Below are 260,009 nucleotides of genomic sequence, written 5' to 3'. Positions count from 1 at the left end.
TGAGACATACCCTGGGTGTGATCATGGCACCTGCACTGAGCCCTGGAAGTGTGTGTGTGACACCAACTGGGGTGGCCTACTCTGTGACAAAGGTGAGAGGTGAAAGGGGTGCGTGTGCGTGTTTGTGTGTGTTTTATGAATATATGCATTGTGAGTATGGTTTGCTTTCAGTCTACATGGCCAGATAAGCCTGTTTCAGGGGGCAGCTATATGTTACACCCTTAACAACACAACATTCTGGCGAGCTTCGCTCCGTTCTGTCTCACACCCAGTGCTGATGGCCAGGGGCGGAGCCACGTGTGGGGCTTTCATAGACTCGCATGGCCTGAAAGATGATAGTGTTAGCTAAACACAACAGGCCACTGATTTATTGGTAGGGGAGTGAACCAGGCTCTCGTAAGTCCACGACTTCTTGTGGGTGCCGATTTACACACACACGCATACACACATGCACATACACTCACACACGCATTCTTGTATTAATCTTGGTGGGGACACTAGTCAGGCACGAGCTTTTCGGGGACACCACTTTTCCGTGGTTCTCATGGTGGCCCATTTATGCACACACACACACACACACACACACACACACACACACACACACACACACAAACTCTTCCTGACAGTGTGTGTATATTTGGGGATTATGGGGGCAAAGTTGAGATAAATGTCATTTTGGTTGAATTCCATCAACTCTGACTGTATGAATTACATGTTTACATTTACCATCATCCTATACTGATTCTCTCTCTCTTTCTCAGATCTGAATTATTGTGGAAATCACCAGCCCTGTAAGAATGGTGGGACTTGTATCAACACAGAACCAAACGAGTATCAGTGTGTGTGCCAGGACGGTTTCCTCGGTCGCAACTGTGACATTGGTGAGTGTGAAGATTTGAAGGTCAAAAATCCCTTGTGGTTAGATCTGAATTAGCTGTGGGCAGTGTGGTCATCCCTCTGCACAGGGGTGAACACTTCCGATGAGACTGTTTGTCAAATCCCGCATAATCTAATCTTTGTACTGCTTGAATTGACCTAAAGTCATGTCTGCCAGCTGATGTAATTGCTAAAGTTATATGTAGCCTCTAAACATATGTGATGTCACAGGGACTCCATCTGTGTGATCATAGGGATTTGTCCTGGGAGCAGCGTCCTCTAAAAGACACCTGAGTTCCTTTATTAATTAGCTATCATAGCTAAAGGCGAGATTGACTTGGAAATGAGGATTTTTGATAATTTGGTTGGAAGAAGCCCCGTCCCATTGGGACAGCTGACCCTAAGGCACTTTAAGAAGCAAAATGACTCTGTAGATAAGTGGAAGGGTTGCTGATTTAAGATATAAAAGTAGATAAGAAATGAGCAAATATTTGTATAAGCAAATAGCTCCATTGGCTTTGCTAAAATAACCAAAACATGCAAAGGCCTTTTTCAAACTTAATTATTTCATAATATTGTTGGTTCTGTACAAGACGTCCTTGTTCTTCTCTCTCTCTCTCTCTCTCTCTCTCTCTCTCTCTCTCTCTCTCTCTCTCTCTCTCTCTCTCTCTCTCTCTCTCTCTCTCTCAGTGGAACATGCCTGCCTCTCTTCTCCTTGTGTGAATGGAGCAACGTGTGTAGAAAATCAGACCAGCTTCAGTTGTGTGTGTGCAGATGGCTGGACTGGACTCACCTGTTCAGATGGTACAGCATGCGTGCTCACACGCACACACAGACACACACAGACACACACAGACACACACACACACACACACACACACACACACACACACACCTGTTTATACACTGTAATTAGCACCAATCAGAAGCAGTTGACATTTCCACTGCTGACTGGAGATTCACATTAGAACTTCACCAAAATAGCACTGATTAATGTGGAATATAAACAATCAACAATCACACAAAGCACACACAGGATATGCACTGGCAGTGATGTCATGTCCTTGTTACTGTTCATCAGTGCAAACAGAGGGTGTGCGAACAAGTTTTATCCTGAGAAATTGCGGATGTGTGTGGGTGTTTGTGCATGTTTGTGTATGTTTAGACATTTGGTGGCGTTACATCAAATACCAACCCCACCCCCACCACCAGCATAACACACACTCGCACACACACACTCGCACACACACACACACACACACACACACACACACACACACACACACACACACACACACACACACACACACACACACACACACACACACACACACACACACAAAACCCCAGCTCTCATAAAAAAAAACAATTAAAAACAATGTAAATAGCTCGACACAGCCACTATGGTTGTGGTTTGTGTCCAAAATCAACACATTTTCTCTTTTACTGACTACCGTAGTGTCAGAATTACTCAACTCCCTCATGACTAGCGTGTGTAGCCGTTAGTAGAGCATCATCTTGCTGTTATGACCTGCCGCATGACCCGCTTATGTTCCTGAGGATTCTCAGCTCACTCCTCATGCCAAAGGCCTCCAGTTCTCTAAGATGTATGGCTTTTGCACCTTTACAGCCCTTCTTCAAGTCCCACCGAAGATGGGGTTCAGGTCAGGCAGCTGTGACTCCAGAATCTTTCAGAACCTTCTGAAACCAAGCCTTGGTGGGCTTGGAGCTATACTTGGGATCATCGGCCTGTTGGATGGTCTAACGCTTGAGCTGGAAGGTGTGATGTTTTCTCCTCGGGTTTTCTGGTGCCCGATTAAATCCGTGTTGAGGTTCCATGCGTTGCGGGATTCTAGTGCCAGAGCAAGAGAAGCACCCCCAGAGCCTCCGCCATGCTTCTCTGCAGTCGGGATGTCCTTCTCACCGTATTCTCCAGTCTTACTCCTCCAGACGTCCCGCTGATCCATAGGCCTAACAAATTCCTCTTCTGTTCCTCCACAGAACAGAATCCTTTATATATCCTTTATATTTATATGGTTCATTTATATGGCAAATTTGAGTTTTCTTGTGCTTCTGTCAGTTGAGGTGTACGTCTTCGTATGTCTACGAGTTCGGGCATTGGGAACCTTCCGCGTTTAGTATGCCTTACTGGGCAAATGGAAACCTCACTGCCTGGTGCTGCCTAATCTTGCTGCAGGCATTTTGTTGCCACTTGAGGGGATTTTGACCATCTGCATCCTCAGGAACTTAGTGGCAACCAGTGGTGAGCAATTTAAAATGTCCCTGTTTGAGGGCCAGTTTGTAGCCAGTGTTCCTTTAACTTTGAACTTGCAAATTATGCATATTATGCAAATGAAGTGTATCTCTAGGAACAGCCAGTGCCTTTGCTGTCTCTTGTGCCCCTAGCCAGTCCAGATATGTGACGTGTTCATCTCAAGCACAGCTGATGAAAATATTGAAGCCCTTGATTAGTTACATCATGTGTGCTTGAGACAATATCAGGTTTGCAAATGTTTGCTCTTGAGAGGAATTCTGTTAAGGGGGCTACATCATTCAGAGACTGCAGCAGTCATTAAAAGTGGCATTTTGTGTTGAATTTGGATAAACAATTGGTTCTATCAGATGTTTTGAGCCATTTAAATTATCATTGTTTATGATAATTTATTTCATAAAGCTGAAACATCCGAAGGCTCAAAACTTCATTTTACGACTTCTTTATGCTATACCTCTGCCTCCTGCTATCACTCACATACACACACATACACACTCTCTCACACATGCACGCACACACATGCTCTCTCTCTCTCTCTCTCTCTCTCTCTCTCTCTCTCTCTCACACACACACACACACACACACACACACACACACACATACGCACTCTCTCTCTCTCTCTCTCTCTTTTTCTCTCTCCCTATCTCTCTCTCTCCCTCTCTTTCTATGTCTTTGATAAATGATACTCTTGAAAGTGCACAGTTTCTCACCACACCTCTGGGTGCAACATATACATATACACACACCACACACACACACACACACACACACACACACACACACACAAACACACACAGGTATTCAGTCTGTTCAGGCTGAACCCAGTATTATCATAAGGATATAATAAAACAGTCAGTGACATTGGAGAGGTAATTAATGCCCTGCATTAATGGGAAGACTGACTCTGGTCTGGTCTGTTGCGGTGTAGCCATACTGCACTGTGACTCCCAGCCATGTGGACGGGGCTCCACCTGCACCGAGACCCCCCACGGCTTCCAGTGCCTGTGTCCTCCAGGCTGGAGTGGCAGGAGCTGCCAGATCGGTACACACACACACACACACACACACACACACACACACACACACACACACAATAATACGTGGATAACTACCCTAGCCTGTGTAATTGCTCATGCTTGTCTGCACTTGTCAGGAGCCTCTCTGTCCTGGTCTCCACCGGTCTGTGCTGCCCTGCACCTGCTGGTGCTTGTCTGAGCGTGTCCCTACCTGTCCATACCTGTCCTTACCTCTCCATAGGTGCCCTTACCTGTCCATACCTGTGCACTTACCTGTTCCACCTGTCCACCTGTTACAGAAGCACTATGGACAACCCTGCACAACTGGAACAAACTCTAATAGATATAAAAAATTGAAATTAATACAAAATATAATAATAATAATAATAATAGTAATAATAATAACAATAATAAATAATTATTATATTATGTTAACTCCAAACTAGGGAAATCTCCAAAGACTGAAGTTACACAATTATGTTACAGGGCTTTATATCAAGCTGAGATCCGTTTCACACGGATCTCTCCACACTGCCGTTGCTTAGCCTACTGTCTCTGTCCGTTTACCAGATCAGACTGGTTCATGTGTTGCCTGTTGGTTTAATGATTATAGAGAGAGGACTGGCTTTGTTTGGACAGACCAGGCCCTTCAGGCAAGCTTGGACTTGCACACATGTGGAAGACACTCTCACCACTGGCCCTGACAATTCCACCTCATATGGAGTCTCCTGGATAGTTGCACACACACACACACACACACACACACACACACACACACACACACACACACACACACACACACACACACACACACACACACACACCATTAGAAGGAATGATAATATTGTGTTTTATGAAAGTTAAACAAATGTCGTCTAAATACGTACTTTTCTAAAAATTCTTCTATCTGACTTTTGCACGTTGTAGTCAAATTTGTTTAAGAAACTCATGCACTTTGCTAACACAGACTGCAAGAGTTTGTAGACCGACGGCCGCATTATGACGCAGAAACAGTCGAGGTCTTCCAGGCGAGGTCATGAATACAGTAGCACAGAGGAGTTGCTGTGTAGCTGAGCTGCATAAGGGTCTGCTCTGTTCTTTCCTAGATATGAATGAGTGTGAGACAGGCATCTGTGTCCACGCTCGCTCCTGTCGAAACCTGATTGGTGGATACCTCTGTGACTGCCTTCCTGGGTGGGAGGGACCCAACTGTGACAGACGTGAGTTTGGACCAGTTGTGGTGTGATGCATACATCTTTGGTGACTGAAACCAGAGCAAACCAGGATGATTGGTTCTGATATTCCTAATCAATTTGTGCAGTTCTACATTAGATTTAAGGCCTGATTTACTTCCCAAGCTAAAATCCTTGAGAATATAAGAAATATGTGTACACTTGATGAAGGACCTCTATCACAAAAGGATAATTGTAATATTGTATTTCCTTGTTTATAGGAAATACTATACTGTTGGTACTCTTATTCAGAATGTACTTAAAAGTACTGAGTAAATAAATACTGAATAAGTACCAGATCCAACATCTACTGTAAATCATAAGCAAACACACTTACTTGAAGTTGTCCTTCAACTCTATCATGTCAAAACTGTAGCTGACTGGTTTTGTAATGTTAGTAATGAGCCAGCCAGCATCTTTGTATCAGTAGATATGCAGCTCATGCTCTTTGCTGTTTTGGACAAGCGTAACCTGCTTATTGATTGTGTTAAATGCCATCAACACAACAGGGAACAGTAGCTGCCAAGGCCCATGTTTCAACGGAGGACGCTGCGAGGTATGACATTCACAACTCATGTTTTGGGGCTGTGTCCCAGATCCCACATGTGCTGAGTCTGCAGAATGCTAAGTGCTTGCTAATATTTGGCCAAGCACACTCAGAAGTGCATGAGGAAAAGCTGCCTTGAGTTGTAGACTTGAATACATTCCTTTCCCAACGTTGCATCTCACTAGGTGTGTCCTGTCATCTGCAGGACTCACTATGCATATGTCTGCCGGGGTTCTCTGGTGAACGCTGCCAGACAGGTGTGGGAGCGTGTGACAGCGCCCCCTGTCTGCATGGAGGAAAGTGCATGGAGCAAAAGGGTGTTCTGTTCTGCAACTGTCCACAGGGATATACCGGAACCTACTGTGAGGTAAAGCCCTGCTTGTGTCAAAAACGTTTACTTCATATAAGAATGCAGGTCCTCAAATACACACATGATTATTGTGAACATGCTGAACATCTTTCCAGAACTACGTACACTACTTACACTCAGCCTTTGTACTTCCTGTTCTGGCACAGGAGGTTGCAGATCTGTGTAATCCCAACCCCTGCCAGAAGGGGGTGCCGTGTCAGAGTACAGAAGTTGGCTACATGTGTGCATGCCCAGAAGGCTATTTTGGAAATGAATGCATGAGTCTGAAGGAACTATGCCATGGGACACACTGCCAAGGTTAGTGGGCATCGGTTCAGGGGAAGCGATTTCAAAGGCTTGCGTTCGATTAGCATTAATGTTTTATCTTCTCGCGTAATGTAATATATTCTTATCTGTCTGTGTGTGTGTTTTCTCAATGACTCCCACTTTTCCTCTCTCGCCCAGTTTCTTAATTTAATTCAAACAAGCTTTATTGGTGTGACCATATTAAGTTACAGCGTTGCCAAAGCATTCAATTAAATCTGTTTATTATACATCAGAGCACCCACACAGTCTTACACAAATGTGTTTTTTTGTGTTTGTTACCTATGCATATGACATTAGAAGCTAGTGTTAGAACTGTTAGATCTATGTTACTGATGTGGGTTTCCCTGCTCTCTCCGTGTCAGTATCAGGGCCGGGTGGCGGGGAGTTCATTTTGTACATGGTGCTGTTGGGAGTGCTGGCTGTTCTGGTGGCGTGCGGGTTCTCGGCGTGCGCCCTGCTCCTGTCACGGCAGCATCGACGGCGGCAGCGTCGCACCAAGCAGCCCGCCGCTACCATCAACAACCAGCGACACGTCCACGCCTTCGTCCGCAACGTGGAACAGGGGTCAGATCCACCGGTGGCTGGCCGGGCCGTCCCAGCGCTCTGGCCCGAGGAGATCGAGCTGACCTTGCCGCCGTCGCCCGCCCTCAAACCGGCACATGTGGCCAAGCTGGACATCTGTAACCGTGAGCGAGAGAAGCTCAACCGTTTCCAGTACGGCACTGATGGTCAGGAGATGGAGGCATGACCTGTCCGGAGCGCCCGCCTTCAGGAAGGACTCCGGGGCCCTATGAAGAAAGTATGACCTTCACCGACCTCTCTCAAGCAGCGTTCCGCTGGTGAACCTTGACCTGGGACTTGGTAAAGGTCGAGGCAGGGGACGGTTCTGCTGAGAGGTTTCCAGAGGACACCATACTCCAGAGGAGAGCTGCGGACCTTGCCGTTTTCGGCTCACACCAGCAGCGAGGGTCAAACAGACGTCAATCAGAAGGTCAACGGGAATGGTGGTGTTTTTTGCTGTTGTTACTGGAGTCATGATAATTTAAATGCATTTGGTGTGTTTACACGTGCTCTCTGTATTTCCCCAGAGCTGTGACCCTGTGTGTGTGTGTGTGTGTGTGTGTGTGTGTAAATGCACAAAGTTCCATGCATCCCCCTCGCCAAGCACACCATTAAGTATCTTGTGGAAAACCTTGGCGTTCCTTTCTCCAGACAGACTAATGTCAGGAAAGGAGGATCTGTTTCCGACAAGTAACTGGAAACACGAGGAAGTACGGCTGCGGAGCAAAGCCGTCCAAACACGTGCCTCAGTTCCCCACCTCAGAACCCTTATCATCATCATGATGCAGCTCTAAGAGATGTATGATTGTAAATGTATGTGAATGTAAATTTACCCTCTTGTAAATATGCTGTATATAGTGATATGGCTCATTCTTTTGTACGGTGGTTTGTCACCGTGTTGGCATCTTCTCGTTGTCCCTCTTTCCCCTTATGCCTCTTCTCTGCAGGCAGGTCGGTTTGGAATTAAAAGGGCATCTATGAACTAAACTGTTGTCTCACTGCGAGTCGATGAAAACCAGGAAACTTGAGTACCCACTTTGAATAGTGTCCAAGTGTAGTATTGTAGGTATCGATTCTAGTTTTTTTTTAAATGTATATAGTGGTTTCACATAAGCTTCACATAAGAGATTTTGATAATTGGGATTATCACTCGTCACCTGTCTACTGTGATCACAAATGCTGCCCTAAACCCTTATACACTGATTCTTATACATATGTCTGAAAACAATGAATGATTCATAGCTAGTAATTAGGTGCCTATTAGAAATGTGTTATGATTGGTATGTCATCCAGCTCACAAATGTGTTCACAACCATGGGGAAAGTGAGTCAGAGGCCCATACAGCGCACATGTACACACTGTGCAGGACAGAGGCATGAACTTTGAACCTCTCCAGAGTCGGAATCAGCGGATATGACCGCTGCCTTCCTGTACCCGCCCTTCCATTAGGAAATATGGCTCGGAGCAGCATGTGCCCACCCCCTGGCCTCCACACCTGCTGGGGCGGGGGGTGTCAGGATGTCTGCCCCTCCCTGCAGAGTGCCCCACCTTCATGCACCTCCAGGAGTGAACCAGCGTTCAACAGGGGTTTGCTGGCATGGCAATCATGCTCAGAACAGCTCAAACTCATGCGCGCGATGGCCAACCCTCCAACCCCCTGATGTCTTATGAACTTGTGTGTGTGCTCATGCGCATGATTCTTGCTATGCTGAGCATACTGTACCTTTTGGAAAGTAATTTCTGCTTTAACGTAGCACAGCTCTGACTCTGAAACAATGTACCAAAAAGTGCAGGTTGTGTTAGAACATCAGTGGCACTCGTGTTTGCAGTCCCTGCTACCGTCACAGCTGGTATGATAACTGTAGCAAATGCTTCTCAACTGTCCTACACTGAACCACGTTCATACACAAAGCATTTTTGTCCACGGCATAGAGAAGGAGATTGTTTTTGTCCTTTGTAATGTGAGCCGTCAAACACCTCACTGTGGGAGATCACTATTTAGTTTTCATTTATCCTATAGGAGCTACTTTTTTTTCCTCTTATGATGAATTATTATATATTTTGTTGGTATGACGGTATGACAATAGACCTATTCATAAGAACATAAGTAGCGATCTTATATATATATATATTATATAAATACAGATAGTGACATCTTGTGGCCATCGGTAGTACTTCTGTTAAAATATTGCAGCGCTAAATATAGAGAATATGATGGGGGAAATGAGACAAAAAGGAAAGGAAGGAAGGAAGGAAGGAAAGAAAATAAATTATGTTACTGGGACAGAGGCATCCATATATTTGCAGTGCGGGGAAAAAAGGCATACTTAAGAAAACCGTTTTCACTGCACATATAATTAGGATCATTTATGATCATCAGTACTGAATGAGGGTTCATTCGGTAGCACAGAGAGGTTTGAGGAAAACACGGCAGAACTGTGCACTTAACAAAGAAGAGCTTCAAGCTCTCAGAACAGGCCCGACGAGGTGAAACCGTAATCTGAAAGAGGTGAAGGGCTTCAGGGCTCGAGCTCAGCTGCACACCTTTCTGGGATCTCCAGTTCTGTACGACATGCACATGCACATAATTAAAGTCCTGAAGGATGAAAACTAAAGCATAAAAACACGCAATCAAAACTGAAAATTACAAAATGTTAAAAGAACACAGCTGCACCTCGCAAAAAAACTATTAATTATTATAAAAAATAAAAAATAATAAAAATAAACAATGCAGTGGCAACCTTCCAGGTCAAAGCATGTAATTCAAGGTTCCTGAACAGCTCAAAACGACTGAATGCGACATCGCCTAATCAGTACGTTTCTGTTCTGTATACTTTGTGAAATGCTGCATGGTGCGAGTCTCCCAAGTCCAGTGGCACAAGCATAACGGGCAGCGCCAAGGAGAGAAAGCGCGCCGTGGGGCAGTGAAGGGGAAGACAGCAATCACATGTCCTCAGGAGCTGGACAGGGAGCTGGCCACGGAATCCTGCAGAGACACTGCACTCATCAGCAGGTGGTGATGTGACGAAACGCTGGTCTGTGGAGGACGGGCCAAGGGAAGACACGAGATGTGGTGTCCATTTCCTGCAGGTAAACCATAAGCCATAATTAGTGAACTAAAGATTGAAGAAGGTAATCCTTATTGCAGATTTGCGCCCCTTAGAAGAACCCCGTGTGTGCACTCGGCAGGGGCTTTGTTTGAGTGGCTAGGGAGGGAGGTTGTCAGTAGCTAACTTGCATTGTATTATGCTAAACCCAAAATATGACTCCCTGATCTCTAATTAGCTACAACAGATTCCACTGTTTTGATATGACGCTACAATTAGCTGACCGGTAGTGCTCTGGTCCAGAGTAAGGGTCTGACTGTCCAGGCCCTCCTCACAGGCCAGCAGACGCTGGAAAGCCTCAAAATCGACTGATGCATCGTCCTCCGGAAGCGTCTGCGGAACCTGTCCGTCCCCGACTCGACACACTTCGAACCGCACCCAGTGGTAGCTTAAAAACAAACGCACACGAACAAGCAGCTCAGAGCCGGTCCAGGCAGCGTTCTGCGGGTGTTTTTTTTTTTTCTTTTTCATTTTGACGGTCCAAAGGAGAAATGGTCACTCACTTCTTACACTTGCGAGCACCAGGGCAGCTCTGGATCAGGTTCTGGACGGTAGGATGCGAGAAGCCAAAGAAATCCGCACCGGAGGGGGTGATGTTGTTCAATGGCTTCCCTCTGCGTAAAGTCCACAGGGCAACGTCAGTAGAGCCGTTGGCATACTCACCACCCCATTTCTTACAGCAGGAGCACGGTAGATGGTGGTGGTCAGCGGGTCCGTGGAATCCTCTACCTCTTAGCAGCGATGGCTTTCAACAACTCTGCATGACAGCTGAGTGCAGAGACAGCCACGATTGCATTCTGGGGGTCCTCTTCAGGGACGATCTCAAACTGTAACAGCCAATCACACAAGCAGAGTTGGCACAAGCCCTCTGCTTTGCAACTGGTGACAAAGGCTTGGAGCCTGTACATCCCTCAAATGAATTCTGTAAAGTCAAACATTAACTGCTCAAAAATGTCTAGCGGCAAGTAAAGAGAACAGCTTTAAAGACTGAACACAACAAAGCTAGCAACACTGACGACACAGGTTCAGTATAGGGCAGTACACAATGGTGCAGGTTAACGACGGTTAACGACGGACTGGAGTTACGACAGACTTTTCGTAATTTTGCGCGGTGCGCGAAGGTGCAGTGGCAGCACAGTGGAGTGTAGTGGAGTGTAGTGGAGTGGTGTATAGTGTATGATAAGCTGAAGCAGCGCAGTCTCCACCGTAGCCCATCTCGACAACGCGATCGCTCTTTCTCGCGTTGTACGCACGCAGTTTTTTTCTATACTGTATTTATGATTAAAGCGTATCTAAATCTAGGGTCACGCTTAACGACGAAAACTGCTTTACGACAGACTTTTCAGTCTCTAACCCCATCGTTAACCGATTGGTTAACCGCACATTTTGCACGTGTCCTTGTCTTTCTCAAACCACAGCTTGTATTTGTCCAACTGAAGCAGCCATTGTTGAATCGGCATTTACCAGCATTACGCTGATTTACATGTCAAAGTACAATCTACAGCTCCGTTTGGAGTCCGTCGCTAACGCAGCGAACTAACGTGGAAGTTACGTTAGCGGTCCGTACAATGAAAAAAAAAGGCTATATATATATTTCTTCCGGTTATCAGAACGACAAACATTTATTGTGTCAAGCAAATTTCCATGACTTTTCCAAAACATTTGAGTATTTTTATTTTTTCCAAAACTTATCCAGGCCTGGAAATTGCTATTTTCAAATTCCATAACTTTTCCAGGTTTTTCATGACCGTACGAACCCTGATGGTGGTACACGTACTAGTACGCATGGTTTTGACCGCCGGGCCATACCTGTGGTCCCTGGCCTCCATCTTTGATTTGGCAGGTGTACAGGCACTGCTGCTCTGGGCTCCTGGTGCTGGCAAACACACGTGTGCTGCAGAACCCCACTGGGTAGATGGCATTTTCATCATGGAAAAGGGCCCTGTCCGTGATAATCTGAGAACACATGGAAGAGAGACCTGTCCATGATAATCTGAGAACACATACAAGGCCATCTGATGCTTCCTGCACAACTCAAACCAGAGCCAGCACTTCAGTACCTGGGATTCGGAAATCGATACGGCTCAGTGAAGTCGGTCTCCATTCACGTCTGCACAGGAGATGGAGATAATGTGATATTCGTGTGTTAGGGGTTAAGGGCTCGCACTGATTACCAACCTCCCCCAGGCTGTAGACGGTCAGGCCACCCAGTACGATGGGGAAGACGGGCCTGCCAGTGGAGTCAAGAGGGATGGGCCGCACCAGCTTACGTGCCCCACCCTCGGGACCCTTCCTCTTCTTCGACATCTTCTTTGTCGCTGAGAACAGTAAGACAATGAACACAAGCATAAAGGGGACAATAGCCAGCAACGGCATTACAGCTCAGTCTAAGGGCGTCTGCCTTTTTGCATCAGAAACCTTTTATTCTGATAGAAACAAAAACCTTTCTGCGGTGAGGGAAAAAAAAAAAAAAAAAAAAAAAAAAAAAACTTGGTGTGCTTGGATGATGTGACCCCCAGGGGAACGTCGGCCTTACCGCTGTCTTCTCTTCCGTTCTCCCGCCCTCGCTCTTTTCGCTCTTTCTTGGGTTTCTTTGGGAAGCCGTCGTCAGACCCCGAGGGGCCAGGCGCCTGGCTTTGGCTCGATGGCGCAACAGCACCCCCTGTAGTATTGGAACTGAAAGTGGCAGGAGTGTGGGAACTGCTGCTGGGGGTTGAGAGCAGCTCCCCCTCTGTCAAAGACTGGAACTGCAAGAGAGTCTTCAGCAGGAACCTGCAGAAACAGATGCGAGTTCAACACGCTCTCGAGACAGATGACAACGGACAGGATACTAAACCAACTAGACACAAATCTGATGATTCCTGCTACTGACTCACAAATGTCAGCAAAAGACACACAATGAAGCATTTCTCTACATTCGTCCCATTATGAGAGCTTTCAACACTACAACAGTGTTTTCCACACAAGAACAGACCTCTCAACAGTGCTGAAATAAAAGTTCTTGCTGAAATGACTGACAACATGCAGACATGGTATTGCAACATATTTGTATTGTTGCTCAATCTGACCTTTTTGTGATTTACATATCCACTTCACTATTATGGAGAATGACAAACTGAAATGCAATCCTGGTGGAAAAATGTGAAGTGTAATACACACATGGCATAACCCTTCAGTAGCAACACGCAGACAATCTGCCAAGATGAAAAGCAAAGCCTGTTGTATTGTTATTATATTTGAGCTCTTTACTGGAATACAATACATGGCTATTACTGTGTTCACATCAAAACGTAATACAATCCACCTTGAAATATCAACTTGAACATACCAAGGTATGATTTGACAATCTGTGATGGTTCAGGAGTCTGTTGTGGTCGGTCTGGCTCCTTGTTCTGGACAACGGCCCATGTTTGGCAGTGGCCTGACATTGGACAACGATTGTGTTTCATTGTGGCACAAATGCTGCACTGTTCTCGACTGAAATGCAAGGACACGTTTCACGGTTTGTTCTGGCGTGAACACTGCAGCGCACATCAAGGTGCAGGACAGTGGTGAGCTGGCCAAACTGCAGGCTTCATTTTGGCCCCAAATCCCCCGTTTCCCTAAATAAAACACAAACACGTGGATGCTGTTTTTTCAGCTGACGTTAAATTTACCCTTCAGTCTTCAATTTGTCGCATGTTCTTAACATCCCCGTTCAAAACAATCACTATGTTCACTAGAATGACCGCACTTCAGTGAGGCATATGTTTGAACGGGAAAATGTTCACACTAGAATGTCTGCACTTCAGTGAGGCATATGTTTGAACTGGGAAGAAACAACTGTTTCTTGAATATATTTCAGGATGGGTTATATTCAATTCTGACATGAATTTGTTTTTATCAAACTGCAAAGCCTGTGTATCATTTTCCAGTAAAGAGCTCAAATGACGTGACAATACAACAGGCTTTGATTTTCATCTTGGCGGGTTTTCTGCGTGTTGCTACTGAAAGGTAATGCCATGCATGTACTGCGTTTCACATTTTTCCTCAGTCATGATTACATTTCAGTTTGCCCCGAATTCCTTTCCATATATTAGCAATAATACTTGACAAAACATTGACAACAAGATACATGTACTGAATCCTCCTTTGGAAGGATCACACGTTTTGTTACTGTTTCTTTATTAGGGCTTTCGTATCCCCACCAGAGGCGATGTTTGTCCCATCATCCTGGGAAACTTCACCTACCTCCTCTCCTCCCTTGCACGCACAAACTTCTCCTCCAGGTGGGCGACTTCATCACACAGAGCCGCGTTTTCCTACAATCGAAAGCACAGGGCTCAGCACTTACAAACCAGCTGATTCCTTCACCCAGAAAAGGTCAGTAGGTTGTGTTCCACCGCCGAGACATTCACAGCGCAGGTTGGGAAATTCCCCACTACTCACAAACACCATGGCGCGGGCAGCTTTGCGCAGACGGAGGTACTTCAGCCTGTACTTCTCGTTCTGGTTCCTGCGCAGGGCCTTCCTGACCTTTGACCTGGGCTCCGGGTGGCCATGAGGGGAGGGTGCGGACGGCAAGGTGGAGCTGGAGAAGGCCTGCAGGACCTGCTGCCTCTCTTCATCTGTCTGTATTTGCATGTGGCAAAAAGTAGAAATAGAACAATGGGGTGTGGGGTAAAAAGTAAAATAAATTAAAACAAACTAAACTGTAACCCCCCCCCCCCCCCCCCCAAAAAAAAAAAAAAAAAAAACACTTAAACAAGTGTAGGTGACATGACAAATGACCACATACAAACAATGATTTGATGGCAAAGGGTTTCTAGACACACACATTCACAAAATGGTCACTGTAGCTTATTGCTTGATATCTAAAGGCATTTACACAACAACACCTATAATAACAACTAGTAGCAAATAGAAAGAAATGTGATACTGCTTACACAAAAATAACGTGAATGCTGTACAGTGTTGAACTTCTACAATGTTGCAAAAGGTAAGATGTGCAGTGATGGTGAGCTTTGGAGTGTCTTTTTCCCAACTCTATCCTGGCAGGCTTGGTTTGAGCTCGAGAGAACAGTGAGATGCACTCAGTGCAAAGCAAACTTACCAAGAGGGCAAAGACGCCATTTCTGTTCTCAATCCTCTTGAAGCGCCTGCTTCCTTTCTGTGTCTGAAATACACCACGAAACTGAAGCCATGCTTATTTTGGAGGGAAGGTCTGAGCACTACAGGCGGAACACCGTGGTTTCCGTGGAGTCAGAGCTAGCACCTGGGCAGCTTCATTAGTATTGACACAAGCATCAACTGTTCTCTATCTCCCTGGTCACAATCAACTCAATGTATAACAAAAAATGTAAATGAAAAACATGTACAAACATCTATTGGTTAGAAATAAAATACATGGGTTACAAATTATAAGTGGTGTGATGATGATTGATGATCCACAGACACACCATGGTAATCCATGCAAGGTCTTACCTCACGGTACATTACAGCCTCAAGACTTGACTTGGCACTGAGAAAGGAATATTTAGTTTTTGTTAATACACCACTTAAAGTATTGGGTATTACTTGGGAGATGTCACTAAGGGCGTAACTGGTTTCCGTACTTTGACTGCACCAGTCCCCGATCAATGATCCTCTGCTTAATCTCTTTGATGTGCATGGGTCGCCCTGCCTCTTCTAGCACAATCTGGAATCATTTTGCAAATAATTTGTAGATTTAGAAGTCACATGCTACAAAGCAGAAGAAAATTGTGGTCTCACACCAAGGTTTGGAGAAAATATTAAAAGGTTTGACCTGGGCAGCGTCCAGCCACGTAAGATTTGGTTTGTCTGTGACCTCTCCGGATGGCTCCCTTAATCAGAAAAACACGACAACTCAGATAACTTGCCTACAAAAGGAAGTGTGTTCCAAGCAGTGCAAAGCTCAGTGTTTACACTTGTTGCTGTTTATGTCGCCAGCAATCAACACTTGTTTACACTTTGTTGTAACTGTGGTTTAAAAACCATTTTAGGACTGATACATTTAATCCTACACGCCTTTAAAAGCATCACACCAACACTCACGATTCAAGAGTTTCAGACGCTGCTGATAGGCTAGTCATGTTATCCAAGGCTGGGAAAAGGGAATAGCTGCCTTGGCCGTCGGACTCCATCTCTGACTCGAAGTTGGAAAGGGTGTTGAGAGGGTCCATTGTCACCAGCGGGACTGTCGTTCATCTACGACTTTGTGCAGTGTCTGTAAAGCAGATTGTTGTTGGGGAAAGGTGGTGCACACTGACACAGACGATGTTAGCTATCTAACTCGTAAGTAAAAGAGCGAAGTCAACTTAGCTAACGAGTTAATTAGCTCGCTAGCAAATAGCTAAATTCAGACCATGGCCAGAAACAAACAGGCAAACCTCTCACTTAAGTTGCCTAATACTAGCTCTTCTTTACATTAAGGACAGATGACAAACACCTACCATAGGTTAGCTAACTAGCTAAGGATTTCATTGCAACTAGCTAGCTAGGTTATATATATATATGTTATTCCTAGCTTGCAAATATTTATGTAGTCTTAAAAAGAGTTTAACGTTAATGTTAGATTTTTACCTGTATTTTTGTTTTGTAAAGCACAGCTGTAAATATTCACATAATGTAGTTAGATAAGTATATAACTAATAAGTAATCCACAGCTAACCTGAGGTCAAACTAAGCTACTTTGCTATGCAGCTTCTACGGTGGTGGAACCACTCATTCACCGTTATGTTTTCCCGGGAAGTAATTTCCGGCAACACCAACGTCGTGTCTTCTTCATCGGCCTTCAACATGCAGCGTGTGCTCGCCATCTTGTGAACATAGCGAGAGCTACACCCTGTCACTTGCTTCGTTCATGTGCACCATTTTCATCCACGCATGTAAGAGTTGTTTTGTCTGTACCGCGTAATCTATGTCAGTAAACATGATGTTAAATTTGTCTGAACATAAAGAAACGGGTTACACTGTTAAATAAAAATATATCATGCAGAATCTATTGCAATTATTTATGTTGAAAATTTACTTCATACATACGTCATACATATGATTTCTCACGCTGAAAAAAAGTAGTTTATTTATCTCCGATGTACATCGAAGAGTTCGCTCTGGCGCCACTGGTGATCGATCGCTTTAGGCGCAGCAGAGGAATATATAAACATAATAATTTGACACCAGCACAGCACACAACAGAAGAATTTATTTGTAAATTAAGTAAGTCGTTATATGGACTAAAACATTTTGGAAGGAACTGGAATAAAATGTATGGTGTGATTTTTGTTTAAATAGTTCCACAAAAGCAAAAGTAAATCCAAGAGCAGAAAGTATATGTTATGAATGCAAAACAGAAAAAAATATATCAAAAGTATATAATTGGTTATTTGAAACTTATTTTCGTTTGCATTTTGACAAGTTTTTGGTTCCATTGTTTTTGGGTTTTTGGATTTTCCCAGTAAGGTCTTTTGCTTCTGGAATCTCTCTTTAGGGGTGGGCGGATCGATATTTATATCGATAGTATCGATACAAAGGTGAGGATCGGTATCGGATCGATACCACGGCGAAAATATCAATTCTTTTGCTGCAGTTTAGAGGTCTGCGCGGGACTGCTTTTAAAATCCCGCTCCTGCCCGCTCCCGCCCGCTTGTTTTAATCCCGCTCCCGCCAAAAAATTGCTTGTTTTAATCCCGCTCCCGCCCGCACCTGCTTGTTTTAGTCCCGCTCCCGCCCGCACCGGCCAAAAAATCGCTTGTTTTAATCCCGCACCCGCCCGCCACATACACATTTCTGTCGCCCCCCGCCCGCAATCCTAATATGAATTGAATTAATTAGATTTCGTACTTGAAATTTTCTTATGTATTTATTAAAACAGCAATATAGCGATGGATCGCGCTGTCCCATTTCTTACCACAGTCCAAACACATGCCGTCAGGTGACGTACACCAACACTTTCTGATATCAATCACAACAAGCCGATTTCCCTCTCCATTAATTACAATGGAATATGACTTCCATACATCAGACTTTCCTGTAGTTGGCTTAATTGTGATGTATTCGCCTGTTTTAATTGAATTTTCCACAGCTGAAACTGGTTGACCGTCTACAGCAGGGGTCGGCAACCTATGGCACGCGTGCCACCATTGGCACGAGGCATAATCACTGGCACGGACCAGCATCAGCAAAAATATATATAATTTAATATAAATTATTATATTAATGGATTATAATTTCAAGTAAAAAGTGTCGCCCCCCCCCAACGGTTTGGAAGTATCGGTATCGGCGATACTGACCAGTATCGTATCGATATCGTATCGGTATCGTATCGATACCAAAATTCCGAGTATCGCCCACCCCTATCTCTCTTTGCTTCTGATATTTGCAATATCTACAGACCATTTAGCAATTAACTAAAACCTTTGTATAAACTTTAATGGTAAAACTCAGTTTACATGCTACTGTGAAACAGAACCCCTGCGTTCCGCCATGTTTGAAAACGCTGGGAAGCTGGTGGGGTGGGCGTGGCTTGGTCCCAGAGGCGGTCTCAGAGCTCTGTGTCAGTCCGGAATCAGTGACCAATGGAGATTGCAGAGGAACGCCTTCATCTAAGACCCTCCCACACGTGAAATGTGTTCCAAAAGTCAGAAGCAAAAAACGAAGCAGAAGCAAAGAGAGATTCCAGAAGCAAAAGACCTTACTGGGAAAATCCAAAAAAACAAAAACAATGGAACCAAAAACTTGTCAAAATGCAAACGAAAATAAGTTTCAAATAACCAATTATATTTAAAAAATATACTTTTTGTGACGGGCAGGTGTGAGCAACAAAAAGGAAGCGATCACGCCAAGTCTCAGGGAAAAAGGGTGGTTTAATATAAAGTGTGCAAACCTAAAACCCGTGCAATAGATCCGAATTAAGGATATAATGACCAGCGGTCAACTGGTACAAAGACAAGGCATATATAGACAGACAAACGACCATCAGGTGGGAACGGATCACGGGCTCCGCCCACCTGAGGGGCGTACACGACGTCACAAAACAACAACACAGCCGCTGTGGACAGAGGCGGCCGGTAGGGGGCCGCCTCACCGTGACAGACCCCCCCACCAAGCCGCACTCCCCTCCACTGGGTGTGTGGCACACAGCGGCTGCACAACAACACGAAGGGGCAGGAAGGCAAGGACAGGCAGGGACACACCTCCTGCAGTCCACGAGCTGAAACACAAAACACATAACATTAGTCAGCTCACCTCCCTGGGCGGGACCCTGGACCGACCGGGCCGTTAACAACACAAAACCACGCCCCAGTCGGTCACAGGGCCCTCACGCCCTAACCGGCATTCAGCTAGTAAGCCCCATGGGTGTGAGGACGAGGGGCTACGGCTCCTCTCTCGTCCCTTGTGTGTGTGTGGGCGTGCAGGCTACCTCTCCAAGGCGTGGCTACTTCACCTCCTGGACCTACCTCCTCCCAGAGCTGACCCCTGCCTTCTGCTAGGGGTCACCCCAGCCTCCTGGGGAGCCAACCCCTCCCGGGGCCTCTCATCTCAAGGTGGACTCCTCCACCCAACCCAGGAGCGCCAGAGACCGAGGCCCAGAGCACACCCGACGCGGGCTAGGGAGCAGCCCCAAGGGCCTCCTGGTCACCCCGGGCAGGAGGGAGGATCTCCATCCCCAGCAGGAGCTTTTCAGACCGGAGCCCCATGGTCCCCAAACATCCGGGGGCCCCAGCCCTCTAGGGAGGGGCTCTTCACGACCGGGCTCCGGTCACCCCACAACACAAGGGGGCTCCTGCCAGGTGGAGACCCCCACAAGGTCCAGGAACACTGCCAAGGAGAAGCACCTGCACAAAGAACACACCCTCACACACACACACATACAAACACAAAACACAAACGCGCCTTACCCTATTCAGGGCCTCCCTTGGGAGAGACGCCCTCCGTGCCACACCCCATGGCACGGGACCACAGCCGGTCCCCCCCCCCAAACACACATTCAAGGGGAGGAGCATGCGTGGAATTACACGCAAACATTAGACAACACGTTAGGACACAACACACACGCAAAGACTAGACAAGCAAACAAAAAACGGTGTACACACAAACAGACGGGACCCACAAACGCGCGCTCTCTATAAACAGACACAGTGACGCGCCGCTCACGTTCGCAGTCGCTCCCCACATGAAACACAAGACAACAGGGGAGCGAGGCGACGGTGAGGAGCGGCACCAGCGTCACACACCACATGTAACATATAACACAACGAGCGTGCATATCGATCGACACGTCCGTTCACGCATACACACATACAAAACACACACGAGAGTCCACCAGGCAGACACCCTGGTGTTCGCCGTGCCATACACACAAGCGCACGGCGAAACTCCCGCAACATACAACGGACACGAAGAGCTGTCTCAGGGCAGACTGCCCTGGTCCTCGCCGTGCTACACACACACACACACACAAAACACAAAAGCACGGCGGAGCTCTTCAAACAAAACACCACGCAGACAAACACTTACCACGAGACATGACCACGAACGAAGGAGAAAGAAAAAGAGACTCGGCGGCTTCCGAAGGGTGGCTGGTCATTCTGTGAAGGGCAGGTGTGAGCAACAAAAAGGAAGCGATCACGCCAAGTCTCAGGGAAAAAGGGTGGTTTAATATAAAGTGTGCAAACCTAAAACCCGTGCAATAGATCCGAATTAAGGATATAATGACCAGCGGTCAACTGGTACAAAGACAAGGCATATATAGACAGACAAACGACCATCAGGTGGGAACGGATCACGGGCTCCGCCCACCTGAGGGGCGTACACGACGTCACAAAACAACAACAACACAGCCGCTGTGGACAGAGGCGGCCGGTAGGGGGCCGCCTCACCGTGACACTTTTGATATATTTTTTTCTGTTTTGCATTCATAACATATACTTTCTGCTCTTGGATTTACTTTTGCTTTTGTGGAACTATTGAAACAAAAATCACTCCATAAAAATGCTACATGAACATTTAAATTAAACTGGATTTGTACAGAACCATGTTGAACACTGAGTCTGTCGTGGAAATTTGAACCGTAATGGTTGAAGTGTTATTTGTTATATTAATAATGATATACCGAGAGATAACTGAACAACTTGTTTATTACTGACATCAATGCGGACTGATACAGACATACCGCAGCCACCGTGCTGCTCAACCAGTGCACATCAATCCGCCTAGGTTGATAACCTAGTTCCAAATAGTATATTACAACATCCCCCCTGTTTAGCTTAGACCACAACATATCATAAGGAAACAACTCTTTTTTTCTGTGTCTTTTACAAGAATAACTAAAATTCTTATTTTACTATTATTATTTTTTAGGAGGTTAAACAACGTATTTTGTTTGTATATGCAAATTTGTATACAAAATGAATAAGAAAACTATCCGAGTAAAATATGTTCTTATTAAACGTAGTCTCTGTAGTGTACAGGTTTGGTCACAACCCTTCCAACTCGTGTACGGACTGGTTGTGGACTTTCGGGGTTTGATTTCTTTGGTTCGGGTCCACAGGACTGTGCATTCTGTGTTTGTTCATTAGGATCCTCTTTGCATTGTTCTTTTGTTATTGGTTCTGCAAAGCGAATTCTTTTCACAGTCTGTTGTATCCGTGTGTTGTATGGTCCACGCAGGTGACTTCTGTTGCATCTAGGGTTGCAGCGGTAACCGGTTTCAAGGTATACCACGGTATTAAAATGCACGGTTATCATACTGTGTGCGTTTGCTTATTACCGGTAGACCTGCGCAAGCGCAACTCCGCTCCGGTTCAGCTACTCAGCACAGCGGTGAGAATGGCAGAAAGTGTATCAGACTTAACAATTTTTTTAACAAAAAAAAAAAGCTAAACTAAAGTCAGCGGCGAAAATGACGTAATCGCGGTGGCTCCGCCCGTGCGCGAGGGTCTCGCGCGCTGTCGATTCGCGAGGTCGTGCACCTCTCGAATTTTGTAACTTTGTGCGCGCCGCGCCTCAGCGCAATGACCAAAGTCATATTTGCAGGGTTCATACACCTATACAAGGTGGAATTAAAGCACTTGTATGTCACTTTAAAGGTCCGTTTCAATATTTCCCAGCACCTAGTGTTGCACAGTATACTGATACTAGAGTAGTATCGCGATACTTCGTCATTAAAAACGGTACTATACCCAGTTTGCTTAGTATCGGTGCTATAGGACTAAGTGCGTTTTTTTTTTTTTTTTTTTTTTAAGAGCAGTATTTCCAAAGAGTGCCACACGGGGGCAGTGTGCGCGTACAGCAGTGCAGCGCTTGCCTCCTATTTGCAGAATAAATAGAAACGGTGTACGATGGCTGATAATACAAGCAATATTGCGGACCGTCCTCAGCTTGTTGAAAAACTACACGCACGAAGCGAAATATGGAATTAACATAACGCAGTGTGTTCGCAGCTCGTCTTAATTAAACAAGGAAAGCAGCTGAAGTGCTGTGTGGAAATACTTTGGATTCGAAGCAGATACAGATGGAAAACCGAAGGACATGAACAAGCCAGTTTGCAGGCGGTGCTTTCGGAACATTTCAACGAAGGGCGCTAAAGCCTGGTTTATACTTGAGGGTCCGCACGGTGAAAATGATGTAATCGCAGTAGCCTCGCGCGCTGTCAATTCGCGAGGTCGTGCACCTCTAGAATTTTGTAACTTAGCGCGCGCCGCAGCGCAATGAACAGTCAGGAATGAAAGCACTTGTACGTCACTTTCAAGGTCCATTTCAATATTTCCCAGCACGTTAAACTTTAGTTAAATATTTATACATATACTCAAAATTATTCGCTTTTTTTATCACATTATTTAATGGTTGAACCTGAAGGCACGCATATTTGTACAAAACATTCCAAGAGGTTGGTGATTATTCCCATTTCTAGTATTATAGTATACAAAATTATGTGTCCGATTATGGTATCCTAGCAAATGTCATATTCTTGGTTTAAGAGCCGTAAGTGCGACAGCATACAGGGAGAAAAAAAAGAGTGATCGTACTACAATGGATCAATCATCTATGAATTCTGATGTAACGGGGCTCGCGCCACGGAGCGAGGAGACGGACACAATCGCTGAGAAGATCGAGATTTATTAAAGGAGTTACCATCATCGTCGTCGCTTAGCCAGGCAGGGTCAATAACAGGAGGGCAGTCCGTAAAACAGGCAAACACGGGCATTACGAAGACAGGGGACACGAGTAACAGGCAGGAAACACTAACACGGTCAGGTACAACGAAACAGCCAAGAACAGTCGAAACCACAGATCAAAATACCAGACAAAGGACAAAGGAGACTCAGGGGCTTATATACATTGAAACTAAATATGAGCAGGTGAAGACAACGACACAGGGAATCTCGGCGACAAACGAGCGGGGCGGGATAAACAGGCACGGAATACAGTCATAAGGGAATCCGTAGTGACAGCTAGGGGAGGGGCCGCGGCCATACGTGACAACTGAACTCTAATACTGAAGTTTTAGTTACCTAAAGAGTTAAAGTTGTTTAAAGTATACTTAAAATACACTTTTTGCACTAGCCTAGTGATACCGTGATAACCGTGATACCGCGGTATTTTCTGAGACGGTTATCATACCGTGAAAATCTCATACCGTTGCAACCCTAGTTGCGTCTAATCACATTGCCATTTGGTGTTTCTACTAGATAGCTACTTGGCTCACTGCACTTTTGCCTGACAACTGCTGGGTACCATGCCCTTTTCTCTCTGTTCCATGTGGTCACATGCTGTCCAGATTGAAGCGGAGGGAGTTCTTTGCGGCAGTTGCGGTCGTGGTGTTCTTTCATTGCAGCTGCTCTGTTGGCCAAGTGCCGTCGGTGTTCCTCTTTACCTGGCTCTGCTCGACTTGGTAGTAAGGTGGTGATGGGTCTACCAAAGAGCAGTTCGGCTGGTGAAGGAAAACTGCTGTCTATAGGTGTCGCTCTTACTTGTAGTAAAGCTTTGTGAAGGTCACCTTTGTTTTGTTGTGTTTTCTTAACAATGGCTTTGATGTGTCTGACATGTCTTTCAATGAATCCATTGCTTTTGGGATAGTGGGGTGAACTAGTGATGTGACTGATTCCCCATTCATTCATCAATCTCTTGAAAGCTTGTCTCGTATACTGTGGTCCATTATCAGTCAGGATTTCATCTGGTCGTCCGAGTAAGGACATGTATCCTTGTATCTTTTGCATGACTGCATGGCTTGATACGGGGGTAGGCATTTCGTCCAGGAGAGGGTATTTTGAGTACCTGTCTACAGTCAACATGTAGTGGCGCCCATTGACTTCGAAAAGGTCGGATGCTATTGATTGCCATGGTTTGGATGGTGTTACATGTGGTTTGAGGGGTTGTTTTGGGTTTGCATCTTGGTGTTCAGCACATACGCTGCACGATCTACAGATTCTTTCGATGTCATCATTCATTTTTATCCAATATACACTTTCCCTTGCCAGTCGACGCGTTTTCTCTATGCCTTGGTGCCCTACATGCAGTTGTGTGAGAATGTCATTCGTCATGGATTCTGGTATGAGGACCTGCCTTTGAAGATGACTCCTGTCTCCATAGCAAGTTCATCTCTGAAAGACCAGTATGGACGTAGGTCTTTGTGTATGTCCTTTATGCTTTCGGGCCATCCATGATGAATGAGTTCTTTCAGCATACTGAGCCTTGGATCGCCATCTGTTTGGCTGCGTAGAGCAACTTGTTTTTCTGGGGAGAAGTTTATTATGGAGATGGTATGTTCCTCAGGATCCTCAAACTGTTTCTATGCCATCTATGCGTTCATCCAATTCAATGTCACCTTTATTTTCAGGGTTTGGCAGTCGGCTAAGAGCGTCTGCAAGAACCATTTCTTTTCCAGGTCGGTACTTCGTAGTTATAGCCTTGCGTCTTTATCAGCATCCGCTGAAGTCGTGGTGGTGCTGCATGCAGTGGTTTTGAGCAGATGGTAACTAGTGGTTTGTGATCTGTTATCACAGTGAAGGATTTCCCGTACAGGTAGGTATGGTATCGCTGCATTCCATAAACTATTGCAAGCATTTCACATTCTATATTGCTGTATCTTGATTGACAGTCTGTTAGTGTCTTTGATCCAAATGCAATAGGTCTGTTATTCTGCACTAATGCTACACCCAAGCCTTTCTGTGATGCATCGACCTCGAGTGTTACAGGTATGTTGGCGTCATAGTATTTCAGACATGCATCCTCAGTTATGGCTGCTTTAAGGTCTTCAAAGCATTTCTCATGGTCTGCTTCCCATATCCATAATGCATCATTCTTAAGCAGTCCTCTCAGGGTGTGTGCTTTGTCTGCAAATCTTGGTATGTACATTGCGAGGTACGTCAGCATTCCCATGAATCTGTGCAATTCATCCTTATTTTGTGTGGTTGGCATTTTCTGTATGTCTCTGATTTTCTCAGGATCTGGTTTTATGCCACTGTCTGTGTACAGGTTCCCGAAGAATGAGACACTATTCTGCTTTATCATACATTTGTTGCTGTTAAACACCATTCCTGCTTCTGCAGCTCGTTCCATTAGCTTGATCAGGTTTCTGTCATGTTCTTCTTCGTTTCTTCCACATATGACTATGTCATCAGCTATACTGACCACACCATCAAGCCCCTCTAGGATCTGGTCCATCTTGGCCTGAAAAAGATCTTGAGATACGCTCAGTCCAAATGGCAGACGTTTCCAGCAGTACCTACCAAATGGAGTGCGGAATGTTGTTAGTATTTGTGATTCTTTGTCAAGATGTATAGACCAGTATCCTGCCTTTGCGTCGAGTTTGCTGAAAATCGTTGCGTTTGCAAATTTGGGGTTCAGTTCCTCAACTGTAGGTATCTTGTGTGGGCATCTTTTGAGGCTGGCATTCAGTTTTTGTGGATCTAGACATATCCGTAAGGATCCATCCTTCTTTGTACTATATGCCAGGCTGGAGCACCAATCAGTATGGTGTTCTACTTTCCTCAGAACATCTTGCTCCACAAGTTTGTTGAGTTCATCTTTGAGCTTGTCTTTTATGTGAATGCTACATTTCCGTGGTGGGTCTATGAATGGTTCAGTGTCAGCCTTCAGGAATAGTTTTGCAGTTCCCTCGAAGTTGCCTATTTTGTCAAATTGATTTGGATACGCTCTTTTGAGATTGTTGCATGTTGTTATTTTCAGTTGTTGTGCTTGTTTGTTTTCCTTACTGTGATTCAGTTTTCCTTTAACTGTGTCCACATGCACTGTCACAAGATTTAGTAGTTCACTTGTGGGTAGTTCAACCACAGCTGGTCCTGGTACATCCACAACATAGAACTTGACACTTGTCCATTTGGACTCCTTATACTGGCACGGAATGCTGATGGTTCCAAAGCATGGAATCTCATGACCACTGTACGCAGATAATTTGGAGTTGCTTTTCTTTAGTCTTTTGTGTGCACTTGTATCACTTCCATACATCTGTCTGAATGTCCGCAGGGGAAGTGTATTTCCGGATGCTCCTGTGTCAATTTTTAGAAGAAGTGTGTGTCCATGGCCTGGTACATCAGGTGGTCTTACATTTAGTGTTGTGTAAGCCTCTTCTCTAGGTGGTTTTCTGCTGATGCTGTACATGCACTTGTCACTGATTGTGATAGAATGAAACTGTTTCTGGTATACTTCCTCTAGCTCTTGATTGTCAACCACATCCATCCTGTATTCGTGCTTTGACCTTGGCTCTCTTTTATTTGTCTGTTGTTTGTAATGTTTATTTTGTGTTGGACGAGATTTACTTCTTTTCCATGGTTTTTGGCCTTGCTTTAGCTGTCTGTTTTTCCTGCAGCACCTTGCCCAGTGTCCTTTCTTACCACACACACAGCACTCGTCATTGTATGCTGGACATTGTCGTGGCTCATGACTTGTGTTACATCTCTGGCATGCCCGTCCTCTGTGTATTGCATGAACTTTTTCTGAACTGCATAGCCCAAGCTGATTTAGCTGTTCATTACCTGCCGATAAAGCTTCATATTTCCTCCCTTCTGCTAACACCTCAGTCAAGGAGTAGCCTTGAGGTTTGCTATACAAGTCATTTCTCAGCATGAATTGGCACTTCAGTGCTAAGGTTCTAGCTCTGGTCACAAAATCATCAATACTTTCTTCGTGTTTCTGTCTGAGTTGCATGAGGTGGAGTCTGTGTATCCTGAAGTTCACATTCAGCTTTAACTGACCTTCAAAGAAATTCCACAGTACATCTGGCTTTTTCACTGAGTCCACTGGCATTTAGCCTTTTTAGCCCTTCGTCTCCAATGCCTCTGCAAATTTTCCTAGCCTGTTTAGCTTCATCCACTATTTCTTTATCATCTAGATAAAGATTCATTTTCTGTTTAAATAGTGAGATAGCTTCACTCAAGTCCAGGTAAGACCAGTTCATCATTGGTAAATGTGATGCCATTTTGTCTTTACGTACTTTTTATCAATTAGTTAAGCGCTTATTAATCTGTTGTTTTTATTCGTTATCGTCTTCACGTGCAGTTTCCATTGCTGCCGGTATCCAGCTCACGTACGCACGTTGATAATTCCCCTCAGCCGTTTAGCTTCACTCACCGTTCTGGCGAATAATTTGTTTTATCCTCGGACAATTTTGCTTGAAAATTAGCCGGCACAGAGCGGGAATTTTATGGCGTTATCGCATGTAATCCGTCACCGCTGCCACCATGAAGTGTTATTTGTTATATTAATAATGATATACCGAGAGATAACTGAACAACTTGTTTATTACTGACATCAATGCGGACTGATACAGACATACCGCAGCCACCGTGCTGCTCAACCAGTGCACATCAATCCGCCTAGGTTGATAACCTAGTTCCAAATAGTATATTACAACAATGGTGAACAAGAACAGTCAACAGCAGTTGGGTATGGTATCAAAGTAAAATACAAAGTTTTTAAAGACAAAAGATAGAAAAATAGAAAGAAGGATCGATCCAGTGATCCCGTTACACACATTCAAGAGCCTCTGCAAGAGAGAGTGATTTCCTTTCCACTTATTACTAGTGCTCAATACATATATGAATACGATTAGCCTACAGAAAGCCCAAATATAAATTTTGTCCTGACAGTCTACAGCAGACAAAGCCAGAATAAGAGGGTAATACTAATTCTTTGGGTTGATGACTTTATAATCTCAACCAGTGACCAACACCTCCTCAGCAAAGTAAAGGAAAGTTTAATTTTAAATTTAAGATGAAGGGTCTTTGGGAAACTAAGGCATTTCACAGACAAAGATTTTCACCAAAGCTCTGAGATTTAGAGATGAACCAAAAGGGACACATCTAAAAATAATAGAAAGATTTGACATGTCAAACTGCAAGCCAAGAACAACACTGTGAACAAAAATAGGAGCTATATAGGCCTACAAAATGTGATCCAGTTGACAAGACACTGTACCCAGATATACTGGGTTGTCTGATTTTTGTTATGATGTGGACAAGATCTGATGTAAGTTGAACTGTTAGCAAACTATCACAGCATCTAGCAGAACTGCAAGAAAACATGTGTTACAGTACCTGAAGGGTACAATCAACTATAGCCATGCAGATGGGGAGTGTGTTTTAGATGAAAGACCAAGTAAGACTGGGTATTGTTTTAGCCTAAATAGTGATTTGACCTTTGTTTTTTTGGTAATCAAAAACCCGCCCACAGTTACCTTGTCTAGTAGTGAAGCAGAATACAGTGCTCTTGCAGCCATGAATCAAGGAGCTTGTAACTCGCACAGCTACTAAAGGGAATATATTGTATGTATTAAGATGTACCTGTGAAAATATTTGAAGACAACCAGGGAACAATTGCTCTTTCCAAGAACCCGGTGTGTTATCAGAGATGTAAATATGTCGACATTTGATACCACTTAATTTGTTCAGCACTGAGAGGCAACAAAATAACAATTGAGTGATGTCCTACTGAGGAAATAGTTGCAGATGTTATGACAAAACCTGTAAGTGTAAAATAGAAAAGATCAGGAATTTTATTTTTGATATGTGAACTTGATGAATAAGCATGTGTGACATTCTGTACAAAATGAGGCCAAGTGGGAGAGTTGACAGTGTGTAAATTAGTTCTCATTTATTGAATTACACAATTGTGAGTATCTTTTATTTTGGCATGTTGATTCGTTGCTATTTAAATATTTCTTTTTAACCGTTAAAACTGCAGAGGACCAAAACCGGCTTTTGAAAAAGTACCCCCCCAAATTACGTCCGTGAGGTTAAATGTACTAAATGTTGGCTTACATTTCAAATATCATGTTTAGCTGAATAAACATGTTATCAACCCCTTTTAATGTACAATATGTAGGCTTACAAATTCCTGTTGAACTGAATAAACCGTTGAATACGAGTAGCCTACATTTTATTGAGCATGTTTTTTTTCTTAAAGTATCAAAGTAGAACAGCATTCTCAAGCAGTCATTGATGCATTTTGGAAACAGGAGATGAGCCCCTGGTCTAATGCACCCTCTGTATTAAGAAACCCTATCTCAAAAACTGACTTTTGGGTAGCACGCATATGAGCCATTTTAATCTAGATTAATCTAGATTAATCTAGATTAATTTCAAGATTTCAGTGAGATTAATCTAGATTCAAAAAATTAATCTATGCCCACCCCTAATATTTATGTATATGTATATATATATATATATATATATATATATTGTAACGCTTGGGTGTGGGAAGCAGACACCAAGACGATTACGGTGAACGATGAACATTTATTAACAAAGACACGAGTAAGCTCGGTGCGGAGCGCAAGCAGCACAGTCACACTCACACTGACACCTGGCTTTAGACAAAGACGAGCACTAGACACCGCGCGAACGCACAATAAATAGGTGAGTTACACAGACCCACGTGACCTCGAGACAAGGCACAGGTGTAACAAACGAACACGCTCACAAACAACCCACACCCACGGAAGTACATACATGGACATAACGACACGCAGACGACGTAACGGCACGCCCACAGGGAAGGGTCCGGAGCTGTCACCGTGACAGAACCCTCCGCCAGGGGCTCGCTACTCCCGGAGCGTCCCGCGCAGCTGGAATGCCCCGAACCAACACAAACGGGCAGGTCCGGAACCGCCGGGATCACGAGCCTCCGAGAGCAGTCGCCCCCGACGGCGGGAACCGCCGCGACCAGCTCTAGTACACCCTCCCTGGGAAGACAGGGGAGAAAACATTAAACAATGGCACGTTCACAAACACGCACACTGGAACATGAAACACAAGAGGCACAAATGGGAAAAGGAAATTAGGGAGATACAAGGGGATAGACAAAAACATAGGAACACAGACACTCATTCCTGGAGCCAGGCTTCCCGCCTGAGGCAACGCCGGTAGCGGCGCGAAGGCTCCGGGGGCTGGAGACGCTGCAGGTGGCGGTACTCCTCCCGCCTGTTCCGCCCACTCACCGCCAGGTGCCGCACGGCTGTCAGACGCGCTGGGTGAAGCGCGACTGGTCGACTGCTTGGAGGCAGTCCCTCTGGCGGACGCGCGAGGCGTAGTGCGACTGTCCGACCGCTTGGGGACCCTCCTTTGGTCGGACGCGCGGGGTGCAGCGCGACTGGTCGACCGCCTGGGGGCAGCACACCTGGTGGACGCGCGAGGTGCAGCGCGATTTGTAGCCCGCTTGGAGGCAGCGCGACCGGCGGGTCTCACGGCGACCTTCCTCCCGGGTCCGTGACTCCCTCCTCCGGGAGAGCCGGAGGGGCTTGCTGCCCGATAGGCCTGCCGGCGCTCCCTCTCCGGGAACCCCCCGTAGGAAGCCCCTCCGTTGCCAGGCCAGCCCCCTCTGGCACCGGTATCGGGGGTGGTGTCCATCTCCGGCTCCTCCTCCTCGGCCACGCTCCAGTCCATGGACCGAGCGGGGGTCTCGCATCTGGAGTGGTCCATGGGCTCCTCCCCGCAGGAATCCCCACTCACGGACGCGAGCGAACTGGCAGGTCCGCTCCCTCCTCCTTTGTATACCGTCAGGAGCGAACTCACCGACCGAAGACTCTCCCCCTCACTCTCCTCGCTCTGCTCGTCGGTTCCCAACGGGGCTGGGTGCAGCGCCGAAGGGGGACTGACGTCCTCCCTCTCCTCGCCGTAGTCTGACGGTGGAGGACTGACGTCTTCCTCCCCGTAGTAGACCGTGCTTTTTGAGCACACTGACGGGGAATACTCCTCCTCCTCGTAGTCTGTCCCCTCCGCCTCGCCTTCAGACGGTGGGAGACTGCCCCCCTCCCCCCCGTAATACACAGTGCTCCTAGAGCAAACTGAGGGGGGATACTCTTCCTCCTCCGAGCCGTCTTCCTCGGACTCGTCCTCGGGAGGATTGGCACGTACCATCCCCGCCTGGACGACCAGCGGGTCCTCCATGCCCTCTCTGGTTTTTGCCCTGGGTGGCGGCTCTAGGGACGCGGTCGGGTGCTGGTCCTCCCATATACGCACCGCGGACTGACGGAGCTGTTCGGCCTTCTCTGCGTCTTCCGTACTCCGAGCGGCGCAGAGTATGTAAGCGCAGATGGGGCTCTGCATCATCTCCTGCTCGGAGACAGGGGCTTCGGGATGTCGGACTGTAGAAGAGCCGTGGTGACGTCGGCTCCTTCTCCTACCTTTAGGCGCCCTGGTGGCGTATCCAGGCATTCCTTCTTTTATAGGGCTCGTCTTTCTGTAACGCTTGGGTGTGGGAAGCAGACACCAAGACGATTACGGTGAACGATGAACATTTATTAACAAAGACACGAGTAAGCTCGGTGCGGAGCGCAAGCAGCACAGTCACACTCACACTGACACCTGGCTTTAGACAAAGACGAGCACTAGACACCGCGCGAACGCACAATAAATAGGTGAGTTACACAGACCCACGTGACCTCGAGACAAGGCACAGGTGTAACAAACGAACATGCTCACAAACAACCCACACCCACGGAAGTACATACATGGACATAACGACACGCAGACGACGTAACGGCACGCCCACAGGGAAGGGTCCGGAGCTGTCACCGTGACATATATATATATAAATTTTTGTATATATATATATATATATATATATATATATATATATATATATATATATATATATATATATATATATATACATATATTTGTATATATATTTGTATATATATATATATATATATATGTGTGTTTCGGGTCTTTTGAACATCATACACCCTCACTCAGGCAACCCAGCCGAGGTTGATCAGGTCTCGGCTTGTGCCCTAGCAGCACTCGACCACGGCTCCCCTCTTCTTATCCAGAGCCACCTAGAGGATTTTTCTGCTGCCTCTGTGCTGTTAAAGATGGCTCTCCTCCTTCTCCCTCCTGTGATGCCGAGTACAGTATAGGCTCTGTACAGAGACTGCCCTGCAAAGCCCCTGCACCCTACCTCCACAGGCAAGCATCTAGCCTTCCAGCCTTTTTTGTGGCAGTCACTAACCAGGCTGTCGTACTTCCCCCTCTTCCGCTCAAAGGCCTCCTCCATGCGCTCTTCCCTTGGCACAGTGAGCTCTAACATAATGGTGGCCTTCGTTGCTTCTGACACCAGCACAATGTCAGGTCTGAGGGTGGTCTGAGCAATATGTTGGGGAAACTTCAGTTGGCTGCCCAAGTCCACTAATAGCTGCCAATCCTGTGCGGTGTTGAGAAGCCCTGGTGTTTCCTTGGCTGTTGCTGGCTTCTCTCCAGCTTTGATGAAGTTGATGATTTTCTTCACAGGCTTTGACCTCCGGCAGATGGTAATAGCACTACAGATGCTCTCTGCGATTGTCTTGAGCACCTGGTCATGCCGCCATCGGTATCTGCCTTCCCCTAGAGCTTTTGGGCAGAAACTGAGTATGTGCACGAGGGTCCCTCTCCTTTGGCATAGGGGGCAAGCTGGAGAATCCACCAGGCCCCAGCAGTGCAGGTTGGATGGACTGGGAAGTACATCATAGACCGCTTGAACCAGGAACTTGATACGGTGTGGCTCTGCCTGCCATAGCTCTGCCCACGAGATCTTCCTCTCCGCTACTTGCTCTCATCTAGTCCAAGCACCTTGCTTTCTCATCCCCACTGCCCTGCTGGATCTTTCCTCCTCCACCGCTGCTCTCACCTCCTCCTGGACTAATTGCCTCCGCTCTGGCCCCTGCGCCTTGTCAAACCGGACCAAAGGGGTGGTTCCTAGTCCAGCCCTGCCTCTGGATACTGTTCCCACCAGGACTTTGTGGCGCAGACGAGACTCAGCCTGCTCCACTGCAGTCACTGCTCTCCACTTCCTGCTGGTCTTTACTGATACTCCTGCTCCAGCTACCTTTGGATCTGCTGACTCTCGAAGTTGCAGAACCTCCCTCGCTCGCAAAACCTTAAACTCCTCCTCGATGGATTTCAGGGGGAGTATCAGTTTGCAGGTGTTTCCATAGAGGGCGATACTGCTCAAGCTCCTTGGCAATCCTAACCATCTCCTCAGGTAGCGACTGACTCTCCTTTCCAGCTCTGAGATGGTGGCGATCGGAAACTCATAGAGTAGCAGAGGCCACAGTATCCTTGGCAGAATCCCGTGCTGATAAATCCACGCCTTAAATTTCCCTGGAAGGCCCGTCTTATCCACACTCAGCAACCATCCATCTAGCTCTTCACAGGTGGTCTTGATAGAGGCCCTATCTCTGAGGCTGCTGTCAAAAAACTTCCCCAAGCTCTTGATTGGCTTCTCAGTGATGGTCGGGATTGGGGTTCCTGCGATAGAGAAGCGAAACTTCTCTGCCACTCTGCCTCTCTTCAAGACCACAGATCTTGATTTGGACGGTTTGAATGACATCCTGGCCCATGTCATCAAACTCTCCAGTCCTGCTAAGAGCCACCTGCCTCCAGGCACTGACTCCGTGGTCACTGTCAGGTCATCCATGAAGGCACGAATTGGTGGCTGGCGGACTCCAGACTTGGACTTGGGACCTCTGCACTCTGGCTCTGCAGCTTTCACAAGCATATTCATAGCCAGGGCAAACAGGATCACTGATATGGTGCAGCCTGTGATGATACCTTTCTCCAGCCTGTGCCACTCTGATGTAACTGGCCCTGAGGAGACCCTCAGGCTGAAGTCTCCATAGTACTCCAGGATAATATCTCTCACTCTGGCCAGAACATGGTGCCTCTCCAGAGTCTCAAACACCAGCTTGTGTGGCATTGAGCCATATGCGTTGGCCAGATCCAGCCATAACACCACCAAATCGCCCTTGTTCTCCCTGGCCTCCCTCAGGAGCTGAGTGACCACTCCCGTGTGTTCTAAGCACCCTGGTACTCCAGGTATGCCCCCTTTCTGCACAGAGGTGTCGATGTACCTGTTCTTCAAGAGGAAGGCAGCCAGTCTCCTAGCAACAACACTGAAGAAAATCTTTCCTTCAACGCTAAGGAGCAAGATTATCCTGAACTGGCTGATGTTCTTGGAGTCTTCCTCTTTTGGTATCCATACACCTTCTGCAAACTGCCACTGGCGAGCTGTTTTACCCTTCCTCCAGATGACCCTCAAGATTTTCCAGAGGCGATGCAGCAACCTTGGACAGTGCTTGTAGACCTTGTAAGATGTTCCACTCGGTCCAGGTGCTGAACTGGCCCTAGCTTTCCGTACCACTTCCTGTACTTCTTTCAGGAGTGGCTCCCTCAGATCAAAGGCCTCTGCTGGCTCTGGTGGTGTTATTAGGGCCTTACACTACGCTTCTGTCCAAGGAGTCCCTTCATGAAGTGGAATGGGTTGTTGATGAAGGCAGCCCGCTTCCTGGCCCTCTCCCTTCGCCGCCTTCTGTGCTGTTCTGCTCTACGTAGCACTAGGAGCTTTCTCCTGAGGATGAGACGGAGCTGTGCCAATGGTACACGCTCTTCTTGGTCAGCTGCCTTGTGCTGCTTTTTCAAGGCCTTGAGCTCTTTCCTGATGTTGTGGATCTTGGTTGCTCTCTGGTTTTTAAATTCCTGTTTAACTGAATAAACCGTTGAATACGAGTAGCCTACATTTTATTGAGCATGTTTTTTTTCTTAAAGTATCAAAGTAGAACAGCATTCTCAAGCAGTCATTGATGCATTTTGGAAACAGGAGATGAGCCCCTGGTCTAATGCACCCTCTGTATTAAGAAACCCTATCTCAAAAACTGACTTTTGGGTAGCACGCATATGAGCCATTTTAATCTAGATTAATCTAGATTAATTTCAAGATTTCAGTGAGATTAATCTAGATTCAAAAAATTTATCTATGCCCACCCCTAATATTTATGTGTATATATATATATATATATATATATATATATATATATATATATATATATATATATATATATATATATATATATATATATATGTGTGTGTGTGTGTATGTGTTTAAATGCTTAACCTGTGTTTTGTATCCTGGCTACATGCTTCATAAAAGCACCTAGAGGATAGTCTTCTGGCAAAGCGGATGTGCCGATGCCGCCTCCCATCTGAGTCTTAACATCCACATTGGCAGAACTGTGACTGCTCAGCCTTCAAACAGAGCTATACATATGGACTTCTACTACCTAGGTCGCCCAATGGCGGATGGGTTTCCTTTTGAGTCTCGGTCCTCCCAAGGTTTCTTCCTAATCCACGCCTAGGGAGTTTTCCTTGCCACTGTACACTTGTAAAGCTGCTTTTGTACTTTGTGTTGTAAAAAGCACTATATAAATAAATTTGACTTTTGACATTTGAGTCATCCCTCATGTAAAATGCCTCTCATATCCACTACTGCCATAAACAAGCTCAGTCAGGTATGTACAGTTCAGTCATTGCTGAACACTTACAGAGCATGTGGTTATATGGGATGGTTAGTACGAATGTGGGATTACCTTATTGAAACTCCCATATTAAACATATTTACTATGGTAAACCTTAACACCTCCAGGATAAATACCATGAAGTTCAGGACTGGAGGAATTGTTTTTATATTATTACTCATTATCCTTTATTGTAAGTAATATAACAGTTTGACAAAATTCCTGAGTACTATGTTTGTTTTTTCTTTTCTGTGAAACTAGGTTTCATCAAAATAAAAGCACATGTTATATGTTTGCTGAATTCTTTATTTGAAAACATTAATACACTGAATGTGCAAAAAATGGTCGCTATGTAGCTGGCATGTCATTGTAAAAATTCTGAAATGCATGCTTATCTCTCATTTTAAAGAAAATTGATCCCTGAAACTAGAAAATTAGCTTAATTTTTATCAATACCATGCAATCACTGTAATATAGCAAATCATTTCCCTATCTGAATGCTCACATAGTATTATGGAAGTGTTTATAGCATTAATAAAGAAAATCATTGCCAGAATTTAAACCTGCACCATATTACAGAAAACATTTTAGATCCATTTAAACTAATCCAAAAGAAATGAATAAAACATTTGAGACATAAAACATTGAACTAAAATTGAAACAGAACTAAAAGGACAGACTAGCACAAGACAAAAGGATTTACCTATTCCTAAATAAATTGACTTGCATACTCTACCTAAATTGGTATTAGTTGGTTCTATCAACCTACACATTGAGCCATTCTTAATTTCCATTTTCGGACAATAAATGACACATAATGCACAGACAGGCATGAATCTGAGGTCACATAAGCACACATGAAATTGGTTACATTTGATAAGTAACATACAAACTAATACATAGATATGTATATACCTAATATAGCACATTATATGTTGATACTTGGTTATATATAAATCTAAATGAATACTACACCAGAATACAAGTGTATTGATATGTCTAAAATAATGCAGCACATGAATATGGGAATACGCAGGTCTCTATGACTCTAACACACAGAATTAACGAGCATGCATATCAGAACACACAGGTGTGTGTGTGTGTGTGTGTGTGTGTGTGTGTGTGTATGCATGCATTCACTATACAGTTCAAGACTACAATAACAGGTATATCTAACTACTGAAACACAATACTACATGGATACTACACATTGATCCCTGAAACTAGAAAGTTAGCTTAATTTTTATCAATACCATGCAATCACTGTAATATTGCAAACCATTTCCCTATCTGAATGCTCACATAGTGTTATGGAAGTGTTTATATAATAACAATAACAGGTATATCTAACTACTGAAACACAATACTACATGGATATGCATCAATGTGGGGTGATTATACAATAACAGGTATTCTGATAAGATCACTTAATACTGAATACATGAAAGATCACATGTGATCTGTCTTTATATCAACCACAGATCACAGTGTTCAAATTCAGAGGCACATGGTCCAGCTTGTGCCTGTGGTCCTTTGTTCTGGTAAGCTGAGTACTGGTTTCAAGAATAATTACCCTTTCCTTGGTTGGAAGGTTGTCGAGTTTTGGAGTCTTTAAACTGAGTTCGCTGAGTTAGTTCCAGTAGGCTAGGTCCCAATTCCATGTACAGTTCGCATTTGGAGTTACAAACAGCTCTGAAATATTTGCATCTTCAGTTCTGGATTTTAAAACCGGACTTCCAAGGTGTTGTAAATTGGGTTTAAACCTTGGGCAATCAGATAAGGCTGGAATTTAGAGTTTTATGAGTGTACGTCGATGATGACCAGAACTCTTAGATGGCCTTTCTCCCAAACTCAGGAGATCAGATAAGGTCAGAATTCTAAGCTTTTGGGAGATGAAAACCATTGTGAATGTGGATTCATTAGAGCCTGTTGCTGGGTAAAGAACCAGTGTTTATTTTACATACAATCAAAGAGATTTGGATGGGTCAGTCTCTCACATTCAGCAGGAAAAGGAATCCACTCTGGGTGTCGTAGTAAAATCCTTTGGGCTGTCTCTACTACACTGCTATGATACTTAAACATTAGCTTAATGTATTAGGGAAAAACCCTTAGTATAGCTGTTAAGACATACAGCATGGCAGGTTCCCCCAAGTGTTTTATATAGGAATCCCAGAGAGTAATTCATAATGTGAGTGTGTTTAACACACCTCAGCCGCATAGCACCAAAGCATGGTGGGTATTCAAAAAGGACATGATCCACTATTACAGATCACATCAGCATATTTTGCTGTAGTTTGAGACTCATCATTCAAGAGATGACACATTACTACAAGGTTAATAATGATAAACACTGATTCTGAAATTATATTTTGGTATGATATGAAAAACGTATTAAAATTGAATTGGTTAAGAACTGTTGTTTTGTCAAAAACACAAAAATCAGGTCATTGGTGTCACGCTGTCTGCGCATCACATTTAAAAATAAAGCATATCAAGTGTGCTTATTCGTTTTGTGCCGCCTCTCAGTGTCACAATTGGCAAATCAATGGCAAGCAGTGAGTTAACCAATATTGCTTGAATGACAGTGGGTCAGGATATAGTGCAGGGCAGAGACCACGTCGGTAATCCTAGCTATCGGCTCATCCTGACTCCAGAGGTAGGTCCTGCCTGACTCCAGAAAAGGGAAACTGCAGTGATCTAGTGAGCTGACTTCAAGTTGTCCCCCAAGTGTTGCTATGGTGTTCGTGGTCGTGTTCCAGATGTATAGAACTTCCGTCAAAACTACAGAGCGAAATGTCTGATTCACAGCTTCACTCACCACTGTTCGCAGTAGCACTGGAAATGCAAATGCATGCATGCACACACACACACGCATGCACACACGCATGCACGCACGCACGCACGCACACACACACGCACGCACACACACACACACACACACACACACACACACACACACACACACACACACACACACACACACACACACACACACACACACACACACACACACAAAACACTGGATGAATGCCATTTCAAAAGGAATTTCAAAACTACTGATCTATAAATGTAACCCATATTTTATTATCCTGCTTATGAATGTCAGGAATGTGGAAACATTAATAACTGTGGATAAAATGACATTACTTTTCTCTCTGCAAATGGCTGAGATGTTGTAGTCTGACAGGGGTGGAAGAGACTTGAACTCTGGAAAATAATCAACAGATTCCACAACACAATGAAGTTACATTACTACTAATGCAGTTAAGCCAGATTCATTCTTCATTTAAACTTTTAAAAAATCAAAAATGTGAGTTGATGGAAATACTGTGAGGTCATTTCCCGGTGTTCTAGAGTACCAAACCAAAAGCTGGAACGCATGTCCCAGTATATTACTAAAGAATGTAACTTAGTTTAAACTTTCTATGTAAATGTAAATGTGCCATATTTTTGTCAATTGTGATTTTTCACCGCAATCAAAATTTGTCCTCCGTTTTTTACCCATCTGTGCAGTTAGAACACACACACACACACACACACACACACACACACACACACACACACACACACTAGTGATTACTATGGATCACACGTGCCCAGAGCGGTGGGCAGCCCTAGCCCGGCGCCCGGGGAGCAATGCTTGCTTGTTGTAAAATAAGGACGCAGCAAGGCCACGCAAGCTTGCGTTCTCCTGTGATTTATACTATTTCAGTATCAACAGCAGGTGGCAGTTATGCTCCTGATGCAGTCTGCCGTGCAGAGTCACTAACATCTAGTCAGACTAACTAGTCATCTATACTGGTGGAAAAGACTTGAACCCTGGAAAGAGATCGACAGACTCATTAATCACAACACAATGAAGTCACACATTATTACAGATGTTAACCCAGAATTGTAGTTGCTGAGTCACTATCTACACAGGCTAATTACTCACCTATATGACTGGTCAGCAGCTAGTCAGCATACTGATTTAGCCATAGTTTAATAGCCTACACATGAGAGTACTTTTCAGTTTAGTGTTCAGTTTACTTTTAACGTGTTAATCAGTAATCATTACATAATTAGGTGTTCATTAGTAGCCTTCAGCCATTCCCAGTTCATGTAACAGTTTGCATTGTTTAACTTTACTGCTACTATTTGAGGGCACACATTACTGGTTAGCATAAGACATTGGACACAATGGCATGATACTAGCATAGGCCAACTGGCATACCCATTATTACCTACAAATTTATCTTCCCAATGTCACGGTATGGCGGGCCCCCTACTGGTTGCCCCCATCTACAGCGGTAGCTGTCCTGTCAATTGTTGCGTTGTGTTCGTCCCTCGGGTGGGCGGAGCCCGTGATCCGTCTCACCTGAGGGTCGTTTGTTTGTCTATATATGTCTTGTCTTTGTACCAATTGACCGCTGGTTATTATATCCTTGATTTGGATCAGTTCACGGGTTTTGGTTTGCGCATTTTTTCAATTAAACCATCCCTTTTCCCTGAGACTTGGCGTGATCGCTTCCATCTTATTTCGCTCACCCTGCCCGTCACACCCAAGGTGCTCCAGAATGCTGGATGTTGTATGTGAAATATCACATGGGAAGTAAAGAAACACACGGTGACACGTTGATAACACAAGAAAAACAAAAACCACATGGAAAGTCACTACATAGCATCAGAAGTTGTGGAGGGAGCATGTCGCAGAGTGTGTGAGAAAGAAGAAAAATGTGTTGGGCACTCAGAAAATGTACACAGTTAAAAGGCATTTTCTGGCCAAGCAGAATGCAATGATTTGCAATAATGATTTAAAGATAAAGTATTGTGCATTTCTATTCTTCATGCACATCCTCTGCAAGTTGAAGCATGTCCTCATACCTTGTTGTTGTCCACCCTGCAATTCTTTTGTCAGCGGGGTGAGATGACCAGCACAGCACCTCCACAGAGACATGTCGTAGTACAAGTGCCCACAGCAGGAGTGGCCCTCCAGGACCTCGTATGGCACAGTTTGCTCTGTAGAGTGGCAGCACTGCTTCTTCTTGCTCAGCAGGACAGAACCGCAGCACTGAGCCTCTGATTGGTTCTCCCAGCCTCTGATGTCATGGAGGTGACCGGAGCAGCACTTGTAGCCAGAGTCTCTGGGATTGTAGGCGTGATGACCACAGCAGACTTTGCCCTCTGCAGTCATGCTGTGTCTGTGTAAGCACAGACAAACCCATTCATCACCCTGAAGATAAGCAGAAGTCTACATACAAGGCAGAACATTTAGCAAAAATACTGTCCTTTAAATAATCCAATCTTATAATCCACTCAACCTCATATACACACCCATTATTATGCCAGAGATGTCGATGAAATAACAGATACCTTCCAACTGGGCAATGGGTATTTTCTGACAGAACAAAGAGTCTAACAAATTTTTATGTCATAATTATTCAGAAAAGATAAATAACCCACCTATATGTAGTCCAAAAAATTTATTGAAGACGGAGTATTACATTTTGAAAATGGCGCGTTACAGTTAGAAGATGGAGTGTTACAGTTCGAAGGTGGAGTTTTACATTTTAAAGATAGAGTTTTACCACTTTTACCACTAATTTTGGAAACCACTAACCCATCTATTGTCCTGGTGCACTAAACCAAAAGCACATTCTCTGCCTTACACTCTTTTGGAAATTGTAAAATACACTTTATGCAAAACGTTAAACACAGTTCTTAAGACAGTTTGGACGCAATAATATGGTTTTTGGAAGAGTTAAAGAGTTTTGGTTGAAGGGTTTGCTTTTCCAAAAGTGTGTTATGCTTTGCCTGTTGTGTGTGTGTGGCACTGGCTGCTGTGTGTTAAGTTTTGACAAAAAGACACACTTTCAAAAATTGGGTCTTAGCATCTGCAGAAAACTGAAAACATTCTTCTTTACACAACATTCAAAACTAAAAACGTGTTTCTATTGGAAAACATGTTACACCCACCTACAAAAATCCTAATCTAGTCCTCACAGGTTAGAGCACTTCTAGCTAATTTTTACAAATCTTTAAACATCAGAGCCTAATCCCCATAAAGAGGACAAGAATGAGGAAGAGGATGAGTAACCATAACAGATGAGATCTGAGGCACATGTGTTGAGTTTTCTGGAGGCAAAGGTTCCAACCTAATCTGTGCTGCTACACTGTAGCATCATCCAGACATTTACGGTTTTTCTCAGTTGATTTGGTAGATTTCTCACATCATGGTTCACATTGGCATCACAACAAGTGCATTTCTCAAAACAGTTAGTGCAAACAGCAAAACTCAATGAAATACCTGCAAAAGCACATACTTCACTCAAAATTCTTTGTTTTTGCCTCAAAAGCAAATATTTAGGTCAATCAATTTGTCAGTGCCATCAGAATGAGTCTGTGTGCCACTGCCTATGAATAAGGCAGTCAAAATACTTAGTCATGTTGTCAGTGCAACTATAAGTCACAGTCAGTGGAGACTGTAAGTATATTCTGATGGAAACTAGCTAAGCTTTTGATTTAAAAAATGCTTGATTTAAAAAATGCTTGATTTAAAAAATGCTGCACATTCAAATTAAACGACACGTTACACACAAAATACAAACTTACACAGAACACAAAGTTACACATCACTGTATGTGGGTGACTGATAGAAAGAAATTGGACTGGAATCAAATATGTACAGAAATATTGTTTGACTGTATTGTTCGTACTGCAATTTTTTGCGTTTCGAGTTTGACATCACTAGTTTCAGTCCCTCTTTGTAAATCAATGTGTTAGTAACCCTGGTTTATTGTATGCCTGCCCTGTAAGTTGCTCTGTATTTATCTGCCTTGTTTATGTTGCCTTGTTCTGAGTTCTTGTATTTGTTTTATTCTGTCTTTTGTTATCCTGTCTGGTTGTTAGTTTCTTGTTTTGTGATAGCTGTATTTGGATTAGTATTCCTCGCTACCCTCGTACCCTCCAACACTCCAGCTATTAAACCCTGCTCTCCTTAGCATTTGCGTCCGCCTCTTAGCTCCCCCACGTTACAAGTGCTTTTGCATGTAAGTGCTAGGCGCTGACCTAAAGACTAAATGTTTTGGAGTGTAAAACAATTCAACAGACAATCCGTACAACACATTTTGATAAACATGACAAACAATTGATAATGTAAAAAACAACAATTGTCCATGTCCATTTGCACAAATGTACAAAAGCATTTGCAAAATGTGAAACACAATGAGAAATGCAATTATGATGTGCACAAGCACATTTTAACTACAGGCCTATTTTGAAACTGTGTGTTTTAGCAAATGTCATGGAAAGGATTATAAATCTACAGGTCAAGCGTTATTTGGATTCAAGAAGCATTTTATCACCTCATCGAATCTGGGTTTAGAAAGCAACATGGTACAGTAACTGCCTCTTTAAAAGTTTTAAATGATGTAATTGAAGCTCTAGACACAGAGCATTATTGTGCTGCCCTTTTTGTTGATTTATCTAAGGCATTTGACACAGTTGATCATGGGATTTTATGCCAAAGGCTTTTAGATATTGGGTTTACAGAACAGGCTATGGGCTGGTTCCTGAACTACTTAACTGACCGAAAGCAGTGTGTACAATACGGGGGTCAGACTTCCAGTTTTTTTTAGATATCTTCAGGGGGGTCCCTCAAGGTTCAGTTTTAGGCCCAACTCTTTTTATTATTTATATTAATAATCTGGCCCATGATCTTGTAAATGCATCTGTGCACTTCTATGCTGATGACACTGTAATTTATTGTCATGCAAAATCAAAATCAAAACCTTCAGTCTGCTTTTAACACCATTCAGTCACAGTTATTACAACTTTGCTTGGTTATAAATGCTAAAAAATCTAAGGGAATGTTATTTTCAAACAGAAAATACCTGCACATGAAATTATTAATCTGTATAAATATGCTATGTTTTATGAATATTAGTTATTTAGTTACTGTAAAACTGTTTTTGTTATATCTTGTATGTTATGTTTTATGATGTGTATGAACAATATGTATATTTAGGGTTCACACACGTAGTGTGGGAAACCTATTGTTATTGTTAGGTTTTTTCTTCTTTCTTATTATTAGGGTTCACACACGTAGTGTGGGAAACCTATTGTAATTGCTCGAATTTTTCTTCTTTTTTTTTTTTTTTCTTCTTATTAGGGTTCACACACGTAGTGTGGGAAACCTATTGTAATTGCTCGAATTTTTCTTCTTTTTTTTTTTTCTTCTTATTAGGGTTCACACACGTAGTGTGGGAAACCTATTGTAATTGTCGGGTTTTTTCTTTCTTATTATTATTATTAGGGTTCACACACGTAGTGTGGGAAACCTATTGTAATTGTCGGGTTTTTTCTTCTTATTATTATTATTATTTTTCTCCGCATAAAACGCATACTGCAGCCTAGACCGTAAGGCCCAGAGACACCAAACTTGGCAGAATGGTGTAGTCTCCTTGCGAGACCGTGTCAAAGCACAGAGACCCACATTGGCCTGATGGTGGCGCTATAGCGCACCATTTTGCGTTTTGGTCCATATCTCCCAAATCGTAGGGCCTAGAAACAAAATTCCACTTCTGATGGATTCCTTGGCTCAAGCCAAACAAAAAAGCCTCAAGAACCATTAAGCTCCGCCTACTTAGATTTTTTGCTAATTTGCATAATATGCAAAACCTACTTTTTTAAACTAGTCCCTGGTTTTTCATCGGATCACCACAACCTTGGTGTCAAAATATTCAGGAGAATCTCATTATCAAAGTTGCTTAAAAACATTTTGAGATTTGCATACAGTCTGGTTGTCACATGTCAATCAATAGCTCCAAGGCGTGGCCAAATTTACTTAAACAGCCATATCTCAGCAACGCTTTGACCGATCTTCATAAAATTTTAACAGTTGTTAGGGCACATGACTCCGAGGTCATAGGTCAAAGCTGGCCACAATTGTCCAATAGGGGGCGCTATAACATGGGAAAAACTGTATCTCAGAAACCATTAGTCACATCAAGCCAAAACTTTACAGGCATCATCAGGGGCCCAAGTGATATCAAGACACACAATGATGACATCATCACTCAAAAAACATGGCCGCCATGAGCCAATTAATTTTTATTTGAATTAATTGGCCATTTAACAGACTTACCATTGGCCAAACAACATGAAACCTCACCACTGTGCATATCTCAGGACTATGTGTCATGCTGTGCAGTTTTGAAACATTTGGCCACTAGGTGGCGCTATTTGTGAAAATCATGCATAACTCCTCCAAATTTTCACTTAGGAACATGCAACTTGTTTCTTTTTATTCCTTGCAGTAGACCTGACAACTTTGCAATTACAAGTCCTATTAAAAAATGCATACTTTTGTCACATTCATCTATTGTTTGAAAATAGCTATTTACAAACTAGTCATAGGAATTTGATCCAATTATGGCAAAATTGCTATGAGCATAATCAGTAGACTCTGTAGGTAAAAAGTGATTAAAAAAATTTTGGATTTTTATTTTTCTGATTGGTCCATTTTCCCATTATATCATTGTGGCCATGCCATATATGACCTATATTGCTATAACTCATAAACCATGTATGCAATCAACTCCCAATTTGAAAGGCTTTTATATCCTGAAGTCCTTGTGAGGCATGCCAAGTTTGGTTCAAATTGGCCTGTCGGGGGCGCTACAGTACCCAAAAAACTAAGAAAACATAAAAACTCATGCTGCAATCTTGTTATGCAGAATACAGACAAGTAATTGGTCTTGTATGATCCAGATCAATAAGTTATATAACATTGCAATTGCATCTTATAACAAAAAGTGCACTGCCTGACCAGAAATGAACCTTTTAATTCACCAAAATGTCATATTGCATTACTGAGATTAATGAGATATCAGTATGGTAGTACTTGGGCTCCATCTAGTGGCCATACATTGAAACTAACTGAAAACTATTGCTCACATGAAACACCACACAAAAACACACACAAAGCTGATCTCAGCATGTGATTTAGTTCTGTGATTTGAATCATTTTGCCAATACACATTATTTTGATCCTTTTGGGCCTTTAGTGCCCCAATTGAACATTTTTTTGCACATTGATTTATTTGTGCATTTTTTCCACTCAAACAGCTTCTTTTGGGTCTAAAGGACCTATTGGGTCTATTGCCTATTGAAGCCAAGTGGCCTATTCGTGTGTGAACCCGCCAATTGCCGCTTGCGGCTATATTTAGGGTTCACACACACAGTGTGGGAAACCTATTGTTATTGTCGGGTTTTTTCTTTCTTTCTTTCTTTCTTTCTTATTATTATTTTTCTACTGATAAAACGCATACTGCAGCCTAGACCGTAAGGCCCAGGGAGACCAAACTTGGCAGGATGGTGTAGTCTCTTTGCGAGACCGTGCTAAAGCACAGAGACCCACATTGGCCTGATGGTGGCGCTATAGCGCACCATTTTGCGTTTTGGTCCATATCTCCCAAACCGTAGGGCCTAGAAACAAAATTCCACTTCTGATGGATTCCTTGGCTCAAGCCAAACAAAAAAGCCTCAAGAACCATTAAGCTCCGCCTACTTAGATTTTTTGCTAATTTGCATAATATGCAAAACCTACTTTTTTATACTAGTCCCTGGTTTTTTATCGGATCACCACAACCTTGGTGTCAAAATATTCAGGAGAATCTCATTATCAAAGTTGCTTAAAAACATTTTGAGATTTGCATATAGTCTGGCTGTCACATGTCAATCAATAGCTCCGAGGCGTGGCCAAATTTACTTAAACAGCCATATCTCAGCAACGCTTTGACCGATCTTCATAAAATTTTAACAGTTGTTAGGGCACATGACTCCGAGGTCACAGGTCAAAGCTGGCCACGATTGTCCAATAGGGGGCGCTATAACATGGGAAAAACTGTTTCTCAGAAACCATTAGTCACATCAAGCCAAAACTTTACAGGCATCATCAGGGGCCCAAGTGATATCAAGACACACAATGATGACATCATCACTCAAAAAACATGGCCGCCATGAGCCAATAATTTTTTTTTTTTATTAATTGGCCATTTGACAGACTTACCATTGGCCAAACAACATGAAACCTCACCAGTGTGCATATCTCAGGACTGTGTGTCTTGCTGTGCAGTTTTGAAACATTTGGCCACTAGGTGGCGCTATTTGTGAAAATCATGCATAACTCCTCCAAATTTTCACTTAGGAACATGCAACTTGTTTATTTTTATTCCTTGCAGTAGACCTGACAACTTTGCAATTACAAGTCCTATTAAAAAATGCATACTTTTGTCACATTCATCAATTGTTTGAAAATAGCTATTTACAAACTAGTCATAGGAATTTGATCCAATTATGGAAAAACTGCTATAAGCATAATCAGTAGACTCTGTAGGTAAAAAGTGATTAAAAGAATTTTGGATTTTTATTTTTCTGATTGGTCCATTTACCCATTATATCATTGTGGCCATGCCATTTATGACCTATATTGCTATAACTCATAAACCATGTATGCAATCAACTCCCAATTTGAATGGCTTTTATATCCTGAAGTCCTTGTGAGGTATGCCAAGTTTGGTTCAAATTGGCCTGTCGGGGGCGCTACAGTACCCAAAAACCTAAGAAAACATAAAAACTCATGCTGCAATCTTGTTATGCAGAATACAGACAATTAATTGGTCTTGTATGATCCAGATCAATAAGTTCTATAACATTGCAATTACATCTTATAACAAAAAGTGCACTGCCTGACCGGAAATGAACCTTTTAATTCACCAAAATGTCATTGCATTACTGAGATTAATGAGATATCAGTATGGTAGTACTTGGGCTCCATCTAGTGGCCAAACACCGAAACTGACTGAAAACTATTGCTCACATGAAATACCACACAAACACACACAAAGCTGATCTCAGCATGTGATTTAGTTCTGTGATCTGACTCAATTTCCCAATACACATTATTTTGATCCTTTTGGGCCTTTAGTGCCCCAATTGAACCTTTTTTTGCACATTAATTTATTTGTGCATTTTTTTCCACTCAAACAGCTTCTTTTCACATTTAGGGTCTAAAGGACCTTTTGGGCCTCTGCCTATTGAGGCCAAGAGGCCTATTCGTGTGTGAACCCGCCAATTGCCGCTTGCGGCTATATTTATTATTATTTTTCTCCGCATAAAACGCATACTGCAGCCTAGACCGTAAGGCCCAGAGACACCAAACTTGGCAGAATGGTGTAGTCTCTTTGCGAGACCGTGCCAAAGCACAGAGACCCACATTGGCCTGATGGTGGCGCTATAGCGCACCATTTTGCGTTTTGGTCCATATCTCCCAAACCGTAGGGCCTAGACACAAAATTCCACTTCAGGTGCATTCCTTGGCTCAAACCAAACAAAAAAGCCTCAAGAACCATTAAGCTCCGCCTACTTAGATTTTTTGCTAATTTGCATAATATGCAAAACCTACTTTTTTATACTAGTCCCTGGTTTTTCATCGGATCACCACAACCTTGGTGTCAAAATATTCAGGAGAATCTCATTATCAAAGTTGCTTAAAAACATTTTGAGATTTGCATACAGTCTGGTTGTCACATGTCAATCAATAGCTCCAAGGCGTGGTCAAATTTACTTAAACAGCCATATCTCAGCAACGCTTTGACGGATCTTCATAAAATTTTAACCGTTGTTAGGGCACATGACTCCGAGGCCATAGGTCAAAGCTGGCCACGATTGTCCAATAGGGGGCGCTATAACATGGGAAAAACTGTATCTCAGAAACCATTAGTCACATCAAGCCAAAACTTTACAGGCATCATCAGGGGCCCAAGTGATATCAAGACACACAATGATGACATCATCACTCAAAAAACATGGCCGCCATGAGCCAATTAATTTTTATTTGAATTAATTGGCCATTTGACAGACTTACCATTGGCCAAACAACATGAAACCTTACCACTGTGCTTATCTCAGGACTATGTGTCATGCTGTGCAGTTTTAAAACATTTGGCCACAAGGTGGCGCTATTTGTGAAAATCATGCATAACTCCTCCAAATTTTCACTTAGGAACATGCAACTTGTTTCTTTTTATTCCTTGCAGTAGACCTGACAACTTTGCAATTACAAGTCCTATAAAAAAATGCATACTTTTGTCACATTCATCTATAGTTTGAAAATAGCTATTTACAAACTAGTCATAGGAATTTGATCCAATTATGGAAAAATTGATATGAGCATAATCAGTAGACTCTGTAGGTAAAAACTGATCAAAAAAATAATGAATTTTTATTTATCTGATTGGTCCATTTTCCCATTATATCATTGTGGCCATGCCATATATGACCTATATTGCTATAACTCATAAACCATGTATGCAATCAACTCCCAATTTGAAAGGCTTTTATATCCTGAAGTCCTTGTGAGGTATGCCAAGTTTGGTTCAAATTGGCCTGTCGGGGGCGCTACACTACCCAAAAACCTAAAAAAACATAAAAACTCATGCTGCAATCTTGTTATGCAGAATACAGACAAGTAATTGGTCTTGTATGATCCAGATCAATAAGTTCTATAACATTGCAATTGCATCTTATAACAAAAAGTGCACTGCCTGACCAGAAATGAACCTTTTAATTCACCAAAATGTCATTGCATTACTGATATTAATGAGATATCAGTATGATGGTACTTGGGCTCCATCTAGTGGCCAAACACCAAAACTGACTGAAAACTATTGCTCACATGAAACACCACACAAACACACACAAAGCTGATCTCAGCATGTGATTTAGTTCTGTGATCTGAATCATTTTGCCAATACACATTATTTTGATCCTTTTCGGCCTTTAGTGCCTCAACTGAATCTTTTTTTTTACATAAAGTACACAGCCTGACCAGAAACGAACCTTTTAATTCACCAAAATATCCTATTTCATTACTGACATTAATGAGATATCAGTATGGTAGTACTTGGCCTCCATCTAGTAGCCATATTCTGACTGAAAACTATTGCTCACATGAAATACCACACAAACACACACAAAGCTGATCTCAGCATGTGATTTAGTTCTGTGATCTGAATTATTTTGCCAATGCACATTATTTTGATCCTTTTAGCCCTTTAGTGCCCCAATTGAACTTTTTTGCACATTGATTTATTTGTGCATTTTTTCCACTCAAACAGCTTCTTTTTCACATTTAGGGTCTAAAGGACCTTTTGGGCCTCTGCCTATTGAGGCCAAGAAGCCTATTCGTGTGTGAACCCGCCAATTGCCGCTTGCGGCTATATTTATTAGGGTTCACACACGTAGTGTGGGAAACCTATTGTAATTGTCGGGTTTTTTCTTCTTATTATTATTATTATTTTTCTCCGCATAAAACGCATACTGCAGCCTAGACCGTAAGGCCCAGAGACACCAAACTTGGCAGAATGGTGTAGTCTCTTTGCGAGACCGTGCCAAAGCACAGAGACCCACATTGGCCTGATGGTGGCGCTATAGCGCACCATTTTGCGTTTTGGTCCATATCTCCCAAACCGTAGGGCCTAGACACAAAATTCCACTTCAGGTGCATTCCTTGGCTTCAGACAAACAAAAAAGCCTCAAGAACCATTAAGCTCCGCCTACTTAGATTTTTTGCTAATTTGCATAATATGCAAAACCTACTTTTTTATACTAGTCCCTGGTTTTTCATCGGATCACCACAAACTTGGTGTCAAAATATTCAGGAGAATGTCATTATCAAAGTTGCTTAAAAACATTTTGAGATTTGCATACAGTTTGGTTGTCACATGTCAATCAATAGCTCCAAGGCGTGGCCAAATTTACTTAAACAGCCATATCTCAGCAATGCTTTGACCGATCTTCATAAAATTTTAACAGTTGTTAGGGCACATGACTCCGAGGTCATAGGTCAAAGCTGGCCACGATTGTCCAATAGGGGGCGCTACAACATGGGAAAAACTGTATCTCAGAAACCGTTAGTCACATCAAGCCAAAACTTTACAGGCATCATCAGGGGCCCAAGTGATATCAAGACACACAATGATGACATCATCACTCAAAAAACATGGCCGCCATGAGCCAATTAATTTTTATTTGAATTAATTGGCCATTTGACAGACTTACCATTGGCCAAACAACATGAAACCTCACCACTGTGCATATCCCAGGACTATGTGTCATGCTGTGCAGTTTTAAAACATTTGGCCACTAGGTGGCGCTATTTGTGAAAATCATGCATAACTCCTCCAAATTTTCACTTAGGAACATGCAACTTGTTTCATTTTATTCCTTGCAGTAGACCTGACAACTTTGCCATTACAAGTCCTGTTAAAAAATGCATACTTTTGTCACATTCATCTATTGTTTGAAAATAGCTATTTACAAACTTGTCATAGGAATTTGATCCAATTATGGCAAAATTGCTATGTGCATAATCAGTAGACTCTGTAGGTAAAAACTGATTAAAAAAATGTTTGATTTTTATTTTTCTGATTGGTCCATTTTCCCATTATATCATTGTGGCCATGCCATATATGACCTATATTGCTATAACTCATAAACCATGTATGCAATCAACTCCCAATTTGAAAGGCTTTTATATACTGAAGTCCTTGTGAGGTATGCCAAGTTTGGTTCAAATTGGCCTGTCGGGGGCGCTACAGTACCCAAAAACCTAAGAAAACATAAAAACACATGCTGCAATCTTGTTATGCAGAATACAGACAAGTAATTGGTCTTGTATGATTCAGATCAATAAGTTCTATAACATTGCAATTGCATCTTATAACAAAAAGTGCACTGCCTGACCAGAAATGAACCTTTTAATTCACCAAAATGTCATATTGCATTACTGAGATTAATGAGATATCAGTATGGTAGTACTTGGGCTCCATCTAGTGGCCAAACATCGGAACGGACTGAAAACTATTTCTCGAATGAAATACCACACAAACACACACACAAAGCTGATCTCAGCATGTGATTTAGTTCTGTGATTTGAATCATTTTGCCAATACACATTATTTTGATCCTTTTGGGCCTTTAGTGCCCCAATTGAACATTTTTTTGCACATTGATTTATTTGTGCATTTTTTCCACTCAAACAGCTTCTTTTGGGTCTAAAGGACCTATTGGGTCTATTGCCTATTGAAGCCAAGTGGCCTATTCGTGTGTGAACCCGCCAATTGCCGCTTGCGGCTATATTTATTATTATTTTTCTCCGCATAAAACGCATACTGCAGCCTAAACCGTAAGGCCCAGGGAGACCAAACTTGGCAGACTGGTGTAGTCTGTTTGCGGGACCGTGCTAAAGTACAGAGACCCACATTGGCCTGATGGTGGCGCTATAGCGCAGCATTTTGCGTTTTGGTCCATATCTCCCACCCCGTAGGTCGTAGAAACAAAATTCCACTTCAGGTGCATTCCTTGGCTCCAGACAAACAAAAAAGCCTCAAGAACCATTAAGCTCCGCCTACTTAGATTTTTTGCTAATTTGCATAATATGCAAAACCTACTTTTTTATACTAGTCCCTGGTTTTTCATCGGATCACCACAAGCTTGGTGTCAAAATATTCAGGAGAGTCTCATTATCAAAGTTGCTTAAAAACATTTTGAGATTTGCATACAGTCTGGTTGTCACATGTCAATCAATAGCTCCAAGGCGTGGCCAAATTTACTTAAACAGCCATATCTCAGCAACGCTTTGACCGATCTTCATAAAATTTTAACCGTTGTTAGGGCACATGACTACGAGGTCATACGTCAAAGCTGGCCACGATTGTCCAATAGGGGGCGCTATAACATGGGAAAAACTGTATCTCAGAAACCATAAGTCACATCAAGCCAAAACTTTACAGGCATCATCATGGGCCCAAGTGATATCAAGACACACAATGATGACATCATCACTCAAAAAACATGGCCGCCATGAGCCAATTAATTTTTATTTGAATTAATTGGCCATTTGACAGACTTACCATTGGCCAAACAACATGAAACCTCACCACTGTGCATATCCCAGGACTATGTGTCATGCTGTGCAGTTTTAAAACATTTGGCCACTAGGTGGCGCTATTTGTGAAAATCATGCATAACTCCTCCAAATTTTCACTTAGGAACATGCAACTTGTTTCATTTTATTCCTTGCAGTAGACTTGACAACTTTGCAATTACAAGTCCTATTAAAAAATGCATACTTTTGTCACATTCATCTATTGTTTGAAAATAGCTATTTACAAACTAGTCATAGGAATTTGATCCAATTATGGAAAAATTGCTATGACCATAATCAGTAGACTCTGTAGGTAAAAACTGAGTAAAAAAATGTTGGATTTTTATTTTTCTGATTGGTCCATTTTCCCATTATATCATTGTGGCCATGCCATATATGACCTATATTGCTATAACTCATAAACCATGTATGCAATCAATTCCCAATTTGAAAGGCTTTTATATCCTGAAGTCCTTGTGAGGTATGCCAAGTTTGGTTCAAATTGGCCTGTCGGGGGCGCTACAGTACCCAAAAACCTAAGAAAACATAAAAACTCATGCTGCAATCTTGTTATGCAGAATACAGACAAGTAATTGGTCTTGTATGATCCAGATCAATAAGTTCTATAACATTGCAATTGCATCTTATAACAAAAAGTGCACTGCCTGACCAGAAATGAACCTTTTAATTCACCAAAATGTCATATTGCATTACTGAGATTAATGAGATATCACTATGGTAGTACTTGGGCTCCATCTAGTGGCCAAACATCGGAACGGACTGAAAACTATTTCTCACATGAAATACCACACAAACACACACACAAAGCTGATCTCAGCATGTGATTTAGTTCTGTGATTTGAATCATTTTGCCAATACAAATTATTTTGATCCTTTTGGGCCTTTAGAGCCCCAATTGAACATTTTTTTGCACATTGATTTATTTGTGCATTTTTTCCACTCAAACAGCTTCTTTTGGGTCTAAAGGACCTATTGGGTCTATTGCCTATTGAAGCCAAGTGGCCTATTCGTGTGTGAACCCGCCAATTGCCGCTTGCGGCTATATTTAGGGTTCACACACGTAGTGTGGGAAACCTATTGTAATTGCTGAGATTTTTCTTATTATTATTATTTTTCCCCCTGTAAAACGCATACTGCAGCCTAGACCGTAAGGCCCAGAAAGACCAAACTTGCCAGCAAGGTGCAGCAGGTGTGCAATGAGAGAAATAGAGACAGGGACCCACATTGGCCTGATGGTGGCGCTATAGCGCACCATTTTGCGTTTTGGTCCATATCTCCCAAACCGTAGGGCCTAGAAACAAAATTCCACTTCTGATGGATTCCTTGGGTCAAGGCAAATAAAAAATAAATTTGAACCATTAAGCTCCGCCTACTTAGATTTTTTGCTAATTTGCATAATATGCAAAACCTACTTTTTTATACTAGTCCCTGGTTTTTTATCGGATCACCACAACCTTGGTGTCAAAATATTCAGGAGAATCTCATTATCAAAGTTGCTTAAAAACATTTTGAGATTTGCATATAGTCTGGCTGTCACATGTCAATCAATAGCTCCGAGGCGTGGCCAAATTTACTTAAACAGCCATATCTCAGCAACGCTTTGACCGATCTTCATAAAATTTTAACAGTTGTTAGGGCACATGACTCCGAGGTCACAGGTCAAAGCTGGCCACGATTGTCCAATAGGGGGCGCTATAACATGGGAAAAACTGTTTCTCAGAAACCATTAGTCACATCAAGCCAAAACTTTACAGGCATCATCAGGGGCCCAAGTGATATCAAGACACACAATGATGACATCATCACTCAAAAAACATGGCCGCCATGAGCCAATAATTTTTTTTTTGAATTAATTGGCCATTTGACAGACTTACCATTGGCCAAACAACATGAAACCTCACCAGTGTGCATATCTCAGGACTATGTGTCTTGCTGTGCAGTTTTGAAACATTTGGCCACTAGGTGGCGCTATTTGTGAAAATCATGCATAACTCCTCCAAATTTTCACTTAGGAACATGCAACTTGTTTCATTTTATTCCTTGCAGTAGACCTGACAACTTTGCAATTACAAGTCTTATTAAAAAATGCATAGTTTTGTCGCATTCATCTATTGTTTGAAAATAGCTATTTACAAACTTGTCATAGGAATTTGATCCAATTATGGAAAAATTGCTATGAGCATAATCAGTAGACTCTGTAGGTAAAAACTGAGTAAAAAAATGTTGGATTTTTATTTATCTGATTGGTCCATTTACCCATTATATCATTGTGGCCATGCCATTTATGACCTATATTGCTATAACTCATAAACCATGTATGCAATCAACTCCCAATTTGAATGGCTTTTATAACCTGAAGTCCTTGTGAGGTATGCCAAGTTTGGTTCAAATTGGCCTGTCGGGGGCGCTACAGTACCCAAAAACCTAAGAAAACATAAAAACTCATGCTGCAATCTTGTTATGCAGAATACAGACAATTAATTGGTCTTGTATGATCCAGATCAATAAGTTCTATAACATTGCAATTACATCTTATAACAAAAAGTGCACTGCCTGACCGGAAATGAACCTTTTAATTCACCAAAATGTCATTGCATTACTGAGATTAATGAGATATCAGTATGGTAGTACTCCATCTAGTGGCCAAACACCGAAACTGACTGAAAACTATTGCTCACATGAAATACCACACAAACACACACAAAGCTGATCTCAGCATGTGATTTAGTTCTGTGATCTGACTCAATTTCCCAATACACATTATTTTGATCCTTTTGGGCCTTTAGTGCCCCAATTGAACCTTTTTTTGCACATTAATTTATTTGTGCATTTTTTTCCACTCAAACAGCTTCTTTTCACATTTAGGGTCTAAAGGACCTTTTGGGCCTCTGCCTATTGAGGCCAAGAGGCCTATTCGTGTGTGAACCCGCCAATTGCCGCTTGCGGCTATATTTATTATTATTTTTCCCCCTGTAAAACGCATACTGCAGCCTAAACCGTAAGGCCCAGAAAGACCAAACTTGGCACCAAGGTGCAGCAGGTGTGCAATGAGAGAAATAGAGACAGGGACCCACATTGGCCTGATGGTGGCGCTATAGCGCACCATTTTGTGTTTTGGTCCATATCTCCCAAACCGTAGGGCCTAGAAACAAAATTCCACTTCTGATGGATTCCTTGGCTCAAGCCAAACAAAAAAGCCTCAAGAACCATTAAGCTCCGCCTACTTAGATTTTTTGCTAATTTGCATAATATGCAAAACCTACTTTTTTATACTAGTCCCTGGTTTTTTATCGGATCACCACATCCTTGGTGTCAAAATATTCAGGAGAATCTCATTATCAAAGTTGCTTAAAAACATTTTGAGATTTGCAAATAGTCTGGCTGTCACATGTCAATCAATAGCTCCGAGGCGTGGCCAAATTTACTTAAACAGCCATATCTCAGGAACGCTTTGACCGATCTTCATAAAATTTTAACAGTTGTTAGGGCACATGACTCCGAGGTCACAGGTCAAAGCTGGCCACGATTGTCCAATAGGGGGCGCTATAACATGGGAAAAACTGTTTCTCAGAAACCATTAGTCACATCAAGCCAAAACTTTACAGTCGTCATCAGGGCCCCAAGTGATATCAAGACACACAATGATGACATCATCACTCAAAAAACATGGCCGCCATGAGCCAATTAATTTTTATTTGAATTAATTGGCCATTTGACAAACTTACCATTGGCCAAACAACATCAAACCTCACCACTGTGCATATCTCAGGACTATGTGTCATGCTGTGCAGTTTTGAAACATTTGGCCACTAGTTGGCGCTATTTGTGAAAATCATGCATAACTCCTCCAAATTTTCACTTAGGAACATGCAACTTGTTTCTTTTTATTCCTTGCAGTAGACCTGACAACTTTGCAATTACAAGTCCTATTAAAAAATGCATACTTTTGTCACATTCATCAATTGTTTGAAAATAGCTCTTTAAGAACTAGTCATAGGAATTTGATCCAATTATGGCAAAATTGCTATGAGCATAATCAGTAGACTCTGTAGGTAAAAAGTGATTAAAAAAATTTTGGATTTTTAGGGTTCACACACACAGTGTGGGAAACCTATTGTTATTGTCGGGTTTTTTCTTTCTTTCTTATTAGGGTTCACACACGTAGTGTGGGAAACCTATTGTAATTGCTGAGATTTTTCTTATTAGGGTTCACACACACAGTGTGGGAAACCTATTGTTATTGTCGGGTTTTTTCTTTCTTTCTTATTATTATTATTTTTCTACTGATAAAACGCATACTGCAGCCTAGACCGTAAGGCCCAGGGAGACCAAACTTGGCAGGATGGTGTAGTCTCTTTGCGAGACCGTGCTAAAGCACAGAGACCCACATTGGCCTGATGGTGGCGCTATAGCGCACCATTTTGCGTTTTGGTCCATATCTCCCAAACCGTATGGCCTAGAAACAAAATTCCACTTCAGGTGCATTCCTTGGCTTCAGACAAACAAAAAAGCCTCAAGAACCATTAAGCTCCGCCTACTTAGATTTTTTGCTAATTTGCATAATATGCAAAACCTACTTTTTTGTACTAGTCCCTGGTTTTTCATCGGATCACCACAACCTTGGTGTCAAAATATTCAGGAGAATCTCATTATCAACCTTGCTTAAAAACATTTTGAGATTTGCATACAGTCTGGTTGTCACATGTCAATCAATAGCTCCAAGGCGTGGCCAAATTTACTTAAACAGCCATATCTCAGCAACGCTTTGACGGATCTTCATAAAATTTTAACAGTTGTTAGGGCACATGACTCCGAGGTCATAGGTCAAAGCTGGCCACGATTGTCCAATAGGGGGCGCTATAACATGGGAAAAACTGTATCTCAGAAACCATTAGTCACATCAAGCCAAAACTTTACAGGCATCATCAGGGGCCCAAGTGATATCAAGACACACAATGATGACATCATCACTCAAAAAACATGGCCGCCATGAGCCAATTAATTTTTATTTGAATTAATTGGCCATTTGACAGACTTACCATTGGCCAAACAACTTGAAACCTCACCACTGTGCATATCTCAGGACTATGTGTCATGCTGTGCAGTTTTGAAACATTTGGCCACTAGGTGGCGCTATTTGTGAAAATCATGCATAACTCCTCCAAATTTTCACTTAGGAACATGCAACTTGTTTCTTTTTATTCCTTGCAGTAGACCTGACAACTTTGCAATTATAAGTCCTATTAAAAAATGCATACTTTTGTCACATTCATCAATTGTTTGAAAATAGCTATTTACAAACTAGTCATAGGAATTTGATCCAATTATGGAAAAATTGCTATGACCATAATCAGTAGACTCTGTAGGTAAAAACTGAGTAAAAAAATGTTGGATTTTTATTTTTCTGATTGGTCCATTTTCCCATTATATCATTGTGGCCATGCCATATATGACCTATATTGCTATAACTCATAAACCATGTATGCAATCAAGTCCCAATTTGAAAGGCTTTTTTATCCTGAAGTCCTTGTGAGGTATGCCAAGTTTGGTTCAAATTGGCCTGTCGGGGGCGCTACAGTACCCAAAAACCTAAGAAAACATAAAAACACATGCAGCAATCTTGTTATGCAGAATACAGACAAGTAATTGGTCTTGTATGATCCAGATCAATAAGTTCTATAACATTGCAATTGCATCTTATAACAAAAAGTGCACTGCCTGACCAGAAATGAACCTTTTAATTCACCAAAATGTCATATTGCATTACTGAGATTAATGAGATATCAGTATGGTAGTACTTGGGCTCCATCTAGTGGCCAAACATCGGAACGGACTGAAAACTATTTCTCACATGAAATACCACACAAACACACACACAAAGCTGATCTCAGCATGTGATTTAGTTCTGTGATTTGAATCATTTTGCCAATACAAATTATTTTGATCCTTTTGGGCCTTTAGTGCCCCAATTGAACATTTTTTTGCACATTGATTTATTTGTGCATTTTTTCCACTCAAACAGCTTCTTTTGGGTCTAAAGAACCTATTGGGTCTATTGCCTATTGAAGCCAAGTGGCCTATTCGTGTGTGAACCCGCCAATTGCCGCTTGCGGCTATATTTAGGGTTCACACACGTAGTGTGGGAAACCTATTGTAATTGTCGGGTTTTTTCTTTCTTCTTATTATTATTATTATTTTTCTACTGATAAAACGCATACTGCAGCCTAGACCGTAAGGCCCAGGGAGACCAAACTTGGCAGGATGGTGTAGTCTCTTTGCGAGACCGTGCTAAAGCACAGAGACCCACATTGGCCTGATGGTGGCGCTATAGCGCACCTTTTTGCGTTTTGGTCCATATCTCCCAAACCGTAGGGCCTAGAAACAAAATTCCACTTCTGTTGGATTCCTTGGCTCAAGCCAAACAAAAAAGCCTCAAGAACCATTAAGCTCCGCCTACTTAGATTTTTTGCTAATTTGCATAATATGCAAAACCTACTTTTTCCTACTACTCCTTGGTTTTTCATCGGATCACCACAACCTTGGTGTCAAAATATTCAGGAGAATCTCATTATCAAAGTTGCTTAAAAACATTTTGAGATTTGCATACAGTCTGGTTGTCACATGTCAATCAATAGCTCCAAGGCGTGGCCAAATTTACTTAAACAGCCATATCTCAGCAACGCTTTGACGGATCTTCATAAAATTTTAACAGTTGTTAGGGCACATGACTCCGAGGTCATAGGTCAAAGCTGGCCTCGATTGTCCAATAGGGGGCGCTATAACATGGGAAAAACTGTATCTCAGAAACCATTAGTCACATCAAGCCAAAACTTTACAGGCATCATCAGGGGCCCAAGTGATATCAAGACACACAATGATGACATCATCACTCAAAAAACATGGCCGCCATGAGCCAATTAATTTTTATTTGAAATAATTTGCCATTTGACAGACTTACCATTGGCCAAACAACATGAAACCTCACCACTGTGCATATCTCAGGACTATGTGTCATGCTGTGCAGTTTTAAAACATATGGCCACTAGGTGGCGCTATTTGTGAAAATCATGCATAACTCCTCCAAATTTTCACTTACGAACATGCAGCTTGTTTCATTTTATTCCTTGCAGTAGACCTGACAACTTTGCAATTACAAGTCCTATTAAAAAATGCATACTTTTGTCACATTCATCTATTGTTTGAAAATAGCTATTTACAAACTAGTCATAGGAATTTGATCCAATTATGGAAAAATTGCTATGAGCATAATCAGTAGACTCTGTAGGTAAAAACTGAGTAAAAAAATGTTGGATTTTTATTTTTCTGATTGGTCCATTTTCCCATTATATCATTGTGGCCATGCCATATATGACCTATATTGCTATAACTCATAAACCATGTATGCAATCAATTCCCTATTTGAAAGGCTTTTATATCCCGAAGTCCTTGTGAGGTATGCCAAGTTTGGTTCAAATTGGCCTGTCGGGGGCGCTACAGTACCCAAAAACCTAAGAAAACATAAAAACTCATGCTGCAATCTTGTTATGCAGAATACAGACAAGTAATTGGTCTTCTATTGTCCAGATCAATAAGTTCTATAACATTGCAATTGCATCTTATAACAAAAAGTGCACTGCCTGACCAGAAATGAACCTTTTAATTCACCAAAATGTCATATTGCATTACTGAGATTAATGAGATATCAGTATGGTAGTACTTGGGCTCCATCTAGTGGCCAAACATCGGAACGGACTGAAAACTATTTCTCACATGAAATACCACACAAACACACACACAAAGCTAATCTCAGCATGTGATTTAGTTCTGTGATTTGAATCATTTTGCCAATACACATTATTTTGATCCTTTTGGGCCTTTAGTGCCCCAATTGAACATTTTTTTGCACATTGATTTATTTGTGCATTTTTTCCACTCAAACAGCTTCTTTTGGGTCTAAAGGACCTATTGGGTCTATTGCCTATTGAAGCCAAGTGGCCTATTCGTGTGTGAACCCGCCAATTGCCGCTTGCGGCTATATTTAGGGTTCACACACACAGTGTGGGAAACCTATTGTTATTGTCGGGTTTTTTCTTTCTTTCTTTCTTATTAGGGTTCACACACGTAGTGTGGGAAACCTATTGTAATTGCTGAGATTTTTCTTATTATTATTATTATTATTTTTCCCCCTGTAAAACGCATACTGCAGCCTAGACCGTAAGGCCCAGAAAGACCAAACTTGCCAGCAAGGTGCAGCAGGTGTGCAATGAGAGAAATAGAGACAGGGACCCACATTGGCCTGATGGTGGCGCTATAGCGCACCATTTTGCGTTTTGGTCCTTATCTCCCAAACCGTAGGGCCTAGAAACAAAATTCCACTTCTGATGGATTCCTTGGCTCAAGCCAAACAAAAAAGCCTCAAGAACCATTAAGCTCCGCCTACTTAGATTTTTTGCTAATTTGCATAATATGCAAAACCTACTTTTTTGTACTAGTCCCTGGTTTTTCATCGGATCACCACAACCTTGGTGTCAAAATATTCAGGAGAATCTCATTATCAAAGTTGCTTAAAAACATTTTGAGATTTGCATACAGTCTGGTTGTCACATGTCAATCAATAGCTCCGAGGCGTGGCCAAATTTACTTAAACAGCCATATCTCAGCAACGCTTTGACCGATCTTCATAAAATTTTAACCGTTGTTAGGGCACATGACTACGAGGTCATACGTCAAAGCTGGCCACGATTGTCCAATAGGGGGCGCTATAACATGGGAAAAACTGTATCTCAGAAACCATTAGTCACATCAAGCCAAAACTTTACAGGCATCATCAGGGGCCCAAGTGATATCAAGACACACAATGATGACATCATCACTCAAAAAACATGGCCGCCATGAGCCAATTAATTTTTATTTGAATTAATTGGCCATTTGACAGACTTACCATTGGCCAAACAACATCAAACCTCACCACTGTGCATATCTCAGGACTATGTGTCATGCTGTGCAGTTTTGAAACATTTGGCCACTAGGTGGCGCTATTTGTGAAAATCATGCATAACTCCTCCAAATTTTCACTTAGGAACATGCAACTTGTTTCTTTTTATTCCTTGCAGTAGACCTGACAACTTTGCAATTACAAGTCCTATTAAAAAATGCAGACTTTTGTCACATTCATCAATTGTTTGAAAATAGCTCTTTAAGAACTAGTCATAGGAATTTGATCCAATTATGGCAAAATTGCTATGAGCATAATCAGTAGACTCTGTAGGTAAAAAGTGATTAAAAAAATTTTGGATTTTTATTTTTCTGATTGGTCCATTTTCCCATTATATCATTGTGGCCATGCCATATATGACCTATATTGCTATAACTCATAAACCATGTATGCAATCAACTCCCAATTTAAAAGGCTTTTATATCCTGAAGTCCTTGTGAGGCATGCCAAGTTTGGTTCAAATTGGCCTGTCGGGGGCGCTACAGTACCCAAAAACCTAAGAAAACATAAAAACTCATGCTGCAATCTTGTTATGCAGAATACAGACAAGTAATTGGTCTTGTATGATCCAGATCAATAAGTTCTATAACATTGCAATTGCATCTTATAACAAAAAGTGCACTGCCTGACCAGAAATGAACCTTTTAATTCACCAAAATGTCATATTGCATTACTGAGATTAATGAGATATCAGTATGGTAGTACTTGGGCTCCATCTAGTGGCCATACATTGAAACGAACTGAAAACTATTGCTCACATGAAACACCACACAAAAACACACACAAAGCTGATCTCAGCATGTGATTTAGTTCTGTGATTTGAATCATTTTGCCAATACACATTATTTTGATCCTTTTGGGCCTTTAGTGCCCCAATTGAACATTTTTTTGCACATTGATTTATTTGTGCATTTTTTCCACTCAAACAGCTTCTTTTGGGTCTAAAGGACCTATTGGGTCTATTGCCTATTGAAGCCAAGTGGCCTATTCGTGTGTGAACCCGCCAATTGCCGCTTGCGGCTATATTTATTATTATTTTTCTACTGATAAAACGCATACTGCAGCCTAGACCGTAAGGCCCAGGGAGACCAAACTTGGCAGGATGGTGTAGTCTCTTTGCGAGACCGTGCTAAAGCACAGAGACCCACATTGGCCTGATGGTGGCGCTATAGCGCACCATTTTGCGTTTTGGTCGATATCTCCCAAACCGTAGGGCCTAGAAACAAAATTCCACTTCTGATGGATTCCTTGGCTCAAGCCAAACAAAAAAGCCTCAAGAACCATTAAGCTCCGCCTACTTAGATTTTTTGCTAATTTGCATAATATGCAAAACCTACTTTTTTATACTAGTCCCTGGTTTTTCATCGGATCACCACAACCTTGGTGTCAAAATATTCAGGAGAATCTCATTATCAACGTTGCTTAAAAACATTTTGAGATTTGCATACAGTCTGGTTGTCACATGTCAATCAATAGCTCCAAGGCGTGGCCAAATTTACTTAAACAGCCATATCTCAGCAACGCTTTGACGGATCTTCATAAAATTTTAACAGTTGTTAGGGCACATGACTACGAGGTCATACGTCAAAGCTGGCCACGATTGTCCAATAGGGGGCGCTATAACATGGGAAAAACTGTTTCTCAGAAACCATTAGTCACATCAAGCCAAAACTTTACAGGCATCATCAGGGGCCCAAGTGATATCAAGTCACACAATGATGACATCATAACTCAAAAAACATGGCCGCCATGAGCCAATTAATTTTTATTTGAAATAATTGGCCATTTGACAGACTTACCATTGGCCAAACAACATGAAACCTCACCACTGTGCACATCTCAGGACTTTGTGTCATGCTGTGCAGTTTTGAAACTATTGGCCACTAGGTGGCGCTATTTGTGAAAATCATGCATAACTCCTCCAAATTTTCACTTAGGAATATGCAACTTGTTTCATTTTATTCCTTGCAGTAGACCTGACAACTTTGCAATTACAAGTCCTATTAAAAAATGCATACTTTTGTCACATTCATCAATTGTTTGAAAATAGCTATTTACAAACTAGTCATAGGAATTTGATCCAATTATGGCAAAATTGCTATGAGCATAATCAGTAGACTCTGATGATAAAAAGTGATTTAAAAAATGTTGGATTTTTATTTTTCTGATTGGTCCATTTTCCCATTATATCATTGTGGCCATGCCATATATGACCTATATTGCTATAACTCATAAAGCATGTATGCAATCAGCTCCCAATTTGAAAGGCTTTTATATCCTGAAGTCCTTGTGAGGTATGCCAAGTTTGGTTCAAATTGGCCTGTCGGGGGCGCTACAGTACCCAAAAACCTAAGAAAACATATAAACTCATGCTGCAATCTTGTTATGCAGAATACAGACAAGTAATTGGTCTTGTATGATCCAGATCAATAAGTTCTATAACATTGCAATTGCATCTTATAACAAAAAGTGCACTGCCTGACCAGAAATGAACCTTTTAATTCACCAAAATGTCATATTGCATTACTGAGATTAATGAGATATCAGTATGGTAGTACTTGGGCTCCATCTAGTGGCCAAACATCGGAACGGACTGAAAACTATTGCTCACATGAAACACCACACAAACACACACACAAAGCTGATCTCAGCATGTGATTTAGTTCTGTGATCTGACTCAATTTCCCAATACACATTATTTTGATCCTTTTGGGCCTTTAGTGCCCCAATTGAACCTTTTTTTGCACATTGATTTATTTGTGCATTTTTTCCACTCAAACAGCTTCTTTTGGGTCTAAAGGACCTATTGGGTCTATTGCCTATTGAAGCCAAGTGGCCTATTCGTGTGTGAACCCGCCAATTGCCGCTTGCGGCTATATTTATTATTATTTTTCCCCCTGTAAAACGCATACTGCAGCCTAAACCGTAAGGCCCAGAAAGACCAAACTTGGCACCAAGGTGCAGCAGGTGTGCAATGAGAGAAATAGAGACAGGGACCCACATTGGCCTGATGGTGGCGCTATAGCGCACCATTTTGCGTTTTGGTCCATATCTCCCAAACCGTAGGGCCTAGAAACAAAATTCCACTTCTGATGGATTCCTTGGCTCAAGCCAAACAAAAAAGCCTCAAGAACCATTAAGCTCCGCCTACTTAGATTTTTTGCTAATTTGCATAATATGCAAAACCTACTTTTTTATACTAGTCCCTGGTTTTTTATCGGATCACCACAACCTTGGTGTCAAAATATTCAGGAGAATCTCATTATCAAAGTTGCTTAAAAACATTTTGAGATTTGCATATAGTCTGGCTGTCACATGTCAATCAATAGCTCCGAGGCGTGGCCAAATTTACTTAAACAGCCATATCTCAGCAACGCTTTGACCGATCTTCATAAAATTTTAACCGTTGTTAGGGCACATGACTACGAGGTCATAGGTCAAAGCTGGCCACGATTGTCCAATAGGGGGCGCTATAACATGGGAAAAACTGTATCTCAGAAACCATTAGTCACATCAAGCCAAAACTTTACAGGCATCATCAGGGGCCCAAGTGATATCAAGACACGCAATGATGACATCATCACTCAAAAAACATGGCCGCCATGAGCCAATTAATTTTTATTTGAATTAATTGGCCATTTGACAGACTTACCATTGGCCAAACAACATGAAACCTCACCACTGTGCATATCCCAGGACTATGTGTCATGCTGTGCAGTTTTAAAACATTTGGCCACTAGGTGGCGCTATTTGTGAAAATCATGCATAACTCCTCCAAATTTTCACTTAGGAACATGCAACTTGTTTCTTTTTATTCCTTGCAGTAGACCTGACAACTTTGCAATTACAAGTCCTATTAAAAAATGCATACTTTTGTCACATTCATCTATTGTTTGAAAATAGCTATTTACAAACTAGTCATAGGAATTTGATCCAATTATGGAAAAATTGCTATGAGCATAATCAGTAGACTCTGTAGGTAAAAACTGATTAAAAAAATGTTGGATTTTTATTTATCTGATTGGTCCATTTTCCCATTATATCATTGTGGCCATGCCATATATGACCTATATTGCTATAACTCATAAACCATGTATGCAATCAACTCCCAATTTGAAAGGCTTTTATATCCTGAAGTCCTTGTGAGGTATGCCAAGTTTGGTTCAAATTGGCCTGTCGGGGGCGCTACAGTACCCAAAAACCTAAGAAAACATAAAAACTCATGCTGCAATCTTGTTATGCAGAATACAGACAAGTAATTGGTCTTGTATGATCCAGATCAATAAGTTCTATAACATTGCAATTGCATCTTATAACAAAAAGTGCACTGCCTGACCAGAAATGAACCTTTTAATTCACCAAAATGTCTTATTGCATTACTGAGATTAATGAGATATCAGTATGGTGGTACTTGGGCTCCATCTAGTGGCCAAACATCAGAACGGACTGAAAACTATTGCTCACGTGAAACACCACACAAACACACACACAAAGCTGATCTCAGCATGTGATTTAGTTCTGTGATTTGAATCATTTTGCCAATACACATTATTTTGATCCTTTTGGGCCTTTAGTGCCCCAATTGAAAATTTTTTTGCACATTGATTTATTTGTGCATTTTTTCCACTCAAACAGCTTCTTTTGGGTCTAAAGGACCTATTGGGTCTATTGCCTATTGAAGCCAAGTGGCCTATTCGTGTGTGAACCCGCCAATTGCCGCTTGCGGCTATATTTAGGGTTCACACACATAGTGTGGGAACCCTATTGTAATTGTTAGGATTTTTCTTTCTTCTTCTTCTTATTATTATTATTCTTTTGCCCATTTTTTGACCTAAAACGCATTGTGCAGCCTAGACCGTAAGGCCTAGAAACACCAAACTTGGCAAATTGATAATGTATGGTCCAAGGACCAGACTCAAGTACAGAGACCCACATTGGCCTGATGGTGGCGCTATAGCGCACCATTTTGTCGTTTGGTCCATATCTCCCAATCCGTAAGTCATAGAAACAAAATTCCACTTTTTATGGATTCCTTGGCAAAATTCAATAGGACTATTCATATACAACCATTAAGCTCCGCCTACTTAGATTTTTTGCTAATTTGCATAATATGCAAAACCTATTTTTTTATACTAGTCCCTGGTTTTTTATCTGATCACCACAATCTTGGTGTCAAAATATTCACAAGAATCTCATTGTCAATGAATATCAACAAAACTGTGACATTGGTATACAGTCTGACTGTCACATGTCAATCAATAGCTCTGAGGCGTGGCTAAATTTACTTCAGCAGCTATATCTCAGCAATGCTTTGACCAATCTTCATGAAAATTTATCAGTTGTTAGGGCACATGACTCAGAGGTCACAGGTCAAAGCTGGCCACGATTGTCCAATAGGGGGCGCTATAACATGGGGAAATTTGTTTCTCAGAAACCATTAGTCACATCAAGCCCAAACTTTACAGACGTCATCAGGGGCCCAAGTGGTATCAAGGCACACAATGATGACCTCATCACTCAAAAAACATGGCCACCATAAGCCAATTAATTTTAATTTTAATTAATTGGCCATTTGACAGACTTACCATAGGTACATACACATGAAACTGACATGGTATGTTCATGTACACACCCTCTAAGACATACTCATGTTAGAAGGGAATTGCACCACTAGGTGGCGCTATACTAGAAAATCCAGAATTTCTCCTACATATTTTCACTTATCAAGAAATGCTTGCACTCATATGATTGTATGCAGAATTCCTAGCAACTTTCTAATTACATGTGCTTTGCAAAAATGTACCACTTTTTCACTATTATCAAATATATATAACTTGTCATTTTCATACTAGTCCTAGCATTTTAACTCCATCACCTTTAAATCACACCTTGTAATACTCAGCAGACTCTGAAATGCTAAGATTAGCAAGAAAATCCTAAGGTTTTCACAAATTAATATTTTTCATATACATCACAATGCTACCATCGTAACACATCAAATTCACAGTTCAATAACTACGCCATAGTATGTCTGATTGTTATGAAAACTGACATCCACATTCACATGACCATTGTGGTTAAGTGTGCCAAGTTTGAGCCAAATCCGCCTGCAAACGGCTCTACAGTGAATATTTTCATTTTCCATACTGACCAGTGCAGGGAGGCATAGACAGCTGCTAAGACACGCACGTTCTCACACACGCTGCCCCCCTCCTCCACTCCCCCATGCTTCTAACACTTTACAACCCTTGGGCTCTCCCTCCCCCTCTCTCTCCTTCACATGCACTCACAAAAACAAAGGCCTCTCTGGCCTATAGGTTTTACATACACACTAATTCTAGCCATTACTACCAATTACCCAGTGACTAATATACAGATATTTAGCTTCTTTTTTTCCACACACCCTCACACAGGACTTCCTATATGCTTCATATATACATTTCTCTTGCCATTTCCAACACACTAACTGATATTTAGCTTCATTTTTCCATCCACACTCTCAACTCATGCCCTCTATACATCCTGAAATGACATAAGAGAGGACAGAGATATGTAATTCACATTTCACACACAACCTCTATATAACTGCATGCTTTACTTATCATCAAAGTCTTGTTAGATACACATTCCTAGTGGCCTCCCTACTATGGGCACAACAGTGAGAACATGTCAGAGTAGGGATGAGAACATCATGAACAGGCAAAGATAAGAATATTTGTGTTATTTTATTGTATAGTAACCCATCACTCTGGTTTGTTTGAGAATCACATGTGACATATTTTGTCAGCTAAATGAAAAGGGTTAAAGAGTGGTGTTTACATGTGGGGCATTAACCAGAGCTCTCCTGCTGCTATGTTCACAACATCAGTCAAATTCAGCCAAAGGTATATTTATTTGACTAGGCCCCTGGGTCAGTGTGTCAGTACTTTTAACCTAATCTCAGCATTTGATTTAGTTGTATTGTCTGAATCATTTTGCTAATATCTTCCACACTGTATGGCCTAGAAACAAAATTGTACTTCAGCTGTATTCCTTTGCTCAAGCCAACCAAAAAAGCCTCAAGAAGCCCTTACTGCATACATGAAAAAACACACACACACATACAAAGCTAATCACAGCATTTGATTAACTTCTATGATCTGAATCATTTTGCCAATACATTTTGTTTTGATCTTTTGGGCCTTTATTGCCTCAGTTGAATAAGACACGCACGTTTGCCATTCTCACACACGCTGCCCCCCTCCTCCACTCCCCCATGCTTCTAACACTTTACAACCCTTGGGCTCTCCCTCCCCCTCTCTCTCCTTCACATGCACTCACAAAAACAAAGGCCTCTCTGGCCTATAGGTTTCACATACACACTAATTCTAGCCATTACTACCAATTACCCAGTGACTAATATACAGATATTTAGCTTCTTTTTTTCCACACACCCTCACACAGGACTTCCTATATGCTTCATATATACATTTCTCTTGCCATTTCCAACACACTAACTGATATTTAGCTTCATTTTTCCATCCACACTCTCAACTCATGCCCTCTATACATCCTGAAATGACATAAGAGAGGACAGAGATATGTAATTCACATTTCACACACAACCTCTATATAACTGCATGCTTTACTTATCATCAAAGTCTTGTTAGATACACATTCCTAGTGGCCTCCCTACTATGGGCACAACAGTGAGAACATGTCAGAGTAGGGATGAGAACATCATGAACAGGCAAAGATAAGAATATTTGTGTTATTTTATTGTATAGTAAGCCATCACTCTTTGGTTTGTTTGAGATTCACATGTGACAGATTTTGTCAGCTAAATGAAAAGGGTTAAATAGTGGGGTTTACATGTGGGGCATTAACAAGAGCTCTCCTGCTGCTATGTTCACAACTTCTGACAAATTGTGTGTCAGTGCTTTTAGTGCTGACACACAATGTGTGTCAGTGTGTCAGTGCTTTTAACCTAATCTCAGCATTTGATTTAGTTGTATGGTCTGAATCATTTTGCTAATATCTTCCACACTGTATGGCCTAGAAACAAAATTCTACTTCAGCTGTATTCCTTTGCTCAAGCCAACCAAAAAAGCCTCAAGAAGCCCTTACTGCATACATGAAAAAACACACAAACACACAAATACAAAGCTAATCACAGCACTGATTAACTTCTATGATCTGAATCATTTTGCCATTACATTTTGTTTTGATCTTTTGGGCCTTTATTGCCCCAGTTGAATAATTTTTTGCAAATTACTTTATCTGTCCATTTTTTGGACTGAAGTAGCTTCATATCACTTGTTGGTCTAAAAGACCCTTTGGGCTTTTGTGCCTTTTTTTGTGTGAACCCGCCAATCGCCGCTTGCGGCTATATTGGCAATTATAATTGCTTAGATAATAATCTAAAACTGTAACTACAGCCTACGGCATACATCCTACAACCATGAAACTTGGCAGAAAGGTGTAGTCTCTTTGCAAGACCGAGCACAAGTACAGAGACTCATATTGGCCTGATGGTGGCGCTATAGCGCACCATTTTGCATTTTGGTCCATATCTCCCACACCGTAGGTCCTAGAAACAAAATTCCACTTCAGGTGCATTCATTGGCTCCAGACAAACAAAAAAGCCTCAAGAACCATTAAGCTCCGCCTACTTAGATTTTTTGCTAATTTGCATAATATGCAAAACCTACTTTTTTGTACTAGTCCCTGGTTTTTCATCGGATCACCACAACCTTGGTGTCAAAATATTCAGGAGAATCTCATTATCAAAGTTGCTTAAAAACATTTTGAGATTTGCATACAGTCTGGTTGTCACATGTCAATCAATAGCTCCGAGGCGTGGCCAAATTTACTTAAACAGCTATATCTCAGCAACGCTTTGACCAATCTTTATAAAAATGTATCAGTTGTTAGGGCACATGACTCAGAGGTCACAGGTCAAAGCTGGCCACGATTGTCCAATAGGGGGCGCTATAACATGGGAAAAACTGTTTCTCAGAAACCATTAGTCATATTAAGACAAAACTTTACATGCATCATCAGGGGCCCAAGTGGTATCAAGGCACACATTGATGACATCATCACTTAAAAAACATGGCCACCATTCACCAATTAATTGGTTTTGGCCATTTCACAGGCTTAACATAAGTACATACACATGAAACAGATGTGGTATGTTCATCTACACACCCACACACATCTGAATCATTTTGGCAATATCTCCCACACTGTAGGGCCTAAGCAGAGAACTGCTAAACCACGCACGCTGGCCATTCTCACACACGCAGAGTGCCCTCCCTTCCTCCACTCCCTCCAGACTCCCCCGTCCTTCGAACAACCCAATGGCGATGCCTCCACCCCTCTCTCTTTCACATGCACTCACAAAAACACAGGCCTCTCTAAAAAATAAAACGCAAATACACATTATTTTGATCCTTTTGGGCTTTTAGTGCCTCAATTGAACCTTTTTTTGCACATTGATGTAATTATGCCTTTTTTCCACTGAAACAGCTTCTTTTCACTTTTAGGTCTAAAGGACCTTATGGGTTTCTTTTTGCCTATAGAGCCCAAGAGGCCTATTCGTGTGTGAACCCGCCAATTGCCGCTTGCGGCTATATTTAGGGTTCACACACGTAGTGTGGGAAACCTATTGTTATTGTTAGGTTTTTTCTTCTTTCTTATTATTATTATTATTTTTCTCCGCATAAAACGCATACTGCAGCCTAAACCGTAAGGCCCAGGGAGACCAAACTTGGCAGACTGGTGTAGTCTGTTTGCGGGACCGTGCTTAAGTACAGACACCCAAATTGGCCTCATGGTGGCGCTATAACGCAGCATTTTGCGTTTGGGTTCATATCTCCCACCCCGTAGGTCGTAGAAACAAAATTCCACTTCAGGTGCATTCCTTGGCTCCAGACAAACAAAAAAGCCTCAAGAACCATTAAGCTCCGCCTACTTAGATTTTTGCTAATTTGCATAATATGCAAAACCTACTTTTTCATACTAGTCCCTGGTTTTTCATCTGATCACCACAATCTTGGTGTCAAAATATTCACAAGAATCTCATTATCAAGGAACATCAACAAAACTGTGACATTGGTATACAGTCTGGTTGTCACATGTCAATCAATATCTCTGAGGCGTGGCCAAATTGACTTCAGCAGCTATATCTCAGCAATGCTTTGACCTATCTTTATGAAAATTTATCAGTTGTTAGGGCACATGACTCAGAGGTCACAGGTCAAAGCTGGCCACGATTGTCCAATAGGGGGCGCTATAACATGGGGAAATTTGTTTCTCAGAAACCATTAGTCACATCAAGCCCAAACTTTACAGGCGTCATCAGGGGCCCAAGTGGTATCAAGGCACACAATGATGACCTCATCACTCAAAAAACATGGCCGCCATGAGCCAATTAATTTTTATTTGAATTAATTGGCCATTTGACACTTACCATTGGCCAATCAACATGAAACCTCATCACTGTGCATATCCCAGGACTATGTGTCATACTGTGCAGTGTTGAAACATTTGGCCACTAGGTGGCGCTATTTGTGAAAATCATGCATAACTCCTCCAAATTTTCACTTAGGAACATGCAACTTGTTTCTTTTTATACCTTGCAGTAGACCTGACAACTTTGCAATTACAAGTCCTATTAAAAAATGCATACTTTTGTGACATTCATCAATTGTTTGAAAATAGCTCTTTAAGAACTATTCCTAGGAATTTGATCCAATGATGGCAAAAATGGCATAGGCATAATCTGTAGACACTGTAGTTAACTAAATATGGAAAAAATGTTGCATTTTTATTTGTCTGATTGGTCAATTTTTCCATTATATCCTTCTGGCCATGCCATAAATGACCTTTATTGCTATAACTCATAAACCATGTAAGTGATCAACTCCCACTTTGAAAGGCTTTTATACACTGAAGTCCTTGTGAGGTAGGCCAAGTTTGGTTCAAATTGGCCTGTCGGAGGCGCTACAGTACCCAAAAACCTGAGAAATCATAAAAACTCACGCAGCAATCTTGTTATGCAGAATACAGACAAGTAATGGGGCTTGTATGATTCAGATCAATGAGGTCTATAACATTGCCATTACATCTCATAACAAAAAGTGCACTGCCTGACCAGAAATGAACCTTTTAATTCACCAAAATGTCATTGCATTACTGAGGTTAATGAGATATCAGTATGATAGTACTTGGGCTCCATCTAGTGGCCAAACACCGAAACTGACTGAAAACAATTGCTCACATGAAACACCACACAAACGCACACAATGCTGATCTCAGCATGTGATTTAGTTCTGTGATCTGAATCATTTTGCCAATACACATTATTTTGATCCTTTTGGGCCTTTAGTGCCTCAGTTGAATTGAATGTTTTGTCACATTGATTTACTTATGCATTTTTTCCACTCAAACAGCTTCTATTCACTTTTGGGTCTAAAGGACCTATTGGGCTTCTTTTTGCCTATTGAGGCCAAGAGGCCAATTTGTTGGTCTAAAAGACCCTTTGGGCTTTTTTGCCTTTTTTTGTGTGAACCCGCCAATCGCCGCTTGCGGCTATATTTATTATTATTATTTTTCTCCGCATAAAACGCATACTGCAGCCTAGACCGTAAGGCCCAGGGAGACCAAACTTGGCAGACTGGTGTAGTCTGTTTGCGGGACCGTGCTTAAGTACAGACACCCAAATTGGCCTGATGGTGGCGCTATAGCGCAGCATTTTGCATTTGGGTTCATATCTCCCACCCCGTAGGTCCTAGAAACAAAATTCCACTTCAGGTGCATTCCTTGGCTCCAGACAAACAAAAAAGCCTCAAGAACCATTAAGCTCCGCCTACTTAGATTTTTTGCTAATTTGCATAATATGCAAAACCTACTTTTTCCTACTACTCCTTGGTTTTTCATCGGATCACCACAACCTTGGTGTCAAAATATTCAGGAGAATCTCATTATCAAAGTTGCTTAAAAACATTTTGAGATTTGCATACAGTCTGGTTGTCACATGTCAATCAATAGATCCAAGGCGTGGCCAAATTTACTTAAACAGCCATATCTCAGCAACGCTTTGACGGATCTTCATAAAATTTTAACAGTTGTTAGGGCACATGACTCCGAGGTCACAGGTCAAAGCTGGCCTCGATTGTCCAATAGGGGGCGCTATAACATGGGAAAAACTGTATCTCAGAAACCATTAGTCACATCAAGCCAAAACTTTACAGGCATCATCAGGGGCCCAAGTGATATCAAGACACACAATGATGACATCATCACTCAAAAAACATGGCCGCCATGAGCCAATTAATTTTTATTTGAAATAATTGGCCATTTGACAGACTTACCATTGGCCAAACAACATGAAACCTCACCACTGTGCATATCCCAGGACTATGTGTCATGCTGTGCAGTTTTAAAACATTTGGCCACTAGGTGGCGCTATTTGTGAAAATCATGCATAACTCCTCCAAATTTTCACTTAGGAACATGCAACTTGTTTCTTTTTATTCCTTGCAGTAGACCTGACAACTTTGCAATTACAAGTCCTATTAAAAAATGCATACTTTTGTCACATTCATCAATTGTTTGAAAATAGCTCTTTAAGAACTAGTCCTAGGAATTTGATCCAATGATGGCAAAAATGGCATAGGCATAATCAGTAGACACTGTAGTTAACTAAATATGGAAAAAATATTGCATTTTTATTTTTCTGATTGGTCAATTTTTCCATTATATCCTTCTGGCCATGCCATAAATGACCTTTATTGCTATAACTCATAAACCATGTAAGTGATCAACTCCCAATTTGAAAGGCTTTTATACACTGAAGTCCTTGAGTGAAATGTCTTTTATATCCTGAAGTCCTTGTGAAGTCCATGGTTGAATTGAATGTTTTGTCACATTGATTTACTTATGCATTTTTTCCACTCAAACAGCTTCTATTCACTTTTGGGTCTAAAGGACCTATTGGGCTTCTTTTTGCCTATTGAGGCCAAGAGGCCAATTTGTTGGTCTAAAAGACCCTTTGGGCTTTTTTGCCTTTTTTTGTGTGAACCCGCCAATCGCCGCTTGCGGCTATATTTATTATTATTATTTTTCTCCGCATAAAACGCATACTGCAGCCTAGACCGTAAGGCCCAGGGAGACCAAACTTGGCAGACTGGTGTAGTCTGTTTGCGGGACCGTGCTAAAGTACAGAGACCCACATTGGCCTGATGGTGGCGCTATAGCGCAGCATTTTGCGTTTTGGTCCATATCTCCCACCCCGTAGGTCCTAGAAACAAAATTCCACTTCAGGTGCATTCCTTGGCTCCAGACAAACAAAAAAGCCTCAAGAAGCATTAAGCTCCGCCTACTTAGATTTTTTGCTAATTTGCATAATATGCAAAACCTACTTTTTTATACTAGTCCCTGGTTTTTCATCTGATCACCACAATCTTGGTGTCAAAATATTCACAAGAATCTCATTATCAAGGAACATCAACAAAACTGTGACATTGGTATACAGTCTGGTTGTCACATGTCAATCAATAGCTCTGAGGCGTGGCCAAATTGACTTCAGCAGCTATATCTCAGCAATGCTTTGACCTATCTTTATGAAAATTTATCAGTTGTTAGAGCACATGACTCAGAGGTCACAGGTCAAAGCTGGCCACGATTGTCCAATAGGGGGCGCTATAACATGGGGAAATTTGTTTCTCAGAAACCATTAGTCACATCAAGCCCAAACTTTACAGGCATCATCAGGGGCCCAAGTGGTATCAAGGCACACAATGATGACCTCATCACTCAAAAAACATGGCCTCCATGAGCCAATTAATTTTTATTTGAATTAATTGGCCATTTGACAGACTTACCATTGGCCAATCAACATGAAACCTCACCACTGTGCATATCCCAGGACTATGTGTCATACTGTGCAGTGTTAAAACATTTGGCCACTAGGTGGCGCTATTTGTGAAAATCATGCATAACTCCTCCAAATTTTCACTTAGGAACATGCAACTTGTTTCTTTTTATACCTTGCAGTAGACCTGACAACTTTGCAATTACAAGTCCTATTAAAAAATGCATACTTTTGTCACATTCATCAATTGTTTGAAAATAGCTCTTTAAGAACTAGTCCTAGGAATTTGATCCAATGATGGCAAAAATGGCATAGGCATAATCAGTAGACACTGTAGTTAACTAAATATGGAAAAAATGTTGCATTTTTATTTGTCTGATTGGTCAATTTTTCCATTATATCCTTCTGGCCATGCCATAAATGACCTTTATTGCTATAACTCATAAACCATGTAAGTGATCAACTCCCAATTTGAAAGGCTTTTATAGACTGAGGTCCTTGTGAGGTAGGCCAAGTTTGGTTCAAAATGGCCTGTCGGAGGCGCTACAGTACCCAAAAACCTGAGAAATCATAAAAACTCACGCAGCAATCTTGTTATGCAGAATACAGACAAGTAATGGGGCTTGTATGATTCAGATCAATGAGGTCTATAACTTTGCAATTACATCTCATAACAAAAAGTGCACTGCCTGACCAGAAATGAACCTTTTAATTCACCAAAATGTCATTGCATTACTGAGATTGAGATATCAGTATGATAGTACTTGGGCTCCATCTAGTGGCCAAACACCGAAACTTACTGAAAACAATTGCTCACATGAAACACCACACAAACGCACACAAAGCTGATCTCAGCATGTGATTTAGTTCTGTGATCTGAATCATTTTGCCAATACACATTATTTTGATCCTTTTGGGCCTTTAGTGCCTCAATTGAATTGAATGTTTTGTCACATTGATTTACTTATGCATTTTTTCCACTCAAACAGCTTCTATTCACTTTTGGGTCTAAAGGACCTATTGGGCTTCTTTTTGCCTATTGAGGCCAAGAGGCCAATTTGTTGGTCTAAAAGACCCTTTGGGCTTTTTTGCCTTCTTTTGTGTGAACCCGCCAATCGCCGCTTGCGGCTATATTTATTATTATTTTTCTCCGCATAAAACGCATACTGCAGCCTAAACCGTAAGGCCCAGGGAGACCAAACTTGGCAGACTGGTGTAGACTGTTTGCGGGACCGTGCTAAAGTACAGAGACCCACATTGGCCTGATGGTGGCGCTATAGCGCAGCATTTTGCGTTTTGGTCCATATCTCCCACCCCGTAGGTCCTAGAAACAAAATTCCACTTCAGGTGCATTCCTTGGCTCTAGACAAACAAAAAAGCCTCAAGAACCATTAAGCTCCGCCTACTTAGATTTTTTGCTAATTTGCATAATATGCAAAACCTACTTTTTTATACTAGTCCCTGGTTTTTCATCGGATTTCTTCAATCTTGGTGTCAAAATATTCAGAAGAATCTCATTATCAATAAATTTGAACAAAATTGTTACATTTGCATACATTGTCGTTGTGACATGTCAATCAATAGCTCTGAGGCGTGGCCAAATTTACTTCAGCAGCTATATCTCAACAATGCTTTGACCTATCTTTATGAAAATTTATCAGTTGTTAGGGCACATGACTCAGAGGTCACAGGTCAAAGCTGGCCACGATTGTCCAATAGGGGGCGCTATAACATGGGGAAATTTGTTTCTCAGAAACCATTAGTCACATCAAGCCCAAACTTTACAGGCATCATCAGGGGCCCAAGTGGTATCAAGGCACACAATGATGACCTCATCACTCAAAAAACATGGCCGCCATGAGCCAATTAATTTTTATTTGAATTAATTGGCCATTTGACAGACTTACCATTGGCCAATCAACATGAAACCTCATCACTGTACATATCCCAGGACTATGTGTCATACTGTGCAGTGTTGAAACATTTGGCCACTAGGTGGCGCTATTTGTGAAAATCATACATAACTCCTCCAAATTTTCACTTAGGAACATGCAACTTGTTTCATTTTATACCTTGCAGTAGACCTGACAACTTTGCAATTACAAGTCCTATTAAAAAATGCATACTTTTGTCACATTCATCAATTGTTTGAAAATAGCTCTTTAAGAACTAGTCCTAGGAATTTGATCCAATGATGGCAAAAATGGCATAGGCATAATCTGTAGACACTGTAGTTAACTAAATAAGGAAAAAATGTTGCATTTTTATTTGTCTGATTGGTCAATTTTTCCATTATATCCTTCTGGCCATGCCATAAATGACCTTTATTGCTATCACTCATAAACCATGTAAGTGATCAACTCCCAATTTGAAAGGCTTTTATATACTGAGGTCCTTGTGAGGTAGGCCAAGTTTGGTTCAAATTGGCCTGTCGGAGGCGCTACAGTACCCAAAAACCTGAGAAATCATAAAAACTCACGCAGCAATCTTGTTATGCAGAATACAGACAAGTAATGGGGCTTGTATGATTCAGATCAATGAGGTCTATAACATTGCAATTACATCTCATAACAAAAAGTGCACTGCCTGACCAGAAATGAACCTTTTAATTCACCAAAATGTCATTGCATTACTGAGATTAATGAGATATCAGTATGATAGTACTTGGGCTCCATCTAGTGGCCAAACACCGAAACTGACTGAAAACAATTGCTCACATGAAACACCACACAAACGCACACAAAGCTGATCTCAGCATGTGATTTAGTTCTGTGATCTGAATCATTTTGCCAATACACATTATTTTGATCCTTTTGGGCCTTTAGTGCCTCAGTTGAATTGAATGTTTTGTCACATTGATTTACTTATGCATTTTTTCCACTCAAACAGCTTCTATTCACTTTTGGGTCTAAAGGACCTATTGGGCTTCTTTTTGCCTATTGAGGCCAAGAGGCCAATTTGTTGGTCTAAAAGACCCTTTGGGCTTTTTTGCCTTTTTTTGTGTGAACCCGCCAATCGCCGCTTGCGGCTATATTTATTATTATTTTTCTACTGATAAAACGCATACTGCAGCCTAGACCGTAAGGCCCAGGGAGACCAAACTTGGCAGGATGGTGTAGTCTCTTTGCGAGACCGTGCTAAAGCACAGAGACCCACATTGGCCTGATGGTGGCGCTATAGCGCACCATTTTGCGTTTTGGTCCATATCTCCCAAACCGTATGGCCTAGAAACAAAATTCCACTTCAGGTGCATTCCTTGGCTTCAGACAAACAAAAAAGCCTCAAGAACCATTAAGCTCCGCCTACTTAGATTTTTTGCTAATTTGCATAATATGCAAAACCTACTTTTTTGTACTAGTCCCTGGTTTTTCATCGGATCACCACAACCTTGGTGTCAAAATATTCAGGAGAATCTCATTATCAACCTTGCTTAAAAACATTTTGAGATTTGCATACAGTCTGGTTGTCACATGTCAATCAATAGCTCCAAGGCGTGGCCAAATTTACTTAAACAGCCATATCTCAGCAACGCTTTGACGGATCTTCATAAAATTTTAACAGTTGTTAGGGCACATGACTCCGAGGTCATAGGTCAAAGCTGGCCACGATTGTCCAATAGGGGGCGCTATAACATGGGAAAAACTGTATCTCAGAAACCATTAGTCACATCAAGCCAAAACTTTACAGGCATCATCAGGGGCCCAAGTGATATCAAGACACACAATGATGACATCATCACTCAAAAAACATGGCCGCCATGAGCCAATTAATTTTTATTTGAATTAATTGGCCATTTGACAGACTTACCATTGGCCAAACAACATGAAACCTCACCACTGTGCATATCTCAGGACTATGTGTCATGCTGTGCAGTTTTGAAACATTTGGCCACTAGGTGGCGCTATTTGTGAAAATCATGCATAACTCCTCCAAATTTTCACTTAGGAACATGCAACTTGTTTCTTTTTATTCCTTGCAGTAGACCTGACAACTTTGCAATTATAAGTCCTATTAAAAAATGCATACTTTTGTCACATTCATCAATTGTTTGAAAATAGCTATTTACAAACTAGTCATAGGAATTTGATCCAATTATGGAAAAATTGCTATGACCATAATCAGTAGACTCTGTAGGTAAAAACTGAGTAAAAAAATGTTGGATTTTTATTTTTCTGATTGGTCCATTTTCCCATTATATCATTGTGGCCATGCCATATATGACCTATATTGCTATAACTCATAAACCATGTATGCAATCAAGTCCCAATTTGAAAGGCTTTTTTATCCTGAAGTCCTTGTGAGGTATGCCAAGTTTGGTTCAAATTGGCCTGTCGGGGGCGCTACAGTACCCAAAAACCTAAGAAAACATAAAAACACATGCAGCAATCTTGTTATGCAGAATACAGACAAGTAATTGGTCTTGTATGATCCAGATCAATAAGTTCTATAACATTGCAATTGCATCTTATAACAAAAAGTGCACTGCCTGACCAGAAATGAACCTTTTAATTCACCAAAATGTCATATTGCATTACTGAGATTAATGAGATATCAGTATGGTAGTACTTGGGCTCCATCTAGTGGCCAAACATCGGAACGGACTGAAAACTATTTGTCACATGAAATACCACACAAACACACACACAAAGCTGATCTCAGCATGTGATTTAGTTCTGTGATTTGAATCATTTTGCCAATACAAATTATTTTGATCCTTTTGGGCCTTTAGTGCCCCAATTGAACATTTTTTTGCACATTGATTTATTTGTGCATTTTTTCCACTCAAACAGCTTCTTTTGGGTCTAAAGAACCTATTGGGTCTATTGCCTATTGAAGCCAAGTGGCCTATTCGTGTGTGAACCCGCCAATTGCCGCTTGCGGCTATATTTAGGGTTCACACACGTAGTGTGGGAAACCTATTGTAATTGCTGAGATTTTTCTTATTATTATTATTTTTCCCCCTGTAAAACACATACTGCAGCCTAAACCGTAAGGCCCAGAAAGACCAAACTTGGCACCAAGGTGCAGCAGGTGTGCAATGAGAGAAATAGAGACAGGGACCCACATTGGCCTGATGGTGGCGCTATAGCGCACCATTTTGCGTTTTGGTCCATATCTCCCAAACCGTAGGGCCTAGAAACAAAATTCCACTTCTGATGGATTCCTTGGCTCAAGCCAAACAAAAAAGCCTCAAGAACCATTAAGCTCCGCCTACTTAGATTTTTTGCTAATTTGCATAATATGCAAAACCTACTTTTTTATACTAGTCCCTGGTTTTTTATCGGATCACCACATCCTTGGTGTCAAAATATTCAGGAGAATCTCATTATCAAAGTTGCTTAAAAACATTTTGAGATTTGCAAATAGTCTGGCTGTCACATGTCAATCAATAGCTCCGAGGCGTGGCCAAATTTACTTAAACAGCCATATCTCAGGAACGCTTTGACCGATCTTCATAAAATTTTAACAGTTGTTAGGGCACATGACTCCGAGGTCACAGGTCAAAGCTGGCCACGATTGTCCAATAGGGGGCGCTATAACATGGGAAAAACTGTTTCTCAGAAACCATTAGTCACATCAAGCCAAAACTTTACAGTCGTCATCAGGGCCCCAAGTGATATCAAGACACACAATGATGACATCATCACTCAAAAAACATGGCCGCCATGAGCCAATTAATTTTTATTTGAATTAATTGTCCATTTGACAAACTTACCATTGGCCAAACAACATCAAACCTCACCACTGTGCATATCTCAGGACTATGTGTCATGCTGTGCAGTTTTGAAACATTTGGCCACTAGTTGGCGCTATTTGTGAAAATCATGCATAACTCCTCCAAATTTTCACTTAGGAACATGCAACTTGTTTCTTTTTATTCCTTGCAGTAGACCTGACAACTTTGCAATTACAAGTCCTATTAAAAAATGCATACTTTTGTCACATTCATCAATTGTTTGAAAATAGCTCTTTAAGAACTAGTCATAGGAATTTGATCCAATTATGGCAAAATTGCTATGAGCATAATCAGTAGACTCTGTAGGTAAAAAGTGATTAAAAAAATTTTGGATTTTTATTTTTCTGATTGGTCCATTTTCCCATTATATCATTGTGGCCATGCCATATATGACCTATATTGCTATAACTCATAAACCATGTATGCAATCAATTCCCAATTTGAAAGGCTTTTATATCCTGAAGTCCTTGTGAGGCATGCCAAGTTTGGTTCAAATTGGCCTGTCGGGGGCGCTACAGTACCCAAAAACCTAAGAAAACATAAAAACTTATGCTGCAATCTTGTTATGCAGAATACAGACAAGTAATTGGTCTTGTATGATCCAGATCAATAAGTTCTATAACATTGCAATTGCATCTTATAACAAAAAGTGCACTGCCTGACCAGAAATGAACCTTTTAATTCACCAAAATGTCATATTGCATTACTGAGATTAATGAGATATCAGTATGGTAGTACTTGGGCTCCATCTAGTGGCCATACATTGAAACGAACTGAAAACTATTGCTCACATGAAACACCACACAAAAACACACACAAAGCTGATCTCAGCATGTGATTTAGTTCTGTGATTTGAATCATTTTGCCAATACACATTATTTTGATCCTTTTGGGCCTTTAGTGCCCCAATTGAACATTTTTTTGCACATTGATTTATTTGTGCATTTTTTCCACTCAAACAGCTTCTTTTGGGTCTAAAGGACCTATTGGGTCTATTGCCTATTGAAGCCAAGTGGCCTATTCGTGTGTGAACCCGCCAATTGCCGCTTGCGGCTATATTTAGGGTTCACACACGTAGTGTGGGAAACCTATTGTAATTGCTGAGATTTTTCTTATTATTATTATTTTTCCCCCTGTAAAACGCATACTGCAGCCTAAACCGTAAGGCCCAGAAAGACCAAACTTGGCACCAAGGTGCAGCAGGTGTGCAATGAGAGAAATAGAGACAGGGACCCACATTGGCCTGATGGTGGCGCTATAGCGCACCATTTTGCGTTTTGGTCCATATCTCCCAAACCGTAGGGCCTAGAAACAAAATTCCACTTCTGATGGATTCCTTGGCTCAAGCCAAACAAAAAAGCCTCAAGAACCATTAAGCTCCGCCTACTTAGATTTTTTGCTAATTTGCATAATATGCAAAACCTACTTTTTTATACTAGTCCCTGGTTTTTTATCGGATCACCACATCCTTGGTGTCAAAATATTCAGGAGAATCTCATTATCAAAGTTGCTTAAAAACATTTTGAGATTTGCAAATAGTCTGGCTGTCACATGTCAATCAATAGCTCCGAGGCGTGGCCAAATTTACTTAAACAGCCATATCTCAGGAACGCTTTGACCGATCTTCATAAAATTTTAACAGTTGTTAGGGCACATGACTCCGAGGTCACAGGTCAAAGCTGGCCACGATTGTCCAATAGGGGGCGCTATAACATGGGAAAAACTGTTTCTCAGAAACCATTAGTCACATCAAGCCAAAACTTTACAGTCGTCATCAGGGCCCCAAGTGATATCAAGACACACAATGATGACATCATCACTCAAAAAACATGGCCGCCATGAGCCAATTAATTTTTATTTGAATTAATTGGCCATTTGACAAACTTACCATTGGCCAAACAACATCAAACCTCACCACTGTGCATATCTCAGGACTATGTGTCATGCTGTGCAGTTTTGAAACATTTGGCCACTAGTTGGCGCTATTTGTGAAAATCATGCATAACTCCTCCAAATTTTCACTTAGGAACATGCAACTTGTTTCTTTTTATTCCTTGCAGTAGACCTGACAACTTTGCAATTACAAGTCCTATTAAAAAATGCATACTTTTGTCACATTCATCAATTGTTTGAAAATAGCTCTTTAAGAACTAGTCATAGGAATTTGATCCAATTATGGCAAAATTGCTATGAGCATAATCAGTAGACTCTGTAGGTAAAAAGTGATTAAAAAAATTTTGGATTTTTATTTTTCTGATTGGTCCATTTTCCCATTATATCATTGTGGCCATGCCATATATGACCTATATTGCTATAACTCATAAACCATGTATGCAATCAATTCCCAATTTGAAAGGCTTTTATATCCTGAAGTCCTTGTGAGGCATGCCAAGTTTGGTTCAAATTGGCCTGTCGGGGGCGCTACAGTACCCAAAAACCTAAGAAAACATAAAAACTTATGCTGCAATCTTGTTATGCAGAATACAGACAAGTAATTGGTCTTGTATGATCCAGATCAATAAGTTCTATAACATTGCAATTGCATCTTATAACAAAAAGTGCACTGCCTGACCAGAAATGAACCTTTTAATTCACCAAAATGTCATATTGCATTACTGAGATTAATGAGATATCAGTATGGTAGTACTTGGGCTCCATCTAGTGGCCATACATTGAAACGAACTGAAAACTATTGCTCACATGAAACACCACACAAAAACACACACAAAGCTGATCTCAGCATGTGATTTAGTTCTGTGATTTGAATCATTTTGCCAATACACATTATTTTGATCCTTTTGGGCCTTTAGTGCCCCAATTGAACATTTTTTTGCACATTGATTTATTTGTGCATTTTTTCCACTCAAACAGCTTCTTTTGGGTCTAAAGGACCTATTGGGTCTATTGCCTATTGAAGCCAAGTGGCCTATTCGTGTGTGAACCCGCCAATTGCCGCTTGCGGCTATATTTATTATTATTTTTCTACTGATAAAACGCATACTGCAGCCTAGACCGTAAGGCCCAGGGAGACCAAACTTGGCAGGATGGTGTAGTCTCTTTGCGAGACCGTGCTAAAGCACAGAGACCCACATTGGCCTGATGGTGGCGCTATAGCGCACCATTTTGCGTTTTGGTCCATATCTCCCAAACCGTAGGGCCTAGAAACAAAATTCCACTTCTGATGGATTCCTTGGCTCAAGCCAAACAAAAAAGCCTCAAGAACCATTAAGCTCCGCCTACTTAGATTTTTTGCTAATTTGCATAATATGCAAAACCTACTTTTTTGTACTAGTCCCTGGTTTTTCATCCGATCACCACAACCTTGGTGTCAAAATATTCAGGAGAATCTCATTATCAAAATTGCTTAAAAATATTTTGAGATTTGCATACAGTCTGGTTGTCACATGTCAATCAATAGCTCCGAGGCGTGGCCAAATTTACTTAAACAGCCATATCTCAGCAACGCTTTGACCGATCTTCATAAAATTTTAACAGTTGTTAGGGCACATGACTCCGAGGTCATAGGTCAAAGCTGGCCACGATTGTCCAATAGGGGGCGCTATAACATGGGAAAAACTGTTTCTCAGAAACCATTAGTCACATCAAGCCAAAACTTTACAGGCATCATCAGGGGCCCAAGTGATATCAAGACACACAATGATGACATCATCACTCAAAAAACATGGCCGCCATGAGCCAATTAATTTTTATTTGAATTAATTGGCCATTTGACAGACTTACCATTGGCCAAACAACATCAAACCTCACCACTGTGCATATCTCAGGACTATGTGTCATGCTGTGCAGTTTTGAAACATTTGGCCACTAGTTGGCGCTATTTGTGAAAATCATGCATAACTCCTCCAAATTTTCACTTAGGAACATGCAACTTGTTTCATTTTATTCCTTGCAGTAGACCTGACAACTTTGCAATTACAAGTCCTGTTAAAAAATGCATACTTTTGTCACATTCATCAATTGTTTGAAAATAGCTATTTACAAACTAGTCATAGGAATTTGATCCAATTATGGAAAAATTGCTATGTGCATAATCAGTAGACTCTGTAGGTAAAAACTGATTAAAAAAATTTTGGATTTTTATTTTTCTGATTGGTCCATTTTCCCATTATATCATTGTGGCCATGCCATAAATGACCTTTATTGCTATAACTCATAAACCATGTAAGTGATCAACTCCCAATTTGAAAGGCTTTTATATCCTGAAGTCCTTGTGAGGTAGGCCAAGTTTGGTTCAAATTGGCCTGTCGGGGGCGCTACAGTACCCAAAAACCTAAGAAATCATAAAAACTCATGCAGCAATCTTGTTATGCAGAATACAGACAAGTAATGGGGCTTGTATGATTCAGATCAATGAGGTCTATAACATTGCAATTACATCTCATAACAAAAAGTGCACTGCCTGACCAGAAATGAACCTTTTAATTCACCAAAATGTCAATGCATTACTGAGATTAATGAGATATCAGTATGATAGTACTTGGGCTCCATCTAGTGGCCAAACACCGAAACTGACTGAAAACTATTGCTCACATGAAACACCACACAAACACACACAAAGCTGATCTCAGCATGTGATTTAGTTCTGTGATCTGAATTATTTTGCCAATACCCATTATTTTGATCCTTTTGGCCCTTTAGTGCCCCAATTGAACCTTTTTTTGCACATTGATTTATTTGTGCATTTTTTCCACTCATACAGCTTCTTTTGGGTCTAAAGAACCTATTGGGTCTATTGCCTATTGAAGCCAAGTGGCCTATTCGTGTGTGAACCCGCCAATTGCCGCTTGCGGCTATATTTTCTTCTTATTATTATTATTAGGGTTCACACACATAGTGTGGGAAACCTATTGTAATTGCTCGGATTTTTCTTTCTTTTTAGGGTTCACACACGTAGTGTGGGAAACCTATTGTAATTGTCGGGTTTTTTCTTTCTTATTAGGGTTCACACACGTAGTGTGGGAAACCTATTGTAATTGCTGAGATTTTTCTTATTATTATTATTATTATTATTATTATTTTTCCCCCTGTAAAACGCATACTGCAGCCTAAACCGTAAGGCCCAGAAAGACCAAACTTGCCAGCAAGGTGCAGCAGGTGTGCAATGAGAGAAATAGAGACAGGGACCCACATTGGCCTGATGGTGGCGCTATAGCGCACCATTTTGCGTTTTGGTCCATATCTCCCAAACCGTAGGGCCTAGAAACAAAATTCCACTTCTGATGGATTCCTTGGCTCAAGCCAAACAAAAAAGCCTCAAGAACCATTAAGCTCCGCCTACTTAGATTTTTTGCTAATTTGCATAATATGCAAAACCTACTTTTTTGTACTAGTCCCTGGTTTTTCATCCGATCACCACAACCTTGGTGTCAAAATATTCAGGAGAATCTCATTATCAAAGTTGCTTAAAAACATTTTGAGATTTGCATACAGTCTGGTTGTCACATGTCAATCAATAGCTCCGAGGCGTGGCCAAATTTACTTAAACAGCCATATCTCAGCAACGCTTTGACCGATCTTCATAAAATTTTAACAGTTGTTAGGGCACATGACTCCGAGGTCATAGGTCAAAGCTGGCCACGATTGTCCAATAGGGGGCGCTATAACATGGGAAAAACTGTATCTCAGAAACCGTTAGTCACATCAAGCCAAAACTTTACAGGCATCATCAGGGGCCCAAGTGATATCAAGACACACAATGATGACATCATCACTCAAAAAACATGGCCGCCATGAGCCAATTAATTTTTATTTGAATTAATTGGCCATTTGACAGACTTACCATTGGCCAAACAACATGAAACCTTACCACTGTGCATATCTCAGGACTATGTGTCATGCTGTGCAGTTTTAAAACATTTGGCCACAAGGTGGCGCTATTTGTGAAAATCATGCATAACTCCTCCAAATTTTCACTTAGGAACATGCAACTTGTTTCTTTTTATTCCTTGCAGTAGACCTGACAACTTTGCAATTACAAGTCCTATTAAAAAATGCATACTTTTGTCACATTCATCTATTGTTTGAAAATAGCTATTTACAAACTAGTCATAGGAATTTGATCCAATTATGGAAAAATTGCTATGAGCATAATCAGTAGACTCTGTAGGTAAAAACTGATTAAAAAAATAATGGATTTCTATTTATCTGATTGGTCCATTTTCCCATTATATCATTGTGGCCATGCCATATATGACCTATATTGCTATAACTCATAAACCATGTATGCAATCAACTCCCAATTTGAAAGGCTTTTATATCGTGAAGTCCTTGTGAGGTATGCCAAGTTTGGTTCAAATTGGCCTGTCGGGGGCGCTACAGTACCCAAAAACCTAAGAAAACATAAAAACTCATGCTGCAATCTTGTTATGCAGAATACAGACAAGTAATTGGTCTTGTATGATCCAGATCAATAAGTTCTATAACATTGCAATTGCATCTTATAACAAAAAGTGCACTGCCTGACCAGAAATGAACCTTTTAATTCACCAAAATGTCATTGCATTACTGATAAAAATGAGATATCAGTATGATGGTACTTGGGCTCCATCTAGTGGCCAAACACCGAAACTGACTGAAAACTATTGCTCACATGAAACACCACACAAACACACACAAAGCTGATCTCAGCATGTGATTTAGTTCTGTGATCTGAATCATTTTGCCAATACACATTATTTTGATCCTTTTCGGCCTTTAGTGCCCCAATTGAACATTTTTTTGCACATTGATTTATTTGTGCATTTTTTCCACTCAAACAGCTTCTTTTGGGTCTAAAGGACCTATTGGGTCTATTGCCTATTGAAGCCAAGTGGCCTATTCGTGTGTGAACCCGCCAATTGCCGCTTGCGGCTATATTTATTATTATTATTATTATTTTTCTCCGCATAAAACGCATACTGCAGCCTAGACCGTAAGGCCCAGAGACACCAAACTTGGCAGAATGGTGTAGTCTCTTTGCGAGACCGTGCCAAAGCACAGAGACCCACATTGGCCTGATGGTGGCGCTATAGCGCACCATTTTGCGTTTTGGTCCATATCTCCCAAACCGTAGGGCCTAGACACAAAATTCCACTTCAGGTGCATTCCTTGGCTCAAACCAAACAAAAAAGCCTCAAGAACCATTAAGCTCCGCCTACTTAGATTTTTTGCTAATTTGCATAATATGCAAAACCTACTTTTTTATACTAGTCCCTGGTTTTTCATCGGATCACCACAACCTTGGTGTCAAAATATTCAGGAGAATCTCATTATCAAAGTTGCTTAAAAACATTTTGAGATTTGCATACAGTCTGGTTGTCACATGTCAATCAATAGCTCCAAGGCGTGGTCAAATTTACTTAAACAGCCATATCTCAGCAACGCTTTGACGGATCTTCATAAAATTTTAACCGTTGTTAGGGCACATGACTCCGAGGCCATAGGTCAAAGCTGGCCACGATTGTCCAATAGGGGGCGCTATAACATGGGAAAAACTGTATCTCAGAAACCATTAGTCACATCAAGCCAAAACTTTACAGGCATCATCAGGGGCCCAAGTGATATCAAGACACACAATGATGACATCATCACTCAAAAAACATGGCCGCCATGAGCCAATTAATTTTTATTTGAATTAATTGGCCATTTGACAGACTTACCATTGGCCAAACAACATGAAACCTTACCACTGTGCTTATCTCAGGACTATGTGTCATGCTGTGCAGTTTTAAAACATTTGGCCACAAGGTGGCGCTATTTGTGAAAATCATGCATAACTCCTCCAAATTTTCACTTAGGAACATGCAACTTGTTTCTTTTTATTCCTTGCAGTAGACCTGACAACTTTGCAATTACAAGTCCTATAAAAAAATGCATACTTTTGTCACATTCATCTATAGTTTGAAAATAGCTATTTACAAACTAGTCATAGGAATTTGATCCAATTATGGAAAAATTGATATGAGCATAATCAGTAGACTCTGTAGGTAAAAACTGATCAAAAAAATAATGAATTTTTATTTATCTGATTGGTCCATTTTCCCATTATATCATTGTGGCCATGCCATATATGACCTATATTGCTATAACTCATAAACCATGTATGCAATCAACTCCCAATTTGAAAGGCTTTTATATCCTGAAGTCCTTGTGAGGTATGCCAAGTTTGGTTCAAATTGGCCTGTCGGGGGCGCTACACTACCCAAAAACCTAAAAAAACATAAAAACTCATGCTGCAATCTTGTTATGCAGAATACAGACAAGTAATTGGTCTTGTATGATCCAGATCAATAAGTTCTATAACATTGCAATTGCATCTTATAACAAAAAGTGCACTGCCTGACCAGAAATGAACCTTTTAATTCACCAAAATGTCATTGCATTACTGATATTAATGAGATATCAGTATGATGGTACTTGGGCTCCATCTAGTGGCCAAACACCAAAACTGACTGAAAACTATTGCTCACATGAAACACCACACAAACACACACAAAGCTGATCTCAGCATGTGATTTAGTTCTGTGATCTGAATCATTTTGCCAATACACATTATTTTGATCCTTTTCGGCCTTTAGTGCCTCAACTGAATCTTTTTTTTTACATAAAGTACACAGCCTGACCAGAAACGAACCTTTTAATTCACCAAAATATCCTATTTCATTACTGACATTAATGAGATATCAGTATGGTAGTACTTGGCCTCCATCTAGTAGCCATATTCTGACTGAAAACTATTGCTCACATGAAATACCACACAAACACACACAAAGCTGATCTCAGCATGTGATTTAGTTCTGTGATCTGAATTATTTTGCCAATGCACATTATTTTGATCCTTTTAGCCCTTTAGTGCCCCAATTGAACTTTTTTGCACATTGATTTATTTGTGCATTTTTTCCACTCAAACAGCTTCTTTTTCACATTTAGGGTCTAAAGGACCTTTTGGGCCTCTGCCTATTGAGGCCAAGAAGCCTATTCGTGTGTGAACCCGCCAATTGCCGCTTGCGGCTATATTGGCAATTATAATTGCTTAGATAATAATCTAAAACTGTAACTACAGCCTACGGCATACATCCTACAACCATGAAACTTGGCAGAAAGGTGTAGTCTCTTTGCAAGACCGAGCACAAGTACAGAGACCCATATTGGCCTGATGGTGGCGCTATAGCACACCATTTTGCGTTTTGATCCATATCTCCCACACCGTAGGTCCTAGAAACAAAATTCCACTTCAGGTGCATTCCTTGGCTCCAGACAAACAAAAAAGCCTCAAGAACCATTAAGCTCCGCCTACTTAGATTTTTTGCTAATTTGCATAATATGCAAAACCTACTTTTTTATACTAGTCCCTGGTTTTTCATCGGATCACCACAACCTTGGTGTCAAAATATTCAGGAGAATCTCATTATCAAAGTTGCTTAAAAACATTTTGAGATTTGCATACAGTCTGGTTGTCACATGTCAATCAATAGCTCCAAGGCGTGGCCAAATTTACTTAAACAGCTATATCTCAGCAACGCTTTGACCAATCTTTATAAAAATTAATCAGTTGTTAGGGCACATGACTCAGAGGTCACAGGTCAAAGCTGGCCACGATTGTCCAATAGGGGGCGCTATAACATGGGAAAAACTGTTTCTCAGAAACCATTAGTCATATTAAGACAAAACTTTACATGCATCATCAGGGGCCCATGTGGTATCAAGGCACACATTGATGACATCATCACTTAAAAAACATGGCCACCATTCACCAATTAATTGGTTTAGGCCATTTCACAGGCTTAACATAAGTACATACACATGAAACAGATATGGTATGTTCATCTACACACCCACACACATCTGAATCATTTTGGCAATATCTCCCACACTGTAGGGCCTAAGCAGAGAACTGCTAAACCACGCACGCTGGCCATTCTCACACACGCAGAGTGCCCTCCCTTCCTCCACTCCCTCCAGACTCCCCCGTCCTTCGAACAACCCAATGGCGATGCCTCCACCCCTCTCTCTTTCACATGCACTCACAAAAACACAGGCCTCTCTAAAAAATAAAACGCAAATACACATTATTTTGAACCTTTTGGGCTTTTAGTGCCTCAATTGAACCTTTTTTTGCACATTGATGTAATTATGCCTTTTTTCCACTGAAACAGCTTCTTTTCACTTTTAGGTCTAAAGGACCTTTTGGGTTTCTTTTTGCCTATAGAGCCCAAGAGGCCTATTCGTGTGTGAACCCGCCAATTGCCGCTTGCGGCTATATTTTCTTCTTATTATTATTTTTCTCCGCATAAAACGCATACTGCAGCCTAGACCGTAAGGCCCAGAGACACCAAACTTGGCAGAATGGTGTAGTCTCTTTGCGAGACCGTGCTAAAGCACAGAGACCCACATTGGCCTGATGGTGGCGCTATAGCGCACCATTTTGCGTTTTGGTCCATATCTCCCAAACCGTAGGGCCTAGAAACAAAATTCCACTTCTGATGGATTCCTTGGCTCAAGCCAAACAAAAAAGCCTCAAGAACCATTAAGCTCCGCCTACTTAGATTTTTTGCTAATTTGCATAATATGCAAAACCTACTTTTTTATACTAGTCCCTGTTTTTTTATCGGATCACCACAACCTTGGTGTCAAAATATTCAGGAGAATCTCATTATCAAAGTTGCTTAAAAAAATTTTGAGATTTGCATACAGTCTGGTTGTCACATGTCAATCAATAGCTCCAAGGCGTGGCCAAATTTACTTAAACAGCCATATCTCAGCAACGCTTTGACGGATCTTCATAAAATTTTAACAGTTGTTAGGGCACATGACTCCGAGGTCATAGGTCAAAGCTGGCCACGATTGTCCAATAGGGGGCGCTATAACATGGGAAAAACTGTTTCTCAGAAACCATTAGTCACATCAAGCCAAAACTTTACAGGCATCATCAGGGGCCCAAGGGATATCAAGACACACAATGATGACATCATCACTCAAAAAACATGGCCGCCATGAGCCAATTAATTTTTATTTGAATTAATTGGCCATTTGACAGACTTACCATTGGCCAAACAACATGAAACCTCACCACTGTGCATATCTCAGGACTATGTGTCATGCTGTGCAGTTTTAAAACATTTGGCCACTAGGTGGCGCTATTTGTGAAAATCATGCATAACTCCTCCAAATTTTCACTTAGGAACATGCAACTTGTTTCATTTTATTCCTTGCAGTAGACCTGACAACTTTGCCATTACAAGTCCTGTTAAAAAATGCATACTTTTGTCACATTCATCTATTGTTTGAAAATAGCTATTTACAAACTTGTCATAGGAATTTGATCCAATTATGGCAAAATTGCTATGTGCATAATCAGTAGACTCTGTAGGTAAAAACTGATTAAAAAAATGTTTGATTTTTATTTTTCTGATTGGTCCATTTTCCCATTATATCATTGTGGCCATGCCATATATGACCTATATTGCTATAACTCATAAACCATGTATGCAATCAACTCCCAATTTGAAAGGCTTTTATATACTGAAGTCCTTGTGAGGTATGCCAAGTTTGGTTCAAATTGGCCTGTCGGGGGCGCTACAGTACCCAAAAACCTAAGAAAACATAAAAACACATGCTGCAATCTTGTTATGCAGAATACAGACAAGTAATTGGTCTTGTATGATTCAGATCAATAAGTTCTATAACATTGCAATTGCATCTTATAACAAAAAGTGCACTGCCTGACCAGAAATGAACCTTTTAATTCACCAAAATGTCATATTGCATTACTGAGATTAATGAGATATCAGTATGGTAGTACTTGGGCTCCATCTAGTGGCCAAACATCGGAACGGACTGAAAACTATTTCTCACATGAAATACCACACAAACACACACACAAAGCTGATCTCAGCATGTGATTTAGTTCTGTGATTTGAATCATTTTGCCAATACACATTATTTTGATCCTTTTGGGCCTTTAGTGCCCCAATTGAACATTTTTTTGCACATTGATTTATTTGTGCATTTTTTCCACTCAAACAGCTTCTTTTGGGTCTAAAGGACCTATTGGGTCTATTGCCTATTGAAGCCAAGTGGCCTATTCGTGTGTGAACCCGCCAATTGCCGCTTGCGGCTATATTTATTATTATTATTTTTCTCCGCATAAAACGCATACTGCAGCCTAGACCGTAAGGCCCAGAGACACCAAACTTGGCAGAATGGTGTAGTCTCTTTGCGAGACCGTGCCAAAGCACAGAGACCCACATTGGCCTGATGGTGGCGCTATAGCGCACCATTTTGCGTTTTGGTCCATATCTCCCAAACCGTATGGCCTAGCAACAAAATTCCACTTCAGGTGCATTCCTTGGCTTCAGCCAAACAAAAAAGCCTCAAGAACCATTAAGCTCCGCCTACTTAGATTTTTTGCTAATTTGCATAATATGCAAAACCTACTTTTTTGTACTAGTCCCTGGTTTTTCATCGGATCACCACAACCTTGGTGTCAAAATATTCAGGAGAATCTCATTATCAACGTTGCTTAAAAACATTTTGAGATTTGCATACAGTCTGGTTGTCACATGTCAATCAATAGCTCCAAGGCGTGGCCAAATTTACTTAAACAGCCATATCTCAGCAACGCTTTGACCGATCTTCATAAAATTTTAACAGTTGTTAGGGCACATGACTCCGAGGTCATAGGTCAAAGCTGGCCACGATTGTCCAATAGGGGGCGCTATAACATGGGAAAAACTGTATCTCAGAAACCATTAGTCACATCAAGCCAAAACTTTACAGGCATCATCAGGGGCCCAAATGATATCAAGACACACAATGATGACCTCATCACTCAAAAAACATGGCCGCCATGAGCCAATTAATTTTTATTTGAATTAATTGGCCATTTGACAGACTTACCATTGGACAAACAACATGAAACCTCACCACTGTGCATATCTCAGGACTTTGTGTCATGCTGTGCAGTTTTGAAACATTTGGCCACTAGGTGGCGCTATTTGTGAAAATCATGCATAACTCCTCCAAATTTTCACTTAGGAACATGCAACTTGTTTCTTTTTATTCCTTGCAGTAGACCTGACAACTTTGCAATTACAAGTCCTGTTAAAAAATGCATACTTTTGTCACATTCATCAATTGTTTGAAAATAGCTAATTATAAACTAGCCATAGGAATTTGATCCAATTATGGAAAAATTGCTATGAGCATAATCAGTAGACTCTGTAGGTAAAAACTGATTTAAAAAATTTTGGATTTTTATTTTTCTGATTGGTCCATTTTCCCATTATATCATTGTGGCCATGCCATAAATGACCTTTATTGCTATAACTTATAAACCATGTAAGTGATCAACTCCCAATTTGAAAGGCTTTTATATCCTGAAGTCCTTGTGAGGTAGGCCAAGTTTGGTTCAAATTGGCCTGTCGGGGGCGCTACAGTACCCAAAAACCTAAGAAAACATAAAAACTCATGCTGCAATCTTGTTATGCAGAATACAGACAAGTTATTTGTCTTGTATGATCCAGATCAATAAGTTCTATAACATTGCAATTGCATCTTATAACAAAAAGTGCACTGCCTGACCAGAAATGAACCTTTTAATTCACCAAAATGTCATATTGCATTACTGAGATTAATGAGATATCAGTATGGTAGTACTTGGGCTCCATCTAGTGGCCAAACATCGAAACGGACTGAAAACTATTTCTCACATGAAATACCACACAAACACACACAAAGCTGATCTCAGCATGTGATTTAGTTCTGTGATCTGAATCATTTTGCCAATACAATTTATTTTGAACCTTTTGTGTCTTTACTGCCTCAACTGAATCTTTTTTTTTTACATAAAGTACACTGCCTGACCAGAAATTAACCTTTTAAGTCACCAAAATGTCCTATTTCATTACTGAGATTAATGAGATATCAGTATGGTAGTACTTGGCCTCCATCTAGTGGCCATATTCCGGAACTGACTGAAAACTATTACATGAAACACCATACAAACACACACAAAGCTGATCTCAGCATGTGATTTAGTTCTGTGATCTGACTCAATTTCCCAATACACATTATTTTGATCCTTTTGGGCCTTTAGTGCCCCAATTGAACCTTTTATTGCACATTGATTTATTTGTGCATTTTTTTCCACTCAAACAGCTTCTTTTCACATTTAGGGTCTAAAGGACCTTTTGGGCCTCTGCCTATTGAGGCCAAGAGGCCTATTCGTGTGTGAACCCGCCAATTGCCGCTTGCGGCTATATTTAGGGTTCACACACATAGTGTGGGAACCCTATTGTAATTGCTCAGATTTTTCTTCTTTTTCTTCTTATTATTATTTTTCTCCGGATAAAACACATACTGCAGCCTAGACCGTAAGGCCCAGGGAGACCAAAATTGGCAGTTTGGTGTAGTCTGTTTGCGGGACCATGCTAAAGTACAGACACCCACATTGGCCTGATGGTGGCGCTATAGCGCAGCATTTTGCGTTTTGGTCCATATCTCTCACCCCGTAGGTCCTAGAAACAAAATTCCACTTCAGGTGCATTCCTTGGCTCCAGACAAACAAAAAAGCCTCAAGAACCATTAAGCTCCGCCTACTTAGATTTTTTGCTAATTTGCATAATATGCAAAACCTATTTTTTTATACTTGTCCCTGGTTTTTCATCTGATCACCACAATCTTGGTGTCAAAATATTCACAAGAATCTCATTATCAAGGAATATTAACAAAACTGTGACATTGGTATACAGTCTGGTTGTCACATGTCAATCAATAGCTCTGAGGCGTGGCCAAATTTACTTCAGCAGCTATATCTCAGCAATGCTTTGACCAATCTTCATGCAAATTTATCAGTTGTTAGGACACATGACTCAGAGGTCACAGGTCAAAGCTGGCCACGATTGTCCAATAGGGGGCGCTATAACATGGGAAAAACTGTTTCTCAGAAACCATTAGTCACATCAAGCCAAAACTTTACACGCATCATCATGGGGTCAAGTGGTATCAAGACACACAATAATGACCTCATCACTCAAAAAACATGGCCGCCATAAGCCAATTAATTTTAATTTGAATTAATTGGCCATTTGACAGACTTACCATGGGTATATACACATGAAACTGACATGGTATGTTCATGTACACACACTTTAAGACATACTTTTGTTAGAAGGCAATTGCACCACTAGGTGGCGCTATACTAGAAAATCCAGAATTTCTCCTACATATTTTCACTTATCAAGAAATGCTTGCACTCATATGATTGTATGCAGAATTCCTAGCAACTTTGTAATTACATGTGCTTTGCAAAAATGTACCACCTTTTCACTATTATCAAATATATATAACTTGTCATTTTCATGCTAGTCCTAGCATTTTAACTCCATCACCTTAAATCACACCTTGTAATACTCAGCAGACTCTGAAATGCTAAGATTAGTGAGAAAATCCTAAGGTTTTGACAAATTAATATTTTTCATATGCATCACAATGCTACCATCATAACACATCAAATTCACAGTTCAATAACTACGCCATAGTATGTCTGATTGTTAAGAAAATTGACAACCACATTCTCATGACCATTGTGGTGTTATGTGCCAATTTTGAGCCAAATCCGTCCACAAACAGCTCTACAGTGAATATTTTCATTTTCCATACAAAGCAGTGGAGGGAGGCATAGACAGCTGCTAAGCCACACGCACATGCCATTCTCACTCCCCCATGCTTCCAACACTTTACAACCCATGGGCTCTCCCTCCCCCTCTCTTTCTTTCACATGCACTCACAAAAACAAAGGCCTCTCTGGCCTATAGGTTTCACATACACACTAATTCTAGCCATTACTACCAATTACCCAGTGACTAATATACAGATATTTAGCTTCTTTTTTTCCACACACACTCACACAGGACGTCCTATATACTTCATATATACATTTCTCTAGCCATTTCCAACACACTAACTGATATTTAGCTTCATTTTTTCTATCCACACTCTCAACACATGCCCTCTATACATCCTGAAATGACATAAGAGAGGACAGAGATATGTAATTCACATTTCACACACAACCTCTATATAACTGCATGCTTTACTTATCATCAAAGTCTTGTTAGATACACATTCCTAGTGGCCTCCCTACTATGGGCACAACAGTGAGAACATGTCAGAGTAGGGATGAGAACATAATGAACAGGCAAAGATAAGAATATTTGTGTTATTTTATTGTATAGTAAGCCATCACTCTTTGGTTTGTTTGAGATTCACATGTGACAGATTTTGTCAGCTAAATGAAAAGGGTTAAAGAGTGGGGTTTACATGTGGGGCATTAACAAGAGCTCTCCTGCTGCTATGTTCACAACTTCAGACAAATTCAGCCAAAGGTATATTTATTTGACTAGGCCCCTGGGTCAGTGTGTCAGTGCTTTTAACCTAATCTCAGCATTTGATTTAGTTGTATGGTCTAAATCATTTTGCCAATTTCTTCCACACTGTATGGCCTAGAAACAAAATTCTACTTCAGCTGTATTCCTTGGCTCAAGCCAACCAACAAAGCCCTTAATGCATACATGAAAAAACACACAAACACACACATACAAAGCTAATCACAGCATTTGATTAACTTCTATGATCTGAATCATTTTGCCAAAACATTTTGTTTTGATCTTTTGGGCCTTTATTGCCCCAGTTGAATAATTTTTTGCAGATTACTTTATCTGTCCATTTTTTGGACTGAAGTAGCTTCATATCACTTGTTGGTCTAAAAGACCCTTTGGGCTTTTTTGCCTTTTTTTGTGTGAACCCGCCAATCGCCGCTTGCGGCTATATTTAGGGTTCACACACGTAGTGTGGGAAACCTATTGTAATTGTCGGGTTTTTTCTTTCTTCTTATTATTAGGGTTCACACACACAGTGTGGGAAACCTATTGTTATTGTCGGGTTTTTTCTTTCTTTCTTTCTTTCTTTCTTATTATTATTTTTCTACTGATAAAACGCATACTGCAGCCTAGACCGTAAGGCCCAGGGAGACCAAACTTGGCAGGATGGTGTAGTCTCTTTGCGAGACCGTGCTAAAGCACAGAGACCCACATTGGCCTGATGGTGGCGCTATAGCGCACCATTTTGCGTTTTGGTCCATATCTCCCAAACCGTAGGGCCTAGAAACAAAATTCCACTTCTGATGGATTCCTTGGCTCAAGCCAAACAAAAAAGCCTCAAGAACCATTAAGCTCCGCCTACTTAGATTTTTTGCTAATTTGCATAATATGCAAAACCTACTTTTTTATACTAGTCCCTGGTTTTTTATCGGATCACCACATCGTTGGTGTCAAAATATTCAGGAGAATCTCATTATCAAAGTTGCTTAAAAACATTTTGAGATTTGCATATAGTCTGGCTGTCACATGTCAATCAATAGCTCCGAGGCGTGGCCAAATTTACTTAAACAGCCATATCTCAGCAACGCTTTGACCGATCTTCATAAAATTTTAACAGTTGTTAGGGCACATGACTCCGAGGTCACAGGTCAAAGCTGGCCACGATTGTCCAATAGGGGGCGCTATAACATGGGAAAAACTGTTTCTCAGAAACCATTAGTCACATCAAGCCAAAACTTTACAGGCATCATCAGGGGCCCAAGTGATATCAAGACACACAATGATGACATCATCACTCAAAAAACATGGCCGCCATGAGCCAATAATTTTTTTTTTTAATTAATTGGCCATTTGACAGACTTACCATTGGCCAAACAACATGAAACCTCACCAGTGTGCATATCTCAGGACTATGTGTCTTGCTGTGCAGTTTTGAAACATTTGGCCACTAGGTGGCGCTATTTGTGAAAATCATGCATAACTCCTCCAAATTTTCACTTAGGAACATGCAACTTGTTTATTTTTATTCCTTGCAGTAGACCTGACAACTTTGCAATTACAAGTCCTATTAAAAAATGCATACTTTTGTCACATTCATCAATTGTTTGAAAATAGCTATTTACAAACTAGTCATAGGAATTTGATCCAATTATGGAAAAATTGCTATAAGCATAATCAGTAGACTCTGTAGGTAAAAAGTGATTAAAAGAATTTTGGATTTTTATTTTTCTGATTGGTCCATTTACCCATTATATCATTGTGGCCATGCCATTTATGACCTATATTGCTATAACTCATAAACCATGTATGCAATCAACTCCCAATTTGAATGGCTTTTATATCCTGAAGTCCTTGTGAGGTATGCCAAGTTTGGTTCAAATTGGCCTGTCGGGGGCGCTACAGTACCCAAAAACCTAAGAAAACATAAAAACTCATGCTGCAATCTTATGTAGAATACAGACAATTAATTGGTCTTGTATGATCCAGATCAATAAGTTCTATAACATTGCAATTACATCTTATAACAAAAAGTGCACTGCCTGACCGGAAATGAACCTTTTAATTCACCAAAATGTCATTGCATTACTGAGATTAATGAGATATCAGTATGGTAGTACTCCATCTAGTGGCCAAACACCGAAACTGACTGAAAACTATTGCTCACATGAAATACCACACAAACACACACAAAGCTGATCTCAGCATGTGATTTAGTTCTGTGATCTGACTCAATTTCCCAATACACATTATTTTGATCCTTTTGGGCCTTTAGTGCCCTATTTGAACCTTTTTTTGCACATTAATTTATTTGTGCATTTTTTTCCACTCAAACAGCTTCTTTTCACATTTAGGGTCTAAAGGACCTTTTGGGCCTCTGCCTATTGAGGCCAAGAGGCCTATTCGTGTGTGAACCCGCCAATTGCCGCTTGCGGCTATTTAGGGTTCACACACGTAGTGTGGGAAACCTATTGTAATTGCTGAGATTTTTAGGGTTCACACACACATAGTGTGGGAACCCTATTGTAATTGTTAGCGTTTTTCTTATTATTATTATTCTTTTGCCCATTTTGCTGTCTATAAATGATACTGCAGCCTAAACCGTAAGGCCTAGACACACCAAACTTGCCAAACTTGTTCTCTAGGTCAAAAGGACCACACACACTTATAGGGACCCACATTGGCCTGATGGTGGCGCTATAGCACACTATGTGACTTTTTGGCCCATATCTCCCATACCATAAGTCATAGAAACAAAATTCCACTTCCTATGCATTCCTTGGCTCAATTCAATAGGACATTTCATATACAACTATGAAGCTCCGCCTACTTAGATTTTTTGCTAATTTGCATAATATGCAAAACCTACTTTTGCCTACTACTCCTTGGTTTTTCATCTGATCACCACAATCTTGGTATCAAACTACTCAGAAGAATCTCATTATCAAAACTTATCGCCAACATTGTGACATTTCCATACAGCCTGGCTGTCACATGTCAATCAATAGCTCTGAGGCGTGGCCAATTTTACTTCAGCAGCTATATCTCAACAATGCTTTGACCAATCTTCATGCAAATTTATCAGTTGTTAGGGCACATGACTCGGAGGTCACAGGTCAAAGCTGGCCACGATTGTCCAATAGGGGGCGCTATAACATGGGAAAAACTGTTTCTCAGAAACCATTAGTCACATCAAGCCAAAACTTTACAGGCATCATCATGGGGTCAAGTGGTATCAAGACACACAATGATGACCTCATCACTCAAAAAACATGGCCGCCATAAGCCAATTAATTTTAATTTGAATTTATTGGCCATTTGACAGACTTACCATAGGTACATACACATGAAACTGACATGGTATGTTCATGTACACACCCTCTAAGACATACTCATGTTAGAAGGGAATTGCACCACTAGGTGGCGCTATACTAGAAAATCCAGAATTTCTCCTACATATTTTCACTTATCAAGAAATGCTTGGACTCATATGATTGTATGCAGAATTCCTAGCAACTTTGTAATTACATGTGCTTTGCAAAAATGTACCACTTTTTCACTATCATCAAATATATATAACTTGTCATTTTCATACTAGTCCTAGCATTTTAACTCCATCACCTTAAATCACACCTTGTAATACTCAGCAGACTTTGAAATGCTAAGATTAGCGAGAAAATCCTAAGTTTTTGACAAATTAATATTTTTCATATGCATCACAATGCTACCATCATAACAAATCAAATTCCCAGTTCAATAACTACGCCATAGTATGTCTGATTGTTATGGAAATTGAAATCCACATTCACATGACCATTGTGGTGCGATGTGCCAATTTTGAGCCAAATCCGTCCACAAACAGCTCTACAGTGAATATTTTCATTTTCCATACAAAGCAGTGGAGGGAGGCATACACAGCTGCTAAGCCACACACGCACGTGCCTTTCTCACACACTCTGCCCCCCCCTCCTCCACTCCCCTCACACTCCCCCTTGCTTCCAACACTTTACAACCCATGGGCTCTACCTCCCCCCCTCTCTCTCTTTCACATGCACTTACAAAAACACAGGCCTCTGTAGCTTTCACACTGCCCTTGCCATACCTACCCATTTCGCTATGAGTAACCCAGATACAAACACACAAACTGACGTTTAGCTTCTGTTTTTGAAAACACACTCTCTCTCTCTCTCTCTCACACACACACACCTACTTATAGGTTTAACATACACACTGCCCTAGCCATGTATACCCATTACTCTTTGACTAAAACACACACACACACACACACACACACACACACTTCTACCTAAATGTATGTATAGTTTGTATGCATATTATTATAGTATATGTATAGTATATGTCATTCATGCCAGCAATGTCAGTCGTATCAGTCATATCAGGCATGCCATGCCAGTCATTTCAGTCCAGTCATATCAGTCATATCAGTCATGTCAGTCATATAAGTCAAATAATCAAATCATTACAGTCATGCCAGTTATGTCAGTCATATCAGTCATGTTAGTCCACATTCATACTTTGAATACACGGACAGTCATGTTAGGCATGCAAGGTGTGCAAGGAGTGAATTTACAAAGCATAGTCTCTGGCTCCCTCAATCTCTCTCTGTCGGTAATATACAGGCCCAATTATGTATAGACACATGCAGGCCTTCCTATATTGTTCACATAGATGCAGCCCTAGCCAGATGTGCTATTTCTATGTCTCCTTTTCTGACACAAGCAGATGTCAGTCATGTCAGTCCAGTCATGTCAGACATAAGTCGTGTCAGTCATATCAGTCATGTCATGCCAGTCATGTCACTCATATCAGTCATGTCATTACAGTCATGCTAGTCATGTCACTCATTCCAGTCATGCCAGTTGTCAGTCATATCAGTCATGTTATTTTTGTTCATCATGCCAGTGAAGTCATTCCAGTCATATCAGTTATGTCAGTCATGCCAGTCATGTTATGGCAGGCTTTGCAGACTACGTTCATACTTTGAATACACGGACAGTCATGTTAGGCGTGCAAGGTGTGCAAGGAGTGAATTAACAAAGCATAGTCTCTGGCTCCCTGAATCTCTCTCTGTCGGTAATATACAGGCCCAATCATGTATAGACACATGCAGGCCTTCCTATATTGTTCACATAAATGCAGCCCTAGCCAGATGTGCTATTTCTGTGTCTCCCTTTCTGACACACGCAGATGTCATCACAAACTATCTGTAGAGTACACACTGGCCAAACCCAAACAGCTTCTTTTCACTTTTATTTTCCAATATCTTTCACACTGTAGGGCCTAGAAACAAAATACTACTTCTATTGTATTCCTTGGCTCAAGCCAAGATGTACTGCTTAAATCAAAAAACATACAAACACACATACACACAAAGCTACTCACAGCATGTGATTTACTTCTGATCTGAATCATTTTGCCAATTTTTTGGGCTTTTTTGCCTTTTTCGTGTGTGAACCCGCAATTGCCGCTTGCGGCTATATTTAGGGTTCACACACGTAGTGTGGGAAACCTATTGTAATTGTCGGGTTTTTTAGGGTTCACACACACAGTGTGGGAAACCTATTGTTATTGTCGGGTTTTTTCTTTCTTTCTTTCTTATTATTATTATTTTTCTACTGATAAAACGCATACTGCAGCCTAGACCGTAAGGCCCAGGGAGACCAAACTTGGCAGGATGGTGTAGTCTCTTTGCGAGACCGTGCTAAAGCACAGAGACCCACATTGGCCTGATGGTGGCGCTATAGCGCACCATTTTGCGTTTTGGTCGATATCTCCCAAACCGTAGGGCCTAGAAACAAAATTCCACTTCTGATGGATTCCTTGGCTCAAGCCAAACAAAAAAGCCTCAAGAACCATTAAGCTCCGCCTACTTAGATTTTTTGCTAATTTGCATAATATGCAAAACCTACTTTTTTATACTAGTCCCTGATTTTTCATCGGATCACCACAACCTTGGTGTCAAAATATTCAGGAGAATCTCATTATCAACGTTGCTTAAAAACATTTTGAGATTTGCATACAGTCTGGTTGTCACATGTCAATCAATAGCTCCAAGGCGTGGCCAAATTTACTTAAACAGCCATATCTCAGCAACGCTTTGACGGATCTTCATAAAATTTTAACAGTTGTTAGGGCACATGACTCCGAGGTCATAGGTCAAAGCTGGCCACGATTGTCCAATAGGGGGCGCTATAACATGGGAAAAACTGTTTCTCAGAAACCATTAGTCACATCAAGCCAAAACTTTACAGGCATCATCAGGGGCCAAAGTGATATCAAGACACACAATGATGACATCATCACTCAAAAAACATGGCCGCCATGAGCCAATTAATTTTTATTTGAAATAATTGGCCATTTGACAGACTTACCATTGGCCAAACAACATGAAACCTCACCACTGTGCATATCTCAGGACTATGTGTCATGCTGTGCAGTTTTAAAACATATGGCCACTAGGTGGCGCTATTTGTGAAAATCATGCATAACTCCTCCAAATTTTCACTTAGGAACATGCAGCTTGTTTCATTTTATTCCTTGCAGTAGACCTGACAACTTTGCAATTACAAGTCCTATTAAAAAATGCATACTTTTGTCACATTCATCAATTGTTTGAAAATAGCTATTTACAAACTAGTCATAGGGAATTGGATCCAATTATGGCAAAATTGCTATGAGCATAATCAGTAGACTCTGTAGGTAAAAAGTGATTAAAAAAATGTTGGATTTTTATTTTTCTGATTGGTCCATTTTCCCATTATATCATTGTGGCCATGCCATATATGACCTATATTGCTATAACTCATAAACCATGTATGCAATCAACTCCCAATTTGAAAGGCTTTTATATCCTGAAGTCCTTGTGAGGTATGCCAAGTTTGGTTTAAATTGGCCTGTCGGGGGCGCTACAGTACCCAAAAACCTAAGAAAACATAAAAACTCATGCTGCAATCTTGTTATGCAGAATACAGACAAGTAATTGGTCTTGTATGATCCAGATCAATAAGTTCTATAACATTGCAATTGCATCTTATAACAAAAAGTGCACTGCCTGACCACAAATGAACCTTTTAATTCACCAAAATGTCATATTGCATTACTGAGATTAATGAGATATCAGTATGGTAGTACTTGGGCTCCACCTAGTGGCCAAACATCGGAACGGACTGAAAACTATTGCTCACATGAAATACCACACAAACACACACACAAAGCTGATCTCAGCATGTGATTTAGTTCTGTGATCTGACTCAATTTCCCAATACACATTATTTTGATCCTTTTGGGCCTTTAGTGCCCCAATTGAACCTTTTATTGCACATTGATTTATTTGTGCATTTTTTTCCACTCAAACAGCTTCTTTTCACATTTAGGGTCTAAAGGACCTTTTGGGCCTCTGCCTATTGAGGCCAAGAGGCCTATTTGTGTGTGAACCCGCCAATTGCCGCTTGCGGCTATATTTAGGGTTCACACACGTAGTGTGGGAAACCTATTGTAATTGCTCGAATTTTTCTTTTTTCTTCTTATTAGGGTTCACACACGTAGTGTGGGAAACCTATTGTAATTGCTCGAATTTTTCTTCTTTTTTTTTCTTCTTATTATTATTATTATTTTTCTCCGGATAAAACGCATACTGCAGCCTAAACCGTAAGGCCCAGGGAGACCAAACTTGGCAGACTGGTGTAGTCTGTTTGCGGGACCGTGCTAAAGTACAGAGACCCACATTGGCCTGATGGTGGCGCTATAGCGCAGCATTTTGCGTTTTGGTCCATATCTCCCACCCCGTAGGTCGTAGAAACAAAATTCCACTTCAGGTGCATTCCTTGGCTCCAGACAAACAAAAAAGCCTCAAGAACCATTAAGCTCCGCCTACTTAGATTTTTTGCTAATTTGCATAATATGCAAAACCTACTTTTTTATACTAGTCCCTGGTTTTTCATCTGATCACCACAATCTTGGTGTCAAAATATTCACAAGAATCTCATTATCAAGGAACATCAACAAAACTGTGACATTGGTATACAGTCTGGTTGTCACATGTCAATCAATAGCTCTGAGGCGTGGCCAAATTGACTTCAGCAGCTATATCTCAGCAATGCTTTGACCTATCTTTATGAAAATTTATCAGTTGTTAGGGCACATGACTCAGAGGTCACACGTCAAAGCTGGCCACGATTGTCCAATAGGGGGCGCTATAACATGGGGAAATTTGTTTCTCAGAAACCATTAGTCACATCAAGCCCAAACTTTACAGGCATCATCAGGGGCCCAAGTGGTATCAAGGCACACAATGATGACCTCATCACTCAAAAAACATGGCCGCCATGAGCCAATTAATTTTTATTTGAATTAATTGGCCATTTGACAGACTTACCATTGGCCAATCAACATGAAACCTCATCACTGTGCATATCCCAGGACTATGTGTCATACTGTGCAGTGTTGAAACATTTGGCCACTAGGTGGCGCTATTTGTGAAAATCATGCATAACTCCTCCAAATTTTCACTTAGGAACATGCAACTTGTTTCTTTTTATACCTTGCAGTAGACCTGACAACTTTGCAATTACAAGTCCTATTAAAAAATGCATACTTTTGTCACATTCATCAATTGTTTGAAAATAGCTCTTTAAGAACTAGTCCTAGGAATTTGATCCAATGATGGCAAAAATGGCATAGGCATAATCTGTAGACACTGTAGTTAACTAAATATGGAAAAAATGTTGCATTTTTATTTGTCTGATTGGTCAATTTTTCCATTATATCCTTCTGGCCATGCCATAAATGACCTTTATTGCTATAACTCATAAACCATGTAAGTGATCAACTCCCAATTTGAAAGGCTTTTATACACTGAGGTCCTTGTGAGGTAGGCCAAGTTTGGTTCAAATTGGCCTGTCGGAGGCGCTACAGTACCCAAAAACCTAAGAAATCATAAAAACTCATGCAGCAATGCTGTTATGGAGAATACAGACAAGTAATGGGGCTTGTATGATTCAGATCAATGAGGTCTATAACATTGCAATTGCATCTCATAACAAAAAGTGCACTGCCTGACCAGAAATGAACCTTTTATTTCACCAAAATATCCTATTTCATTTCTGAGATTAATGAGATATCAGTATGATAGTACTTGGGCTCCATCTAGTGGCCAAACACCGAAACTGACTGAAAACAATTGCTCACATGAAACACCACACAAACGCACACAAAGCTGATCTCAGCATGTGATTTAGTTCTGTGATCTGAATCATTTTGCCAATACACATTATTTTGATCCTTTTGGGCCTTTAGTGCCTCAGTTGAATTGAATGTTTTGTCACATTGATTTACTTATGCATTTTTTCCACTCAAACAGCTTCTATTCACTTTTGGGTCTAAAGGACCTATTGGGCTTCTTTTTGCCTATTGAGGCCAAGAGGCCAATTTGTTGGTCTAAAAGACCCTTTGGGCTTTTTTGCCTTTTTTTGTGTGAACCCGCCAATCGCCGCTTGCGGCTATATTTAGGGTTCACACACGTAGTGTGGGAAACCTATTGTAATTGCTCGAATTTTTCTTTTTTCTTCTTATTATTATTATTATTTTTCTCCGCATAAAACGCATACTGCAGCCTAGACCGTAAGGCCCAGAGACACCAAACTTGGCAGAATGGTGTAGTCTCTTTGCGAGACCGTGCTAAAGTACAGAGACCCACATTGGCCTGATGGTGGCGCTATAGCGCACCATTTTGCGTTTTGGTCCATATCTCCCAAACCGTAGGGCCTAGAAACAAAATTCCACTTCTGATGGATTCCTTGGTTCAAGCCAAACAAAAAAGCCTCAAGAACCATTAAGCTCCGCCTACTTAGATTTTTTGCTAATTTGCATAATATGCAAAACCTACTTTTTTATACTAGTCCCTGGTTTTTCATCCGATCACCACAAGCTTGGTATCAAAATGTTCAGAAGAATCTCATTATCAAGATTCCTGGAAAAAATTGTGACATTTGCATACAGTGTTGTTGTGACATGTCAATCAATAGCTCTGGGGCGTGGCCAAATTTACTTAAACAGCTATATCTCAGCAACGCTTTGACGGATCTTCATAAAATTTTAACAGTTGTTAGGGCACATGACTCCGAGGTCATAGGTCAAAGCTGGCCACGATTGTCCAATAGGGGGCGCTATAACATGGGAAAAACTGTTTCTCAGAAACCATTAGTCACATCAAGCCAAAACTTTACAGGCATCATCAGGGGCCCAAGTGATATCAAGACACACAATGATGACATCATCACTCAAAAAACATGGCCGCCATGAGCCAATTAATTTTTATTTGAATTAATTGGCCATTTGACAGACTTACCATTGGCCAATCAACATGAAACCTCACCACTGTGCATATCTCAGGACTATGTGTCATGCTGTGCAGTTTTAAAACATTTGGCCACTAGGTGGCGCTATTTGTGAAAATCATGCATAACTCCTCCAAATTTTCACTTAGGAACATGCAACTTGTTTCTTTTTATTCCTTGCAGTAGACCTGACAACTTTGCAATTACAAGTCCTATTAAAAAATGCATACTTTTGTCACATTCATCAATTGTTTGAAAATAGCTCTTTAAGAACTAGTCCTAGGAATTTGATCCAATGATGGCAAAAATGGCATAGGCATAATCTGTAGACACTGTAGTTAACTACACATGGAAAAAATGTTGCATTTTTATTTGTCTGATTGGTCAATTTTTTCATTATATCCTTCTGGCCATGCCATAAATGACCTTTATTGCTATAACTCATAAACCATGTAAGTGATCAACTCCCAATTTGAAAGGCTTTTATACACTGAGGTCCCTGTGAGGTATGCCAAGTTTGGTTCAAATTGGCCTGTCGGAGGCGCTACAGTACCCAAAAACCTGAGAAATCATAAAAACTCACGCAGCAATCTTGTTATGCAGAATACAGACAAGTAATGGGGCTTGTATGATTCAGATCAATGAGGTCTATAACATTGCAATTACATATCATAACAAAAAGTGCACTGCCTGACCAGAAATGAACCTTTTAATTCACCAAAATGTCATTGCATTACTGAGATTAATGAGATATCAGTATGATAGTACTTGGGCTCCATCTAGTGGCCAAACACCGGAACTGACTGAAAACTATTTCTCACATGAAACACCACACAAACACACACAAAGCTGATCTCAGCATGTGATTTAGTTCTGTGATCTGAATAATTTTGCCAATACATATTATTTTGATCCTTTTGGGCCTTTAGTGCCCCAATTGAACCTTTTTTTGCACATTGATTTATTTGTGCATTTTTTCCACTCAAACAGCTTCTTTTCACATTTTGGGGTCTAAAGGACCTTTTGGGCCTCTGCCTATTGAGGCCAAGAAGCCTATTCGTGTGTGAACCCGCCAATTGCCGCTTGCGGCTATATTTATTATTATTATTTTTCTCCACATAAAACGCATACTGCAGCCTAGACCGTAAGGCCCAGAGACACCAAACTTGGCAGAATGGTGTAGTCTCTTTGCGAGACCGTGCTAAAGTACAGAGACCCACATTGGCCTGATGGTGGCGCTATAGCGCACCATTTTGCGTTTTGGTCCATATCTCCCAAACCGTAGGGCCTAGAAACAAAATTCCACTTCTGATGGATTCCTTGGTTCAAGCCAAACAAAAAAGCCTCAAGAACCATTAAGCTCCGCCTACTTAGATTTTTTGCTAATTTGCATAATATGCAAAACCTACTTTTTTATACTAGTCCCTGGTTTTTCATCCGATCACCACAAGCTTGGTATCAAAATGTTCAGAAGAATCTCATTATCAATATTCCTGGAAAAAATTGTGAGATTTGCATACAGTGTCGTTGTGACATGTCAATCAATAGCTCTGGGGCGTGGCCAAATTTACTTAAACAGCTATATCTCAGCAACGCTTTGACGGATCTTCATAAAATTTTAACAGTTGTTAGGGCACATGACTCCGAGGTCATAGGTCAAAGCTGGCCACGATTGTCCAATAGGGGGCGCTATAACATGGGAAAAACTGTTTCTCAGAAACCATTAGTCACATCAAGCCAAAACTTTACAGGCATCATCAGGGGCCCAAGTGATATCAAGACACACAATGATGACATCATCACTCAAAAAACATGGCCGCCATGAGCCAATTAATTTTTATTTGAATTAATTGGCCATTTGACAGACTTACCATTGGCCAATCAACATGAAACCTCACCACTGTGCATATTTCAGGACTATGTGTCATGCTGTGCAGTTTTAAAACATTTGGCCACTAGGTGGCGCTATTTGTGAAAATCATGCATAACTCCTCCAAATTTTCACGTAGGAACATGCAACTTGTTTCTTTTTATTCCTTGCAGTAGACCTGACAACTTTGCAATTACAAGTCCTATTAAAAAATGCATACTTTTGTCACATTCATCAATTGTTTGAAAATAGCTCTTTAAGAACTAGTCCTAGGAATTTGATCCAATGATGGCAAAAATGGCATAGGCATAATCTGTAGACACTGTAGTTAACTACACATGGAAAAAATGTTGCATTTTTATTTGTCTGATTGGTCAATTTTTCCATTATATCCTTCTGGCCATGCCATAAATGACCTTTATTGCTATAACTCATAAACCATGTAAGTGATCAACTCCCAATTTGAAAGGCTTTTATACACTGAGGTCCCTGTGAGGTATGCCAAGTTTGGTTCAAATTGGCCTGTCGGAGGCGCTACAGTACCCAAAAACCTAAGAAAACATAAAAACTCATGCTGCAATCTTGTTATGCAGAATACAGACAAGTAATTGGTCTTGTATGATCCAGATCAATAAGTTCTATAACATTGCAATTGCATCTTATAACAAAAAGTGCACTGCCTGACCAGAAATGAACCTTTTAATTCACCAAAATGTCATTGCATTACTGATAAAAATGAGATATCAGTATGATGGTACTTGGGCTCCATCTAGTGGCCAAACACCGAAACTGACTGAAAACTATTGCTCACATGAAACACCACACAAACACACACAAAGCTGATCTCAGCATGTGATTTAGTTCTGTGATTTGAATCATTTTGCCAATACACATTATTTTGATCCTTTTGGGCCTTTAGTGCCCCAATTGAACATTTTTTTGCACATTGATTTATTTGTGCATTTTTTCCACTCAAACAGCTTCTTTTGGGTCTAAAGGACCTATTGGGTCTATTGCCTATTGAAGCCAAGTGGCCTATTCGTGTGTGAACCCGCCAATTGCCGCTTGCGGCTATATTTCTTCTTATTATTAGGGTTCACACACGTAGTGTGGGAAACCTATTGTAATTGCTGAGATTTTTCTTATTAGGGTTCACACACACAGTGTGGGAAACCTATTGTTATTGTCGGGTTTTTTCTTTCTTTCTTTCTTATTAGGGTTCACACACGTAGTGTGGGAAACCTATTGTAATTGTCGGGTTTTTAGGGTTCACACACGTAGTGTGGGAAACCTATTGTAATTGCTCGAATTTTTCTTCTTTTTCTTATTATTATTTTTCTACTGATAAAACGCATACTGCAGCCTAGACCGTAAGGCCCAGAGACACCAAACTTGGCAGAATGGTGTAGTCTCTTTGCGAGACCGTGCTAAAGTACAGACACCCAAATTGGCCTGATGGTGGCGCTATAGCGCAGCCTTTTGCGTTTGGGTCTATATCTCCCACCCCGTAGGTCATAGAAAGAAAATTCCACTTCAGGTGCATTCCTTGGCTTCAGACAAACAAAAAAGCCTCAAGAACCATTAAGCTCCGCCTACTTAGATTTTTTGCTAATTTGCATAATATGCAAAACCTACTTTTTCCTACTAGTCCCTGGTTTTTCATCGGATTTCTTCAATCTTGGTGTCAAAATATTCAGAAGAATCTCCTTATCAATAATTATCAAAAAAAACTTTGACATTTGCATAAATTCTGGTTGTCACATGTCAATCAATAGCTCCGAGGTGTGGCCAAATTTACTTAAGCAGCTATATCTCAGCAACGCTTTGACCAATCTTCATGAAATTTTATCAGTTGTTAGGGCACATGACTCAGAGGTCACAGATCAAAGCTGGCCACGATTGTCCAATAGGGGGCGCTATAACATGGGAAAAACTGTTTCTCAGAAACCATTAGTCACATCAAGCCAAAACTTTACAGGCGTCATCAGGGGCCCAAGTGGTATTAAGGCACACAATGATGACATCATCACTCAAAAAACATGGCCGCCATGAGCCAAATAATTTTTATTTTAATTAATTGGCCATTTGGCAGACTTACCATTGGGCAATCAACATGAAACCTCTCCAGTGTGCATATCTCAGGACAATGTGTCATGCTGTGCAGTTTTGAAACATTTGGCCACTAGGTGGCGCTATTTGTGAAAATCAATCATAACAACACCAAATTGTCGCTTAGGAACATGCAGCTTGATTCTTTTGATTCCTTGCAGTACACCTGACAACTTTGCAATTACAAGTCCTATTAAAAAATGCATACTTTTGTCACATTCATCAATTGTTTGAAAATAGCTCTTTTGGACTTAGTCCTAGAAATTTGATCCAATTATGGAACAATTGGTATGAGCATAATCTGTAGACTCTGGAGGTAAAAACTGATTTTAAAATATTGGATTTTAAAATAATCAGGTGGGTCCATTTTTCCATTATATCCTTCTGGCCATGCCATAAATGACCTTTATTGCTATAACTCATAAACCATGTAAGCAATCAACTCCCAATTTGAAAGGCTTTTATAGCCTGAGGGCCTTGTGAGGTATGCCAAGTTTGGTTCAAATTGGCCTGTCGGGGGCGCTACAGTACCCAAAAACCTAAGAAATCATAAAAACTGATGCTGCAATCTTGTTATGCAGGATACAGACAAGTAATGGGTCTTGTATGATTCAGATCAATGAGGTCTATATCATTGCATTTACATCTCATAACAAAGAGTGCAATGCCTGAACAGAAATTAACCTTTTATTTCATCAACATGCCTATTTCATTGCTGAAATTAATGAGATATCAGTATGGTGGAACTTGAGTCCATCTAGTGGCCAAACACTGGAACTGACTGAAAACAATTGCTCACATGACATACCACACAAACACACACAAAGCTGATCTCAGCATGTGATTTAGTTCTGTGATCTAAATCATTTTGCCAATACAATTTATTTTGAACCTTTAGGGACTTTAGTGCCTCAATTGAACCTTTTTTGAACATTGATTTATGCATTTTTTCCACTGAAACAGCTTCTTTTCACTTTTAGTTCTAAATGACCTTTGGGGATCTTTTTGCCTATACAGCCCAAGAGGCCTTTTGGTGTGTGAACCCGCCAATTGCCGCTCGCGGCTATTTTTATTATTATTATTATTTTTCCCCCTGTAAAACGCATACTGCAGCCTAGACCGTAAGGCCCAGAAAGACCAAACTTGCCAGCAAGGTGCAGCAGGTGTGCAATGAGAGAAATAGAGACAGGGACCCACATTGGCCTGATGGTGGCGCTATAGCGCACCATTTTGCGTTTTGGTCCATATCTCCCAAACCGTAGGGCCTAGAAACAAAATTCCACTTCTGATGGATTCCTTGGCTCAAGCCAAACAAAAAAGCCTCAAGAACCATTAAGCTCCGCCTACTTAGATTTTTTGCTAATTTGCATAATATGCAAAACCTACTTTTTTGTACTAGTCCCTGGTTTTTTATCGGATCACCACAAGCTTGGTGTCAAAATATTCAGGAGAGTCTCATTATCAAAGTTGCTTAAAAACATTTTGAGATTTGCATACAGTTTGGTTGTCACATGTCAATCAATAGCTCCAAGGCGTGGCCAAATTTACTTAAACAGCCATATCTCAGCAACGCTTTGACCGATCTTCATAAAATTTTAACCGTTGTTAGGGCACATGACTACGAGGTCATACTTCAAAGCTGGCCACGATTGTCCAATAGGGGGCGCTATAACATGGGAAAAACTGTATCTCAGAAACCATAAGTCACATCAAGCCAAAACTTTACAGGCATCATCAGGGGCCCAAGTGATATCAAGACACACAATGATGACATCATCACTCAAAAAACATGGCCGCCATGAGCCAATTAATTTTTATTTGAATTAATTGGCCATTTGACAGACTTACCATTGGCCAAACAACATGAAACCTCACCACTGTGCATATCCCAGGACTATGTGTCATGCTGTGCAGTTTTAAAACATTTGGCCACTAGGTGGCGCTATTTGTGAAAATCATGCATAACTCCTCCAAATTTTCACTTAGGAACATGCAACTTGTTTCTTTTTATTCCTTGCAGTAGACCTGACAACTTTGCAATTACAAGTCCTATTAAAAAATGCATACTTTTGTCACATTCATCTATTGTTTGAAAATAGCTATTTACAAACTAGTCATAGGAATTTGATCCAATTATGGAAAAATTGCTATGAGCATAATCAGTAGACTCTGTAGGTAAAAACTGATTAAAAAAATGTTCGATTTTTATTTATCTGATTGGTCCATTTTCCCATTATATCATTGTGGCCATGCCATATATGACCTATATTGCTATAACTCATAAACCATGTATGCAATCAACTCCCAATTTGAAAGGCTTTTATATCCTGAAGTCCTTGTGAGGTATGCCAAGTTTGGTTCAAATTGGCCTGTCGGGGGCGCTACAGTACCCAAAAACCTAAGAAAACATAAAAACTCATGCTGCAATCTTGTTATGCAGAATACAGACAAGTAATTGGTCTTGTATGATCCAGATCAATAAGTTCTATAACATTGCAATTGCATCTTATAACAAAAAGTGCACTGCCTGACCAGAAATGAACCTTTTAATTCACCAAAATGTCATATTGCATTACTGAGATTAATGAGATATCAGTATGGTAGTACTTGGGCTCCATCTAGTGGCCAAACATCGAAACGGACTGAAAACTATTTCTCACATGAAATACCACACAAACACACACACAAAGCTGATCTCAGCATGTGATTTAGTTCTGTGATCTAAATCATTTTGCCAATACAATTTATTTTGAACCTTTTGTGTCTTTACTGCCTCAACTGAATCTCTTTTTTTTAAATAAAGTACACTGCCTGACCAGAAATTAACCTTTAAGTCACCAAAATGTCCTATTTCATTACTGAGATTAATGAGATATCAGTATGGTAGTACTTGGCCTCCATCTAGTGGCCATATTCTGACTGAAAACTATTGCTCACATGAAATACCACACAAACACACACAAAGCTGATCTCAGCATGTGATTTAGTTCTGTGATCTGAATTATTTTGCCAATACACATTATTTTGATCCTTTTGGCCCTTTAGTGCCCCAATTGAACCTTTATTTGCACATTGATTTATTTGTGCATTTTTTCCACTCAAACAGCTTTTTTTCACATTTAGGGTCTAAAGGACCTTTTGGGCCTCTACCTATTGAGGCCAAGAAGCCTATTCGTGTGTGAACCCGCCAATTGCCGCTTGCGGCTATATTTATTATTATTTTTCTCCGCATAAAACGCATACTGCAGCCTAGACCGTAAGGCCCAGAGACACCAAACTTGGCAGAATGGTGTAGTCTCTTTGCGAGACCGTGCTAAAGCACAGAGACCCACATTGGCCTGATGGTGGCGCTATAGCGCACCATTTTGCGTTTTGGCCCATATCTCCCAAACCGTAGGGCCTAGAAACAAAATTCCACTTCTGATGGATTCCTTGGCTCAAGCCAAACAAAAAAGCCTCAAGAACCATTAAGCTCCGCCTACTTAGATTTTTTGCTAATTTGCATAATATGCAAAACCTACTTTTTTATACTAGTCCGTGGTTTTTCATCGGATCACCACAAGCTTGGTGTCAAAATATTCAGGAGAGTCTCATTATCAAAGTTGCTTAAAAACATTTTGAGATTTGCATACAGTCTGGTTGTCACATGTCAATCAATAGCTCCAAGGCGTGGCCAAATTTACTTAAACAGCCATATCTCAGCAACGCTTTGACCGATCTTCATAAAATTTTAACCGTTGTTAGGGCACATGACTACGAGGTCATACGTCAAAGCTGGCCACGATTGTCCAATAGGGGGCGCTATAACATGGGAAAAACTGTATCTCAGAAACCATAAGTCACATCAAGCCAAAACTTTACAGGCATCATCAGGGGCCCAAGTGATATCAAGACACACAATGATGACATCATCACTCAAAAAACATGGCCGCCATGAGCCAATTAATTTTTATTTGAATTAATTGGCCATTTGACAGACTTACCATTGGCCAAACAACATGAAACCTCACCACTGTGCATATCCCAAGACTATGTGTCATGCTGTGCAGTTTTAAAACATTTGGCCACTAGGTGGCGCTATTTGTGAAAATCATGCATAACTCCTCCAAATTTTCACTTAGGAACATGCAACTTGTTTCTTTTTATTCCTTGCAGTAGACCTGACAACTTTGCAATTACAAGTCCTATTAAAAAATGCATACTTTTGTCACATTCATCTATTGTTTGAAAATAGCTATTTACAAACTAGTCATAGGAATTTGATCCAATTATGGAAAAATTGCTATGAGCATAATCAGTAGACTCTGTAGGTAAAAACTGATTAAAAAAATGTTGGATTTTTATTTATCTGATTGGTCCATTTCCCCATTATATCATTGTGGCCATGCCATATATGACCTATATTGCTATAACTCATAAACCATGTATGCAATCAACTCCCAATTTGAAAGGCTTTTATATCCTGAAGTCCTTGTGAGGTATGCCAAGTTTGGTTCAAATTGGCCTGTCGGGGGCGCTACAGTACCCAAAAACCTAAGAAAACATAAAAACTCATGCTGCAATCTTGTTATGCAGAATACAGACAAGTAATTGGTCTTGTATGATCCAGATCAATAAGTTCTATAACATTGCAATTGCATCTTATAACAAAAAGTGCATTGCCTGACCAGAAATGAACCTTTTAATTCACCAAAATGTCATATTGCATTACTGAGATTAATGAGATATCAGTATGGTAGTACTTGGGCTCCATCTAGTGGCCAAACATCGGAACGGACTGAAAACTATTGCTCACATGAAACACCACACAAACACACACACAAAGCTGATCTCAGCATGTGATTTAGTTCTGTGATCTGACTCAATTTCCCAATACACATTATTTTGATCCTTTTGGGCCTTTAGTGCCCCAATTGAACCTTTTTTTGCACATTGATTTATTTGTGCATTTTTTCCACTCAAACAGCTTCTTTTGGGTCTAAAGGACCTATTGGGTCTATTGCCTATTGAAGCCAAGTGGCCTATTCGTGTGTGAACCCGCCAATTGCCGCTTGCGGCTATATTTATTATTATTTTTCTCCGGATAAAACGCATACTGCAGCCTAAACCGTAAGGCCCAGGGAGACCAAACTTGGCAGACTGGTGTAGTCTGTTTGCGGGACCGTGCTTAAGTACAGACACCCAAATTGGCCTGATGGTGGCGCTATAGCGCAGCATTTTGCGTTTGGGTTCATATCTCCCACCCCGTAGGTCGTAGAAACAAAATTCCACTTCAGGTGCATTCCTTGGCTCCAGACAAACAAAAAAGCCTCAAGAACCATTAAGCTCCGCCTACTTAGATTTTTGCTAATTTGCATAATATGCAAAACCTACTTTTTCATACTAGTCCCTGGTTTTTCATCTGATCACCACAATCTTGGTGTCAAAATATTCACAAGAATCTCATTATCAAGGAACATCAACAAAACTGTGACATTGGTATACAGTCTGGTTGTCACATGTCAATCAATAGCTCTGAGGCGTGGCCAAATTGACTTCAGCAGCTATATCTCAGCAATGCTTTGACCTATCTTTATGAAAATTTATCAGTTGTTAGGGCACATGACTCAGAGGTCACAGGTCAAAGCTGGCCACGATTGTCCAATAGGGGGCGCTATAACATGGGGAAATTTGTTTCTCAGAAACCATTAGTCACATCAAGCCCAAACTTTACAGGCATCATCAGGGGCCCAAGTGGTATCAAGGCACACAATGATGACCTCATCACTCAAAAAACATGGCCGCCATGAGCCAATTAATTTTTATTTGAATTAATTGGCCATTTGACAGACTTACCATTGGCCAATCAACATGAAACCTCATCACTGTGCATATCCCAGGACTATGTGTCATACTGTGCAGTGTTGAAACATTTGGCCACTAGGTGGCGCTATTTGTGAAAATCATGCATAACTCCTCCAAATTTTCACTTAGGAACATGCAACTTGTTTCTTTTTATACCTTGCAGTAGACCTGACAACTTTGCAATTACAAGTCCTATTAAAAAATGCATACTTTTGTCACATTCATCAATTGTTTGAAAATAGCTCTTTAAGAACTAGTCCTAGGAATTTGATCCAATGATGGCAAAAATGGCATAGGCATAATCTGTAGACACTGTAGTTAACTAAATAAGGAAAAAATGTTGCATTTTTATTTGTCTGATTGGTCAATTTTTCCATTATATCCTTCTGGCCATGCCATAAATGACCTTTATTGCTATCACTCATAAACCATGTAAGTGATCAACTCCCAATTTGAAAGGCTTTTATAGACTGAGGTCCTTGTGAGGTAGGCCAAGTTTGGTTCAAATTGGCCTGTCGGAGGCGCTACAGTACCCAAAAACCTGAGAAATCATAAAAACTCACGCAGCAATCTTGTTATGCAGAATACAGACAAGTAATGGGGCTTGTATGATTCAGATCAATGAGGTCTATAACATTGCACTTACATCTCATAACAAAAAGTGCACTGCCTGACCAGAAATGAACCTTTTAATTCACCAAAATGTCATTGCATTACTGAGATTAATGAGATATCAGTATGATAGTACTTGGGCTCCATCTAGTGGCCAAACACCGAAACTGACTGAAAACAATTGCTCACATGAAACACCACACAAACGTACACAAAGCTGATCTCAGCATGTGATTTAGTTCTGTGATCTCAATCATTTTGCCAATACACATTATTTTGATCCTTTTGGGCCTTTAGTGCCTCAGTTGAATTGAATGTTTTGTCACATTGATTTACTTATGCATTTTTTCCACTCAAACAGCTTCTATTCACTTTTGGGTCTAAAGAACCTATTGGGCTTCTTTTTGCCTATTGAGGCCAAGAGGCCAATTTGTTGGTCTAAAAGACCCTTTGGGCTTTTTTGCCTTTTTTTGTGTGAACCCGCCAATCGCCGCTTGCGGCTATATTTCTTCTTATTAGGGTTCACACACGTAGTGTGGGAAACCTATTGTTATTGTTAGGTTTTTTCTTCTTTCTTTCTTATTAGGGTTCACACACGTAGTGTGGGAAACCTATTGTAATTGCTCGAATTTTTCTTCTTTTTTTTTTTTTTTTTTTCTTCTTATTAGGGTTCACACACGTAGTGTGGGAAACCTATTGTTATTGTTAGGTTTTTTCTTCTTTCTTATTATTAGGGTTCACACACGTAGTGTGGGAAACCTATTGTAATTGCTCGAATTTTTCTTCTTTTTTTTTTTTCTTCTTATTATTATTATTATTTTTCTCCGGATAAAACGCATACTGCAGCCTAAACCGTAAGGCCCAGGAAGACCAAACTTGGCAGACTGGTGTAGTCTTTTTGCGGGACCGTGCTAAAGTACAGAGACCCACATTGGCCTGATGGTGGCGCTATAGCGCAGCATTTTGCGTTTTGGTCCATATCTCCCACCCCGTAGGTCGTAGAAACAAAATTCCACTTCAGGTGCATTCCTTGGCTCCAGACAAACAAAAAAGCCTCAAGAACCATTAAGCTCCGCCTACTTAGATTTTTTGCTAATTTGCATAATATGCAAAACCTACTTTTTCATACTAGTCCCTGGTTTTTCATCTGATCACCACAATCTTGGTGTCAAAATATTCACAAGAATCTCATTATCAAGGAACATCAACAAAACTGTGACATTGGTATACAGTCTGGTTGTCACATGTCAATCAATAGCTCTGAGGCGTGGCCAAATTGACTTCAGCAGCTATATCTCAGCAATGCTTTGACCTATCTTTATGAAAATTTATCAGTTGTTAGGGCACATGACTCAGAGGTCACAGGTCAAAGCTGGCCACGATTGTCCAATAGGGGGCGCTATAACATGGGGAAATTTGTTTCTCAGAAACCATTAGTCACATCAAGCCCAAACTTTACAGGCATCATCAGGGGCCCAAGTGGTATCAAGGCACACAATGATGACCTCATCACTCAAAAAACATGGCCGCCATGAGCCAATTAATTTTTATTTGAATTAATTGGCCATTTGACAGACTTACCATTGGCCAATCAACATGAAACCTCATCACTGTACATATCCCAGGACTATGTGTCATACTGTGCAGTGTTGAAACATTTGGCCACTAGGTGGCGCTATTTGTGAAAATCATACATAACTCCTCCAAATTTTCACTTAGGAACATGCAACTTGTTTCATTTTATACCTTGCAGTAGACCTGACAACTTTGCAATTACAAGTCCTATTAAAAAATGCATACTTTTGTCACATTCATCAATTGTTTGAAAATAGCTCTTTAAGAACTAGTCCTAGGAATTTGATCCAATGATGGCAAAAATGGCATAGGCATAATCTGTAGACACTGTAGTTAACTAAATAAGGAAAAAATGTTGCATTTTTATTTGTCTGATTGGTCAATTTTTCCATTATATCCTTCTGGCCATGCCATAAATGACCTTTATTGCTATAACTCATAAACCATGTAAGTGATCAACTCCCAATTTGAAAGGCTTTTATAGACTGAGGTCCTTGTGAGGTAGGCCAAGTTTGGTTCAAATTGGCCTGTCGGAGGCGCTACAGTACCCAAAAACCTGAGAAATCATAAAAACTCACGCAGCAATCTTGTTATGCAGAATACAGACAAGTAATGGGGCTTGTATGATTCAGATCAATGAGGTCTATAACTTTGCAATTACATCTCATAACAAAAAATGCACTGCCTGACCAGAAATTAACCTTTTATTTCACCAAAATGTCCTATTTCATTACTGAGATTAATGAGATATCAGTATGGTAGTACTTGGCCTCCATCTAGTGGCCATATTCCAGAACTGACTGAAAACTATTGCTCACATGAAATACCACACAAACACACCCAAAGCTGATCTCAACATGTGGTTTAGCTTTTTGATCTGACTCAATTTCCCAGTACACATTATTTTGATCCTTTTGGGCCTTTAGTGCCTCAGTTGAATTGAATGTTTTGTCACATTGATTTACTTATGCATTTTTTCCACTCAAACAGCTTCTATTCACTTTTGGGTCTAAAGGACCTATTGGGCTTCTTTTTGCCTATTGAGGCCAAGAGGCCAATTTGTTGGTCTAAAAGACCCTTTGGGCTTTTTTGCCTTTTTTTGTGTGAACCCGCCAATCGCCGCTTGCGGCTATATTTATTATTATTTTTCTCCGCATAAAACGCATACTGCAGCCTAAACCGTAAGGCCCAGGAAGACCAAACTTGGCAGACTGGTGTAGTCTGTTTGCGGGACCGTGCTAAAGTACAGAGACCCACATTGGCCTGATGGTGGCGCTATAGCGCAGCATTTTGCGTTTTGGTCCATATCTCCCACCCCGTAGGTCGTAGAAACAAAATTCCACTTCAGGTGCATTCCTTGGCTCCAGACAAACAAAAAAGCCTCAAGAACCATTAAGCTCCGCCTACTTAGATTTTTGCTAATTTGCATAATATGCAAAACCTACTTTTTCATACTAGTCCCTGGTTTTTCATCTGATCACCACAATCTTGGTGTCAAAATATTCACAAGAATCTCATTATCAAGTAACATCAACAAAACTGTGACATTGGTATACAGTCTGGTTGTCACATGTCAATCAATAGCTCTGAGGCGTGGCCAAATTGACTTCAGCAGCTATATCTCAGCAATGCTTTGACCTATCTTTATGAAAATTTATCAGTTGTTAGGGCACATGACTCAGAGGTCACAGGTCAAAGCTGGCCACGATTGTCCAATAGGGGGCGCTATAACATGGGGAAATTTGTTTCTCAGAAACCATTAGTCACATCAAGCCCAAATTTTACAGGCATCATCAGGGGCCCAAGTGGTATCAAGGCACACAATGATGACCTCATCACTCAAAAAACATGGCCGCCATGAGCCAATTAATTTTTATTTGAATTAATTGGCCATTTGACAGACTTACCATGGGCCAATCAACATGAAACCTCATCACTGTGCATATCCCAGGACTATGTGTCATACTGTGCAGTGTTGAAACATTTGGCCACTAGGTGGCGCTATTTGTGAAAATCATGCATAACTCCTCCAAATTTTCACTTAGGAACATGCAACTTGTTTCTTTTTATACCTTGCAGTAGACCTGACAACTTTGCAATTACAAGTCCTATTAAAAAATGCATACTTTTGTCACATTCATCAATTGTTTGAAAATAGCTCTTTAAGAACTAGTCCTAGGAATTTGATCCAATGATGGCAAAAATGGCATAGGCATAATCTGTAGACACTGTAGTTAACTAAATATGGAAAAAATGTTGCATTTTTATTTGTCTGATTGGTCAATTTTTCCATTATATCCTTCTGGCCATGCCATAAATGACCTTTATTGCTATAACTCATAAACCATGTAAGTGATCAACTCCCAATTTGAAAGGCTTTTATACACTGAGGCTTTTATCCTTGTGAGGTAGGCCAAGTTGGGTTCAAATTGGCCTGTCGGAGGCGCTACAGTACCCAAAAACCTGAGAAATCATAAAAACTCACGCAGCAATCTTGTTATGCAGAATACAGACAAGTAATGGGGCTTGTATGATTCAGATCAATGAGGTCTATAACATTGCAATTACATCTCATAACAAAAAGTGCACTGCCTGACCAGAAATGAACCTTTTAATTCACCAAAATGTCATTGCATTACTGAGATTAATGAGATTACAGTATGATAGTACTTGGGCTCCATCTAGTGGCCAAACACCGAAACTGACTGAAAACAATTGCTCACATGAAACACCACACAAACGCACACAAAGCTGATCTCAGCATGTGATTTAGTTCTGTGATCTGAATCATTTTGCCAATACACATTATTTTGATCCTTTTGGGCCTTTAGTGCCTCAATTGAATTGAATGTTTTGTCACATTGATTTACTTATGCATTTTTTCCACTCAAACAGCTTCTATTCACTTTTGGGTCTAAAGGACCTATTGGGCTTCTTTTTGCCTGTTGAGGCCAAGAGGCAAATTTGTTAGTCGAAAAGACCTTTTGGGCTTTTTTGCCTTTTTTTGTGTGAACCCGCCAATCGCCGCTTGCGGCTATATTTAGGGCTCCGAGCACCAAAGGTGCTGGAGGCCTATTGTAATTGTTAGGATTTTTCTCCTTATTAGGGCTCCGAGCACCAAAGGTGCTGGAGGCCTATTGTAATTGTTAGGATTTTTCTCCTTATTATTATTATTATTATTCTTTTTCTGCCTTAAAACGGATCGCACAGCCCAAACCGTAAGGCCTACAGACTTGAAACTTGGTCAATAGGTAGTAGTCCCTCCCGCTACTCAGGCGCAAGACGCCAGCCAAATCCGCCCATAGGTGGCGCTACAGCGCACGCAAACGCATTCAAGTAAATTGCCAGTACCACGTATGTCCTAAATTAAAAATTTTTTCATATACATGTTCCTTGTCTCCAAACCTACCAAAAAGCCTCAAGAACCCATAAGCTCCGCCTACTTCGTTTTCGAGCTAATTTGCATAATATGCAAAATCGCACACATTTTTGAGAGCTAACTAGTCCCTGGATTTTTCACATACATGCACATATGTGGTATCAAAACGTTCAGAAGAGTCTGAACTTTAATAATCTTTAACAAAAAATGCACATTTCTGCACATGGGCGTGGCCACATGCCACACAAGTCAAGGGGCAAAAATTTCACAGCCAAAAATGCACATTTTCTGCTGTATCTCATGCATACTTTTACATATTCACACCAAATTTCATATACATGTACCTGTTGGGCGTCTACACCTGCCCATACATTTTGGCACACATTCACACCTAGGGGGCGCTATAACTGCCAAAAAACTCTCCTGCACACACCGATTGGCCAAATAACACGAAACTTGGTATGCATCATCTACATGCACCTCTGAGACAGGTCCTAGGTCTGCACCATCATATGTCCAATATGGCCGCCACCATCGACCAATTAGCTGTCAGTATACAATTTCACAAGCTTTACAAGCTTTACATATGTCAATTGACCTGAAACTCACATGGCATGTTCAGGTGCACACCCTCTAAGACATACTGGGGTATGATGGCAATTGCACCACTAGGTGGCGCTATACTAGAAACTCCTGAATTACGCCCACATAGTATGACATAAAACAACAAACTTGGACTCATATGATTCTACGTAGAATCCTTAACAACTTTGTAATTGCAAGTGCTTTACAAAAATGTACGGATTTTCATATATTATCAAATATGTATAATTTCCACTTTCCATACTACGCCTAGGATTTTCACTCCATCACCTCAAATCACACCTTGATATACTCAGCAGACTATGCAATGCAAATGTTGTGCAAAAAATCCTAAGATTTCCACAAATTTATATTTTTCATATGCATCACAATGGTACCATCATAACACATCAAATTCATATTTTAATAACTCCGCTATAGTATGTCCTATGTTTATGAAAATTGACATGCACATTCACATGACCATTGAGGTGATATGTGCCAAGTTTGAGCTAAATCCGTCCACAAATGACTCTACAGTGAATATTTTCAATTTCCATACTCAGCAGTGCAAGGAGCGGTAGAGAGCCTTTTGCAGGCACGCACGCTCTCATTCTCGCAGACGCAGAGTGCCCCTCTCATCCACTCCCCCCACACTCCCCCAACCTTCTAACACTTAACAACCCATGTCTCTGTCTCCCCCTCCCTCTCTCTATTTCACATGCACTCACTTCTCACACACGCAGAGTGCCCCTCTCATCCACTCCCCCCCACACTCCCCCAACCTTCTAACACTTAACAACCCATGGTCTCTGTCTCCCCCTCCCTCTCTCTATTTCACATGCACTCACAGAAAAAACAGGCCTCCCTATAAGCTTCACATACACACTGCCTTAGCCATGCCTACTCATACATTAGAGTAACACATATAAACACCTAATTCACACACACACACACACACACATACACCTACTTATGTGTATGCATCACAAATTGAGCACATACACTGTCATGTCAGACATGTGAGTTCACTGTGACAACTAAGACTGCCCATTATATGCAATCACTCACACACATACACAGCTCTAACTGATGAAAACAAACATTATCACACCAAACCCCTCTCTCTCTCTATTACACATGCACACACATGCACTGGCCTACCAATAGGTTTCACATACACACTGGCCTAGCCATATCTACTATGCCTTCGCCGCAGGCATGCAAGTCGGTACCTATGCCACTTGCGAGGAGCCCGCTCATTGCCGCTTGCGGCTATATTTATTATTATTATTCTTTTTCTGCCTTAAAACGGATCGCACAGCCCAAACCGTAAGGCCTACAGACTTGAAACTTGGTCAATAGGTAGTAGTCCCTCCCGCTACTCAGGCGCAAGACGCCAGCCAAATCCGCCCATAGGTGGCGCTACAGCGCACGCAAACGCATTCAAGTAAATTGCCAGTACCACGTATGTCCTAAATTAAAAATTTTTTCATATACATGTTCCTTGTCTCCAAACCTACCAAAAAGCCTCAAGAACCCATAAGCTCCGCCTACTTCGTTTTCGAGCTAATTTGCATAATATGCAAAATCGCACACATTTTTGAGAGCTAACTAGTCCCTGGATTTTTCACATACATGCACATATGTGGTATCAAAACGTTCAGAAGAGTCTGAACTTTAATAATCTTTAACAAAAAATGCACATTTCTGCACATGGGCGTGGCCACATGCCACACAAGTCAAGGGGCAAAAATTTCACAGCCAAAAATGCACATTTTCTGCTGTATCTCATGCATACTTTTACATATTCACACCAAATTTCATATACATGTACCTGTTGGGCGTCTACACCTGCCCATACATTTTGGCACACATTCACACCTAGGGGGCGCTATAACTGCCAAAAAACTCTCCTGCACACACCGATTGGCCAAATAACACGAAACTTGGTATGCATCATCTACATGCACCTCTGAGACAGGTCCTAGGTCTGCACCATCATATGTCCAATATGGCCGCCACCATCGACCAATTAGCTGTCAGTATACAATTTCACAAGCTTTACAAGCTTTACATATGTCAATTGACCTGAAACTCACATGGCATGTTCAGGTGCACACCCTCTAAGACATACTGGGGTATGATGGCAATTGCACCACTAGGTGGCGCTATACTAGAAACTCCTGAATTACGCCCACATAGTATGACATAAAACAACAAACTTGGACTCATATGATTCTACGTAGAATCCTTAACAACTTTGTAATTGCAAGTGCTTTACAAAAATGTACGGATTTTCACATATTATCAAATATGTATAATTTCCACTTTCCATACTACGCCTAGGATTTTCACTCCATCACCTCAAATCACACCTTGATATACTTAGCAGACTATGCAATGCAAATGTTGTGCAAAAAATCCTAAGATTTCCACAAATTTATATTTTTCATATGCATCATAATGGTACCATCATAACACATCAAATTCATATTTTAATAACTCCGCTATAGTATGTCCTATGTTTATGAAAATTGACATGCACATTCACATGACCATTGAGGTGATATTTGCCAAGTTTGAGCTAAATCCGTCCACAAATGACTCTACAGTGAATATTTTCAATTTCCATACTCAGCAGTGCAAGGAGCGGTAGAGAGCCGTTTGCAGGCACGCACGCTCTCATTCTCGCAGACGCAGAGTGCCCCTCTCATCCACTCCCCACCCCCCACTCCCCCAACCTTCTAACACTTAACAACCCATGTCTCTGTCTCCCCCTCCCTCTCTCTATTTCACATGCACTCACTTCTCACACGCAGAGTGCCCCTCTCTTCCACTCCCCCCACACTCCCCCAACCTTCTAACACTTAACAACCCATGGTCTCTGTCTCCCCCTCCCTCTCTCTATTTCACATGCACTCACAAAAAAACAGGCCTCCCTATAAGCTTCACATACACACTGCCTTAGCCATGCCTACCCATACATTAGAGAGTAACACATAAAAACACCTAATTCACACACACACACATACACCTACTTATGTGTATGCATCACAGATTGAGCACATACATGTCTGACATGACAGTGTGAGTTCACTGTGACAACTAAGACTGCCCATTATATGCAATCACTCACACACATACACAGCTCTAACTGATGAAAACAAACATTATCACACCAAACCTCTCTCTCTCTATTACACATGCACACACATGCATAGGCCTACCAACAGGTTTCACATACACACTGGCCTAGCCATATCTACTATGCCTTCGCCGCAGGCATGCAAGTCGGTACCTATGCCACTTGCGAGGAGCCCGCTCATTGCCGCTTGCGGCTATATTTATTATTATTTTTCTACTGATAAAACGCATACTGCAGCCTAGACCGTAAGGCCCAGGGAGACCAAACTTGGCAGGATGGTGTAGTCTCTTTGCGAGACCGTGCTAAAGCACAGAGACCCACATTGGCCTGATGGTGGCGCTATAGCGCACCATTTTGCGTTTTGGTCCATATCTCCCAAACCGTATGGCCTAGAAACAAAATTCCACTTCAGGTGCATTCCTTGGCTTCAGACAAACAAAAAAGCCTCAAGAACCATTAAGCTCCGCCTACTTAGATTTTTTGCTAATTTGCATAATGTGCAAAACCTACTTTTTTGTACTAGTCCCTGGTTTTTCATCGGATCACCACAACCTTGGTGTCAAAATATTCAGGAGAATCTCATTATCAACCTTGCTTAAAAACATTTTGAGATTTGCATACAGTCTGGTTGTCACATGTCAATCAATAGCTCCAAGGCGTGGCCAAATTTACTTAAACAGCCATATCTCAGCAATGCTTTGACGGATCTTCATAAAATTTTAACAGTTGTTAGGGCACATGACTCCGAGGTCATAGGTCAAAGCTGGCCACGATTGTCCAATAGGGGGCGCTATAACATGGGAAAAACTGTATCTCAGAAACCATTAGTCACATCAAGCCAAAACTTTACAGGCATCATCAGGGGCCCAAGTGATATCAAGACACACAATGATGACATCATCACTCAAAAAACATGGCCGCCATGAGCCAATTAATTTTTATTTGAAATAATTGGCCATTTGACAGACTTACCATTGGCCAAACAACATGAAACCTCACCACTGTGCATATCTCAGGACTTTGTGTCATGCTGTGCAGTTTTGAAACATTTGGCCACTAGGTGGCGCTATTTGTGAAAATCATGCATAACTCCTCCAAATTTTCACTTAGGAACATGCAACTTGTTTCTTTTTATTCCTTGCAGTAGACCTGACAACTTTGCAATTACAAGTCCTATTAAAAAATGCATACTTTTGTCACATTCATCAATTGTTTGAAAATAGCTATTTACAAACTAGTCATAGGAATTTGATCCAATTATGGGAAAATTGCTATGAGCATAATCAGTAGACTCTGTAGGTAAAGAGTAATTAAAAAAATGTTGGATTTTTATTTTTCTGATTGGTCCATTTTTGCATTATATCATTGTGGCCATGCCATATATGACCTATATTGCTATAACTCATAAACCATGTATGCAATCAACTCCCAATTTGAAAGGCTTTTATATCCTGAAGTCCTTGTGAGGTATGCCAAGTTTGGTTCAAATTGGCCTGTCGGGGGCGCTACAGTACCCAAAAACCTAAGAAAACATAAAAACTCATGCTGCAATCTTGTTATGCAGAATACAGACAAGTAATTGGTCTTGTATGATCCAGATCAATAAGTTCTATAACATTGCAATTGCAACTTATAACAAAAAGTGCACTGCCTGACCAGAAATGAACCTTTTAATTCACCAAAATGTCATATTGCATTACTGAGATTAATGAGATATCAGTATGGTAGTACTTGGGCTCCATCTAGTGGCCAAACATCGGAACGGACTGAAAACTATTTCTCACATGAAATACCACACAAACACACACACAAAGCTGATCTCAGCATGTGATTTAGTTCTGTGATTTGAATCATTTTGCCAATACACATTATTTTGATCCTTTTGGGCCTTTAGTGCCCCAATTGAAAATTTTTTTGCACATTGATTTATTTGTGCATTTTTTCCACTCAAACAGCTTCTTTTGGGTCTAAAGGACCTATTGGGTCTATTGCCTATTGAAGCCAAGTGGCCTATTCGTGTGTGAACCCGCCAATTGCCGCTTGCGGCTATATTTAGGGTTCACACACGTAGTGTGGGAAACCTATTGTAATTGCTGAGATTTTTCTTATTATTATTATTATTATTTTTCCCCCTGTAAAACGCATACTGCAGCCTAGACCGTAAGGCCCAGAAAGACCAAACTTGCCAGCAAGGTGCAGCAGGTGTGCAATGAGAGAAATAGAGACAGGGACCCACATTGGCCTGATGGTGGCGCTATAGCGCACCATTTTGCGTTTTGGTCCTTATCTCCCAAACCGTAGGGCCTAGAAACAAAATTCCACTTCTGATGGATTCCTTGGCTCAAGCCAAACAAAAAAGCCTCAAGAACCATTAAGCTCCGCCTACTTAGATTTTTTGCTAATTTGCATAATATGCAAAACCTACTTTTTTGTACTAGTCCCTGGTTTTTCATCGGATCACCACAACCTTGGTGTCAAAATATTCAGGAGAATCTCATTATCAAAGTTGCTTAAAAACATTTTGAGATTTGCATACAGTCTGGTTGTCACATGTCAATCAATAGCTCCGAGGCGTGGCCAAATTTACTTAAACAGCCATATCTCAGCAACGCTTTGACCGATCTTCATAAAATTTTAACCGTTGTTAGGGCACATGACTACGAGGTCATACGTCAAAGCTGGCCACGATTGTCCAATAGGGGGCGCTATAACATGGGAAAAACTGTATCTCAGAAACCATTAGTCACATCAAGCCAAAACTTTACAGGCATCATCAGGGGCCCAAGTGATATCAAGACACACAATGATGACATCATCACTCAAAAAACATGGCCGCCATGAGCCAATTAATTTTTATTTGAATTAATTGGCCATTTGACAGACTTACCATTGGCCAAACAACATCAAACCTCACCACTGTGCATATCTCAGGACTATGTGTCATGCTGTGCAGTTTTGAAACATTTGGCCACTAGGTGGCGCTATTTGTGAAAATCATGCATAACTCCTCCAAATTTTCACTTAGGAACATGCAACTTGTTTCTTTTTATTCCTTGCAGTAGACCTGACAACTTTGCAATTACAAGTCCTATTAAAAAATGCAGACTTTTGTCACATTCATCAATTGTTTGAAAATAGCTCTTTAAGAACTAGTCATAGGAATTTGATCCAATTATGGCAAAATTGCTATGAGCATAATCAGTAGACTCTGTAGGTAAAAAGTGATTAAAAAAATTTTGGATTTTTATTTTTCTGATTGGTCCATTTTCCCATTATATCATTGTGGCCATGCCATATATGACCTATATTGCTATAACTCATAAACCATGTATGCAATCAACTCCCAATTTAAAAGGCTTTTATATCCTGAAGTCCTTGTGAGGCATGCCAAGTTTGGTTCAAATTGGCCTGTCGGGGGCGCTACAGTACCCAAAAACCTAAGAAAACATAAAAACTCATGCTGCAATCTTGTTATGCAGAATACAGACAAGTAATTGGTCTTGTATGATCCAGATCAATAAGTTCTATAACATTGCAATTGCATCTTATAACAAAAAGTGCACTGCCTGACCAGAAATGAACCTTTTAATTCACCAAAATGTCATATTGCATTACTGAGATTAATGAGATATCAGTATGGTAGTACTTGGGCTCCATCTAGTGGCCATACATTGAAACGAACTGAAAACTATTGCTCACATGAAACACCACACAAAAACACACACAAAGCTGATCTCAGCATGTGATTTAGTTCTGTGATTTGAATCATTTTGCCAATACACATTATTTTGATCCTTTTGGGCCTTTAGTGCCCCAATTGAACATTTTTTTGCACATTGATTTATTTGTGCATTTTTTCCACTCAAACAGCTTCTTTTGGGTCTAAAGGACCTATTGGGTCTATTGCCTATTGAAGCCAAGTGGCCTATTCGTGTGTGAACCCGCCAATTGCCGCTTGCGGCTATATTGGCAATTATAATTGCTTAGATAATAATCTAAAACTGTAACTACAGCCTACGGCATACATCCTACAACCATGAAACTTGGCAGAAAGGTGTAGTCTCTTTGCAAGACCGAGCACAAGTACAGAGACCCATATTGGCCTGATGGTGGCGCTATAGCGCACCATTTTGCGTTTTGGTCCATATCTCCCACACCGTAGGTCCTAGAAACAAAATTCCACTTCAGGTGCATTCCTTGGCTCCAGACAAACAAAAAAGCCTCAAGAACCATTAAGCTCCGCCTACTTAGATTTTTTGCTAATTTGCATAATATGCAAAACCTACTTTTTTATACTAGTCCCTGGTTTTTCATCGGATCACCACAACCTTGGTGTCAAAATATTCAGGAGAATCTCATTATCAAAGTTGCTTAAAAACATTTTGAGATTTGCATACAGTCTGGTTGTCACATGTCAATCAATAGCTCCGAGGCGTGGCCAAATTTACTTAAACAGCCATATCTCAGCAACGCTTTGACCGATCTTCATAAAATTTTAACAGTTGTTAGGGCACATGACTCCGAGGTCATAGGTCAAAGCTGGCCACAATTGTCCAATAGGGGGCGCTATAACATGGGAAAAACTGTTTCTCAGAAACCATTAGGCACATCAAGCCAAAACTTTACAGGCATCATCAGGGGCCCAAGTGATATCAAGACACACAATGATGACATCATCACTCAAAAAACATGGCCGCCATGAGCCAATTAATTTTTATTTGAATTATTTGGCCATTTGACAGACTTACCATTGGCCAAACAACATGAAACCTCACCACTGTGCATATCTCAGGACTATGTGTCATGCTGTGCAGTTTTAAAACATATGGCCACTAGGTGGCGCTATTTGTGAAAATCATGCATAACTTCTCCAAATTTTCACTTAGGAACATGCAACTTGTTTCTTTTTATTCCTTGCAGTAGACCTGACAACTTTGCAATTACAAGTCCTATTAAAAAATGCATACTTTTGTCACATTCATCTATTGTTTGAAAATAGCTATTTACAAACTAGTCATAGGAATTTGATCCAATTATGGAAAAATTGCTATGAGCATAATCAGTAGACTCTGTAGGTAAAAACTGAGTAAAAAAATGTTGGATTTTTATTTTTCTGATTGGTCCATTTTCCCATTATATCATTGTGGCCATGCCATATATGACCTATATTGCTATAACTCATAAACCATGTATGCAATCAATTCCCAATTTGAAAGGCTTTTATATCCTGAAGTCCTTGTGAGGTATGCCAAGTTTGGTTCAAATTGGCCTGTCGGGGGCGCTACAGTACCCAAAAACCTAAGAAAACATAAAAACTCATGCTGCAATCTTGTTATGCAGAATACAGACAAGTAATTGGTCTTGTATGATCCAGATCAATAAGTTCTATAACATTGCAATTGCATCTTATAACAAAAAGTGCACTGCCTGACCAGAAATGAACCTTTTAATTCACCAAAATGTCATATTGCATTACTGAGATTAATGAGATATCAGTATGGTAGTACTTGGGCTCCATCTAGTGGCCAAACATCGGAACGGACTGAAAACTATTTCTCACATGAAATACCACACAAACACACACACAAAGCTGATCTCAGCATGTGATTTAGTTCTGTGATTTGAATCATTTTGCCAATACACATTATTTTGATCCTTTTGGGCCTTTAGTGCCCCAATTGAACATTTTTTTGCACATTGATTTATTTGTGCATTTTTTCCACTCAAACAGCTTCTTTTGGGTCTAAAGGACCTATTGGGTCTATTGCCTATTGAAGCCAAGTGGCCTATTTGTGTGTGAACCCGCCAATTGCCGCTTGCGGCTATATTTAGGGTTCACACACATAGTGTGGGAAACCTATTGTAATTGCTAGAATTTTTCTTCTTTTTTCTTCTTATTATTATTTTTCTACTGATAAAACGCATACTGCAGCCTAGACCGTAAGGCCCAGAGACACCAAACATTGCAGATTGGTGGAGTCTCTTTGCGGGACCATGCTAAAGTACAGAGACCCACATTGGCCTGATGGTGGCGCTATAGCGCAGCATTTTGCGTTTTGGTCCATATCTCCCACGCCGTAGGTCCTAGAAACAAAATTCCACTTCAGGTGAATTCCTTGGCTCTAGACAAACAAAAAAGCCTCAAGAACCATTAAGCTCCGCCTACTTAGATTTTTTGCTAATTTGCATAATATGCAAAACCTACTTTTTTATACTAGTCCCTGGTTTTTCATCTGATCACCACAATCTTGGTGTCAAAATATTCACAAGAATCTCATTATCAAGGAATATCAACAAAACTGTGACATTGGTATACAGTCTGGTTGTCACATGTCAATCAATAGCTCTGAGGCGTGGCCAAATTTACTTCAGCAGCTATATCTCAGCAATGCTTTGACCAATCTTCATGGAAATTTATCAGTTGTTAGGGCACATGACTCAGAGGTCACAGGTCAAAGCTGGCCCAGATTGTCCAATAGGGGGCGCTATAACATGGGAAAAACTGTTTCTCAGAAACCATTAGTCACATCAAGCCAAGACTTTACAGGCATCATCAGGGGCCCAAGTGGTATCAAGGCACACAATGATGACATCATTACTCAAAAAACATGGCCGCCATGAGCTAATAAATTTTACTTTGAATTAATTGGCCATTTGACAAACTTACCATAGGTACATACACATGAAACTGACATGGTATGTTCATGTACACACCCTCTAAGACATACTCATGTTAGAAGGGAATTGCACCACTAGGTGGCGCTATACTAGAAAATCCAGAATTTCTCCTACATATTTTCACTTATCAAGAAATGCTTGCACTCATATGATTGTATGCAGAATTCCTAGCAACTTTCTAATTACATGTGCTTTGCAAAAATGTACCACTTTTTCACTATTATCAAATATATATAACTTGTCATTTTCATACTAGTCCTAGCATTTTAACTCCATCACCTTTAAATCACACCTTGTAATACTCAGCAGACTCTGAAATGCTAAGATTAGGGAGAAAATCCTAAGGTTTTCACAAATTAATATTTTTCATATGCATCACAATGCTACCATTGTAACACATCAAATTCACAGTTCAATAACTACGCCATAGTATGTCTGATTGTTATGAAAATTGACATCCACATTCACATGACCATTGATGTGCTGTTTGCCAAGTTTGAACCAAATCCGTCCACAAACAGCTCTACAGTGAATATTTTCATTTTCCATACTGAGCTGTGCAGGGAGAAGACGAGAACTGCTCAGCCCACACGCACGTGCCATTCTCGCACACGCTGCCCCCTCCTCCACTCCCCCATCCTTCTAACATTTTACAACCCTTGGGCTCTCCCTCCTCCCTCTCTCTCTTTCACATGCACTCACAAAAACAAAGGCCTCTCTGGCCTATAGGTTTTACATACACACTAATTCTAGCCATTACTACCAATTACCCAGTGACTAATATACAGATATTTAGCTTCTTTTTTCCACACCCTCACACATGACTTCCTATATGCTTCATATATACATTTCTCTAGCCATTAACTGATATTTAGCTTCATTTTTCCATCCACACTCTCAACTCATGCCCTCTATACATCCTGAAATGACATAAGAGAGGACAGAGATATGTAATTCACATTTCACACACAACCTCTATATAACTGCATGCTTTACTTATCATCAAAGTCTTGTTAGATGCACATTCCTAGTGGCCTCCCTACTATGGGCACAACAGTGATAACATGTCAGAGTAGGGATGAGAACATCATGAACAGGCAAAGATAAGAATATTTGTGTTATTTTATTGTATAGTAAGCCATCACTCTGGTTTGTTTGAGATTCACATGTGACAGATTTTGTCAGCTGAATGAAAAGGGTTAAAGAGTGGGGTTTACATGTGGGGCATTAACAAGAGCTCTCCTGCTGCTATGTTCACAACTTCTGACAAATTCAGCCAAAGGTATATTTATTTGACTAGGCCCCTGGGTCAGTGTGTCAGTGCTTTTAACCTCATCTCAGCATTTGATTTAGTTGTATGGTCTGAATCATTTTGCTAATATCTTCCACACTGTATGGCCTAGAAACAAAATTCTACTTCAGCTGTATTCCTTTGCTCAAGCCAACCAAAAAAGCCTCAAGAAGCCCTTACTGCATACATGAAAAAACACACAAACACACACATACAAAGCTAATCACAGCATTTGATTAACTTCTATGATCTGAATCATTTTGCCATTACATTTTGTTTTGATCTTTTGGGCCTTTATTGCCCCAGTTGAATAATTTTTTGCAAATTACTTGATCTGTCCATTTTTTGGACTGAAGTAGCTTCATATCACTTGTTGGTCTAAAAGACCCTTTGGGCTTTTGTGCCTTTTTTTGTGTGAACCCGCCAATCGCCGCTTGCGGCTATATTTAGGGGTCCAAGCACCAGCGGTGCTGGAACCCTATTGTAATTGTTCTGATTATTATTATTAGGGTTCACACACGTAGTGTGGGAAACCTATTGTTATTGTTAGGTTTTTTCTTCTTTCTTATTAGGGTTCACACACGTAGTGTGGGAAACCTATTGTAATTGCTCGAATTTTTCTTCTTTTTTTTTTTTCTTCTTATTATTATTATTATTTTTCTCCGGATAAAACGCATACTGCAGCCTAAACCGTAAGGCCCAGGGAGACCAAACTTGGCAGACTGGTGTAGTCTGTTTGCGGGACCGTGCTAAAGTACAGAGACCCACATTGGCCTGATGGTGGCGCTATAGCGCAGCATTTTGCGTTTTGGTCCATATCTCCCACCCCGTAGGTCGTAGAAACAAAATTCCACTTCAGGTGCATTCCTTGGCTCCAGACAAACAAAAAAGCCTCAAGAACCATTAAGCTCCGCCTACTTAGATTTTTTGCTAATTTGCATAATATGCAAAACCTACTTTTTTATACTAGTCCCTGGTTTTTCATCTGATCACCACAATCTTGGTGTCAAAATATTCACAAGAATCTCATTATCAAGGAACATCAACAAAACTGTGACATTGGTATACAGTCTGGTTGTCACATGTCAATCAATAGCTCTGAGGCGTGGCCAAATTGACTTCAGCAGCTATATCTCAGCAATGCTTTGACCTACCTTTATGAAAATTTATCAGTTGTTAGGGCACATGACTCAGAGGCCACAGGTCAAAGCTGGCCACGATTGTCCAATAGGGGGCGCTATAACATGGGGAAATTTGTTTCTCAGAAACCATTAGTCACATCAAGCCCAAACTTTACAGGCATCATCAGGGGCCCAAGTGGTATCAAGGCACACAATGATGACCTCATCACTCAAAAAACATGGCCGCCATGAGCCAATTAATTTTTATTTGAATTAATTGGCCATTTGACAGACTTACCATTGGCCAATCAACATGAAACCTCATCACTGTGCATATCCCAGGACTATGTCTCATACTGTGCAGTAATGAAACATTTGGCCACTAGGTGGCGCTATTTGTGAAAATCATGCATAACTCCTCCAAATTTTCACTTAGGAACATGCAACTTGTTTCTTTTTATACCTTGCAGTAGACCTGACAACTTTGCAATTACAAGTCCTATTAAAAAACGCATACTTTTGTCACATTCATCAATTGTTTGAAAATAGCTCTTTAAGAACTAGTCCTAGGAATTTGATCCAATGATGGCAAAAATGGCATAGGCATAATCTGTAGACACTGTAGTTAACTAAATTTGGAAAAAATGTTGCATTTTTATTTGTCTGATTGGTCAATTTTTCCATTATATCCTTCTGGCCATGCCATAAATGACCTTTATTGCTATAACTCATAAACCATGTAAGTGATCAACTCCCAATTTGAAAGGCTTTTATAGACTGAGGTCCTTGTGAGGTAGGCCAAGTTTGGTTCAAATTGGCCTGTCGGAGGCGCTACAGTACCCAAAAACCTGAGAAATCATAAAAACTCACGCAGCAATCTTGTTATGCAGAATACAGACAAGTAATGGGGCTTGTATGATTCAGATCAATGAGGTCTATAACATTGCAATTAAATCTCATAACAAAAAGTGCACTGCCTGACCAGAAATGAACCTTTTAATTCACCAAAATGTCATTGCATTACTGAGATTAATGAGATATCAGTATGATAGTACTTGGGCTCCATCTAGTGGCCAAACACCGAAACTGACTGAAAACAATTGCTCACATGAAACACCACACAAACGCACACAAAGCTGATCTCAGCATGTGATTTAGTTCTGTGATCTGAATCATTTTGCCAATACACATTATTTTGATCCTTTTGGGCCTTTAGTGCCTCAGTTGAATTGAATGTTTTGTCACATTGATTTACTTATGCATTTTTTCCACTCAAACAGCTTCTATTCACTTTTGGGTCTAAAGGACCTATTGGGCTTCTTTTTGCCTATTGAGGCCAAGAGGCCAATTTGTTGGTCTAAAAGACCCTTTGGGCTTTTTTGCCTTTTTTTGTGTGAACCCGCCAATCGCCGCTTGCGGCTATATTTATTATTATTATTTTTCTCCGCATAAAACGCATACTGCAGCCTAGACCGTAAGGCCCAGGGAGACCAAACTTGGCAGACTGGTGTAGTCTGTTTGCGGGACCGTGCTAAAGTACAGAGACCCACATTGGCCTGATGGTGGCGCTATAGCGCAGCATTTTGCGTTTTGGTCCATATCTCCCACCCCGTAGGTCCTAGAAACAAAATTCCACTTCAGGTGCATTCCTTGGCTCCAGACAAACAAAAAAGCCTCAAGAACCATTAAGCTCCGCCTACTTAGATTTTTTGCTAATTTGCATAATATGCAAAACCTACTTTTTTATACTAGTCCCTGGTTTTTCATCGGATTTGTTCAATCTTGGTGTCAAAATATTCAGAAGAATCTCATTATCAATAAATTTGAACAAAATTGTTACATTTGCATACAGTGTCGTTGTGACATGTCAATCAATAGCTCTGAGGCGTGGCCAAATTGACTTCAGCAGCTATATCTCAGCAATGCTTTGACCTATCTTTATGAAAATTTATCAGTTGTTAGGGCACATGACTCAGAGGTCACAGGTCAAAGCTGGCCACGATTGTCCAATAGGGGGCGCTATAACATGGGGAAATTTGTTTCTCAGAAACCATTAGTCACATCAAGCCCAAACTTTACAGGCATCATCAGGGGCCCAAGTAGTATCAAGGCACACAATGATGACCTCATCACTCAAAAAACATGGCCGCCATGAGCCAATTAATTTTTATTTGAATTAATTGGCCATTTGACAGACTTACCATTGGCCAATCAACATGAAACCTCATCACTGTGCATATCCCAGGACTATGTGTCATACTGTGCAGTGTTGAAACATTTGGCCACTAGGTGGCGCTATTTGTGAAAATCATGCATAACTCCTCCAAATTTTCACTTAGGAACATGCAACTTGTTTCTTTTTATACCTTGCAGTAGACCTGACAACTTTGCAATTACAAGTCCTATTAAAAAATGCATACTTTTGTCACATTCATCAATTGTTTGAAAATAGCTCTTTAAGAACTAGTCCTAGGAATTTGATCCAATGATGGCAAAAATGGCATAGGCATAATCTGTAGACACTGTAGTTAACTAAATAAGGAAAAAATGTTGCATTTTTATTTGTCTGATTGGTCAATTTTTCCATTATATCCTTCTGGCCATGCCATAAATGACCTTTATTGCTATAACTCATAAACCATGTAAGTGATCAACTCCCAATTTGAAAGGCTTTTATACACTGAGGTCCTTGTGAGGTAGGCCAAGTTTGGTTCAAATTGGCCTGTCGGAGGCGCTACAGTACCCAAAAACCTGAGAAATCATAAAAACTCACGCAGCAATCTTGTTATGCAGAATACAGACAAGTAATGGGGCTTGTATGATTCAGATCAATGAGATCTATAAGATTGCAATTACATCTCATAACAAAAAGTGCACTGCCTGACCAGAAATGAACCTTTTAATTCACCAAAATGTCATTGCATTACTGAGATTAATGAGATATCAGTATCATAGTACTTGGGCTCCATCTAGTGGCCAAACACCGAAACTGACTGAAAACAATTGCTCACATGAAACACCACACAAACGCACACAAAGCTGACCTCAGCATGTGATTTAGTTCTGTGATCTGAATCATTTTGCCAATACACATTATTTTGATCCTTTTGGGCCTTTAGTGCCTCAGTTGAATTGAATGTTTTGTCACATTGATTTACTTATGCATTTTTTCCACTCAAACAGCTTCTATTCACTTTTGGGTCTAAAGGACCTATTGGGCTTCTTTTTGCCTATTGAGGCCAAGAGGCCAATTTGTTTGTCTAAAAGACCCTTTGGGCTTTTTTGCCTTTTTTTGTGTGAACCCGCCAATCGCCGCTTGCGGCTATATTTATTATTATTATTTTTCTCCGCATAAAACGCATACTGCAGCCTAAACCGTAAGGCCCAGGGAGACCAAACTTGGCAGACTGGTGTAGTCTGTTTGCGGGACCGTGCTTAAGCACAGAGACCCACATTGGCCTGATGGTGGCGCTATAGCGCACCATTTTGCGTTTTGGTCCATATCTCCCAAACCGTAGGGCCTAGAAACAAAATTCCACTTCTGATGGATTCCTTGGCTCAAGCCAAACAAAAAAGCCTCAAGAACCATTAAGCTCCGCCTACTTAGATTTTTTGCTAATTTGCATAATATGCAAAACCTACTTTTTTATACTAGTCCCTGGTTTTTCATCTGATCACCACAATCTTGGTGTCAAAATATTCACAAGAATCTCATTATCAAGGAACATCAACAAAACTGTGACATTGGTATACAGTCTGGTTGTCACATGTCAATCAATAGCTCTGAGGCGTGGCCAAATTGACTTCAGCAGCTATATCTCAGCAATGCTTTGACCTATCTTTATGAAAATTTATCAGTTGTTGGGGCACATGACTCAGAGGTCACAGGTCAAAGCTGGCCACGATTGTCCAATAGGGGGCGCTATAACATGGGGAAATTTGTTTCTCAGAAACCATTAGTCACATCAAGCCCAAACTTTACAGGCATCATCAGGGGCCCAAGTGGTATCAAGGCACACAATGATGACCTCATCACTCAAAAAACATGGCCGCCATGAGCCAATTAATTTTTATTTGAATTAATTGGCCATTTGACAGACTTACCATTGGCCAATCAACATGAAACCTCATCACTGTGCATATCCCAGGACTATGTGTCATACTGTGCAGTGTTGAAACATTTGGCCACTAGGTGGCGCTATTTGTGAAAATCATGCATAACTCCTCCAAATTTTCACTTAGGAACATGCAACTTGTTTCTTTTTATACCTTGCAGTAGACCTGACAACTTTGCAATTACAAGTCCTATTAAAAAATGCATACTTTTGTCACATTCATCAATTGTTTGAAAATAGCTCTTTAAGAACTAGTCCTAGGAATTTGATCCAATGATGGCAAAAATGGCATAGGCATAATCTGTAGACACTGTAGTTAACTAAATATGGAAAAAATGTTGCATTTTTATTTGTCTGATTGGTCAATTTTTCCATTATATCCTTCTGGCCATGCCGTAAATGACCTTTATTGCTATAACTCATAAACCATGTAAGTGATCAACTCCCAATTTGAAAGGCTTTTATACACTGAGGTCCTTGTGAGGTAGGCCAAGTTTGCTTCAAATTGGCCTGTCGGGGACGCTACAGTACCCAAAAACCTAAGAAATCATAAAAACTCATGCAGCAATGCTGTTATGCAGAATACAGACAAGTAATGGGACTTGTATGATTCAGATCAATGAGGTCTATAACTTTGCAATTACATCTCATAACAAAAAGTGCACTGCCTGACCAGAAATGAACCTTTTATTTCACCAAAATATCCTATTTCATTTCTGAGATTAATGAGATATCAGTATGGTAGTACTTGGGCTCCATCTAGTGGCCAAACACCAGAACTGACTGAAAACTACTGCTCACATGAAACACCACACAAACACACACAAAGCTGATCTCAGCATGTGATTTAGTTCTGTGATCTGAATCATTTTGCCAATACACATTATTTTGATCCTTTTGGGCCTTTAGTGCCTCAGTTGAATTGAATGTTTTGTCACATTGATTTACTTATGCATTTTTTCCACTCAAACAGCTTCTATTCACTTTTGGGTCTAAAGGACCTATTGGGCTTCTTTTTGCCTATTGAGGCCAAGAGGCCAATTTGTTGGTCTAAAAGACCCTTTGGGCTTTTTTGCCTTTTTTTGTGTGAACCCGCCAATCGCCGCTTGCGGCTATATTTATTATTATTTTTCTCCGCATAAAACGCATACTGCAGCCTAGACCGTAAGGCCCAGGGAGACCAAACTTGGCAGAATGGTGTAGTCTGTTTGCGGGACCGTGCTAAAGTACAGAGACCCACATTGGCCTGATGGTGGCGCTATAGCGCAGCATTTTGCGTTTTGGTCCATATCTCTCTCCCCGTAGGTCCTAGAAACAAAATTCCACTTCAGGTGCATTCCTTGGTTCCAGACAAACAAAAAAGCCTCAAGAACCATTAAGCTCCGCCTACTTCGATTTTTTGCTAATTTGCATAATATGCAAAACCTACTTTTTTATACTAGTCACTGGTTTTTCATCTGATCACCACAATCTTGGTGTCAAAATATTCACAATAATCTCATTATCAAGGAACATCAACAAATCTGTGACATTGGTGTACAGTCTGGTTGTCACATGTCAATCAATAGCTCTGAGGCGTGGCCAAATTTACTTCAGCAGCTATATCTCAGCAATGCTTTGACCTATCTTTATGAAAATTTATCAGTTGTTAGGGCACATGACTCAGAGGTCAGTGGTCAAAGCTGGCCACGATTGTCCAATAGGGGGCGCTATAACATGGGGAAATTTGTTTCTCAGAAACCATTAGTCACATCAAGCCCAAACTTTACAGGCATCATCAGGGGCCTAATTGGTATCAAGGCACACAATGATGACATCATCACTCAAAAAACATGGCCGCCATGAGCCAATTAATTTTTATTTGAATTAATTGGCCATTTGACAGACTTAACATTGCCCAATCAACATGAAACCTCACCACTGTGCATTTCTCAGGACTATGTGTCATGCTGTGCAGTTTTGAAACATTTGGCCACTAGGTGGCGCTATTTGTGAAAATCATGCATAACTCCTCCAAATTTTCACTTAGGAAAATGCCGCTTGATTCTTTTGAGTCCTTGCAGTAGACCTGACAACTTTGCAATTACAAGTCCTATTAAAAAATGCATACTTTTGTCACATTCATCAATTGTTTGAAAATAGCTCTTTTGGAATTAGTCCTAGGAATTTGATGCAATTATGGAAAAAATGATATGAGCATAATCTGTAGACTCTGGAGGTAAAATTTTTTTTTAAAAATGTTGGATTTTTAAATATTCAGGCAGGTCCATTTTTCCATTATATCCTTCTGGCCATGCCATAAATGACCTATATTGCTATAACTCATAAACCATGTATGCAATCTACTCCCAATTTGACAGCCTTTTATAGCCTGAGGTCCTTCTGAGGTATGCCAAGGTTGGTTTAAATTGGCCTGTCGGGGGCGCTACAGTACCCAAAAACCTAAGAAATCATAAAAACTCATGCAGGAATGTTGTTATGCAGAATACAGACAAGTAATGGGGCTTGTATGATTCAGATCAATGAGGTCTATAACTTTGCAATTACATCTCATAACAAAAAGTGCACTGCCTGACCAGAAATGAACCTTTTATTTCACCAAAATGTCCTATTTCATTACTGAGATTAATGAGATATCAGTATGGTAGTACTTGGCCTCCATCTAGTGGCCATATTCCAGAACTGACTGAAAACTATTGCTCACATGAAATACCACACAAACACACACAAAGCTGATCTCAGCATGTGGTTTAGCTTTTTGATCTGACTCAATTTCCCAGTACACATTATTGTGATCCTTTTGGGCCTTTAGTGCCTCAGTTGAATTGAATGTTTTGTCACATTGATTTATTTGTGCATTTTTTCCACTCAAACAGCTTCTATTCACTTTTGGGTATAAAGGACCTAATGGGCTTCTTTTTGCCTATTGAGGCCAAGAGGCCAATTTGTTAGTCTAAAAGACCTTTTGGGCTTTTTTGCCTTTTTTGTGTGAACCCGCCAATCGCCGCTTGCGGCTATATTTATTATTATTATTCTTTTTCTCCGCTAAAACGCGTCGTGCAGCCTAAACCGTAAGTCCTACAGACTTCTCCTTTGGCCAACTTGTAGTACTCCTCTCCGCTACTCAGGCGCAACACGCCAGCCCGATCCGACCATAGGTGGCGCTATAGCGCACAAAATCGCATGAAAAAGTTTACACAGGTGTTTCTCCTACACCGTATGTCCTAGAGATAAAATTCAAACTGCATCTGATCAGGCATGAGCTCATCTAAAAAAAGTTCCATTGAAGCTATATGCTCCGCCCCTTACATGTCGAGCTAATTTGCATAATATGCAAATACACACACATTTTTGAGCGCGTACTAGTCCCTGGATTTTTCACATACATGCACATATGTGGTATCCAGGCGCTCACAAGAGTCTGAACTTTAATTGTTATGGAGCCAAAGTGCACATTTCTGCACATGGGCGTGGCCACATGCCTCACAAGTCAAAGGTCGAAAAATCCTTCGCCAAAAATGCACATATTCTGCTGTATCTCAGGCATGCTTTGACAGATTCACACCAAATTTCACACACATGTACCTATTGGGTGTCTAGACCGGCACATACATTTTGGCAGACATGCACACCTAGGTGGCGCTATAACGGCCAAAAAACTCTCCTGCCCACACCGATTGGCCAAATAACTCCAAACTTGGTACGCATCATCTATATGCACCTATGACACAGGTCCTTGACCTGCACCATCATATGTCCAATATGGCCGCCGCTATCGACCAATCAGCTTTCAGTACACCTTTCACAAGCTTATCATATGCCAATCAACATGAAACTCACATATTATGTTCATCTACACACCCTCTAATACATATCAAAGTATGACGGGAATTGCACCACTAGGTGGCGCTATACTAGAAATTCCTGAATTACTCCTACATGCTTTCATGTAGAAGGACAATCATGATCTCATATGATTCTATGCAAAATCACTAACAACTTTGTAATTGCAAGTGCTTTGCAAAAAAGTACAGATTTTTGTGTATAATCCAATACATATAATTTACACTTTTCATACTAGTCCTAGGATTTTCACTCCATCACCTCAAATCACATATTATAATATCCAGCAGCATGTGAAATACAAAACTGGTGGAACAAATTCTAAGATTCTTGCAATTTAATATTTTTCATATGCATCACAATGGTACCGTCATGACATATGAACTGCATATTTCAAAAACTCCCCTATATAATGTCTGATTGTTATGAAAATGGACAGACACATTCAGAAGACCACTGAGGTGATATCTGCCAAGTTTGTGCCAAATCCATCCACAAATGGTTGTACTGTGAATATTTTCATTTTCTATGCTGAACATGCATGCAGATCAAAGGTCATTCTTTTCCTCAAAAGAGTTAGAGTTGAGCCTGTAATCCAGTCAGACCCATTAGCTCAATGGGTAGAGCAATGTGCTCCCAGCCACAATGCACGTGGACAACGGGGGTTCGAATCCCACGTTGGGCAGTATTCCACCATAAGTTTAAAAAGCTGCCATTTAGATTCTGTTTTTTGAGCAGGTACTTCATTCACGAACGTGCTTCATATACTTTCATGTACATTTCATAAAGCTTTACATAATGTTGTGCCAGTGGGTGCAAAATCTTGCCAAACCTCAGCTTGGACCCCGTAATTGCCGCTTGCGGCTATATTTATTAGGGTTCACACACATAGTGTGGGAAACCTATTGTTATTGCTCGGATTTTTCTTTCTTATTATTATTATTATTTTTCTCCGCATAAAACGCATACTGCAGCCTAGACCGTAAGGCCCAGGGAGACCAAACTTGGCAGACTGGTGTAGTCTGTTTGCGGGACCGTGCTAAAGTACAGAGACCCACATTGGCCTGATGGTGGCGCTATAGCGCAGCATTTTGCGTTTTGGTCCATATCTCCCACCCCGTAGGTCCTAGAAACAAAATTCCACTTCAGGTGCATTCCTTGGCTCCAGACAAACAAAAAAGCCTCAAGAACCATTAAGCTCCGCCTACTTAGATTTTTTGCTAATTTGCATAATATGCAAAACCTACTTTTTTATACTAGTCCCTGGTTTTTCATCTGATCACCACAATCTTGGTGTCAAAATATTCACAAGAATCTCATTATCAAGGAACATCAACAAAACTGTGACATTGGTATACAGTCTGGTTGTCACATGTCAATCAATAGCTCTGAGGCGTGGCCAAATTGACTTCAGCAGCTATATCTCAGCAATGCTTTGACCTATCTTTATGAAAATTTATCAGTTGTTAGGGCACATGACTCAGAGGTCACAGGTCAAAGCTGGCCACGATTGTCCAATAGGGGGCGCTATAACATGGGGAAATTTGTTTCTCAGAAACCATTAGTCACATCAAGCCCAAACTTTACAGGCATCATCAGGGGCCCAAGTGGTATCAAGGCACACAATGATGACCTCATCACTCAAAAAACATGGCCGCCATGAGCCAATTAATTTTTATTTGAATTAATTGGCCATTTGACAGACTTACCATTGGCCAATCAACATGAAACCTCATCACTGTGCATATCCCAGGACTATGTGTCATACTGTGCAGTGTTGAAACATTTGGCCACTAGGTGGCGCTATTTGTGAAAATCATGCATAACTCCTCCAAATTTTCACTTAGGAACATGCAACTTGTTTCTTTTTATACCTTGCAGTAGACCTGACAACTTTGCAATTACAAGTCCTATTAAAAAATGCATACTTTTGTCACATTCATCAATTGTTTGAAAATAGCTCTTTAAGAACTAGTCCTAGGAATTTGATCCAATGATGGCAAAAATGGCATAGGCATAATCTGTAGACACTGTAGTTAACTAAATAAGGAAAAAATGTTGCATTTTTATTTGTCTGATTGGTCAATTTTTCCATTATATCATTCTGGCCATGCCATAAATGACCTTTATTGCTATCACTCATAAACCATGTAAGTGATCAACTCCCAATTTGAAAGGCTTTTATAGACTGAGGTCCTTGTGAGGTAGGCCAAGTTTGGTTCAAATTGGCCTGTCGGAGGCGCTACAGTACCCAAAAACCTGAGAAATCATAAAAACTCACGCAGCAATCTTGTTATGCAGAATACAGACAAGTAATGGGGCTTGTATGATTCAGATCAATGAGGTCTATAACATTGCAATTACATCTCATAACAAAAAGTGCACTGCCTGACCAGAAATGAACCTTTTAATTCACCAAAATGTCATTGCATTACTGAGATTAATGAGATATCAGTATGATAGTACTTGGGCTCCATCTAGTGGCCAAACACCGAAACTGACTGAAAACAATTGCTCACATGAAACACCACACAAACGCACACAAAGCTGATCTCAGCATGTGATTTAGTTCTGTGATCTGAATCATTTTGCCAATACACATTATTTTGATCCTTTTGGGCCTTTAGTGCCTCAGTTGAATTGAATGTTTTGTCACATTGATTTACTTATGCATTTTTTCCACTCAAACAGCTTCTATTCACTTTTGGGTCTAAAGGACCTATTGGGCTTCTTTTTGCCTATTGAGGCCAAGAGGCCAATTTGTTGGTCTAATAGACCCTTTGGGCTTTTTTGCCTTTTTTTGTGTGAACCCGCCAATCGCCGCTTGCGGCTATATTTATTATTATTATTTTTCTCCGCATAAAACGCATACTGCAGCCTAGACCGTAAGGCCCAGGGAGACCAAACTTGGCAGACTGGTGTAGTCTGTTTGCGGGACCGTGCTTAAGTACAGACACCCAAATTGGCCTGATGGTGGCGCTATAGCGCAGCATTTTGCGTTTGGGTTCATATCTCCCACCCCGTAGGTCCTAGAAACAAAATTCCACTTCAGGTGCATTCCTTGGCTCCAGACAAACAAAAAAGCCTCAAGAACCATTAAGCTCCGCCTACTTAGATTTTTTGCTAATTTGCATAATATGCAAAACCTACTTTTTTATACTAGTCCCTGGTTTTTCATCTGATCACCACAATCTTGGTGTCAAAATATTCACAAGAATCTCATTATCAAGGAACATCAACAAAACTGTGACATTGGTATACAGTCTGGTTGTCACATGTCAATCAATAGCTCTGAGGCGTGGCCAAATTGACTTCAGCAGCTATATCTCAGCAATGCTTTGACCTATCTTTATGAAAATTTATCAGTTGTTAGGGCACATGACTCGGAGGTCACAGGTCAAAGCTGGCCACGATTGTCCAATAGGGGGCGCTATAACATGGGGAAATTTGTTTCTCAGAAACCATTAGTCACATCAAGCCCAAACTTTACAGACGTCATCAGGGGCCCAAGTGGTATCAAGGCACACAATGATGACCTCATCACTCAAAAAACATGGCCGCCATAAGCCAATTAATTTTAATTTTAATTAATTGGCCATTTGACAGACTTACCATAGGTACATACACATGAAACTGACATGGTATGTTCATGTACACACCCTCTAAGACATACTCATGTTAGAAGGGAATTGCACCACTAGGTGGCGCTATACTAGAAAATCCAGAATTTCTCCTACATATTTTCACTTATCAAGAAATGCTTGCACTCATATGATTGTATGCAGAATTCCTAGCAACTTTCTAATTACATGTGCTTTGCAAAAATGTACCACTTTTTCACTATTATCAAATATATATAACTTGTCATTTTCATACTAGTCCTAGCATTTTAACTCCATCACCTTTACATCACACCTTGTAATACTCAGCAGACTCTGAAATGCTAAGATTAGCAAGAAAATCCTAAGGTTTTCACAAATTAATATTTTTCATATACATCACAATGCTACCATCGTAACACATCAAATTCACAGTTCAATAACTACGCCATAGTATGTCTGATTGTTATGAAAACTGACATCCACATTCACATGACCATTGTGGTGAAGTGTGCCAAGTTTGAGCCAAATCCGCCTGCAAACGGCTCTACAGTGAATATTTTCATTTTCCATACTGACCAGTGCAGGGAGGCATAGACAGCTGCTAAGACACGCACGTTCTCACACACGCTGCCCCCCTCCTCCACTCCCCCATGCTTCTAACACTTTACAACCCTTGGGCTCTCCCTCCCCCTCTCTCTCTTTCACATGCACTCACACAAACAAAGGCCTCTCTGGCCTATAGGTTTTACATACACACTAATTCTAGCCATTACTACCAATTACCCAGTGACTAATATACAGATATTTAGCTTCTTTTTTTCCACACACCCTCACACAGGACTTCCTATATGCTTCATATATACATTTCTCTTCCATTTCCAACACACTAACTGATATTTAGCTTCATTTTTCCATCCACACTCTCAACTCATGCCCTCTATACATCCTGAAATGACATAAGAGAGGACAGAGATATGTAATTCACATTTCACACACAACCTCTATATAACTGCATGCTTTACTTATCATCAAAGTCTTGTTAGATACACATTCCTAGTGGCCTCCCTACTATGGGCACAACAGTGAGAACATGTCAGAGTAGGGATGAGAACATCATGAACAGGCAAAGATAAGAATATTTGTGTTATTTTATTGTATAGTAACCCATCACTCTGGTTTGTTTGAGAATCACATGTGACATATTTTGTCAGCTAAATGAAAAGGGTTAAAGAGTGGTGTTTACATGTGGGGCATTAACCAGAGCTCTCCTGCTGCTATGTTCACAACATCAGTCAAATTCAGCCAAAGGTATATTTATTTGACTAGGCCCCTGGGTCAGTGTGTCAGTACTTTTAACCTAATCTCAGCATTTGATTTAGTTGTATTGTCTGAACCATTTTGCTAATATCTTCCACACTGTATGGCCTAGAAACAAAATTGTACTTCAGCTGTATTCCTTTGCTCAAGCCAACCAAAAAAGCCTCAAGAAGCCCTTACTGCATACATGAAAAAACACACACACACATACAAAGCTAATCACAGCATTTGATTAACTTCTATGATCTGAATCATTTTGCCAATACATTTTGTTTTGATCTTTTGGGCCTTTATTGCCTCAGTTGAATAAGACACGCACGTTTGCCATTCTCACACACGCTGCCCCCCTCCTCCACTCCCCCATGCTTCTAACACTTTACAACCCTTGGGCTCTCCCTCCTCCCTCTCTCTCTTTCACATGCACTCACAAAAACAAAGGCCTCTCTGGCCTATAGGTTTCACATACACACTAATTCTAGCCATTACTGTCAATTACCCAGTGACTAATATACAGATATTTAGCTGCTTTTTTCCACACACCCTCACACAGGACTTCCTATATGCTACATATATACATTTCTCTAGCCATTTCCAACACACTAACTGATATTTAGCTTCATTTTTCCATCCACACTCTCAACTCGTGCCCTCTATACATCCTGAAATGACATGAGAGGACAGAGATATGTAATTCACATTTCACACACAACCTCTATATAACTGCATGCTTTACTTATCATCAAAGTCTTGTTAGATACACATTCCTAGTGGCCTCCCTACTATGGGCACAACAGTGAGAACATGTCAGAGTAGGGATGAGAACATCATGAACAGGCAAAGATAAGAATATTTGTGTTATTTTATTGTATAGTAAGCCATCACTCTTTGGTTTGTTTGAGATTCACATGTGACAGATTTTGTCAGCTAAATGAAAAGGGTTAAATAGTGGGGTTTACATGTGGGGCATTAACAAGAGCTCTCCTGCTGCTATGTTCACAACTTCTGACAAATTCAGCCAAAGGTATATTTATTTGACTAGGCCCCTGGGTTAGTGTGTCAGTGCTTTTAACCTAATCTCAGCATTTGATTTAGTTGTATGGTCTGAATCATTTTGCTAATATCTTCCACACTGTATGGCCTAGAAACAAAATTCTACTTCAGCTGTATTCCTTTGCTCAAGCCAACCAAAAAACCCTCAAGAAGCCCTTACTGCATACATGAAAAAACACACAAACACACACATACAAAGCTAATCACAGCACTGATTAACTTCTATGATCTGAATCATTTTGCCATTACATTTTGCTTTGATCTTTTGGGCCTTTATTGCCCCAGTTGAATAATTTTTTGCAAATTACTTTATCTGTCCATTTTTTGGACTGAAGTAGCTTCATATCACTTGTTGGTCTAAAAGACCCTTTGGGCTTTTGTGCCTTTTTTTGTGTGAACCCGCCAATCGCCGCTTGCGGCTATTTTTAGGGTTCACACACATAGTGTGGGAAACCTATTGTTATTGCTCGGATTTTTCTTTCTTATTATTATTATTATTATTTTTCTCCGCATAAAACGCATACTGCAGCCTAGACCGTAAGGCCCAGGGAGACCAAACTTGGCAGACTGGTGTAGTCTGTTTGCGGGACCGTGCTAAAGTACAGAGACCCACATTGGCCTGATGGTGGCGCTATAGCGCAGCATTTTGCGTTTTGGTCCATATCTCCCACCCCGTAGGTCCTAGAAACAAAATTCCACTTCAGGTGCATTCCTTGGCTCCAGACAAACAAAAAAGCCTCAAGAACCATTAAGCTCCGCCTACTTAGATTTTTTGCTAATTTGCATAATATGCAAAACCTACTTTTTTATACTAGTCCCTGGTTTTTCATCGGATTTGTTCAATCTTGGTGTCAAAATATTCAGAAGAATCTCATTATCAATAAATTTGAACAAAATTGTTACATTTGCATACAGTGTCGTTGTGACATGTCAATCAATAGCTCTGAGGCGTGGCCAAATTCACTTCAGCAGCTATATCTCAGCAATGCTTTGACCTATCTTTATGAAAATGTATCAGTTGTTAGGGCACATGACTCAGAGGTCACAGGTCAAAGCTGGCCACGATTGTCCAATAGGGGGCGCTATAACATGGGGAAATTTGTTTCTCAGAAACCATTAGTCACATCAAGCCCAAACTTTACAGGCATCATCAGGGGCCCAAGTAGTATCAAGGCACACAATGATGACCTCATCACTCAAAAAACATGGCCGCCATGAGCCAATTAATTTTTATTTGAATTAATTGGCCATTTGACAGACTTACCATTGGCCAATCAACATGAAACCTCATCACTGTGCATATCCCAGGACTATGTGTCATACTGTGCAGTGTTGAAACATTTGGCCACTAGGTGGCGCTATTTGTGAAAATCATGCATAACTCCTCCAAATTTTCACTTAGGAACATGCAACTTGTTTCTTTTTATACCTTGCAGTAGACCTGACAACTTTGCAATTACAAGTCCTATTAAAAAATGCATACTTTTGTCACATTCATCAATTGTTTGAAAATAGCTCTTTAAGAACTAGTCCTAGGAATTTGATCCAATGATGGCAAAAATGGCATAGGCATAATCTGTAGACACTGTAGTTAACTAAATAAGGAAAAAATGTTGCATTTTTATTTGTCTGATTGGTCAATTTTTCCATTATATCCTTCTGGCCATGCCATAAATGACCTTTATTGCTATAACTCATAAACCATGTAAGTGATCAACTCCCAATTTGAAAGGCTTTTATACACTGAGGTCCTTGTGAGGTAGGCCAAGTTTGGTTCAAATTGGCCTGTCGGAGGCGCTACAGTACCCAAAAACCTGAGAAATCATAAAAACTCACGCAGCAATCTTGTTATGCAGAATACAGACAAGTAATGGGGCTTGTATGATTCAGATCAATGAGATCTATAACATTGCAATTACATCTCATAACAAAAAGTGCACTGCCTGACCAGAAATGAACCTTTTAATTCACCAAAATGTCATTGCATTAATGAGATTAATGAGATATCAGTATCATAGTACTTGGGCTCCATCTAGTGGCCAAACACCGAAACTGACTGAAAACAATTGCTCACATGAAACACCACACAAACGCACACAAAGCTGATCTCAGCATGTGATTTAGTTCTGTGATCTGAATCATTTTGCCAATACACATTATTTTGATCCTTTTGGGCCTTTAGTGCCTCAGTTGAATTGAATGTTTTGTCACATTGATTTACTTATGCATTTTTTCCACTCAAACAGCTTCTACTCACTTTTGGGTCTAAAGGACCTATTGGGCTTCTTTTTGCCTATTGACGCCAAGAGGCCAATTTGTTGGTCTAAAAGACCCTTTGGGCTTTTTTGCCTTTTTTTGTGTGAACCCGCCAATCGCCGCTTGCGGCTATATTTAGGGTTCACACACGTAGTGTGGGAAACCTATTGTAATTGCTCGGGTTTTTCTTATTATTATTATTTTTCTCCGCATAAAACGCATACTGCAGCCTAGACCGTAAGGCCCAGAAACACCAAAGTTGGCAGAATGGTGTAGTCTCTTTGCAGGACCACGCTTAAGTACAGAGGCCTAAATTGGCCTGATGGTGGCGCTATAGCGCAGTTTTTTGCATTTTGGCCCATATCTCCCACACCGTAGGTCCTAGAAAGAAAATTCCACTTCTGATGGATTCCTTGGCTCAAGCCAAAAACAATGGTACAAAAATTATTAAGCTCCGCCTACTTAGATTTTTTGCTAATTTGCATAATATGCAAAACCTACTTTTTTATACTAGTCCCTGGTTTTTCATCTGATCACCACAATCTTGGTGTCAAAATATTCACAAGAATCTCATTATCAAGGAACATCAACAAAACTGTGACATTGGTATACAGTCTGGTTGTCACATGTCAATCAATAGCTCTGAGGCGTGGCCAAATTGACTTCAGCAGCTATATCTCAGCAACGCTTTGACCTATCTTTATGAAAATTTATCAATTGTTAGGGCACATGACTCAGAGGTCACAGGTCAAAGCTGGCCACGATTGTCCAATAGGGGGCGCTATAACATGGGGAAATTTGTTTCTCAGAAACCATTAGTCACATCAAGCCCAAACTTTACAGGCATCATCAGGGGCCCAAGTGGTATCAAGGCACACAATGATGACCTCATCACTCAAAAAACATGGCCGCCATGAGCCAATTAATTTTTATTTGAATTAATTGGCCATTTGACAGACTTACCATTGGCCAATCAACATGAAACCTCATCACTGTGCATATCCCAGGACTATGTGTCATACTGTGCAGTGTTGAAACATTTGGCCACTAGGTGGCGCTATTTGTGAAAATCATGCATAACTCCTCCAAATTTTCACTTAGGAACATGCAACTTGTTTCTTTTTATACCTTGCAGTAGACGTGACAACTTTGCAATTACAAGTCCTATTAAAAAATGCATACTTTTGTCACATTCATCAATTGTTTGAAAATAGCTCTTTAAGAACTAGTCCTAGGAATTTGATCCAATGATGGCAAAAATGGCATAGGCATAATCTGTAGACACTGTAGTTAACTAAATATGGAAAAAATGTTGCATTTTTATTTGTCTGATTGGTCAATTTTTCCATTATATCCTTCTGGCCATGCCATAAATGACCTTTATTGCTATAACTCATAAATCATTTAAGTGATCAACTCCCAATTTGAAAGGCTTTTATACACTGAGGTCCTTGTGAGGTAGGCCAAGTTTGGTTCAAATTGGCCTGTCGGAGGCGCTACAGTACCCAAAAACCTGAGAAATCATAAAAACTCACGCAGCAATCTTGTTATGCAGAATGCAGACAAGTAATGGGGCTTGTATGATTCAGATCAATGAGGTCTATAACATTGCAATTACATCTCATAACAAAAAGTGCACTGCCTGACCAGAAATGAACCTTTTAATTCACCAAAATGTCATTGCATTACTGAGATTAATGAGATATCAGTATGATAGTACTTGGGCTCCATCTAGTGGCCAAACACCGAAACTGACTGAAAACAATTGCTCACATGAAACACCACACAAACGCACACAAAGCTGATCTCAGCATGTGATTTAGTTCTGTGATCTGAATCATTTTGCCAATACACATTATTTTGATCCTTTTGGGCCTTTAGTGCCTCAGTTGAATTGAATGTTTTGTCACATTGATTTACTTATGCATTTTTTCCACTCAAACAGCTTCTATTCACTTTTGGGTCTAAAGGACCTATTGGGCTTCTTTTTGCCTATTGAGGCCAAGAGGCCAATTTGTTGGTCTAAAAGACCCTTTGGGCTTTTTTGCCTTTTTTTGTGTGAACCCGCCAATCGCCGCTTGCGGCTATATTTAGGGTTCACACACATAGTGTGGGAAACCTATTGTTATTGTTAGGTTTTTTCTTCTTTCTTTCTTATTATTAGGGTTCACACACGTAGTGTGGGAAACCTATTGTAATTGCTCGAATTTTTCTTCTTTTTTTTTTTTTTTTTTCTTCTTATTATTATTATTATTTTTCTCCGGATAAAACGCATACTGCAGCCTAAACCGTAAGGCCCAGGAAGACCAAACTTGGCAGACTGGTGTAGTCTGTTTGCGGGACCGTGCTAAAGTACAGAGACCCACATTGGCCTGATGGTGGCGCTATAGCGCAGCATTTTGCGTTTTGGTCCATATCTCCCACCCCGTAGGTCGTAGAAACAAAATTCCACTTCAGGTGCATTCCTTGGCTCCAGACAAACAAAAAAGCCTCAAGAACCATTAAGCTCCGCCTCCTTAGATTTTTTGCTAATTTGCATAATATGCAAAACCTACTTTTTTATACTAGTCCCTGGTTTTTCATCGGATTTCTTCAATCTTGGTGTCAAAATATTCAGAAGAATCTCATTATCAATAAATTTGAACAAAATTGTTACATTTGCATACATTGTCGTTGTGACATGTCAATCAATAGCTCTGAGGCGTGGCCAAATTTACTTCAGCAGCTAGATCTCAGCAACGCTTTGACCAATCTTCATGAAAATTTATCAGTTGTTAGGGCACATGACTCTGAGGTCACACGTCAAAGCTGGCCCAGATTGTCCAATAGGGGGCGCTATAACATGGGAAAAACTGTTTCTCAGAAACCATTAGTCACATCAAGCCAAAACTTTACAGGCATCATCAGGGGCCTAATTGGTATCAAGGGACACAATGATGACATCATCACTCAAAAAACATGGCCGCCATGAGCCAATTAATTTTGATTTGACCTAATTGGCCATTTGATAGACTTACTATTGCCCAATCAACATGAAACCTCACAACTGTGCATTTCTCAGGACTATGTGTCATGCTGTGCAGTTTTGAAACATTTGGCCACTAGGTGGCGCTATTTGTGAAAATCATGCATAACTCCTCCAAATTTTCACTTAGGAACATGCCGCTTGATTCTTTTGAGTCCTTGCAGTACGCCTGACAACTTTGCAATTACAAGTCCTATTAAAAAATGCATACTTTTGTCACATTCATCAATTGTTTGAAAATAGCTCTTTAAGAACTAGTCCTTGGAATTTGATCCAATGATGGCAAAAATGGCATAGGCATAATCTGTAGACACTGTAGTTAACTAAATATGGAAAAAATGTTGCATTTATATTTTTCTGATTGGTCAATTTTTCCATTATATCCTTTTGGCCATGCCATAAATGACCTTTATTGCTATAACTCATAAACCATGTAAGTGATCAACTCCCAATTTGAAAGGCTTTTATACACTGAGGTCCTTGTGAGGTAGGCCACATTTGGTTCACATTGGCCTGTCGGGGGCGCTACAGTACCCAAAAACCTAAGAAATCATAAAAACTCATGCAGCAATGCTGTTATGCAGAATACAGACAAGTAATGGGGCTTGTATGATTCAAATCAATGAGGTCTATAACATTGCAATTACATCTCATAACAAAAAGTGCACTGCCTGACCAGAAATGAACCTTTTATTTCACCAAAATGTCCTATTACATTACTGAGATTAATGAGATATCAGTATGGTAGTACTTGGGCTCCATCTAGTGGCCAAACACCAGAACTGACTGAAAACTATTGCTCACATGAAACACCACACAAACACACACAAAGCTGATCTCAGCATGTGATTTAGTTCTGTGATCTGAATCATTTTGCCAATACACATTATTTTGATCCTTTTGGGCCTTTAGTGCCTCAGTTGAATTGAATGTTTTGTCACATTGATTTATTTGTGCATTTTTTCCACTCAAACAGCTTCTATTCACTTTTGGGTCTAAAGGACCTATTGGGCTTCTTTTTGCCTGTTGAGGCCAAGAGGCCAATTTGTTAGTCTAAAAGACCTTTTGGGCATTTTTGCCTTTTTTTGTGTGAACCCGCCAATCGCCGCTTGCGGCTATATTTATTATTATTATTTTTCTCCGGATAAAACGCATACTGCAGCCTAAACCGTAAGGCCCAGGAAGACCAAACTTGGCAGACTGGTGTAGTCTGTTTGCGGGACCGTGCTAAAGTACAGAGACCCACATTGGCCTGATGGTGGCGCTATAGCGCAGCATTTTGCGTTTTGGTCCATATCTCCCACCCCGTAGGTCGTAGAAACAAAATTCCACTTCAGGTGCATTCCTTGGCTCCAGACAAACAAAAAAGCCTCAAGAACCATTAAGCTCCGCCTACTTAGATTTTTTGCTAATTTGCATAATATGCAAAACCTACTTTTTCATACTAGTCCCTGGTTTTTCATCTGATCACCACAATCTTGGTGTCAAAATATTCACAAGAATCTCATTATCAAGGAACATCAACAAAACTGTGACATTGGCATACAGTCTGGTTGTCACATGTCAATCAATAGCTCTGAGGCGTGGCCAAATTTACTTCAGCAGCTATATCTCAGCAATGCTTTGACCTATCTTTATGAAAATTTATCAGTTGTTAGGGCACATGACTCAGAGGTCACAGGTCAAAGCTGGTCACGATTGTCCAATAGGGGGCGCTATAACATGGGGAAATTTGTTTCTCAGAAACCATTAGTCACATCAAGCCCAAACTTTACAGGCATCATCAGGGGCCCAAGTGGTATCAAGTCACACAATGATGACCTCATCACTCAAAAAACATGGCCGCCATGAGCCAATTAATTTTTATTTGAATTAATTGGCCATTTGACAGACTTACCATTGGCCAATCAACATGAAACCTCACCACTGTGAATATCCCAGGACTATGTGTCATACTGTGCAGTGTTGAAACATTTGGCCACTAGGTGGCGCTGTTTTTGAAAATCATGCATAACTCCTCCAAATTTTCACTTAGGAACACGCAACTTGATTCTTTTTATTCCTTGCAGTAGACCTGACAACTTTCCAATTACAAGTCTTATTAAAAAATGCATACTTTTGTCACATTCATCAATTGTTTGAAAATAGCTCTTTAAGAACTAGTCCTAGGAATTTGATCCGATGATGGCAAATGTGGCATAGGCATAATCTGTAGACACTGTAGTTAACTAAATAAGGAAAAAATGTTGCATTTTTATTTGTCTGATTGGTCAATTTTTCCATTATATCCTTCTGGCCATGCCATAAATGACCTTTATTGCTATAACTCATAAACCATGTAAGTGATCAACTCCCAATTTGAAAGGCTTTTATAGACTGAGGTCCTTGTGAGGTAGGCCAAGTGTGGTTCAAATTGGCCTGTCGGAGGCGCTACAGTACCCAAAAACCTGAGAAATCATAAAAACTCACGCAGCAATCTTGTTATGCAGAATACAGACAAGTAATGGGGCTTGTATGATTCAGATCAATGAGGTCTATAACATTGCAATTATATCTCATAACAAAAAGTGCACTGCCTGACCAGAAATGAACCTTTTAATTCACCAAAATGTCATTGCATTACTGAGATTAATGAGATATCAGTATGGTAGTACTTGGGCTCCATCTAGTTATTATTATTTTTCTCCGCATAAAACGCATACTGCAGCCTAGACCGTAAGGCCCAGAGACACCAAACTTGGCAGAATGGTGTAGTCTCTTTGCGAGACCGTGCTAAAGCACAGAGACCCACATTGGCCTGATGGTGGCGCTATAGCGCACCATTTTGCGTTTAGGTCCATATCTCCCAAACCGTAGGGCCTAGAAACAAAATTCCACTTCTGATGGATTCCTTTGCTCAAGCCAAACAAAAAAGCCTCAAGAACCATTAAGCTCCGCCTACTTAGATTTTTTGCTAATTTGCATAATATGCAAAACCTACTTTTTTGTACTAGTCCCTGGTTTTTCATCCGATCACCACAACCTTGGTGTCAAAATATTCAGGAGAATCTCATTATCAACGTTGCTTAAAAACATTTTGAGATTTGCATACAGTCTGGTTGTCACATGTCAATCAATAGCTCCGAGGCGTGGCCAAATTTACTTAAACAGCCATATCTCAGCAACGCTTTGACCGATCTTCATAAAATTTTACCAGTTGTTAGGGCACATGACTCCGAGGTCATAGGTCAAAGCTGGCCACGATTGTCCAATAGGGGGCGCTATAACATGGGAAAAACTGTATCTCAGAAACCGTTAGTCACATCAAGCCAAAACTTTACAGGCATCATCAGGGGCCCAAGTGATATCAAGACACACAATGATGACATCATCACTCAAAAAACATGGCCGCCATGAGCCAATTAATTTTTATTTGAATTAATTGGCCATTTGACAGACTTACCATTGGCCAAACAACATGAAACCTTACCACTGTGCATATCTCAGGACTATGTGTCATGCTGTGCAGTTTTAAAACATTTGGCCACAAGGTGGCGCTATTTGTGAAAATCATGCATAACTCCTCCAAATTTTCACTTAGGAACATGCAACTTGTTTCTTTTTATTCCTTGCAGTAGACCTGACAACTTTGCAATTACAAGTCCTATTAAAAAATGCATACTTTTGTCACATTCATCTATTGTTTGAAAATAGCTATTTACAAACTAGTCATAGGAATTTGATCCAATTATGGAAAAATTGCTATGAGCATAATCAGTAGACTCTGTAGGTAAAAACTGATTAAAAAAATAATGGATTTCTATTTATCTGATTGGTCCATTTTCCCATTATATCATTGTGGCCATGCCATATATGACCTATATTGCTATAACTCATAAACCATGTATGCAATCAACTCCCAATTTGAAAGGCTTTTATATCGTGATGTCCTTGTGAGGTATGCCAAGTTTGGTTCAAATTGGCCTGTCGGGGGCGCTACAGTACCCAAAAACCTAAGAAAACATAAAAACTCATGCTGCAATCTTGTTATGCAGAATACAGACAAGTAATTGGTCTTGTATGATCCAGATCAATAAGTTCTATAACATTGCAATTGCATCTTATAACAAAAAGTGCACTGCCTGACCAGAAATGAACCTTTTAATTCACCAAAATGTCATTGCATTACTGATAAAAATGAGATATCAGTATGATGGTACTTGGGCTCCATCTAGTGGCCAAACACCGAAACTGACTGAAAACTATTGCTCACATGAAACACCACACAAAAACACACACAAAGCTGATCTCAGCATGTGATTTAGTTCTGTGATCTGAATCATTTTGCCAATACACATTATTTTGATCCTTTTCGGCCTTTAGTGCCCCAATTGAACATTTTTTTGCACATTGATTTATTTGTGCATTTTTTCCACTCAAACAGCTTCTTTTGGGTCTAAAGGACCTATTGGGTCTATTGCCTATTGAAGCCAAGTGGCCTATTCGTGTGTGAACCCGCCAATTGCCGCTTGCGGCTATATTTATTATTATTATTTTTCTCCGCATAAAACGCATACTGCAGCCTAAACCGTAAGGCCCAGGGAGACCAAACTTGGCAGACTGGTGTAGTCTGTTTGCGGGACCGTGCTTAAGTACAGACACCCAAATTGGCCTCATGGTGGCGCTATAGCGCAGCATTTTGCGTTTGGGTTCATATCTCCCACCCCGTAGGTCGTAGAAACAAAATTCCACTTCAGGTGCATTCCTTGGCTCCAGACAAACAAAAAAGCCTCAAGAACCATTAAGCTCCGCCTACTTAGATTTTTGCTAATTTGCATAATATGCAAAACCTACTTTTTCATACTAGTCCCTGGTTTTTCATCTGATCACCACAATCTTGGTGTCAAAATATTCACAAGAATCTCATTATCAAGGAACATCAACAAAACTGTGACATTGGTATACAGTCTGGTTGTCACATGTCAATCAATAGCTCTGAGGCGTGGCCAAATTGACTTCAGCAGCTATATCTCAGCAATGCTTTGACCTATCTTTATGAAAATTTATCAGTTGTTAGGGCACATGACTCAGAGGTCACAGGTCAAAGCTGGCCACGATTGTCCAATAGGGGGCGCTATAACATGGGGAAATTTGTTTCTCAGAAACCATTAGTCACATCAAGCCCAAACTTTACAGGCATCATCAGGGGCCCAAGTGGTATCAAGGCACACAATGATGACCTCATCACTCAAAAAACATGGCCGCCATGAGCCAATTAATTTTTATTTGAATTAATTGGCCATTTGACAGACTTACCATTGGCCAATCAACATGAAACCTCATCACTGTGCATATCCCAGGACTATGTGTCATACTGTGCAGTGTTGAAACATTTGGCCACTAGGTGGCGCTGTTTGTGAAAATCATGCATAACTCCTCCAAATTTTCACTTAGGAACATGCAACTTGTTTCTTTTTATACCTTGCAGTAGACCTGACAACTTTGCAATTACAAGTCCTATTAAAAAATGCATACTTTTGTCACATTCATCAATTGTTTGAAAATAGCTCTTTAAGAACTAGTCCTAGGAATTTGATCCAATGATGGCAAAAATGGCATAGGCATAATCTGTAGACACTGTAGTTAACTAAATAAGGAAAAAATGTTGCATTTTTATTTGTCTGATTGGTCAATTTTTCCATTATATCCTTCTGGCCATGCCATAAATGACCTTTATTGCTATAACTCATAAACCATGTAAGTCATCAACTCCCAATTTGAAAGGCTTTTATAGACTGAGGTCCTTGTGAGGTAGGCCAAGTGTGGTTCAAATTGGCCTGTCGGAGGCGCTACAGTACCCAAAAACCTGAGAAATCATAAAAACTCACGCAGCAATCTTGTTATGCAGAATACAGACAAGTAATGGGGCTTGTATGATTCAGATCAATGAGGTCTATAACATTGCAATTACATCTCATAACAAAAAGTGCACTGCCTGACCAGAAATGAACCTTTTAATTCACCAAAATGTCATTGCATTACTGAGATTAATGAGATATCAGTATGATAGTACTTGGGCTCCATCTAGTGGCCAAACACCGAAACTGACTGAAAACAATTGCTCACACGAAACACCACACAAACGCACACAAAGCTGACCTCAGCATGTGATTTAGTTCTGTGATCTGAATCATTTTGCCAATACACATTATTTTGATCCTTTTGGGCCTTTAGTGCCTCAGTTGAATTGAATGTTTTGTCACATTGATTTACTTATGCATTTTTTCCACTCAAACAGCTTCTATTCACTTTTGGGTCTAAAGGACCTATTGGGCTTCTTTTTGCCTATTGAGGCCAAGAGGCCAATTTGTTTGTCTAAAAGACCCTTTGGGCTTTTTTGCCTTTTTTTGTGTGAACCCGCCAATCGCCGCTTGCGGCTATATTTATTATTATTTTTCTCCGCATAAAACGCATACTGCAGCCTAAACCGTAAGGCCCAGGGACACCAAACTTGGCAGACTGGTGTAGTCTGTTTGCGGGACCGTGCTTAAGTACAGACACCCAAATTGGCCTCATGGTGGCGCTATAGCGCAGCATTTTGCGTTTGGGTTCATATCTCCCACCCCGTAGGTCGTAGAAACAAAATTCCACTTCAGGTGCATTCCTTGGCTCCAGACAAACAAAAAAGCCTCAAGAACCATTAAGCTCCGCCTACTTAGATTTTTGCTAATTTGCATAATATGCAAAACCTAATTTTTCATACTAGTCCCTGGTTTTTCATCTGATCACCACAATCTTGGTGTCAAAATATTCACAAGAATCTCATTATCAAGGAACATCAACAAAACTGTGACATTGGTATACAGTCTGGTTGTCACATGTCAATCAATAGCTCTGAGGCGTGGCCAAATTGACTTCAGCAGCTATATCTCAGCAATGCTTTGACCTATCTTTATGAAAATTTATCAGTTGTTAGGGCACATGACTCAGAGGTCACAGGTCAAAGCTGGCCACGATTGTCCAATAGGGGGCGCTATAACATGGGGAAATTTGTTTCTCAGAAACCATTAGTCACATCAAGCCCAAACTTTACAGGCATCATCAGGGGCCCAAGTGGTATCAAGGCACACAATGATGACCTCATCACTCAAAAAACATGGCCGCCATGAGCCAATTAATTTTTATTTGAATTAATTGGCCATTTGACAGACTTACCATTGGCCAATCAACATGAAACCTCATCACTGTGCATATCCCAGGACTATGTGTCATACTGTGCAGTGTTGAAACATTTGGCCACTAGGTGGCGCTGTTTGTGAAAATCATGAATAACTCCTCCAAATTTTCACTTAGGAACATGCAACTTGTTTCTTTTTATACCTTGCAGTAGACCTGACAACTTTGCAATTACAAGTCCTATTAAAAAATGCATACTTTTGTCACATTCATCAATTGTTTGAAAATAGCTCTTTAAGAACTAGTCCTAGGAATTTGATCCAATGATGGCAAAAATGGCATAGGCATAATCTGTAGACACTGTAGTTAACTAAATAAGGAAAAAATGTTGCATTTTTATTTGTCTGATTGGTCAATTTTTCCATTATATCCTTCTGGCCATGCCATAAATGACCTTTATTGCTATAACTCATAAACCATGTAAGTGATCAACTCCCAATTTGAAAGGCTTTTATACACTGAGGTCCTTGTGAGGTAGGCCAAGTTTGGTTCAAATTGGCCTGTCGGAGGCGCTACAGTACCCAAAAACCTGAGAAATCATAAAAACTCACGCAGCAATCTTGTTATGCAGAATACAGACAAGTAATGGGGCTTGTATGATTCAGATCAATGAGATCTATAACATTGCAATTACATCTCATAACAAAAAGTGCACTGCCTGACCAGAAATGAACCTTTTAATTCACCAAAATGTCATTGCATTACTGAGATTAATGAGATATCAGTATCATAGTACTTGGGCTCCATCTAGTGGCCAAACACCGAAACTGACTGAAAACAATTGCTCACATGAAACACCACACAAACGCACACAAAGCTGATCTCAGCATGTGATTTAGTTCTGTGATCTGAATCATTTTGCCAATACACATTATTTTGATCCTTTTGGGCCTTTAGTGCCTCAGTTGAATTGAATGTTTTGTCACATTGATTTACTTATGCATTTTTTCCACTCAAACAGCTTCTATTCACTTTTGGGTCTAAATGACCTATTGGGCTTCTTTTTGCCTATTGAGGCCAAGAGGCCAATTTGTTGGTCTAAAAGACCCTTTGGGCTTTTTTGCCTTTTTTTGTGTGAACCCGCCAATCGCCGCTTGCGGCTATATTTAGGGTTCACACACGTAGTGTGGGAAACCTATTGTAATTGCTGAGATTTTTCTTATTATTATTATTTTTCCCCCTGTAAAACGCATACTGCAGCCTAAACCGTAAGGCCCAGAAAGACCAAACTTGGCACCAAGGTGCAGCAGGTGTGCAATGAGAGAAATAGAGACAGGGACCCACATTGGCCTGATGGTGGCGCTATAGCGCACCATTTTGCGTTTTGGTCCATATCTCCCAAACCGTAGGGCCTAGAAACAAAATTCCACTTCTGATGGATTCCTTGGCTCAAGCCAAACAAAAAAGCCTCAAGAACCATTAAGCTCCGCCTACTTAGATTTTTTGCTAATTTGCATAATATGCAAAACCTACTTTTTTATACTAGTCCCTGGTTTTTTATCGGATCACCACATCCTTGGTGTCAAAATATTCAGGAGAATCTCATTATCAAAGTTGCTTAAAAACATTTTGAGATTTGCAAATAGTCTGGCTGTCACATGTCAATCAATAGCTCCGAGGCGTGGCCAAATTTACTTAAACAGCCATATCTCAGGAACGCTTTGACCGATCTTCATAAAATTTTAACAGTTGTTAGGGCACATGACTCCGAGGTCACAGGTCAAAGCTGGCCACGATTGTCCAATAGGGGGCGCTATAACATGGGAAAAACTGTTTCTCAGAAACCATTAGTCACATCAAGCCAAAACTTTACAGTCGTCATCAGGGCCCCAAGTGATATCAAGACACACAATGATGACATCATCACTCAAAAAACATGGCCGCCATGAGCCAATTAATTTTTATTTGAATTAATTGGCCATTTGACAAACTTACCATTGGCCAAACAACATCAAACCTCACCACTGTGCATATCTCAGGACTATGTGTCATGCTGTGCAGTTTTGAAACATTTGGCCACTAGTTGGCGCTATTTGTGAAAATCATGCATAACTCCTCCAAATTTTCACTTAGGAACATGCAACTTGTTTCTTTTTATTCCTTGCAGTAGACCTGACAACTTTGCAATTACAAGTCCTATTAAAAAATGCATACTTTTGTCACATTCATCAATTGTTTGAAAATAGCTCTTTAAGAACTAGTCATAGGAATTTGATCCAATTATGGCAAAATTGCTATGAGCATAATCAGTAGACTCTGTAGGTAAAAAGTGATTAAAAAAATTTTGGATTTTTATTTTTCTGATTGGTCCATTTTCCCATTATATCATTGTGGCCATGCCATATATGACCTATATTGCTATAACTCATAAACCATGTATGCAATCAATTCCCAATTTGAAAGGCTTTTATATCCTGAAGTCCTTGTGAGGCATGCCAAGTTTGGTTCAAATTGGCCTGTCGGGGGCGCTACAGTACCCAAAAACCTAAGAAAACATAAAAACTTATGCTGCAATCTTGTTATGCAGAATACAGACAAGTAATTGGTCTTGTATGATCCAGATCAATAAGTTCTATAACATTGCAATTGCATCTTATAACAAAAAGTGCACTGCCTGACCAGAAATGAACCTTTTAATTCACCAAAATGTCATATTGCATTACTGAGATTAATGAGATATCAGTATGGTAGTACTTGGGCTCCATCTAGTGGCCATACATTGAAACGAACTGAAAACTATTGCTCACATGAAACACCACACAAAAACACACACAAAGCTGATCTCAGCATGTGATTTAGTTCTGTGATTTGAATCATTTTGCCAATACACATTATTTTGATCCTTTTGGGCCTTTAGTGCCCCAATTGAACATTTTTTTGCACATTGATTTATTTGTGCATTTTTTCCACTCAAACAGCTTCTTTTGGGTCTAAAGGACCTATTGGGTCTATTGCCTATTGAAGCCAAGTGGCCTATTCGTGTGTGAACCCGCCAATTGCCGCTTGTTAGGGTTCACACACGTAGTGTGGGAAACCTATTGTAATTGCTGAGATTTTTCTTATTAGGGTTCACACACGTAGTGTGGGAAACCTATTGTTATTGTTAGGTTTTTTCTTCTTTCTTATTATTATTATTATTATTATTATTTTTCTCCGCATAAAACGCATACTGCAGCCTAAACCGTAAGGCCCAGGGAGACCAAACTTGGCAGACTGGTGTAGACTGTTTGCGGGACCGTGCTAAAGTACAGAGACCCACATTGGCCTGATGGTGGCGCTATAGCGCAGCATTTTGCGTTTTGGTCCATATCTCCCACCCCGTAGGTCCTAGAAACAAAATTCCACTTCAGGTGCATTCCTTGGCTCTAGACAAACAAAAAAGCCTCAAGAACCATTAAGCTCCGCCTACTTAGATTTTTTGCTAATTTGCATAATATGCAAAACCTACTTTTTTATACTAGTCCCTGGTTTTTCATCGGATTTCTTCAATCTTGGTGTCAAAATATTCAGAAGAATCTCATTATCAATAAATTTGAACAAAATTGTTACATTTGCATACATTGTCGTTGTGACATGTCAATCAATAGCTCTGAGGCGTGGCCAAATTTACTTCAGCAGCTATATCTCAACAATGCTTTGACCTATCTTTATGAAAATTTATCAGTTGTTAGGGCACATGACTCAGAGGTCACAGGTCAAAGCTGGCCACGATTGTCCAATAGGGGGCGCTATAACATGGGGAAATTTGTTTCTCAGAAACCATTAGTCACATCAAGCCCAAACTTTACAGGCATCATCAGGGGCCCAAGTGGTATCAAGGCACACAATGATGACCTCATCATTCAAAAAACATGGCCGCCATGAGCCAATTAATTTTTATTTGAATTAATTGGCCATTTGACAGACTTACCATTGGCCAATCAACATGAAACCTCATCACTGTACATATCCCAGGACTATGTGTCATACTGTGCAGTGTTGAAACATTTGGCCACTAGGTGGCGCTATTTGTGAAAATCATACATAACTCCTCCAAATCTTCACTTAGGAACATGCAACTTGTTTCATTTTATACCTTGCAGTAGACCTGACAACTTTGCAATTACAAGTCCTATTAAAAAATGCATACTTTTGTCACATTCATCAATTGTTTGAAAATAGCTCTTTAAGAACTAGTCCTAGGAATTTGATCCAATGATGGCAAAAATGGCATAGGCATAATCTGTAGACACTGTAGTTAACTAAATAAGGAAAAAATGTTGCATTTTTATTTGTCTGATTGGTCAATTTTTCCATTATATCCTTCTGGCCATGCCATAAATGACCTTTATTGCTATCACTCATAAACCATGTAAGTGATCAACTCCCAATTTGAAAGGCTTTTATATACTGAGGTCCTTGTGAGGTAGGCCAAGTTTGGTTCAAATTGGCCTGTCGGAGGCGCTACAGTACCCAAAAACCTGAGAAATCATAAAAACTCACGCAGCAATCTTGTTATGCAGAATACAGACAAGTAATGGGGCTTGTATGATTCAGATCAATGAGGTCTATAACATTGCAATTACATCTCATAACAAAAAGTGCACTGCCTGACCAGAAATGAACCTTTTAATTCACCAAAATGTCATTGCATTACTGAGATTAATGAGATATCAGTATGATAGTACTTGGGCTCCATCTAGTGGCCAAACACCGAAACTGACTGAAAACAATTGCTCACATGAAACACCACACAAACGCACACAAAGCTGATCTCAGCATGTGATTTAGTTCTGTGATCTGAATCATTTTGCCAATACACATTATTTTGATCCTTTTGGGCCTTTAGTGCCTCAGTTGAATTGAATGTTTTGTCACATTGATTTACTTATGCATTTTTTCCACTCAAACAGCTTCTATTCACTTTTGGGTCTAAAGGACCTATTGGGCTTCTTTTTGCCTATTGAGGCCAAGAGGCCAATTTGTTGGTCTAAAAGACCCTTTGGGCTTTTTTGCCTTTTTTTGTGTGAACCCGCCAATCGCCGCTTGCGGCTATATTTATTATTATTATTATTTTTCCCCCTGTAAAACGCATACTGCAGCCTAGACCGTAAGGCCCAGAAAGACCAAACTTGCCAGCAAGGTGCAGCAGGTGTGCAATGAGAGAAATAGAGACAGGGACCCACATTGGCCTGATGGTGGCGCTATAGCGCACCATTTTGCGTTTTGGTCCATATCTCCCAAACCGTAGGGCCTAGAAACAAAATTCCACTTCTGATGGATTCCTTGGCTCAAGCCAAACAAAAAAGCCTCAAGAACCATTAAGCTCCGCCTACTTAGATTTTTTGCTAATTTGCATAATATGCAAAACCTACTTTTTTGTACTAGTCCCTGGTTTTTCATCCGATCACCACAACCTTGGTGTCAAAAGATTCAGAAGAATCTCCTTATCAAAGTTGCTTAAAAACATTTTGAGATTTGCATACAGTCTGGTTGTCACATGTCAATCAATAGCTCCAAGGCGTGGCCAAATTTACTTAAACAGCCATATCTCAGCAACGCTTTGACCGATCTTCATAAAATTTTAACAGTTGTTAGGGCACATGACTCCGAGGTCATAGGTCAAAGCTGGCCACGATTGTCCAATAGGGGGCGCTATAACATGGGAAAAACTGTATCTCAGAAACCATTAGTCACATCAAGCCAAAACTTTACAGGCATCATCAGGGGCCCAAGTGATATCAAGACACACAATGATGACATCATCACTCAAAAAACATGGCCGCCATGAGCCAATTAATTTTTATTTGAATTAATTGGCCATTTGACAGACTTACCATTGGCCAAACAACATGAAACCTCACCACTGTGCATATCTCAGGACTATGTGTCATGCTGTGCAGTTTTGAAACATTTGGCCACTAGGTGGCGCTATTTGTGAAAATCATGCATAACTCCTCCAAATTCTCACTTAGGAACAAGTAACTTGTTTCTTTTTATTCCTTGCAGTAGACCTGACAACTTTGCAATTACAAGTCCTATTAAAAAATGCATACTTTTGTCACATTCATCAATTGTTTGAAAATAGCTATTTACAAACTAGTCATCGGGAATTGGATCCAATTATGGCAAAATTGCTATGAGCATAATCAGTAGACTCTGTAGGTAAAAAGTGATTAAAAAAATGTTGGATTTTTATTTTTCTGATTGGTCCATTTTCCCATTATATCATTGTGGCCATGCCATATATGACCTATATTGCTATAACTCATAAACCATGTATGCAATCAACTCCCAATTTGAAAGGCTTTTATATCCTGAAGTCCTTGTGAGGTATGCCAAGTTTGGTTTAAATTGGCCTGTCGGGGGCGCTACAGTACCCAAAAACCTAAGAAAACATAAAAACTCATGCTGCAATCTTGTTATGCAGAATACAGACAAGTAATTGGTCTTGTATGATCCAGATCAATAAGTTCTATAACATTGCAATTGCATCTTATAACAAAAAGTGCACTGCCTGACCAGAAATGAACCTTTTAATTCACCAAAATGTCATATTGCATTACTGAGATTAATGAGATATCAGTATGGTAGTACTTGGGCTCCACCTAGTGGCCAAACATCGGAACGGACTGAAAACTATTGCTCACATGAAATACCACACAAACACACACACAAAGCTGATCTCAGCATGTGATTTAGTTCTGTGATCTGACTCAATTTCCCAATACACATTATTTTGATCCTTTTGGGCCTTTAGTGCCCCAATTGAACCTTTTATTGCACATTGATTTATTTGTGCATTTTTTTCCACTCAAACAGCTTCTTTTCACATTTAGGGTCTAAAGGACCTTTTGGGCCTCTGCCTATTGAGGCCAAGAGGCCTATTTGTGTGTGAACCCGCCAATTGCCGCTTGCGGCTATATTGGCAATTATAATTGCTTAGATAATAATCTAAAACTGTAACTACAGCCTACGGCATACATCCTACAACCATGAAACTTGGCAGAAAGCTGTAGTCTCTTTGCAAGACCAAGCACAAATACAGAGACCCATATTGGCCTGATGGTGGCGCTATAGCGCAGCATTTTGTGTTTTGGTCCATATCTCCCACACCGTAGGTCCTAGAAACAAAATTCCACTTCAGGTGCATTCCTTGGCTCCAGACAAACAAAAAAGCCTCAAGAACCATTAAGCTCCGCCTACTTAGATTTTTTGCTAATTTGCATAATATGCAAAACCTACTTTTTTATACTAGTCCCTGGTTTTTCATCGGATCACCACAATCTTGGTGTCAAAATATTCAGGAGAATCTCATTATCAAAGTTGCTTAAAAACATTTTGAGATTTGCATACAGTCTGGTTGGCACATGTCAATCAATAGCTTTGAGGCGTGGCCAAATTTACTTAAACAGCTATATCTCAGCAACGCTTTGACCAATCTTCATAAAAATGTATCAGTTGTTAGAGCACATGACTCAGAGGTCACAGGTCAAAGCTGGCCACGATTGTCCAATAGGGGGCGCTATAACATGGAAAAAACTGTTTCTCAGAAACTATTAGTCACATCAAGACAAAACTTTACATGCATCATCAGGGGCCCAAGTGGTATCAAGGCACACATTGATGACATCATCTCTCAAAAAACATGGCCACCATTCACCAATTAATTGGTTTAGGCCATTTCACAGGCTTAACATAAGTACATACACATGAAACAGATATGGTATGTTCATCTACACACCCTCTAAGACATCTGAATCATTTTGGCAATATCTCCCACACTGTAGGGCCTAAGCAGAGAACTGCTAAACCACGCACGCTGGCCATTCTCACACACGCTGAGTGCCCTCCCTTCCTCCACTCCCTCCAGACTCCCCCGTCCTTCGAACAACCCAAGGGCGATGCCTCCACCCCTCTCTTTCACATACACTCACAAAAATACAGGCCTCTCTAAAAAATAAAACGCCAATACACATTATTTTGATTATTTTGGGCTTTTAGTGCCTCAATTGAACCTTTTTTTGCACATTGATGTAATTATGCCTTTTTTCCACTGAAACAGCTTCTTTTCACTTTCAGGTCTAAAGGACCTTATGGGCTTCTTTTTGCCTACAGAGCCCAAGAGGCCTATTTGTGTGTGAACCCGCCAATTGCCGCTTGCGGCTATATTTGGCAATTATAATTGCTTAGATAATAATCTAAAACTGTAACTACAGCCTACGGCATACATCCTACAACCATGAAACTTGGCAGAAAGGTGTAGTCTCTTTGCAAGACCGAGCACAAGTACAGAGACCCATATTGGCCTGATGGTGGCGCTATAGCGCACCATTTTGCGTTTTGGTCCATATCTCCCACACCGTAGGTCCTAGAAACAAAATTCCACTTCAGGTGCATTCCTTGGCTCCAGACAAACAAAAAAGCCTCAAGAACCATTAAGCTCCGCCTACTTAGATTTTTTGCTAATTTGCATAATATGCAAAACCTACTTTTTTGTACTAGTCCCTGGTTTTTCATCGGATCACCACAACCTTGGTGTCAAAATATTCAGGAGAATCTCATTATCAAAGTTGCTTAAAAACATTTTGAGATTTGCATACAGTCTGGTTGTCACATGTCAATCAATAGCTCCGAGGCGTGGCCAAATTTACTTAAACAGCTATATCTCAGCAACGCTTTGACCAATCTTTATAAAAATTTATCAGTTGTTAGGGCACATGACTCAGAGGTCACAGGTCAAAGCTGGCCACGATTGTCCAATAGGGGGCGCTATAACATGGGAAAAACTGTTTCTCAGAAACCATTAGTCATATTAAGACAAAACTTTACATGCATCATCAGGGGCCCAAGTGGTATCAAGGCACACATTGATGACATCATCACTTAAAAAACATGGCCACCATTCACCAATTAATTGGTTTTGGCCATTTCACAGGCTTAACATAAGTACATACACATGAAACAGATATGGTATGTTCATCTACACACCCACACACATCTGAATCATTTTGGCAATATCTCCCACACTGTAGGGCCTAAGCAGAGAACTGCTAAACCACGCACGCTGGCCATTCTCACACACGCAGAGTGCCCTCCCTTCCTCCACTCCCTCCAGACTCCCCCGTCCTTCGAACAACCCAATGGCGATGCCTCCACCCCTCTCTCTTTCACATGCACTCACAAAAACACAGGCCTCTCTAAAAAATAAAACGCAAATACACATTATTTTGATCCTTTTTGGGCTTTTAGTGCCTCAATTGAACCTTTTTTTGCACATTGATGTAATTATGCCTTTTTTCCACTCAAACAGCTTCTTTTCACATTTAGGGTCTAAAGGACCTTTTGGGCCTCTGCCTATTTGAGGCCAAGAGGCCTATTCGTGTGTGAACCCGCCAATTGCCGCTTGCGGCTATATTTATTATTATTATTATAACTGTTCAATTGGCCTCTGAACAAGCAGCAATAGGAGCACATGCCTAGAAAAGATAAAAGTTGTTTTTTTAGATGTTGGTCTTTATCTTTATCTTTAAAATGGCCTCTATTCTGTCTCTTGACAGAGAGCGAGTTTCTTTTGGGATGTCATCACCCAGTGCACATTTTGTCGGCAATATTGCAAATTTTGCTTAGGGACCTTGTGGCCTTCCCTTGCTAGGTGATGTAGCAATGCCACTACGGCCCTCTTTGCATGTTTCTCATATGTTTACACAGAGTATCAGAGCATCTACATAGTGCAACAGCGCAATGCCCTCTGGAAGGTTCAGAGAGGCCAGACTGTCTCGCAGCGCTGCATTGTAAATGGTGGGTGACTCACAATAGCCTTGGCATAAGCGAGTGAATGTGTATGTTTTTCCTTCAAAGGAAAATGCAAACCAGTACTGGCCATCTGGATGCACAGGGGCACTGAAAAATGCATTTGCTAGTTCCACTACATTGAACCACTGACTATCTGGAGGAATCTGGGAGAGAATGGTGTGAGGATTTGGGACTTCTGGGGCCCTGGGGTGTATTGCTGCATTGACAGCTTGCAAATCCTGCATAAATCGCCATTCTTCCCGCCCTGGTTTTTTAACTGGAAAAATTGGAGTGCGCACAGGTGAGTCATGGAACGGTACTATCATTCCAGTCTGTCTAAGTGATTGGAAAACTGGCCTAATTCCCTTGAGCGCATCAGGGTTCAAAGGGTATTAATGTTGCTTTGGCCTATAGTCAGATTTTGGGGTGATGTGTATGGGCTCACACCCCCGTATTAGCCCCACATCGCTCTTACCTTGTGCCCATAATGCTGCAGGAACAGTTCTGAGATCCTCTTCCTTTTTTTCTGAGAGGGTAAGGGAGGTGGCAAAAAAAATACCAAGGGGGTTAATCAGTTACACTCCCCGCCGGCAGGGGAGTCAATAAGGAGCCGGGTGCATCCACGCCCTCCTGATAGAGCTGAATGTTGTGTTCCTGCCAGGAACTCACTCCCAATCGGTAATGTCAGATATCTCTATCATCCATTCACGGACGTCCTGCTATTGTGGTTCCTCATGTGCATTTCCCAGTCCGTTTTAGATCGAGGAACTGAGAACAGATCTTCCTGTTCTGATGTGGTTTGCACCACCCCTGCAGCCCATACGCAATCCCCCACAATAGCAGTGACAGTCAAACAATCATGTTTTCTAACATCAAATTTATCCTCAAAACCTCTAGGCCCTCACTCACATGCAGTGTGCAGTGCAGCGATCCCTGCGGTCTCAACGTTAAATCACCTGACAACAAACTTTGCACTTCACACATGAAGTGTTCCCAACACTCTCCTCCTGCACTCTGCAGCTCATAAGCATACAGTGGAACTCCTGCTGATAACTGAACCACCAACACAGCTGACTCCCACTACACAAACAACCCCTCAGGCCTGCTACTGATATTACATCCCAATTTACACATTAAATCATGACCCATAACATTTAATGGACATGTAGCTGAAATTTAAAATAAAATTTATGTTCAAATGTGGTATTATTTAATTTACATCGGAGATGCTTTTAAAACATTATTATTATAACTGAATGTGTGACACCGCTATCAACTAAAAACTTCACTTTGGTGTCGTTTACTGTTAATGTTATTTTTGCCAAGCCTTGCGGCCCTTCACAAATTTTCGGTAAATATTGATAATTAGGGTTCACACACGTAGTGTGGGAAACCTATTGTAATTGTCGGGTTTTTTCTTTCTTCTTCTTATTATTATTTTTCTACTGATAAAACGCATACTGCAGCCTAGACCGTAAGGCCCAGAGACACCAAACTTGGCAGACTGGTGTAGTCTCTTTGCAGGACCGCGCTTAAGTACAGAAACCCACATTGGCCTGATGGTGGCGCTATAGCGCAGCATTTTGCGTTTTGGTCCATGTCTCCCACCCCGTAGGTCCTAGAAACAAAATTCCACTTCTGATGCATTCCTTGGCTCCAGCCAAACAAAAAAGCCTCAAGAACCATTAAGCTCCGCCCACTTAGATTTTTTGCTAATTTGCATAATAAGCAAAACCTACTTTTTTATACTAGTCCCTGGTTTTTCATCCGATCACCACAAGCTTGGTGTCAAAATATTCACAAGAATCTCATTATTAATATTCATGGAAAAAATTGTGACATTTGTATACCGTCTGGTTGTCACATGTCAATCAATAACTCCGAGGCGTGGCCAAATTTACTTAAACAGCTATATCTCAGCAACGCTTTGACCGATCTTCATAAAATTTTATCAGTTGTTAGGGCACATGACTCAGAGGTCACAGTTTAAAGCTGGCCACGATTGTCCAATAGGGGGCGCTATAACATGGGAAAAATTGTTTCTCAGAAACCATTAGTCACATCAAGCCAAAACTTTACAGGCATCATCAGGGGCCCAAGTGATATCAACATACACAATGATGACATCATCACTCAAAAAACATGGCCGCCATGAGCCAATTAATTTTTATTCGAATTAATTGGCCATTAGACAGACTTACCATTGGCCAATCAACATGAAACCTCACCACCTCACCTTTATTGCTATAACTCATAAACCATGTAAGTGATCAACTCCCAATTTGAAAGGCTTTTATACACTGAGGTCCTTGTGAGGTAGGCCAAGTTTGGTTTAAATTGGCCTGTCGGGAGCGCTACAGTACCCAAAAACCTAAAAAATCATAAAAACTCCTGCTGCAACCTTGTTATGCAGAATACAGACAAGTAATGGGTCTTTTATGATTCAGATCAATAAGTTCTATAACATTGCAATTAGATCTCATAACAAAAAGTGCACTGCCTGACCAGAAATGAACCTTTTAATTCACCAAAATGTCATTGCATTACTGAGATTAATGAGATATCAGTATGATAGTACTTGGGCTCCATCTAGTGGCCAAACACCGAAACTGACTGAAAACTATTGCTCACATGAAACACCACACAAACACACACAAAGCTGATCTCAGCATGTGATTTAGTTCTGTGATCTGAATCATTTTGCCAATACACATTATTTTGATCCTTTTGGGCCTTTAGTGCCTCAACTGAATCTTTTTTTTTACATAAAGTACACTGCCTGACCAGAAATGAACCTTTTAATTCACCAAAATGTCCTATTTCATTACTGAGATTAATGAGATATCAGTATGGTAGTACTTGGCCTCCATCTAGTGGCCATGTTCCGGAACTGACTGAAAACTATTACTCACATGAAACACCACACAAACACACACAAAGCTGATCTCAGCATGTGATTTAATTCTGTGATCTGACTCAATTTCCCAATACACATTATTTTGATCCTTTTGGGCCTTTAGTGCCACAATTGAACCTTTTTTTGCACATTGATTTATTTGTGCATTTTTTCCACTCAAACAGCTTCTTTTCACATTTAGGGTCTAAAGGACCTTTTGGGCCTCTGCCTATTGAGGCCAAGAGGCCTATTCGTGTGTGAACCCGCCAATTGCCGCTTGCGGCTATATTTATTAGGGTTCACACACATAGTGTGGGAAACCTATTGTTATTGCTCGGATTTTTCTTTCTTATTATTATTATTATTATTTTTCTCCGCATAAAACGCATACTGCAGCCTAGACCGTAAGGCCCAGGGAGACCAAACTTGGCAGACTGGTGTAGTCTGTTTGCGGGACCGTGCTAAAGTACAGAGACCCACATTGGCCTGATGGTGGCGCTATAGCGCAGCATTTTGCGTTTTGGTCCATATCTCCCACCCCGTAGGTCCTAGAAACAAAATTCCACTTCAGGTGCATTCCTTGGCTCCAGACAAACAAAAAAGCCTCAAGAACCATTAAGCTCCGCCTACTTAGATTTTTTGCTAATTTGCATAATATGCAAAACCTACTTTTTTATACTAGTCCCTGGTTTTTCATCGGATTTGTTCAATCTTGGTGTCAAAATATTCAGAAGAATCTCATTATCAATAAATTTGAACAAAATTGTTACATTTGCATACAGTGTCGTTGTGACATGTCAATCAATAGCTCTGAGGCGTGGCCAAATTGACTTCAGCAGCTATATCTCAGCAATGCTTTGACCTATCTTTATGAAAATTTATCAGTTGTTAGGGCACATGACTCAGAGGTCACAGGTCAAAGCTGGCCACGATTGTCCAATAGGGGGCGCTATAACATGGGGAAATTTGTTTCTCAGAAACCATTAGTCACATCAAGCCCAAACTTTACAGGCATCATCAGGGGCCCAAGTAGTATCAAGGCACACAATGATGACCTCATCACTCAAAAAACATGGCCGCCATGAGCCAATTAATTTTTATTTGAATTAATTGGCCATTTGACAGACTTACCATTGGCCAATCAACATGAAACCTCATCACTGTGCATATCCCAGGACTATGTGTCATACTGTGCAGTGTTGAAACATTTGGCCACTAGGTGGCGCTATTTGTGAAAATCATGCATAACTCCTCCAAATTTTCACTTAGGAACATGCAACTTGTTTCTTTTTATACCTTGCAGTAGACCTGACAACTTTGCAATTACAAGTCCTATTAAAAAATGCATACTTTTGTCACATTCATCAATTGTTTGAAAATAGCTCTTTAAGAACTAGTCCTAGGAATTTGATCCAATGATGGCAAAAATGGCATAGGCATAATCTGTAGACACTGTAGTTAACTAAATAAGGAAAAAATGTTGCATTTTTATTTGTCTGATTGGTCAATTTTTCCATTATATCCTTCTGGCCATGCCATAAATGACCTTTATTGCTATAACTCATAAACCATGTAAGTGATCAACTCCCAATTTGAAAGGCTTTTATACACTGAGGTCCTTGTGAGGTAGGCCAAGTTTGGTTCAAATTGGCCTGTCGGAGGCGCTACAGTACCCAAAAACCTGAGAAATCATAAAAACTCACGCAGCAATCTTGTTATGCAGAATACAGACAAGTAATGGGGCTTGTATGATTCAGATCAATGAGATCTATAAGATTGCAATTACATCTCATAACAAAAAGTGCACTGCCTGACCAGAAATGAACCTTTTAATTCACCAAAATGTCATTGCATTACTGAGATTAATGAGATATCAGTATCATAGTACTTGGGCTCCATCTAGTGGCCAAACACCGAAACTGACTGAAAACAATTGCTCACATGAAACACCACACAAACGCACACAAAGCTGACCTCAGCATGTGATTTAGTTCTGTGATCTGAATCATTTTGCCAATACACATTATTTTGATCCTTTTGGGCCTTTAGTGCCTCAGTTGAATTGAATGTTTTGTCACATTGATTTACTTATGCATTTTTTCCACTCAAACAGCTTCTATTCACTTTTGGGTCTAAAGGACCTATTGGGCTTCTTTTTGCCTATTGAGGCCAAGAGGCCAATTTGTTTGTCTAAAAGACCCTTTGGGCTTTTTTGCCTTTTTTTGTGTGAACCCGCCAATCGCCGCTTGCGGCTATATTTATTATTATTTTTCTCCGGATAAAACGCATACTGCAGCCTAAACCGTAAGGCCCAGGAAGACCAAACTTGGCAGACTGGTGTAGTCTGTTTGCGGGACCGTGCTTAAGTACAGACACCCAAATTGGCCTCATGGTGGCGCTATAGTGCAGCATTTTGCGTTTGGGTTCATATCTCCCACCCCGTAGGTCCTAGAAACAAAATTCCACTTCAGGTGCATTCCTTGGCTCCAGACAAACAAAAAAGCCTCAAGAACCATTAAGCTCCGCCTACTTAGATTTTTTGCTAATTTGCATAATATGCAAAACCTACTTTTTTATACTAGTCCCTGGTTTTTCATCTGATCACCACAATCTTGGTGTCAAAATATTCACAAGAATCTCATTATCAAGGAACATCAACAAAACTGTGACATTGGTATACAGTCTGGTTGTCACATGTCAATCAATAGCTCTGAGGCGTGGCCAAATTGACTTCAGCAGCTATATCTCAGCAATGCTTTGACCTATCTTTATGAAAATTTATCAGTTGTTAGGGCACATGACTCAGAGGTCACAGGTCAAAGCTGGCCACGATTGTCCAATAGGGGGCGCTATAACATGGGGAAATTTGTTTCTCAGAAACCATTAGTCACATCAAGCCAAAACTTTACTCGCATCATCAGGGGCCCAAGTGGTATCAAGGCACACATGGATGACATCATCACTCAAAAAACATGGCCGCCATGAGCTAATTAATTTTTATTTGAATTAATTGGCCATTTGACAGACTTACCATAGGTTCATACACATGAAACTGACATGGTATGTTCATGTACACACCCTCTAAGACATACTCATGTTAGAAGGGAATTGCACCACTAGGTGGCGCTATACTAGAAAATCCAGAATTTCTCCTACATATTTTCACTTATCAAGAAATGCTTGCACTCATATGATTGTATGCAGAATTCCTAGCAACTTTCTAATTACATGTGTTTTGCAAAAATGTACCACTTTTTCACTATTATCAAATATATATAACTTGTCATTTTCATACTAGTCCTAGCATTTTAACTCCATTACCTTTAAATCACACCTTGTAATACTCAGCAGACTCTGAAATGCTAAGATTAGCAAGAAAATCCTAAGGTTTTCACAAATTAATATTTTTCATATGCATCACAATGCTACCATCGTAACACATCAAATTCACAGTTCAATAACTATGCCATAGTATGTCTGATTGTTATGAAAATTGACAACCACATTCACATGACCATTGTGGTGCTGTGTGCCAAGTTTGAGCCAAATCCGTCCACAAACAGCTCTACAGTGAATATTTTCATTTTCCATACTGACCAGTGCAGGGAGGCATAGACAGCTGCTAAGACACGCACGTTCTCACACACGCTGCCCCCCTCCTCCACTCCCCCATGCTTCTAACACTTTACAACCCTTGGGCTCTCCCTCCCCCTCTCTCTCTTTCACATGCACTCACAAAAACAAAGGCCTCTCTGGCCTATAGGTTTCACATACACACTAATTCTAGCCATTACTACCAATTACCCAGTGACTAATATACAGATATTTAGCCTCTTTTTTCCACACATCCTCACATAGGACTTCCTATATGCTTCATATATACATTTCTCTAGCCATTTCCAACACACTAACTGATATTTAGCTTCATTTTTCCATCCACACTCTCAACACATGCCCTCTATACATCCTGAAATGACACAAGAGAGGACAGAGACATGTAATTCACATTTCACACACAACCTCTAAATAACTGCATGCTTTACTTATCATCAAAGTCTTGTTAGATACACATTCCTAGTGGCCTCCCTACTATGGGCACAACAGTGAGAACATGTCAGAGTAGGGATGAGAACATCATGAACAGGCAAAGATAAGAATATTTGTGTTATTTTATTGTATAGTAAGCCATCACTCTTTGGTTTGTTTGAGATTCACATGTGACAGATTTTGTCAGCTAAATGAAAAGGGTTAAAGAGTGGTGTTTACATGTGGGGCATTAACAAAAGCTCTCCTGCTGCTATGTTCACAACTTCTGACAAATTCAGCCAAAGGTATATTTATTTGACTAGGCCACTGGGTCAGTGTGTCAGTGCTTTTAACCTAATCTCAGCATTTGATTTAGTTGTATGGTCTGAATCATTTTGTTTAATATCTTCCACACTGTATGGCCTAGAAACAAAATTCTACTTCAGCTGTATTCCTTTGCTCAAGCCAACCAAAAAAGCCTCAAGAAGCCCTTACTGCATACATGAAAAAACACACAAACACACACATACAAAGCTAATCACAGCATTTGATTAACTTCTATGATCTGAATCATTTTGCCATTACATTTTGTTTTGATCTTTTGGGCCTTTATTGCCCCAGTTGAATAATTTTTTGCAAATTACTTTATCTGTCCATTTTTTGGACTGAAGTAGCTTCATATCACTTGTTGGTCTAAAAGACCCTTTGGGCTTTTGTGCCTTTTTTTGTGTGAACCCGCCAATCGCCGCTTGCGGCTATATTTAGGGTTCACACACGTAGTGTGGGAAACCTATTGTTATTGTTAGGTTTTTTCTTCTTTCTTATTATTATTATTATTTTTCTCCGCATAAAACGCATACTGCAGCCTAAACCGTAAGGCCCAGGGAGACCAAACTTGGCAGACTGGTGTAGTCTGTTTGCGGGACCGTGCTTAAGTACAGACACCCAAATTGGCCTCATGGTGGCGCTATAGCGCAGCATTTTGCGTTTGGGTTCATATCTCCCACCCCGTAGGTCATAGAAACAAAATTCCACTTCAGGTGCATTCCTTGGCTCCAGACAAACAAAAAAGCCTCAAGAACCATTATGCTCCGCCTACTTAGATTTTTGCTAATTTGCATAATATGCAAAACCTACTTTTTCATACTAGTCCCTGGTTTTTCATCTGATCACCACAATCTTGGTGTCAAAATATTCACAAGAATCTCATTATCAAGGAACATCAACAAAACTTTGACATTGGTATACAGTCTGGTTGTCACATGTCAATCAATAGCTCTGAGGCGTGGCCAAATTGACTTCAGCAGCTATATCTCAGCAATGCTTTGACCTATCTTTATTATTATTTTTCTCCGCATAAAACGCATACTGCAGCCTAAACCGTAAGGCCCAGGGAGACCAAACTTGGCAGACTGGTGTAGTCTGTTTGCGGGACCGTGCTTAAGTACAGACACCCAAATTGGCCTCATGGTGGCGCTATAGCGCAGCATTTTGCGTTTGGGTTCATATCTCCCACCCCGTAGGTCGTAGAAACAAAATTCCACTTCAGGTGCATTCCTTGGCTCCAGACAAACAAAAAAGCCTCAAGAACCATTAAGCTCCGCCTACTTAGATTTTTGCTAATTTGCATAATATGCAAAACCTACTTTTTCATACTAGTCCCTGGTTTTTCATCTGATCACCACAATCTTGGTGTCAAAATATTCACAAGAATCTCATTATCAAGGAACATCAACAAAACTGTGACATTGGTATACAGTCTGGTTGTCACATGTCAATCAATAACTCTGAGGCGTGGCCAAATTGACTTCAGCAGCTATATCTCAGCAATGCTTTGACCTATCTTTATGAAAATTTATCAGTTGTTAGGGCACATGACTCAGAGGTCACAGGTCAAAGCTGGCCACGATTGTCCAATAGGGGGCGCTATAACATGGGGAAATTTGTTTCTCAGAAACCATTAGTCACATCAAGCCCAAACTTTACAGGCGTCATCAGGGGCCCAAGTGGTATCAAGGCACACAATGATGACCTCATCACTCAAAAAACATGGCCGCCATGAGCCAATTAATTTTTATTTGAATTAATTGGCCATTTGACAGACTTACCATTGGCCAATCAACATGAAACCTCATCACTGTGCATATCCCAGGACTATGTGTCATACTGTGCAGTGTTGAAACATTTGGCCACTAGGTGGCGCTATTTGTGAAAATCATGCATAACTCCTCCAAATTTTCACTTAGGAACATGCAACTTGTTTCTTTTTATACCTTGCAGTAGACCTGACAACTTTGCAATTACAAGTCCTATTAAAAAATGCATACTTTTGTCACATTCATCAATTGTTTGAAAATAGCTCTTTAAGAACTATTCCTAGGAATTTGATCCAATGATGGCAAAAATGGCATAGGCATAATCTGTAGACACTGTAGTTAACTAAATATGGAAAAAATGTTGCATTTTTATTTGTCTGATTGGTCAATTTTTCCATTATATCCTTCTGGCCATGCCATAAATGACCTTTATTGCTATAACTCATAAACCATGTAAGTGATCAACTCCCACTTTGAAAGGCTTTTATACACTGAAGTCCTTGTGAGGTAGGCCAAGTTTGGTTCAAATTGGCCTGTCGGAGGCGCTACAGTACCCAAAAACCTGAGAAATCATAAAAACTCACGCAGCAATCTTGTTATGCAGAATACAGACAAGTAATGGGGCTTGTATGATTCAGATCAATGAGGTCTATAACATTGCAATTACATCTCATAACAAAAAGTGCACTGCCTGACCAGAAATGAACCTTTTAATTCACCAAAATGTCATTGCATTACTGAGATTAATGAGATATCAGTATGATAGTACTTGGGCTCCATCTAGTGGCCAAACACCGAAACTGACTGAAAACAATTGCTCACATGAAACACCACACAAACGCACACAATGCTGATCTCAGCATGTGATTTAGTTCTGTGATCTGAATCATTTTGCCAATACACATTATTTTGATCCTTTTGGGCCTTTAGTGCCTCAGTTGAATTGAATGTTTTGTCACATTGATTTACTTATGCATTTTTTCCACTCAAACAGCTTCTATTCACTTTTGGGTCTAAAGGACCTATTGGGCTTCTTTTTGCCTATTGAGGCCAAGAGGCCAATTTGTTGGTCTAAAAGACCCTTTGGGCTTTTTTGCCTTTTTTTGTGTGAACCCGCCAATCGCCGCTTGCGGCTATATTATTTAATTGTTATTTTTTAGCTTAATTGTTTTATATTGTATTGGAAACCGGTCTCTATTGTAAATGAGACACCAAGTCTCAATGGGACTACCTGTATAAATAAAGGTCTAATAATAAGGTCAAAAAGCAACAAGGAGATGTGGAGACTGAATGAACAGTTTTGAGAATTTCAATTCTAATCTGAGAAATGAACCAAATCAACTGAGAAAAACTGTAAAACCTATATGTCACATAGGGCTCCACCCCCTCTTTTCTAGCGGTCACTCCGATTCGCTGTTCCATGTGCCTGTGCTATCTGTTTCCATGCTTTCCATGGTCAGTGTTTTGTGTCTTGTTGTTGTGCTTTTATAGTCCCTGTGTTTCTCTTGTCCCCTGTCGGTTATTTTGTGAGGTTTGTTCAGTTTTTGAGCTTGCCCCGTGGTACACTGCCAAGTTAAGAAATGCATTATCAAAGCATGATGCAGAAAAATTGGTGCACACCTTTGTTAGCTCCAGATTAGACTACTGTAAATCATTACTGTCAGGATGCTCAAATAAGAATCTAAATAAACTTCAAATAGTTCAAAATGCTGCAGCCAGAGTTTAACTAGAACTGGAAAATTAGATCATATCAGACCAGTCCTATCAGCCCTGCACTGGCTTTCAGTTAAATTCTGTATTGATTTCTAAATGATTTTATTGACTTATAAAGCACTGCACGGGCTTGCACCTGATTACCTCCAGGAACTTATTTCCTATTATGAACCCCCACGTCCACTATGATCACAGGGTACTGGCCTCTTATTAGTTCCAACAATTAATAATATAACAGCAGGGGGAAGAGCCTTTTCTTATAAGGCCCCCCAGCTTTGGAATAGCCTTCCAGAATGCATCCGGGACTCCAACACAATCTCAATTTTTAAGTCTAGGTTGCAAACCCACTTATTTAGTTTAGCATTTTATAGTTAATATGCCCACTTAGATAAAGGTACAGATCCAGGGGTTCATAGGCAAAGGGTTTTATGATAAACTGGGGCGCTGGTGCTGTCATCCTTTCACTGCACGTGGTTTGTTGACAGTGCAGTGGATGGATGTCAATGTATCAGAATGCTTCCAAGTCTATGTCACCTTCTTGTTCTGCCTTTTCAGGCTGTAATAATTTAATTTAATGCCGGAGTTGCTGCCACACTCCAGAAATGTTTATAATTTCATCTGTCCCATATATGTCCTCATACAGAGCTAATTTCCCCTGTTTTATCTTTTCCACATGGCTGCCCGCCTACTCGAGGAACTCTGACATGACGAGAGACAGGCCTTTCCAGAGATGCATCCTGGGCCAGCCACCTCCTGCCTAACCAGATATGATGGAGGATCAACCCACTGCCCTGACTAACCAGTGTGGATGAAGGTTAAACCCACTGTGCCCTCTCACTGCCCTGATTTCTCCTCTGCTATGACTATTACTACCAACCATCAAGACATTTAGGACTGAACAAGAATGACATAAAGGACTCCTGTATAACATTACCAACCATCAAGACGTTTGGGACTGAACAGGAATGACATAAAGAACTCATGTTTATAAATACACACCAAGAAGGACTTTATTTATCCCTCACATTTTTTCATTTTTTTCTCTCTTTTTAAATTGTTGTCATGGTGACCGGCGTCGGCCAGAGGGGGATTGGTCCCCCCCCCGAGTCTTGGTTCCTCTCAAGGTTTCTTCCTCATGTCCTTAGGAAGTTTTTCTTTGCCACTGTCGTCTTTGGCTTGCTCACTGGGGGCTTGGACTCGAACACTTGTAAAGCTGCTTTGTGACAACAATTGTTGTAAAAAGCACTATATAAAAGGAAATTTGATTGATTGATTGATTTGTTCAGTGTGTTCAGTTGTGCTTTTCAAGCTAATGGTTGCTCTTGCCTGTTTAGTTTTTCTTGCCATGTTGTGTTCAAGTTCTGTGTGTGAGTATGCCCATCTACCTCTTGTATTCAGATTGCCCTCCCCTTATGCCCCATGCCCAGGTCCGGAGTGGGCCATTTTTTCAGCCCGGGAGATTCATGTCCAAATTCGGCACAAAATAATTTTTCCCTCCCAATCGGCCCAAACTAGGTACTAGACTACCACTTTCTGAGGGTAAAAGACAGCTATCCCCATCAGAACAGAAAGAGACCATCATCAATATGGTCAGAGCAACTACAACAGCGCGTCATTACTGACAACGTCACCATCAGCAACATCTATTCAGAGAGCCTATCTGCACTGGACAATTGCACTATGAATTTGTGCAAGTATGCGCAGCTATCCACTCACTGATAGTTAGGGTTGCCACCTGTCCTGGTTTTCCCGTGATTGTCCCGGTTTTCCTTCTTTTTAATATTCGGTCCCAGCAAAAAAAATAAAAAATCATTTAATGTCCCGGTTTTCACTAGGTTAGTTCAAACGACTATTTAGACTGTTCCTGCACACTTTAAATCTGTATTTTTTTCTCGCTGTGTCCATTTCACACCCCCCCGGTAATATTTTACGTTTGCCACCCCCCCCCCCCCCCCCCCATCAACAATTTACGTTCACCCCCCCCCCCCACCCCCACCCTGTGTCAGTATGAGTGTGTCCTTGTTTTTTGTCAGACATAGGTGGCAACCCTACTGATAGTCCAGTGTCCTGTTCCTTATAGCATTGACAATGTTATGCCTATTTCATACTGTTGTATAATACTGTAATGAACATGCCATTGTAAGAGTTCATTGCAGCATGGCAGCATCATCACAATGTGTGCAGCCATTTACCAGAATGCTGGTACATGCCACTCTTGGTCCCTACAACACTATGCACATCATCACCTTCCTTAACACAGAGTACAACATACTCATTCTCCATCACTAGGGGGATGAACCAGAACCAGCTGTGTTTGTTGTCGTCTGGGACAACATAAGTTTGCACCGGGCTGCTCAAGTACAAACTGATTCACTAAACAGCCATTATTTGCCGTCCTTCACATCCACCATACTCCTCATTCCTATTGAGTTTTTTTTTTTTTTGCATGGAGGTGGTTGCCAACCCCACCAATGCAAATCCAATCAGCAGGCGATGGAGGGAGCTTGAGGTGACATTGATGAGGGAGCATGCCAGTGGATACTTCACTCAACAAGGTACTTCCTCTGCTGTCTCATCACAGAGGACATCAACTGTGATGTTGAGGAGAACTTGTAGCAAGACCCAAAAGCAAGACAAGATGCACCCTAATTTAGTTTGCTGGAGTTACAAGTCTATTGTGCCTGTAACGATTTGGATCAGTAGGAGTGACGCAAATGCAGTAATTAGAATATTTGTTATACCACAGTTAGTTCCGACCCTACAATGTGATTGGCTGAGAGGCGATCTAGGAGTGCCAATATTATTATAGCACTGTAACCGAAGCTCTCCATGTATTACTCTGCCACATACAGGTAACCTAGCAACGAAGCAGCGTTTACAAGCCAAACAGCGCAACTACAAACAAGCAGCAACATTATCAAAATGAATTACAGGGAGTTTGTTAAATCTATTGGCTTTGAAACCATTTGTTTCTATCTGAAACTGGAGGATGAAGCTATAAATGACCAGCCTGATTCCTCCAAAGAGCCAAGGTTTGTCACGCTTACAAACAATGATTTGGATGAGCTGGAAATGCAGAGAAACGAAGTTAATACCGTAACGTCCTGGGCTCTTAATGTATTTACATCCTGGTTATAGAGCAACGACATTGCATTAGTATTATCAACAAAAATGAAATGAATCAGCTTTTACGACGTTTTATGGATCCGTCAGAAACGTGAAGGGTTATATAGCATAAGCAGCTTTATTGGTTTAAGAGCTGGATTGAACAGATACCTGAACGAACCTCCAATCAGCCGTGGTTGTGTAGTTGTCATATGGGAAAGGCTGTTCATCCAATATTTGTGTGTAGAGTTTGGATGCAAAAATGGTTTTGGCAAGAGTTGAAAGAGTTGTAGAGTGTGGCATTGAGTGTGGCATTGGCTGCTGTATGTTAAGTATTGGCAAAAGGAGACATACTTTCATTGGGTCTTACCTTTCTGCAAAAAACTATAATCTAATCTTATTATCCTCTCATCCACTTATAGGCACCCATTACTATGCCAGAGATGTCGATGAAATAACGGATACCTGCCAACGATCAGAAATGGGTATTTTCTGACAAAGCAAACCTAAAAAAATGAATGTAAATAATACACCAAACCACTCCCCAGGTCCCAATCACCACAGTACTAGCCCCTGTTTGCTCCATTTTTAAGCCCACAGGTCGTGCAGTCCAGTGCTGCACATATGGAGACTAAGCCTCACTTCACTAAACCTGCTCTCTCCCTGTCGTCTTTGCTGCCGTCAGATACAAGGACTTGGTTTCATATAGAGCTCTGTTTTGCTGCTTTGCAGCCTATACTACTTCTGTTTCTCCTTTATGTTGAGTATGGATAATAAAGAGTATGATATGCAGCCTTCGCCTTCTGCCGCCTCACTTCCCCCGTTACACTACGGTTACGGTAGACCATGATGGTTCTGCTACATTCTGAATAATTTACAAAACCAATCAAGAGCCAGGCTGGGTTCATCTTTTAAAAATCTCTTTTTTTTTTAAATAAATGTGCCATATTTTTGTCAATTGTGATTTTTTACACCGCAATCGAAATTTGTCCTCCGCTTTTAACCCATCTGTGCAGTTCACACACACACACACACACACACACACACACACACACACCAGTGATTACTAGGGGGCTGTGGTGCACACGTGCCCAGAGCGGTGGGCAGCCCTAGCCTGGCGCTGGGGGAGCAGTTGGGGTTAGGCGCCAGGTCTGGGAATCGAACCCATGACCCTCTGGTCACAAGACCAGTTCCCTACCACCAGGCCATGACAGCCCCGCCTGACTGCCCTGACTATGCTACCTGCATAGTCGTCCTCTACACGAGGAGCTGAAATAGCTGCTGAGAAAGAGACCAGAGAGCTTTGCAGTAGTCTGATGAGAATGATTAATATGTGCAGAAAGTTACATGTCTCATTGTATTATTTTCACAATGTAGATGTAAATCATTTAAGCAGAAGATACCAACATAACCTGGACATGAGTGGAACCTTCCGTCCACTTCCATGATGAAATTATGATAGACATCAGTTCATGTCTGTCATGCAGCAGGACCGTAAGGACTGCAATCCCCAGACTACCATGTGTCATCTACCTCATTCCTCCTCCCCTCATTATTAAGATTCAGATCTGTTCCCATTCACAAATACACTTATAAGCCGGGTTTCTCCTCGTGTAAAAACTGTGAGAGAGGTGGACCCAAGTGCCGGCTCACGCTGACATTAAGATAGGCAGAGCCTATTGAGAGAGTGTGAGAGAGACGTGAGCTCACAGTACAGAATAACCAACACAAAACAACGTGGAAAAATTAACGCATAAGGAATAAAACAAAACTCTAAGTACGCGGGAGAAAAGAGAACAAAAGGCAACACAAAAAACTCAATGCGTGCAAAACGAATCTAAGAATGCCAAGGGAAGATCAATGCAGAATTAAAAAAATTTTATTCAGCCCTGTATGAATCGGATACAGTCACCGACTCGACTCAGTTAAACTCATTTTTTGATACACTACATATACCCATTCTTACCTCAGAACAACAAGAGCTACTGGAATGCCCGCTTACAGGTGAAGAACTTACTACAGCTATGACCGTTATGCAGTGTGGTAAATGCCCTGGGCCAGACGGATTTCCATTAGAATTTTATAAGAAATTTTCTAGCAAGATTATACCTCTTTTTCTTAAAATGCTTAATACATCTCTGGCCTTAGGTCAGTTGTCACAAACTTTACGCCAAGCCACCATAACTCTTACCCTTAAAAAAAATATAAGGACCCCATGTCCTGTAGTTCATACCGCCCCATATCATTGCTTAATACCGATATCAAACTGTTAGCTATAGTAATGGCTGTAGGAGATTTCTGTTGATTGTTCCATCTCTATTGATGTCGGTTCTCATTTTACTTCTTGCGCAGTCAATGGCAATATAAAATGGCAGTTTGTTTGGGTGCTGGACTTTTAAAAGAAACATTTCTAAACACTGGGTCTATACTTGAACATAACCAAGGAAATAACCTGTAACACACCGAGAGACAGATGAACTGATATACTGGTAGACGTACATTGTAATGGAACAGGCTTTTAAACTTAAAAATGCGTGTGTCTATAGTTACACACTGGAATGAAAACACAACTTGAACAACCAATTGTTATCTCTAGGCTAGGGGCATAAATGTAATTTGAGCTCAATATGTTGCTTTTAACCATAATTGGTTAATCTGTCATTCAGGAAACTGGACAATGACAACTGTTTGCGCCTCTCAGGTCATGTTTGAAAATTTCAGTGAGTGTGCTGACGGTGGACATAACGGTTGGTCAGCCTATGAGCTATAGTGGCTAGCTAGCTAATTGGATTATTTTACATCTGCCAAATTATTATTTTGAGTGGATTATCATTGGCTGATTCCACAAAATTAGATGGAAACGGGGCACAGAGGAAGAAAATTAAAAACAAAAACAATAAAATATTTATATCTAATATTTTCAGATGCATAAAAATACTTTAATTCGGTCACTGTTAAATACATAATGGGTTAAATAATGCTCTATGCAGCAGGGCTCTCAAGTTTTGGATTCATGTCAGAGTGTGAGAGTTGTTGACAGGGGGTGGCGAACGTTAATTGTTGAGGGGGGGGGTTTGTATATTGCGATCGATCGCCAGTGGAGGGCGACATAGATATGGATCGGAGGTAAATAAACTAGACTTTTTTTTCTCGCCGTGTGAAATCGGAAGTGTGGCGTGTGAGCGTGTGAAGACGGTCAAATGCGTGTGTCACGCGCTCAATGCGTGAGACTTGAGAGCCCTGATGCAGTAGGCTAATCAAGTCTTTGTTATAAAGTTCATTGAAATTTAGCTAACTAGCGACATAGCTAGTTACTCAAATTCGGTCTCTGTCTCATTTTGAATTGGTTTCAAGGTGAGGTGAACCTTGAAATAGTTGAGCATTTTCTGAGGTAACGTTAAGTCTAATTTGCTAGGAACGTTGCCGACTATTCTATCTCTAATGATTAATAGTCACATTAAATGATGTACAAATCAATGTGCTTAACAGTTCAGCTTTCTCCATATGCCACTGATGTCGCATTTTGTAATTGACGCAATTTCTACCATTTTTAGCACTCTGGATCTGGATTTTGCATGGCAGACATTAATGGGGTTTTTTTAAAAATCCGCCTCCATCACATTCTGCGGTGGCTGAATATTGTACCGTCCACCAGCGTTTAGGGGTGGAGCCTACAGGCCTCCCAGCAGGCCCTGCGGTGAGTTCCCTGTTTCCCTGGATGTGTGTTGTATGTGCGTTAGTGTTCCCCCTCCCTTGTCCCCTTAAAATCAGTGTACTTGGTAGACTTCCGGTGAGGCGCAAGGCGGGATGGACGTGTCACACTGAGCTCTACCTGAACAACCCTTATTTTGAATTTTAACAAGAGATCTAACGCAATATAACTGAGAAAATTTTACACCCGACACCTTTTAACACGATGCCGAACAAAAAACCTCCAAGTTCTCCTCAAAAACAACCTGAAATTGCAAATAAGCGTTTCAGAGCTAACCTTCCATCCGAGGAGGTAGCCATGCTAATCCAGCAAACCGTTGAGGCGGAGAGAGAGACCTTACGAGAGCTGGTGAGCGATATGCTTTCAACCACACTGGAAAAAGCTCTCTCCCCGCTCACTGCCAGAGTTTCTGAAAACGGGGAACTACTTCGCTCACTCCAAGACAAGTTTAACACTCAAGACAATAAAATCGAAATGCTAACTTCCAAGACCGATAGCCTTCAGGGCTCAGTTCGCCAAGTGAAAAAAGACGCCGACCACTGCCTGAACGAGCTGGGAAAATTTCATCTGAAAATGGACGAACAGGAGGATCGAGCAAGGAGGAACAATATCAGGATTGTCAACTTACCACCCGGAATCGAGGGCGACGATGCCGCTGGATATCTGAGGAAAATGCTGCCTAAATGGATTCCGGTGCTACAAGCTACAGCTACCCTGCCGCTGGAAATCGACAGGGCGCATCGTATTTACTCCGCGAACTCCTCCAAGCCTCGCACGATGATTGTACGCCTGCTGCGGTATCCAGATCGCCAGGCGATTTTACAAGGTGCGCGGAAAGTTAAGCCAACTCTCTCAGACGGCACTCGCCTGGAATTCTACGCTGACTACAGCTCGGGCACTTCACGCCGGAGAAATGCTTTCAAAAGCGCGAGAGCTCATCTACGCCAAAGAGGCATAGACTCCTTTTTGATCTACCCAGCCACTCTGCGGATCAACCTTGACGGCGATAAACGATCGTTTGAATCGGTACAGGATCTGGAGCACTATTTGGCAGGACACAAGTCACTGGGCACTTCGGAAATGGAGGTTAGCAACCCATTCGCTCAGTTAGATGTGGAGTAAAGGAGAGCTTACATTTCAATATGTCTGAAAGCGTCCCATATCCACCGCTATGTGAGCTAACTGATCATAGGCTACTTAAGTTACCTCCAGAGTAAAGGAAAGAGAGACACTGACTGTCTTGACTGTAAAACAGCGCACCACCTTTTCCCCTATACATACAATTTTTTGGTTACGGTTGCTAAAAGGGGAAAAGAGTCTTTATTATATACATTTACCTCCTTACTGTTAGAGCTTATTGTTTGCGTGGATCTTCAGCCACTATTTTTGCTAGATACAATTGGGGTTGCCACAAGTTCAGTGTTACAACATCGCTCTGTGTATCTCACGGAATTTAGCTATAGAAGGGATTTCGGGGAGGGAGGGGGCATGGATTATCCAATGCATAAACCACCACAATAATTGTTGCATACTTTGTTTTGCCATATCCTCAGACATTCTTACGAGTTTTTCAGACCCTCTACATTACTTAGACTATGGGTAGCCACACTATATTGTCACTGAATGTGAAGGGTTTGAATTCAGCCTTTAAGCGAACCAGTGTGTTAGATTACCTGTGTAGTGGAGACAGCTAAACGCCATTTCACTGTGACACCCAAAATGGAATCCTTTCCCACTGAACTGAGAAACTGACTCACATCTCTTTGGTTGCATGTAAATTTAAAGACTGATTCTTTACACAGCAACAGGCCCCAAAGGACCCACATCCATAGTGGTGTTTACCTCCCAAAAGCCTACAATGCTGACCTTATGATCTCCTGAGCTTGGGAGAGAGGCCATCTAAGAGAGGCTGGTCAAAACCAACCTTCGTCGATGGACACTGGGACCACAGTCAGGAAGGACCATAAAACTCTAAATTCCAACCTTATCTGATCGCCCACAGTTTAAACCCACTCTATGTCCTGTGTTATAATCCAGAGCTGAAGATACAAATATTTCAGAGATCTCTGTAACTCCAAATCTGATCTGTACACAGAATTGGGCTTCAGCCTACAGGAACCAGCTCGGCGAATGCAGTCTAGAGACACCGAACTTGACTACCTTCCATACAAGGAAAGATTAATTATTCTTGAAACCAGTATTCAGCATTCCAGCCTTAAGAACAAAGGACCACAAGACCATTTAAATGTGAACACTGTACCATGTGGTTGATATAAAGACACAACTTATGATCTTTCATGTATTCAGTATTAAGTGATCTTATTAGAATACGTGTTACTGTATAAACACACCACATTGATGCATATCTATGTATTAGTTTGTATGTTACTCATCGAATGTAATCATTCTCATGTGTACGTATGTGACCTCACATTTATGCCTGTCTGTGCATTATGTCATTTGTTGTCCAAAAGTGGAAATTGAGAATGGCTCAATGTGTAGACTAATAGAACCAAATTAGTTCTTGTTTAGGCAGAGTATGTAAGACAATTTATTTAGGATTAGTTTACTTTGTCTTCGAATTGTGTTAATCTGTCTTCTTTGGTTAAGTCATTAACTAGACCTGGAAAGACGGGCACTCCTCGCTCTCCCCCTCTCTCTCTCTCTCTCTTTCTCTCCCCTGTCTGGGCAGAGGTCATGAATATTCATTAATAAAGGCCAATGGTCAATGGCCTGATGAACATGAAAGCGCCTTACAATTACGCCCCTAAAACTTGTTTTAAAAGCCCTAGCTCGAAGCGAAACAATGAGCTTGGCAGCCTGGTAATTTGGGAAGACTTGGAGAACTTCGCCAGAGTCGCCGAGACTCAAAGACTCGAAGACGCCAAACCATCGCGACTGTTCGCTGGACTCACGCCGAACACCGCCGTGTCCAGAAGAGCGATGCCAAGAAACCGCAACTAACGCTCTCACCGAGTCCAACAGAAGATTCTTCTTTATTTTCTTTTATTTTTTTTATTCTACGTTTCGTCGTCAAAAGTACTTTTATTTCGTCTAGTCGTTCAAGTCAAGCTCATCTTCTTTCTCAGTCAAGTCATCTGCACAAGTTTGTCTGCGCCCTCAAGCTTCGACTGTGACGTCACCGCTAAGCCTCCGCGACCCGAGCCGTCTCACGTGACCTGCTCCGCAGACCTTAGCCGCCTCAAGAATCGAACCGTGAACGCGCACCGGTTGGTCCGCGTAACCACGTCTCTCCTTCGAAGTAAGACGCTCAGTTCATATGCTGTTTTGGGGTTGCCAACTGCTATTTCTCCCGGAGTCCAAAATAGTAAATACTGTTACCATTAACCTGCCCAAACTTCCTCTTTCTTCTTTTCTATTCTCTCTCTAAAGACCTCGTGTCCGTCCCTGGGTCCTACGCTAGTTAGGCAAGCCTTAGGATAGTTAAATAAATAAATCTCATGATCCGACAGTTGTTTATCATTCGCTATTGTTGTTTAATTTTATATTCTTTGCTGTTCACTATTATATCCCTGGTTTAAATTAGTAGATTCACATATAGGTTTAGTTTCAATTTGAGCCAAATCATTCATATGCTTTGTATCAATTGTAATATTAACCATTTAATAAATGTGGACATTTATTCATCTGGTCACGGTGGTGAATGCATATTTTGGTCGATGGTATTAGGTCACTGCGCGGAACCAGAACTTAACCCTTTAGTAATGAGACTGATCAAACCATATTCCACCTAACTCCGTTATCACAATACTGGTTCCTGAGCAATCAGGATGGTGCCCCGTTCATAATCCATAAACTAATATATGTATCCGCTACACCTGCGAAGAAACAAAGTAGATATAGCACTCTTACAGGAGACCCACCTCAGTCCAGCAGATGTTCCTAAATTACAGAACAGTACTTACAAACCAATTATAGCATCAGGGGATGGCTCCCATACCAAAGGCGTAGTGATTCTAATAAAACGGAAGCTGAACTTAAGAATAGAAAGGACCAGTGCAAACAATTCAGGTAGACTAGCGTATTGTTGCACTGTGATAGAAGGTAGAAAAATAGCCTTTGTAAGTATATACGCTCCGACTGTTTACGATTCCAGTTTTTTCCCACTGATTGCAAAAGAATTGCTCTCACTAAATGATTATCTTTTAATTATCGGATCAGATATGAACACATTCTTTGATTCTAACTTAGATAGGACTAACATATCACTGTCTACAAATCAGACTCTCTCATCTAAAATGCTAAGGGGGTTTTCTAAAGATTTGAATGTTCTTGATATATGGCGAATTAAAAACCCTACAGTTAAGGAATACACCTTTTTTTCAGCCCCTCACAAAATGTCCTCTAGAATAGACTACATCCTATCCTCTGCTTGTTTACTTTCTACAGTCAAGTCCATCACAATCCAACCACAATACCTTTCTGATCATAATCCTATAATTGCTGAATTTGATTTAGTGTCTATTGAGAAAGCCTCGTCGAGGTGGAGGTTTAATACCACACTCCTACAAGATGAAGTCTACATTAATCAAGTCAAGCCAAAATTAACAGAATTTATCCAACTGAATTTAAATAGCGTTCCAGACCGGATGTTTGTATGGGCCTCAATTAAGGGATTTCTGAGAGATAATGCCATTGGATACTCATCTCACCTTAAAAAATCAAGACAAAACAGGATAATAAAACTAGAATATACCTGCAAAGAATTAGAAAAAGAACTAAACTCTCACTACTCAGAGGAAAAGGAATCGCAACTGAAGATACAACAAGCGGAACTGAATGACTTAGTTAAACATAAAGTTGAATATTTAATGCACACCACAAAGTATAAATACTATTCGGAAGGTAGTAAACCATCTAGACTCCTAGCATTGACTCTCAAAAAACAAGAAAATGATATGAACATTTCATCAATCCGTGATCCTATTAAGGGCATAGTGTCAACTAGTTCTGAAATCAATGACTCATTTCAGACCTTTTTTACCAAACTTTATCAATCTGAATCCTCATTCTCCCAAGAACAGTACAAGGATTTCTTCTACAATTTGGAACTTCCCACCCTATCATCTGAAGAAGTGAATTCGTTGGAATCACCAATAGCACTAGATGAATTATATGCAGCTCTTAAACACACCAATAAAGGCCGATCGCCCGGTATTGATGGGCTCCCAGCTGAGCTTTACCACGCTCTTTGGGACATACTGGGTCCAGTTTGGCTCGACACTTTAAACTTTGCTCTTGACAAGGGCTATCTTTTCAGAGACTTGAATACAGCCCTTATAACTGTAATACACAAACCAGGCAAAGATCCTCTGGATTGTGCTAATTATCGCCCTATTTCTTTAATAAATGCAGATATAAAGATCTACGCCAAAGCACTGACTTTGCGTCTTGAGAAATTTGTAGGGAGATTAGTACATCCTGACCAAACAGGATTCATGAGGGGTCGGCTGGCAGCTGACAATATCAGGCGGTTACTCCATGTCATTGGTGAGAATGAGAGAACTAACTCCCCAACAGGACTTCTCTTCCTGGATGCAAAAAATGCATTTGATAGATTGGAATGGCAGTATCTTTGGAGAGTATTGGAAGAATTTGGATTTGGCCCTAAATTTATTAAAATGATACAGTTATTGTATAGAAATCCTTCTGCTAGGGTCTGTACAGGAGGAACTTATTCTGATATATTTAACATTTTTCGTGGGTCTAGGCAGGGATGCCCACTGTCACCACTGTTATTTAATCTCTCATTGGAACCACTTGCTCAGTTTATAAGAAAAGACAATACCCTATCACCAATAACTATAGGGCCATCAAAACATGCTGTGTCATTATACGCAGATGACACTCTAATTTATCTTTCTGAGCCTAAAAATACGCTACCAAGGGCAATTCAAGTTTTAGATCAATTTGGACAACTCTCTGGTTTTAAGATAAATTTTAGCAAATCGGTTCTTTTATTACTCAACATAAAGGAGGATAACATAAATACCCCTGCTGGGATTATCGTAGCCAAAGAGACTACCTACCTAGGGGTCCAGATAAAAACATCTGTGTCTGCTACAGTCAAGACTAATTATGATATTATATCTAAAAAAATAAATAATGATATTAATAGATGGATGCCTTTACCAACATCAGCTCCTTCACGTATAGCAATAACGAAAATGAACATCCTACCACGAATAAATTTTATAAGTTCAATGCTACCACTACAACCCCCAACAGACTTCTGGAAAAAATTGGACTCTTTAATAAAAAAATTCATTTGGAATAACAAACGCTCACGGATCAAATGGTCAGTTCTAATGGTCAGTTCTACAGCTACCTAAATCCCAAGGTGGTTGGGCATTGCCAAGTTTTATCATTGGGCTTGCACGTTACAAAACCTAAAACATTGGCTAAACACTGAAGGCCATCCATCCTGGCTATCTACGGAGGAATATCTAGTCTCACCGGTTAGGATCAAAGACTATTTGTTTTCTGGCATATCCCACTCCCAAAGCTTACTACGGCATGGTCCCATTATATCATATATGTTGAAAACTTTAAGTTAGTTGAGAAGTACCTTGGTGTGGATATAACATGGCATAAAGACTCTCCGCTATGGTTAAACAGACGATTACTCACTGGAAATAAACAATTTACAACAGGCCCATGGACTAATAAAGGTATATTCGTATTGGAGGACATTAATGGTGAGGAATCACTATTAAGCTTTCAAGACTTAATTTCTCGGTACAACATTCCAAAGCACTCTTTTTTTTACTACCTCAGATTGAGATCTGCATTGAAATCCCAAAAAATCAATTGGGGAGCAGGACTAGAATATCACCCAATGATAGAATGGATACGGAAAACCCCTAGAAAAACCATGTCCTTTATATATTTATCTTTACTTTCTCATTCAAAAACAAAGATACATAACAGGAAAGATTGGGAAGCAGACCTCCCTCTCAATGATGTTGAGTTAGACTGGAAAGTCATATGGAAAAACGTTACGGCTTCTTCTAACAATCCGAATCACCAGTTTATACATTACAAAATGTGTCATAAAATGTATATAACACCACGGAAAAGGTACCAGATGGGATTAGCCACCCACCCCTACTGTACATTTTGTAATAACAATACCTTAGGTACTTTTATGCATACTTTCTGGAACTGTCCAGAAGTGTCAACATTCTGGAATAAGGTAATTAGAACTCTCTCTTCATTAACGGACACTAATTTCCCAATAAGCCCATCTCTGCATCTTTTACTTGACAGTTCTACTTTTCCTACGACAAAGAGAGTACGGAAAATCTGGTTGGCTGGCATGACGGCCGCTAAAAAGGTGATTGTTCAGCGCTGGCTTCCGCCCCACTCGCTTCCCCATACACACTGGTTGCACTCTCTCTTAGATATTCTCTACTTAGAACTGTCTTCAGCTAGAGTCAATAGAGCACATCCGGATATACTGAGGATATGGCAAAATGTAATTGAAGATGCGAAAATTCTCCTTTTATCATGATCACTTTCTGTACATGGAATTTGTCTCTATATACATATTGTGCTAAGTGAGTGGTGGCTGGGTGGGAAGGGATAGTTATGGGTAACGTGAACTGGTTTTAGTGGGTTAAATGTGGGTGGGTGGGGTGGGATGGGATTTAAAAAGAGAGATTTGTTTATACTGTTTGTTCCATCTGTTGTCTGGAAAATCCTCAATAAAAACTTGATAAAAAAAAAAAAAATCAGTGTACTTGGCACTTGTTTATGCTTTTAGTGTTGCTTATAAAATAACAGTTTGCTAATGTTGGTGTCATGGCTCGTTCTTGTCCTTCTGATTTGACACCATTACAATATGTAATGAATATGAATAGACTTAAAACTGCAGTATTTTTTTGTCAAAACCTTTCCAGATTAATGGAGAAAATCCTAGGCAATTAAAATTCATGTTGCAGCTGGACCACTTCTCAGTTAAGCTAATGCACTGAAGAAAGAAAGGGTGAAGGAGACCATTGGGATCATTGTGAAGATTTGCTCCATAGCATTTTAACCCTTAGGAAATAAATATACTTTCTCATATGTTAAATATGTTAAATTTGCCTACATTTTGTTTACTGTACAATGTCATTGTCATGATTCAACATAACAGAGAAGTCTGATCCCTTTTTGAAATGGCTTTGCAGTTTTCATTCTTGGATGAAAACTGATGTCCAGATGTATAAGCTTAACAAAGCTCTGTAGGTTTTCAAAGGGACTCAGATAAGGTGAACGTATCACATTTTTGTCTCTTTGAAGAGTGCAGAAAAAAGACATGCCCCTAGACATCAATTGTTTCTCAAGGATGAACTTTGAGTAGTAATTTCAATATCAATAAATTTTCTACCTGCAAAGATTCAGAATCTAAGCAAGTAAATGATGATTCAAAGACTTATCATTTATACCAAATCATGGTAAATATTTCAGCTCACAAGAACTATAATATTTGTAATGTTATTGGCACAAAATTAACAGCAGCTAACTTTGGATTTTGACTGCAACTTTTTAACAGGCAGACTTCTGTTTTTCACTTCCCAGAGGCCAATGACCAGATCCTGCAGATTTCTTCTCTGCAACATACGGAGAATACGACCCTTTCTTTCACAGGAAGCTACCCAGGTGCTTGTACAGTCTCTCATCATCTCAAAGCTGGACTACTGCAACTGCTTACTTACGGATCTTTCTCTATGAGTCATCAGACCTCTACAAACTGATCCAGAATGCAGCAGCACGACTAGTCTTCAATCTCCCCAAGTTCACATGTCACTCCAGTGCTGCATTCTCTTTACTGCCTTCCAGTAGCTGCATAGGCTACATCAGATCTAAAACCTCGATGCTTGCCTGCAAAGCCAAAAATGGACCAACCCCTCCCTACATGATGGCCATGGTCAAAGCCCCATCCAAACTTCGAGTACTTTGAACCTCAAGTACGGCTTGGCTTAAAACGCCATGCTTAAAGTCTCACGGAAAACAAACTTCAAGACCTGTCCTGGCTCTGAGATAGTGGAATGAGCTTCCATTGGCTGTCCAGACTGCAGAGTCCCTAGCAGTCTTCAAATGTAGACTGAAGACTCATCTGTAGAACAGACTAAAGCTCTAGCACTTGTCATAGTACTTTCCGTTGTATGATATAGTACCTATGTTAATTTGCATTTCTTGTAGGTATCCATTTTAATTCCTGTAGTTTTGCAATATTCAGCCTATGTTTTTGTGTACTTCTAGGTAAGCCTATTTGCATTGATTTCTGTAGTTTAGTAGTATTCTGGTTTGAGGGTATCTTGAATTCTGACCTATCTATGTACTATTTAGAATTAATTATGTGAACAGATGGCAAAGCACTTCGTAAGGCGCTCTGGATAAGAGCGTCTGCTAAATGCCCTACATGTAAATGATAATGAGTGTATCTTTCTTTTCACACCAGTGTTATGTGTTTGTAGTTGTGTTCCGGCTACTGATATTGGTGATAGAGAAAGACACTGAGTACAGTCCTGGGGATTTAAATGATTAAACGTGATGATGGAGGACATTGAGGTGCTCAACATTGGTATAATATATTTCCATTTGTATAAAATAACTTTGCAATTTGCATTGCACATTTGAGTTTGTCCTGGAAGTCATGATGAATATGGACAGGAAATATCTGTAAAATTATGGTATTTCTCTGCAGAATTTTTTGTGCTGTCACTTTATTGAAAGTGTTTAATTGTAATTCAGGGAAAAGTTGTAAAATAACTGTCACGTTGAGGACCCCGGCCCCTCCCTTTTGGGCGTGTGTATACGTTGTCCACGTGCTTTTTCTGCGTCTGTGGTTCTCCGTGGTTAGGGTTATGTAGCGTGATAATATGTCTCACCTGTGACTTGTCTCGTAATCACGTGGGGCTAATGTGGTTGGTCTATTTAATGTGCGCTCGCGCAGTGTCCTGTGCTCGTCGTTGTCTAAGTCTACACGTTGTGTTGTGTTTCCACGTGCGCGAAGGCGCAAATATTTGTATAATAAAAGTGACGTCAGTCAAACGCAAGGATTTTGTGTCTCATCCTTCGCCACGACCCCCGCGTCACAATAACAATATTTCTCTGCAAAAATATTAGTGCTGTCACTATATTAAAAGTGCTAAATCATAATAATCCAGGAAAAATCTGTAAAATAATGGTATTTCTCTGCAGAATGTTTAATGAATTTTTCTGTAAATTTATAGTTTCCACTTAATTTAAATCAGGGTTTTTTTACTTTAAAATTTAAGTTTTTGTTTGGCAGCCACCAAAGTTCAGTTTTGGTAAGACTTTCCTTTCTTGAATTGACTTACTATACTCATCACCACTGGCATCAGATTACTTTCCCCTTTACAAAAGCACCAGACAAGGGTGCCCTCTCTCCCCACAACTATTTCTAATTGCAATCGAACCACTTGTGGTAGCACTACGGATGGACAAACTGTTTATGAGCATCTTTAGAAGTGGCACAGAGCACAAGGTTTCACTCTTTGCAGATGACCTGTTATTATACATGTCCAATCCCACTCAGTCTCTACCTTCTGTTCTGGCAATCCTGAATGGCTTTAGGAAGATATTGGGTTACAAATTAAACTTGGACAAAAGTGAACTTTTCCCAATTGCTCCTACGGCTCGCCACTTTAACATGTCTCGGCTGCCCTTCTGGATTTCCTACCGTGGCTTCACCTATAGGGGTATTTATCAGCAATAAGTTTCAAAATTTCAATATTTCTTCCAATGCATTCCAATTTTCATTACCAAATATTTTTTTACCAACGTTGACAGTATAATGTCCGAATTTTTTTGAAACAAAAAGGTCCTGAGGCTTCACAAATCGGCTCTACAAAAACCCAGACACTTAGGTGGCACGGCACTGCCCAACTTTCTCTTTTACTATTGGGCTGCAAATTTTCAACCTATTGTGTACTTGGTTCTTTTCAGCAACTTGCTGATGTATTCAAACTCCCTCATTCTCACTTCTTTCGCTATCTGCAAATCCGTGACTTTGTTAAGAAAAAATTTGCCGACTTCCCAAACCCACCGCCTCAGTCAGCCCTAGACACACTTTTTTCATCTTTCCCTACTGCTCTGATAGGGGTTGTATCTATATTCTATACCAAGATGTTTGCCCTCTAGCCTTCTGACCACACAATACCGGAGGAGACCTGGCAGGCAATATTGGCACGGGTTCATACATCCTCTGTGAGTGCAATACAATGTAAACTTCTACATAGAGTATACTGGACCTAGTTTAAATTATCTAAAATTTACAGCAACATAGACCCCAAATGTGATAGATGCCATCAAGCCCCGGGCAGTTTATATCATATGTTTGGGACTTGTCCTTTACTACAGACATTTTGAAAATCAATATTCAGTTCACTTTCAGACATATTACAAGTACCTCTTGCTCCCTCTCCACTCATTGCACTGTTTGGTGTCTTTCCAGCTACGTACACATTATCTAAATGCAAATCCAATTTGGTAGCTTTTTTTACTCTTTTAGCGAGGCGACTTATTCTGTTACATTGGAAAAAACCATATCCTCCTTCCCACACACACTGGGTAAAAGACGTACTGTACTTCATGAAGCTGGAAAAAATGAACCACGCCCTAAAAGGATCTATAGCAAATTATTATAAAGCATGGAGACCCTTTTTGAAACATCTAGATGACGTAGAGGTCCAGGATCATTCAGATACCAATTAGTTACAATTTAAGTGACCTGCTTCAATACACTCTGGGCTGTTGCCTCCTGCCTCTGTCTCTCTCCGTTTAATGTACAACCTACACAATGTTAACCACTGCTTTGTGCTTTTTTATTATTATTTTTATTTATAATTTATTATTATTTTTCCCCTCTTTTCGCTTATTGTATTGTATTGTATTTTTGTTTACTCTTGTTTGTACGGGTGTGTGTTTCTGTTTCTTGGTTGTATGCCTTAATCCAATAAATAAAACAATAAAAAATAAAAATTTAAAAAAGAGTTATAAGTGTAGTTTCTCTGCAGTGTGCCTTATCAAGATACATTCTGAGTGAATTATATATTAATTCAAAATATATTATGGTGTCATGTTTTTTACTATTGTGACGGCGCCAGGCACACGGACTGACAAGCCTCGCCCACGCGTCAGCAGAGGAGGCTGAGAGATGGGAGAGAGAGACTGTGAGTTGTAAATAGTCAGTTAAATAAGTGAGTTGGAAACAGTTATTTTGATGTTTTTAGTTATAGTAATTTGGGGATGCATATGTGTTTGTTCTATGGGGAAAACCGGGAGCACAGATGGGAGAGAGAGACTGGGAGTTGTAAATAGTCAGTTAAATAAGTGAGTTGGAAACAGTTATTTTGATGTTTTTAGTTATAGTAATTTGGGGATGCATATGTGTTTGTTCTATGGGGAAAACCGGGAGCACCCTCGCCGTGAAGTGAGTGCAGCCGAGTGGGGTAGTTGCCATAAAGAGCCGTAAAAATAATAACAAAAGCCTATGAGGTTTTAATAAAGTGCGTTTCTGGTTGAAATGAGCTTTTCGCGTGAGACTCCTTTCTTCGCCGCCACGACAATATATTAAATTAAATTATCCAGACATCAAAGTATTCTGCCATTTATTTTATTAGTTGTTTTTTTATTTAAACCTCAAATGTCACGTTAATGCACTGGAACAGTTTTAACCTGTAATTCTTTTAAAGCCCCTCGTCCACTAAATACACAAAGCACTTTCAGATTTTGGCCACCAGATGCCGCTAATGTCCACCGTGTTATGAAGCTCCAAGTAATGAATCTTTTTTCGATACAGTTAAGAAAAAGGCTTCAGTGCTTCAGAAAGCCTCGGCTTGCCATCACTACAGAATGGTAAGAGAGAGAAAGGTGGTGAGACACCTTGCAATGGAATGCAATGACAGATAATACAGAGAAAGGCTGAAAGCGTGACAACATAACCAAAACGATTAAGCAGTGATCCGTCACAACAGGCTTCCTTAAATAGCCATCACTGCTGATTGATCTAATTAAGTCTGGGACTGACTCGGGAGCCTCTAGTGGCGGCTGGAGGAATGGCATCCGAGCCAGCCCTGACATCTCCATTACCTCAATGCAAAGTATTGCCGACTACCTATGGAAGCATCCCTAGCGTTTTTCTCTGTCTGTCATTACCTAGTTAGAACTAGTCTGTTATACACTGTGATTTTTTGGATTTGTCCTTATGTGTACCATTGCCTGGAACTTGTTGTTTTTTGAAGATACTGACCTGTTTTAAATTTTGAATAACTTTTGATACTGCCTGCTTTGATCTGGTTACAACCCATTCTTCCCATATTATTAAACCCCATCTTTACCATCTCAGCACGCATATGAGTCTTAACATGTGCCCAGCATCACAATGTCTATACAGTTTCCTGTCAGTGTTCTGGCAAGAAACACTGAGTCCTGATTGGTTCAACTGTCTTTCTGCAGGGCCTGTGACTGCTGCACTAGGTCACCTCCCTGTCTATGAATGTACTAGACAAGTGCCAGGAGACATTCCTCACATTACAGGACACGTTTCTCACACTTCTGCATGTCCGAGAGCAATTTTAGAGAAAAATTTGGACTTCACTAATGCTCCGGTAAAACAGCAGACTGACAGATACAGTCTCATTCCGGTGTCTAGGCTCTGCTAGTAAAAATTCAGTTTCAGCTCTAATTAAGAAATCCGGGAAAAGTGCACCGGCAAATCACAGGAGTTTGAAGATGAAGTGAGATGCTCTCCAGTACCTGTGTCCCTCGCAGCAGATCTCCTTGTGAGGATTGAAGGTGTCACTTCCACAGCAGTGCTCTCCTGCAGGCAGGTGTCCTTCTTTCTGACACACGGTGTAACGGTGCAGAGAGTATGCGGTGTCCCCGGTGCACACCGAGCCTGCCGGCTGGTCGCGATACAGCACGCCATTGCAGCACAGCGTTCCCTCCTCCTCCCATTGCTCGTACAATTGTGTCCCGCAACACTGCCAATCACACAGTGCTCAGTAAACCGAAGGCAAAAGGTCAGTGCGCAAGAGAGCAATGTGGAATCGTAATGAAACAATCCCTTGGAAGATCTCCAATGATGCAGAAATTTCAGTGTCTATTTTCACATTGCACTGCATCAAAACCAAAAACGCAGAGAAACATACCTGTGTAAGACCAGATTTCTTAGTTAACAGTTTCCCTGAGCAGCAGATACTGGTGTGCTTATTGTAGTCATGTGAGTCACATTGCAGATTCCCAGTGTGCACTGTGTGAATGAAATACACACAAGTAGAGAGAGAGAGAGAGAGAGAGAGAGAGAGAGAGAGAGAGAGAGAGAGAGAGAGAGAAAGAAAGAGAAGGAAAAGAGAGAGAGAGAGAGAGAGAGAGAGAGAGAGAGAGAGAGAGACAGGGTGGGAACAATATGCAGATTTACATGAAAAAATACATACAATACAACAGGGTTCCAAATTACACTGAACACATTCTCTTGAATGTTTTTTTTTTTGCAAACCATATATGTATTACTGTTATAGACAACAATAGAGACAAGTACAAGACAATGACTTAAAAAGGGGAAAAAAATGACTCATAGTCAGCAAAGCTTCCGAATGTTCCCTGTTTCCAAGCTGTGTCTAAATCATTTACATTTACCGCGTGGGTGTAATTCCCTCTGCATTTCCACAGTCCACATTCCAAATAATTTAGTACTCTGGATGAACTACTGTTAGAATGCAACCTTTAGAAACCTGGTTTCTAGTTAAAATGTTCCAGAGATGACCACACAGCAGGACAGCACAGTAACCCAAATGAACATAGACTCAACGGCCACTTTATTAGGTACACCTTGCTATTATTGGATTCGACCCCCTTTTGCCTTCAGAACTTTCTTAATCCTTCGTGATAGATTCAGCAAGGTACTGGAAACATCCATAATGCGAATTTGCCATTCCACCACACCCCAGGTGCTCAATTGGACTGAGATCTGGTAACTGTGGAGGCCATTTGAGTACAATGAACTCATTGTTATGTTCAACAAAACCAGTCTGAAATTATTTGTGCTTCATGACATGGTGCGTTATCCTACTGGAAGTAGCCATCAGAAGATGGGTACACTGTGGTCATAAGGGAATGGACATGGTTGGAATGGACAATACTCAGGTAGGCTGTGGTGTTGACCCAATGCTCAATTGGTACTAATGGGCCCAATGTGTGCTAGGAAAATATCCCCCACACCATTGCACCACCACCACCAGTCTGAACCAATGATACAAGGCAGGATGGATCCATGCTTTCATGTTATTGACACCAAATTCTGACCCTACCATCCAAATATCACTGCAGAAATCAGACCAGGCAACTTTTCCAATCTTCTACTGCCCAGTTTTGGTGAGCCTGTGCAAATTGTAGCCTCAATTTCCTGTTCTTAGCAGGAGTGGCACCTGGTGTGGTTTTCTGCTGCTGTAGCCCAACCGCCTCAAGGTTCGACGTGTTTTGCGTTCTTGATTCTCTTCTGCATGCCTCGGTTGTAACAACTGGTATCTTAGTTACTGTAGCTGTTCTATCAGCTCGAAACAGTCTGGCCGTTCTCCTCTGACCTCTGGCATAAACAAGGCATTTGTGCCCACAGAACTCACTGGGTATTTTCTATTTTTTGGACCATTCTCTGTAAATCCTAGAGATGGTTGTGCATGAAACTCCCAGTAGATCAGCAGTTTCTGAGATACTCAGACCAGCCTGTCTGGCACCAACAACCATGCCACGTTCAAAGTCACTTAAATCACCTCTCTTCCTAATTCTGATGCTCGGTTTGAAATGCAGCAGAACGTCTTGGCCATGTCTACATGCCTAAATGCATTGAGTTGCTGCCATGTGATTGGCTGATTTGACATTTGGGTTAATGAGCAGTTGTACAGGTATACCTAATAAAGTGGGTGGTGGCAGTAGATAAAGCACACTTACAATATCCCTTTATTCAGGATACACTAACTTGTTCACTGAAGTAGGGCAAGATGACGATTTATTAAGATGAAGATTTATTAAGCTTCTGATGTTCACATTTTAAGCTCTTTCAAAAGCATAAACCTGAAAAAAAGTTGTCATTACAAATAATTATCAAATACATGTCATTGCCATAGAGTCAGAGCTTAACATTAGAGCTGGTTACACCAAATGTTAATGGCTGCTCAGATACTGCTACCTTCAGTATCGATTTGCTGGTTGGATTCCGACTGGTCCTCCATGGTGATCATTGTTGGCCCAGCTTCCCTTGACAGCCAGACACACACAAATACATTATACAAATCATTAACCTCTGAATACATATATGCAAAAGACATCCACTCACACACACACTGTCCCACTCACACATATAGCCACGCACACCCACACATTCCCACACCCTCACACACATATACTGTGTGCAGGTATATATGCTGTACTTACTCTGTTGTGGCTTTGGTGGCCAAATAATCTGTTACAGGAAAGAGAAAAAAGAAACAAAAAAAGACCATAAAAGTTTTGAAAAGGCCTTTGAAGACTGACACCCATTCAGTATCTGCTACTGATACCCATTCACTTTCTCCAGGAACACCAACTCACTGATAGCAGTGGCAGTAACAGTATTAAGGTGGTATTACTGTAGATGTGATGGGTTTAACTAAATATGTTAGGCCTTCTCTTGTGATTCTGCCAGGTGCAGTACTTTGAAGCATACCTGATGATGAGTTCTTTGGACAGCATGTGCTGCTACTGCGATTCTCCACTCTGAGACTGTGTTCAGAGCAGCAGCATTGCATCGTGCTGTCAAACACAGTCGTGCCACAGCACAGGTGAGACACTGTTGTCTTTGCACTGACTATGTTATTACAGCATAAATGAGTTGCCTCATTAATGGCCACTGCAAATAAGAAAACATGTGACAGGATTAATTAGAAATTATTTGGCAAAACATTTTTGTAACATACCCAGAAAGTACCCGTTATTGATCACACTGGTAGACAAGTATAACAAAATATGACCTCTGCATAAACAAAAATGCACAATACTAACATATTACGACAAATTATGAAATTTCCTACATGTGCGTCTCGTGTCCAGTTGCTAAAGTGCTCATTAGCTGTGTAGTAGGATCCATAATGCTGGGTGATTTGATCTCAGGGGTTCTATGTCTGTACCTGATCCACAGCACCTGGCCTGAGCACCTGGTCTTTTATGAACCTTTCCCTCGCAGCAGATCTGGTTGATTGGGTTATGAGCCTTGGACCCACAACAGTCTGACACAGCCTGGCCCAAACCATGGGTGACCTCATCTTCTCACCATTGAGAACAAAACAAGAACAAGATTAAATATACAAGGACTACAGTTAAGAATTTAAGTAACGGACAAGGACTACAGTTAAGAATGTAAGTAATGGACAAGGACTGATGTTGTACAGTTGTATGTTATGGTTAAGGTAAGTGTGTATATGTATGTGTTTTTGGTTGTTGTTGTATATTATAAATATCCATTTATACTTTTTTGATTGGCTGTGTATGTGTTTGTGTGTGTGTGACTGGCTACAAGCGGAGGTTTTTCCATAGCCGTCCAAGCATAAAAAATATGTATTATTAACCCATCAATCAATCAATCAATCAATCAAATTTTATTTATATAGCGCTTTTTACAACAGTTGTTGTCACAAAGCAGCTTTACAAGTGCCGAGTCCTAGCCCCCAGTGAGCAAGCCAAAGGCGACAGTGGCAAGGAAAAACTCCCTAGTTTTTTTGCATGAGGAAGAAACCTTGAGAGGAACCAAGACTCAGGGGGGGAACCCATCCTCCTCTGGCCGACACCGGTCACCATGACAACAACAACAACATCTGTGCAGTTAGAACACACACACACACTAGTGATTACTAGGGGGCTGTGGATCACACGTGCCCAGAGCGGTGGGCAGTCCTAGCCCAGCACCCGGGGAGCAGTTGGGGTTGGGTGCCTTGCTCAAGGGCACCTCAGTCATGGCCTCAGGTCTGGGAATCGAACCCACGACCCTCCGGTCACAAGACCAGTTCCCTAACCACCAGGCCATGACTATATATATACACTGCTCAAAAAAATAAAGGGAACACTCAAATAACACATCCTAGATCTGAATTAATGAAATATTCTCATTGAATACTTTGTTCTCTACAAAGTTGAATGTGCTGATAAAAAATCACACAAAAATCATCAATAGAAATCAAATTTATTAACCAATGGAGGCCTGGATTTGGAGCCACACACAAAATTAAAGTGGAAAAACACACTACAGGCTGATCCAACTTTGATGTAATGTCCTTAAAACAAGTCAAAATGAGGCTCAGTCTTGTGTGTGGCCTCCACGTGCCTGTATGACCTCCCTACAACTCCTGGGCATGCTGATGAGGTGGCGGATGGTCTGCTGGGGGATCTCCTCCCAGACCTGGACTAAAGCATCCGCCAACTCCTGGACAGTCTGTGGTGCAACGTGACGTTGGTGGATGGAGCGAGACATGATGTCCTAGATGTGCTCAATCAGATTCAGGTCTGGGGAACGGGCAGGCCAGTCCATAGCTTCAATGCCTTTATCTTGTAGGAACTGCTGACACACTACAGCCACGAGGTCTAGCATTGTCCTGCATTAGGAGGAACCCAGGGCCAACCGCACCAACTTATGGTCTCACAAGGGGTCTGAGGATCTCATCTCGGTACCTAATGGCAGTCAGGCTACCTCTGGTGAGCACATGGAGGGCTGTGCGGCCCTCCAAAGAAATGCCACCCCACACCATTACTGACCCACTGCCAAACCGGTCATGCTGAAGGATGTTGCAGGTAGCAAATCGCTCTCCACGGCATCTCCAGACTCTGTCACGTCTGTCACATGTGCTCAGTGTGAACCTGCTTTCATCTGTGAAGAGCATAAGGTGTCAGTGGCGAATTTGCCAATCCTGGTGTTCTCTGGCAAATGCCAAGCGTCCTGCACGGTGTTGGGCTGTGAGCACAACCCCCATCTGTGGACGTTGGGCCCTCATACCATCCTTATGGAGTCGGTTTCTAACCGTTTGTGCAGACACATGCACATTTGTGGCCTGCTGGAGGTCATTTTGCAGGGCTCTGGCAGTGCTCCTCCTGTTCCTACTTGCACAAAGGCAGAGGTAGCGGTCCTGCTGCTGGGTTGTTGCCCTCCTACGGCCTCCTCCACGTCTCCTGGTGTACTGGCCTGTCTCCTGGTAGTGCCTTCAGCCTCTGGACAGTACGCTAACAGACACAGCTCGCATTGATGTGCCATCCTGGATGAGCTGCACTACCTGAGCCACTTGTGTGGGTTGTAGAGTCCGTCTCATGCTACCACGAGTGTAAAACATTCAAAAGTGACCAAATCAGAAGTGTGGTTGACTTGGAGTTATATTGTGTTGTTTAAGTGTTCCCTTAATTTTTTTGAGCAGTGTATATATATATGAACAGACATTTTTATTATTGTTACAATGCAGTTACAGAATGTTGTCAACAGCATGTCTGTAACAGTGTGTTGAGATGGATGCTAAGATTGAATGTATTACACTCATTGGCCACTTTATTAAGTATGCCTTGATAGTACCGGGTTGGACCCCCTTTTGCCTTCAGAACTACCTTAATCCTTCATGGCATAGATTCAACAAGGTACTGGAAACATTCCTCAGAGAGTCTGGTTGTCACAGCTGGCTCCGCCTTCCATGTCAATCATGATTAGTTCATTGTGATTTGTTTTGTTACTAACTCTTGTCAGCTGTATCTTGTCTAGTCTTCGTTAGTAATGGTATTTAGGTTCCTTGTTCGCTGTCTGTCTTCATGGTTCATTACGTTGTTTTGTCGTTCTGTATGCTCTATGTGTTTTGTTCTTCTTCGTGATACTTGTCCGTGGTCAGTGGTTTAATCTATGTATACTCTGTACGTTATGCCTAGCTGTCTTCGCGTTGTCTGGATGTTTGCTGTTGTATGTGATACTGTCACGTGAGTTGTAAAGTCTTTTATAAAGTGTGCTCTACTCTGCATTTGTGTCCTCCTCTGCTCCTGCGTCGTATGCAACGTTACACTGGTCCATATTGACATTATAGCATCACGCAGTTGCTGCAGATTTGTCGGCTGCACATCCATGTTGTGAATCTCCCGTTGTACCTCATCCCAAAGGTGTTCTATTGGAATGAGATCTGGTGAATGTGGAGACTATTCAGGAACAGTGAACCCATCGTTGTGTTCAAGAATCCAGTCTGAGATGATTCACGCTTTATGACATTATCTTTAGGGCATTATCTTACTAGAAGTAGCCATCAGAAGATGGGTACACTGTGGTCATAAATGGATGGACATGAACAGCAACAATACTCAATACTAGACACGATGCTCAATTAATAAAGTAATAAAGGCCCAAAGTGTGCCAAGAAAATATCCCCCACACCATTGCACCCACCACCACCAGCCTGAACCGTTGATACGAGGCAGGATGGATCCACGCGTTCATGTTTTTGACGTCAAATTCTGACCCTACCATCTGAATGTTGCAGCAGACAACAGCAGACTCATCAGACCAGGCAACATTTTCTCAATCATCTAAGATTTGGTAGCCTCAGTTTCCTGTTCTTAGCTGATAGGAGTGGCACTTAGTGTGGTCTGCTGTAGCCCATCCGCCCCAAGGTTCGACATGTAGTGCATTCAGAGATGCTCTTCTGCATGCCTCAGTTGTAACGACTGGTTATTTGAGTAACTGTTGCTGTTCTATCAGCTCAAACCAGTCTGGCCATTCTCCTCTGACCTCTGGCATCAGCAAGGCATTTGTGCCCACAGAATTGCCACTCACTGGATATTTTCTCTTTTTCAGACCATTCTTTGTAAACCCTAGAGATGGTTGTGCGTGAAAATCCCAGTAAATCAGCAGTTTCTGAAATACTCAGACCAGCCCGCCTGGGACCAACAACCATACTATGTTCAAAGTCACTTAAATCACATTTATTCCTCATTCTGATGCTCAGTTTGATCTGCAGCAGATTGTCTTGGCCATGTCTACTTGCCTAAAACATTGAGTTGCTGCCATATGATTGGCTGATTCGACATTTGCGTTAACGAGCAGTTGGACAGGTATCTCTAATAAAGTGGCCGGTTAGTGTCTACTTTTAACACTTCTCATATTACCTGCTACAGATATTAACTTAGACTCTCCAACTAAAGTGAAAAACAACTGAATTAATCAGATTATAAACAGCTCTTATTTAAACATTAAATTAAAGGTCTCTTGATTACTGAATGTATTCAGATGTTGCACTATTGCTACTTCATTGATGTGTTACTGAGAGTCTGTTGAGTGCCTATTTTTAAAGACAATTCAAAATAAAGTGTGACCGATTAAGCATGTTCTTCCAAATCCAATGCAGACATGTACATTTCCAGACTAAAAAAACAATCACTGCAGCATTTGTTTTCTGGTGCAGCAGAAGTGTAGAGTGGATGTGTGATTAGTGGGTGTGTGATTAGTGGGTGTGATTAGTGGGTGTATTATTAAAAGTGGGTGTGTGAGCCTTCAGGGTATCAGCAGATCTATAAAAGTCCAATTACAGATGATACATCTGTGTGTCATTGCATCAGCAAAGTGATGCTGCATGAAAATGATGATGGTGGGAACAAGGAAGTCTCAGTTCACAAATCATGTCTTTCTTTCCTCAGATGGAAGAACTAAGATGTGGAAACAATCACACCCATCAAATTTAAATTCCAGTCCAAACAGGAATTTTATGGGTGAGGACCTGCCTGTAGATACAACACAGGAAATGGCTTCAACATTCAGGTGCAGCAAATAGAAAATGATCAACTTGCCTAAACACACTGGAATTTGTATCTGACCACAAAGAATTCCATTCTTTGGAATGATTCCCGGAAAAGAACGGAATCGGAAGGGCAGAGAAGGAACAGAAGATCTGTAAGTGAAAATGGCTTTGGAATTTGGAATGATGCAACTCTACTTACTGTTGCAGCAAGAACTCTCCAGGATGTTATAGGCTGAAGTTCCACAGCAGTTCAGATGAGAACCTTCATGCATTTCTGTACTGCAACATGTGTACTTGCTGTCATTAAAAAAGAATTTGCCACACTTCTGTCTGTGTAAAACAAAACAGATATCCCTAGCTTGATACATTAATTTGTGACAAGGCTTGACAATGATTTTTACTTTTAATGAGGAAATCTAACAAATATGTTGAATGAAACACAGTGTTTTTTACTTAATATTATAAAATAAAATAACATTTACCTGGACTCTCCTTTGAAAGTGCAATTTTCTGCAATGAATACAGATGCATTTTCTTGCTGCTTAAAATATACTGTGATCGTTTAATAACAAAACTGTTACTGTTATTTTACAATTATATACAATTACTGTATTTTTATTTTATTATTAAAGCTAACAATTTCTTGAAGCAACCACTTTTAAATCAAAGCAAACCAGGGTACTATTCAAAATAAAACCCTGTTTACGACATGAAATATATAAAATAAATCTCAAGGAGCACATAAAACGGACGACTCAGTAAACATATCCAGTAGATGGTGATGTAGAGCTCAGTATCCATAACGGAAAAGGTGGCTTTTCATCTGAACAGCTAACATTACCGAATTTGCTGACGTTTGACATATAAATATGTTGCTTTGCTGGGCGTATTTAGATCTTCATTATGCAAAGGAAAGATAAGCATTGATGCAAGGGTGTCAGACAAGGGATTTTAGCATTTAGCATCTTCAGCAGGTGGTCATGACCATACCATGTCTACGTGCCTAAATGCCATTGAGTTGCTGATCTCATTAAGTTATTGTGTGATTCTATATTTGCGTTAACAAGCAGTTTAACAGGTGTAGGATATATATCAGTGGACATCGCGCTGCAAATACACAAACCAAATTCATAAAAAGCACAACATATACGCTACATTTCGGAAACGCATTGCAAATTCAGAAACGTTGCAGATCCATTCACAACACAACACAAGGGAAAATTAGGTGTAAACCCAGGTGTCGCACTCTGTAGCCAGTGCACGCTGCCCAGCAGTGCCCAAGCGCAGAGTGTAAATCCTAAGTGGCCCCAGAGGCGGGTCAGCGAACCCTCGACTACGCCCAAACCAAGTGTGCGTTCCTCGGGCAACGTCCCGGCGCCCCTGTGATTCCCGCCTGCACCTAGACCCCCAAGACAGAGCCTGATCTCGGAGTTTCCTAGCTCCGGCAGCTTCGTGCTGAGGTCCCGCCCTTCGTTGCGGGTCTGGGACTGAGCTGCTGGCGCTGGGCGCTCCGGGAGGCGTGTCAGTGAGCGTGTTTATGTTCGTCTGCATCCACGTGTAGCGTATATGTGCGCATTCGTGTATATGAGCGCATTCGTGTGTTCGTTGTCATCATTCGTGTTACCTGTCTTTAGTCTAACCTGTCTTGTTTTATAACACACATCATATCCATATAACGTATGTATGGAGCGTGCTTCACCAGTACGCTATACCACAGATTATATAAACAGTCAAAGCCTCCTATAACGATGATGAAAATGTTTACGCTATACCGTACAGATTAAAACGGGCACACTACTGGTCAAACACGAACTCGAGACCAAGGAAGAGACTCATTAATTGGCCTCTTATGGCCGCATAAATAGAAGTCAAGATAAGGTAATAAACGTATGGAAGCCATCGAGTGAGACAAAAAGGATCCGTTCATCGTACACGCCCACTAAAGGGTCCAGGCTACAATTTGAAGGGCCCTGTCACACTGCCGCCCCCGCCCAGCCCATACCGAATAATGACAGTACATTCATCTTAAATGCTTAACTATGCAACTATGCCTGTGGATGGGTTAAGGCTCTAAAATAATAAAAAAATATAATAATAATAATATTAATTATATATATATATATATCTTAATATATATATATATATATATATATATATATATATATATATATATATACACAATATATATATTACTATATATATATATATATATATATATATATATATATATATATATATATATATATATATATATATATATATATATATGTATATATTTTTGTATATATTCTTACCTTGTGTAGAAAGGCTCAGGACAGTACATAACACTAAAACTGAAATGAAAACAAACCTGAATTAGTTGTAGGACATCAACAAATAATTTTAAACCAGTAAATTAGATTTATCACCACATCTGAGGAGTGATGTCCACTTACACACACTGAAGAGTGCCATTGCGCAGCGCTTTCCCTGTCACCAGCTGTGCGCACGCAGTATAAATAAGTGGACATTTTAATATAAACCCCGCCTCCTCGCCAGCGGGGGTAAAGTATTATCAGCTAACTGTTTGACTTGGAATCTTGGGATAATGTGACAATGCAACAGTGCTCAGGTAAGTTGACTGTAATCAGCCCAAGACCGCATAAACCAAACTACAATCACAGTGGACATCAAAAGTGTGAAAACCTGACAATGTATTTGTGAGCGTGAACTGAAACAGTTTTTGTATTAGAATTCAGAATATGAAACGGTAGCATCGCATTTACATAACATGAGTTGAAAAGTAATGTAGATAAGGCTTCTGATGGTCTGATACTGATATTGATACTTTCTCGCCATAAGAGTTGACCATCAGTATTGCCTTCCATGAGAAAGGCTGTATAATCAACTGCAGCAAGAATAATTATCGTCAATTGTTTTTAATAATTATCGTCTGCAGTGTGATCGATCAACGGTAGAAAGTTCAATTTATCTACGGTGGAATCGTAACCGAATGGGCCCTTTGACATGTCCCCTCCAGATTTATATTGACCCCATCCGAAATCTAGCATCTACAAGCATAAACGTATATATTGTACAGCTTGGTCCCCCTCACTTCAGAATTTCCATCTGCGCCGATGCTTTTAGGCGTCACCATTACTCTGTAGACAACAATGTTACCCACGTGCATGACTCAAAGTGACTCTTTTCCCATAACTGCGATATGTTTTCTCACGGTTAGTCCCGTCCCCACCTGTCACTCACGTCTATGTTTTGTTTATTCAGCCATGTGCGTGTTCTGTCATTCATAGTCCCTCCTCATATTTTGTAATCCCAGTACCATCGTTATTGTATGTCTTGTTTAATCTGGTGTATTTAAACCCTGTTTCCGCTAGACTGTGCTGATCACTGTCTTCTATTTCAGTCCCGTTTAAGTAGCGTGTTTTTTTAATATATTGTGGCATGGTGTGAGAGAAGAGGTATGCAGGTCCATCTTGTCTTATGATTGGCTTTATTAATGCCACGATAGAAAAACTCAATGCACACATGCGCAATCACATGGAGCTTAACAGCTAACTTCACATATTCAACATGGGGGATAGTATTATGACAATCACACTACACATAGGTGGAAGGGACTTGGGTAAGGCACAAGTACATGAAATAGACCAGGTAACTAACACTAACAGCACATATGAAGGATAACAGGAACTCGTAACACAAAGGCATAAACTTACATAACACATAACACTTCTGGGCCGCTGGGGCTCATGGGTATTACACTCACTCTTCGGTACCTCCCATGGCCCGACGCTACAATATGTTCATTGTCTTATTACTGTTTGTGCTCTGCGTATTTGGTATGTCTTTGCGTGTAGGATATGTTTCATGTGTAGACTTTTTATTTCTCATTAATGTACAATCAACACCCCCATCTTGACAGAATAAAACAATGTAGAGATTTTTGCAAATTTATTTTAAAAGAAACTGAAATATCATGGTCATAAGTATTCAGACCCTTTGCTCAGTATTAAGTAGAAGCACCTTTTTGAGCTAGTACATCCACAAGTCTTCTTGGGAATGATGCAACACGTTTTTCAGACCTGAATTTAGGGATCCTCTCCAGTTCTGTCAGGTTGGATGGTGAATGTTGGAGGACAGCTATTTTCAGGTCTCTCCAGAGATGCTCATTTGAGTTTAGGACAGTGCTCTGGCTGGGCCAATCAAGAATGGTCAGTATTGTTCCGAAGCCTCTCTTGTTATTTCAGCTGTGTGCTTAGGGTCATTGTCTTGTTGGAAGATTAAACTTCAGCCCAGTCTGAGGTCTAGAGCACTCTGGAAGAGGCTTTTTTCTTGGATTTCTCTGTACTGCATTCATATTTCCTTCAATTGTAACCAGTCGTCCTGTCCCTGTAGCTGAAAAACACCCCCATAGCATGATCCTGCCACCACCATGTTTCACTGTTGGGATTGTACTAGACAGGTGATGAGCAGTGCCTGGTTTTCTCCACATATATCACTTAGAATTAAAACCAAAGAGTTCACTCTTCATGTCATCAGACCAGAAAATCTTTATGTGTTTTTTGTCAAACTCTACGCAGGCTTTCATATGTCATTCATATGTCTGTCATAAAGCCCCAACTGGTGGAGGGCTGCAGTGATAGTTGACTTTGTGGAACTTCATCCCATCTCTGGATCTCAGCCACAGTGATCTTGGGGTTTTTCTTTACTTCTTTCACCAAGGCTCTTCTTCCACAATTGTTGACTACCAGGTCTAGGAAGAGTTCTGGTCATCCCAAACTTCTTCCATTTAATGATTATGGAGGCCACTGTGCTCTTAGGAACCTTGAGTGCTGCAGAAAACCCTGTGCCTTGCCCCAATTCTGTCTTGGAGCTTTTTGGGCAGTTCCTTCGATCTCATGATTGCTCTGAGATGTACTGTAAGCTGTGGGGTCTTATATAGACAGGTATGTGTGTTTCCTAATCAGGTCTAATCAGTTTAATTAAACATAGCTGGATTCCAATGAAGGAGTAGAACCATCTCAAGGAGGATCAGAAGAAATTGACAGCATATGAGTTAAATATGAATGTCACAGCAAAGGGTCTGAATACTTATAAACATGTGGTATATCAGGTTTTCTTTTTAAATACATTTTTAATACATTGAAAATTGACTTTTTTGATTTAGCAAATGGCTTGACTAGCCATCTAGTGTTGACTAGAGCTTTACAAGTCTCCTGACACGACTTCCCAACAAGCTTTCACTCACACTCACAGTCTTAATTGCACATTGCCCTCAGCTGTGTTACCCTAAAGTCCTTCATGCTCATTCTTACTGTAATTGTGGTACCTGCCCCCAGTACACAAGTTAGCAGACTTAATCTAGTATTTAGAACAGTATAGTACCCTAGAGTTGGATAAGTTGCAATACACTTTAACGTAATTTCTCTCTCACTCTCTCTACTTGTCATGGTACGGTGGGCCCCCTACTGGTCGCCTCCGTCCACAGCAGGTGGGCGAGGCTCGCGATCCATCTCACCTGAGGGTCGTTTGTTTGTCTATATATGTCTTGTCTTTGTACCAGTTGATTGCTGGTCATTATATCCTTGATTTGGATCACGTCACGGGTTTTCGGTTTGTGCACTTTCTCCATTAAACCATCCTTTTTCCCTGAGACTTGGTGTGATCGCTTTCTTTTTGTTTCGCACTCCCTGCCCATCACAATACTGACATGTACAAACCCTCTTTGTCGCTGGGGAAAAATAAACCCATGGCTACCAAACAAATATATAATTCAATAAAATGATTGAAAAAAACTGTTTAGAAAAAAATGCTAAGCAACTGGTTAACCACGTTACTTTAATGGGTGTAAGCATTTCATAAGTCTATTATGTTTGGTGCTAAAAATGATGACTCAGTCAGCTTAAGGCATTATCAGATGTGGATCTGATAACACTAACATTGTCAAAGATGAGGTATTTATAAAATAAAATGTGACCATGAATAAGCAGTCTGTAGCCTGTAATATGTTTCTCCCCCCATTCTGCGGAACTGGGGCTCCCGGTGCTTTAACACTGAGGCCCCAGGGAACGATATGTCGTCACCTTGTACTTGTCAACTATGTACATCTACATTCCTGTGGGTCTAGAATCTCACCTTTACAGCATGAGTTCAGGTGAATGCTTTCAGGGAAAATAGAGGTTTACAAACATTACAATGGTGGTTTGAACAAGTGCATGTATGTATTCGGCCGATTTACTTTTGTACATTTACATATGGCATTTAAAAGATGATTTTATCCAGAGTTACTTTTAAAGTCATTTTCTATTTCAGTCAGACATGCTAGAGCCTTCAGATACAGATTCAGTCAGTGCTGAGAGATTTTATGTTAGCATGTAGTCTCAGAGTCACTGGAGCATCAGTGTGTTTTGTGGTGATGCAGAAGTGCATTGGGAGGTATTGGGAGTTATGTTGCTTATGTGATGGGTGAAGGAAGTACAAAAAAGGAGGAAGTAATCAGTCTTAATAATGAATAAAGTACACAAACGGCGGATCCGTGGGGACCAGTTTCATTACACATGCCCCCGTGTTCATCGGCATCCTGCTTCCTCACACTCGGCATCCTGCTTTCTCACACTCGACATCCTGCCTCCTCACACTCACTTCATAACATCACGCTGCTGACGCTGCTTCCTGCCGACGCTGCTGCGGAGCGAATTTTGAAATTGTTTTTCTAAAAGTGTACTAATCTGTTTACGTGCTAATCTTTATTTTTTGCCTTCCTAGATAATTTTTTACAGATAGTACTTCCACCGTCAATACGGGCAGTTGAATATTCCGGCCGATGATCAACTTTCTGCTTCTAAAAATCAGCTAGCGTAAGTTTGTATAAATCGGCTAGACACGGTAAGTGTTTTGATTTATTCATGGCTGGTGTTGGTTTGTTTCCTTGTTCGGAGTGTGGCATGTTTAGTCTAGACCCTTTCGCCACTGATAGTAATAGTGATAGTATTTGTGAGAGGTGCCAGTTATGGCGCATTTCCACTAGGTCCTGCTTGGCGCGGTACGGTTCGATACGGGTCGATTCGCAACGGAACGGTACGGTCGCGTTGTGTTTCCATTACAATGGTGAACCACCCCAATGTGGGTGGAGTCGCTGTTGGCGCGCGGGTTGTAGTGTCGTGACATCATTTGTATGCGACCACAACACCGGTCGATGCCCCTTAACACAGCATTATTGTATCTTATTTATATTTATCTTCATTATTGTATGTGGTTGCTCTAATTATTGATAATTTGGTATTACTCAAACAGGCTGAACACACCCTGCATAAAAAGCATCAGTCATACAATCAAATGAAATCAAACTTTATTATGAAATATAGATATTTAAAGTACAACATATGTAAATAATATAGTTATAGTTTAAAAAAGTGCAAAAAGCAAATTACCTAAAAATAACGTATAGCTTTATATGAAATAATTTTTTAAACATTTTGTGTGCTTTTACTGGCGTCTGTCTCGCATGGTGTTCACAAGTTCGCCAAGTACCCCGAGGAAAGCCCGGTTGAAGGAAACATTTCCCGCCAACTCCGCTCGCCTCGTCAGTGGAAGGGGAATCTTGAACGTAAAAAATAACAAATATTAAACACAAGCATTCCCGTGAAAGCAACAACGATATAGTGTAACTGCACAAAATGTGTAGCACGTCATCGCTGCTCGTGCTTTGTTTATGGCTACAGCTAACTAGCAACTAGCAAGGCTAAGAGTTAGCTATTGTACTGTAGTGACAGTGGTGGTAACATTAACTACAAACACAGCTCTAAATCCCTGCGTTTACAATAGATGCGTTCATATTACATCTTTTACGAGCCTAGTAGTAAAACTGAAATCACAATACACTCACCATTCTCCGTGGCCTCCAGCACCGACATTGTGCGGCACGTTTTCTCTTCCGTTACTGGCTGGCCGGTGACCGTATATGACATCCATTTGCTGGAACCATTTCCAGTCTTTGCGGTTTGCTCAGCTGCGTCCGTTATGGTCCTTCACCGCCCGGTAATCGCTTTAAGCTTTTTTTGCTTGGACCGACCGGCACTGCTGAACGGACCGCTGGTAGCCATGAGTGGCCATTAGCGCGGAAACCTCGCTAAAAACCTTTACATTTCTAGTGGCCCCGTCCAATTCGCCCTGGATTTTTTGATCGCTGATTATTAACAGAAAGGTTTGTACCTCGGCGTTTGACCAGGGAACAGACTTCGCTCCTTGGGTTTTAAAAATGGCTGAGGGGGGACTTCTGGTTTCGGGCAGTATGGCGTAGGTCGCAGAGAACACGAACTCCGCAGAGCAAGGTTATTTGTTACCTATGGTGCACATTTAATTTACTTTTTTCGCGACTGAAGCTTTGTTTTAGTTTATCTCCCCGATTCACTGGCTCTGTTTTTCGCCGACATGCCGCCTAAATCGAGCAAAACCGCCGTTACCTCTCAGCCTCTCATCGCCCCGGCTCTCGCTGCTGCCTCGTCGGCCTCGAGTGCTGCGTCTCCTCCGAGAGAGAAGCGTGCTTCCCCCGATCTTTCCAAAGAGCTCACCGCTCTAAAATCGGACATCATACAAGCGGTAACTTCGGAGCTTACGCGTGCGCTTACAGCTGAGTTCCACACAATCTCCGGGGACTACTACTCAAAACTCCAAACCGAGCTCCTGGAGATGAAAACCGAGCTTCTCCGAGACAACGCGTCGCTGAGAGCGGAGCTCGGCTCAGTCGTGCGCACCGTCTCTGAAGTCGAATCCTCCTTGTCGGCTCTCTCGGACGATGTTGTGAGCCTCACGGCAAAGGTTGAGTCCCTCTCCAGTGAGCTTGCTAGAGTCGACGCTAAGTGCGAGGATTTGGAGGCGCGTTCGCGCCGCCAAAATATCCGGATTATCGGCGTGCCCGAGGACAACGCACGATTTACTCTGTCCAACTCCAATGTGTCGGAGCTTTTGAGGGAAGCCCTCTCCTTGGAGAAAAGCCCACTTGTGGATAGAGCGCACCGCTCTCTGGCGCCTCGTCCAAAACCCGATGAGCCTCCTCGCCCAATAATTGTGAGGTTGCACTATTTTGAGGACTGCGCTCGAATTCTCAAAGAGGCAAGGAATCATCCACGAATCACGTCTTCTGGTATGACTCTTTCCATCTACCCTGATCTCACATCTAAAGTGGCTAAGGCGAGAGCGGCCTTCAATGCGATCAGAAAAAAACTTCGTTCTATGGATGGAGTCAAATACGGCATGTTTTACCCGGCTCGGCTTCGTATTACGTACAAGGGCGAATCGCGGGACTTCACTTCTGCTACTGAGGCTGAGCGTTTCGTCTCTTCAATGTCTGGCGACTGACTGACATGTTTTTCTCTTACGCCTTTTGCTTACGTCCTCTCAACTCCTTGGTAGTGAAATATCTTGTAGAGGGAGTATAAAAATTGTGATTTAGATAATTATAACGGTGATTATACTTGAATTTAAACATGGGCGGGGGAGCAAAAGAATGGAAGGCGTTTAGAAAATAATAATTGATAGATGGGTTGCACCATGAGACACTATTTGCAGTATGCTATGGTTGTGCTTGTTCTGTGGAGTTTACTGGAGGTCTGTACTCGCACTGAGCTGTTCCTTCGGAAGTGTTCATTTGGGATTGACTCCCGTTGGAGTCTGTTTGGGGGGGGAGGGGGGGATTGTGTGTGGGGTGTTTTTTTTTTTATTTTATTTTATTTTTTTTTATTATTATTTACTTATTTTATTTCTCTTTCTCTCTCAGTTGGCCTGTTCGAAGTTTCACTTTTACTGTGTCATATCTTAAATGACTTGTCCTAATTTAAAGACATTATCAGGAGAGTTCCCTTTAAGCTTTCTGACTTGGAATGTTAGAGGGTTAAATAATCCCATTAAACGTTTGAAGATTTCTAACCACCTGAAGCATTTGGCTGCGGATATAGTATTTTTACAGGAGACACACCTTAGGAATCAGGATCATCTTAGACTGAAATTTTCATGGGTTGGTGAGTTTTTTCACTCTAAATTCGACTCCAAGACCAGAGGAGTTGCAATTTTGATTAAGAGGGGAATTCAGTTTGTCCCTGGGAATGTTGTTGCAGATGTGAATGGCAGGTATCTTATTGTACAAGGTCACTTATCTAACTCCCCTGTTTTACTTGTGAATGTTTATGCTCCTAACTTCGACAACCCAAATTTTATGACAGGATTGCTCAGCTCGATACCATCCCTGGATACCCATTTTTTGATTCTCGGTGGAGACTTTAATTGTGTTATTGATCCAGTTTTAGATCATTCAGCTCCTCCTGTTACAACCCCCTCTGCTATGTCTCAAGTTCTTTCTAATTTCTTGACTGACAATGCTATTCTTGATCCTTGGAGAGCTAATTATCCCAGTACTAAAATATTTTCTTTTTATTCTCACCCACATAAAACTTATTCTCGGATCGATTATTTTTTTTTAGATAACTTTCTCTCTTCAAGAGTCATTTCATCTAAGTATCATCCTATTGTATTGTCTGACCATGCCCCTCTTACTGTTAATGTCAAGTTATCTAACTGTCCTTCAGTCCATCCACCTTGGCGGTTCAATTCGCTGCTGTTGTCAGATCCTGCCTTCAATTTATTTATAAACTCTTCTATAGATGATTTCATCATTAACAACAAAAATGATTCAATATCGGCTTCGCTTTTGTGGGAATCCCTTAAAGCTTACTTACGAGGGCAGATTATATCTTACACTGCCCACTCTAACAAGATGCAGAAACAAGAACTGCAGGGCCTGTTAGCTGAACTTGCAGAGATCGATAGGCTCAATGCAATCAATTCAACTCCCACATTGCAGAAGCGTAGATTGGATCTCCAAACTAAATTTGATCTTCTCACTACCTCCTCTGCGGAGCGCCTCCAATTACATGCGCGCAGCAGTTATTACGAACATGGCGACAAAGCTTCTAGGTTGTTGGCCCATCAGCTAAAGAGACGTGCAGCTTCTCGGTTGATCCCCCAAATAAATGGTCCAGAGGGTGAGCTGTTTTCAGATCCATTGTCCGTTAATGCAGTCTTTAAATCTTTTTATTCAGAACTTTATCGATCAGAGGCAGCGACTGATGTCCAGGTGTCCGCTTTCTTAGATGACCTAGAGTTTCCCACTGTGGATTTACCTCATGCAGAATCTCTTGAGTCACCTCTCAGCCTGGAAGAGATTGGGATTTCTATTAAAGCTATGCAGACAAATAGGGCTCCTGGCCCAGACGGGTTCCCTGTCGAATTTTTCAAGAAATTTATCGATAAATTGGCTCCGGTTATCTTGGAGGTTTTTGAAGAATCTTTAGCCTCAGGTACTTTGCCACATACGATGACTCAAGCTTCTATCTCACTCCTCCTTAAAAAGGACAGGGACCCTGATTGGTGTGCATCATATAGACCTCTCTCTCTCTTGAACGTCGATGTAAAGATTTTGGCCAAAGCTTTGGCGCTGAGACTGCAGACCGTTCTGCCTCAGGTTGTCTCACCTGATCAAAATGGTTTTATTAGGGGGCGTCAACTTTTTTTCAATGTTCGAACGCTTTTGAATGCTATATTTATGGACCATTCTAGTACTCTTCCCGAATTTGTTATATCTTTGGATGCAGAAAAAGCCTTTGATAGAGTCGAATGGAATTTTTTATTTTTAGTTCTGCATAAATTTGGATTCGGACGTAATTTTATCTCCTGGATTAGACTTTTATACACTGCTCCCCAAGCTAGTGTGCATACGAATGGTGTTCGTTCTGAGTACTTTTCGTTGATGCGCGGAACTAGACAGGGCTGCCCTCTGTCACCATTATTGTTTGCTTTGGCTATCGAGCCCTTATCTATTGCTCTAAAATCCCTTCCTCTTTTCCAGGGTGTTGTACGTGCTGGTGTTGAACTGAAGCTTTCTTTGTTTGCTGATGATCTGTTGTTATATGTCTCTGACCCCACCTCTTCTCTCCCACCAATTCTATCTTTACTAAACACATTTGGCCTAATTTCAGGATACAAGGTAAATTTGCAGAAGAGTGAGTGCTATCCGGTCAATGCATTGGCTTTGGCATTTAACCATTCTACTATACCATTTAAACTGGCCCCAACTGGCTTTAAATATTTAGGTATACATGTCTCCCGCACCCTACCTTCTCTTTTTTGTAACAACTTCACCCCATTAATGACCAAACTTAAATTAGATTTGCAGAGATGGCGATCCCTCCCCTTGTCCCTGTTGGGTAGAATCAACACCATAAAGATGAATGTGTTGCCTAGATTTCTTTTTTTATTTCAATCTATTCCCCTATACTTATCTAAAAGGTTTTTTAAAGATTTAGATCAGCTTATTATCTCTTTTATTTGGAACGGAAAGCCTCCAAGACTGAGCAAATTAGCTTTGCAAAGATTCAGATCTGATGGTGGTCTTTCCCTCCCTAATTTCTCACTTTATTATTGGTCATCACATGTTCATAAAGTACTCAATTGGATTCATTCTCCTGATTTATTGTGGTGTAGACTGGAGATTCAAACCTGTGTCTCTTCTTCTCCACTTGCTCTACTCACCTCTCCCTTACCACTTAAGATTAAAAGTTTTTCTAAAAACCCTGTGGTAATCTCCACTCTTCGTATTTGGTGTCAGTTTAGACGCCACTTTAAATTCTTAACACCCTCCTTGTCAATGCCCATCTTAAATAATCATTTATTTCCCCCATCCCTTGCTGACACTGCTTTTCTTACCTGGCACAAGAGGGGTATAACATCTTTCAGTGACCTTTTTAGAGGCGGGACCTTTTGCACCTTTGCCCAATTGGTCTCTGAGCTCAACTTGCCTCCTTCGCATCTGTTTCGATATTTCCAGATCAGACATTGTGCCTTGTCTCTCTTCCCTAGCTCCCCTATTAGGCAGCCTTGGGATGATTTGTTGTCTCTAGACCCTTCCAAGAAGTCACTTATATCTGTGATTAGGGGTGCAGGAAAAAATCGATTCGAGCTCGAATCTTGCTTCTAACGTTGAACGATTCAGAATCGATTCTCATTTTTTTCTAATCGATTTTTTTTCGGGTGCGTGTGTGCCTTCTCAGCCACCGTAGTGCTAGGCAAAACAAGGAAACGGCTTTGACTATGTGCTAGCATGCTAGTAACGCTACAGTGGGTTGTGTAGTGTATGGTACTTGTTGTTGCGCGCTAAAGTATGAAGTCCAAACGGCTCTGCAGTCTTTGAAAGCAACCATTTGGAAACACTTTAGATTGTACCATCAACCCGGCCCAGGTAAGAATGGGTTTGCACACGCATAAAGACGCTACAGATGATATTCGGGAGTTACAGTGATTATAACTCCTGGTAAAATAAAGTTAAAATAAAACATAAAAATAACTTAGTTCATTGAGCACTCTAGTTTTGTCCTAACTAGATATTTAGACATAATACTGCTGTAATACTGCACAATCGTGGTCAGAGGTGAACTTCGTATAGCCAGTGTGTATTTTATTTAAAATAATTAACACCCTTGAGCCAGTGTGGCTTTGGACATAGATAATGTGGTGCCGTTTGCTGTGATGGATAATTAAAGTCTAGCTCTTATTTATGCATACTAACGTAAATCAACAATATAATCTAGCGTCTTTATGCGCGGATGAACGAGGGGAGTCAGAATTCGCCACAACACAAGCCAAATGTGTCGCACGTGAAATGTTACAGGCACCGTTAAGAAACAGTTCAGTTAAATGTATTCAGTTCAGTAGATATATGCGGCTTTTAGAAAATATGGTGTATATATATTATATATATATATATAATTTTTCATCTGTGAAGTGGAAGTTCTGGCAGCTAACGTAAGCCTACCCATTTTATTAATATAACAGCACTTTTATTTTTGGAAGCACTTTCATATATTTTTTATATTTGTGATTTGTTAAGGAAAAACGTGTAATTTTGTTTCTGGAAGTGGCATGTTTTCAGAAATAGGCAGCTAGCCTAAGCCTAATTCTTGTACGAAGCAATTTGTTGTTTTTACAGAAAGAGCAGTATTTTTGTATAATAAAATTTTTGAGTAGTGGCCAGTTCTGGAAGCTAGCCTAAGCCTACCAATTTTATTTACTTTACTACAGTTTTATTAGTTGTAGTTGTGAGTGTCAGCCTCAAACAGACATGTTGTCTTGGATTTACCTTTGTGTGTTTACATTATTGCAATATGTTGATAAAACCTTTACAATTATAATATCTTTATAAATGTACTCTGCTTTCATGCCAGCAGACCGAAGTAGCTCGTTTTGAATTGAGAATCATTTTTGAATCGGAAAATAATCGTTTTTGAATCGAATCGTTGGGATCTGAAAGAATCGGGAAAAAAATCGAATCGTGACCCCAAGAATCGATTCTGAATCGAATCGTGGGATTCCCAAAGATTCGCAGCCCTATCTGTGATGTATTTGCATCTTCTGAATTTAGACACACCTGGCATCTGTAAAGTTAAATGTGCTTGGGAGGAGGAGTTAGGCATCTCTCTCTCGGATCAATGGTGGGGTAGAGCGACTAAGGTAGCACAGTCTTGTTCACCTTGTGCAAGACTCCAATTGATTCAATTTAAGGTGTTGCATAGAATGCACCGTTCTAAATCTCAGCTATCCAAATTTTATCCCAGCTCAATCAGTGATAGGTGTGATAGGTGTTTGGGTTCTCCTTGTAATTTGAGCCATATGTTTTTTTATTGTCCAAACCTGCAGAGGTTCTGGTCCCGTTACTTTGATTTCATGTCCAAGGTTTTGGAGGTTGATATACAAATTTGCCCTAAGATAGCAATATTCGGCATTTCTGATCAATTATCCTCTCTTACCCGAGGTCAGGCACAGGTTTTAGCTTTTACCTCCTTACTGGCCAAACGCCGTATTCTTTTTTTATGGAAATCGCCAAACCCTCCTTCTTTTGCTCTGTGGCTTCAGGATGTGATGCAGTTTCTCAAAGTTGAGAAAATGTCATGCACATTGAAAGGCAATACTGCCTCATTCAATACTAAGTGGAACTCTTTTCTTTCCCATGTTGATTCACTTTTAACATTGCCGGCCGACTGAACTTATTTATTATTTATCTATCTATTCACTTATTTTTTTTTTATTTTATTTGTTTTATTTTATTTCCTTTTATTCATTTATTTATTTATTTTTATTTATTTCTGTTTTTATGTGTGTATATGTGTATATGTTTATTTACCATCGTGGGTTTGTATGGTATGGGGTGGTTCGAAGAAATGGGGAGGACGAGGGAAGGGGTGGGGGGAAGAAGGGGGGAAAAAAAAAAAGAAAATGTTTGAGCTTAGACAAAGTGTTATTCTTTACTTTTCTGTAATTATTGCTGTGATATGTTTGCTCTTGCTCTAAAAATATAATAAAAAAAAAAAAAAAAAAAATGGCTGAGGAGTCCATAGCATAGCGGAGGAGTCGCTCTCCTGACGCAACCTGTGACGACACTCCCTGGCCAATCAGTGTCATGCTGTTCCTCCACGTCACAGAACTGTACCGCTTCGGAACGGTTAGAACCTCGAGCGAGTCGGTACGAAAAAAGTACCCGAAGGGGCCGGCTCACTGGGAAGTGGTACTAATGGAAACACAAACCGTCGCGGGCACCGGTGGTTACAGTTAGCTGTTTACCGGGAGCCAGAGCGCCGGACATTAGTGGCAACCTTAGACTGTTAGCCCATAGGAGATTCTCTAGGATAGTCATTCATGTAGGGGCCAACGATATACGTCTGCGGCAGTCAGAAGTGACTAAGGCTAATGTTAGAGGTGGTTAAATTAGCCCAGACGATGTCCGATGCCGTAATCTGCTCTGGCCCCATTCCAATGCGGCGCGGTGATGAGCAATACAGCAGGCTCACGTCGCTAAACCGCTGGATGTCCAAGTGGTGCTCCGAAAATCAAGTGGGCTTTATTAATAATTGGAAAGAGTTCGAGGGCAAGCCTGGTCTTTTAGGCAGGGACGGTGTCCACCCCACCCAGAATGGCGCTGCCCTGTTATCTTGCAGCATAGCCGATTGCCTGTTAGTTAGTGGGCAGTGTAGTACTAGGAGCTGCTGACTAACCAGAGTCGCGACCAGGCCGCAGACTAACGGGCTAAACCGTCTGTCTGCGAGCTGCTTAGAGGCGTCACCAAGATCCCATAGGATTGAGACTGTGTCTGTGCCCCGGGTTAAATTAAATCATAAGAAAATAGTCCGTCCTAAGTTTTAAACTAATATTCAAACTTCACATCCAATTATTACCTATATGACCAATCTGAAAATTGGATTAATTAATATTCGATCACTCAACTCTAAAGCAGTTTTTATGAATGAACTTATAACTGACCAGAAAATTGATATTCTATGTCTAACTGAAACGTGGATTCAATCTGGTGACTATTTATCTCTAAACGAAGCCACTCCTGTGGGATATAGTTATATACATAAACCTAGATTGTCAGGCAGAGGAGGAGGAATATGTATAATATATCGTGATTGTTTAGAAATTCATCAGAAATACTTAGATATCTTTAATTCATTTGAGATGCTGTCTATTAATGTAATTAGTCCATCTGAAAATAAAAGTTCATTTTCCCTAACAAATGTATATAGACCACCAGGGCCTTACTCAGATTTCTTAAAAGATTTCACAGATTTTACAGCAAATTTAGCAGTTAGTAGTGACAAAATAATAATGGTAGGAGACTTTAACATACATTTTGATAATGCGGAGGATCCACTGACAAGGGCTTTTACTTCTATATTGAACTCTGTTGGCATTACACAAAACGTAGTAGGACCCACACACTATCAAAATCATACCCTAGATTTAATCCTAACGTTGGGTATCGACGTAGATAATATAAATATACTCCCGCAAACCGTAGCTATCTCTGATCACTATTTAGTCCAATTTGAGATTCATCTTAACATAAATACCCGCCCGTCTCCTCGGCAGTGTATAAAGCGCTCGATAAATTCATTAACAGCAACACAGTTTTAGGCTTGTCACGATACTAAGAATTACAACTTCGATACGATACTTAAAAAAATATTGAAATTCGATACCATTTTCGATACCAAAGTCAGATACGGTGCTAATTTCCGTTTTAAAGCCTTTTTATTTTTTTTTATAAACAAACAAATGAATGTTGCTTTGTGTTTGAAAATGCTTGAAATTGTAACTTCATTTCACAACAAATATCTGTCTGACTGAACAGTTCTTTTGTGTTAACAAATACGAGCATCTTGTAATTCCAGGATGAAACATGATAGAACGTGAAGACGTTACGATTGGGCATTTTGAAAATAAACAACCATTAAATAATGTGATAAAAAAGCGAATAATTTCGAGTACATGTATAAATATTTAACTTATCCCAACAAACATGCGACGTCAGAAAGACGTTAAAATCAAGTCTGTATCACGTCGGTCAGTCCAGACCCATTTTTGCATGTCTGGTGGACGTTCAAAACTGGTTCAAAATCTGACAGTGTGACTAGGACCTTAACCTTTTAACTTAACATGAACGTCTATGACAAGTTTTCTATCTGAACGTCTGACTAGCCTTTATTGGATGTCAGGACGTGCAAAAACTGCAACTGAACGGCAGTAATAGACGTTTAAAAAAGACATCGCTAAAACTTTCATTCTGGCTTTTCAGTGGACGTCTTTTGAACGTCTGACAAAGTGTCTTTGCTCGTGCTGGGAAATATTGAAATGGACCTTGAAAGTGACATACAAGTGTTTGAATTCCACAAGGTGTATGAACCCTGCAAACATGACTTTGTTCATCGCGCTGAAGCGCGGCGCACGCGAGGTCGTGCACCTCTCGAATTTTGTAACTTCGCGCGCCGCGCCTCAGCGCAATGAACAAAGTCATGTTTGCAGGGTTCAATTCAAGCGCTTGTACCAATATTTCCCAGCACGTTAAACTTAATTAAGTTAAATATTTATATACTCGAAATGATTCGAAATATTGCGCTTTTAATCACATTATTTAATGGTTGTTTATTTTCAAAACGCCCAATCTTAACGTCTTCACGTTCTCTCATGTTTCATCCTGGAATTACAAGAGGTAATGTAATACATGAAAACTGTTCAGTCAGACAGATATTTGTTGTGAAACGAAGTAGTTACAATTTCAACATTTTCAAGTACTTTAGCCTAAATTGCAGCACTTTTCAAACCTGAAACACAAAGCAGCATTAAAATTCGTCAGGTAAGTGTTCATTCCCGTTTTGAGGGCTGTTTCTTTTATACTACCACATATAGTTTCGGACAACACTGCAAAACGGAAAGTATAAAGCCTCCACCGCTCGCGAAGGTTCGCGCGCGGAGTCGAGCGCTATGGTCACTCAACCAGGCTTTAGCACCCTTCGTTGAAATGTTCCAAAAGCACCGCTTGCAAACTGGCTTGTTCATGTCCTTCGGTTTTCTATCTGTATCTGCTTCGAATCCAACAGCACTGTGTTTGCTTTAGCTGCCATTTTAGCATTACAAACTGTCCTGTGCATTACAGCAGCTTGGGTGGGTCAAACAAAAGCGCATTTTATGTAAAAAGAATCGATACTTAAGGGAAACGAGTATTGTACCGTTTCAGAATGTTCAGTATCGATACGTATCGATATATCGATTTTTTTGACAATACTACACAGTTTATTGAAGCCCTCCCTGATTTAACTGCTCTAGCCCACTCGCCATCCGATCCAGGAGTTAGACAGTCTAACCACCTGCATAGAGAATACCTGCAGATCAGCTCTAGATATAGTAGCTCCACTCAAATATAAAAAGACTAGATCTAAAAAACTCGCTCCGTGGTACACTGACCAAACTAGAAACTTAAAACAAATAGCACGTAAATTAGAGCGTAAATGGCGATCTACTAAGTTGGAAGTATTCTACTGTGCCTGGAAGGATAGCATCAATGACTACAAACGGGCACTCGCTAAAGCACGCTCAGCATACCTAGCCTCACTGATAGAGAAAAAAAATAAAAACAATCCTAGATTTCTTTTTAATACTATTTCCAAACTTACAAAAAATCAAGCAGGCGCAGAACCTGATTCCAGTAAACCTCACTAGTAATGTATTTATAGATTTTTTTGATAATAAAATAGAGAATATTAGACAAAATATAAAACCTTTTATTAGCAATACAACTGGTATGTCATATGGTTTGGTTGATATCGATTTAAATCGCATACTGGGAGAAAAACTTGATGCTTTTCATCCACTCCCACAATCAGAATTAGAGAAAATAATTTCTTCCTTAAATTGTGCTACCTGCACACTAGACTCGGTTCCCTCAAAGTTATTAAAAGAGGTATTACCAGCGGTAACTGAACCTCTTCTAACTATAGTTAACTCATCCATTACAATAGGTCACATGCCCAAATCATGTAAATTAGCAGTTATTAAACCTCTGATCAAGAAACCAAATCTTGATCCTACTGTACTATCTAATTATAGACCCATTTCAAACACATCGTTTATATCTAAGATCATAGAAAAAGCTGTTGCCCAGCAATTATGCCTATATCTGCATAGGCATCACATATTTGAAAAGTTCCAATCTGGTTTTAGGCCCCATCACAGTACTGAAACAGCATTAGTTAAAGTAACAAATGACCTCCTCCTTGCTTCAGATCAAGGCTATGTATCGCTGTTAGTGCTTCTTGAACTTAGTGCAGCTTTCGACACAATTGATCATAGGATCTTGCTAGAAAGGTTAGAATGCTGGGTTGGAGTCTCTGGCACAGCCCTTTCACGGTTTCATTCTTACTTAACAAATCGCTATCAGTTTGTAGAGCTCAATAATATTCCATCCAAACGTACAAAAGTTAAATATAGGGTCCCGCAAGGCTCCATTCTAGGACCACTATTATTTACATTAAATATGCTACCATTGGGCACAGTTATAAACAAGCGTGGTGTCAATTTTCACTGCTATGCAGAAGACACTCAACTTTACATATCAGCCAAACCTGATGACAAACTCAGTGTAAGAAAAATTGAGGCCTGTGTAAGAGATATTAAATGCTGGATGTCTCTAAACTTCCTCCAACTTAATGAGGACAAAACAGAAGTTCTCCTTCTGGGTCCTAAGGCCTCAAAACAGAAAATTCCAGATCTAATGCTTAATCTCGCAGGCTACCCCATTACACCTGGCACAGTAGCCAAAAACCTAGGCGTCATACTCGACTCTGACCTATCATTTGATAAATACATAGATAATACTACTAGGATAGCTTTTCTACATCTCCGTAACATTGCTAAATTAAGAAATGTATTATCACAGGATGATGCGGAAAAATTGGTGCACGCCTTTGTTAGCTCTAGATTAGACTACTGCAATGCACTACTGTCAGGATGTTCAAATAGGAATCTAAATAAACTTCAAATAGTTCAAAATGCCGCTGCCAGGGTTCTGACCAGAACTAGAAAATTTCAGCATATCAGTCCAGTCCTATCAGCCCTGCATTGGCTCCCAGTTAAATTCCGTATTGACTTTAAAATTCTTTTATTAACTTATAAAGCATTGCACGGGCTTGCTCCTGAGTACCTTCAGGAACTTATTTCCTATTACGAACCCCCACGCCCACTAAGATCACAGGGTGCTGGTCTTTTATTAGTTCCAAAAATTAACAAGGTAACAGCAGGGGGAAGATCCTTTTCTTGTAAGGCCCCCCAGCTTTGGAATAATCTTCCTAAATGCGTCCGGGACTCCGACACAGTCACAATCTTTAAGTCTAGGTTGAAAACCCACTTATATAGTTTAGCGTTTGATAATTAATATCCCCCCTTAGATTAAGGTACAGATCCAGGGGTTCACAGGCGAAGGGTTTTATGGTAGACTGGGGCGCTGGTGCTGTCGTCCTGTCACTGCTCGTGGTCACTCAAGTTTGTTGACAATGCAGTGGATGGATGCCATTGTCTCAGAATGCCCCCAAGCCTATGTTACCTTCTGGTTCTGCCTTTTACCTAGGCTGTAATAATTTTACTTAATGCCGGAGTTGCTGCCACACTCCGGAAATGTTTATAATTTCACCTGTCCTGTATATGTCCTTGTAGTGGAGACAGCTAAACGCCATTTCACTGTGACACCCAAAATGGAATCCTTTGCCTAGAACTGAGCAACTGACTCACCCAGATTTCTTTGATGGTATGTAAAAATAAACACTGATTCTTTACAACAGCAACAGGCCCCAAAGGACCCACATCCATAGTGGTGTTTACCTCCCAAAAGCCTACAATGCTGACCTTATGATCTCCTGAGCTTGGGAGAGAGGCCATCTAAGAGAGGCTGGTCAAAACCAACCTTCGTCGGAGGACACTGGGACCACAGTCAGGAAGGACCATAAAACTCTAAATTCCAACCTTATCTGATTGCCCACAGTTTAAACCCACTCTATGTCCTGTGTTATAATCCAGAGCTGAAGATACAAATATTTCAGAGATCTCTGTAACTCCAAATCTGAACTGTACACAGAATTGGGATTCAGCCTACAGGAACCAGCTCGGCGAATGCAGTCTAGAGACACCGAACTTGACTACCTTCCATACAAGGAAAGATTAATTATTCTTGAAACCAGTATTCAGCTTTCCAGCCTTAAGAACAAAGGACCACAAGACCATTTAAATGTGAACACTGTGCCATGTGGTTGATATAAAGACACAACTTATGATCTTTCATGTATTCAGTATTAAGTGATCTTATTAGAATACGTGTTACTGTATAAACACACCACATTGATGCATATCTATGTATTAGTTTGTATGTTACTCATCGAATGTAATCATTCTCATGTGTACATATGTGACCTCACATTCATGCCTGTCTGTGCATTATGTGTCATTTGTTGTCCAAAAGTGGAAATTGAGAATGGCTCAATGTGTAGACTAATCCTCTGCTTCCGGCGCCGTGAGGAGCGGCTGCCTACTCCAGTAGCTCCGTCTTCGTGAACTGTTTTAGCCACTTTTCTTCACTTTTCAATCTTTGTTTGGTGTTATCGCTAGTTTAGTGATAAGTTAGTGTGTCCTATGGACATGGAATCTACTATCGCGACCACGTCAAGAACAAGTTTTGTGTACAAGAGGGACGAGCTCCTGGCGCTTAGAACAAAGGGACGCGCCGGCCAGATGCATCAAATCCCGGCGGAGCTGCGCAGACCCTACCGCGGGTGTAGAGCTGGAGCTAAGCTAAAGGCTAAGCGCATGGAGAAACGCTGGAGGTTTAAACCATCGATTCCCTCCGTGGTGATGGGGAATGTGAACTCACTGACCAACAAGACGGACGAACTGGCGGCGCTGGTGAGTAGCCAGCGGCTGTACAGGGAGTGTAGCATTCTGTGCTTTACGGAAACGTGACTAACCAGCAACATTCCCGATGCTAACGTGGACATTCCCGGCTTCACCACCGTGAGAGCGGATAGGGACGCAAAACAGAGCGGCAAATCCAAAGGCGGGGGGCTCGTGCTGTATGTGAACATCAGATGGTGTAACCCGGGGCATGTGACTGTAAAGGAGATCATCTGCTGCCGGGATGTTGAACTGTTGGCGGTGAGTCTACGGCCCTACTACATGCCCAGAGAGCTATCGCACGCCATTGTTGTTTGTGTTTACGTTCCTCCTTGTGCTGACGCCGAGATCGCTTGTGACGTCATTCACTCATCCATCGCAAGACCACAGACTCGCTATCCGGAGGCCTACATAGCAATTTCCGGGGACTTTAACAACATCACGCTGGACTCAGTACTCACTGCTTTCCACCAGTATGTTGACTGTCCCACCAGGAAAAATAGAACCATTGATCTCCTGTACTCTAATGTAAAGGAAGCTTACACTGCCACACCCCTCCCCCCTCTTGGAAAATCTGACCACAACCTGGTCTACCTGCAGCCCCAGTACACGCCCCAGGTCCGTAGACAACCTGCATCAACATGCTCCTTCAGGAAATGGTCTCCTGGTGCTGAAGAGGCTCTCAGGGACTGCTTCGAGTCCACTGAATGGAGTGTTCTGCAGGAGCCATATGGAGAGGACATCGAGGGGATGACACACTGCATGACGGACTACATGAACTTTTGCATGGACGTGGTTGTTCCTGTGAAAACTGTACGCTGCTTTGCCAACAACAAACCCTGGATAACCAGCAGTGTTAAAGGCCTTCTGAACAAAAAGAAGAGGGCCTTTAAAGACAACAACCAGGAGGAGCTTAGGAGTGTACAGAGGGAGCTCAAAGTCCACTTGCGAGAGGCCAAGGACTCCTACAGGAAGAAGGTGGAGCAGAAGCTGAGGGAAAATAACATGAGGGAGGTATGGAATGGTATGAAGACCATCACAGGCTGCAAGCAGAGGGAGAACAGTGCCACAGACGGTGACGGTGAGAGAGCCAACGAGTTCAACACCTTCTATAACCGGTTTGACTGCCCTGCTCAAGACACTATGGCTCAGGCTGACACTTCCTCCACTTCCCCCCTCATCTTTTCTCCTGCTACTTCAGTCTCTGACTGTCTGGACATCAACACCTCACCTTCTCCTATTGTTATTCATGCACCCCCCCCCCATGGGCAGACAGCATAGACAGGACAGCCCCCACTCCCCCCCTCTTCTCACCTTCTCACACCCAGCAGACCATTGCAGCCCCCCTGGCTCCCCCTCCACTCACCTTCACTACAGAACAGGTCAGAGGTGAGCTGAGGAGACTCCACTCTAGGAAGGCAGCTGGACCAGATAGGGTGTGTCCCAGACTACTGAAGTCCTGTGCTGCTGAGCTTGGGGCCCCCCTACAGCACAACCTGAGTCTGCGCTTGCGGAGGGTCTTCAACCTGAGTCTGCGCTTGCGGAGGGTCCCCACACTGTGGAAGACATCTTGCTTGGTTCCAGTACCAAAGAAACCGCACCCCAGTGAGCTCAATGACTTCAGGCCAGTCGCACTTACATCACACGTCTTGAAGACCCTGGAACGTCTGCTTCTACACCAGCTCAGACTCAAGGTTCAACATGCAATGGACCCTCTGCAGTTTGCCTATAGAGAAAAAGTGGGGGTGGAGGATGCCATACTGTACTTTCTCCACCGGACCCACTCTCACCTGGACAGGGGGGGCAGTGCTGTGAGAGTCATGTTTTTTGACTTCTCCAGCGCCTTCAACACCATACAGCCCCTCCTACTAAGAGACAAGCTGGTGAGGATGAAGGTGGATCCGCACCTAGTCTCCTGGATCACCGACTACCTCACTGGCAGACCTCAGTACGTCAGGCTGAAGGACTGTACATCTGAGACTGTGGTCAGCAGCACAGGAGCTCCACAGGGGACTGTACTCTCTCCATTCCTCTTTACACTCTACACCTCAGACTTTCAGTACAACTCTGAGACGTGCCACATGCAGAAGTTTTCGGATGATACTGCCATTGTGGCCTGTGTACGAGGAGGACAGGAGGAGGAGTACAGACACCTTGTGGGTGACTTTGCAGCATGGTGCAACAGGAACAACCTGCTGCTTAACACCTCCAAGACCAAGGAGATGGTGGTGGACTTCCGCAGGACCAGACCACCCACACAGCCTGTCTCTATTGAGGGGGTTGATGTGGAGACGGTGAAGACCTACAGGTATCTCGGACTACACCTGGATGATAGGCTGGACTGGTCTACCAACACAGACTTCCTGTACAGAAAGGGGCAGAGCCGGCTCTACTTTCTGAGGAGGCTGGGGTCATTCAACATCTGTAGGAAGCTCCTGCAGATGTTCTATCAGACTGTAGTGACCAGCTGCCTCTTCTACGCTGTGGTGTGCTGGGGAGGGAGCATCAAGAAGAGGGACGAGATGCGATTGGACAAGCTGGTCAGGCGTGCAGGGTCTGTAGTTGGTGTGGAGCTGGACTCTGTGGTTACGGTGGCGGAGAGGAGATCAATGCGCAAACTGCTCTCCATCATGGAGGATGATGGTCACCCACTGCACACCATCATTATGAACCAGGTTCCTGTCACAGAGCAGCTCCACAGACAGACTCAGAAAATCATTTGTCCCGAGAGCCATTAGACTCTTCAACTCCTCCCAGTGGAGTCGGAAGAGGGAGGGGGACAGATGACACTCTATCATGGTCACGTCGACACTTTAACACTTTTACACTTTTATACTTCGACACTTTTTAAGCACATGCCATTCATTTGCACTACAGGCCATTGCACATTTTTTCCAGTTTTACCAATCTGGTCGGGATACTGGATAATTGTACACTTGTATTGTATAGTCTTTGTATTGTTTGTGAAATTGCTGTGTGTGTCCTTAACTGTTTGGTGTAACTGCTACTGGCTGCTAGATTTCCTTCGGGATCAATAAAGTAAGTAAGTAAGTAAGTAAGTAAGTAAGTAAGTAAGTAAGTAAGTATGTATGTATGTATGTATCTATCTATCTATCTATCTATCTATCTATCTATCTATCTATCTATCTATCTATCTATCTATCTAAAATTAATTCTTGTTTAGGCAGAGTATGTAAGACAATTTATCAGGGTACCCGCGGGTCCTTAAAAAGTCTTAAAATGTCTTAAATTTAGTTTTCCATATTCAAGGCCTAAAAATGTCTTAAAATTCAGTTGTTCTGGCGCGATGTGAACTTTGCCGAATCTAGCGCTAATGCAGAAAATAACCGCTCCAGGGTCCTAGTGCTAGATTCCTAGCGTTGGAGTATACGGCCTCAACAACGTCAACAATCTTCGTTCGCCAACCCCCCCCTCTCAACGATGTGGAACACACCTGCATCCCCGGTAATAGTATTATTTTTTCTTGTAAGAGGTATTAAAAAGGTCTTAAAAGTCATTGAATTTGAGATTTAAAAATGTGCAGATACCCTGATTTATTTAGGATTAGTTTACTTTGTCTTCTAATTGTGTTAATCTGTCTTCTTTGGTTAAGTCATTAACTAGACCTGGAAAGACGGGCACTCCTCGCTCTCCCCCTCTCTCTCTCTCTCTTTCTCTCCCCTGTCTGGGCAGAGGTCATGAATATTCATTAATAAAGGCCAATGGTCAATGGCCTGATGAACATGAAAACGCCTTACAATTACGCCCCTAAAACTTGTTTTAAAAGCCCTAGCTCAAAGCGAAACAAGGAGCTTGGCAGCCTGGTAATTTGGGAAGACTTGGAGAACTTCGCCAGACTCGCCGAGACTCAAAGACTCGAACACGCCAAACCATCGCGACCGTTTTCTGGTCTCACGCCGAACACCGCAGTGTCCAGTAGAGCGATGCCAAGAAACTGCAACTAACGCTCTCACCGAGTCCAACAGAAGATTCTTCTTTATTTTATTTTATTTCCTTTATTCTACGTTTCGTCGTCAAAAGTACTTTTATTTTGTCTAGTCGTTCAAGTCAAGCTCATCATCTTTCTCAGTCAAGTATCTTCACAAGTTTGTCTGCGCACTCCAGCTGCGACTGTGACGTCACCGCTAATTCTCCGCGACCCGAGCCGTCTCACGTGACCTGCTCCGCAGACCTCAGCTGCCTCAAGAAACGAATCGTGAACGCGCACCGGTTGGTCCGCGTAACCACGCCTCTTCTTCGAAGTAAGACGCTCAGTTCATATGCTGTTTTGGGGTTGCCAGCTTCTATCTCTCCCGAAGTCCAAAATAGTAAATTCTGTTGCCATTAACCTGCCCAAACTTCCTCTTTCTTCTTTTCTATTCTCTCTCTAAAGACCTTGTGTCCGTCCCTGGGTCCTACGCTAGTTAGGCAAGCCTTAGGATAGTCATATAATACATTTAACTAGAATGCCCCAACCTTAGCCAAAAGGCTATCATCCCTGCCAGGTACCAGAGCTTAGCCAGAAGGCTAGGGTTGGCAGGTGTGATAAGCCCTTCTCACCTCCAGTGTTATGTAAATGAGGCGTGTCTCTGGTTTGGGTGGTTGCTGCTTCAATACACACCTTTGGCTGCCTGCCACAAGAGACTGCAAGCTCTCTTGCAAGAAGTCACAAAGTGAGAAGAAGTCAGAAGTCACAAACATAATATTTGAATTATAGTGACATATAAGTGGCATATTGATTATTCAAAATGGCACTGATTTTTTTAACCTTATTTTCAGTAGTTTTAGTCTTTTGAAAAACTGCCAATAGGTAAAGATATTTTTACATACATTTATACAAAAAACCCTCAGCTACTTGAAATAGAATAATAATCTTGAGCAATTTTAACTTATCAAGATGGTACTTTTTAGTGTGTCTCTTTCAAAAACACAACAACAATCTTACCAGAAGAGATTTCAGAGTCACTACTCTATTTTTTGCCCCCCCCCCCCCCCCCCCCCCCATCTTTGGAGGACAACTTTATTTTTATGTAAGAATCTAAAGAAAACAATTCTGTAAAATACAGTACAATAGTAATAAAAATAATTGTGGTTAGGTGGGCCATACAGAGAAAAGAGGAGGAGAGAAAAGAGGGTCAGTGTTCAGTGTTCATGGTCAGCCACTGGTCAGTGTTCATCCACACCGTCCCCTCAAATTTTTAATCTTATTTTTAATAGTTTTTAGCACTTTGAGTTGCATGTATGTACGAAAGGTCACCCATTACCAAATGGCTGCATGTACATAACAAAGAATGAGGGCCATACAGGTGCGCCATACAGGACAGGATAGAAATGAGGGGGAGAGAAAGGTAAATTTTTAACCTTATTTTCAGTAGTTTTTAGCACTTTGAGTTGCATGTATGTATGAAAGGTGCTATACAAATAAAGATTATTATTATTATTTATTTATTATAAAAAGGGTAGGGCAGAAAAAAACACAGCTCAAATGACCACTGCAATGGTTCACCAACTGCTGCTACATTGGACATCTATATTCACCCAAACACATATACACCCACACACATATACAGCCTTACACACATACACCCACATGTTCATCCCAACATAAATTTACTCATATATGTACCCACACAGACAATCTTCCTCAATCTCCCCAAGGGGAGGCCAGCGTTTTTTCTTCTCTATCTGAGTCAGTGAACACATCCAGCAGAACAATGAACTGATGGTTCACACCATCACCCCCCCCCCCCCCCCCCCCCCCACCACCACCACCCCCCACCCGTCTACCTACCTTACATAACAAAGGGTGGCCTAATGGGATGCAAATGTCCCCAGAACTGCCCCCTGGTGGAGGCCAGGTAGAAAATTTTGGAAAATTTTTGGTCCTACGCTAGTTAGGCAAGCCTTAGGATAGTCATATAATACATTTAAATCTCATGACCGTCGATAACTGTATCATTCGCTGTTGTTGTTTAATTTTATATTCTTTGTTGTTCACTATTATATTCCTGGTTTAAATTAGTAGATTCACATATAGGTTTAGTTTCAATTTGAGCCAAATCATTCATATGCTTTGTATCAATTGTAATATTAACCATTTAATAAATGTGGACATTTATTCATCTGGTCACGGTGGTAAATGCATATTTTGGTCGATGGTATTAGGTCACTGCGCGGAACCAGAACTTAACCCTTTAGTAATGAGACTGATCAAACCATATTCCACCTAACTCCGTTATCACAATACTGGTTCCTGAGCAATCAGGATGGTGCCCCGTTAATAATCCATAAACTAACATATGTATCCGCTACATCTTCATACAGAGCTAATTTTCCCTGTTTCATTTCTCCACATGGCTGCCCTCCTGCTTGAGGAATAATGAGATGAGGAGACCAGCGATCCATCCTGGGCCAGCCACCTCCTGCCTAACCGGATGCATACATCATGATGGACATTATTACATATTTTTCCTTTTCTTTCTCTTCTTTCTGTCTAAATTGTTGTTGTTGTCATGGTGACCGGTGTTGGCCAGAGGAGGATGGGTTCCCCCCCTGAGTCTTGGTTCCTCTCAAGGTTTCTTCCTCATGCAAAAAAAAAAAATTAGGGAGTTTTTCCTTGCCACTGTCGCCTTTGGCTTGCTCACTGGGGGCTAGGACTCGGCACTTGTAAAGCTGCTTTGTGACAACAACTGTTGTAAAAAGCGCTATATAAATAAAATTTGATTTAATTTGATTTGATCTAGCAGTACAACAACACACTGAACATGTTTCATTCAACATACTATCTAATCCCCATTATTCAATCACTTTAGGAATTCCCTGACTCCAAACACAACCCGAAAACAGAAGTAAAGCTGCTGTTAGCCACACACAGGTGCAATTCAATGACCCTCTAGTTCTCCCAGTCTGGTTCTCCCAGTCTCCCAGTTCTCCCAGATAATAGTAACAAAGTCAAAGTCAAATTTATTTATATAGTACTTTTTACAATGCATGTTGTCACAAAGCAGCTTTATAATCGTGTAGGGGTTTTAGTTATGAAATTTAACTAACCTACCTGCTTGCCTACAACCAAGGACGGAAATAGGTGCAAATTAAGGATTGACGTGCATAAAACTTAATAAAATATCTGACTTCAAATTAACTGACTTCAAAATAAAATAACTCACTCCACAAATAGCTCAGTCAGGGTTGCCAACTCTCATGCATTGAGTGAGAGTTGGCAACAAAAACTAGTTTATTTACCTCTGATCCATATCTATGATTCAATGAGTTACTAGTTCGCTCTGGCGATCGATAGGTCGCGATATAATACTTAACTTGTGTCCATTTTACGTTCGCCACCAACCCCCCCTTAAACAACTTACGTTCGCCACCCCCCCTCGACCATTTACACTCGCTACCTCCTCCAAGTTCAAATCTCACTCCAAGCGATCTTCAAAAGTTGATCTTCAACCCTGCTCAGTGTAGGTTATAGAATATATCTAACCAACTTTATAAAGTACCTTGCTATAAACAATAGCCTGCTTTGTCAGAGGTTTATCATAAACAATCACAGCAGATGGGATACTTTTAGAGGGAATTGGTATTAGCATTGATTTACCTTTTAACTGATACTAATAATGAGCTCATATGGCCCAGTATAGACCATGGCTACACAATTAACCCTTTCAGGCACACACACAATTTTGTTTTGCAAAATACCAAATTTATTGATATGAACAAGTTACAAACCATTAAACTAAAACAGATTTGGGGTAATTTTGTTTTATTCAGGGTCAAAGTTCAATTCTGAGGTGGTTTCTCTGAGTAACCACTGTGCATTAAGTGGCGCTTACTATATTATTTATATTTTAATTTAATTCTCAGCTTCCTGTAAGATTGCATTGTATTATTTCATTTTTTGTCATAAAGATGAAAGCAGTTCTTTGTCTGATTGATGCACAGTTCAACTTTGCACTCCCATTTCCTTTCTTCAGTGGTGACAGGCTGGAAGGTTTTCCCTGCTTGTGTGGCATACAGGTTACTGTGAAATGTCATATGCTCAAAAAGATCCTCATCTAATAAGCACATGAAAAAGTCTACTGGACTGGTCAATTCATCAGTGTCAACTGGACCAGTTTGTTCACAACATTCTAGGATAAGTCACAGCGTTACTCCCCCACTGCCATGCTTTTATCGTCAAGCCCTCAGCTGCTGCTGCTGCATGGTCTATGCCCTGACCTTCATTATTTTGGTTCTCATCACTGCCCTGCTCACATTCACTACTGCTGTCATTTTCATTTGCCTGGATTCATAACTGCCCTGATCTTCCTCATCATCCTCATCACTGCTCTCAAAACATCAGACACCCCCACAATCCGTCTCACCTGAGGGTCGTTTGTTTGTCTAAATATGTCTTGTCTTTGTACCAGTTGACCGCTGGTTCTTCATTTGGATCAAGTCACAGGTTTTTGGTTTGCACACTTTTTCTATTAAACTACACATTTTCCCTGAGACTTGGCGTGATCGCTTCCTTTTGTTTTGCTCATCCTGCCCATCACATACATATATATATATTAGGGGTGGGCATAGATTAATTTTTTTAATCTAGATTAATCTCACTGAAATCTTGAAATTAATCTAGATTAATCTATATTAAAATGGCTCATATGCGTGCTACCCAAGTAATGACTAAAAGTCAGTTTTTGAGATAGGGTTTCTTAATACAGGGGGTGCCTTAGACCAGGGGCTCATCTCCTGTTTCCAAAATGCATCAATGACTGCTTGAGGAAGCTGTTCTACTTGGATACTTGAAGAAAAAAAACATGCTCAATAAAATGTAGGCTACTCGTGTTCAACGGTTTATTCAGTTAAACATGAATTTGTAAGCCTTATTTAGCTAAACATGATATTTGAAATGTAAGCCAACATTTAGTACATTTAACCTCATGGACGTAATTTGTAATTAAGTAATTTTTTCAAAAGCCGGTTTTGGTCCTCTGCAGTTGGTTAAAAGGAAATATTTAAATAGCGACGAATCTAGCGCTAGGACCATGCAGAAAACGACCGCTCCGAGCTCCGCTCCGGTAACACTTTACGTTCCTAAAATGAATTTTCCATGAAGCAAACCTGGCGACTTCGTGGCTGCATCCATGTAAACACAGGAACGATTTGTAATTCACAGGTTTGAAAACTCGTTCTCGCCCCACTGTGCAATTTGGTTAGGAATACATAGTCATCATAGTTTGCTTACCCATTTTGACCCAGTTCCCAACCCAACTTTAAGAATAGATTAACGGCGATAATTTTTATATCGCCCGATAAGAGTATCAAATTAACGAACGCCGTTAACGGCCCACCACTAATATATATGTATATATATATATATATATATATATATATATATATATATATATATATATATATATCTATATATATATATATATATATATATATATATATATCTGCATGCATATAAAAAAAATTCACGACCTCCAGATAGGGCTGCCACAAACGATTATTTTTATAGTTGACTAATCACTGATTAATTTTTATGATTGGTCGACTAATCGAATCATGCGTTAATTGAATATAAAACATACAGCTTAGCACACTAGAATGCAACTGCTATTATATAATCATCATTAGATTTCAGCTAAAAATAAAAACAATTAAGATCATAGTTCATTAAACCTTTAATGAAATATGCAACTTGTTGCAACAATTATTAAAATAAGTATAAGGCACTGGCTTAAACAATGCAAAAATAAATACAATAATAAAGTTTTTTTTTTTAGGTTTTTCTTTCTTTCATTTGTCTCTGGCATCAAACGTAGCTACATATAAATCAAATTAGGTAGGTACCTGAAACTAAGGAATTATTCACAAAAATAAAGTTTTGGTGTCACTGACGTTACAGAAAACACACGAATGTGTGCTAAGGCTAATGAAACAAATCGCCATCACTAATGTTATCTTTTACAGTTACCACGATAAGTAAGTACAAAGTTAGCGCTCTGTTTACGGTAACGTTAGCAGCTAACTAGTGATTTAGATTACAGAGATGACGGTCCCTCTTCATCATTGTCATAATAAGCCACAACATGCTTCAGGTGCTCGTACATCACGGTTGTGCTGCCGTGGAAGGAAAGTTCTGCCTTGCAGATATTGCACGCGTTTCGGAACCCGGTTACGGAAAATTATCCCACACTTTTGAGTTCTGTAGCCGGGTAGCCATGATACCAGTCTGTATAATGTCCTGGGATATCGTCCACTGTCTACCTCGGTTTCCACTACTGCGCATGTGCGTTAGGGACAGAAAGGCAGACACGACCGCAGCAGTATGGAGAGAGAAAAAAAAAAACACGATGCATCGACTATTAAATTAGTCGTTGACTATTTTAATAGTCGACATAATCGTGACTAGTCGACTAATCGTGGCAGCCCTACCTCCAGACCACGAGTATTTTTTGCATCAGAGGTGGGCATTCCAGGTTCAGAAAGTAAAAGTCCTACTCAAGCTTGCTGGATTTTCTAATTAGTGTAAGCCAGGTAAAATTAGTGGAATGAACACAATTCAGGAAGCCTGAGCAAAATCTTGGTGAGGACTTTTAATTTCTTAACCTGAAATGCCCACCTCTGACAGCAATGGAAGCTTATATAATGACTATGAATGATTGTGCCTTCTCACTGGAGTGAGAACAATATGTGGCCCAATACAGATCCTTGTGGGACCGCATATTTTACCTCTGAGCATTCAGGTTCTTAAATTAGTGGCTTAATGACTGCAGGTTTAAATGATTTGTGGATGTAGCCTAGGCTCAGAGGAGAGTTAATTATAGTGAGCAGAGATTCTATATTGCTATGCAGTAGTTCTTTGAGTAGACGAATTGGTATGGCAACCAATATACATGTGGTTTGGAAGAATTTACTAAATAAATAAACACCTCACTACCAATTGGGTAAAAAAAAGTCTAAATGAGCATTAGAGCTGACCAGGCAGCTGCCAGATTGCCAGGGTCTGAAATAGCATTACAATTGTTCTCCTAATTTTTATCAATCTTATCATTAAAGAACTTCATAAAACTATTACTGCTGCACTCCTGTTGGATTAGGGATTTGACTTGGGCACGATTCCTGGTTAGGCTAGATATGTTTTAAATAAAAATCTTGTATTATTTTTATGTTTTTCTATTAAAGCTGATAAGTATGAAGATTTTGCCATATGGAGGACATGTTTATATTCAATATGGCTTTTTAAAAATGACTCTCTATATACTTTCAATTTCGACTGAGAGTCTCCTACTGCAATATATACTATAGTATATATAGTATATACTCACCCATCCAAATGATTGTAATCAGGTGTTCCAATTACTTCCATGGCCACAAGTGTATAAAATTAAGCTCCTGCTCCTGGACTCTAGAGCAGTGGAGGCACATTCTCTGGAGTGACAAATCACGCTTCTCCATCTGGCAATCTGAGTCTGGGTTTGACGGTTGCCAGGAAAACGGTACTTGTCTGACTACATTGTGTCCAAGTTTGGTGGAGAGGGGATTATGGTGTGAGGTTGTTTTCCAGGAGCTGAGCTTACCCACTTAGTTCCAGTGAATGCTTCAGCATACCAAGACATTTTGGACAGTTCCATGCTCCCAACTTTGTGGGAACAATTTAGAGCTGACTCCTTCCTCTTCCAACATGACAAGACACACCAGAACGCAATGACGAAGAGCAGAGAACAAGGAAGGGGAGTGAAGCACAACACAACATGGGATTTCATAATAAAAGACCCAAAACCCAAGGAGAACCTTGTTATGGGTAATCTAAACGGTCTTCAACAGTTGGTCTCAGATGGGCCTCAGGAATGTGAGATGAAATGGTCCGGGTCGCGGGAACACGAGACGGAGACAGAGACCCTGTCCAGGTCGAGGGAATAGGAACAGAAGACCCCGTCCAAGTCAAGGGAACAGGAACAGAAGACCCCGCCCATGTCGCTGAAACTGGAACAGAAGACCTCTTCCGGGTTGCGGGAACAGGCCTCACCTGGGCCTCCCGCACATGTGCAGACCCCTCCTGGGTCTCCGTTACACGTAGAGGCCACTCCTGGGCCTCTGGCACTCGTGCAGACTACTCCTGGGCCTCAAGCAGTCATGCAGGCCACTCCTTGGCCTAAAGCACTTGTGCAGGGCACTCCTGGACCTCAGACCCTTGTGCAGGCTACTCCTGGGCCTTCGGCACTCGTGTAGGTCTCTACTGGTCCTTCAGCACTCATGCAGGCCTCTCCTGGGCCTCATGCACTCGTGCACATGGTACAGCCTCCGGGGTTGATAGGATGGATAAAAGTACATACTACATTGTAGAATGAAGTATACTTGAAGTATATCCACAGTATACTTCATTCCATTGTACATTTCAGGGCAGCGAGTCAAAGAGGGCAGTGTCCATACCGGTAGCGTCCATAGTGAGACACGACTGCAAATAATCCAGCTGTACCTTATACTCCTCATCCTCGAGAGGGGGTAAGCTTATCACCAGTCTCACTCCTTTGTCAGCTGCATCAATGGTTATTCTGTAACGTAGGGGGGTAGAAGGCAGGACGCAAGTGCGGACTGTGACGCATTTTAATACCAAATCCGCTAATACTACACAAATAAGACTGACATAGAATAAAGACAAACCAAATTGACTGTAGAACATAACAAAATACTAGATAAAATTATTTACTATTAGAGATTTTTAACTAAAAGCAGATCTAAACAGGAAGGTTTTGAGACTTTTCTTGAAGCTGTACAGTAGGGGTAACCTGCAATAGTCGCAGATTCGACTATAGTCGACTATACCCCCTAGTCGACTATGAACGTCATAGTCGAATGTACCATTCTAACTGCATGGGGGTGCCCAAGGATGCTGCTAAGCATTAGTTGTTACATGAAATGTCTTTATTTTTGTTATATATAACCTTTTGTCAAATAAAATCATCATAATTTCTGTTAATAAATATTTTAAATGATGTGTGCGCATAAACAATAGGCATCTTCCTTACTACACATTAATAAATCACACCTGTAACGAACGGGAAATCAGGAGTGACGCAAACGCAAGATTAGAATATGGGAAAGTAACTGAAAAGCTTTAATAACACAATGAGAAACACACAAGACAAAACGAACGGTAACATGAACACAACGCAATAAGAAACATAACACTAACACGTAACATATAGTAAACCACTACTTCTAATAACAGAAACAGTAAGGCAAACCTACAACAACCGAACAAACACGGAGGTAGGGAAACTCTTACAACATGAATAACATAGGGAATACGGGAGTCAGAACACGAAGGAAACTATACAAGGGAGCAGGCTACTAAACACAGATAGAGGACTGAACATAAGGGACGAACCAACACTACAAACTATGCACGGGAGCTACACAGGGGAGCAGGCTACGATGGACAGCGAGGGAATCGGAACATAAGAACTGAACAATGGCTAGAACACAAGATATTTTAACACAACGAGCGCAGGGGAAAAGGGGACAATAACGAAGACAGAACAACAAGAAAACCCAGAGGCAAAAGACACAGAGAGTGAAGACAAAAGATAAAGATGAATCAAAATAAAGTGCAAGTTATGTCATCAACGTCTTTCATTTCGCACGACAACAACCAATATGGTTGTGTCGTCTCGTTTAGTTGAGGTGCGTCTCGGCAAGTAGGCTTATAAACATTTTTTGTTGTTGTTTGCATTTTAAACCCTGTTACTTGAACCTTTCTTTATAATTGTTTTGCTGTTGTGTGGCATTTAAAAAAATATATTTTCAGGCAGGCATATTTTATTTAAAATGATTTTGACATTTTGCACAGTGCCTGTCTGACAGTTCGATATGCGCACTGCTGTCACGGTACGGCGGGCCCCCTACTGGTCGCCCCCGTCTACAGCGGCAGCTGTCCTGTCACGTGTTGCGTTGTGTACGTCCCCCGGGTGGGCGGAGCCTGTGATCCGTCTCACCTGAGGGTCGTTTGTTCGTCTATATATGTCTTGTCTTTGTACCAGTTGACCGCTGGTTATTATATCCTTAATTTGGATAAGTTCACGGGTTTTGGTTTGCACACTTTTCATATTAAACCATCCTTTTTCCCTGAGACTTGGCGTGATCGCTTCCATTTTATTTCGCTTACCCTGCCCATCACAGAATAACCAGCCGCTTTCAGAAGCCGCTAGTCTCCTTTTCTTTCTCCTTCGTTCGTGGTCATGTCTCGTGGTAAGTGTTTGTTTGCGTGGTGTTTGTTGTATGTTTTGTAAAGTGAGCTGGGTCGGTCTCCACTCATCCCGCCGTGTTTAAATGTTTGTTTGTCTAGTGTATTGTATGTAACACGGCGAGGACTAGAGTCTGTTACCCCCGTAAGGCTCCTCTTTTCACGAACATGCATTGCGTTTTTGTTGTAATACATGTGTGGACAGCGGGACCGAAGTGTGCTGCACGCACACGTTTGAATGTTGTGCGTGTGAGACGCGAGAGCCTCGTCATTGTCGCCTCGCTCTCCGTGTTGTCTGTGTTGACTGTTGACCGGAGAGGCGCGTCCCTGTATGCCGTAATGCGAGTATCACTTGCTTTTGTCGCCTCGCTCCCCTTGTGTTCCGTGTTGGAATTAGGGAGCCACCGCGAGCCGGAGTGGGTGCGTTACGGCTTGCAGAGCACGCGTATGTGGGTCCTGTCCATTTGTCTTTTCGTGTTCGTTTTGTCCTAGCGTGTTGCGTGATTTGTTGTGTGTAATTACACGCATGCTCCTCCCTTTAAATGTGTGTTGGGGGAGGACCGGCTGTGGTCCGTGGCACAGAGGGCGTAGTTCCGAAAGGAAGCCCTGACCATTTGGAGGGATTCCTGAGCCGGTAGGTGCCCCTGAACCCTAGTAAGTAGGCAAGGTATGCCTGGGGGTTTGTGTAACAGGGTGTCACCTCCTGCTGAGAAGGAGTCCTCTTCCCCCTGGGTGGTGGGGTTAAAATGGTCAGGGTTATGCGCGTATGTGTTATATGTCTGCACCTATGTGTTTTGTGTTGTATAGTGTGGTAGGACGCATGGTCCCCCCACTTCGGCGTCTTTGTGATGACATGGTTGTGTAGTGTTTTGTGTGCAGGTCCTTGGTGGCGAGAGGCCACTCTCCCGGACAGCGAAGGGTTTCCCGATAGAGACCCTCCCCTTCAAGCTCGGGGTGACCAGGGTGTTCCTGTGGCGGATTTGCCAGGGCCCTGGTCTCTGGTGCTCCTGGGTTGGGTGGAGGAGTCCACCTTGCGATGAGGGGCCCTGGGAGGGGTTGACTCCCCAGGAGCCCGGGGTGACCCCTAGCAAAGGGCAGGGGTCAGCTCCGAGAGGTAAGGTAGCCGGGAGCGGTTAGTGGTTGGAGTAGCTGTGCTCCAGGGAGGCATCTTAAGCACTCAGGCACCACGGACGAGTGGGGAGATGTTGCTCTCCGTCGCACACCATGGGAGGCCCGCTAGGGTGCGATGGCCCTGTGATCGACTGGGGCGTGGTTGTCATCTCATTGATGGACCAGTCGGTCCAGGGTCCCGCCCATGGAGGTGAGCTAACCTGTTTTTGTGTTCTGTGTTTCATATTAAACCATCCTTTTTCCCTGAGACTTGGCTTGATCGCTTCCATTTTATTTCGCACACCCTGCCCGTCACAACTGCGCACTGATGGTTAATGTTCTCTAACTCTTACTTTGAAGTGGAAAAAAGTCCTGAATGAGAAGGGTATCCCGTTTAAGGTGCTCTAGATAAAAAATATTCGACTATTAGTTGACTAAAGGGAAAATCTGATTAATCAGATTTGACTATGAAAATCCTTAGTTGAATACACCTCTACTGTACAGGGATGAAATGCCTCTGATCTCCTCAGGAAGAGAGTTCCAGAGAGTGGACTATAGTGGCTTAAATCACCCTCGCCAATCTTTAATTGGCTTTTAGGAATCACCAGTAGATTACTGTTTGAAGACCTGAGAGACCTGACTGGAACATATCTAACCATCATTTTACTGAGGTAAAGAGGAGCAAGACTATGAATACATTCTATTCTAAAAAAATAATAAAATAGAATAAAATTTATTCTAAAACTGACAGGTACCCAGTGTAGTAAGTGGTTGAACAGGTGCAATATGATCTCTCTGTAACGTTCTGCGTGGAGCAGAACACGGAGGCGGACACAAACGCTGAGGAGAGCGAGATTTATTAAAGGAAATTCCAAAGACATGGTTGACATAACAGGCGTGGGTCAAAACGGGAGGGCAATCAGAACATGAAATACGGACAGACATGGCAGAACACAACAAGGAAGACTAACGGAACAGCAGCAATACGGCAAACAGGCAAAATACAGAGAAAACAAAAAGACCGATACAGACATGGGAGACACAGGGACTTTTGTACACAGAACTAAACAAGGACCAGGTGACAGCACTGATGACATGGGCGTGGAAAACAATGGGAAGCCGGGGCAACAAACGAGCAGGGCAGGATCAACGGGCAAGAAACACAGACATGAGGAAGACATGAGTGACAGCCAGGAGAGGGGGCGTAGCCCTACGTGACAGAACCCCCCCTCAAAGTGTGCCACTCCGGGGCACGCAAGGGTAGACAGGACATGGAAACAGGACAGGACAGGGAACTACGGCACACGGCGAGGGACAGGAACAGCAGAAACAGGACAGACCAGAGGGACAGGACCGGGCAGAACAGGACATGGGACCTGGGGCATGGCAGGGACAAAGACAGGGGACATGGAGACTGGCCAAGAGCTGGACAGGGACACGGGACACAGGGAGACTGGACAGGGCCAGGGCGAGGCACCGGAGCAGGACTGAACGGGACAAGACCGGGAGTAGACACAGGAGTGGGGCCAGGGAACAGGGCAGAGGCAAACACAGAGGCAAAGACACCATGAACAACAGAGACAGGCACGGGCACAAAGGTGGTTACTACTTGGGGAACAGACACAGGGACAGGGACAGAGAGGACACCACCGGACACAGACACAGGAACACAGACCTTGACAGACACAACCACAGGGACAGGAACCAAAACAAAACCAGAGACAGAGCACGGGAGCAAGGGGAACACAGGCATAGAAGCAGGAACACAGGGCAGAGCAGACAGAACATTGAGTCCAGGCCCACATGTGGGCAGCACAGTCTCTGGGGTAACATGCGGGGTCCGCTGGCGGGCAGCGGGGACAGGCGGGGTCTGCTGGCGGGCAGCGGGGACAGGAACCGGCGTGGATGACCCCTCCTGGGTTGCGGGGACAGGAACCGGCGTGGATGACCCCTCCTGGGTCACGGGGACAGGAACCGGCGTGGTCTGCCGATGGGCAGCGGGGACAAGAACCGGCGTGGTCTGCCGACGGGCAGCGGAAACAGGTCGCTGAGTCAAGGAGATGGCCTCGGGGGGCGTGTCCGCCAAGCTGACAGCCTCGGGGGGCGTGTCCGCCAAGCCGACGGCCTCGGGGGGCGTGTCCGCCAAGCCGAAGTCATCGGGGGGCGTGTCCGCCAAGCCGACCTCACCGGGGGGCGTGTCCGCCAAGCCGACGTCATCGGGGGGCGTGACCGCCACGCTGACGTCATCGGGGGGCTTGACCGCCACGCCGACGTGGCCAGTACTCCCCCCCAAAATTTTCTTGGGGGTGTCGTGTGGAGTAGCTGGGGGGATCAGCGGAGGTAGGTCCTGGGTGAGCCTGGAAGAATACACAGACACAGAGGCTCCTCGGTGGCTCTCTCTGCGACGGCTCCGCCTCCTCTGAGGTGTTGGGAGCTCGCAGTAGCCATCGAGAGCCAACCGAGGGTTAAACCAATGCTCGTCTGTGCACTCGTTCCGTCTGCCCGCAACTTGCACTACAGGTTGCTCCTGCCTGTAGTGATCACCAAGCCGGGCAGACACGTAGCGCTCAACAGGAGTCTCGCCGCGAAAGCCAGTCGAAGCTGTAAGTGACTGCGCTTTCTTCGGTGTGCGACAAGACTTCCGTGTTCCCACAGCGCCAGGAGAATTTCTGTCTCTGGTTCGTTCGTGCTGTGATATCGGAGAGTTGAACCGAACTGAACCAGCCAACATCTAATCACAGTGTTTAAACTCACCAGAGTCTCGCTCCCTCGCTGTGTCCTTGTAGGATCGGTCTTTATGTAACGTTCTGCGTGGAGCAGAACACGGAGGCGGACACAAACGCTGAGGAGAGCAAGATTTATTAAAGGAAATTCCAAAGACATGGTCGACATAACAGGCGTGGGTCAAAATGGGAGGGCAATCAGAACATGAAATACGGACAGACATGGCAAAGCACAACAAGGAAGACTCACGGAACAGCAGCAATACGGCAAACAGGCAAAATACAGAGAAAACAAAAAGACCAATACAGACATGGGAGACACAGGGACTTTTGTACACAGAACAAGGACCAGGTGACAGCACTGATGACATGGGTGTGGAAGACAATGGGAAGCCGGGGCAACAGACGAGCAGGGCGGGATCAACGGGCAAGAAACACAGACATGAGGGATCCCGGAGTGACAGCCAGGAGAGGGGGCGTAGCCCTACGTGACACTCTCTTTCTCCTGCGGGTCAGGATCCTTGCACCAGCTTTCTGTAGTGGGAGAGCAGATAGAACAGTGTTACAATAATCTAGCCTTGATGTGATAAATGCATGGACAAGTTTTCACCATCAGCAGGAGTGAGCATATCTCAGACATTAGCGATGTGTCGAAGGTGAAAATAAGCTGTCTTGCATGTAGTCGTGATTTAAAGCTGAGGAAACATAAAGCAAGAGGGACTCAATGGCATCAAGAGGTAAGATCACACGAGATACCGTTCAGGTACATACAATAACCAACAACCCAAGAGACTACACACAGGACTTAATTACACAGAATAAACAAGGAACCTAACGAGACACACCTGAAAGCAATGGCGCGGGGCGGAGAACAAGGAAGGGGAGTGAAGCACAAAACGCAACAAGGAATTTCATAATAAAAGACCCAAAACAGAAGGAGAACCAAACAAAGATATGACTGACAGGAGGGAGGTGGGACCATGCATGACAGTGACCTCACAAATGCACTTCTGGAAAAAATGGTCCCCATAAAAAATGTATCCCCATAAACGCATTCTTAAACCTTGTGCATAGTCTTCCCAGAAGAGTTGAATCTGTTATAGCTGCAAATGGTGAACCAATGTAATATGGATTAGGAATTGGATGTCACTTAAGCTCCTATATGAGTCAAGGAAGGTGAGCAAATACTTTTGGCAATATAGCATATCTGTTCATTCCCATTACAAAAACGTCATGTTGGCTCACTTTATCTTAGAAATCAGTATGACAAGGTGTTTATGTCTCGGTGAAAGAGGTGTGATACATGCTGTAATGTTGGGGCCAAACATAGAATGTCAGTATCATGCAGGCAGATAGGTATCTCCACAAACAGCAGCTGCATTAAAATCCATTTTTGTAATGTAACGTCTGTGGCATAGTGATTTTATCTTTTATCTATGTTATCCATCTTTTCCTCAAAAGCTTTTTTCAGTATGTGACCACACAATGTCATTTAGCTGGGTGTCTGTAAATGGTTGAGCCCTCTCAGAACAGCAGTAACATTGTAACTCCGGCAACACTGCTGCAAACTAATGCATTCTCACCAGCTCAGCACCCAACAGCATGCTAATGTTAACCTTGTGGATGTCTGTTGTGTTACAAAAAGAATAGAATAGAATAAAATTGAATAGAATAGAATAGAAGTCACAAAATTTCTAAAGGACAGCTCATAAGTGTCACAGTTGGACGGTTCCAGCCCGTAAGGGAGATGCCCATGCACACACACCCACACAAACACACACACACACACACACACACACACACACACACACACACACACACACACACACACACACACACACACACATCTACACACACACCCACACACATACCCCCACACACACCCTCCCTCTCTCCCAGTCTCCCTCCTACTGACACTGACAATTTACAAAAAGTCTAACTCACTAATTCAATTAATTAAAGTTTTTAAATAACGTTTAATAATGCTCATACAGGTGCTTTGTCATACAGGTCAGACCTGTGTACAGTTCAAGTAGGTAAAGTGCTTTCCTGTGCACAGTTCTTTAATTCATGTCACTGGCTAGCTAGTAGAACACTAGTTAAAGTATTCAAGAGGGAATTGCGATTTGCAATATTAAATATGTCCTTGTAAGAAGTTGCTTTAGGTAAGCAGCTCATTCGCTAGCTCCTTAGCTCATCAGAAGTACAGCACAGCAGAGGACTGGTATCCTTGATGGGCCTTCTGTAAGCATGACAACAGAGAGGGCACATCAAGAAATCACTAGATAAGTTATGTGTGTGGTTCCACATACTATCAGGATCACACCCATCTTTTGACACACTCACTGTCCTTTCAATATACCCACTACTCCAACCTGCAGACACACGTCTCATGTGTCTCATGTGACCTCTGCTCGGGTCTATCACACAGGTCAGACCTGTGCACAGCTGTTTCACACAGCAGCTCTACGACGTAGGTCAGACCTGGCCTATGTACAGCTCTACTATACAGGTGCAGAGGCCTATCATACAGGCCAGGCCTATATGCAGTTCTATTATACAGGTGTCGACGCTGAGTACAGATCTGGTATATAGGTCAGACCTGTGTACAACTCAATAATATCAGTCAAACAACAACCTTTGCTGCATCCAGAATATTTTTTTCATCTGTTTAAACAACTCTAACTGGTTTCTGAACTAAAATTGGTGATTAGTCTTTACAAGTGCAATTGGTGAGTACAATTGGTGATTAGTATTTGTGCAAATATCATGGTCCACAACTGAAATAATATCCAGTCACCATCAGTTATGTGATCAAAACCAAGTGGAACTGTCACATAGCAGTTCTGAAAGTTAGGGCTCTCAAAACCTTTTCCGACTCTCCTAGTCAAAATTCCACACAAGGGGAAAAATATTCCCAGACATGTATTGTTACTTGCCTTGGTGATTCTTTGTGAGGGTGTGAGATGGATAACATCATGTGCTGTGAAGCAGGGGATCTCCCAGGGGGCAGGTCATCTGCACATATCACACCATGATGATGCAATAGGAAGAAAGAAAGTTAACCCACTGAGAAAGCAAGCTCAGGGGAAGAGGTGTGAAATCTGAAAAGGAAATCCCCACTATTGTGTTAAATGACATTTTGATTCCTTATAGGGACAGTGGATTTCCTACCACCACATCATCAAACCTTCTGTTTTGACAGATTCATATGCCAGCATTATGTTTGAAATTTCATTTAAACCATGCCATACCAATGCCAGGGGTTTTCATAGACTCAAAATATATATGCATATGTCAAGTTCTGGGTAATGTGAAATTAAAGGGACAAAAGAAGACAAAAGAAAAAAAAATGAAATAAACCCAGACATTTGTGATGAAGGGATTGAAGGAGCAAACAAGGTGGATGGCAAAGTCAGTTCTTTAATATCCAAATCTATAAAATCAAAACACAAACAAAGCAACAGCACAGTAGCACAGTAAATACTAATAACAGTGCTCATAACAGTAAATGCTCATAACATTAAATACAGCTTCAAAAGAATCTCAAAACCTTCCTGTTTAGATTTGCTTTTAGTTAAGCAACTCTAATAGTAAATCATTTTATAACATTATCACATTATTTTACATTCTATGTCTGTTCTAATAATTTTAAGTTTTTCCATCTTATTTACATAATTACATTATTTTGTCTATTCTATTAATAATTTGTGATTTTATTACATTATTTTATTTTGTTTGTTTCCTTTTGATCTCTAATTTATTTTAATGTTTTTTTTTCTTATCTATGTTTCCTTGTAATGTTTTTTCCTTTATTCTGTAAAGCACTTTGAGTTGCATGTATGTATGTGTCACGTGGGGCTACGCCCCCTCTCCTAGCTGTCACCCTGGGTTCCCTCGTGTTCGTGTTCTTGCCCGTTTGTCCCGCCCTGCTCGTTGGTTTTGATGGATTCCTTGTTGGTCACCACGCCCCTGTGTCATTGCCGTCACCTGTCCCTTGTTTATTTCGTGTCCTTATAATCCCTGCACTTCCCCAGTCTCACTATCGGTTATTTTGTTCATTTGTCAATTTGTTCTCTATGTTCATGCTATTGGTTGGTGTTTGCTGTTCACTGTTTGATCCTGTTCGTAAGTTGCTCTGTGTTTCCCCGTCATGTTTTCGTCATGCCTGTGTATACGTGTTATTCGGACTGCCCTCCCATTTTGAACCCGGACTGCTTCTCTGACGATGGTTATGGATTATCCTTTAATAAATCTCGCTCTTCTCAGCATTTGTGTCCGTCTTCTCGCCCCGCAGCGCGAGCTGCGTTACATAATAACCGATCAACCAAGGACACAGCGAGAGAGCGAGACTCTGGCAAGTTCAACCGCTGCGATGAGATGTTGACTGGTTTGATCCAGTTCGACTCTCCGATATTGCAGCGCGAACGAACCAGAGACAGGAAATCCCCTGGCGCTGTGGGTACATGGGAGTCTCGTCGCTGTAAGAACGAAGCAAAACCACTTTCGGTTTCTGGCTTTAGCGGCGAGCTCCCCGGTAAGCGCTATGTCTCTGCCCGACTCGATACTCGCTATGGGAAGGAACAACCTGTAGCGTGCAATTCGGGCAGGCGGGAGGAATGTGCAGACGAGTGTTGGCTTGGCTCTCGGTTGGCTTGGCTCTCGGTTGGCTTTCAAGAGTCATTGTGAGCTCCCGATACCTCCGACGAGGCGGAGTCACCGTGAAAGCCACCGAGAAGCAGTTGTGTCTGTGTGTTCTTCCAGGCGCAGACTAGACCGGGGAGGGAGGAAGACTACGCCCCTGGTTCAGAGCCCCGCCGCCACCAAGCCTGAGAAAGCCTCCTTCCCTGAAAGAGACCTCCCTCCGCTGATCCCGGAAGCCTCTCCCCAAAGGCCCCCTAAGTATTTTTTGGGGGTGGGTGGTGGACACTCGCACAGGGAGTGGCCGGCTGAGACCCGCGATGACGTCAGTATGGCGGACACGCCCCCCGATGACGTCAGTGCGGCGACTCCGCCCCCGATGATGTCAGTGCGGCGACTCCGCCCCCCGAGGACGTCAGTATGGCGGACACGCCCCCGAGGACGTCAGTATGGCGGACACGCCCCCCGAGGACGTCAGTGCGGCGACTCCACCCCCCGAGGACGTCAGTATGGCGGACACGCCCCCCGAAGACGTCGGCTTGGCGTACACGCCCCCCGAGGATGTCGGCTTGGCGTACACGCCCCCCGAGGACTTCTCCTTGCCACAGCAACCTGTTCCCGCTGCCTGTAGGCAGACCACGCCGGTTCCTGTTCCCGCTGCCTGTAGGCAGACCACGCCGGTTCCTGTTTCCGCTGCCCGTAGGCAGACCACGCCGGTTCCTGTTCCCGCTGCCCATAGGCAGACCACGCCGTTTCCTGTTCTCGCGACCCAAGAGGGGTCGTCCACGCCGGTTCATGTCCCCGCGACCCAGGAGGGGTCATCCTCGCCGGTTCCTGTCTCCGCGACCCAGGAGGGGTAGCCGCCTGTTCCCGCTGCCCGCCAGCGAACCGCGCCTGTTCCCGCTGCCCGCCAGCGGACCGCGCCTGTTCCTGCTGCCCGCCAGCGGACCGCGCCTGTTCCTCCAGTGACTGTGCTGCCCTCTATTGGGCCCAGACTTTATGTGCCCTCTGCTCTGCCCTGTACACCTGCCTCGGTACCCGTGTTCCCCTTGCTCCCGTGTTCTGTCCCTGGATTTGTATTGGTCCCAGTTCCTGTGTGTGTGCCTGTTCGTGTCCTTGTGCCCGTCCCTGTGTTTGTGTCTGGTCAGTTCCTCCAGGTCCCTGTCCCCGTGTCTGTTCCCCAAGTCACGACCCGCTTTGTGCCTGTGCCTGTCTCTGTGGTCCATGCTGTCTTCACTTCAGTGTTTGCCTCTGCCTTGTCCCCTGGCCCCACTCCCGTGTCTGTCCCCGGTCCTGTACTGTCCAGCCCTGCTCCTGCTCCTTGCCCTGTGTCCGGTCTCCCTGTGCCCCGTGTACCGCCATGCCCCAGCCCAGCTCCTGGCCAGTCTCTGGTTTCTCTGTCCCTGCCATGCCCCGGTCTCCATGCCCTGCTTCCCCCTGGTCTGTTCCTCCGGTCTGTCCCGTGTCTGCTGTCCCTGTCCCTCGCCATGTTCCGTGGTTCCCTGTCTTGTCCTAGTCTGGTTCCCTGTCCTGTCTGCCCTTGCGTGCCCCGGGGTGGCACGCTTTGAGGGGGGGTTCTGTCACGTGGGGCTACGCCCCCTCTCCTAGCTGTCACCCTGGGTTCCCTCGTGTTCGTGTTCTTGCCCGTTTGTCCCACCCTGCTCGTTGGTTTTGATGGATTCCTTGTTAGTCACCACGCCCCTGTGTCATTGCCGTCACCTGTCCCTTGTTTATTTCGTGTCCTTATAATCCCTGCACTTCCCCAGTCTCACTATCGGTTATTTTGTTCATTTGTCAATTTGTTCTCTATGTTCATGCTATTGGTTGGTGTTTGCTGTTCACTGTTTGATCCTGTTCGTAAGTTGCTCTGTGTTTCCCCGTCGTGTTTTCGTCATGCCTGTGTATATGTGTTATTCGGACTGCCCTCCCATTTTGAACCCGGACTGCTTCTCTGACGATGGTTATGGATTATCCTTTAATAAATCTCGCTCTTCTCAGCTTCTCGCTCGTCTCCTCGCCCCGCAGCGCGAGCTGCGTTACAGTATGAAAGGTGCTATACAAATAAAGATTATTTACTAGTTATGAAGCCATTTATGAATTGTGTTACCACTAGTGGTGGGCCGTTAACGGCGTTAACGGCGGTCGTTAATTTGATACTCTTATCGGGCAATATAAAAATTATCGCCGTTAATCTATTCTTAAAGTTGGGTTGGGAACTGGGTCAAAATGGATAAGCAAACTATGATGACTTTCAACTTGATAGTTTAGCTCAGCTGTATTCCTAACCAAATTGCACAGTAGGGACGAGAACGAGTTTTTAAACCTGTGAATTACAAATCGTATGTGTTTTTACATGGATGCAGCCACGAAGTCGCCAGGTTTGCTTCATGGAAAATTCATTTTTAGGAACGTAAAGTGTTACCGGAGCGGAGCTCGAAGCGGTCGTTTTCTGCATGGTCCTAGCGCTAGATTCATCGCTATTTAAATATTTATTTTTAACCGTTAAAACTACAGAGGACCAAAACTGACTTTTGAAAATTACGTCCGTAAGGTTAAATGTACTAAATGTTGGCTTACATTTCAAATATTATGTTTAGCTGAATAAACATGTTATTTAATGTAGTATGTAGGCTTACAAATTCATGTTTAACTGAATAAACCGTTGAACATGAGTAGCCTACATTTTATTGAGCATGTTTTTTTTTTCTTCAAGTATCAAAGTAGAACAGCTTCCTCAAGCAGTCATTGATGCATTTTGGAAACAGGAGATGAGCCCCTGGTCACCCTCTGTATTAAGAAATCCTATCTCAAAAACTGACTTTTAGTCATTAC

The 260,009-nt window shown here is 41.3% G+C and overlaps 3 protein-coding genes across 5 annotated transcripts in view; 1 reads left to right on the top strand and 2 right to left on the bottom strand.

Annotated features, from left to right (window-relative positions):
- The window catches only part of LOC143500444 (uncharacterized), a 34,722-nt gene extending 26,561 nt beyond the window's left edge, over positions 1 to 8,161 (top strand). Inside the window, 9 exon segments of the mRNA XM_076994552.1 lie at positions 1 to 92; positions 762 to 881; positions 1,567 to 1,680; positions 4,077 to 4,190; positions 5,271 to 5,384; positions 5,906 to 5,952; positions 6,149 to 6,310; positions 6,460 to 6,610; positions 6,982 to 8,161. The exon segment at positions 1 to 92 is cut by the window's left edge and continues 39 nt beyond it. Coding sequence (XP_076850667.1) covers positions 1 to 92; positions 762 to 881; positions 1,567 to 1,680; positions 4,077 to 4,190; positions 5,271 to 5,384; positions 5,906 to 5,952; positions 6,149 to 6,310; positions 6,460 to 6,610; positions 6,982 to 7,367 — 1,300 coding nt within the window. The 3' untranslated portion in view covers positions 7,368 to 8,161.
- A 1,183-nt stretch (positions 8,162 to 9,344) lies between these two features.
- tbrg1 (transforming growth factor beta regulator 1) lies at positions 9,345 to 17,178 on the bottom strand. 2 transcript variants are annotated; one of them, XM_076994532.1, is made up of 15 exons: positions 17,019 to 17,178; positions 16,342 to 16,513; positions 16,073 to 16,130; positions 15,882 to 15,964; positions 15,751 to 15,787; positions 15,380 to 15,442; positions 14,716 to 14,898; positions 14,518 to 14,588; positions 12,824 to 13,059; positions 12,466 to 12,605; positions 12,097 to 12,243; positions 11,017 to 11,114; positions 10,791 to 10,901; positions 10,512 to 10,675; positions 9,345 to 10,264 (listed from the first exon to the last, which is right to left on the bottom strand). In XM_076994532.1, exons 2-15 carry the CDS (start codon positions 16,467 to 16,469, stop codon positions 10,134 to 10,136), a joined length of 1,650 nt encoding a protein of 549 aa, XP_076850647.1. In that variant the 5' UTR covers positions 16,470 to 16,513; positions 17,019 to 17,178; the 3' UTR covers positions 9,345 to 10,133. The 2 variants fall into 2 exon arrangements, with proteins under 2 accessions (XP_076850647.1, XP_076850639.1); XM_076994524.1 differs by lacking the exon at positions 17,019 to 17,178 and adding an exon at positions 16,870 to 17,012 and having other exon boundaries at positions 9,346 to 10,264.
- Positions 17,179 to 36,377: 19,199 nt separating this feature from the next.
- LOC143500412 (uncharacterized) lies at positions 36,378 to 214,613 on the bottom strand. 2 transcript variants are annotated; one of them, XM_076994539.1, is made up of 13 exons: positions 214,586 to 214,613; positions 214,445 to 214,483; positions 212,633 to 212,660; positions 212,350 to 212,480; positions 207,534 to 207,668; positions 207,074 to 207,256; positions 206,803 to 206,830; positions 206,558 to 206,625; positions 204,525 to 204,625; positions 204,130 to 204,356; positions 40,940 to 41,256; positions 39,224 to 39,283; positions 36,378 to 38,911 (listed from the first exon to the last, which is right to left on the bottom strand). In XM_076994539.1, exons 1-13 carry the CDS (start codon positions 214,602 to 214,604, stop codon positions 38,637 to 38,639), a joined length of 1,611 nt encoding a protein of 536 aa, XP_076850654.1. In that variant the 5' UTR covers positions 214,605 to 214,613; the 3' UTR covers positions 36,378 to 38,636. The 2 variants fall into 2 exon arrangements, with proteins under 2 accessions (XP_076850654.1, XP_076850658.1); XM_076994543.1 differs by lacking the exons at positions 214,445 to 214,483; positions 214,586 to 214,613 and having other exon boundaries at positions 212,350 to 212,429; positions 212,633 to 213,611.
- Positions 214,614 to 260,009: the final 45,396 nt, after the last annotated feature.

Source organism: Brachyhypopomus gauderio, chromosome 2, assembly GCF_052324685.1.
Source record: "Brachyhypopomus gauderio isolate BG-103 chromosome 2, BGAUD_0.2, whole genome shotgun sequence".
NCBI lineage: Eukaryota > Metazoa > Chordata > Actinopteri > Gymnotiformes > Hypopomidae > Brachyhypopomus > Brachyhypopomus gauderio.
This window is presented reverse-complemented; position numbering and strand designations above follow the sequence as displayed.

Bases quoted from the DNA above. Each gene is read 5' to 3' on its own strand.
- tbrg1 (XM_076994532.1), bottom strand. From the start codon at position 16,469: ATGGACCCTCTCAACACCCTTTCCAACTTCGAGTCAGAGATGGAGTCC. The intron at 14,899-15,379 runs GTAAGTTTGCTT...ATGCAAATACAG, and splicing joins ATGGCGTCTTTGCCCTCTTG to ACAGATGAAGAGAGGCAGCA. The intron at 10,265-10,511 runs GTCAGCTAATTG...GTTTACCTGCAG, and splicing joins TCTGGACCAGAGCACTACCG to GAAATGGACACCACATCTCG.
- LOC143500412 (XM_076994539.1), bottom strand. The intron at 206,626-206,802 runs GTAAGTACAGCA...CTGGCTGTCAAG, and splicing joins GCCACCAAAGCCACAACAGA to GGAAGCTGGGCCAACAATGA. The intron at 38,912-39,223 runs GTAATGTCATTT...TTGCATTTCCAG, and splicing joins AGCCATTTGCAGAGAGAAAA to TGCTACTGCGAACAGTGGTG.